This window comes from Osmerus mordax, chromosome 13 (genome assembly GCF_038355195.1).
Source record: "Osmerus mordax isolate fOsmMor3 chromosome 13, fOsmMor3.pri, whole genome shotgun sequence".
Lineage (NCBI taxonomy): Eukaryota > Metazoa > Chordata > Actinopteri > Osmeriformes > Osmeridae > Osmerus > Osmerus mordax.
In genome coordinates this window covers 12,031,033-12,270,317 of record NC_090062.1, presented here as the reverse complement: position 1 = coordinate 12,270,317, position 239,285 = coordinate 12,031,033, and the positions used below count along the sequence as shown (strand labels likewise).

General features: G+C 45.2%; 14 protein-coding genes across 22 annotated transcripts; 5 read left to right on the top strand and 9 right to left on the bottom strand.

Annotated features, from left to right (window-relative positions):
- The first annotated feature begins 23,876 nt into the window (after positions 1-23,876).
- Positions 23,877-30,538, top strand: brd7 (bromodomain containing 7). The gene is made up of 17 exons (XM_067248668.1): positions 23,877-23,998; positions 24,677-24,879; positions 25,066-25,177; positions 25,299-25,356; positions 25,459-25,603; positions 25,766-25,876; positions 26,109-26,278; positions 27,159-27,285; positions 27,513-27,588; positions 27,680-27,787; positions 28,020-28,155; positions 28,479-28,584; positions 28,789-28,839; positions 29,492-29,582; positions 29,879-30,022; positions 30,121-30,252; positions 30,394-30,538. The coding sequence occupies exons 1-17, from the start codon at positions 23,950-23,952 to the stop codon at positions 30,432-30,434; spliced, it is 1,860 nt and encodes a 619-aa protein (XP_067104769.1). The 5' UTR covers positions 23,877-23,949; the 3' UTR covers positions 30,435-30,538.
- Positions 30,539-30,609: 71 nt separating this feature from the next.
- adcy7 (adenylate cyclase 7) lies at positions 30,610-66,302 on the bottom strand. 3 transcript variants are annotated; one of them, XM_067248665.1, is made up of 27 exons: positions 66,185-66,302; positions 48,493-49,194; positions 46,349-46,546; positions 45,813-45,977; positions 45,290-45,439; positions 43,412-43,572; positions 41,509-41,620; positions 41,188-41,315; positions 40,503-40,661; positions 40,063-40,195; positions 39,768-39,956; positions 39,608-39,651; positions 38,785-38,841; positions 38,060-38,137; positions 37,840-37,909; positions 37,538-37,635; positions 37,286-37,370; positions 36,243-36,380; positions 35,921-36,028; positions 35,510-35,706; positions 35,231-35,339; positions 34,974-35,132; positions 33,499-33,645; positions 33,287-33,394; positions 32,967-33,081; positions 32,230-32,354; positions 30,610-31,851 (listed from the first exon to the last, which is right to left on the bottom strand). In XM_067248665.1, the coding sequence occupies exons 2-27, from the start codon at positions 48,655-48,657 to the stop codon at positions 31,705-31,707; spliced, it is 3,345 nt and encodes a 1,114-aa protein (XP_067104766.1). In that variant the 5' UTR covers positions 48,658-49,194; positions 66,185-66,302; the 3' UTR covers positions 30,610-31,704. The 3 variants fall into 3 exon arrangements, with proteins under 3 accessions (XP_067104766.1, XP_067104767.1, XP_067104768.1); XM_067248666.1 differs by lacking the exon at positions 66,185-66,302 and adding an exon at positions 61,747-61,849; XM_067248667.1 differs by lacking the exon at positions 38,785-38,841.
- A 334-nt stretch (positions 66,303-66,636) lies between these two features.
- tent4b (terminal nucleotidyltransferase 4B) lies at positions 66,637-83,096 on the bottom strand. The gene is made up of 12 exons (XM_067249188.1): positions 82,197-83,096; positions 73,278-73,401; positions 71,933-71,979; positions 71,368-71,488; positions 71,154-71,261; positions 70,837-70,965; positions 70,463-70,676; positions 70,061-70,187; positions 69,858-69,961; positions 69,492-69,697; positions 69,150-69,296; positions 66,637-68,923 (listed from the first exon to the last, which is right to left on the bottom strand). Exons 1-12 carry the CDS (start codon positions 82,772-82,774, stop codon positions 68,768-68,770), a joined length of 2,061 nt encoding a protein of 686 aa, XP_067105289.1. The 5' UTR covers positions 82,775-83,096; the 3' UTR covers positions 66,637-68,767.
- Positions 83,097-83,576: 480 nt separating this feature from the next.
- On the bottom strand, positions 83,577-90,661 carry heatr3 (HEAT repeat containing 3). Its single transcript, XM_067249298.1, has 15 exons — positions 90,128-90,661; positions 89,696-89,868; positions 89,264-89,351; positions 87,637-87,740; positions 87,337-87,446; positions 87,096-87,236; positions 86,623-86,918; positions 85,788-85,878; positions 85,351-85,505; positions 85,149-85,231; positions 84,877-85,013; positions 84,709-84,797; positions 84,409-84,552; positions 84,146-84,322; positions 83,577-84,048 (listed from the first exon to the last, which is right to left on the bottom strand). The coding sequence occupies exons 1-15, from the start codon at positions 90,257-90,259 to the stop codon at positions 83,935-83,937; spliced, it is 2,034 nt and encodes a 677-aa protein (XP_067105399.1). The 5' UTR covers positions 90,260-90,661; the 3' UTR covers positions 83,577-83,934.
- A 137-nt stretch (positions 90,662-90,798) lies between these two features.
- On the bottom strand, positions 90,799-92,716 carry cnep1r1 (CTD nuclear envelope phosphatase 1 regulatory subunit 1). Of its 2 annotated transcripts, none has more exons than XM_067249299.1 (6): positions 92,625-92,716; positions 91,807-91,878; positions 91,638-91,711; positions 91,431-91,540; positions 91,261-91,315; positions 90,799-91,161 (listed from the first exon to the last, which is right to left on the bottom strand). In XM_067249299.1, exons 1-6 carry the CDS (start codon positions 92,659-92,661, stop codon positions 91,120-91,122), a joined length of 390 nt encoding a protein of 129 aa, XP_067105400.1. In that variant the 5' UTR covers positions 92,662-92,716; the 3' UTR covers positions 90,799-91,119. The 2 variants fall into 2 exon arrangements, with proteins under 2 accessions (XP_067105400.1, XP_067105401.1); XM_067249300.1 differs by having other exon boundaries at positions 92,637-92,701.
- A 442-nt stretch (positions 92,717-93,158) lies between these two features.
- On the bottom strand, positions 93,159-94,600 carry si:dkey-78a14.4 (arylamine N-acetyltransferase, pineal gland isozyme NAT-10). Its single transcript, XM_067249229.1, has 2 exons — positions 94,446-94,600; positions 93,159-94,167 (listed from the first exon to the last, which is right to left on the bottom strand). Exon 2 carries the CDS (start codon positions 94,159-94,161, stop codon positions 93,289-93,291), a length of 873 nt encoding a protein of 290 aa, XP_067105330.1. The 5' UTR covers positions 94,162-94,167; positions 94,446-94,600; the 3' UTR covers positions 93,159-93,288.
- Positions 94,601-95,096: 496 nt separating this feature from the next.
- On the top strand, positions 95,097-97,722 carry sdr42e1 (short chain dehydrogenase/reductase family 42E, member 1). 3 transcript variants are annotated; one of them, XM_067249048.1, is made up of 3 exons: positions 95,097-95,166; positions 95,513-95,596; positions 95,839-97,722. In XM_067249048.1, the coding sequence occupies exons 2-3, from the start codon at positions 95,535-95,537 to the stop codon at positions 96,956-96,958; spliced, it is 1,182 nt and encodes a 393-aa protein (XP_067105149.1). In that variant the 5' UTR covers positions 95,097-95,166; positions 95,513-95,534; the 3' UTR covers positions 96,959-97,722. The 3 variants fall into 3 exon arrangements, with proteins under 3 accessions (XP_067105149.1, XP_067105150.1, XP_067105148.1); XM_067249049.1 differs by having other exon boundaries at positions 95,097-95,596; positions 95,839-96,323; positions 96,648-97,722; XM_067249047.1 differs by having other exon boundaries at positions 95,097-95,596.
- Positions 97,723-98,401: 679 nt separating this feature from the next.
- wtip (WT1 interacting protein) lies at positions 98,402-115,858 on the top strand. Its single transcript, XM_067248910.1, has 8 exons — positions 98,402-100,091; positions 105,040-105,141; positions 110,005-110,072; positions 111,340-111,402; positions 111,525-111,655; positions 111,824-111,875; positions 111,967-112,035; positions 113,048-115,858. The coding sequence occupies exons 1-8, from the start codon at positions 98,591-98,593 to the stop codon at positions 113,201-113,203; spliced, it is 2,142 nt and encodes a 713-aa protein (XP_067105011.1). The 5' UTR covers positions 98,402-98,590; the 3' UTR covers positions 113,204-115,858.
- Positions 115,859-120,068: 4,210 nt separating this feature from the next.
- Positions 120,069-125,103, bottom strand: gpib (glucose-6-phosphate isomerase b). The gene is made up of 18 exons (XM_067248696.1): positions 124,947-125,103; positions 124,622-124,712; positions 124,375-124,443; positions 124,121-124,240; positions 123,946-124,029; positions 123,715-123,861; positions 123,398-123,469; positions 123,263-123,307; positions 123,113-123,166; positions 122,486-122,546; positions 122,308-122,351; positions 122,032-122,184; positions 121,691-121,820; positions 121,522-121,598; positions 121,239-121,367; positions 120,967-121,042; positions 120,800-120,866; positions 120,069-120,536 (listed from the first exon to the last, which is right to left on the bottom strand). Exons 1-18 carry the CDS (start codon positions 125,063-125,065, stop codon positions 120,416-120,418), a joined length of 1,659 nt encoding a protein of 552 aa, XP_067104797.1. The 5' UTR covers positions 125,066-125,103; the 3' UTR covers positions 120,069-120,415.
- A 734-nt stretch (positions 125,104-125,837) lies between these two features.
- Positions 125,838-150,742, top strand: LOC136955789 (granule associated Rac and RHOG effector protein 1-like). Its single transcript, XM_067249523.1, has 14 exons — positions 125,838-125,899; positions 134,848-136,359; positions 140,751-140,963; positions 141,799-141,939; positions 142,054-142,149; positions 142,343-142,504; positions 143,005-143,163; positions 144,705-144,802; positions 145,101-145,226; positions 145,502-146,610; positions 147,616-147,781; positions 148,063-148,200; positions 148,466-148,544; positions 148,703-150,742. The coding sequence occupies exons 2-14, from the start codon at positions 135,859-135,861 to the stop codon at positions 149,021-149,023; spliced, it is 3,309 nt and encodes a 1,102-aa protein (XP_067105624.1). The 5' UTR covers positions 125,838-125,899; positions 134,848-135,858; the 3' UTR covers positions 149,024-150,742.
- A 201-nt stretch (positions 150,743-150,943) lies between these two features.
- On the bottom strand, positions 150,944-152,133 carry ss18l2 (ss18, like 2). The gene is made up of 4 exons (XM_067249527.1): positions 151,708-152,133; positions 151,496-151,572; positions 151,284-151,365; positions 150,944-151,197 (listed from the first exon to the last, which is right to left on the bottom strand). The coding sequence occupies exons 1-4, from the start codon at positions 151,774-151,776 to the stop codon at positions 151,111-151,113; spliced, it is 315 nt and encodes a 104-aa protein (XP_067105628.1). The 5' UTR covers positions 151,777-152,133; the 3' UTR covers positions 150,944-151,110.
- Positions 152,134-152,490: 357 nt separating this feature from the next.
- lsm14ab (LSM14A mRNA processing body assembly factor b) lies at positions 152,491-158,013 on the bottom strand. 2 transcript variants are annotated; one of them, XM_067249525.1, is made up of 10 exons: positions 157,742-158,013; positions 157,076-157,239; positions 156,776-156,923; positions 156,492-156,683; positions 156,275-156,367; positions 155,930-156,106; positions 155,537-155,708; positions 155,281-155,313; positions 154,943-155,183; positions 152,491-154,831 (listed from the first exon to the last, which is right to left on the bottom strand). In XM_067249525.1, exons 1-10 carry the CDS (start codon positions 157,860-157,862, stop codon positions 154,808-154,810), a joined length of 1,365 nt encoding a protein of 454 aa, XP_067105626.1. In that variant the 5' UTR covers positions 157,863-158,013; the 3' UTR covers positions 152,491-154,807. The 2 variants fall into 2 exon arrangements, with proteins under 2 accessions (XP_067105626.1, XP_067105627.1); XM_067249526.1 differs by having other exon boundaries at positions 156,287-156,367.
- Positions 158,014-158,923: 910 nt separating this feature from the next.
- On the top strand, positions 158,924-208,475 carry LOC136955790 (transcription initiation factor TFIID subunit 4-like). The gene is made up of 14 exons (XM_067249524.1): positions 158,924-160,241; positions 161,276-161,430; positions 164,356-164,505; positions 165,188-165,310; positions 165,664-165,753; positions 166,456-166,650; positions 168,330-168,396; positions 169,208-169,322; positions 173,970-174,139; positions 176,757-176,887; positions 177,953-178,078; positions 180,402-180,458; positions 190,739-190,861; positions 208,299-208,475. The coding sequence occupies exons 1-14, from the start codon at positions 158,924-158,926 to the stop codon at positions 208,461-208,463; spliced, it is 2,985 nt and encodes a 994-aa protein (XP_067105625.1). The 3' UTR covers positions 208,464-208,475.
- Positions 208,476-212,371: 3,896 nt separating this feature from the next.
- Positions 212,372-232,724, bottom strand: LOC136955811 (BTB/POZ domain-containing protein kctd15). 3 transcript variants are annotated; one of them, XM_067249549.1, is made up of 5 exons: positions 232,719-232,724; positions 229,846-230,021; positions 225,416-225,560; positions 220,982-221,287; positions 212,372-215,787 (listed from the first exon to the last, which is right to left on the bottom strand). In XM_067249549.1, exons 2-5 carry the CDS (start codon positions 230,007-230,009, stop codon positions 215,629-215,631), a joined length of 774 nt encoding a protein of 257 aa, XP_067105650.1. In that variant the 5' UTR covers positions 230,010-230,021; positions 232,719-232,724; the 3' UTR covers positions 212,372-215,628. The 3 variants fall into 3 exon arrangements, with proteins under 3 accessions (XP_067105650.1, XP_067105651.1, XP_067105649.1); XM_067249550.1 differs by lacking the exon at positions 232,719-232,724 and adding an exon at positions 231,015-231,158; XM_067249548.1 differs by lacking the exon at positions 232,719-232,724 and adding an exon at positions 231,007-231,121.
- Positions 232,725-239,285: the final 6,561 nt, after the last annotated feature.

The window sequence follows — 239,285 nt, the reverse complement described above, 5'->3', positions numbered from 1 at the left end:
CTTTGTCGAACCTGTAAATGCTAAGCATCAATAAGGCTGCTTTTTTGTTGTGTTTTGTTTATTCGAAGTGCTGTGATCTAAAATGTAAATGTCTCCTCGTTAAGCGCTTTGCTCCATCCTGGTACACACAGACGGCGCCCACCCAGAGCTGCCCTGACCCATTTCACTCCATGCAGGACATTTGCATGAAAGGACTGGAACTCGATGCCAAAATAAACATCAATTATAGCTGTCATCCACCACCAAAACAGCTGCAGCTTTGAACACCCAGAGCAGCGGGCTTCAAACGCAAGCCGTCTTTAAAGGACTGCTTCACATGGACCAAAGGCCTGGCTGAAATTAGCCCAGCCTAGGTTAGAGCAAGAACCCCCCACCCACATACACATATACACACACACCCACACATACACACACACACACACACACCCTGTACAAATGAAAGCTGTGACAACACAGAAAATCCTTTGTTATTGGAAGACATTAGTTTGTGATTATCACTTTCTTTCCCTCCCTTTAATTCTGCACCTTCTGGTCTTCCATAGAAATATAATTAACAAGAGAGGACATTCAGCTAATGGTGCTGTGAACAGCTCTAATGGTGAAGCTTTGGTATAAACATAACACACAAAGAGAGAAGAAAAAAAAGACATTTTCGCAGACAGTGAATGAATGTGTAGTTTCCCTCCTCTGGGATTTTTGTGTAAAGTACAGGAAGCGCCTAAATGATTGGCCGATACAGTCTTGGCTCTGATAGTAATCCATTATGGCTTCTCTGCTTCTGTTCATTTGCTCATACTGAGCTCCCATTGGGCATCTGCCATGTCTCATTACTGCCTCAATACTTAACAACTATGGCCTGGACATGCCAGAATAGGAAGTGAGGTTAGGTAAGGACTATATTGTGTTTATGCGTTGATGATAATGAGTGAGAGGAAGAAAGGAAGATGGAGAGTGTCCAGACATAGAAAGTGGAAGTAGACATAAACAAGTATACATGTAGCTGAAACAGGCCTAGCACCTACATCCACATTATCATACTTAAAAAATACAGAACAATTTATTTGTACTTTGTTATTATCTCAACTCATCAACTGAGGAAGCTTTGATATCAGTTCTCTGATAAATTTTTCACATTATTTTGTGCAACAATATTGGATGAGAATTTGGGTCCACAAACATCACTTTATTGACAGAAAATATCCCTATAAATGTTTCATTAAAACCCTATTCCAACAATAGCTTTGGAGCCAGCCTTCTCTAAATCTCTGAAGGGTTCATAAGTATAATAGCAACTTCGTAGTCTCTATCTCCAACTGTGAATGATGTGTATTATTGTCAGTGTGCCGCCACTGGGAGAGACCCTACGTCTCATCTAGTAAAATGCAAATGGGGGCAAAAGGCATGCAAAATGTACAATTCACAAGAACCGTTCTGAGGCCCCGAGAGCTGCAGAATACAGTAAACCCTTTTGCAAGACAAGCATTTTGCTCTCTCACACACTCATTCAGTCCAGGAAAAGTGTCGAGTGTATTCACATTCACAAAGAACCAAAAATAAATATTGGTTTTGTCGCCATATTTCATTTGAAAAGTAAAGCAAGCTGGGCACCTATGGAGTCATTGTCCCAACACTCAAAGGGAAACACATTTCTGCCACGGTAGACAAGAGGAGAAGGGCCCAACTAAATTAACAAATTAACACTGAGTCAGTAGAACGTGGAAGAGATGGCGGGGGGGGAGAGCCTTGGACTGCTTTGATCTGGGGTCTTTGGGAGGGATCTGTTCTGCAAAATGTTAATCTACCCTACATATTACAGATTAGTTTCCTCTTCAAAATGTGACTGTTCTCAGATGGTCAAGGTAATTCTGACCCACTTAGGCTTCTTTGATCCAAAACCCCCTTTCATAGATCCTCCACGCAAAAGTTCAAACTGATTTTGTCATTGCCGACCACAGCCCTCCAGATTCAGAGGATGGGAGCTAAGCTCTCCCTAGCTGCCAAAGCTGCTGACAGTCAGCGGAGTTGAAAGCACTTTCTAATGCTGACGATCAGTGTGGCTGACTAGCTCATAATGGTTTGCTCTCCCACTTTTTTATTTTTCACTCTCTCTTTCTGTGTCTCTACTTCAGGAGTGGAACATTCTTTATTTCCCTTCAAGAAAATTATGAAGTTTGCAAATTATCTTGTTTGTTCTTGTATTCCTCTAGCTTTCACTCAGACAGGATGACAGCCCACTTGGTGCGGCTTGCTTTTTAAAGTCTCTCTCTTCTCTGTGATCCTCTGTTCTGTGTTCCGTGATTCGTCTACGATTCGCGACGGTGCTTTACAGTAGCTATGTGGTGACTCACACAACTGTGGGACAGCAACAAAGCATTGTCGTACCAGTGGCACGTCAGCACTGGGACGGTGATTAAAGAGCCTGATAACGAGACTGAACAACAAAAGAGAGTTGAGAGGAGGCTGTCTATGTTTGGCTTCCTCCAAAATAATCTCAGCCTCGGTTAGACATGGAAACCTGTTTCCTGTCAGCACTCTTCACTTAGGAAAAGTGTTACCTCCGTCTTCGCCTTCATTGAGGAATGTGTTGCCTTGCCAGTTTCTTTTCAGTTTGTTTTACTCAGGAACCAGTTCTCATGTTCAGTGTGTTACCCTGCTGGCTGATAGACAGCCCACAGGGGAACTTCTTCCTATTCTGCCCACTTTACCTGTTTCAACTTTAGTTCCCCTGCTCAGTTTATTTTCTCTACGTCAAACCACTGAACAAACAAACCACAGGGGAACGTTTTTCACACCAAAAACCTAATTTAATGAAGCCATTTGTCATCATTCAAATAATCCACATTGAGTTAAGTGCAGTGAATTGATTTCCTTCAACAGCTGTTGGAGACTTCTTTTGAGATTTCTTTGGGTCCCAGTTTGGCAGCTGTGTCAAAGAGGGCTGGGGCAGGCGAGGCTGTAGAATGGGTTCCCACACGGCTGCCTACCCTGGATCAATTCTCCCAGAGAGAGTGGAATGTTCCCAGCTCCACTGTGAATGAAGCACAAAGCTTTCAACTTCCTCACAAATATGCAAGAAATCTGCTAAGAATTTATGTTTCTCCTCTGGGTCACATTTGCACATTCGTGGCTAATGAAACCATTTGCTGTGTGTTTCACAGTTCTTGGAGTGTAGCCCTAATGGTAATTAATTGATTCAAAACACAACTGTATGGCAATTACACCATTTCTAGGGAGAATTGAATGAGGCTGCCAACATGTTCTGCATTAATAGCATAACCTTCGTTTAAACAAAAAAGCTGAATTTGGGACGTCTCACCAAAGAGACTGCTCATTAGTAGCAAATGTGTTGAGTTGTTATTAAGGGATTTTTGGCCCTCATTTCCTTCTTCATCTGAGTAACAACATTAAAGACAAAGCTGTAGTTCTTTATTTCACTTAAGTCTCTCATGGTAAAACTCAAAAGACTTTTGTTTAGAGTATAAATAAGTGTCCATTCAGCATCATTCTTCAGTCCAGAAAAAGGGTGAAAAAAAACTTTAAAAGCTGTTTTTATGTTAATGTCAAGCTTAATTGGCATTAGAAAAAATTGCTCTGGCATGCTGAGGGGCTCCAAGATTAGCTAGAAGAGAAAGAACAAGATAAAGCCTTCAAAAGGCCCATTTCAGAGGAATTATGGTTTCCTTTGAACATCTTCCAAGTTTTAAATACATTAAAAGCCTGTTGGCATACATGTAAATTAAGCAGTACCAAAGCCTTCCAAAGAATTCATGGTGAATCAGACCAAGAGTGCGAGGACAAATGCAAGGGAAAACACGTCCCAGAAGAAGCGGGCAGGAATTCTGCCATCAACCCACTAGCCCCTCTGTCTGTCTTTTCTTTCCCCTGTCCGCTCTCCCTCCCTCTATCCCTCCATCCGTGAGGCCAAGTGGCTTAGCAGATGAAAAGAACAACGTTTTGTGGAGCTCCCTGAGCAGCCGCAGATCCCTCACCCACGTCCAAAGCCCAGTGATGGAGCGTCCTGCGCACAAAAGCCTGTTCAGCCCCACTCAGCACACAGCGCCAGGGATCCTCCTGAATCCTCCTACCACAAGGCCAGGAATGGAGGGCAGCATCAGGGCTTCATGCCAAGGGAAGAGGCGTCTGGCTAGCTGATCACCTCAGCCAACACCACACAGTGGATGGAAAGATTGGATAACATTCCAATATTCTCAAATTGTCTTTTGCACAGCATATGGGTTTTCTACTTGTGTAGACCAGGCACCATGAACTGTTTCACTATATTACTATGTAACTCAAAAGTCATTCATACTGATTCAGGAATGGCACACATCCTCTGAAATGCTATGCTTTGGGATGGCTGTGCCATTGAAGACACATGGCAGCATTAGTTTACTAGCCCTGTAGGGCAAGACAGACGTCATATCTAGAAATCCTCACAAGAAGCCATTGTGGTCTTCGTCATAAGAGGTATGTAAAGTGCTTGCATGATGGGGTGACGAATAACATCCTGTCCTACAGGACTCCATCAAAGTTTGAGTTTGAATGTGAGTGGTAATGCTATGGTGTGTGACACACATGAGCCAATCAGGGTGTGTGCTCAGGACCTGGAGGTATTCTGTGTATTCCAAACATTGGTGGCCCTCACACTTAAGTCATCCCAATACCACCTCCATGCTAATTTTGTCAGGATGATATCAAACAGGCAAGTACATGAGAGAAGAGAAAGAAAACATTCCCTAAGTGATTGGGTCATTACCTAGGTGGTGTCATCTAATGTTACCCTCAGTTAAGGATTGGTTAATAGTCTTTTAATCCCATATCTGTTTGCATAATTAAATAAGGAGGTAAAATTCAAGTTCCTTTCAAAGGGATTTCAGGTAGTTAATTACTGTGACCTGTTATCAATCAAATACGCAAGGTCACATTTTCAGCTTGTTCAGTCAGTGGATATCAGAACATCCACATGAAGTTCTCCACTGTACATGATCAAGTCATCTGTTTCTCCAAAAGGATTTGCGTCTTCAGACGAATAGTGACTTGAAAGCTCAGAATCTTCAAGAGGCTGAAGCACTTCATTTAAAGTTAAGAAGATTTAGATCAAAAGGTTAGAGAGAAGGAAAAAAAACACTCAAAGGACGAACCCGTAGGAAAAAAAACATGGCCCTCACAGTTTTAAGCTGGGCGAGTTCACGGCCGTAGCAGGACACAGTCCGTTCCTTCACAGCCTTCAAGAGATGAAAGGAAAGACTGTCCGCTGGCTGTAGACACCAGGGCTCTTTTGATTCTGGGCTAAGACGCAGCCGGCAACGTCCAAAGAATGGCTGGCAAAGTTTGTTTTTCGAAAAACCTCAAAGATGCTTTTTGAAAGTCTCCCCTATTAGAGCGAAGCGGGCCCAGAGAATTTGTACAATGTTAATTACTTTGGCTTGCTGTGATGCCCGGCTCGCAGCTGGGACTGCATTGTGTTGCTGAGCTGTTTGAGACCGGGGAAATAAGGGGATGATGACAGAGAAGCTTCGCTTTGTTGGAACACTTGATCAACAAGCCCCCTGAAAAAAGTAAACAGGACTCTCTTGGACTGGTCGGTCTGCTATGTGCATTCAAATGTGCTGATCCCTTTTGGAGGCAGAATAGAAAGTCTGTGAGAATAATACCTCTCTACCACCTGGTGTGAGACAATATGGGGTTTACCAAGTCTCTCCTGGCTCTCTCTTCATGAATTCCCTTGTTATAATCTTTGAGTCTCAAAGAACAGCATAAAAGAGAGCTGTTATTTTATTGTAGGGGGAGTGAGGTCATCTGCATCTTATAGCATGTTTATTGATTATAGAATAGAGTAAGAAGATGATATGAGTGGAGATATGGAGACTCCCCTGAGATCTGCAATGATTAAGTTAGCATCCAGCTGGACAAACTGACGTGATTTGAAACATGAGCCGTGCTTGCTATCCTAAAGTAGCGTGTCCACTCAGGAAACACACTTTGCAAGATTTTCATAAATGTGTTTCGTAGAACATTTGCAGAGATGGAGTTCAGCCTCTTTGATGCCAGCTCTGAAGAAATCTCACATTTCTGACATTCCCAAGCTTTGGATCAGTCAGACAGAGTATCTGTTTGAAATGAATCTGTCAAATAACTTCTCCATGTGAAAATGAAAACCATGAGCATCCATTATAAGTTCCACTTCTGATGTACTGTAGATACTGAAGTGCTTCCATATGAAGAGACATTTGACAGTGAAACAACTTCACAGACATTTCCAACTAAACAATGATAGGAAACAATATTTAATCACATGCATGCGCTTGTACTCACGTCTGCACATCTGAGTTTGACTTCAATAGGACTTTAAATGCAGATCACTTTAATTGACACCGCATTTCATCTTCAAACTTCCTTTGACAATAAGCGATTCGAGAGTATAATAATTACATAAACAATACATTTGAAAGGCCTGTGTGAGTCGGAGGATAGTCTAAAACTCGACTATCAGAGAGAACACAGCTCCGTGTGATCAGAGCTGCCTCGGACTGGGCCAGGGTGTGGAGGATGCAGGGGGGGGGGGGGGGTTCAGGGAGGGGGGGGGGAGCTTTTCAGCCGTCTGCCGCTTCACGACACACATTAATATATTTCACAGTGCTAATTAAGCAGGCAATCACTTAGAGACGTCTTTCACCAGGTCGGCTTTGTAGTCCTGTGGAATTACCTCTCCATCCCCAAGAGAGAACTCTCTCACAGTAGAAACGTTCAGAGTTCCTGATGTTATCTCTCTTTCTCTCTCCTTCTTGGATCAATCCCAGACGCCTTCCCGCTTCGCCTTCCCCGTCCAGCCACCCTTCTCGAAAACACAACAGGCTCAACAACTCAGCGGAACAAGAAGACTGCATTACCAATGTCTTGCCCAGTTACAAATCAGTCTGCCCCTGAAACCTACGGTCACCTCGTTTCCTCCTTCAAGTAGGTTGTGTTGAAATGCAGGAGGACATGAAAGGCACAGGAGGCCTGGAGTGCTCTCACTCCAGGAAGTATACTCCTTCTCTGCTGCACCACTGTCCTGAGTCAGGATCAAAACATGGGAACGTTCTTTCTCCTGGATTCTCTCTAAACCACTCACACCATTCAGGGCCATATCTCTTTGAGCAGACACTGGGGCACCATCATTGCTGCATGGCTAAACATGGGCCTTCAGATGTGAAATATGAGGCCCGCCACGTCCAACAATTCCAAGGCTCTACTGCTATGTGATGTTGGGCGTTTCTGGATCACGCTGGCAGAAGTGTCGACGATTTTTGATGGTCTTTCCCATTATCTCTGTGTGTAGCATGCAGTGTTGCGTATGTCCTTTTACAGCATTCGGTAATTAGAGTTACGATCAGACAGAGACAGCTGAAACTCGACTGGGACTTTGTCAAGGTGAAGGCAAAAGGAAGGGACATCTGGAAGTGTTTTCGACATGGCAAGGGAACAGAATGCATGGGGGAGGTGATTACCGTATAAATCTTCTGGGGAACGGTGGCTGAACTAATGGGATCGTTTTCCCAGTACTGCAGCTAACACATGGTCCCACAACATCTCCATGGCAAGAGATGGACCACCATAAATGTAGGAAAACTCCATAAATTTGATCAGATGGGATTACACAGGCGGCAAGAGTGTCAACCGGGATGTGTGCAGCCAAGATAAGCCAATGCAGAGAGTAGAGGGTAGCAGGAGGTATGAAACATTTATTTAACCATTTAAAGACATAAAACCTCAGACAGCATATGACATGTCCTGTGAAGCATATCCACTGTGCATGGCTCCATCCCTAGACTACAGCAGTCATTCGCTGACAGGGACCTCCCCATAATAGCGAGCTTGTGGGGGGAGGAGGAGAAAAAGGCAGATGCGCTCCACCCAGCCAGACATACTCTGGCAGCCATGCTACTGTCTCTTGTTTTGACAGCAGAGACAGGCTCACCATGAGTCATTGTTGTCTGTTCAGGGTGACTACCCTGCAGTTTTGAATCGCTTGGCTGGTCTGCAGGCTCTTCCCCTCTCCACTGGGGCTGTTGTTGTTCCCTGCCTGGCCCTGCCTTAGTTGATGGGGTAGTAGGTTTGCAGTATTTCTTCCACCCCCCTCTTCCACAAACCCCTGCAGTCAGATCCATCCATGGATGGGTTGAGCCTCTAGAGACTGGGGCTTGCAGTTCACCCTGACCAGGGAATCCTCTGTTTCATTTCATTGTTGTGATATTTGATCACAAAGTAGTTGAGTTGAGGATCCAACAATGCATTCATTCTATGAATTAAAGTGTATTGAGCTGCTTTATCGTAAGTCAAATTCGATTTTCATGAAGCAAATACTTTTTTTGGTCCATTTGTATTGGACTCCAGGGGTTGTATAACCAGGCTCATGTGGTAAAATGGGAACAGTTCTAGACACATGGCCCCTCATTCCTGGTATGCACATAGCAACTCTGACTGCTCCCACATTGAACACATCTGGTACGCAGAGCGCTGCCAAGCCCGAACGAATGAACAATAATTAACCTCCGCATTGATGTCATTGTTTGAAGCCTGCAACCAGTAAAATAACGAGCAGAGAGAAAAGGAAAAGCGGATTTAAGCACTTTTGATAAATATTGATACAATCATTAATCAAGCCAACCATGCTAAAGGACTGCCCAGCCGTTTAAATTATTTCTTTGTTTATTTTCCACCCTACGGCAATCGGCCCTTCCCATCTTTAGACCTGACTAAATGCGGAGGCATGACATTCTGATGTCTGTGTAAATGTGCTCTGCAGTCTCGTAGCCTGCTGACAGGTCGCAAACCTTACTCCTTTGTGCCACCGCATGGATTCCCAGAGTACACCGCGACTAAATCCCGTGCGGCTATAAACGATATTGCAACAAATGCTTTACGACGTGTGATGCTTAGCGGTGGACACTATTAATGGCAGTTCCTCTTTTGCATGTGTAAACTGGTCTAAGCCATAGCAGGTGCCCTGGAGCGGACAGCCTCTGCACAAAGAGGGCTGCTGTCTGGGGTTTTGTAGACAGGATATCCACAGATGTGGAACCAGACCAGATGGCATGTTCATCTGAGACAGAGGCAGACACTGGAGTCAGAGGGATAAAGAGACGCAGGGACGGAGGGGACAGGGGCCAGACGCAGGCCCCGGCATTAAGTCATGTGAGCACGGCCATATGCGGGTGACTTTTTCAGCAGCTCTCCATTGGCTCAGCCTGTGTAGCCTGCGACATGCCTGCAGGCCACTGAGGACAATAGCTGCCTTCTCCTTCAATCAGCATCAAAGGGAAAGATGAAAACAACCAAGCCATGGAGGGTCTCTTAGAAGTGTAAAACACTAATGTAATATGTGAATATGTCCCTGTGGTGTTCTCGGAGCTGGAGCCCAGTCTTTAAACAAACTGGCCTTGTCCAAGTACAGCCAGTTCAGGCTCCAGTCATTTCTGAGGCGTATTTGTCTAGAGAGAATGCCAGATATGTGAGGGAAACAAATGCGTGAAATCAAAAATGCTCGTCTTTGTGCTACCAGTGAAGTATTTTACATCTGAACCCTAAATCCTTGCAAAACAACAATGGCACAAAGGGAATATCAGATGAAAGCATTAAAGATGTAAATAGCTTTTCTGCTGTGTGTGTGAGAGAGAATGAGACAGAAAGACAGGCAGAGAAAGGAAGAGAGAGTGAGAGGAATAGAGTATCAAAGAGTGAGAGAGAGATGAGTGCAACAGGACACTGTGGCCCAATTAAAGGTTCAACACAGCTAGGGAGACAGAAAGATTGAGCTTGTTGCCAAACTACAGTATAACCAGTGGATAAGGAACAGACACAGTATGTCTCTCATCCCTTTGAAAGTAAACGGGTAGTAGACAAACACATGCACGGACAGACAGGGAACCCAAATGGGGATATGAGGGGAGAGGTGTACACAGCTGGCACCGTCCGATCTGGAAATGGTGTTGACAAGGCCAAACTGTCCATCTGTGCTGCCCAGGGCTTGTGTTCCACCCATATACAGTACTTACCTAAGCTCTGCAAGTCACTCTGGCTGACAGGATGGGCTAAATAAAGACATAATCATAATGATACCAGTAGGACAGGGACAGACAGCTAAGATAGAATTCTGTGACTGAGAGGGTTAGGTTTGGCCTCTGGCACACTCGGTCTGTTAAGGACAGTGTTAATATGACCGATCCTCTCACTGGGAACAGAGAACAGAGTTTTGTTGCAAGGAAGAACTGTTAAACATGGAATTTCAGTCCAATTTGTCATCAAAAGGGGGTAAAAGAGCTCATTATGTGTGCTCTGCTCTTTCTTGACTATTAGATTGGCTAAGAAAGAAAAGTTAGTCATGCCTGCTTATCTCACAACCTTATAAGCACAGGATTAAAAGATCAAAGGCTGGTTGGGTTTAATATTATAGAAAATGTAAGCCCTTTATAGACGTCCTTTAGACCAGGCCCTTTTATCCATTTTCAATACTTAGATCAAAATGCTGAAAATTCATATTAAGTTCATCGAAGGTCCGATGTGAAATTTATGACCACACCTCTCTCCCGTCCAGAGTGAGGATGGAAGCAGCTACTGATGTATTTCAAAGTGGAACCTTTAAGACCTTCAAGTCAATTCCCTGTTGATTACACGCTCCTCAAGAGTGTCTCGAATAAACACAGAAATAGAAGTTTAAAAGAGAAACTTTAAAGGAGACTAAGCTGAAAGTGAAACCACACTTGCCAGCTTGGTTGGACAGCTTCACGCATACACGAACACATACACTGACACACACGCTCATGTTTACACACACACACACACACAAACTTAAGAACACACACAATCAAACATGCAGTCACACACACAAATTCAGACTTAATGAAAAGATCCAGTAAGCACTCAATTATACACTTGAAGGAGACTGATGCAAACACAATGGCCTTCAAAGCATGAGATGGGAACTTTATGTTCTCAGGGGCTCTGGGCCACTCTAACGAGGATGTGTGTTTCTGGCACTCACATCAGAGAGCAAATCCAGCTTTGCTGTCTGATGGCCTCATGCTCATTATTCCACAAGGGGAATGTGCTCCACAACAACTAAAAAGGGGACATTGACTTTTGTGGCAGACAGCATGCCTCTGACTGAGGCCAACTTTGGGTGACTGGAGAGACAGAGAAGTTTCAACTCACCTCCTGCCCCTCAGCTTCACTCTGAAATCCCATTTATAGGAAGACCTGGACAACGAGCAGCATCCAAACTATATTTTGTTAACTTTGAAGTTCTCATCTTTTAATCTGCACCATCGGCCTCATGCCAAGGCTTCAGCATGCCTGAAAAATGCCTGTTTGATGACTTGTAGAGCCTCACTGGTAAGATCAACTACCCCCTATCCCTTTGAAGCCTCTACACTCCATGTATACACACACACTGTCACACACACTTACACTAACTCACACACACAGCCAGGTGAAATAAAACAACTTGAGTGGGTGTTTTGGATCCTGGTCAATCACAGATTTAGAGAACCAACCAAGTCTAAAGGATATCCAGCTTGTTAGCACAACAGGAACATACTTGAGAGACTTCCCATTGTTTCAAGGCTCAAAAAGTTCTCAGGGTATGGCTTTGTGAGGGTTGTGCTGAAAGGAGCTGTTCACTCAGACCAACTGCCAGGCACAACTCAACATTTCCTGTATCTGACCTCTCCAGCGCTACTTTGACAAGCTGGCATCAGCAGGGGCTCTCTGAGACATTCTGACGTATTGTATGAGAATGTCACTCAGCATTAAGTGAACCTTTCCCAGTTATTCAGCTGGGATGTGACAGGTGCTGATGTTAACATGAGAGATGCTGAGATGTTCCCTCAACGAGTCACTGGTTGTCCTTTCCTTCCAGAGCAGTCAGGAGAGGTAAGTGAAAATGACTTTATGCTGCTGTTATAACAACCTTCAGATGTTCTTAGAGCCAAATGCGAGGAGTAAGGTTTCCTCCCAGAATGACCTGACCAGTTAGGCAGGAATTTCTTTTGAATTTTTTGATGCTGGAGCGCTGCTCATCATCAGTGGTTGAAAGGCTGGTGATTTGCACTTCACAGAGAGATTTACTCTGAGCTCTCCCAAGCTTTCTTCCAAGTTCTCTTGCTAGGCTTCCATGTCTTGTTGTCGGGGCAGGTCAGGGACAGCGCCTCCTCTCTGGACTTAGGTACGTCATCTTAGGGCCCATCGAGATAAGAGATGAGCCACACATGCTTGTAATTGCCTTGGCTCTCAGATACTTGGATGGACTTTATCTCTCTTTCTTTCTCTTTCTCTCCAGTCCCTCACATCTGGTTCTCTATGTTCTTAGTGCTCACAGGCCAATAAAAGCATGTCTAGGGATAGAAGGTGAGAGGGTTGAAGGAAAGGAGGAGATGGGTGGAGAGGAGTGGGGTGAAGTATAAACAAATGTACAGCTTGAGAGTTGGGGTGTGTGGTTTGTGTCTTTACTCGTCTCCTCCCATGTGGTGTGATATGGTCGGTGTTGGAACCTGGCAGCACCTTCAACAAACTGAGAGGAAGAGGCCAGACAGAGCTTCCCAAACAGCACCAGTGGACAGGATCTCTGAGGTCTGCCTCGTGTACGAGTCGAGTGTAGGAGTGAAGACAGGGGAGCCAGGCCAGACGGAGGATCATTAAGGTTCGTTAGTCTCCCGATCCCCCGCCGCCTGAGGCCTAGCGTGGGGGCCGCCGCTCGCGTTGCCTCTCCTCTGATCCTGCTAAGACGGAGGGAACACGGAGGTAGGGGAAGGGAGGGAGCTAGGGAGCAATGGGGGGATGGGGACCACGCCACTTCCAGCAGCCCCAGAGACATCTGACAGCTCTGCAGGTCTCATTTCATCTGCCTCAGCCCCCAAAGCCATTAGACAGTTTAGCAGGGAAATGGCTGTTTAAATATACATCTGGCTCTGTGTCAGCACATAGCAGCTCACATAGTAGATCACCTCCAACTGCACACCGCAGCCAGGCTGAATGATCAATTCAATATTTAATCCGTCAGTTGCGATAGGCCGTTTGATGCATGCTCATAATGAGCGCCGTCTCTCGCACTGACAGAGGTGTGGACAGACGAATTGTTTACTCTAGGAGAAGAAAACAGTGCTTAGTAGAGTTTTCTCTTCAAATGTTTATGGCATCTGATGGGACAATTATATTTTGAACAACTGCACAAATGGTGTCCAATGAAATGCACTGCTCATAAATCTTACTTCCACTCCACTTCACTTTTTCCTTTCTCCCCCAGACAGACTTTTTTCTAAAATCAGATACAAAGTTTTTCTTACCTATAGGATAGGAGTTCAAGCATACAATTTATGCATGATGCCTTAGAGGAGATCAGGATGTTTGCATAACTTCAGAAATGTATACCAGCGTATAGTGATCTCTTGAACACTCTAGGCTATTGTACTGTAGCATTGATACCGGCTTCTACACTTTGCATGCATAGATATACATAAATGAATGACTTGCATAACATTTACAGGTTGCTGTAGCCTTTAATGTATAATAGCAGTACATATAACTGTACATGTACTGTGCAACAACTCAATACAAGGTCAGTGGTTCTAGTCTTTGATCCTATTCTGTGAGCAGACTCTACCACACACGTGATGTCAGTGAAGGTTAGGAAGAGACTTGACTGAGTGTGGGAGAATGAGTGTCAGGATAGCTTTGCTCGGTATGTAGTTGCGTGTGCCTGTGTTCGTGTGTACCGTGGGGCCAGCTAATGGGATTAGCATGTGAGCAGCTTGTTCCCCTAAATGCACACAATCAGCATGCAACCCCCACCCCACACACACACCCCTCCCCCTTCCTCCACCAATGCCCGGCTGTCTTACTCTGCACTTACCCTGACCCCTGTGACCCCAGTATGACAGTAGGGGAGACCATGGTTTGCCCCAGTGCACAGTTAGAAACCACGTGGGTGGCAACACATGAAGGGAAGGAAGAAAAGAGAGAAAATAAATAAAAGATGTGATGGGGAAGAAAGATCAAAACAAAATGTTTGGGAATCAATGTTTAGCAACAGGATGAGACAGACTTCCTATCTAGAAACTCTCAGGCCCCGTGCTATGTTAAAAGAGAGAATCGAGCATGTCGACCAAAGACGGGACAATGAGATGTTCTGTGGGGATGACAGCTGTTACAAATGATCCTCTGATCTCGATACACCACAAATATTTTCTAAATATGGAACATGGACTAGTCAACCAGATGTCTAAACAACCAGATATCTGACACAGATTGGATAGGTCAACAAAGATTGGTCAACCACGGGGTCAAGCACATCACCATAACATTGAAAATGTGATCTGTCATAATCTCTTGCGTAACCCCAAACTCCTCTCCTCCCTCGTCATCTACCCTCTGGTTGTCACCTCCATCCCATCATCCACTCCTCTCCTTATCCTCCTACTCCTCCTCTTCCCACCCACCCTCTTTATGTGTGCTGATTGGATGGATGGGATCCATGGCGCCTTGTCACCCTTTAATCCTTCATATTCTTTCAGAACGCTCATGCAAGCACATAGGCAGGTAAGCGCAGGCCGATAGGCAGGCAGGCCTAAGGAGAGGGTGTGGGCCTCTGGAGCTCAGCATTTCCCCCCAGCAGGATCTTTCGCTCTCTGTGGACGTCCCCTGAGGCAGGCAGAAGATTAAAACAAACAGGAGTTTAATCAGTGGGCCCCACTCTTCTTCGCTCAGCCGCCAACAGAAGGAGCCCTCTCCAGGAAGGCTGCCGCAAATCAAAGCTTCCTGCTCGCCACTCGCTGCTGCGCCGATCCGTATCACAACAACAAAACCAGCAGAAACAATTATTTATTCCTTTTGATGTGGGTTTTTGAAGTTACCCTAACCTCCCCCCTCCCCCCTCTGCCCTTCTCCCCTTCTCTTCCCACCACCCATCTTCCCTTCTACCCCCCTCTCACCCCTCCTCTTCTTCTCTGCTCTCTCATTTTTTACTCCAAGGAAACAAGGTCACGCAAATCCTCCTCCAAAAAGGGGGCTTCTTTGAAAGAGGAGAAACACAGGAATTATCATCTAACCCTCACATCTTGTCATGGAGAGCAGCTTTTTGATACGCTCTCCTTCAATTAGAAGCGACATGTTTCCATGCAAGCTCATTCCTGTAATGGGCCGTGTAGGAGGGCGATGGACTGCTTTATTCAAGCTGGCATTCACCCAACAGAGACAGACGCTGGCGTGTGTGTGTGCTATGTGTGTGTATGTGTGCTATGTGTGTGTGTGCATTTTTGGCAAGAGGTTATGGAGATGGGTATGTGTGCATAGCATGGCTGGATAGGTAAGATAGCGAGGCCCGCTATTTGATGCAATTAACAGCAACCCTGTATTTACAAAATGGGTGGGTTAGGGTTCTACAGTAATACTTTTTGGGAAGAAAAATTATTATTATAGAAGTATTCTGGCCATAGTTTTTTACGTTCTTCCTCAACATCTCTTTGTACTGTTAAATCCCTCCGCTGCCTCATCTAAAAGGTTTGGCAGGAGAGTTCATGAATAACACAGATGGTAATCACGGTTTTCATTATTCACTGAAAGTTTTGATATTCAATTCATTTAATTAGCCGCTACATAATTGAACCCTAACATTCTTTTGCCAAACAGGATTTTTCCAGGTCAGATATTATGTGCCATGAGAAACATCAGGCAAAATGTGGTTTACAGTGTCTGGGTAACATTTTCACCATCTTTTTAAAAAGAGTTGAGAAATTGGATACAAATAAATCCTGATCTAAAATTAGAAAGGGTGCTGCCAAGTTCTGCATGCTGGATGGATTTGAAATACAGTCACAGATTGCAGTCTTTGCTGTGAATAGCTTTAAATACAATCTTGATATATAAATCTAAAGGTTATAATACATTTGTTAGTGTGCTGCAATTAGTGTAATATGGTTGGCTAGACTAGCCCAAAGTTGTGCAGACCATGGCCAGCACAGTGGAGAGTGCTGACAGGGGCACTTTGTAGGACATGAACCAGGCAAGCAGTGGCCTGCTGGCCTTTCTCAAGGCCACATAGCCATGCTTGGAAAAGTAAGATCCACCCCATGCTCCTACTTCTATGTATGGATACCAGTAGAGGGCACCCATAGGTGTTATGAAGGAGAATGGTGTCTATAAAATGACAAATAGTTCGATGTAGGCCTACCAAATACACTATAAAAGGCACCAACATAATTTGAGACTGACTTGTGTAAATACTGACTTCAAACGATGCTGAAACTTATTACTGCAAGTACGTTTCAGTTCCAACTGAGAATTCGGACATTGTAGTATTATTATTTTACTGTGTCATAACTATTCCGGTGGGAGAAAGACCACTTTAGATGTGTTATAAAATATTTATTGACTTATATTTTAAATATAGCATCAGCTTTTATCACAACGTTGCAGTGGCATGGAACCCACAAAACTGTAAACAGTCAAACTGTAAAAGTTTGCCATTTAAATCATGTCCTTGAAGACCAAGTAGAGCTTGTTAAGCATTGCATTTCTGTTTTACAATCCTCTTTAATTTGCCTCTCTGTCTGCCCATTTGAAATGAGTCTTTAATTAAACTCCAGCTAATTACACAACTCTAAAATGACTCTTGAATCTGAAAGGCTGGTGTAGGAGTAACTGGCTTTGCTGGTGCAAAAACGGAAGCACCAGCTGACACCTAGACATGTTCTGCTTTTTCTGCTCAACGCCAATCAAATCCTCCAAAACACATCCTAGTAGCACCAGTAGGTACTTTATTGATCCCAAAGGGGAAATGAAGGCATTGCAGCTGGCAAAAAGAGGAAATGAAAATAGGAAATAAAATAAACAAACAGGTTACAAAAACAAAAATATACAAATACAAATAACAGGGCTGTACACAGGGTAAAACACAGGGTTAAATCACAGGGTAATACACGTGTGGATCATGCACAATACAACTTACAAATCAGCTGAATGTAGGTGACCCACAGGGCAATGCACAGGTAATACTGCTTACAATTCCTCTAGGTTGCTGTGGTAAGTCCCCAGAAGAGAGCCTGCTTACCCGATCAGTTTGTCCACAAAGGCATTGGCCAGAGGCTTGAGGTGCAAGAGAACTAGCCTTTCCAGGGTCTTCATAACATGGGATGTAAGCAATATTGGTCTGTTGTTGTTCTGGACAGTGGGGTGTCCCTTCTTGGTCACTGGTACCAAGCACGAAGTCTTCCACATCACAGGGACCCATTCAAGGCTTACGCTCAGGTTGAACAAATGCTGGACTAGTCCACAAAACTGGGCGGCGCAGCACTTCAGCACCCTTGGGTTAAAGCAATCAAGGCTAGAAGCCTTGACCCTGTGAAGCTTCTCCAGCTCTCTCTTTGCCTGAGCAGTGGTGAATGACAGGGGCGCAGTTGTGGGGGGAGGTGATGATTGGTTATTGGTGGAGAAGGGAGGTAGTTGGGTGATGGTGGGGACCAGGTTGAAGGGAGGGCAGAAAGGTAGTGGGGTGATGGCAGGGGATAAATTAGAGGGATGGCTGAAGAAAGAAAATAAAAATAAGATTGAACCAGGGGAAAGTTTGTTTAAGGCAGACTACAAATATAGTGCAAACATTAAAGAACAACTACCAGTCATCATAAACTGACAGTTGGAAAAATGTTGCACAGAAGAGTTGGACAAATGTCAGACAATTTCTCTCATCCAGCATGAACTACATAAGAGGCATCAGCATCATAAGCACTCTGCTTTGATGAAACATCTTTGAGCGCAATGGCATCAGGTAAACACCTGGATTTGACACACCTTGAAGACTGATGAATATTCAAGTGGGATGTTCAAGAGGATAACGAAAGCTTGATGTGTTTGACTGAATGTTCCACTGACGAGTGAGAAGATCCGGTTCTGCATATTGTGGTAATCCACATCGTTCAGGAAGCCACAGCACCTCTCATAAAACATTTGACAAGTACTAAGCCAAGGAGCTCCAAAGACTCTTTTAAAAATGGTGCTGCCAAAAGTCAATAGCCTGGAAACGTGTTCTTCTATCTACCTGACCTTATTAAAGGTGTGTTATTTTCTGCACCGCAACAACAAATAAGTGTCTTCTTAACCATGTGAAAATCAGGGATTGGCCTGGGTTACCTCACACAGTGTAATCCTCAAAACCTGAAACCATTAAGAGCTTTGACAGGCTTGCACAGTCCAGTAGCTTGTCAAAGGACTATAGGGAAATCTGCACAGTAGTCTACAATTGGGGGAGAGAATCTCCAGCCAGACAGCAGCTAACAAGTCCCCTGTCTCTGGTGCAGAGTGGGGGAGCAGTGGTGGGGGCTGTAGACTATGACCGATCCAGCCTGGCTCCACTAAGCACCTCTATACATCCACAGGCTAGTAACTCCCTGGCTGGTAGGCTACACTGCCTCCAGAGACTACCCTTTCTACAACCTCCATTCATCACACCCCACCAAGAACGTGGAACATTAGGATCCAAAGAGAGTTTGTCACAAAGGTTCACATTAATTTGATTTACATCTACTTGTACAGGCTGTATGATCTAGGCCTGTATGGCACAAACCATCCATTTCAGTTAATATGATCCTTAACCTCATCAACTACATATGGTAATTCCAATAGATCTTCACCTTCTGAACGAAGACGCCAGGCCAACTACATTGAATATGGTCCTGTTATCTTCAAATACATGGTCCCTTGAAAGGAAGCACATTTGTATTAGGCGTTTGATATTTCTGCTATCAGGCATCAATGTATCACAAAAAACACATAAACCTGCGGTGAACTGAGAAGCTACTTTAAAAGGAAAATTAATAATCTCAAATGAACTGAAGGTTCTTTGTAAGGAATGCTTGGCAGGTGGTAGATGAGTCCAGCATGTGTGTGACCAAGTCCTGTGTTCCTCTGATTAATACTGGGCTTGACAGCAGGCATTAGGCCTGACTTGCACATCAAAAAGACTACAAACTACATGTAACTGGTGGTGGCATTTCCTGCAAAACCCGAAGCAATTTTATTTATCCCCCGTCCTCCCTACCATGCAACGCTGCCTCTACCCCGTCTCTGGCACACGGTCCATTTGGACTTGAACTGAACCTCAACTGGGAGCAAATGCTTTTAAGATAAGTCTTTGTGGGTGTGTTGCTGTTTTGGGGGTAACACAAAAGACCCGACTAGACCATTTATCTATAGATTCTTGAAAGAAAAGAAAGGGGAAGAAAAAAGTGTATTTTCTACCTGATGTTCCCTTTTTTCTGGCAGGCTCTGCCAGCGCCTGCGATCCCTTTATCTGCCTTTCATTAGCGCTTCGCTCGCCCTCTTAGCAGGGCGGGCGTCTGGGAGACAGTCACTTTCTCCCAGCCTCTGATGTTCCTGCCGATTACAGAGCGGCTTTGAAGCTGCTGCTCTCTTCGTTGCTGGCCTCAGACAGCCCCATGCCATCTGCCGGATTGCCACCAAAGCAGCGGAATGGGCCAGAGACGCCCTCTGTTGATCTATGTCTTTCATATGTCCCATTTGGATGTGGAGCTGAAGTCACACCTATGCAATCTGCGGCAGGAACCCACCTGAGAGAGCGACCCCTGCCACAGCACGCAAACACACACACACACACCAACGAGAGGGAAGTAATGGCCCTCTGTAATTACCTGTACCTGTGGGCATCTGTCTGAAAATGAGACAATTACCGTCATCCTCTCCACAGTGCTTTTCCCCATCCCCTCCCACTCCGTTGAAGCCCTGGAAATGACATTCATGAGGGTCTTTCAGTTTTCCACCAGCCTTTAGGAGTTGATTGCACTATAAGGGCATGAGAGAAGGTGGGCTTGGTTACAAAAGGGTATTGAAAAAAGCTATCTGCTGACAACGTATCATAAAATATAATCTAGAATTTATGTTTACAATAACATAATAAGCTATATATGTTGCTAACCATATGACCCGGGTTGCTGGTATTGGAAGTTGGCGGGTGTCACATTTCAGACTCATTTTTCAGGGTTTAATGACAGGTCACATATTAAATCCTGAATGATGATGAGATTATATACACACACTGCATCCTTGTCTTGGAATACCACTCTCTGAATGAAAAAGAAAGTCTTTGAGTTTGCAAAGACTATTTTCCAATGGCTGCTTCAGTTTGTATGAACTTTTCAAACAGCTTAGTATCTGACAGAAGACCGTCCCCATGCTCACTAGCTTTGAACACGGGTCCCCTGGGAACTCTCCCCACCCAGGACCACTGTCTTCTGAGGCTTGCGGAGAAAAAAGGCCTTGAGCGACAGAAATCAGTGGCCCTTTTCCCCTCCACACCCTCCCCTTGTCTCTCACACACACACAAACACACCCACATGTACATTCACACACTGTCAGCTCCCCAATAAACCTCCCCACAGAGTCACACATCAGAGTCCTTTTCACACACATGCACACACACACACAATCGTTCACATCCATTGTAATAGGGCTTTCAAAAACAGAATAATACATTAAAGCACCTTAAAGCAGACGACACAGAGGGTGACGTGAAAGCCTAAAAACATTAAGTAAGCCCAATGAAATATACATTACAGTAATTGGATCAGAGAAGACTTGGGCTGACGATAGGAGGAGCAGCAGATGCTAATGACAGCACATCAAATTACTTCATGTGGCACTTCAAACATGCCTGAGTCTCTTCAGCAGCAGCACCATGATTAAGCAAGCAGCACCAAGCTACCATGATTGTTGAAACTAGTTTGGATTTTGTGTAGGACAATAACACAATATGTCACTGAAACAGTGAGAACATGTAGCATACTCATTCCTCTGAGGGCGGCATTGTCAAGCACAGGTAAGGGTCTTTTAACAGGCAGCAATTCTACATACAGTCGTAGGTCACATGGTGGGCCAGACAGGAATAGTGTGATCGAGACAAACGGTGGAAAATCAAAGAGCAACACATGATGCAAGGCTCCAGATAGACCCAGAGTCAGGCCCCCACATCACGATCACTCTTTGAGTGGCTGAGTGAGTGAATGATGGAGTCTCAAAGACATCGCTGTGACAGATCATCTGGCAGGAGAAACAGAGGGACAGAATGATTGGCTTCTTCTCTTTGATGTTTCTATCTGTCTCGCTTTTGATGGCTGGTTATACATCTTCAAAACCCTTTACACGCTGACAGGCGTGATGACCCTAAACATTCATCTGTCACATCAGAACAGGACTCTACCAACTGTCAGGTTGAACAATAGACTCTCCTGACCAATCCAGTAAAAGAGTGGTTATTTCTATTAAATGGAATTTGAGTGCAATAAGATTAATCCTTTGTGTCTTAGATAATAATTTTACATTTAAATCTGTTTGATTTATGTTGTACTGTTTTTTATGCACTGTGGAGTATTGTAGTTACTTTTAATAGACAATAGCAACTGTTCTGTACAAGGTCAAACTGTTATAAATCATGACGGAGCATGACAAATGTCAGAACTACTATTCATGACAAAGTATGTTATGCTAACACTGTAGAAACTGGATTGTTCCACTACTTTAAATGTCTAGAGATGAGTTTGGTCTTCAATGGCATCCTGTATATAAACAGGACCAGTTCAGTCGAACCATGTGCGCGACAGATAAACCATTCAAAGCCTCCTTTGTACTGTATGCATGTTTGTGTTTTTGTTGTGTATGTGGAGACCGAAAATTCGAATTCCATACTGGCCACAAAGTGGGAAGCGGTTTCCCATGGTTCCGTTGGGATGGTGCTTTCATGTGGAAAGGAATCTCTGGGTCCCCTCAGCCCCTGTGTTGTGACAGAGGATAATGAATTTCACAACATCTGCTATTTGTTAGCCCTGTTTGGTGTAACTGATCTCCTTTTAATCCCGAGACGTCCACGGACTTCCAAAGCGTGTGCAGTGCTGCAGCTGAAATGAAACAGATGGATCCCATGGCCTATCTGGGGCAGGAAGCAGCAGTGTGCAGGCAGGCCAAGCAGAGGCTGGCACATACATACTCTCATCGTCCCGTGCTCCCCTGTCCCCGTCCCCGCCACTACCAGTATTACTTTACAACTTCACTCTAAAGTCTGGGTTGAGCTTCTCCAGAGATCTAAATGAGATGGGGCCTTATTCACCCGCCATGCCTTCTTTTGGCTTTTACAGAACAGACCTAAACATCGAGCCTTTTTAATCACAAAGAGAACAGAAACTCTAATCCAAAAAATATTCAGATGTCATCAGGGAGAATTTCATCTTGATAAAAGTGTAGCCGTGCTGTTAGCACTCTAAAATCAGTAGAGTTTGGAATGAGGATTGGTTTGATTAGATGGAAAATCGCATGTTAAACAAAACCTCAGAATCACCTCACCTCATCTGAAGGAAAGTATGGTCGGAATGGTAGTTCTGTCTCTTTCCGTTCCAAAAAAATTGGAATATGAGTACTGTATTCCCTGCCTCCATCCCCTGTCTCTTCATAAAACCTGGAATGTGCTTCAAAGTATGCACACTATCTTCCCTCTATGAATAAAACATCTGTCATTCATCGTCCCGCACAATATGTGCCGATTTAACAGAGCATATCAGCTTGGAAGGGAATGGAGGCACTTCTGAGTGAGGTGCACGGTCCTAATGGGCTCAGCCACATCCAAGGGTTAGCCTATCTACACTGTTGGACAGTTCCCAGTTAGCTGGCCTGGGGCACAGCGACTATGAAAGGCCTTTTTTTGGAAGCCACAATAACAATGGGATGTATCACTAGGAGAAAAAAAAGGTCCTACAAATATGTCTGTTTTAAAGCAGGTTTTCATGTTTGAAGGGGTTCGGTTGTTTGAACTTTGGAGAAGTAATGGTCTGGATGGCCTGGGGCTTAGTCTTTAGGGAAGCTACTGTTACAGTACAAATTAGCCTTATTTGGCCTTGCATGCTGGTCAGGTGAAGAGTCATAGTCACAGAGAATGTAAGGGTGTGGTGAGCACCATGTGGATCTTAAAGCTTTATGTCAAGCACGACAAAATGTCCCTGTAGAAAAATTATTAGATCAAAGTGACAGTCTCTGAACTTTCTTTGCGCACTTCAAACACTCTTCCAATTAGTTCCAAGTACTGTATGTCATATAAATAAGTTGGAAGTTTTTCACAGCTTACATTCATTTTCATACTTTCCTGTAAATTAAATGGGATTTAAATAAATATCTGAATACTATGACTTCTATATCTTTATATTAAAGGGCCGTTTAGGAAATAATTGAGACTGTCTATACACAAACATTTAACAGAGAAACTTTTTTTCGAAACACTTTATTATAAAATATTTTTTCAACCTTTAAAAAAAAAAAAAAAAAGTTCACGTGAATGCGCTTCATGTGTGTATTATGCGAGCATTTCACATATGTGAATGTGAGTTTTGAGTATTATGAATGTCTATGAAAGTTTCATATGAATGTTTATGTGTTTCATTTGTGTTTGTGTAAGGACAGTCTGAATTATTTCCTAAACGGACCTCATATCTGTGACTTCTCTTACCGTCTCAAAGTACGTGTTGTCATTGTGGTAATGTTAAGATGATAGTGCCCCCTACTGGAAAAATATTTACCCATGTTTTGTGCATAATATTATCCTTATTATGATAAAGTTTCTCTCTTAAATCGATACCCCATGCATATGTTATAATGTCAAGGGACATTCACACACAAAAAAAGGATTTATCTTTCAAAATGTATTCTTAATCCAAAAGTGAAAGTTGGTTGCGCCAAGCTTTATACGTTAGGACACGGCTATGCTTTTATTTTGAAAGGGAATGTGCAAAACCGGAAATTATATTGACGACCAGTTTCACGGTCCCAAGAAGAAGAAATCAACCGGAAATGGGATTACTTACTGAGGCTGGCTTCACCCTACTCACAAAGAAGATCCCGCGGTGGTGCATCAGGATAACATAAACAATGGGAAAAAAGCACAAGAAACATAAGTCCGAAAAACACGGATACGAAGGTAAGACTTTAGTGACCTACACAATCACTGCCTCAAGTTGCAAAGATCTTGGCTATGTATGAGCTTTAGTGGGTGTCGTGCCCCAGGCTTGAAAGCTAGCTGTTAGCTAGCTCATTATTATCCTGTCATATTTAGCTCACACAAGCCTGTTAAATTACATTTACCTTGCATCGTAATAATTTTTAGTCGCATTTATCCAAAGCGACAAATAGTGCATATATAAAGTACAGCAGAAGATCAAGTATCAGAAGTGCAATATTCTATAGTATGTCTACAATATATTTCGGTATTCAGACTCGAGAATCTGACTATTTACATCGCAAAGTAACCACACATCTCAGCAACACACGGTGAACCAACATCAATACTATCAATGCAACAATAACACATCGATTATAGTAGCATGCAAATTCATGTATTTTGAGCAAAAATAACAATACAACTTTGTTGCTGTTTTGCCGTGTCGGCAACATGCTGACATTCGAGAAGCAATACATAAACACATGGCTACTCCTTAACTATCTAAAAAAGAAACGAGGTCTAGCTAGCTATCTACTCGCATACTAACGAGCTGACTGGCACGGAACATCTTAAAGTTGTTAGCTGGTTATCTTTAGTAGCCTCAATGCACTGCAGAAATATACTCACTTTTATCTGCTTGATTGCTGCTGTCCCCAGACTATGGAGAGAGACCACTAAAATTGGTCCTGAAGGTTGCGGGTAATGAAGTGACAGCCGGAAGCTCGAGTCTTGAAAATACTTATGACGAACAGGCCGATTATGACAAACCCAGCAAAGATAAGAAGAAGAAGAAAAAGAAGAGGGAAGACAAGGAGAGAAGCAACCCAGGTTCACCCCTGGATGACAAGAGAAAGAGAAAGGTACATTTTGAATGTCTGTAGGATGCCCCTGTTTTCCATGGGAACGTGCTGAAAAGTATAAAAATGTCTCACTTTTTTTCATTTGCTTTTCACTAGTCATTACACTACTAAGCTTGCTGGCTACATCTGTCACTGTTGTGTGGAGGGTAGTCCATGTTCATACCTATATCTGTACGGTCCATGTAGATGATCAAGAAGAGAAAAGGACAGGACTCTTTAGACACAGACTGGGATGACAGGGAGCAGAGTCGGACTCCTGTCCGGTCAGAACTGTCATCCTCCCTGGCGAAAATGGAAGGTAATACATATGTTTATATTTGCCTTTTTACTTCCCTGATGTCCACCTTGAAATGGTCTTCGGAAAACATTCATTTCATTAAGCACTCATACCCAACATTATTACTCATCTCTTCCATCAGAAAAGGAACAAACCCCTCTTCAGGTAGCTTTGAACCAGCTCATCAGACAGCTCCAGAGGTGAAGCATCCTACCAGAAACATAACAGACCTTTGATTGAAATTGTATACTCAATTTCATTTGCATATTACATTCTAGTCATTTTATACCCTTTTCTTGTAGGAAAGACCCCAGTGCTTTTTTCTCATTCCCGGTGACTGATCTCATCGCCCCTGGTTACACCTCAGTCATCAAGAGGCCCATGGACTTCAGCACAATGAAGGAGAAAGTCAAGAAGGAGCACTATCCGTCTCTGGAGGACCTGAAGGTATATCTGCACACACTGGCCTTCTTTTCTCCTTCTCAAACCACCAACACACAGAATACCTAATTAAATAGCCTACTGGTTCTATGAAGTGAAAATGATTGAAGAGAGGATCTACCAACATTGCCCATTCTTATCCATGTGTGTCATTGGTCATTGATACAGGTGGATCTCAGAATCATGTGTGAGAACGCCATGATCTACAACAAGCCTGAAACAATCTACCATAAAGCTGCCAGGAAGCTGCTCCACTCCGGTATGAAGATACTCAGCCCGGTAAGAGTTTGCCTGAAGAGTAAAGTGGATTCTTGCACAAAGCCTTGTACTTTCAATGAAATGACACCAAAGGGCAGCAGAGAGTAGCATGTGGCTCCACATTGCTACATGTCATTCCAGTCTGCCACTACATTGCTGCAGTAGCCCTACAATATGTTCACATTACCCACAAACTAATTTATGCATCCAGTAATAAATATCCAACTAAAGTTGATGTTCTGTACCTTTTCAGGAGAGGCTGGAGAGCCTCAAACAGAGTATAGAGTTCATGGCTGACCTGGACAACCCTGCTAACAAGCCAGGAAAGACTGAGGAGGAAAGGGGCTCAAGCCTGGACCGGTCTCAAAATGGTGCCATTCCCACTGACACCAGTGAGAACTCCCAGTCCCCCTGCACTCCCAGGTGCCACTCCTTAACCCATGTACACAGATGATACTAAAACACCATCTGAAACCTGATTTAGGAGAGAAAGGAACCCGGATTTAAACACACGTTGCAAACATCTCAAGGTGCAATTACTGGCATGATCTTGATCAGACTAGCCTTTGAAAGGAAAGTTCAACCGGTTAAAGGATCACGTCTTCCAAGTGTCACAACGACCTCTGATGTTTGATGTAGTTCATTTTTTCAATTTTGCAGAAGTGTGATTGATATTCTGTTAGTTGTTTGTTGTTGCCGCTGATGTAGTAACAAGACGTGCTGCTGTACTATTGCTTACATGAGACTGTTGTGACTGAGCTCATCTGTCAGAGACACGAGAGCCAACCAGGAAGTGGCTGAGCTCCGCCCCCTGACATTCACATGTTATGGATTTCCTCCCAAGTGCTGTGGATTTGTTTTCTTCCCTGTCTTTGGTGAATCAGTTCTTTCCACAGAGACACTGGGAGCTCAGAATGAAAGGAATGCCTGTCAGCATGTTGGGTCTCGCATGCTGTCAGCACTGCACACTAGGTTACACCAGGGAATTTTTTTTTCTTTGAAGCCTACCAGTTCTTGGCCTCAAACTACCAAAGTGTTAGCTAGGTGAAGAAGCATACTTTTTACAGATAATATCATATTTAGGGAAGATGCTGAGTATGCAAAACATACTTTTTTGTCCCTTACCCGTTTTGGGTCATCAGAGTGGTTTTAAATGTCTTCCTTCTGGTTGCACGAGATAACCACAGCATCACTAACGGATGTCAACCGCATTTGGGCCATATTGTGAAGCCCTAATTCTCTGGGTCAAAGCCTCTTACTCATCCACTCTCCTCTTTGCCTCTGTGTTCTGCTGTGTTCGCAGGTTGGATAAAGACTCTAAAGACGAGGCGTCCAAGGCTGTGAGCCAGGCAGAGAGGGAGCTGGAGGAGATCCGCAAGGTCATCCAGGAGTCTGGAGGCAAACTCTCCAACAGAGGACTTCAGACTGAGGTGAGAGGTCCCCCTAGTTCAGTTTTTTCATTTAGTATTTGTGTCATGGATGTCCACCCGATCTGCAGTTGCTAGACACATTTGCAGACATACATAGGTACGATAGCCGTAGGTCACTTGACCTAATGAGCCTCATTTGCCAGATATCACCACATGCTTACGTTTTTTTGTCCACAACCATGTTTTACATGCAAGTACATGATGCAGTGTTGCTGTTGTTTTTGTAGCTGGAGTTTAAGAGGCGGAAGACTGATGGCTCCACCACCCTGGCCATCCTTAACCCAGCCGATTTATCCGCCGGAGGTAGGTACAACCAGGAAGTTCTCGAGCTCTCCTGCCCACTGTTCGCACGAGGGAGCAGTTGGACTGTGACATGTCACTGTGTCTTCTGCAGATGTGGGCTACTGCCCTGTGAAGCTGGGCATGATGTCAGGCAGACTGCAGAGTGGTGTCAACACCCTGCAGGGCTTTAGGGAGGACAAGAGGAACCGGATCACCCCAGGTAGGATGGGAGGGTTAGAACACAGCAGTGGAAGCATTTCGCAGCACAACAGCCAATTTGTCTACCCCATGTTTTTCACAAGCCTACGGGCTTTTGTATCCACATCCGTTTCATATCATGAAATCTTCTCGTGGATGGAGGGCATGCGTATTTCCAAACTCCCAGCTAGTCCCTGCCCTCCGTGTAGCTGTGTGTGGACAATGTGTTGACGTGCATGCTCGGTGCTCCACAGTGTGCTACATGAACTATGGGCCGTACACCTCCTACGCTCCCACCTACGACTCCAGCTTCGCCAACATCAGCAAGGACGACACGGATCTCGTCTACTCGTCCTACGGAGAAGAGCCCAGCCTCCAGGGCTCTGAGAGGTAGGAATCTCTCTCTGCTCATTCCTCTGCCCTCTCTGACTACCACTGGGCTGCTAACAGCTGACATTTGTGACATTCACAGTATAGAAGATGTCGATTTATTGTTCAGACTTGCATTATGTAATGTTTTAGACAAACACGCTATTAGGATTCCTGGTTGATAAGAGGCCAAAAGTTATGAGAGGGGGTGTTGGCGTGGGTACAGCTCGCCACGCCAGAGCCTCAAGCCACGTTAAACGCAATCCGAGCCTGCTACTTGTGCTTGCGGAGGGAGAAACTCGTCTGATTGGTTTTTGATTGAGTGTGTGTCACTGGGTCCACAGCATCAAAGAGTTTCTGGCCAAATCGGAGGAGCACATGTACAAATTGGCAGACAGTCTTTTGGATGCGATGACCAATGGAGAGCACTCCAAAACCATAAAAGAAGTGGTGAGTACTCCGTCACTTCCTTCTTACACATTTAGTTGGCTGTACTGTACTTTGTTCTTGCGTTTTGCAGCCAGGCATCCCTTCCGAAAAAGACAGTGTTCTCTGCTTGAATGTAGTGTTCTCTGCTTGAATGTATAATGGTTCAATCAAACTGTGAAATGTTCTACAGTATTGAGTACTTGATGATGCGTGCTTGCCTTTTAGACTGTTCAAGATGAACGAGAGAAGACTTCAGAGGCCAGGGTTGAAATGGAGGTAAGACCCAGATAGACTACAGCACTAATAATGATCCCAACCTGAGCTGAACCCCCCTAGATGGCTTCTGCACGCGGCTGTTGTGCGTCCCCAGCTGTGTCAACAGCACAGCCATGGTCGTCAGCTGCCAACATCCACATGTGGAAAAGTATTTCCCCATAAAAACGCACCTCCCTGCACTACAGTCCCTCTTCCCTTCCTGGGATCGGTTGCATCCAGCAATCTCAGGGGCTCAGTGTCAGGGATGTGGAAATGCCTGTATTTTCTTTCCAGCTCCCGTCTCCCGTCTCCTGTTCAGTTGAATGGGCTCCACACATGGGTGGCAAGGCTGGGGGGAAACTGAAGCCACCAAACCCTGCTGAGCAACACTGCAGCCTCTGTCCCCGGCTGTTTGCTGTGCTTGGCTGCTCTCCAGATTATCCTTCTTCCCTGCTCGGGTGGTGCTGCTGCTTTTTATTTTTTTTCTTCTTCACAGCAGATTTCTTGGAAGCTGGGAATGTGCTGCTTTAAAAGGGACTGGTCCCTGAGCCTCCATCTCAGTCCTCTTTTGAGGAAATGGTGATTTCTAAGAATTGTCAGTTGCCAGGTGAGGGGAATGCTGAAAAGGAAGGCCAAGATAATGTAGCAAACTGACTCGTTTGTCCTCACTCAGGTGATTAAGCCCAGCACTACCAAGCAGAGATCAGCGTCTCTGAGCTCTGTGATTGGACTGGACCCGGAGACTGTGGAGGACCTCACTGAGGGTAAAGATCTTTGGTGTGACCTGAGGTCGAGTTCTCCGCAGCTAGCCTGTTGATTGTATACAGATTGTTAATGAACCATGAGTCATAGTGTTTCATTGTAAATTATCGTAGGCCTGTCATACAGGCAATTAGGTAGGTGATTTTGAAGCGCTGCATGCTTTCCCTGGCCACTTAGGCAGGGCTTGGTTGAACGTACCCTTGTGAAAGAGATGTTGTGGTTGAGATCCAATTATATAGGTTACAATTAACGTAGGAAAATGCAGGTGTGAACCCCCCGGTGTTTGTGTGCGTCACAGAAGCCCAGCGTTTCCAGAACAAGTTGGACGAGACGACAAAGCTCCTCAATGGGCTCCAGGAAGCCCAGAATGAGCGTCTGAGCGCCAAGCAGCCCCCCAACATGATCTGCCTGCTGGCCCCCACCACCAAGGAGCTGCAGCTGGGTACGACCCGCTCTCTCTCTCCCACACACACAGTCTCAGTAGGGTCATTCACAACCCTCCCTGGAAGTCAACTCTCATCGTACCTTTTCTCCCTGCAGCTGAGAAGGTGACTGAGAACTTGGCCCAGCTGACCAGCCAGGTGGGGCCTGGAGACGTGAGCAGCCTGTACGGTATCAGGAGGGCCATGGGCATCACTCGGACTCTGGAGCCCCTCATAGACCTGACCACAGGTAAGCCACCAGACATCAGCCTGCTGTCTCTCTTATCAGAGCTAACATATTTGATTTTGTATTAATACTTACCTTGTACAAAACTAATATGATGTTCCTCTTCAAATAATGACTTTTGTGTCGGTCTGGTTTTCTTCATAGTGGAGACTGCGTCCATGGATACTTCGTCTGTGGGTAGCTGAGCTTAGGATGGCTTACCATTATAACATGAGATCTGTCTTGAACTGTACAAAAGGTGCTTTTTGTCTGACATTTGTAATTTCATCAAATAAACTTTTTATAGAAAGTTTGCTTTTGGTTGTCATTTACTCAGAAACTGCAAGGTCCTTGAGCTATATTGTAGACAATGTCAAGCACTCAAACTTGCAAAACCATTTATAACATTCCATTACTGTACAAAATGCGAACTTTGTTCCTTGGTGAGACAGCATACAGTTCACATGAAAGCAACACAATTAATCTATTATAAACCACCTTGGTCGAAGACATAAGGCCCCACAGCAACAGTTTTCCGAGGCACAGAGGAATACAGCGGCAAGAATGAGAGCATTCAGTGAGTAGACAGTTCTGCTTACACACAAGATACGAGACAGTCAGTATCAGGGGTTTGGTTTTTAAAAAACTAAACGTGATTTACACCTTGAGTTGATCCCAGCTCTGGTCAGTACAGACAGTTATTCCCCAACAAATGCAGACAGGTAGCATAAGACATTCATACAGGTAACAAACAGGCCTACTCAGAAAACACTAGCCTTGACATACTGGTCAGCTAGTTATAATCAAGTGAATTTCAAATACTGTGTTTCTTACATTTATACCAAAGTTAAAATATTGTATTTCCTTCTGTTATGCCCATGTGACAGCACTGGTTGAACAACCAGGCAGAACAAAGCAACATTCTATTCAGCTTTTATCTCATTCATTCAACAGAGAATCGCAAGTAAACTCAGTTGGCTGAAACAGTATTTGGCTTCAATATAGTATATCTACATTTGTGCATCACAGGCAACAGCCAAACTGGGATAGAAGAAATATTATGAGACCTTTCACTAAACAAAAGTATCTAGTTATATTTTAGAAAACAGATCAGCTGGAAGGAATATTTACATCTGTGTCCCTTTTCATGCATTTTATTATCACCACCAGAATACGAATCCAACCAGTCTCAAACAAAAGGGGGCCGACAAACTCATGTCAAGTTCAGTGCTTGAACACAGTCTGTTTTCAAGTGGCAATGAGTTCTTGTCCTCAATCAAATCCTCTCTTCAGTCATATGCGACACTGCAACACTGATGATGGTCTAGTAAAGCTGAATGTGCCAGGGCCATGTTTCTGAGACCCTCTGTGTAGAGAGAAGGGAGGGGCCTGTGTATCGTGGCCCCATGTCCTGTGCTCCCCTCCCAACAGCAGCCCAGCCGGAGCCTCCAGGGCCAGTGGTCACTGAGGCTGGCCTCAGCTCAGGCCCATGCCCTGCTGCTTGCTCATGTCTGTGCACACAAAGAAGGTCCTCAGCTCACCCTTCCCCTTGACATTGATGAGGCCTCGGCACTCGCAGGAGTAGCCCAGCTTCTTCAGCACCTCAGACGTCTCCTCTGTAACCTGTTTGGGGAGTGGGGATCAGACATGGGTCATTTAAAATATTTATCAGAGCTTGATTGATCTCTCCTGGCATAAGGGGACCAATTGTCTAGTAAAAAAAAAAAAGAAAGAAAGACACTCCCTTCAGGGGCTCCGAAACTTTTTCAAAACAATTTTCAAAACGTTTTGTATTTTATTTTATTTTTTAAACCTTTAGAAATGTTTTTTCCTAAACCTTTTTCAAACCTTTAGAAACTTTTTTCCAAAACATTTGTAAAACCTTGATAAACTTTTTTACTACAGCCACACCAAGAATTGCGTTAGTGACGCAAACACTGAACGTGAAAAAGGATCAGATTTTTTGTTTAGACACAACAGGCTTTATTGTTTTTTCAGTACCTGGATCTTGCCCAGTTCTCCAGTACTCTCCATCCTACTGGCCACGTTGACAGTGTTGCCCCAAATGTCATACTGAGGTTTCCTGGCTCCGATAACCCCAGCTATAACAGGCCCATGGTTGATCCCTGTGAAGTAGCACACAACATAACAAAGAGCTTAAAGACAAGATTTATCTATTTAATTGTGTTTTCAGTTAGTAGGCAAAATTTACAGATTTATGCCTTCACTTTCAGCCCAAGTCAAGGAACTATCATCAGTCTGGCAAGAGGCCAGAGCCAGAGCCATCTGTAAATTAAACTTTTTAAATTTTTAATAAAAGTGTCTTTCTGCAAAGGAATTCAGTTCAATTATGTGCTGTACCAATTGTTTTGACGAGAGAACCATTTCTTTGAAAGCTGTTTATGTTGACTTTCATGCCAACTTTCTTCCAGTGTTTATGTAATTCTTTTTATCATAACGTGTGCTTTTATCTCCCAAGTATTCTAAATGTTTCCACTAAGCTTAGGGGATCTGCTCAGAGTAAGCTGTCTGAGAACTTGGCTGGATAGGAAGACACTGGGAGTGTTATAGTGCCCAGACAATGCAACAGACAATGCAATATATTGAGGGAAGGGTCTTGTAAGTGAATAGCGGGTGCATGAGGTAAAGTATAACCCATGACACATTGAGAAGTGGAACAGGATATAGAGCAGACAGCACGCACTAGGTTTGGACACAAACTCCCCAAGCTCACTCACCCACACGGAGACGAAAACTGTTGAAGGAGTGCCTGTTGATGCCATCCAGTTTGCCAATGAGGGCGATGGCAAACTCCACCATGTTTCCGATCTGGGCCTGCTGCCTGTCTCTGTCCTGAAACCGCACAGGGATGAAGAATACACTTTGTTCTATCAGCAGGTCATGGCCCTTAAGCATCTTGCCAATTGGGTATTCTCGCAGATACAAGTTATATAAAGAGCTTTTGTTTGGTTCAATTAGCTTCAAGTATTTAGTTTGAGATCCGTCTTAGTTCATTGTATTAATAGCGGTAACATCAAAATCAAATGCTGAATCCTACCTGGTTGTTCTCCTGTCCTGGTGTTCCACTGAGTCCAGCAGCAGCCATGTATGTGCTGCCTATAGTCTTGATCTTCTCCACTCCACTGAACTTTGGCTTAGAGAGCAGCTGGATGTGGGAAAATGGGATGAGATGAAGGGTTTGTTTTTTTTAATACCCAAATATGACCACAAATCGGGTGGCTGAAGTTCAGCAGCAGCCTGTGGCCTCACCTCATCAAAGTCGGCGATGATCTCGTTGAGTAGTCTCAGGCACTCCAGGCCCTCCTTGTTGATGTCACACTCTGTGTAGAACTCTTTGAAGTCGGGCACCGAGGCAAACATCACACACACGCAGTCATATGATTTGTAGTACAGGTCCTGATGAACAGAACCGGAGAAGAGGTGATAAAGACTGATGCCAAGAAGCATTACATCATAACGAAGAGTTTCGAACAGATAAGGGGACGTTTAGGGTACACAGGGAGACATGTTTCTATGAAAAGGGCAGTGAAGATGAGTGGTTCTATGTGAGGGTGTCAGGTCATGTCCCCAGGGTCAATGTAAGGCACACAGCTGTCAGCTCTGCTATAGTCACCTCTTTGACCTCCAGTACTCCTAGGATAAAACAATAGGGCAATACTATTTCTTCAGTTCTCATTTCTATTCTACAGTACACCAAAAGATGATATTTTGCAGGGTTTTTTTTGTCCAGTATTTGATTTGTCGTTGCTGTTCCAACACCAACCCAATCAACGATGGACTGGAGTTCTACTCTCTGCAATAAGAGAACTCGTAAGCGAGTGAGACTTTCCCAGGCACCCAAACACAAATAAATCTTTCCAGATGAAGAACAAAAAAATATATATATAAATGTCAGGAGTTAAAACAATTTACCTTGAACCTCTTTTTCACACCAAGTGGTATGAATGTGCAAGGTTTCAAGGGTGATTTAGACCTAACAGATTCGTCATAACATTACAAAATGTCAGGTCAATGACTCCAAGCAGGAAGGGTATTTTGTTCAATGCAGATATACAGTATATACAGTGTGTATATATATATATATAAAAAAAGGAATTTGTTAAAAAACTTGGCATTGGCAACATCTGTGAACTGGATTGTGCACAATACTCTTATCAGTGATTTGTAACATTGATTGATATGTCTGTTTTGTGTCCATTTTCAGTGGCTGAGGGGTAGTGGCAAAGTAGAAGCTATCTCCACAATGCTGACACTTAATGATAACCAGCATGTCAAAAATCACAATGATGATACATTGCATCTAAATCCTATCTACCCAGAGGACACACAATTCCTTTAACATAAAAGTCCTTGAACTCATTTGTCGAACTAGGACCTTATGCGTCCTGTGGCGTAGGTTTTGAGTTCGACCTTTGATCCCAGAGGGAAGACAGAAATAGTTCAGCTTTAGCAGTGACCGTCCACTGGGTCAATCTAATCTAGACACCACCTCCATGGATCGGTACTGTATGCCAGTGGACCCTGGTGTGAGAGACAATTGAGAGGAGAGGATGGAAGGACAATATATTGAAGAGGAGAGTGAAAAGGAGGAGAGTATTTAGGAGAAAGGAGGAGAGTGTGGAGGAGAGGAGAGGGGGAGGGGGAGGATGTGTTGGGCTCATCCATCCATCCTGGACCCCTACCTTGTACTTCTCAGTAAGTAAAGTGTTTGTGAGGAATCCCACCTCGTTCTTTTTATTCTCCCCGACAAACAGGGCGGCCACGTGGGCGGGCAGCACGTTCTCCAGGAGCAGCCGGTTCAGGTTCTCCCGGGTCTCGATCTCGTCCTGCTCTGTACGGTTCTTGTTCTTCAGTAGGAAGTCTTGTCTGAAGCAGGACTCGTTCTGTGAAGCGGAAATGGGGGGGGTTAGTGGGTGTCCGAGGAGAATATAGGGATGGAATAAAAAAAAAAAGGGATAGAGAAGCAAAAGGTTTTTATTACCTGCTGTGAGATGAGGAACATGGTGACCAGGAACAGAGTGATGTACATGCAGCTCATCACCCTGGGGTCCTTTACGAGGCCCAGCCTCTTCAGGATGAGATCTCCAGAGCTGCAATACAGAGGTCAGGGGTCACCAGGAGTAACGTCACGACCCTCCTCCAAAGCAAACATCCTTCCTTCCTCCCCCCTCCTAAGTTCCTCGCTCATGTGGCACGCTTGAATTGGTCCGCTCGAAACAACAGCATTCGACAAAATCGAGTTGAGCGGCGAGTGGCCCACCTGCCACAGGTCGAGTTGTCGTCGAGCTCAGCATACAGGATTTGCTCGTAGGAAGTGAACAGATCACTCCTGGAGCTGAGGATGAGGATGTAGTAGGCAGTGGAGGCCACGGTGAGGAAGAACACCTTGAGCTCGAAGCTGACCCTCAGGAACACCCCACAAGCTATGAGTGCCAGGATACAGCTGTACACAGAGTACTGTATGTGAGTCAGATAGAGCAAGGAGAAGAGAGCAAAGAGAAGAGAGGGAGTGAGATCAAAGGAGTGAAAGAGAGGAGAGAAATGCAGAGACACAAAGGATTAGATGGATGACAGCCTCAAAGATTGGATCTCTCAATCCTTCAACAGTTTTGCCCGTCATTTCCCAAACAAATCAGTGGCAGGTCTCACTAGAGCCGGCACCGCCACTCACGGGCAAGTAGAAGAGGTCGGCGTGCTGGTCGTGCAGGCGCGAGTCGTTGGAGCGAGTCATATCCAGAAAGTCACAGACAGACTGCACAGGTTCTGTCTGGATGAAGCACTGCGGGGGGGGGGGGGGGGGGGGGAGTGGACATGATTGAAAGTGGCTACTGTATGGGTCAGAGAATGTGAAGCACTTGGCTATGGCGTAGCTAAATTTAGAGCCACCCATGATGCTTTGGTCTTCTGGGTTAGATAGAAACACCACAGAGAGCTGAGACTATGGGCTAGTGGTATGGAACCAGGTGATGTGACGTAACCGGGAAGTCTGTTACCAGGTTGAAGACGGCGAGGATGACGATGACTGCAGTGGTGATGGTGGCCAGGGGGAGGCGCACGCATGGCTTCTTCACCACCGCTTCTGACACGGCAGACAGCCAGTGGCAGGTAGAGAGCTTCTCTGGAAACAACCGCTGAAAAGGAGAAGAAGAGAGGGGAATTGAAATGAGGTTGAGCGAAAGATAAAAGGGGAAGGGGGGGGAGGTTGAGGGAGTGAAAGAGAGAGAGGGGAGATGAGGTACAGAGAGAGAGAGAGAGAGAGAGAGAGAGTGAGAGAGAGAGAGAGAGAGAGAGACAGAGAGAGAGAGAGAGAGAGAGAGAGACAGAGAGAGAGAGAGACAGAGAGAGAGAGAGAGAGAGAGAGAGAGAGAGAGAGAGAGAGAGGTAGGGAGGAATGGATGGAGAGTGGGAAGCAGGAGGAGAGAAGACAAGTCATTTGTGTTATCAAGATGAGCATGTGACACGGATATGGCTATAGACTCATCATGTGTGATTGACGCAGCACTAAACGTTCCGGCTATTTCTAGAAGGGAAGAATGTGTGACAGGACGCACAGGCAACCCGTCTGACCAGACTGGAGATGCTATGCACCAGGTGTCATGGTCCAATAGAGGTTGACTGTGTTTGCTAATAAAAGAACAAGTCAATGACATTGTCACAGTAGTTATCACATGCACTAATAAAGTACTATCAATAATCACTTCTAGTAACACTCCCACTACTCCCTCAATAAATAAAAAAACATTGATCACACCCCACAAACATAAACAATGCCACCCACCCCTCGAGGCCATCAGAGTGAGAATTATACAATGACAATCGGGGGAGTCAACTTCTTTTCCAGGGCGTAAAGTAATATTTACAATTACAGGTAAGAACAATATATAAATGTATCAACCCCCCTGACCTGTTGTTTTTACCTCTTTTGAGGGGGTCCAAGTCTTAATTAGGGGGGTCAAGCCCCCCCGTAATTCGAACCCTGAAGTCCATGAATAGATGTGTGGCTGTGTTGTGAGGTCAGTCTAAGCCTCATACTGACCTGAAGATGACCCGCAAAACAGATGACCAGGGTCAACAGGAGGACACAGGCCAACACTCCAAAAGAAATGCCCAGCCTCCGGGGACTGAAAGAGGATGAAACGCTGGCGGTTACTGTCTGTGTCTGTTACTTTGAAAAGCAAACATGCATCATTTTAAACACCAAAAAGGAAGAACGATTCAAATGGCAGGTGAAAATCAATTGGGGGAAATGCCATTGGGACATTGTGTGTCGAAGCATATCACAACTCACTCTTTAGTCACAAACATCTGAACCATGAAGATGCAGAAGAAAATGAAGGTGGCACAGCTGATGTAGTGCTTGAACATAGGCAGGTCTATGGCGCGGTACTGTAAAGAGAAGAGAAGACATTTAAAACCTCTGTCTTCAGTTTCGTTTTTCAGTCCAAGAAGGAAGTTGTGTGTGTGTAGGCGAGATGTCAGAGTACAGTGCGTTCTGAACTGTGTAATGTGTTGCTGAGCTATATTGGGGGGAAAAACGTTGATGTTGCCTTCCATATGAAAGCTAGACGATCGGCCTTGGGAGAGACTGACCTGCTTCTCCAGCTCTTTCTTTGGGAACCACAAAGCTAAGCTGCTGATCTCCTCAGACTTCACCCACTGCCTGTTGGCAGACAGACAGACAGACAGACAGACGTGTAAATGCTCAGGGGGGAAAACGAATTGCACATTCTAGCTGTGAACATCTACTCTCAATGTGTTATTGGTCAGAAATGAAAGACAATATTGTAGTACTGTCTCTTCAGAGACTCACTTGTTGCTGAGCTCGTCGATGGTCGTGGTCATCTCATTGTGTAGCTCCTCGTCAAACTTGCTCTTCTGAGATTTGTTCCTGGGTATGGGCAGAAGGTAGTAAGGGAGAGGAGGACCGATGGACCGAAAGACCAATACACAAACGCCCAACGATAAGGGGGAAGGAGACAGGGTCATGCAGGTTATTCTATCCCAGTTAGCGACGAGAGGAGGCAACTGGTTTCAGGCCATTCCAGTGAATTAGTGGAAAGACAGGTTGGGTGTGTGCCAGTGAGAGCGGTCTAGTGCGTGTGTGGCGGAGGCAGGATGTCGTGTGTTAGCTGAACTCTGGGGACAACACGTGGGAGTCTCCCAGCAGTACCCCCTGCTTTGTGCCCCATGGCCCATCAGGAAGGAAACGTGTGTGCATCCACGCACACACACACACACACACACTTCTCCCAGTGTTTACAACAGCGCATACCTTTAGTGGGGAAAGAAAAGACAGTTTAAAAAGCACTTAGTGAGGAGTGGTATCAGCCAGGCTTAGGGGACAGCTTGTGAGACCTGGTGTCACCCTGTTCCACAGGAGAAGAGCAGAATGCAGTTCTTCACATTGCGGAGGTTGGAGAGAGAGAATGGGGGGGAGGGGGGGGTATAAGTGGCCTGGAGGTTAGTGGGGGAACAGCAAGTCTCTCCTTGTGTGGGTGGAGAGCTTGCGAGCCAGGCCGTATGGCCCACACTCACTTATGGGTGCTGGGAGGAGCGGGCAAGGAGAAGGGCTCCTCTAAAGACTCGTCAAAGCTGTCGGAGAATAGCAACAGTGAGAGACACATTGATAATGGTGACACGAAGAGAAGGAGAGAGAGAGAGAGAGAGAGAGAGAGAGAGAGAGAGAGAGAGAGAGTGAAAGAGAGAGAGAGTGAAAGAGAGAGAGAGTGAAAGAGAGAGAGAGTGAAACAGAGAGAGAGTGAAAGAGAGAGAGAGTGAAAGAGAGAGAGAGAGTGAAAGCGAGAGAGAGTAAAAGAGAGAGAGAGTGAAAGAGAGAGAGGAGGGTGACCGAATGAGAGAACACACTTCTACAGACCACATCACAGGCAGAATGCAGGGGCTGGAGCTCTTACACATCCACTTACAGGATCTGCATTCACTAACCACACGCCAGACTAAAGGTCTTGTGGGGCAGTTTAGCTGCTGTGCTCGCATAAAGCAGCTTTGCTTTTTGACTATCGTGGAAAAAAGCTACTTCTAAGCCCTTGCGCCAGAAGAAAAAGACCATATAAAAACCTGTTTGTGCTTTTTGCATGTTGGTGTAACAATGTGTGGCTTGTTGTAATCACGATGATTTAATATTGCCATGAGATCATTTCTGTCCAGCTGTTCGACAAAAAAATTGGATCCAGATTCATACAAATCCATAACCATACTCAGAGTAAGCGGTGTAAACATACAGTATGAGTAATCAGAAGAGGTTTGTGACATAACAGTAGTAGCGTGAGGCCAGTACAGACCACATGTTTACTTTTGAACACATGAGGCCTTCGCTTGTAGCAGCGCAAACACTTCTCACCTCTCAGGGATCTTAGAACAAGGGGCTGAGCGCAGGGGGATGTCCTAAAGAGAGACACAAAACGTGGGAAAGAGAGTGACCTCGTGTTCACTTTGCATGGAGGTAGACGTGCATGTACACAAATCAGTTGACATTTGAAGGGTCTCGTTCCGGATCGTACCTTGCAGCGGGCCTTGCCGTTGACCATGGCGTCAGTGGTGTAACTCTCGCGGCTCTGCAGGTGGGCGAAGGGCTTGACAGCCCCCCAGGACTCCAGGTAGCGCGTCATGCGCACCGACGCCCGCATCTTCAGACCGTCATTTACCCTGGGCTTAGGGACGCTGCGGCTGTTGAGGGCCTGGTCCTTAGACTGACACCAAACACACACACACACACACACACACACACGAGGATGAGCGGCCTTACATTCAAGAACCGTTAGAGGATGTGAAGGTAGCCCAGAACAGGGATCTCACTCGTGGGTCTATGACCAGGTATGTCTGGATGTTGAGCTCCTTCAGGTAGGTGTCCCTCAGCTGCCCGTTTCCTTCCTCCACCTCATAAGCCTTGTTCAGGTGCTTGAGGGTGGCTTTTGTGATGTGGACACGCCTGATCAGTGAAGAGAGGAGTTACGACAAGATGACCCATTATGAAAAATGGTGAGTTAATAGGTATTACGGCCTTAGTAACTCATTTTGGCAACAAATTGTTCATAAACATCTAATAAATGCCTTATTAACTGATGTTTATTACAAGCACCTGGATCTAAAAAGTTACCATAACGTTTTCATGAATGTATGTTGTGAGTTTTTACAGTTTATATACACAGTACATATATGCGGATATCATACACAAGTATGAGTATACATGAAATCATGTAAACTGCATGCCATTTGTAACTCAAATATGAACTTACCCAGGTAAGCCTCCTGACTCCATGTGATTGGCCAGGGTGACATCATGTGACCACACATCAAACTGCCATTTCCGAAGACCAATCACGCCACAGAGCACGTTGCCGGAATGTACGCCCACTCTCATGTTGATGTCCACACCTGTGGCCTCGCGCACCTGTCTGAATAGGCAGGATCAGAAAACCTGTCAGCGCTGTGGGTCTCTCCCCTAGGTTCTGTGATCCTTTCTTATTGCTTTGATTTGACATTACAGCCATCTGGTGGGGGTGCTCCAGTATTAATGTTTTCTTCTCAGATGAAGCTCTTTGTTTTGGCTGGGCAGAGAGAAGCAGAAATAACCCCCCCCCCCCCCCCCTTCTCCTTTTCTCTCCTCTCTTGCCCTCACACAAACACTTCATACCCCATTGCATTCCTCTGGACTCCACACGCACACACAAGCACACTCACACACACTATTCTGTCAGACAGCCTACTTCATCACCTGTTCCTACTGGATTGTTCATGCCTAAGATTCCACCCCAACAAAGTCAACACTGCACTACAGCCTCCTTGGAAGCACTCCATGTATACCAACACTGAAGGGCACAATAACGGTTAAACGTCATCTGGAACTGAAAGAGGTTAACCACATCTGATAGTTAAGTCTTTTCTCCTACTAAGACCCTGTGTTCAACCCCCCTGACGTACTTGATGGCCTCGCACATATCCAACCCCATCTTGACGCAGTTCTTAGCGTGGTTGGGCAGAGAGACAGGGAGGCCAGACACACAGTAGTAGCAGTCTCCCAGAATCTTGATTCTCATGCACTCGTTCTCCTGTGAAGAGGAAAACATACCACCTTAAAAAAAAGGCTTTTTTGTAGATATAGCAAAATGTTCAAACGTGGCTTAATATGTAATCAAGAATTGTCCTGAGAAAGTGCATAGCTCTGCTTACAACATTTAAACCATAGCTGGGAGGTCAGTATTAACTTAACATATGCACCGAAGATATGAATGATTGACTCACCTTGGCAATCTGGTCAAACTTCCCAAACAGTTCATTGAGCATAACGACTAGCTCCTTGGGAGAGCAGTCGCTGGCCAATCGGGTGAAGCCCACGATGTCTGCATACAGGATACTAAAGAAGACATGAAACATCATGACTTCAACACCAGCAGAGAGGGCACACACAGAAAGAAGGATTCCACTGGCCGTGAGTCAATAAAAGGTCAAACCTCTCAGATGGTGCCATCATGAGACCCAAGTATCAGTAGTCTATCATCAGTGGGTTCTGACAACCACTCAACTTGTAAATCTCTCTGATGTTGCCCCAACTAGGAACACCATTGTCAGATAAGCGTCTGACTCTGAGGGTGTTGAAATGAACTGGTAGTAATGGATTAAAGATGGCTGGACAGTGCCAGGAGGGAGGGTATTTAGGGAGTGCTTTGACCCTTACTAACAGGGGAATATGTTGTGATATGAGTTTGGCCTGACTCTCTATCTACTCAGAGCACCTGACCTGTTTTATATCCAGTATGTCTAATCACCGGCTCACTGTCGGGACTCAGTTCTGCAAGATTACATTTACATTTAGTAATTTAGCAGACGCTCTTATCCAGAGCGACTTACAGTAAGTACAGGGACATTCCCCCTGAGGAAAGTAGGGTGAAGTGCCTTGCCCAAGGACACAACATCATTTGGCAGGGCCGGGAATCGAACTGGCAACCTTCAGATTACTAGCCCGATACCCTCACCGCTCAGCCACCTTACTCCCCAGATGTTTGGGAAGCTGGCTGCAGACCAGCACAGGGCACATTAAAGCAGCTGGCTTGAAAGCTAGCATCAGCCAGACAGGGACACACCCAGATAGCCAACATGAGCCAGTGGCAGCACCACATGACTAACAATAGCCAGGTGGTTCTCACTGGGCTAATGATCTAGTGTGTTAGTCCAGGCGAATTACAGGGGCCACATGGGGATTCCATTGGGTGTATCCTTCAGCACTGCTTACCGGTGGATTCAGGAGAGGATAAGACTTAGCACATTAATCTTTCATAATGACAATTGTCATCCATTCTCTACAGGTAATTTAGGGCACATTTTTTTTGTGTGGGGGGGGGTGAATAAAAATAGAAACAAACATGAAGACAAGACTTGAGTCTGGACAAGGGTTCATTTGGTTCACAAATCACAGTTGAGGTAAGCAGACACTGTCCCATCTCTGCATGTGATTACTATAAAACATCTAACTGTGTGGATTGAACCAACTGCCAAAGTTCTCTCTGAGCAGTGCCAACATCAGCACTCGGCATCAGCATTTTCTACATGACTGAAAGCCCATAAAACAAAAAGAAGCTTTATCTGGGTCACTGCAGCAAACACATCTCATTTAGAATCTCCAGTCTCAGTTCACGCAGGGGTGAGGAGTAAACGTGCATGTGTGCTTCTGTCATCGGTGCACGGCTGACGATGCAGTAGGGTGGTTTTGTTTTGAATGAATGCCTAAATATAACACATTTTCCATGAGGACCGGGCACTATGAGTGTAAATGTATGAATAGACATTCCATTGGATGCAATTGGGAAATGAAATTAATTTGATTTGAGGACCTCAGTACTAATATTCACACACTACAAACATGCCACAGCAGAAAAACGAAAGGAAAGTAAGAGAGGGAGTAAAGTTTAGCAAAGACAAAAAAAGAGGAATGAATGGAAAGGAAGGAAATAAAGAAAGGGTAGGCAAAAAAAAGGTTCAAGTAATTGAGAAAAAATAAGGGTTGGCTGAATTTTTCCATGGAGGGAAGGGTATTTTCTTGATGGCATACTGTGGCCAGTTTTTACAGTGTATAGCCATGCTGTGAGGCCATGCAGTTGTTAGAGGGGGGGGGGAGGTATCTGGAACTCAGGAAAAGTCTCTGTTGTACCTCACGTTCTCGTGCCTCTTGACATAGAGGCTGTGGAAGTTGTTGTCTTTTACGAGTCGCTGCTGTGCCTCCTTGTCTTTACATTCCTGCAGACGCTCCATGATGGCCAACTTCATCTTCATAGATATGTAGACCGGCAGCACCGACTGCAGCAGGTTCTCCTGTGTACGCACACACACACACACACACACACACATCAACGCCGGACACTCTGGCACACCAAAGATTATGAAGCCATAAAAGAAAGCCCAATGTGGTTATCAACCAGCTGTCACAGTGTCCACCTGATCTGCTAACTGGACTAACAAGGACCCCCATTCACCCAGCTTACTGTTATAAGCTTCATAATCAGTGAGACGGAACATCACATACAAGGCTTATGAACCCATCCCAGTCAGCAGGCTATCAAGAACATAAGGCGATGATGTCTCTCGGAATCACTACACAGTCATCCTTGTTCTCTCCATCTTGGCGTGAGTCTAATGAGAAAGGCGTCTGACCCTCTTCTAACTCTCTCTTCTCAGCTTTTTGTTTTCCCAGTACTTCAGCAGGAGTTATATAAAGACCTCCTTTTGCCAGTCAAACCAGCAGTGACTAGATAGAATCTAGTTTGTTTTACCACCTCCAGGTTCATAGGACCGCTCCGCTTACCGTGAAGCTTAAAAACTTTCTTTTATACAAAGTGGCCTTGGTGAAGTCAGAGCTGTAATTGATCAGGCAGATCTTATCTGGAGCCAACAACAGCGCTCTAGTTCTCAACAAAACTGTTAGTATGTGTGTGTGTGTCAGTACAAGCCGTTTTCAACCCTACCATCCCCTTTCTGTGACTGTACTCTTTGGCTAACTGTGTACTGTTCCTTTTTGTCAGGCTCAATTCAAATACAAGAAAATGTCAAATGTTAACGATTATATCATTCCCTTCTGACGTGTTAGGCAACAGGGTAGCCTCCCTCTCAATGTGATTTCCTTTCCTTAGCGACAGTCATAACAAATGAAAAAATGATTGCAAAGGCCATTTGAAGCAGAGGTCTCATTAGACATTACTTTACAACTCCTCCATATCGTTCATCCTCACAATTATTCCAATCAAATTTAATCTGGTTTGGATTTGTCTGTTGTAATGAAAAATAAAGTCAGCTGGCAAGCTCCAAGGCCATTAGGTTTAAATATGTTCAAACGGGACCAAGTTGAAGCCTGTTCACTAACCTAAAAAAATTCCCACTATTTCATCATTTTATTAAGATGGTATTCTATCTTATGTAGTTGTTTTTGTATTGAAACCACACTCAACTGTGGAGATATTTTTTTTTCTTCTGAATATGGCTTTAGTGTGCAGTATTTATTTTGGGGAGTCAGGTGGCTGAGTGGTGAGGAAGTCGGGCTAGTAATCTGAAGGTTGCCGGTTCGATTCCCCGGCCGTGCCTTGGGTAAGGAACTTCACCCTACTTGCTTCAGGGGGGAATGTCCCTGAACTTATTGTAAGTCGCTCTGGATAAGAGCGTCTGCTAAAAGACTAAATGTAAATGTCAATGTAAATGTATTTAGAGTGTGGAAGACCTTCAGAGTTACTTATATGAAAACATGTAGCTATTGCTAGGGTTGGGAACCGAAACCCCCTGACCGGTATGTGCTGGACTGAATCAGAACGCAAATTTCAGTGCCAATTATATGCCTGAGCTGTCGATTGAAATATTTGCCCTCTGGTGCTCCGAAACGAACGTAAGAAGCATCATCACCGCGCATGATCGCCAGTTAAATTATAGCCTACTGCATTCATGTGGTGGCGGAATGATCGGAAAAATAACCCAAACGATACGCAACCCTAGCTGTAGTCAAGTCTCAGCTGGATGAGGAGCTGTTCAGATGGGGGCTCCTGACCTGCTGTCTCTTCTCAATCTCCAGCTTCATGCGGATCCCCAGGCAGCGCAGGGTGTCCTGGAAGGTCTGCCTCAGGGTCCTCTCCATCAGGACCTTGTGGAAAGCCCCCACCACGCTACCACACAGGAAAACCACCGCGTTGGACAGGAGCTGGGTACAACGGAAAAATCAGACACAGCACAGTTAAAAGGAGATGGCATAGTTGACCTTACATTTACATTTAGTCATTTAGCAGACGCTCTTATCCAGAGCGACTTACAGTAAGTACAGGGACATTCCCCCGAGGCAAGTAGGGTGAAGTGCCTTGCCCAAGGACACAACGTCAGTTGGCTTGACCGGGAATCGAACTGGCAACCTTCGGATTACTAGCCCGATTCCCTCACCGCTCAGCCACCTGACTCCCGACTTTACCTCATTAAATGGCTCAGTTAAACTCTCCTCTCAAAGTACATTTCAACATCTCCTCTCATAGATATGGTAAACACACCCACACACACACAAGTACTCTGAGGTGCCATCCTACCTGGCTGGCTAGGTGAGGGAGGATGTGTGTGCTGAAGACGGTGAGCCGCAAGGTCAGGACCAGGATGTGGGCCAGCGAGGTGATGACGCTGAGCAGAACAGCGTTGGACATGGGGAACGGCAGCATGGTGTAGACCGTGAAGATGATGAAGAGGAAAAACGGAACCTGGGGAGAGAGAGGGAGAGAGAGAAAGACAGGCAGGGAGAGACAGACAGAGACATAGAGAGACAGAGCAGAATCTGTGAGATTGGGCATAGAACTCCACAGACTGCAAGAGAGTCAGTCTTGTTCCCCAACATGGCGTTTCCTTCATTGAGTTTAAGCTTTTGTGTTGTGTGTGTTTGTGTTACTGACATGTTTGCATACGAGTTAAAACCTTTTAAAAGCATACTAAGGTGCAAGTAGTGACACAACGGCATTCAGTATGCATTAAGGGTGACACTAGACCTTCTGGTTTTGTATGCTATTAGTTATCATTGTGTGTAAGGACAACCACAGACAAACACACTTCCCATCAGGATGGAGGAGGATGGTACCTGGTCCCAGGGCAGGATGAGGGGTCCGCTGAAGATGAAGGTGAAGCCCATGGTGAGGTGCGTGACCCAGACCACCATGCCCAGCAGGCGTCTCCATCGCTGAGTCAGCGTCTCGGTGCACACCAGCACGAAGACGGCCAGGAACACGCACAGGCTGCAGCTCACCACGCTCACGAACGCAAAGTGCTCCTCCGCACTCTGCAAAAGCAAAGGGACACATGCAAGATGAACAAAAACGATCATCCTCGCAAAAGGAGGATGCAAACCTTATTGACACCTGCGACTGTGTGTGTGTGTGTGTGTGTGTGTGTGTGAAGTGTATGGCACACAGAAGACAGACGCAACACTCAGATCAATACAGGAGACTGACGAGAGACCGACAGGCACAGTGTCTGCAGAGACCGAGTCTGGGCTGGTTCTTAGCAGACCCTCTGAGTGTCAGTCTCTTCGCTGTGTGTTTGTGTATGAAAGGGATCCGGTATCTCCAGCAGTGTCAGACTCTATTCATGCTTATTTCAGGCTCATTCCACATCTGGCTTTGCGTCACATCCTGCTGCTGGAGGCAGCATCTTCCTGATTGAGTTAGGTGGCTGGGTGGCCAAGTTATAGATTTGGGGGGGGGGGGCCTTTGTGTGCTTGTCTTGTGTGTGCGTCCAGTGAGAGAAAGAAAACGAGATTGGAGAGAGAGGTGGAGAGGGACAGAGAGAGAGGTAAATATCGAGTATGTAAAGGTCCCTACTCTAAGAAGGCCATCGCTGCATTGTATATTGAGCATGTTGGTTGCCATGGTAGCAAAGTCTGAGGGCCTGTACTCTGGCACAGAGCTAGCCCGCAGCCCAGCCCACTAATAACAGCCAATGGGTTATGTCCTTACCAAGCCTTGTGTATGGACAGAACAGTGTAATTATTCTATATGTTTATATAGTGAACCCTGTTGGAAACTGTAATATCCTACAGTGAGGGCTAAACCTATAGGAGCTAAACCTACACACACACACAGAATGTTCCCAAGCAAAGCTATGAGCCCAAAGCTATGTGCAAAACCCACGATCTGAAAGCATTCTCTTCCATTCCTCTATCCCTTCGTCTCCCTCTACTCAGTCAGAATTTAAAACACCTTCATTTGACTCCAAACAACAGGGCTCTCCGAGCATTTCTCTCTGTTCTGTCTGCCTCCATCCGTCTGCTGAAGTGCCACTTAGAAGTGAATGTTAGCGCTCTCTCTCTCAGCGCTGGACCCATGCCCTCACACAGGTACCAGCCATGGAGAGGAGAGTTATACAAGTTCACAGACTTTATGACACCACCCTCGGCTCACACAGGGACTTGTACTTAACAAAGACCCCCTAACCCCCCCCCCCCCCCCCCCCCCCCCCCCCCCCCCCACTGCGAAAACATTCCATCCAAATCTCTCTCCAGCCCTAGCAACAACCAGCCTTCTCAGACACTGCGTGTGAGAAGGGAACATTTGACTTTAATACCGGTGGATGGAAGCCTTCCCATATATCAGTGTGTGTGTGTTCATGTGTGTGTGTCCAAACAGCGTAAAAACTAGAAAGTAGGTCCCGTCTCTCACAGTACTGAGTCCCGCTGACGAACAGCCTACGGGCTGACTTGGACACCACCACAGACATCTAGGCTGAGAAAAGCTGCTTTGCTCCTGCCAACCTGGTGAACCTAACCTACCCCCTTCCCTGGCAGAACTACAAAAAAAGGGCCCTGAAGACTACACCATCAGTCACCCAACAGTGCGGAGGACTGGCGGAGGCAGAGGATCAGCCCTGTACATTTCTACCTGGAATAACAACCTCCATTTCATTCCTCAAACACTTTGTTTTATGAGAGTTACATTACCTGGCTGACAAATAAGTGAAAAAAAAAAAAACACCAACCCCCCCTTTGGACAAATGTTCCCTTCATATGACGGCTGCCTTCATATGAGGTAAAGTACACATAACAATGGTGTCTTTAATGCATTAATGTCCCTATCTCCCTGCATTAGCTGTCCCTTCATTGACTCCACTGGAGACAGCAGATCCCTGGGGTGAAGGATATCCACAGCTTTATCTGATTACATGTTGGCCTATAATTAACAGGCCTCTCTGTGTGTGTGTGTGTGTGTGTGTGTGTGTGTGTCTGCTCACCAGCTGCAGGGCGAAGAAGAGGATGAGGAGGACTACACAGCAGAGCATGGACAGGCCCAGCAGCAGCACCAGCGGCTGGTACTGGCTGATACAGGAGAACTTGCGGTACAGAGCCTCATGTTTCAGCTCCTGGTCGTTCAACAGGTACTTCCCCTTGGCTGGCATGGCGAACACTCCTCCTCAGACTGGCATAGCAAAGTAGATGTTAAACCAAACCAACCCAACTCACTTCAAGTGTGTGTAGTGAGTGTGTGACTCAGAGAGTGTGTGTGCCCAGTCTGGTCCAGAGTTGCTGGCTGTTCCAGTTTTACAGGCTGTTTCAAGTCATGCCGCAGGAGTGCAGTTGGTGTTTTTTCCCATCCAGGGCATCTCACATGTCTTGGTCCATTTTCTCTCACCGTTCTTTGCCCTTTCGCTCTCTTTCTCTCCTTTTTTTCCACCCTTCTTTACTCTCTCTCTTATCTCCTTTTGTATTTGGCAAAAAGACACAGTTCTTCCTCGCCGGTTACTGGGCTCCTCTCCTTAGAGAGGTTGAATAATGAACCAGCGGCTGGGAGGCGAGGGGAGGGGAGACAGAGGGAGGAGGAGGGAAGATAGACGGGTCGTCAAGGGGTCCAACAGGATTCAGGATGTCCCAGAGGCACTGAACAGACAGAGAGGCCCGCGGCAGCTCCACCCACTGGTGATGGTACAGTCACTGACCTGGGGAGGGGGAGGGAAAGGAGAAAGAGAGAGAGGGAGAGAGAGACAGACAGACAGACAGAGACACAGAGAGATCTACTGAATTAATGGTGAGTGCAGTAAATATACACTGTGGCCTATAAAGAGTTAATGACTTTGCTTTGAGCACTTTCTCTTGCGCTATTACAGGGTCATAAAATTCAGTAAAATCTTGTTGCTTTCCACCCTAAAAGTCACTCTGTCACACATGAACAAACACACGCAGATACACACACACACACAATCAAAAACAGGCAAGAATAAGCACATAAGCTTTCCTTTGAAACTAATATGACCTCTTATTAACCAACATTACTTTAAAATCTTTCTTTTCTACTGAAACATCAAAGATAAATTGAAACAATTACAGCTGAATCCATTTTACAGGAAATGACTAAACTGTCTACAACTGAATACAGTAGTTAGACATCCCCCAATTACAAAGACAGCGCTTATAAAGCCAGGGCAGGGTCTGTAAATATATATGTACACATTGAGGAAGCCAATGAGTAGCCTCCAGAGTTCTTCCCAAGAATAAAGCCCTGTCTGTGTTCATCCCAGCCCCAGCCCCTGTTTGGCCCGGGCGTCCATGGAGAGCTGCCACGATGACGACAAGCTCCTCTAATGAATAACATTTCCATGGGGCTGATTTGCTGGAGTATATACGCCATCGAGGGATGAACTCCTGCTCGGTTGAAAATCACGTCTTAATTTTGCAAATGACGGCTTAATTTTCTCATCAGACAGATCACATGAGCATTGTGGAGTGGGATTAGTGCATGCTAAGAGCAATATCTTTTCTAATGATGTCCATGACAGAGTAGTAAAAGATGAACAGAAAAAGCACAATGGACTATATTGAAACTGAGTCATGCACACGTCCTGTCACAATAAATGACTGTTGGAAAACATCAATGAGGGCCTTATGAGTCAATATTGTATTACCTGTGAGACAACAGCAGTCTACCAAGTTAACATGGCTGATGGGCTGTGTTATGTGGCTGTATTGTGTTGGCTGTGCTCTGTGCGCCTAGCCTCCTCTCCCAATAAGAAGGCCTCTAAAATGTCCAGATTAGCTGTACTGTTCCCCTCTCCATCTGCTGGTTGGCAAACAGGAAGTTTGCCCAGTGAATCACAGGGGCCATGTTGTATTTACACATCAGATTCTGGAAGAAGGAGCTGGCCTGGCTCTTTTGGAAACACACAACGCCCTTATCTGTCAGTTTAATACGGGAGGGGAGGGGGAGAGGGGGAGTGGGGGGGGGGGGCGGGCAACGGCTGGTCTTTGTCTCACCTAATGATAAAGAAAACATAGAACAAAGAATCATAGCTAGATAAAACTTAGATGAAAGTACCAGGAGGCCAATGTGACTTCTTGCTGTCTGGAACGGGGTCCGAATAGAGGGATAATGTGAACAAACCTGGCATGTTAATCAATAGAAACCTAATTTTTGTCATCTGACTGCAGCAGTGCACACGCCTTTGTTCCTGGTTTGTCTTTTCATGTGGTAACCATCACCAGATGCTGAATGCCATAAAAGAGCCGTGAATTTGCAGAGGTGCTGGACCAAAAACAGGAGACAGAGAGAGAGGGAGGAGGGGGTGGTGGAGGAGGAGGAGGGACACCTGTGGGATGTGTGAATGGGGAACCAGACAACCAGTCAGGAAGCAGGTCATATGCAGCAGCAAGCAGCTTAGTCACAGCGGAGGGGATGGGGGGTAACTGTGGTCCGGTCCCATTTACAGCCAGGTTTACATTTTCCCTTTCACTGCGTCTGACTAGGACAGCCTCCTTGTGTTACTACCGTCTCACACAGCCCCCTTGCATCAGTACACCATGTTCCCCTACTCGTCGGCACCCTACATTCTGCGTTTAAAGGGGGGTTAGTTAAAGCAATGAGGAAGGGGGGGAAAGCACATACTGTAGTCAGGATCTGGCTTCTCTCTGGGCAATAGGGACTTGAGCTGGAGAAAATCTTCTTAGACATCCACTCACTGTTTACAAATGGGAAATGACTAAGACAATATACAATGTAAACACACACAGGAACATCTAGGCATACTTTTCCCCACATGTTGTACATGGGAATTGTGTAACAATAACTCATTTAGATGAATTGGTCAGTATGCAATTCACCTTCTGAATCTCACCACCTACCAATATTGATAGTTCTTGGCAATAATTGGGTAGTTGTGCATAATAATGAACATCCATCTTGAATTTGTCACATTTACACACATTCAGTGACATGAAAGTGGCAGTAACTTGAAAGTGGGAGTGCCTGTATGTTACTGTATGACACAGTAGTGAACGTGTGAAGTACACACACACACAGGATTATCACTAAGCATGACAGCGCTTGAGTATGGCAGTTAGAGTGGCCACTACCTCTGCCTCTTTCTCCTCACAGAGGACAAGGGGACGGTTATTATCTACAAGCCTCAAGGGAAACTTCTGCTTATCACCGTTCCACAGGGACCATTTCCCCTCTCAATCTGCTCTTGCTGTCCATTTAAACTGAGGGGGGGTGGGGGGGGGGGGGTCACTAACTAACTAACTAGCACACAGGTTGGTATCAACCCTCCATTGTTTGTTCTTGGCTCCCTTGCAATGACTCTCCTCTTGTAGGTGGTGCTCCTTGTCACCCTCCCAGTCTGTTCAGCCCATGTACTGAATGACACTTACAGGGCATTGTTGTTGTTGTTGTGAAACGATGGCGCACCGTACAATACGCAGTGGTGAAGAGGTCAGGGCAGCTGGAGGCCAAGAACACACTGAGGCCAGAGAGATGGCACAAGACTGCCGGGCTTCCAGTACGTTTCGTTTCCAGACACTCGCCTAGGCGCTCGTTCGCGAGACAACGGCCTGATATTACAGTCCCTGGCCTGACAGTGCTTTATACTGCATTTCTAAAGTTGCCATGGCGAGCAAGGAGCCAGCGGATCTGAGTCCCCGACGCCAAAGCGAGGCCGAGAGAGCGGACAGAAGCGTCCGCTTCAATAGACTGGAGTCTCTCCACCGCAGCATGAATAGCAGTAACTGCACTGTATTGTCTGGGAGGCCTTTTTCCCCTCTTTGAAAGCCAGGCGATTGAAGGGAGGAGGTGGGGGTGGAGAATCTCAGAGCGGATTCCCAAAACTGTCATTATTGACTCTCTTAGAACAGCGCCAGCACAAAACCCTGCTGACGTCAGCCGTGGACAGAAACACGCAGGCCTTAATACGCCGTCTCAAGCTGCCTGGCCACACTGAGGCCCGGGGGGCGGGGGGGGGGGGGACTGGAGCTTAAAGAGACTGGATGTTGCTTTGTTTGTTTTTTTATCTGAATGTCAACAGTGATTTTACTAGCAAACCGAAGAGTAGGTGTTGACACTTTTGAGGTGAATATGGCCTGGGCTACATGAGGGCTTGAACTTTTCACTTTTTTCACGAGGAAGATGACAAGTGCGAGTCATCCTCCAGCTAAACCAATCCCTTCACATATGAAGCAATACAGTAGTGTGAGCTGATAACCTATGACCCACTATTATCTACTGCCTTAGTTACTACGAATAAAATGCCCAATGGCAATCTGGCAAGGCCGTGAACAAACCAACACAGGCTTTGTGGGCTTTTTATTGCGAGCAAACAAGCAGGTCTGTATAAATCCTTTCTAGTGTTCTGCTTTCACAGGTTCCTTTTGGGTTACTCTCCACATGGTTGGACAATGAGAGAAGGACAACGGTCATCCTTTATGATAAGCCCCATTCACGGCTCTGTCCGTTTTTAGGAAGCCAGGTCAGGTCAGGGTTGAACATTCTAACCTCCAATCCTGGCTCCCATAGATCAGCCCGCTGGTTTGTGCACAGCTACTTGGCATCATCAGAAATCCAAAACCCCAGCAGTCATACAGAACTGTTTGTATTAATAACAAAAGACTAGGCTACTCTTTACTCAGCAAACAATATATGGAAAATACTGATTAAATAAGAGAGTGCAAATGCTCTCTTGAGTAGGTCAACATAAGGCTATCTCCTAACCATTGGTAGTGTGTTTCATAAGCCAGAGAATGCTTTCATAATATTCTCTACCCTGACAGAGGTACCTGAGGATTCACACAATACTGAAAAGCCTTGCCCATCTGTTGAGGATAAGCACACTGTAAAGCTCCCTTTTATATGAGAGCAGAGAACTTTTCGCTGTTGTGGAAAATGTGCTCTGGACAAAATGGATGGAGGTCCAATACAATGGTCATCTCTGACTACCGTGTCCACATGCCACAACAGGACAGAGATCCAAACCTTGCATCACACGGCTCTTTCAGGTAATGTAATGTACTTGCACTGCAGCAAATCCTCGCTGAACTGAAGTTAACACTGAACCAGGGATTTAACAGACTAATGATGACCAACTCTGCTTCCTGACATCACAACGTAGCTCCTGAGCAGGGCCCTGTACTACGAAGCTTTAACACGCCCGGGATAAATTCTCGTTATCTTGCTTCACTAAGCCTAACAACCGCAATCACGCTAAGCAGTATCACAACGGTGGTTATCAACTCCTTAACTCAACCCAGTTTTCCTCAATTGAGTGATGAGCGTGTTTACATAAAAAGGGGCGTGTTTGCAAAATATGACCAATTACAAACATGGACAAGCCTGAGTGCCGTACTTCACACAAGAGCAAACATAATTTGCTTTAATAATCGAAAAAAAAAAAAATTATACGAAGAGTTTAAGAGCATAATTCAAGCGAAAAGCAACACGTTGGGAAAGAAATTGCAGACTGAATGAGTAAGTTAATGGCCTTCTCAATATCACTCTAGTACAGGGTTGAGAACCACTGCTCTAGTAGATCTGACAAAATACAATGGTGTTTTCCATCCAATTAGATCCACGGGATCTTCGACAAATGATGATGCCATTTTTCAAGACGATGACCATGGTGATCTATCCTGGTAAGAAGTGAACCACCGTGGTGACACTGAAAATCAACAGTTAAACCGAAGTTACCTCACTAACCCTAAATCCGGCTTCGTAGTATTGGGCTCTGATCTGAATGATGTGTAAACACCTGTAAAACCCCCAATCCCTTTGTCTTTCTCTTCTGTCCACTACGGCTGTGTTGAACGAACTCAAAGAAAATGTTTCGCTCTCTCCAAACAAAAACGTTGCCAAGTTTCATAATGAGACTGTTCCATTCATTTGCGAGGTACTCTTTAAGGATGTTATCCGTGTAATCCAATGATGATGTATGATCAAGCCCCAGGGGCCAACACAACCCAGACAGTGGATGGAACACCCACACACACACACACACACACACACACTAAGACCATGCAGGGACACCAGAGTCCACCTCACCCCGGCCTCACAAATCAGACAACTGGCTGCACAGCTGGCATATGTACAGCAATGCACATGTAGGATTAGATTAGGCACCCCAACCCACCCCTCAGGATCATCCAGTGATATTGAATTAGCGCCGTGCAGCGAGGGGAGCTGCTGAGTGCTAATCATGTTAACAGGATGCTGTCTCAGGGCTGCTTTCACCTCATACCACTTCTTATTTAGGATAAACACAGGAGGCGCTGGTGAGAGCGCCGCGTGGTCGGAAGCTGCCCCTTGTCCTTCAAGTGTTTCACATTCACTTCCACAAATGCGCTGTCATAAGTGGAGGCTATCCATTTTGCTGCAATAGCAAGTCAGCACGCGTGCGCGCGCACACACCCACACACACACTTACCTTCCTGGAGAGGACATCAATGTTATTGGTTAGAGATACAAAAGATGTCATGCATGGATGCTAACGCAATCATACAGGGGAAAACCAATACCGACATCTGATCACTTCCATCAGACAGGGTCATTTCCTGTTCTTGAGATAGTGGTAGGATTGTGATGAGAGCCACTGCGTACACACACAGCAGAGCTGTGTTTGACAATATTGTAGTCAACAAACACGCCTTCCCTATAGTTCAAAGCACCATAAGAGTCTGAGAAAACCAGAGCCTGACAAAGAAAACTCAAGAGGAAAGAATACACAGAAAGGAAGAAGAAGACAGCATTGTTTTCCAGTCAGTGCAGCCAACCACATCCCCATTTCTGGTTTCATAACCCCTCAGTCAGCTGGCTTCTGGGAGAGCCCTGGTCAGGGCCCACTGCCAGCCCCAGCCTGGGCGCTCTCAGAAGCTTAGCCCTGGGAAGTGGCTCCTAAACAGTCTCTGACGCACCCCCCCCCCCTCCACCAAGACCCACCAGCCACCACACAAAACCAAGATGCTTTCCTCCCCTTGCTAACCGACGAACCCGTTTCGTAGACGTCAAAGTGAAACCTCGACACAGAGGCCCACAGCATATCACAGCAGTGGAGTGCTCCGCCAGTTAACAACGGGACGCCATTCTTGAAAATGTGTTGTTCGGGCCCCGGGAGGACAGGATACTCAGATGTACCCAACAACAGTCATTTTCCACAGTGCCATAAAGTTGAGGGTGTTGACAAGGCCATCTGGTGCATGCTTGGTGCACCGAGCTGTTACACTGGCGCGCTCTCCACCTGGTAATGAGCAGAGCAGTTACAAGCCTCACGTCCAAACACCAAACTGTGTGTCTAAAGAGTGGATACAGTACCCTGATTTACTTATATGACCTAACAGACCTATATTGTCCTGTCTATCTATCAATGGATCATATCCACCCACTCATCAAGTGTGCAGCTGGTACTTTCCATACTGGGATGTTACTTTGAAGCTAAAGAACTAAAGCAGGCATATTCCCCACCGTATTCCCTGTAGGGCATCACCAGAGGTTTGGAGGAAACATATTCCATGATTTTCCTCATTAAACACATGCCCTGTTTTCTTTCGGAAGCACGGACAATGGAGGTGGAGGAGACTGGAGGGAAATCCCTGCAGCGCTGTAATGTGCTGACCTGCAGCCACTTGGTTACTCCCCTCGAACCATGCCATCTCCACCCGTGTGTGAGTGTGGTGTGTTTGTGTGTGTGTGTGACTGAGTCAGTGAGACTGTGTGTGTACACATTTGTCTGTCGTTGTGTATGTGTGTCTCTCTGTCTCTCCATCTGCATGTGAGTGTGTATAATGTGTGTGTGTGTGTGTGTACATTCATCTGTCGTTGTGTATGTGTGTCTCTCTGTCTCTCTTTCTGCATGTGAGTGTGTATAATGTGTGTGTGTGTGTGTGTGTGTGAAAGAAAGAAAGAGTCTCAGTCTCTCCGTCTCTACGCCAGTCCTCTTCGTGGACCTCCGTGGACCCTCACCACCCTTCATCTACTGCTATCAGTCTTTTCTCTTAAGAGACCATAATAGATGAACATACAGTACAACAAAGGTGTAGGGGGTTAAATATTGGCCAAACAACCAAAACATATTCCCCTATGGTTTAAAGGAAGATGGGAAACTGAACAGTGTATTAGCATGAACCAAATAATTCCAATGGAATTAGTTATTTGACTCTATGGGTTAAATCAGAGCAAGAATGGTCAAAGGTTAAATGAAATATACATTTAACAACATTGCAAATGAATGACAGCGTGTTACAAAATGAAGGTCAACTCTTACCTACGCTACCATGATTATTGTAAATCAGAGACAGCAAGATGTGAGCAAAGAGAATGAGTACAAGGACAAGCCAGAGCTGAGGAGAAGGTCTCAGGAGATGAAAAATCCACAGAACAATGCTTCACCATTCCCTTTATACACAAGGACAACCAATCAGACCAAATATTGACCGTTACTTATCAACATATGACTAGCAATGCACAGTAAGTTACACAATAGGGTGAGAGCCATCAAGTAGAGACCCTGTCCAGCAACTCCAGATTTGAGCATATGAGAGGTGGGGAAGGCAGGATGACACTCAGCCTTACAAAGGCTCTAATATGGAAACAGCTTGGAGGTAACCTCTGTCCCAGTGTTTGTGGAGCAGAGGGAGGTTTTGTTTTGAATTAATAACAAATTGAGGAAAGCCACTTTTACACAGATAGCGTGACAAACAACAACAAAAGAATTACGCACTAATGGGTAACGCACTTATTCCCTGTGCCTAATCACCAGCAAATAAAGGAATGAGGATACATTGGTAGCACTTACATTAGCACAGTCAATTCATAAGGGAATGATAAATAAAAATGCTTATGATCATGCAGTAGGTACCAGACAAGAACACACACACAACTATCATATTGTCTCAAAGAATCCATTCAGGCTCAAACCGCAATGTTCAGACGGACCAATCCAATGTTCAAACGCAGCAGTGCATTAGTGTAACAGTAGAATAAAGCTTTTAGGGACAGGGGATTAAAATTCCCTGGGTGAGTCCGTGCGCAGACTCTGATTCTTCCTCCCCCACGCCCCCACCCCAACCGTATTTTTTAATCCTTGCTAGTGTATATCATATGATCTGGAACCATTTAGCCTTCATATTCTCATGGCCAGCGGCCCCCTACCCTCTCCTCAGGTGGTCTCCAAGCGTGGGGAGGGGGGATTAGCACTGTAACGAAAACCTTTGTTGAAGAGTGAAGTATTGCATGTGTAAGTCCTCCTGCAGGGGCCGATGGTGATAACCCTAGTGCTGATGCTGCTGATAACAGTCCCGGGGCGTTCTGATACAGAATCAGACTCTGTTTCCCACATCTGGCCTCATGCTCTGTGGCCACCTCATCTGAACAGTGGCTCTCATGACCCAACGTGGTCCTGGCGACACCCCTGACAGACGCACAACAAAGCTGTATACAGTCTGATAGGTGTCACTGACACTACATCCACTCTCCTTACTTACCACTTGGCATTCATTAGCCAAGAGAGTTGAAGGCATTTTTAGAACGCTTCAAGAATGTGTCAGTTCTAAAACGTAAAGATTCGAAAATGTCAATGTTTTACTTTGAGGACTTCAAAAGAGCACGGTGTGTCATTCTGTCAGTTAACTGCAGCATGTTAGCGATCAGGGGCACGACCACTTACCGTGTTAGAAGCAGAACTAATCTCTTTCAGTGTGTTGATCCGAGTGTGAATGTTGTTAACCTCTAGGGTGACACATGCGCCATGGTGAAGAAAGGAGTTTAACAGTAAGGTCAACCTGGAAAGGCCTTTAAATTGATCTTCTGCACCTTGGAATTGCCTTCCTGTCTGATGCGACCACTTCCAGCGGTCAAAGAAGGAGAGGAAAAGCAGAAGCAGCCTATTACTATGAAGAAAAAGAACAGGAAATCACAACCCTGAAGAGCAGCCTTGTACGCTTTGCCTGAGAAAAATACAAAAGAAACAGGAAAAACCATGTGGTTTGTGTGATTAAAAAGAAATGTGTATCGTATACATCAGAATTTAGTTTTGGAATAGGCACCAGTGTGTATACATGTGGTACTTCACTTCAACTTCTTGGTGACGAGCATGTGTGTGTGTGTGTGTGTCTGCCAGGCAAGCCAGTGCACTTAAAAAGCAACAGCTGCCTGGCCCCAGGCCCAACCACTGAGGACCAGAATGTCTACCCACACCCTCACACACACCCTCACACACACCCTGACAGGGCCGAAGAGCATAGCTGTGGAGTGGAGCATGGGTGGACACTGGACAGCCTGGGAGGACACAAATCACCACTCAAGCAGTGATCTTTCCTTGATGAAGTTGCATCAACAGCTGGCCCTTTCAGCAACTGGGGGGAAAAAATATTCTATCCGATATGGTGGGGCTGTTGGGAAATTAAGTCAAATCTCGCACATAAGGGCTAAACTGTGTTAGCTTCTGTTGGCCATAACAGCTTAAAAAAAAAAAAAAAACATATGCAGAAAGTCCAAATGAGCGGTTGTCATGTACCCTAAGTGTAGCACGACACGCACAGTCAAGGTCTCGATTACAGCTGCGCTGCACTAAAAAGACATCCAGACAGAGGGAGTGACGCATGATAGGCAAGGGGGAGCTCAGGGGAGATCTCATTACCGCGAAACGTCCCCTCACAGGAGAACTGGAGTGGATAGAGCCCGAGGATTTGGCTAATGGCATCCCTTTCCCTCAGCTGCTGTCTTGTCATTAATGGTGATTATGGTGCTGTGTCCAACTCTGGGTTTGACTGTGTGTGTGTGTGTGTGTGTGTGTACCCTGTCTGTAGCCAGAGTAAGATGTCAGGCTCATAGATACTGAAACCAAAACATCCTGTATGACATGGTACCCTGCCTCTAGAATTGTACCACCCCCTCCTCATGTGCTGCCTTTACATCTGCCTTGCTGTCTCTGATGGCGTACAACACCTCCTCAGTCTCAATGCACCCTTTGTTTACAGCCGGCCGAGCCCATATGTGCACGGCTAGGGTTACAGGCCCAATTTAAAAGCTCCCCCTGTATTCACCTTCAGGAGCTGGAATGTGTCCGAAAAAGGTTATTGTCTAGCAACCCACACAGGCCAGGAATGTCTGGAAGGACGAGCACCCTTTCTGTGTGGTTTCTGTGGTAGGGATAGATGGTGAGGAGGATCGAGGGAGAAGTTTTCTGAATGTGTCTGCTCCTCCCTGGCTGAATCACTTTTGGAAAGAGATGACCATCATCTGGATTCATGAGTATCCATCCCGACACTCACTCCTGAGTCATGGTTTATTCACCTCTCCCAAAGTCAGTGTGAAGACACTATTTAAGGGCTTCAGCACTAAATACCCCATCAGGTATGTCCATCACTCACTTGAGTGCCATTGTCTTGATTCAGAGTCGTTTATAACTTTAGGGACCCATGAAACCTATCTACATGCTCTTTTCAACTTTAAAGAGCAATTTGACATGGCTTCAAAGCATAGCCCTCAGAGGTAGCTAATGTAGCCATCTGCCCAGAAGCCACAGGAATTTCCCTACTTTCGCTAGATTTCACAGGGCTCATTGTTCAGAACCTTCCAAATTTCCACTTACCACCTGGTGTTAGATAACTACATACATATACTCACACACTCACTCACTCACTCCACATGTATGAAAAACAGGGTGTGGGTTTGAAAAGGACTCATAAAAAAACATTCAACGGTTGTGCTTTATGAGGTGTCCTTCAGCTCCACATGCTATGCATTTGCACTGGCTGTGTCACATCTTTCAAAGCAGTCCTGCCAAAACAATTAATCTCAGTTCAATTTATTATCCTAATGATTTTCATTGTCTACACCATCATAGACCATGACGTTTTGCTAGAAGACAATCACGCTCCTCTGTACTCATGGTGTTGCTTCTCATAAGTAAACGCTTGTTGGGAACTAAGCCATTGCTGCAGATGTCATGGAAAGATTCTGGTGAGGAAGACATGAATTATCAAGGTCATCTCAGGACAGAAAACAGTTCTCTCTCCATCTCTCTCACTACACCCCATCTCCATCTCTCTCACTACACCCCAATGTGGATGACTCGTGAGTACTTCTTACAATGTTTAAATGTCTGGAGTGTCAGAGCAGGAAATGACTGGCCAGGGCAATTGTTCTTTACATACGCTCTCTCCGTCTCTCTTTCACATAGAAATGTCTCAAACACTCGTCTGCTACAAGCAAGCATAATGTTGCTCTACCTGAGCCATTCTTGCCTCAAGGCCAACCTTAAACTGTAGAAGTCGTCAACCACATCGTCTCATTTCCTTGGCAACCATGACTCATTTCCCTGACAACACTCTTGCAGGGAAGATTCATAAAGAGAAGCTCCAGCAGCTGCAACAGTTTCAGTTATCGTATTTGGACGCACTTTATAATTTACCATTATCCCAGAACAAAGCAGACAGTACATCATCAAGTTTTCAGATTGATTAACTGGTAACCGAGGGGCTTTCAGATTGAGATAGCTATACCAAAACCTGCAACCCCCCACATAAAGTTAGCCCATCCCAGACTCTAAAGAATGTATTTAATATTTAATAATTTAGTATTTAATATTATACACCTCGACCGAATACCTCTTAATTAATGTTTTATTTTTAGGATCACGTATTACCCTGCATATGATATATATACGCATATGCAAATTAGGTAGAATCCAGAAGATTCTAAGTAAAAATCAATATCTGGTCTGACCTCACCTGAAAGCCAATGCTCTAGTAGCTTCCACACGGGAGGTCACTACTACATATGACAGCCTAACAAAGACACCTGTGTGTGGGGAGGAAGCTCCATCCAAGTTATCAAGTTACCCACAAACATCAGCCAAATTCACCATCATCATAATGCATCATCGATCATGCATCCACTTTAGAGAGAGTCCTCACAGCTCTACCTCACCCACAGCCTCTCCTCTCACAGTAAACCATTCACTCGTAATAAAACTCAAAACAATAATGTCTGTTCAACCAGCCTGTAAGACATGGCGTAGCATGCAAATAAACCTGTTAGAAAGAACATTCACCAGCATGACACACACACACTACTATGACAAGCCAGAACATGCCACCTAGGCTACAATGGGCTACCTGCTTAAAACCCTAAACACACAGTATTACATACCGTAATGCAATCATATGCTTGGTTGTTTTGCAGTAATTATTGTCTGTGGCCATGTCAGACCAGTCTAATTTCAGAAAACAGAACTCACCAAAGACCACACCCTTCCAAACCATGTGGGGTTGCCCCAAGTACTTAGTTACAGGTTCAACTCCACAGTACGGCTTCCTTCAGTCTTCCCAGTGGTGTTGATCTATGCGAGAAAGAAAGACACACAGCTAAAATAGGTGAGCTCTGCAACTCGCCGTCCTCAATGGCACTTCTCCGGATGGGGCGCCGTCATAGGCATTACATAACACCCTTGAGCCACAAGCACAAAGAAGGCTAAAAACGCCATGGAAGAGAGATAGAAACACCCACAGATGAGCGCCCAGCCGAAGCGCCCGCATACATACCGTTAGCTACAATCACATGGACTCACAGGTACACTTATCACATAATTCTCACTGACGCAAGCATACACTTGACCATGGAATGCATGGTCATCTGGGATGGTCTAGATCTGTTACTAGTACTACATCCTTCGGTCAGCGTCATCACCACCGTCAACAGTGTCAGCATCTCTGTGTGTTGTGTTTTATGTCTAAACGAGTCTTGATTTTGTCTGTTCCTGCTCCAGCCACCGGACGCCATCGCTAACGAGCGGTTTCACAAAGAGCATGAGAGGAGAAGCCACCCTGTTAATGGAACAATTAAGCAGACAATATAGTGAAGAGCCCTTTCTCCGATGATGGGCTAGAGTACCCTAAGCCCAGCGCCACTGAAGCCACAGCCCACTTCGAACCGCAAAAAAATTAATGGATTTGAGGTCCTCTGGATCCTAAAGTAGGCTTATGGAGAGAGAGCCTTCCTTCCAGCTCTTGAGAAGAGGTAGGCGGTGCTCAAAGCCATAGGCATTGTTCAGGCTCACCATTAAAGGGCCTCCCCCTATAGCCATGCGGTTTGCTGTAAAAACTCGGATCTACAATCCTGTCCAATAAATGGACGTCTACACCCTTTATTCAGTTCCCAATATGTGTGATTTTTTTCAAATAAATTATTAGGTGTTCTTGTAGGAAAGTGTACATTGCACACAAAAGCTGTGCTTTTGAGGATTTGCTTGGAAGGGATCTCATAGCCAATAATATGTCAGACATGGATGGACAAGCCATCAACCATCTTGTTCTGTTAAACTGATCCCATACCAAATTAGCAGGCGTTAGCTCGCTTTCTTATTGCTTAGACGGAGTTGTTTGAGTGTGATTTGATTCAGCGTGAGCCAGAGCATGAGAGACTCACACGTCCATACGGGATTCAGGAAGGGTGGTGAATGATGCCGATCATCACTACCCCAATCCTAATCCTAATCATCATCATCATCATCACCACCACCACCTTCACAAAAGCACAAGCTCCCCCAGACACAGTCCACCTCGCCCCCTTCCTCAGAACTGTCCTTTGTTGCCAAACTGTGAGAGAAACATGTCTCCCTGTTGAATGTCAGGAATTGGTCGTTTGATTTGGATGTGGTGGCGAGACGCTTTGCTCAGCTAACAGCAAGATAAGCCATGTTGACGACTGGACTTATAGGACCGAGTGAAGTTCCAAGGAAGAGAGAGGTCAGTCTCACTCCAGCTTACTGTGTAGTGCATCACCTCAAGCTGTGGAATAGTATCAACTTTAAATTGTTTAATATCAATACTAAATTACTAAGATAAGCTTTAAGTACGCTGATATTGAATAGAGCGGCCCAGCTACACCTTACGAAACATGGTCCACATGCCCAGAATAGACCCACACAGACCCAGCACTTAATAACACAGCTGGGTTGGAATAAGCCACTGAGTGAAGAGAGAGGACAGAACAGGGGGAGGGCACACTGGGAGAGACTGACCTGATGGAACTGCTTGGGTTGAGGTACCGGTACAACGCAACAACATGATCCTTTGATCCTTCATTGCCTTCTGAGGACGCTTCCTCCAAATGATCTTCTCTGCCTTTTTTGTTTTGGAGTGGGAGAATTCCTTGGCTTACAGGGAACAATAAAGGGGATATCCTGGGAGTGACAATAGAGGACGTTACCCAAAAGGTTATCTTTTATCAATGTGCTGACCTCATTAGGTATCGAGATAAATACCTGCCAAGTTTAACTTTCCAAATAGATCAAACATATTGGTCTTGAATGTATTCTGTTCAAAGCTATGGGAGCATGTACTTCCAGCTGGCACCTCTCACATTGCAATACCCCTACCTTGCAAGTCAGGCTTTGAGCTCAAATGTGTTTATTCCAAGATCTGCTGGTTTCATCTTCACAAAAACCATTGGTATTCTTTTGTTTACGACATTTTTAAAATTCAGTCATCTCTATAAATGTGTCAGCCAAGCACTTTACATCAAACATGAAACAAGTCACAGGTTTTAAATGGCTGTAAAGTCACTTTGTCCGGTTTTATATTTAGTTTCAACTGCATGAGTAGAATGCAGGAATAGCACAGGGATCAGAATGATGTCTGCATCTTAACATGCTGGGTGGGATTGAGCAAAAGCAGGATTAGAGAGGGTCTTGGCAGCAGTCCATGCAGTCATAGTTAATGAGTCAGATTACTGCTCAGTGTTTTTCCCAGGGATTAGCACACTGTCCACACCGAGGCTTCCCCATGTCAACCCTGACATGGGGGAGAGAGACAGGAAGAGGAGGGATGCGGAGCGAGAGACAATATGAAAATATGACATCTTCAATTAAAGTCTGCTGACGTCATAACTGGTGAGAGGATGGAAGGGTGGACTTCTTGCATATTTTATGTGTGTGTGTGTGTGTGAGAGAGAGAGAGGTGCTCCTGAAAGTGAGACTGATACGGAAGTTCACCCAGGAGAGAGGGAGGGGGAAAAGAATGAAGGAAGGAAGTCTTTCTCCCGAGTGATAAGTCAGCCTGAGCATATCCTCCCTGCGCAGTGATAAGAGGAGACAGAACTGAACAGGACTGTCCTCATCTCATACGACTACCTGCATGGAATTCACACTGGCTCCTTCAGACACAGCTGTAACTTCACTGTTACACGTATGTCTTTCTACAGAAGTCCTGGAACAGTTTGGAACAAAAGCACCAGAACAGGCAGCTCTAACTAATTGTGACACCCCAAGGTCCCAAGAGAATGTACACAACATGTGACATCTTCACTTCCTGTGATTGCTGCCAGTTTCAATGGTTATGATTTCCATAAGATTTTAAAGTCCCTTGATTTTACAAGTGTGTTTGGGAGGTGATTAGACCCCAGGATTACATTTCTCCAGAGTGGAAAGAATAGGGATTAGTGACGTAGTCACCCAAATGATTAACACACACACACACACACACTTTCTATCTGTATGCCTACTCCTGTACATTATATGAAGAAAGTTGCAACCAACAATATAAATGTGAGCACATGATTTATGAATAGCTGAAACAAAATGTCAACAATCTGTTTAACATTGAGACATTAGTTCATGACAAATTAGAGAAGACCATCCAATCTTGCTGTTAATAGTAGCCATATTAGGTATTAGGTTTGCAAATGACCTGAGACATACACCTTTGCTGTGTTTAAAGTCCCCCACATCCAGATTCCAGACCTGTGCTTTCCATGTCAGTACTTGTCATTCAATCTAGGGTCAATTAAACTAACAAACACACATCTTGCTGATTATTTATGTGGAAGTATCTTGTAATCTCAGTTGATAATCCCCACGATTTTTTTCTTCCAAAAACTTTAAAATCAAACTACAGTAGTCAATACACTATGCCTCCGTTTTCAAGGGAACATTCGTCAGTTATATTTGCCAGTATAATGTAGAGACAACAGTACAACATTATTTGATTAAATATGCAATGGGATTGCAATAAAGCCCCTTGTTTATCCTGGGGGAAAGCAGATGAATTAATCCAGTTGATCTGGTCAGGGCACTAGAGATACATGGAAAACCTGGTGATCTGTAAAATACTGAGCGTAAATCTAAAACGGATAAATATTCTTGGGTCACATTCTTGAAAGAGTATATCCTGCTGCATATTTGTTAAAACGTACATTTCCTGCACCTAAGGTTGTCGCTTGGACTGTTTCAACAAAAATCTTCTCATAGTCAAAACATAAAACAAGGTATTTTGTAGGATAGCCTACAAAAGATGCCATCTTCGATCAATATTTCAAATCAACGGACTTCGTTTACCATGTACTGGCTTTGTACTTTTTGTAACAACGCCACAGTAGCCCATACTACAAGTAACGCTTTTTTGTAAGGTTTTCACAGTGAACTACTAAAAAGTCGGTGCAATTTATCAAAGCAATACTCAACGTAAGCTTAAGGTGAACCAAAAAACCGACACTTGAGACAGTAGAAGCAACTATGTAGCGATAATAGACGACAATCATAAAATAGACCATCATAGCCAACAAATGACAGAATTTATAACATTTTAGATAGGCTTTTCGAAACCATCATAGCCAAAGTATCACTCACCACAACTTCATAAACAATTTCGATTGCTTAAGCTTCTCATAATTTATCTCACCTGTGGATGTTACTCTGTCGACTCACGCGCGTTAAAGAATTGCGCTTTATTTTCAAGGTGGAGTTTGACGGACACTTCACGCTCTGGTTTAATTTCGCCGCAAGCATGAATGTTCGCGTGCGCTCTCCGGTGCGCGCCCCTTGAACTTGCTTTTGAATGCGGAAAAGATGTTAATCGCGTAATCTTCATTGAACTCACTTACCATTGCAAAGTGAACCACGATAAAATATTATAACGGTGCCTTATTCAGACTCCCAAAACGTTCATGCTTTTTTTTACATCTGTAATGTAAGCAAACCAGGTTGTTAACCGAATCTTAGGGGAAATACAGTAGCCTAAAAAGGCTGGAGAACGAAACGCACACACAAGCGTCCACATGTGCGCACAGATAATTTACTAATGCCACGAGGACACAAATTCCTAATCCTCAGAAAAATGACTCTTCTATTCAATTGTACTCTTGTATTTTATTGCATGGATTTGAATAGCTGTAGAGAAACTACAATTCAGATGAGTTCAGTCCTCCCAGTGAGCAGAGATGATAGAAGATTCTGATGGCACCGATGACTTATTGAGTGTCCCCCGTGGTTTAATCCCGGACCAGCACAAATATACTGCATTCAGGCCAAAACTAATTGGGAACAATCTCTTGTCATCCACCCAAACATCAATATTAGAAGCATATTCATTCAAGAACACAAAGAACATACTTATATTAAACTAGAAAGGTACATTTTAGAGGAAGAAAATTATGCTTGATTTACCAGTAGAAGTGTGGTGCTTTAAAAAATATAAGAGGTGACTAACTGTAGTGAGTAACTGACTGAGCAACCATTACAAACTGTAGTATTGTGGTATTCTAGAAATAGTTCTAAAGCGAGTGATATTATAATCGATCCAAAAGGAACTGACAATTGTCAAGTCTCCAGTTGAAAAGTTTTCAAAGTGTACATATCGCAATATGGCTAGTGAATGATCTTTTCCACCCCATATGCATAGGTCAAATATCCAAATGCAATATGGAGGTGCCAATACAGTGACATCTTTGAGCATAGAATGATGCCGCCATCTACAGGTTAGGTGAAGAACTGCAATCAGGGGTTGACACAGGGCGGACACCGAGGGATCGATATATGAATGTGTTTCCATTAAATTCAAATAAGGTAAAGAAAAGACATACACAGCCAACCAAAAACTCTGCTCCCTTTTGAACTAGGTAGACCAGCCACGTAATAAAACAAAATGTCCCCCTTTTGAATCATAAAATTGTCTCTCAACTTAAGTAACTTGGTCACTCAACTATTAATGAAATAAAAGGCAATGACAACAGACCAGCAACATTGTACTGTACCTGACAAATAGTATCCCCCTCCTCCCAGTATACCCCTCTCATCTCATCCAAAACATTGGACACAAGGATATGGGTTCTAATGTTATACATATGGTATTTATACTATATTCATATAGAATTATAAAAAAATAAATACATTTAAACAAATGCAAATGATTTTGTAATAGGTAAATTACCAAGGGGAAAATATTACCACCCACATATATGGATCCATTGAGCTATTCATGTGTAGGATTAGCTAAAAACCATTATCTCCTCTGCTAATTTTAACCTGTACTCTGAAAGCCACTGAATTGTTGTGTAGTACAGCGCTGTGTAAATACTTCATCTACAGCCCTTGATGTGTTAGGCTGAGAAAACATAACTGCCAACACTGTGACTGTGTCACAGTCAGAGAGCAGCAAAGTACAAATAGATGCTGATGATTTATGTTGGCAATGGAACCCAACCCCACCCCTCGCCACACTTGGCTTTACCAAATTTGAGAGAAATGTGCACAACTATGTCAGTATATCTTGTAAAAAGTTCTATGAAACCATATATTCTGTAATCATTTGTTTTTTAGGCTTTTTGCATGTTTGTCCTTTTTTTGTTGTTGTTTTTTTACAAATCTTTGTATAATCCGCTTACATATAACAAAAAATAACCACCCATCAACAAAATAAAAATCTCATGCATAAGTTATGTCCCCCACTTACATTTTTGGGTTATCCTCTTTAAAAATCTGTATACACATTTTTTTCATTTTCTTCAACAGAACATTTTTGTACATTTTTTGTCGTCATTTGTCTCTTTTATTCTTTTTTTTATAATTACTTTCTTCCTTGAAATTAGCTCGCAGCAGTTTCAGGTATTGCTCCTCAGGTCCACTGGTTTCAGGCACCTTCACCAATGTTCCTCCCAATCACTAGAGGGCAGCACAGCAAGTCGTGTAGGTGCTGGATGTGGCTCTGTTGCTGGGCAATGTGTTTATGTTCAGGAAGCAAATGAACACATCCTTCATGATTTTTTTTTTCCTCTTTCTGTTCAGGTCCAAGAACTAGGCCCCCATTTTTTTCTCATATTTGTTTTCTTTCTTTTTTTGTTCTTTTTCAGCTATAAAAAGATGTCCCCTTAAGAGCTTGAAACAAGAAATATCCTTATTACTACTAACAACCTCCCGAGATTGGAGATCTGGCAGCAGATCCAAGGACAGTCAGGCAGTTAGTGAGAAGGGGACAGGGGGCGGGGCCCTATCTGCAAAGGTCTTCCTGCGTCGCATCACGCTGGGGTTTCCTCTTCTTGCCGTTGCCCTGGTGATGTGGCTTGTTGCTCTGGTGGCTTTTGCTGTTGGATGAAGAGCTCTGCTGGCCACGGTTGTTCTTACTGGTGGAACGTGATGAGCGGCCCTGGAGAAACACACAGACAGACACCTTAGATCCCTTACGGGCAACCAGCAGTAACCAAAAGAGTAGTGAAAACTATAAAGAGTTCACATCAAGTCACAAGCCGTTTCCATTGTCGGATGTGTTGACATTTGACAATGAACGTTCTTTTTGAGTGTTTCATAGTCCAACGGCAGAAAGGAAGGATGCCCTTTTAGAGAGCCACTGCAGGACGCTGTTCCATCCCTACCTTGCCGCCCTTGTTGTTTCCAGTAGGAGTGCTGGAAGAGTGGCTCTGTGCTCTGTGATTGGCCACGCTCACTGAGGTGTCTCTGTGGGCAACGTTGCCCCGGCCAGGCAGCTGCTTGGCTGTCTTACAGGGGGTCCCGTCAGACTCCTGCGGACGAGACAACCAGTCAGGTCAGAAGTTTAGGAAGAGGAATTTGCATGCCGTCAGCTCTTAACACCCGTTTGTGTAGGACTTTCAACGTACAGCATAGATTAACATCTCGGGTATAGAGAAACAACACATTTAATGTGTTTCTATGAGTGAATGTGTGTGTGTGTTGAAAAGCCGGTCTGCGCTACTCACAGCGTCACTGGAGCTGGAGGCGGTGGAGGAGGAGGAGGGGCACAGAGGGGAGGAGGAGGGGGAGGAGCGTGACGAGGGGGCCGGGGAGGAGGAGACGGAAGAGGTCTTGCTCCGCGGCGTGGGCGGCAGCACCACCACTTCCTCTGAGAGGTTGTTGTTGCATTCATCAAGCTGCTGAGGCTCCACCAGCAGGGTGACATCATTTCCTGTAGCAAAAGTACATGGGAACACACTGGTGTGAGGAGACAAAATATACAGTACTGCATGTAATGAGGATCTACCATAGAAAGGAAGACGGATAACTATGACCACTACTATTACTACAAAAACAGCTACTGTCTGAAAATTGGCCCCCACAACATATACCATTGAGGGCAGGGTCGTTCTGAGACTGGGGCCCCCACTCTTTGCTGATCCATTCCCTGTACTCGTTCACTTCCTGGGTCACTCGGATTATTCGTCCCAGTATACTGAGGTTGAAAGATCGGGGAGAGTTCAGTAATCGTACACAGTTTAAAGGCGAATCCCATAGCCATGCTTGTGGTAAAAGGGTGTTTGCGCGCCCTCACCTCTCGGCCTCGTTGTTGGGGTAGTGTTTGGCGATGGGCGACACGGCGTGGCTCAGCACCACGTAGGCGTAGTCGAACGCTTGCTTCACCTGCATGGCGCCGTACGAGCTGCGGCCCACATCGTTCTCTGAGGGGGAGCAGGGGAACACGCCGCTTTACTGCACTATTGCAAAACACCCTGCCACCTTTGACTTTAAGTGGTCTTTTTTTTTTTATCCCTCAAAACATTCCCATTTAATATGACGTAATGTTTTCTGTGGTAAAAGAAAAAGGAGAAAAAGAGACCCAGATTCCTACTGGTCTGATGGACCAGCTATGACAATTCTCTACAATACATCATGCCAGACCAGCTACACATAAGTGTCTCCTCTACACCCCTCACACAGAGGCCCAAGCTCTCACCTGGTTGGAGAGGGTCTTCGATGTAGAGCATGGAGGGCCTGTATCCGTCCATCATGCTCTTCTGGACCTCGTCCTTGGCCACGTAGCAGCCTCCGTCCTTGATGCGGATGCCCGTCTTCAGGTAGTTGAAGTGGCGTCCATACAGCTCAAAGAACTCGATGAGGAGGACGCCCATGTTGGTGTTGGGGCTGCACACGTCTTCCCTGTAGTGGAGCTGACCGACATAGGACATGATGTCAGACATGACACTGGGGTGAACAACTCGTTTTACTTGTGTGTATGAGGGAGATGTAGAGAGATTTGGATTACTAGTTCTCTACAAGGACGAGAGAAATTCCAGAGTGAGAAAGGGGGGGGGGGGGGGGGGGGCTCACCTGCAGGAAGCTGACAGCCATGAGGAAGAGGCTGTAGGAGCCAATCCCTCCAGTGAACACCTCGTTCAGGTCCCTCTGCAGTAGGAACTGCTTCAGCACCAGCACCAGGTATGGCAGAACCGGGTACTTCTACAAGGAGGACAGGGGGGATAAGAGCTGGTGTGAGCAGAAGCACAGCTGTATCTGAAGCAGTTATAGCACCCCCTAGAGGCAGATTACTATTTGAGAATGAAGATAATAACTGATACCAACTGCGTTCAGAATACTCCCATAAAGCCCTTTTTGCTTTGCCATTCACCTGGAACAGTTGAACTCACCTCTTTGAACTCTTTAATGAGTCTGGCGGCTCTAACGCCACTCTTTACGTTGAAGCTGATGTCCACTTTCACCTCAGTGTAGGAGTCAGTCAGCTTGATGATGGGCACCTGGTAGTAGCAGGGATTAGCACTGTCATTTATACACAACACAAAAACATTCTCAGAACTAACACACCCACACACACCCACACACATACACACACACTGTGCCTACCGTGGCCTTGTCCAACACTTTGACAGAGTTCTCATCGGCTATGTTTCTCTTCCGGAGAGCCTCCTCCAGGGTCCAGAGGGGCAAGGTCTCCCACCTCCCGAACACAACCAGGTCGATGTCACTGGGGGTGGGGGGGGGGTCACAGGTCAGGAAATAGTACTACATGTCACAACCTCAATGCAGAGCTCCCTCTCACACGCACACACAAAGAGCTTAAACCCACTAATCCAGCATCCGCAGTATCACGTCAAGAGACCAGTAATCCACGTGACACGTCAGTGCCAGTGAGTGTATGACGTTGGATAAGGTTCTCTCAGACACAATGTTCAAAACATGCCCAGGCAGTGCTAAATTTACCACAGTCTTAACACTCCCCCCAATAACTAAGTTAAATGATTACACAATGGGGCCAGCAAACACTATTCTCTCCATGACCACAAAGCACCTGAGCCCAGCTCAGTGTGCTCCAAGGCCAGTTTACACTAACAGTATAGGAGGACAGATTAAGATAACTGGTCACTTAATGAACTTATCAGGAGCAAGCCAGAAAATCAATCGAGGTTACCTTGTTGGCAGATACAGTCCGGTGCTGAAGCTTCCAAATACTTGGACCTGTGGGGGAAAACACAAACAAACACCCACACATACACAGAGAGAGAGAGAGAGGTCCCAACAAGTCAATTAATCATTCATCTCATTGGCATCATGCATGCAATGAATTTGCTGTGGACTACAACCTGCTGTGGCATGTCACTCAAAGGTCAGCGCGAAAACAACTTATAATTTCAGGTGTTGAAAGAAACGACTCCTGACATTTAGTTGTGTTTGGAAAAAAGTTGCCCTTCCCACAACTGAAGCAAGTCATTGTGTTGTAATGTCAGCTTTCATTTATTTCCCATAAAAAGCACAAGCATTCAACCTGTTTGTCAAGTTTCACAGTTATAATGAGCAGTAATTGCTCTTTCAAAAAGGGAGGAGATGGGATCAGAGCAAAAAACACAAACCAGTAAAAGAGAAATCTTGGGACGAGGAGTACCTTTAACAACCTCAACCAGTACACTCCCCTCAAATGGTGGGAAAGACATTTTGTATTTCTAATTCGGCTCCCGACTTGCAACGGGAATCCTCATTACGCTGTTCAGATGAGGGGCAAGGCTCAGTCTGAGAGGGGCAGAAAATAGCTCTAAGCCCTAAACCTGCCGTTAGGTTCCACAAAGCACCAGCACCCGCCTTTCCTCGACTGGCAGGATATTCTCCAATCAGCTTAGTCGAGGCATGTGATGAGGACATAAACAAAAGGCGAGCTGAATTGCATGCCGAACGCTAGTTCCAGGGGGTGGGGGGGGGCCACGCCGCTACACAGTCTTGGTTGACCTGTGAGAACTCTGGCTGGTGCTTAGTCAAGAGATGCAGAGAGAGACTGGTCCCAAACGGTCCTCCTGCAGTTGAACTAAACTACACTGGCCGGAGGTGAGATCACAGGTAGAGTGTTTACGAGCTAGCGGCTTGTGAGCTCCCCAGTGTCTGGGAGCCCAGGATTAGTAATGTCCTGTCTGAGTCGCCATCACAGGGTATCAGACAGCTGCGGGCTCAGGCCTGCACTCTGGCCTTGGTTCATAGAGCCAAAGCAGAAGGCTGGATCCTGCTTCTCCAACAGTTTGTTAAGCTAGTACAGTATCTACACACACGTACACCTATCAGAAGGCTCAAAGTCACAGGGAATAGGACACCTGGGCACTGTTGATTAGAGGGCCTAAATATAACGGTGGAAGGCAGATAAGAGTGGTCAGGACAAGATCCACGTCAGTGCCCGCCTAACCCGTCTACGAGACTCGTTCAGGACAGGGGGGAGGGGGAAGTGATTGAGAGCAGCGAGATCCTGCCCTCCCCATGTCATCCCTGGGCTTTACCTCAGCGCTGGGCCACAGGTCGTGGATGACACCCTTGATCCTGTCCACCACCTCCAGCCTCATCCGCTCCTCCTCCGGCCGCGGGGAGATGTACGCGTAGAAGTCAGTGATCTCCTCGTGAAGCCTGGCAGGGAGGGCACATGGGAGGAAGACAAAACAAAATAAATGCACAGTCAGGGGAGAGGAGTATGGGCTGGACAAAGGCAACCATTGTATGGAAGATATCAGAGGATTTTTTTGACAATGGAAACTGTGTTTTGTGTTTTCTTGCATGAGCGCGTATTGCATTTCATCTTGCTAAACAGCCCACAAGAGATAATTATCTACATGCCCTACATTGCACTGGTGATGGGAGTGCTCTCAATATAATGTTCATGTCACAGCTCTGTGATACTAAATGCAAAGCATGAAAATGCAAACTAGCTTCTTTCCCTTGGGATAGCTGGGCTGAATAGCGTCTTGACAGTCAGCTGTGTTTAATTTGCTTTTTCCATCAACATGTCAAAGAATAGTGGTTATCTGTGACCTTCAATCCAATGAATGGTTCATAAACATTGTTAGTGTGTTAGGGTTTGTTTGAGCTGACGCATTTCAACAAATAAGCTACAGTTTCCTATAACACTCAGATTTAATCTGAACCTACTGACAATCTAAAGACACAGCTAACCTCAAATATAGATGAAAGACACTTGCCATACACTCAGGTGATCAGTTTAGCTTTAATCCTAAAACCTGTTGGGTCGACTTCAACTAACACCGTATCGCTTTGACAAGCCTGGGCGATGGCCAAATACCTAACGACGCTACTAAAACACATTTGAAACTGCCACTGATGAGCTTTAAATGAATATTAACAAGGCATTACCATCGATTTCGCTCGCCTAGATAGTTTGGCTGATGGGGCCAACTTGGCCCTGCCTGGGCAGGGCAGGACAGCTGGGCAGGGCAGCGTGGCCTGGTATGCCTGCCAGGGCTGAGGTTGGCACGACCAAGGGTGCCGTGCCCCAGTACCTGTTTGATGATGTGGCACACAATGGCCACTGGAACAAACTCTGGGTTGTCAGTGGGACTGGGACGTGTCAGCAAACAGCCATTCAACCAGGCAGCGTGTCTAATACAGATCATGTATACGCACACATACTTATTGGGTGTTTACACAGCTGATTCATAAGAATAAAGGCCTATATGTGCAACATTCTCTCACACACACACAATTTTAAACATGTCACACAGCTCAAGATCCCCCACACACACACACACACACGCGCACGCGTCAGCTGCCTGATGCCATCCACACCTTTGACCAGGGCAATACGCAACTTTGCTCCGCATTCTGCCGGCTGACTCCTGAATGTTCTAGTTAGCACGTGGTAGAGGGGACAGGTGTGGGGGCACTGAAAGAGGAGGAGGGCCCAGCCAGTCAGAGGCCACGGGGCCTAACGACACGCTGAGCCACCAATCACCAGACTCTCAGGGTCCAAGGCCCAGTCACAACCACAAGGAAATAAGTTATAATACAGTCGTCTATGGGCATTCATGTAACCCAGTAAACAGCTCGAGAACTGCCATGAATAGGAGGTCTATAATGTATCTGCCAGGCATCTGTATGTCAGGACGGGAGAACAGAGATTAGGCGTGTTGTCAGGTGATGTTGGTGAACACCATGGTTAGCTGGAACACAGCAGAGCAGGCCACTGCTCGCTGCCCACTGGCTCGGTCTGACGATCCGCACATTCACGGCACACCCACACACACAGAAAGAAAAACAAAAACAAAACATGCATGCACAAAAACAAGGCTACGGGTCGCAGACAGACAATTTAAAATAGATGTACAAAACATGAAAAAAAAGACGTACAAAACACACTCTGTGCCTCAGATGGCCATGTAAACCTGGCCCAGAGACAGTCTTGCAACACCACTTCCTGTGGCCTTTCTCTTAAGAAACAAGTAAAAAGGTTAAGAAATCAAGGAAAAAAACAACCCTTTCCCCACATTACAAACAGTAGTTACAAACTGCCAGCCTGAGGGAAACCTGTGAGGAACACCAACTACTATCTGACGGTTGTCCTTTCTGTCACACTGACAATCCTTGAGTGCGTGTGCGTTTTATGTAACACACAAGTCTTGGCTTGACAACACTACAGACAGGGCGAAGAACCTGGGGCTTCTGGTTGAGTGTTACCCAAGTGTTAAATGTTACCTAAGCGTAGGAAGAAATGGTAAGTGTAGCAAAACCAAGGTATACGTTGATTCTAGGGGAAAACTGCAATTCTCTCTGCCTTATGTCTTTGAGTTTGAGTACAGTCGCATCAAGGTTACATCCATCTACACCTTGACCAGGGTGTAAAGCAGTGTCTAACACCACGCTCACCAGTCTGTCGGGGTAACCTCCCCCTCGCCCCGCAATCAGGAGCAGAAAGAAGACTCCCCCCCCCCCCCCCTCCCCCTCTTCATATTCAATGCCACATGTCTCTTAAGGAGTGAAACCTGCTTTTCAACGCTGGTCATGCAACAAGCACTACACTGCAGGTGTGCGAGACACGGCGGTGAAACAAAAGGCTCTTTCTACTCCCAGAAACATGGCAGGCGTACGGCATCGCACTCCGTTGCTGTCAAAAGGTGGGCTATTCCGCAGCGGTTATGCCGGGTAGGGGCAGCAGACGGGGTAGTGCCGAGGGGGATAGGGGGGGACTGGGGGGATTGGCGGGGCACTCGTGCGTTAGATGAGGTCGTCACGACATATACCGTGCGCTTTGCTCTTCCCCTTTCCTGTCTCTTTTTCTCTTCCTGGTGGTCAGTCAGTCATGAGAACAGGAGTAACACACCCACTGGCACTGCAGCATGCATCCACATAGACATGTGTGCATTCGGAGACACACACACACACACACACACTGCAGAGGCCACCTGACAGCATTCATCACACCCAGCCCCACTGCAACAAAGACTGCAACGTGAACACACCCCAGAGTCAACACAGATAGGGCTGCAGCGGGCACACGCCTAAGTCACTCCAGCTGGGTCTGCAACAATAGAGGACAGGGGGGGGGGGGGGGGCAGGCTGGGGGCGCAGGTTAGACTCTGGCTGTCTGCCACAGGGCTTTGAGACACACTCCTGAAGACTTAGTCAGATACTGTAAAGCACTCACTGAGTGAATGGTATTGCCCCCTCCGCCCTGTCTCGCTCGCTTTCATTTCATTTTTTGTTCACACACACCATAGTCCAATGAAACTTATCAGGTACACGTCCCGACACAAGGACTGATGTGTTGCTAATATCAGGGGAAATCACCTGGTACAAAGCCCCCCTCATATTGAGAAGTGATGGCGATAGCAATTTCATTTCCAGGTGCTCCGTCTCCAACTGTGATAACTGGTTGAGCTTCCTCGCAGTGGCCATCTAAAGAAACAGTTCTACATTCAATTTCAGCCCGCCATCAGTCAGACTGTCCTGTCCTGCTAGGTTTTGTTTCCCAATGCAGGCTGCAGCCCAGTCTAGTCTGTGTTTGTGTGTGTGTGTGTGTGTGTGTGTGTGTGTGTGTGTGTGTGTGCGTGTGTGTGTGTGTGTCTGTGTGAGAGACAGAGCAAGGGTTTCGTTTCAGGGTAAAAGGCTGAGCCAGGTTGCCTCGTCACCCAGGGAACAGCATTAAACTGTGTGTGTGTGTTTGTGAGATTGGGTGGGGTGGGGAGTGGCTTCCATAAGGGACATGTGACTAAATTCTGCCCTGGTAAGCCCCACCTTTTGAGTAATATTATAGGCAGGCCTGCACCTGCCAGAGAAACACAAAGACCCTTGGCACCTTTTATCAGATAATCTGCCTGCATTTATCATATGAAAATGATGTAATTTGCTTGGAGCCCGCCTTCCAGAGGGCTGAACTGGATCATCTCTGTGTAAAGAGAGGAGGTGGAGTTGGCCAAAACCGTTTAGGAGCCACAAGATGGTTTCTGCTGGATAAAACAACAGGCACATTTCTGCGAGGCAAGGCAAGAGAGGGGGGGGGGGAGCAAAAAGACAGAGAGAAAGGGGGGGAAAGAGACAGAGACAGAGAGAAAGAGAGAGGGGGGGTTGAAAAATTGAGAGAGAGAGAGAAAGAGAGAGAGGGGGGTTGAGAGACAGAGAGAGAGAGAGCACTAAACAAGTGCAAGTGAGCTTTGAAGCAGGAGTGTGGGTGCAGCGCTGAAACAGTTTGGTGTGGTGAAAAGGGAGGGGAATCTGCTAGGTGAGAGAGAAGATATAGCTGTAGCAGTGAGACTGAATGAATGAGCCCTCTTTATTTATCAACTCGTCAGATGTGCCGCCTCGGTACAAAGGTGTGTGAGCCAGTGTGCACGTGTCTCGGTTTATAACCCGGCTATAATAAATAAATAAAAGGTCTTTTAAAAAAAAATACCTTTTTAAAAGGTCTTTTTAAAGGACTGAGCAAATGATGACTTCTTTTTGGACCCCTGCTAGGCAGGTCTTCCAAGCTAGTTTAGCGTGCCACGAGTACCCAGCTATAAATATTACAGAAAGGGATCAGGGACACAAATAACAGGGTGCTGTACCACCACGTACATGTTTCAGCGCACCAGTGCCACCTTCACATGGCGCAGGTCCCCTTCGCTTCACGTGCCTCGACCACCACTGTGCTGTAAACCTCCCAGGTCATAGCTTATTAGGGCCGTGGTGCTGTCGCCAGTACAGTTGGCAGCATTTCCCAAAGTAAATATAGGGTCCTGCTCCCCCCCTCACTGCTGTTGCTGCGTGACAAAGCAGGGAGCCGTACAACAGCACATCACCGCCACCACACTCAGGAAAAGAGGTCAACCACAACCGGGCGAGCCACGAAGGTGTCTATGTCTCAGAGATGGCCAATTCATTAATGTTTCATCAAAGTACTTCAGCAGGTCCCAGACTGGTTAGGCTACCGTGACAAAATAAAATGGGTTCAGGTTTCATTTAGAAGTAACTGTAAGAGAAGCCCACACAGCAGAGCAGGATCTTTGCTCGTAGTACGAGCCGACTCTTTGGCCTAACCCAAACTATCTGCCAATGACACAGCTGTGTCCAAAAATCTTGTGTTTATTGCCGTAGTAAAAAAAGTTCTGAGAGTTCTGAATGGTGGAAAACCATCTGAAGTAGATGAAGAATCTAAAACTCCGACATCAGACTGTCTGTCGTTCAGTGATGAGAGGTGTCCTCTTCTGACGCCCAGAGAAGATCTAGGCCTACAGGATCAAGAAATCCCCAAGTTGAAACACACCACTGACAGATGGATCAATGTAGGTCTGGTCTACTGAGATCAAAAAGAGGAAACTGACAAGTGTGAATCAATGAGTTTCACCCCCACTATAATTAGCCTACAAACGATGTAGGCTATAAACTGCAGTGCAGAAACACAGCGAACGTTTTTCCATCTGCAATTTAGCATAGCTCAGTCTCGTAGCTTTTATATTAGAGAGCGAGCCACTAAAAATAGAAGATGTAGGATATGTGAGAGGCATGACAGGGGCCTGTTGGAAGTACCGTGTTGACTACATAGTTGCAACAAACAACGAGTTCCTCAATAACTTGAGAAAAGTGAAGAAAATGGAATCCAACCATCCAATCACAATCACGGGTCTCTACAGGTGACATCGACCATATCACCAGAACACAACCACCATACAGAACTTATCCAAAGCAATTAATTTTTATCCAAGCCTTAAAGCTGAACTTGATCATTAGAGAGGCCCTCTATTCCAGTACTCCCCCTTTCACATGAGATGGGTGAGAAGTTATGGTAGTGTAATGTTACACAAAATTGCAAAAATTGGCTAACTCCCCAACTAAACTCCTGTTTCTTGTGTTGTTCGCTGACTTGTCTGCATAAAGTCTTCAATGATAGCGATTGGATATGAGAAGGGGAGGAGGAAGGGGGGGGGCATTCCTCCTCAGTGCACGTGGGAGGACTGAGTTACAGAGGGTTCCCCACACGTGACCCAGGGGGGGTCTGGTTTACCATCCATGCAAATCTCTGCTAAGGTCTACAACAATTGGCTTGTAGCCAGAGAGTGAGCAAAAGGGAGACTGTGTGTGTGTGACAGAAACAGAGACAGAAACAGAAACAGAGACAGAGAGAGAGACAGACAGAGAGACAGAGAGACAGAGAGAGAGGGGGGGGGGTTGAAAGAGAGAGGGGGGGGTTGAAAGAGAGAGGAGTCAATGTGAGAGGGGTGAAAGAGAGAAAGACATCTCTCTCACACTCAGACACAAGCCACCAAGCTGACAAGGGAGCTCAGCCACAGAGGTGATGTGTGGGAGCTGGGAGCTATAGACGAATCGTCATAAATCTCTCAAGTGGCGGTGCTATATAACCATGTGGCTCACCAGTTTGACATTAGCAACGTGCTTCTATGGTCTGTGCACCACCGATCCAACACGCAGACACCTGGTCTCACAGAGATTACACAATACACAACTAAAAACAGCTGTTGGTCCCAAGGGAAAAAAACTTGCCTAGCAAACAATTTAAATAAAATAAATAAAGTAGAACAGAAGTGTCCTTCAGAGTAGAAGATGGGATTTGTAGGCCAAAAAAGAACAACTAAAATTGCTTAAATAACTAAAGACAGTTTCAAGTACTGGTAGGATGCCACGTATGATTTCACGTCATCTCCCACATCACAAACTTTTCAGGTTTAAAAAGAACAAAAAGAAAAAAAACTGCTTCAAAACAATGCAGCCTCTAGTAAAAAGACTATTTTTATTCTGGCTGTTGTTGCCTGTTGTACTAGACTAGAGAATAAGAGGTGGCAGAACTCCCTAGCTACTCTTGCATCTGATTGGTCAACAGCTCCATGTGACATCATAGCAAAGGAGCTCAAGTTTCCTTCAAGTGGAGGGGCTGGGTTTGTTTTGGGCGAGCGAGGCCAGGACATGCTCAGCATGCGCTGCATGTAAACACAGATCTTCTTCCAGTGAGAGGCAGGACCTTCTGGGGCTTTTAACCTGTGTGCTGCCTTCGGGTGAACATGACCCAAAGGTTCATAACGAACCATCGTTGTGTTTACCCAATTTTACCCAATACAAAAACAAATCAAAATAATTTTCTTTTAACATTTGCAATGTGGGGGATATGAGACAGCCCAACGGTTAAAAGAAAATGCTTCACTTTGTTTTTGTATGCGGTAAAGTTGTCGCAATACGACGGTGGGTCACAATGACTGATGGGTCAGAATAACCCGAAGATTACAAGGGTTAAACAACCAGTCCAGAAAGACTGCATGCACACACACATACGCCCAGTCCCTTAATTCTCGCCCCAGCAACTAAGAACGGTGACTCACTCACAGAAAAAAAGAAAAACACATTTCCCACCGTCTGACTTTTTCTACACCCATCTCATTGTGAATATCATGGTGATTGTACAAAAGTACAATTTTAATAGTTTACGCCCCAAGTTGTCACATGCAAAGAAAAAAGTATTTGGATGTAAAGGAGTTCCGATTGGCTTGCTTCCCAACTTTTCCCGACTTTTGGGAGAATCACAATGAGTCGTTTTCACAGCTCATAGTTAAAAGGCACTCTTCTTTGCATATTGCAAATTGACAGATGGATAATGATGGTCTTTTATTTGGCAATTTTTATCACAATTTGGTCAGTTGGTAGCAGGCTAGCTAGCTAACACAGCTTGGCACTGTGAACTGAAAATAAATAGTGAGACTGAGAGCCTGGTTGCAACTGTGATCCAGGCTGTATGGTTGAGGATGGGGGGTATTAGTGTAGCTAATCACTTAGGAATGTCCTTCTGCAAACAGTGTGCTTCAATATTACTATAAATGAGGATCAGCCAAAGACTTTGCTCCAGGGCTCTATACATGCTGCTAGTCTACGCATGTCTGGCACAGGAGAGAAGGAGAGAGAGAGAAACCAAACACACACACAGCACATTCACTTCCACACCTTTAAAAATGCCTTTTAAACAAAATAACCCACCCTTTTTTCTGGTGTCAAGTAGGAAGAACAGGCTTTCCAAAAAGAGCTCATCATTCACATTGATGATTAGGCTAACTATATTTGTGAATTGTATGGCCTTGAAAATGTGTAGAAAATGTTTTTTTTAACAAGCAGTCTTAGAAACTAAGATAGTGTGTTATTTTTTGGAAGAACTCATTTCAGCATACATCTCTCCCCCCCAAAAATCAAGTCATCTCTACTAGTCAAAACAAAAAATGACAATCATCGTGAACACCCCCGATTTAAAGTATAATGTCTTCAACCAAGGGTCTACAGGCTGGACACAGTTCACAATCAGGTGTCTAACACAGGTGGATAGTTTAAACTGTAGCTACAGCATACTGACCACATAGTTGGTAACAACTGTGAAACAACAGGTATCTCTTAGGAGATGTTGCCTGGGATTGTTTGTACATTACACAAAGTTTTCATTAGAATTGATTAGGATTATGGAGAGGTTATTTGACAGCTACCACATTTCTGGATTAAGTAATTTGCACACAAAGGTGGGAGTGAAAAGTTATTGCCGTTCTGCAATCTTGTTATTGCCATTCTGGAGAGTGGACAGGTGCCTGTGTTATCTGACACGCGGATATATCATGGTCATAAACAATGTAGCTCGTCTATGCAATGTATATAGTTTGATAAAGACGGTTATTATAATATTAACTAAGAACGACAAGCTGTAGCACATTGTAAGGGCGTCACAAATCGTGACGGCTCGTGACGGTCAAATGGCAAGCCAAATATGGATACATGCTGGCCTAACCGTGTAGGAATTTGTATGAGCCAACAACACTAATCTGATGTATGACTCTCTTTCTCCATAACTTCAGCTAGCTACAGAGTAATTATCTGTAAGCAGCTAAAGACGCTAAAACTGTTGATATGTTTGTAATAGTTGCAGGTGATGTGGGAACTGAGTTAAGTCTTACCCGACAATTCCGTCTGAGTAGTTCCTGACTTTCCATGGCGTACCCGTGAAACTAGCACAGCCCCCTGTCTGGTCAGAACCGATGCTGCCACTGTGCAAGAGACTGCTATTGAATCCAAAAGTGCTAGCCTTGTTGTCTCTTTTCCTTTTGTTGGGGTGTCCTGCGTTGTCCGGAACCCCTCTCCAGACCACAGCGACCCCACTACCCACTTGGCCCCCTCGTCCGCCGCCCCTCCCCGCAGCTCGGTTGTTGTGGTTGTTGTTGCTTTCCAATGGTATAAAGTCTCGTTGTTCCACTACATCACTGTCTCCCGTCGAGTTCGACATTCCCTGACTCCTGGGTTCACTGTTGGTGACGCCTGAGTTGACAGCACCGTTTTTGTTGGAGATTATCGTACCCGATGCCCCGTTGATGTTCAATTTCGGACTCGTCGAACTTGTCGTGCTAGGAGTACCCGTGCTATAGTTGTTATTTACGTGGAAATTACCCAATCCTTGTGTCGTTTCCCAAATCTGCACCCACAGGCTGTTAGCTGGTCCGCGTTGTTCAGGCTGAAACCAAGCGATTCTTGGATCCATCAAACGGCACTGCAGGCACACTGCCCCGAGCAAGGCTCTGCTCGTGTGAAGCTAGACAGGTAGCCTAGCCTCAAAACGCTAGCTAGCTAAGATTTAGCAGCTAACTCGTTTGCTTCGTTATTACAGGTTGCTATACAATATATTTTACGTGTGGTGGATCTCCATATATTTAAATGAAAACCATCTGCTACGAAGGTGACGAGACGCTGTGCGATGTGTTCAAGGTAGAGCTGTTCGCAAAGTTCGGATTCTAGAATGGAGGAAACGTGCGGCCGTTGCCTATCGAAACGATTCTGACCCTTTCCTCCTGATCGTGGGTCCCTCAATGGCGGACCACACAGTGACACTGCGCAGGCTCGCACTGACAGAAAGGAGGATTTAAACAGGGCGGAGAAATAGTTGTTACGCAAGAGGAGAACATCTTGTTACTTGTTACGTAACAATAGGCAATTGATAAATTTTCAGACGTAAATAACTATACATCGAAATTACTTATTTTCATTGTAAAAATAAAAAAAAACATTGCATGAATAAGCTTTTATCAGTAGCCTACAGTAGCCTTATTTCAGCGTTGTTGTTAAATTGAAAAGTTTTACTGATGAAACCAACTATACTAGCCTATACAGGGGAACAGCTCATTTATTACCTGAAGTGTGCAGCTGTACATCACATTTCCCATGAAGCCATACAAGAACACAGTAATAAATGTGAATCAAGTAACACTTGTCTAATTGTAAATGTACTTGTTTGCTATATATATATATCAATCTTAATTACACATAAAACAGGCACACAACCAGTAAACCGTTAAAATACAGTACAAAAGTGTACTTTAATTGTATAAGTTGCATTATGTCGAGCACAAAAAAATGTGTCCTTTCAAGCAAACATTACAACATATTCAACAAGTTTGAGATATTGTTTTTCTTATATATTTTTTATACTCAAAAGCATTTTGAATACTCACTGAATAAAGTAAAATGTTACATTATTTAGACCTGAATCTGTGTAGAGAGAAACAAAACAAGCAAATAAAAAGTCAGCCACGGTTGTTGATAAAGAACTGATAGTGGAGTTTCAAAATCCCTGGCCATGTCTTGTCCCAGGGCTCAGAGGGCACTCAGAGGACAAGCCATATCATGTCAGTCAGTGGGATGCCGTTACTTTTTCACCACTGTCTCCAAGTAGCCTATGAATCTCCTCAAGTTGACTTTGATGTTGTCTAGAACACACAGCTGTTCTGGGGTGTACTTCCCCTTCCCCTCTTTACGAATCTGTGAGGGAGGAGCCAAGGTAGAAATCAAACACACGGTTCAATTTAGTCTGTACATTCAAAAGAATTATGTCCTAGAATGTTCCGCCACTCTGTACCTTAGCCTTGAAGACAGGTTGAAGTGCCTTTAAGGCAGGCAGTAAGAGGATGTTTTTAGCTGCGGTCTCTGCCTCCTCTCCATCCGCAAAAACATCAAACAGGGCATCCAGGGCCTCACCACACACCACCAAGTTGGGGTCCTTAGACGCTACTTGGAGTAAGGCACTGCCAATCATCTAAATTGAGAAGAGATATGAAGACATTCTGTTGAATTACTATTCATAGTACACTGGAATACTGGAACAGTTCAAAGGGAGGGTACCTGGAGGTTGTCTGCAGTGCCCTTCTCTTTGGCAAGTGTACTGCCTGTGATGCCCAGGATTGCCAGGGCATTGACCCTCACACTGACCACATCACATCGGTTCGCAGCCTCACTCAGGCTCATCAACTGCTGGGGGCTCATACACTGGGATACACAAACACACCAACACAAAACACCGTCATCTAAAACATTAACTGACGTGAGGCAGTGCTGAGGTACAGGCTAAGCTGATAGCTGGATGGTCTAGACAGGTTAATCTGGCTTGAGGGAGAAAACTGCCAGCTGCCTCCCACATCTCACCTGTGGGATGTTTTTAGAGGCTATCATCTGTAATAGCGACCGCATGGCACTGGTGACAGCCTCCAGAAACTCCTCCTCCTTTGGGATGGCTAAAAGGTCAAATCATTACACAAACTTTAATATCAAAATACAATCGTTTTTCATTAGCATGTGATATGAGGATCTGACCTGCAGAGCTGAACACTAGTGAGGACAGGTGTTGGGCGACAGCCTGGAGGGCAGTTGCCCCCCCCAGGGACTCAACATCCATGGTAGACAGGATGTTGTGTAGGCAGGTCAGAGCCCGGTACTGTACCCTCTGCATTCTGGTAACAGATAAGACTTGGGTCAACTGCAGTAGACGCATCATTCAGTTCTCCTATTCTAGTGGCAAACCTCTCAGACTGAAGTATTTTTTGGTTTTACAGGACGCATTATCTTAACTTAGGCAAGTGAGTTACTTTTTAATCAGGCATTTCCACATGGGATCCTGAGAACACACATCCATTGCTTCGCTGCTGGGGAACTGGGTCTTCTTGAGAATCTTAAGTTTTGAATAGAGATAGAAATCATGTCAAACACGCTCTCCAGTTTAGCAGTTTATATGATGTGTATATGTGTAATGCAACCACTCTGTGTGTGTGTATATCAAGCCAGCCATGCCTTCTTTGGGATGCTGTAGTTGATGAGTGCTCCGTAAACCTCCGCTGACAGACACAGAGGGGAGAGCAGACTGGAGATTCCGTCTGCAGAGCCGTCAGGACACATCTCACTCTCGTCGCTGCTTGACATCTCCTCCCACTCGTCGTCTGACGGCTCTTTAAACACACACACACACACACACACACACACACTGCTGAGGGGGCAATGCTGGTGGCGAGTCAACACAACAGCAAGCTTCCATAAAATCAATGGAAAGCTATTCTTTAATCTTTCACATAAATCTACTTTTTTCACTCAAGGTCATAGATTCAAACCCTGGGACGAGAGAGCCCATGATCTATGAGGAGGCTAACAGCTGTGTCACAGACAGTAATGGCGATGGAAAGTGCCCAGAGGGTCAGCACCGCTGCCATGCCTAGAGCCTGCACTCCCCTCACCATCAGAGCAGCACATGTTGACGATGATCTCCAAGGACGTCTGCTGGGCTGTCAGCAAGGCAGTCGCCTCCCTCAGCTCCTCCTTCCCCCGCTGGACAGGGAGACAGTGAGACAGTCATGAGATTTATCAACAGTTCTGCACACACTCACTGGTACCGATAACCAGTTTGAGACCAGATGCCTCCCGTGTCTGATACTGTACGCTGGAAATATGTAATTATACAAATGTACGTCTAGATCTACAGTTTACAGATCTGTTACCAGTAGCATAATCAAGGATTACATAAAGAAAAAAACATTATGGCATACTTGTAATAGAAGAGGGTATAGTCAGTGTTATGATTAGTATGCAGTTGCAACTTCACTACCCTTAGGCAGATCTCAAAAAGAGCGGGGAGCCACCCCTATCTGGCCATTCATCCACTACTGTCATCCACAATTAGAGGGCCTCTCCCAGTGTGTGGGCTGAAGGGGACGGCAGTGTCTCGCCAGGGTCACAGCAAGGGAGCTGCAGAGTAATGATGGGGACTCTGCCATGTCCTAGGCTGAACCCTCCTGTGTGACAGTCCCCGCCGAGCCAGCCGGCAGAGAGCCTCTGCCCTGGGGATTAGGACACGGCTGCCTGCACAGACACAGTCTGACCCCATCTTTCCCCCGCTTCCACATGACTCACTGTCTCTCTCGGAACTTAGACACAGACACAGGGAAAGGATGGGGGAGTACATATAGTCCGACTCAGCATCCTACAATGTACATGACAAAGAGCAACTTATCTAGAGCATGTAAACATCAGCTAGGAATCTCAGACTCATCAACACTAAGTGTAAAAACGTACAGGCAAGAGGTCAGAGAAGTCACTGTCTATCTTGGTCGCCTTGCCGTTCCTTCGTAGTCCATCTTCCTCCTCCTCGGCGTCCTCCATTTCCTCCACCACCACGTCCCTCGCTCCCTGCTCCTCCGCATCGGCTGTTGGGGAGGCGGTGGCGCGGCGGGTGGTCTCAGCCTGGTGGAGCTCGGGGATGAGCGTGCCGGCGTCCAGCTCCAGGCTCTGGGAGAGGGTGGCCACCAGGGCGCTGAGTGTCTGGGCTTGGCGGGCCAGGGGAAGGCTGCTCTTCATGTTCCACACTGACCCTGGTGGTGGAAAGCAAAACGTCTCTAAAGGAAGGGGCGGACATTCTGACAGCTCTCCTGACCCGCTCTCAAACTGCATGTCATCATTGAGAACTTTAATAGATAATCTTCGAGGACAATGTGTAACCATTCTAGGATGAAGCCCAGCACAAAGCACAGTGAGGTTTGGAGGCATACCTGCAGCAAGGGTCCTTAGCAGTGTGTGGGCCATGCCTGGCTGTGTTGACAGCAGCACGCTATCCAGAGCCACAAACACTGCAGTGTTCATGCTGCACAGCAGCTCCTGGTTGTCCTCAGTCACCGTGTGTAAACAGTGAGCTGTGAACACAAAAAAACACACACAAACACAGTCAGAGAGGATCCCAGTCCAGAATGAATAATGACTAATATTGATATTGGGCTTCCTAATGAGTCTTACCAGCTGACAGAGCCAGTTCCACATTGTGTGGGTGTTGCTCCAGACACTGGAGGATCACATCCAGTAGTCCTGCTTTGTTGAACAAAGACAGAGCCTGGCTACTGCTCTCACTAACAGGGTGATACAACACAAAAGTCAAATGTGAAACATACACCAACAGGGGCCATCCATTTGCAGTTCTCAAACAGGTGGTTGTTTACTGTCTAATAGAGTTAACAACCACTTTTCCATCTTTAAATCACTAGTGATGTGGCTACAGTAGTGCAGATACAATAAGGGCCTTTAGAAATCCAAGCTCACCATAGATTCCACAGCAAGTTAACCGCTTCATTGGCTACATCTTCTGCTTTGTTTTTCTTCTCTTTCAACGAGAGGGCGGAGTTGGTCTCGAACCCAGTGCAACACTGTAGAGAAAACAAAACTATCAAAACACAGCTCGACCATTGTTTTTATCACCCCTACAATGCCTCAAATGTGTTTCCAAGGCGAGTAAACCTCGAGGCATTGAGAATGTAGGGCTGTATTGGCCTGAATGATACAGACCTGAATGTTACAGCCCCTTTGTCACTGGTCACTCAGACACTCGTCTGGGACAGTCGTTGATTTGCACAAAAGGGACTGTAATGTTAAAATGACAATCACACTCTAATGACACACCTCTGGAGAGGTGGACTCAACAGTTGAAGACGAAGGTGAACCGAGGAAGACTGAAATTATTCAAATTTGTGTTTATGTAAATATAGTTCTAAACAGCTTTTAATGTCATGTTTGATATGATTTTGTTTCTTATTTTATGTATTACATTCTAGTAATATTGTTTATGTTGTAACATGTATATTTACAGGGTTTACAGAGTTTGTGCTTGCAGTACTCCAACATGTGTTTACATATTCCCTTGTCTTGCAAAGGCATCACACGGTCTACTGGAGCCTTGAGTAAAGATGAGTGATGGTCCAATTAGAATTTGTATGCGTTAGATCATTGGTTCCCAACGCTGGTCCTCAGGGCACCCTGTACTGCCTGTTTGAGATGTTTCCCTGCTCCAACACACCTGATTCAAATGAATGGTCATAAGCAGGCTTCTGCAGAGCTGGATAACGACCCATTCATTTGAATGCATGCAGGACAGGGTGCCCTGAGGACCAGGGTTGGCATCCACTGCTTTAGACAACCTTTCTTTCATATCGCCGGTGTCCCTGCTGGTGTATATATGGAGAAGATTTACCAATCACTTTTGAGTTTTGTTAACTATACGAGCTCCGGTGCGTTAGGAGCCTAGTTTCATTGTGAATACCTTCGTTAACGATTGCTCCGAAGGTATGTTTTGTATTTGATTATGTTTCATTATTGTTGTATTGATTATCTTACTATATAGATAATAAACTATCATTTGAAGTTACTGGTTCTCCTTGTACGTATCTATCACACGAAGGCAGTGATCTAGTTGGGTTGATACGGCTAATACTGGTTATAGACATACACTTTCGAAGTAGGTTTTAAATTAAGGCCTCTGAGTCACATACAGTAGGACTTTCCATGCTCCGAAGTATTACCGTAGGCTCTGGGGGTCGGTTTGCATACTGTGTTGGTGGTTAAATCCATATCATTAGTCGAGATAAACGGCTGATTTGTGAGTATACATACTTTAAGGTCATTGCCCTGATCAAGCAGATGATTTTTACCTATGTCTGAGTTTCATGTCATTAACTGTCGTTTAGCGCTCAAGGTTACAGGTAATGTACTTGCACATTTCTAAATTGGAGTCAGATATTAACAAGTCAATGTCACAGTTATCTAACCAAATTGTTTCACAGGCGGGAACAAACACAAGCGTCCCTGGCCGTGAAAAGAATCTTCCCTTTTATGTAATTATACTTTATACTAAATAGGATTAACACCAGCAAACCTGTTAAAGAAAGCAACTCACATCTCGGAGCAGCACTGTCAGAGGAGTCATTATGTCCTGTTTTACCATGTCTTCACACACCTCATGTCCCCCACATGCACTCAGGTTCCTGTCAAAACAGAAGCACATATACTATTCGGTGAGAGGATTATCAGTGTCACAATTGTATGAACAACGGTGAAGGTTGCTTGATTAGGAAAAAATCTGTTTAAACCCAGAGGAATCCATCTTACACGTTGCACAACTTAAGTTGACTTGGCAACATTGTAAAGCATAACGTATATGTGTTTGTAAGTGGTTTATCTAAGAAGTTACAACAATATATTGATTTAACTAGTCAAACAATATCCTACTGATCTATATGCAGTACCTATCCTACATCTATGAGGTTTCATTACTTCACTCAAGATCATCCACCTTAGATGTTAGGGGTAAGCAATACTCTAGATTTACCTGAGCGCCCCTGTGGCGGTCTCCCTGACAGCCAGGCTGGGGTCCAAGACCAGGGGCCCCAGGCGCCGTACAGCATCCCTCTGCAGGAACCCAGGGATTGTCTGGCTCTGCTGGACTACGCGTGAAATGCTGGCACAGGCAAATTCTCTCATATCTGCACAGGGACTATGTAACTGATCACATGGACAAGTGGTGTGACTACACAGCATACTCAATATTTCCAGTACACAGGCTTTAATGTAAGGACTAAGAAAAGTTGTTTTGCCAAATGTACCAGAACTGTATGCACGCGTATGCATAATTTGTTGGAAATCCATAAGATTGGAATCTGACTAATGGCTACCACTTACACAATGTAAGATTCATAATGTATATTAACATTGCTGACAATAACATGGAGAACATGTATAGGGAGAGGTAGTAGTCTCCTACTTTCTCGAGCAACTCCCCGGCTGGAGAATCAGTTTCATCGTGGTCGTCTTCCACCTCCTTTACAGCGTTGGTTGGAAGACCGACAGAGTTGAACTGGGGACGCTTGAATTTATTATTTTTACTCTTACCCATTGCTGGATGCTAATAAAGTACGAACTGCCTAAATATATCTTGTTCGTGGGTGCTGACAAACGAATCCACATTACAACTCAGTCGTAGCCATGTGGAACATCGGCATCCATTCGTTCACTGCCGTAAAACGGTGATCACAAAGTCGCAAAGCAAATGTCTGCCGTGTTAACAAGCTACGTCGTAAAAAGGTCTGACTCAAAACCACAAAATGCAGCTAAATACTGTAAATCGGGCCTGGAATTAAGTATTTTCCATTTCGCTTGTTTTAAACAATGTCATAAAACTGCATACATATTCTACATTTCTTAGTTCGTTGTCATATACCAGGAAAAAGTGCTTTGGGAACAAATAAGGATAATAACCATAAACTGTCATCAAGTATTGGGTAACACATATACAAGGTAGCTGGTACAAAGTTTGAAAACTTTGCTCTGATGAAATTCCCCTTAGCACATATTACTGGAGTTAAGAATTCACAATGTATATACTCTATTTAAAGCAAAAACTCCCAAGATCACATGGTTACCTGTAACAACATCTTGACATTTAGGTATTTATTATGTATATAACAAGATAGTTTGAAAATAGAACATTTATCTAAAACAAATGCACATTGTTATAAATCAACACATGGAAGCAGAAGCAGCTGTGCAAGGTGACAGTAACACCGAAATGCGGATCAAAGGCATTTCCCAGTCATTTCTTCAGATGAGCTTCCATTTCAGCATCAGTGCTTCCTCTCTCAGCTTTCTTCTATGTCAGGTTGTTTTAGGATTTTGGAAACTGTGTCGTCCAGAGACAATCAACATAGTGATTAAAAGAACACATAATTCCCCACCCTCCTTCCCAAGAGTTTTTTGTTATTGGATGTTTGGTCGAGGTTTGAGAATAAGTTTTCCCGTCTGTAAAATATAAAAGACACAAACATGACTAGTCTGCACAGGACCCTTCTCACAATACTACATTTACATACACAGAATAGTTGGGTCAATTTCACTTACATCGTCACAGGACATGTTGTATTCTGCTAAAACCGTCCGACAACGAGCTGCAATACTGATGCAGGGCCAGTGAAGGATCTGATTGGTCAAAGGGTGAGTGACGAGTCTTTAAATATGTAGCCTGCTGATGATAGGAGTGAAAACATTTAACCCAGTACAAGAAAGGATACATTGATGGGGCAACAACCCGTTTGTGTATTCCAGCAAAGAACAGAGCAATTAGAGTGATGCAGCTGATTGTAAAGAAGGGATGATTCCACAGCGACGAAAAAAAAGACACCTGCAAACAACGAGGTAGAAGGACCATTTGTTTAGATAACTATGACAATGTTCTCTCTCAATTACTAATTTGTTTTGTTTAAGTTTTTTTCACTGACCTTTTGTGTGTCAGGGTCTATCAACCAGTTCCACGCTCCGGTAGCCGTACAGACAGAAACCACTATCAGAATCACTAAAACAAATGGAGATTGTATGAAATCCAAGCCTTGTGTATAGCTAGGTAGACATATCTCTATTAGAATCACAGAGATATCCAAAGATACTTACTTCGCCACCGACCAGTTGCAGGCTGCAAACAAGACACGTACTCTGTCAGTCTTCTCTCAAAGGCTTTTAGATCTGCAAGAACAACAGCATGTTAGTGCAAACAAATTGTCATCTTCAATCGTTCATAAGTACATAAAGTGTTGAGCACAGCAAATGCTCTGTTGGTTAAACATCTCAAACACACTCACATAACGAGTGAATGAAAATCCCAATATTGAAAAGGAAGATGCATCTTGACAGACAAGTGCTAAAGCTTGCTATGAGCATCGACAGGCAAATACATGGTCAATCCAGGTACTTGACACCAACTTGGTTTCACGGATGGATGAAACTAGTACCTAACTAGATCGGATAATAAGTTGCTAAAATTGTCAGTCTGACAAGCTACCTAGAAAGCAAATGGAAGATACAGCCCAAGTTAAACATATTGATATACAGCTATCTATCTAATTGAGATTAGATTTGTTCGCACATTAGCAGCTAGTAGTAGCTAGCTAGTAGCTTGTTAGCAGCACGGAATCATCTGGCTGACTAACCAGGTCGCCCAGCTCGATTTATTACTCCCAGCAGGACACTTCAATGTATGGTTATGTATGAAAATCAAGAATGCTTAAAATATCAATCATATGCAACAATGCAACGGAATTATCTTCCTGTCCAGGAAATAGTCTGAGCCCAACCTCGCACGCTAGCGACTGAAAAATGTTAGTCTAATTCACTTCAACAACGCTCTTTACCATCCAGTACACAGCAAATTGTAATAATGATATTCAATAAAAGTAACGTGTAATTTCTGGTAAGTAAATTAGTTTGCTTGCCATGTTGACTACCTTCGGCCTGTTCCAAGGAATTCATTGCTCACTACCCGGCTCCTGGTGTTTGTGCTCAGTTCTCCTCGGGCCATAGGACTTACACGCAAACCAACGTGCATTGGACGTTTCATATAACTGCAAAGTCATTGGTTGAAATCAGACAGACGTTATGAAAGTCAGTACATTTTCATCTGACTGCAGGGATATTGCCTTTTCATCATAATTTATTTAACACACTGTTTTAACAAATGTTATCAATGGTATTTTGAAGTATGCAATCAATAGAGTAAATTGATGATGATCATGAAATGTGCCTCCATAGACTTCCTCCAGCTCTGAGGTCTCTCATTAGCTCCGAATAGGTTTTTAGGGGAATTGAGTTTTTAAATGAAAAAATACTTCTAACTTTAATAGCCTAATGGTTTTCAAATAAAATACTGAGTGAAAATAAAGTGATGATTTTATTCATGTTTTGAATGGAAACAATAATTCAGATTTATTTCAAAAATTCAAATTCATTATTTATGAGGACATGGATCATTTTAACTGTCAGAGAGGCTTTATTCAGCAAACACAACATACATTTGCTAGCATAGAGCTGATTTGACTTCTACGCTACAGAAAACTTTAGGCCGTTTCAGCGAGGATATGAGTACATTTGTTTCTGTGCTTAGAAAGTGTATGCGGCTTTGTTGTTTAAAGGCACCAGCTTGTTCACCAAAACCACATTAAACTTTTCTTTCAAAACATCTTCCACTTTATCTTCAGGTATATCTTTCATATCCACAATATCCACACCTTCCTGGTAGTTAAAGGTGAATTCACTGAGGGTACAGCCAACAAGCACTCTGAATCCCGTGGCAGTTTGCAGTGAGCAGATGGACTTGTTGGTGAACATAGAATTTGGATCGGTCTGCAGGCAGTGAGTTGTTTTCAAGAAATGATCGACTCCTTTGGGAACTAAAGTAAAGCAGTAGAGCCTCTTTGTTTGGCTCTTGTTCAACAAACTTGAGTTGGAAAAGTTTTCATCAAGAACCAAGGGCTTTCGACCTGTCTTCTCCAAAATCCAGATGTCTCCTTCTTCTATGAGGCGGAAGACACCAGGGGGCTGTGTTTGGTCCCTTCCAGAGACCAGTTCAAGGGGATACCATATTTGGCCAGATACTCCATAGCTGACATCTGCAATGTATGCAGTTCCATCAATGTAAATCTTGTTGATGAGATGGGTGTCTGTCGGGTTGAATTCATTTTTAATGGTGTTAAAGACTCTCGAGCCAAGAATTATGGGATTGTAGCCTAACTCCTTCAGCACCCAGGAAAAGAGGAGGTTATTCTCACAACACCAACCTCCACGTTTGCTTTTGACAAGCTTATTGAATATGAGCTCAAGATCCATAGTGATTTTTTCACCACAGTGAATGCTTAGGTTTTCAAATGGTATTGACATAACATGCTGCTTGTGGATCATTGTAAGTGTTACAAGATCTGGTTTGTCAAATGGACCATGAAACCCAATCTTCTTAAAGTACTCCTCCAAATTCATGTTGTCCTACAGGTAAAATACATAGTACTGGGAATTAAACCAAAGCAATATGAAATAGTAAATTTACAATGTTGTAGTCAAATCCACAAAAAGAATATTTGGTGATTTTACATTTACATTGGAAGAACATTAAGCAATTATGAACATTGATTTCCATGCAGGCAGGCTCTATCCTGTAAATCACAAATCTATCGAGTATTAGTGAAACTTGCTATTAGTATCACTAATGCATATTTAAGTGACTCAGCAAAACGACCATACTGCTGAATATCAATTTCACTTACTTTTGAGCAAAGAATGATGATAGTCTACTGAGTTCTCTAAAGCACTGGCAAGTTTGTTTTAAGACTAAAGCAGACGTTTGCTTGAGAAACAAAAAGTCCTGTCCACGGCTACATTTTTTACCCTTTTCCCAGAAGTTAACTCTCATGCAGTGTATAAAGCAACGGATCGGTGTATGAATAACTCGTTACACTCATCATTTGCTTTTACATCAGTGTAGGAGGAGCAAAAGTGCATTCAACTTGTGTGACAATGGTGCACTTCAATCTCTGAACCGTTCTTTTATGGCTATTATACAGTGAAGTAATTGTCAACCAAAAAATATATTATATAACAATAGTAAATCATTGTCCCAGCATGAGCAAGGTTACGTTACGTTATATTCGATATTCACCTCAAACGTGATACTCTGTAATCGCTAAACAAAATACCACTGTTATTGAAACATAAACTACAGTATCGATTTACGCACCAATTATTCTAAAGGGCGGCCCCTTACTATCCGCGCCACTGAGGGAGGGAATTTTATAAGTAGTGCTTTTACGTTGGCATGTCCTTATGGCAATCACAGGCGTAAGAAATTGCACGTAACTTGAACCAAGAATTCACTTGGTTTACCATCAGCTCCTCCCATGGATGTCGCGTTTTGTAACTGAAATGTATGCTGTGTCCACGTAATTATTAGGCTATTTAGGTTGTTGATAGAAACCGGGAAAGTAAAAGGTTAGTAACATCACCGGATTAAGCAGACATTTAAACTAGACGAGAACTTGCGCAATGGTCAATAGGGTGACGTGAATGCTGCCAATCGTGGTATATCATCTCTTATCTGTCTTGTCGTACATTTACATGGTATGAGACATTCCATTAGGCCTACTGAAATGTGACACAGTTCGACACGTTATTGCAGTCGTGGAGAGGTACACTTTGACACACGTGTGTAGCCTACCGTCCCATTTGGTTTCTTCTAAGAATGGCATACTACTCGCTGTAATTTGTAAGCCTATTGCGGACAGCAAACACACATCTACTTAAAGTTTCTTTATAGAGAAATATTTGTTCGTTCTAGGTCAGACAGTCAGCTCCGAGAAATGGGAACTTCACGTGCGGACACCTATTTGATAACCGGTGGGAGTGGATACTTTGGTTACCGGTGAGCCTAAATTATTTAATAACACAATTACTACTAATTGTTATATTTAGTTTGTTTTAAAACCCTTATAACATTTCAGTTGTGGGGAGCCAACAACTTCTGAATGTGGTTATATCAGTTGAGTGCCACTAGGTGGAGTTATTGCACCAGATGAAAGTGCATTCACCAATGCCTAATCATCTATATTTTTACTGCCAGAATGCCTTCTTTCATATTACAACTGTACGTCTTACTCTCCACAGACTGGCCTGTTCACTACTACAAAGGGGGGCTAAAATCCTTCTGTTTGACATGAGTCCACCAAGCCAAGAGTTGCCTGAAGGCATCACCTTCCTAAAGGGGGATGTCCGTGACTATGTGCAGGTAGTGGAGGCTGTTACTGGCATCGACTGCGTTTTCCACATTGCCTCCTACGGCATGTCAGGAAGGGAGCAGCTGAACCGCCGTCTAATTGAGGACGTGAACGTCCAGGGAACAGAGCACATCCTCAGGGCGTGTGTGGAGAGAGGAGTGCCAAGGCTGGTCTACACCAGCACCTTCAATGTGGTCTTTGGAGGCCAAGTCATTGAGGGTGGGGATGAGACCCTCCCCTACCTTCCTCTCCACCTCCACCCTGACCACTACTCCAGAACCAAGTCCATAGCTGAGATGGCTGTGATGGCTGCTAACGGGACAGCTCTGGAGGATGGAAGTGGGGTGCTGCGGACCTGTGCCCTGCGCCCAGCAGGTATATATGGGCCAGGAGAGCAGAGGCACCTGCCGAGGATAGTTGGCTACATAGAGGCTGGGATATTCAGGTTTGTGTATGGGAAGCCCAGCAGTCGCGTGGAGTTTGTCCATGTAGACAATCTTGTGTCTGCACATATGCTGGCAGCGGAAGCTCTTTCTTCGGACCATCAACACCGCTCTGCTGGCCAAGCGTACTTTATCTCAGATGGCAGGCCTGTCAACAACTTTGAGTTCTTTAGGCCTCTAGTGGAGGGCTTGGGTTACTCTTTCCCAACACTGCGTTTGCCTGTCTCTCTCATTTACTTCTTTGCGTTTCTCACAGAGATGATTCACCATCTAATTGGCCCGATCTACAACTTCCAGCCGCTGCTCACACGCACAGAGGTGTACAAGACTGGGGTGACACACTACTTCAGTATGGCAAAGGCCAAGGCAGAACTAGGTTACGAGCCCCGGGAGTTTAACCTGGATGAGGTTGTGCAGTGGTTCAGAAGCAGAGGTCATGGCAAAAAACCCATCTCACCCCTCAAAAGACTGATGGTCGATATATTCCTGGTGGCTGCCTTTGTAGCTGTAGTTCTCTCATACCTGCCAGTGGTTGGTAGCTTGTCTGTAGTGTCCGGATCTCAGTAATATTTTGCACCATTTCAGTTATCTATAATGGTAACATGTTACTACCTTCACATTTTCATCAGATCAAAATAAAAAAATTCTGTCATGGTCTAATTTGTATTCTGATGAGATGTGTTCTTTTAATCACTGTTTTAGATTGTAAATGAAAAAAAACTCTTAAGAAAAAACCATTAACAATTTGTATTAAGAACGTCCATATGACACCAAACACATTACTTATTGAATTTGAACATTTTAGACACACAATGACCTTTTGGCAAGTGTTTTTTAAAGCCAAAACAGAATGTTTACTCTCATTTTGTACCTACTTGTTCCACTAGCCCACAAGCACGCACACAAATACAAGGATTTACAAAAGGTTTCTTGAACCATGGTTATATGTTATAAAGAAAGGCTTTTTTACTATTTGTTTTTGCCTTAATTTCTAAACATTTTATTTGAAATTTAACAACAAAAAACTTCTGTGGCTGGCAGGTGATCACAAAGAATACATCCTGCATGTCTCTTTGTCTGGTCCTTGACAGTAGTACTATGTACTGGGACTCACTTTCATTCAGTATTGTTTTCTAAATGGTGTTTGACAATAGACGTTTTTCTAATCTAATTTTGTAGAATGTCATATGTTACAATTCTCAGAACTGTATTGAATAAAAAATTGCATTAATCACATGCATATTGAAATGCTCAAATGTGGGTGGCTTGTGCAAAAGACCAAACCTGAAATGTGTTTTTATTAACTGTTAACACAAAAAATAAAAATAATAATACACCAGCTATGTGAGTTATTGAATGTCTAACAGCACTACTGTTGATGAATTGCATGCGAAGGACCTTTCAGAACAAGGGAATAATAGCAGACACCTTTTACTGTGTCTCAGAAATATTTTGTCCATTCCATACTGTTGTCTCAAATTCCCTTTACAATCCATTCCTGTTTCAATGAACCTTTTCCTGATAGAGGCAAAGGAAGTTGGGCCAGGTGAGACTCGTTCTTTGTGCGGTTTTAGACTGGGATGAATACAGACGTACTCTCTCGGGACTATTCTTTTTCAAACCCCGGCACCCCCTTGCTGAGTTGGTCGCAATCATTGTTTCGCTCCAGCATTAACCACATTCCAGAGAGCCGCAGCGCACCCAGTCTGCTTCCTCGCATTCCATCTCTACGAACGAGTCCTCTGCCTGAAATTGTGTTTAATAGGATTTTTGACCACATCTACGAGTTTTTGCGTGCATGTAGCAAACTATTATAATGCTCTAGAATATTTGCCTCACTTGAAATTTGTACCTGACCATTTAAAAGAAATTTGGAGAAAACTAACAAGGGGAAATTCCTCCGCGTAGCGCGCCATTGACTGTAAAGACCTTTCAACTTAACAAAAACTGAAGTTGACAAACGTATCCTGTCGTTGAAACTTTGAGAAAGAGGTTTATATTTTAGAGAAAGAAAACCATGCTCTGCGCAGAGATTTCCAAGCACATTGGTCGTTTGGGAAATGAGCGACGCTTGTAAGCCAGCGTTTTGTTATGATTTCCATGTGAAATGCAATTACTGCTATCTCGTACTCGGTAGTTGGCTGGCTGAGTAGCCTAGTGCACACTCTCTGAACTTGTTTCTCGCCCCTGGAGCAAAACATGGATCACTATGAGGAAGATTTGGGACTCCGGACAAGTAAATTGATGGAGGATCTTTCTTTATATGGAGCATACAAAGATGGGATGTACAATGTAAGGAGGGACTTGGTCATAAACCCTGATTTAGATTTTTCGGTTCCAGCGATACCAGAGCAGAAAAGTAAGACAATGAATGGTAACTCTGCGCCGCACCAGCAGCTCCACACCGTTGAAAATTACATGTCTGGGAATAAAGTGTACAACGCGGCTCCCGTGCGCCCCGTGAATGGCAACCGAGCGGTTCCGGATTTTTGTACCCCTCAAAGAGACAGCGTTTATAACGAGGACAGCTATTGCACCAAATCCGAAGTTGCTTTGCCGTGTTATAGCGGCGCGTCTGAGCGGCATAAGAGGTATTCCTTGGAAGTGCAGGGGCACAGGTATAGCACCGGTAGCGCATTCGACGGCGTTATTCTAAACAAACCTGTACCCATACCTGGCAACAGATGCAACAGTATCTGCGTAACGCCCAACCATGACGGTAGATACAGTGCATCCAGCCCTCGTTCGAGTTTAGCATCTTCCCTGTCCTCTCAGGAGCAAAGCAAACATGCAAGCCCGAGGTCGAGCATCAGTAGTCCCCGCACGAGTTTGGTCGTGCCTGGACAAGACAAGTACACAAGTCCCAGATCCAGTCTGGTACACTGCGAAGGGAGCAGTGTCCTGAGTCCCCGGTCCAGCTATGCAAGCACAGCCAGCGACACAAGTAAACATTCCAGCCCAAGGGCCAGTCTGAACAGCTATGACTGCTGTAGTAAGCCTAGCAGTAACCGCACAAGCGGCATTAGTATGGGATATGACCAAAGGCACATCAGTCCCAGGTCCAGTACGGCAAGCCAGTACTCCTGTACCACCAGTCCAAGATCTAGCTATTCTGATTCTCGATACATGCCTATGGGGAACCATGATCTTGATGGTACAGTATTGCATGGCATGCCAATGGCCAGTCCCCGGTCAAGCATCTGCAGCCAGGATGGCAGCGCAAGGCCAGGCATGACAACAAACTGTGTTGTTAGTCCCCGCTCCAGCATCTCAAGTCACAGTTCTAGAAGTTCTCGCAGCTCAAGGGGATCTATGAGCACCTACCCGGATCTCCAACTGCCCTCGCCTCGCTCCTCAATGCTTGGGACTAGTTTGCATGAGGACACACTACTTCAAGATTTTGGAGAGGCAAATGGTGTCCATCATCGAATACATCTCCAAGCGCTCTCTGCCATGCCCGATTTCCAGCCCCAGCAGTCAGCCCAGCCGGGCATGAGTCCAGAGGTGACTGCCGGTTCCCCGTCATCTTTCAGTTATGGGGTAACCTCAAAAAACTCAGCCTCAGGCCAGAGGTTTAAGCTACCTTACCAGGTGACCCCCTGCAGAGAGAGTGGACCAAGCCAGGCAGAGAGGAGGCTGGAGGCCCTCACACTGGAGCTGGAGAAGGAGTTAGAGATGCACATGAAAAAAGAATACTTTGGTAAGTATAACTCCCCTAGAATGCCAAAGTCAGCTTTGATCAAAAGTGTGTTTTGAGAGACAGGCCCACCCAATCCTATAGCCAATCACGTGTTGAACACATTTGGCAAATATTCTAGTGAATAGGTGTGATTATTACGAGTTATACAACTGTGTGGTTTTTATGACATTAATGACAATCAGCTTTTTAGGCTTCAGTGTTGAACTCCAGAAACGATTTAGCTAGCATAAACACATGGACATAAAACATAAGACTAGGCTAGGCCTTTTGTACTCATGTCTTGTTTAGCATTACACACATTGCAGTCTGGTGTGAGGGGTTATGAACTTGAACTTCAGTGGAGGCCATTGGTCCTCGAATGGCTTAGCAACCTCAACCCAAGCAAACTTTGGAAGTAAATTAGCAACTGAAAAACCACACAGGTAAATTCTAAATTACTTCTTAACTAGAAAACGGAGCTCTATGAATAAATCATGCTCCTTTAGACTTAACTGGTGTGATTTCTAATGAGTGTTGGGCTAACTGGAGCATCAACTGAGTGTGATCTGGCCTGCATTGTCCATACAGCCACTAGTACCCAGACCACTGATTGGTGGAAAGAGCTGGCCTGGTCACAGCAGTCCAGAAATTGTCCAATCAAATGGGGCTACTGTTGTCCAGAGTAGCCAATTTACTATTTCCTTTGGTATGTGTGTGTATGAGAGCTCCAACTTCCTCATAGAAAGGTGGGTGAGCTCTACTTTCTTAAAATTGGACCACAGTCCCATTCATTAAACCACATGATCTCTTGATTTGTAATCAGCGTTGGTCTTTGGAAACCATAGGGCAAATGGATTGTTGTTACATTGTTAAAACACTGTGTTACTAGAGATATGTTATTACTGGCCATGTTTCACAGCATGTTGTCACAGGCCATTCCATTGGTTACCCTGTAACCTATATGTTTGTAACATAGGTTATCTGATTTACAGTGTTTGTAATGCTTTTATGTCATTATCAATTATGTACTTCATATTTTCTTATCGGTGACTGCTGATAAAAGTACTGAAAATACTCCTAATAGAGCTTTGTTACTTCATAGAGGTCTACTTGCATCTTCAACAAACCACATGTGTATTCTATAATGGCAACAACAAGTCCCTCTGTGGCCTTTGCAGGGAAATACTAATTTCTGACTTGGCAGAGCTAACGTTTACACAGCACTGAGTGCTGCTGAATGGAATCTTCTGTTCTGAGACAGCAGATCCCCTTCAGTGATTCAATGGTCTCGCTGAAAACAGGCTCAGCAGTCAACTTCTGGAAGTGTCTTCTCTTGGACACTTCTGCCTGTCTCAGGTTTAGTTTCTGTTTGACACGGTGTGTTTGTCCTGCAATGTCTGAGGTGTGGGTGTTCCCCCAAGATCAGAGGGTTCTACTAAAGTCAACAACTTTCTCCCAGGAAATGCCATTAGAACATGCCCGCCTCTGAATGTGCAGCCAGACACAGGACTGTAGTCAGAGAACAGTGGTGCGATTCTGCCAGCCAGTAAGTTGGCTCAGAATGGGCTGGGTTTATTACAGAGGAGCAGGTGAGAGCAGAGAATGCAGACACAACCCCCCTCCCCGCTCCCAAAACCAGAGCCAAGAAAGACGGCTCAGTTTCCGTGGCGACGGCAGAGAAATTGATGGCTGGGGCTTTGAGGCCTGTGCTGTCGCGCTGCGTGGTTCAGCCTGCAAGGCCCCTGTGTGGCCTCTGTTTGTTGTGGTGGCGAAGTAGCTGTGAATCAACAGCTGGCAGCAGCAACAGCATTGAAGGTCCTGAGCGGACCCGCCCCGCCCCCACCCCAGCTCCTCACGACCCCCCCCCACACACACACACACCCCGCCCTGCCCCCACCCCCGCGTAGCCCTTCATTAACCAGCCAGTGGGGAGTCGGGCAGCACCAGACACTTGGCACACGGTGTTGGCTGGCGGGCCAGACATGGCTGGTGGGGGTCAAGTCTGATCACCTGCTCGGAATAATAATGACAGTAGTCATACACACACATGCTGACATAGAGAGTAGAGTTTGAACCAGTCACCCTATCTAGCAGCCCATCAATACTGGTCACTGGATCGCATCTTCACATGCCATTATATAGTAGTGGCAACCTGGAATAAATGAACTAGTACAACAATGGTCTACAGTCTAAACAGGTTTACTTTTTTCAGACGTCCATAGTGCCCTTACCGTTCAAGGGACTGAACATGTATGTCTGTCCTCATGAGTGATGTCTGGACTGTTTTTATGGCCTTCTGAGTTTTGAGTGATGTCGTTACAAGTGACCCTGGAGTAGTGAACAAACTGTCCCTGTGTGAAAATGTGTTGCTCCCAGCATGACGAAGGATGAATGAGAATGATTTACAGCCTTGTCTCCACAAATATGCCGTGTCTACAACATAGCGACTTAAGTTTAACAAGAGCATAGACTTGAACTATTTACATGTTACTTATCGAATTTTTGGCCTAATGGTCTACAACATTCTTGTATTGCCGTAGGTATGGGTGTTGCTCTGCTACAGATACCAAATACCAACTTCTTAACCTGAACCTAAAACCTTCTTTTTCTCTTTTGTGTGAAGCACCATCACAGTCACAAAGTGACACATGGAAAACATGGCAAAGTGTAATGCAACAGTTTCACCCACCCTCCCACCCTTTTCCCTTAACATTCTAGTTATGGGTTTAAACAGTGTAGCAAAAGTAATAAAGAACTAAAACACACTTTTTTTCCTGGCTGGTTTTAATTAAGATTAAATGGCCTGCTAAGCTCCTCTGCCCATTTTCATGTAAAACACTAACCGTTTAATTGTACCATGTACTTACAGACTTCAATTACAACATTTAGGAAATAATCTAGAATCAACCATCTTACTATACCGTTTCCCTTTCTAAAAGCACTTTCTCTCCCTTATTTAATTTTTCCTATTTTGCACAACAATCTTTCCATCTTTAGCAGTGTTGATGATGCGTAAGGTGGTCCACATTATGAAGTGCATGTGGTTCGTTGTTTTGTTTACATTTTGTTAGCAAGCCCCAACCTAATTGTAGTGGAAATAAACTTTTTTAAGCACAGTGGAACTTTGTGTTTAGAGAAAAAACGGCACACCAAAATCTTTATAATGTTAAAAATGTGCACATAACTGACTGAAATACTGTTGCTTTACTCCACTTTATTGTCAACATACTCTTCTGCAATCAACTCATTGTAGCCTAGCTATCTTGTAGGGAGATACTGTGGGGGTTTCAGGCAAGTGCATGCTGTTGGAATGCAGTAGAAGTGGATGGAGAAACTGAAGGAGACCTTGGTCTGGAGAATGCACAATAAACTGTGTGTGGGGGGCAGAGGTCAGGATAGTGACCTGCTTTAGATACCGGCAAGTGGTGGGAGTCCACAGAACCACACACCCCCTCACACGCTCCAAAATGGTTATCACATTCTGTGGGGCACTTGACTAAGTTCCGATGGCATATAGAGCCCTTACCTGTCTGCAAGCATAGTTAGCATACACTTCATGTAGCGGTGGGGATGGAAAAAGATAAACCCCATTGCTTGGAAATGTTCCAGATGCTACTGTAGCAAGGACATGCAGGAACCCACTGGGCCTGAACTAAGCAGTCGTCTAGGTTTGTAGACTGTGCAGATTGGTAACCTGCAGCAGTCTAATCACAGTCTAACTGCAGTCAGCTGAGAAATGATTAGAATCAATCTGTTTGCCAAATACTATTTGGTCCAAGACCCTCAGACAGAATTCTCCAAACTACATTGGACCTATGTGTTGTTTTTCACTGATAGTAAGGTTGCCCTGTTTCCCAGTATTTCAGGGTTGCTCATTAGAGGATGTGGGGTTAACAGCTGAGATATGGGATCAAGCTAGCTGGCAGTTGTTTCTCATTTCCTTTCCAAAGGCTATCACAGGTATTTATTTTGGCTAAGCCCTCATAAAGATTAAGATGATTCATCATTTAGTTGTTATCGTAGGGAAGATAGCTCTTAGTTTCCTGGTCAGTTATCGTTTTTTAAACGCAGGAACAGTCAGAAGTTGTAGATTGCAATAGGAAAGGCCAATATTTGACTTTGATCCTACTGAACTTTACAGAAGCCATGTTTAAAGGAAAACCCATTTGCTAATAAAGTTCCTGTGCTTCACTTCCAGTGCCCTTTTGGTGGTTTCACAATGCCAAGAGAGTTATCATATTACAGCTATAACAATGAAACAGCTAACGCTATATATAGAATGTGTGGCTTTTTAATGAGTTCTACTTGTTTCATCTCTCTGAAATGGATTCTGAGACTCAATGATTTGTCTGAGATGATACTTTCTTCATCAGAGACATTGTGGGGGGTGGGGGGGCATTTGAGTCAGCCCCCTGTTGGGATGTTGTGTCCTGTAGGCGTGGTGACCCTGGACTCACCCCACCCAGGCTTTGACCCTGCACTCGCTATGGAATGTGACCCCGACGGAGGCCATCTTGTGCGTGAGAGCTTGGGGGATCATTAGTCTATGTCCACATACTCTCCAGTCAAGGCCTTCCTTGCTTCTGTTCTTCCTTAAGGCCACAGAGGGAAGTTCCACTGAGGAACCAGACAGACTATAACCAGAGGTTTCCACAATCCTGTGACCCTCAAGACTACAATCTTAGTTTCTTCTACCACTTTCAGTCTTTTACAGTTCAGTGGTCCTTCCCAGGATCGAGTTCCACCACCTGTCCAGACCCACTGATTTGCACTGGTCACCAGGTACCAACAGGTCAGGTGTGGGAGGGGAGTGTTTGACCCATGAGAAGAGAACACTGAGATACTGGTTCAGTCTTTAACAATAAAAAAAAAAAAAAAAAAAGTTCAAAAAACTACTGGCTCTGTGGCTCATCTGTGTCAAACTAAATCATAAGATGGACGATAACTTGTATTTTGTTACCTTTTTCAGGTATCTGTATCAAATGTGGGAAAGGTGTGTATGGAGCCAGCCAAGCCTGTCAGGCCATGGGGAACCTGTACCACACCAACTGCTTTACCTGCTGCTCCTGTGGTAAGTTGGCTGTGCTCTGTCATCATGGCAGTTCCTCCCTATCTGTTGTGTCCTCTGAACACTTCAGTACCACTTCATTTCATGGGATGAACGTTGTGGGTGAGTTGTCAAATTTAGTTTTGAAAAGTTCTGAAGACTGGAGTGAAATCAACAGTCAACCTAAAGGACGTGGAGATCGGGTGTGTGCACTGCCACTTGTCACCTGACTCCAACACTCCTCTCGTGTTTCGAAGAGAAACGAGGGAGATGATTGAGAGTGTTTGGAGCAACTTGGCCTTCATTCATGTGCGATGTAGGCTACATAGATACCGATCCCTTATCATTTACATGTAACTCAATCCACATAAACACACTTATTGTATGGATGAAGAATAAGGTACAGTGTCTTTAGTCCCAAAGTCTTTCAATACTGTTCTCTGACCTCATACACATTTCCTTCCTCAAGTTTAAATTGTACAGAAAGGCTGTGATGTGTATTATTTCAAGAAAATAAGAATGTGGATTTAATCCCAGTTTGGCACATTAATCCATAGTAAGTGAATAAGTTTTCCTCTGCTAGTTCTTTTGTTACCATCTCAGTTTTGTTCTCAGTGAACGAAGGCTCTACTGGCCATCTCGACTATTAAAATGTCTTGATAGTTTATCTGTAACATAAACTCTGTGATGTATTATCTGGTCGTCTTGTGAATGTTTGCCTTTAAGCAGAGTGTTTTGAAGGCCAATGAGAGGTTTAGTTTGAAAGTGCCTGCGGATGTCATAACACTATCCAGTGATTTATAAGGACTTTACGCTTTTCAGGGCTTGTTTGTTTGTTTCTTTCAAATAGCGGACTAGATTGTGCCAAACTTATGGCTGGTGAGAGTCAGGCCTGACCAGTGAGGGACAGACGGGGAGACTTTGCTGAGACATTGCTCGCTGGTAGCCTTGGGCTTTGTTTAACCATGCATAATTGAGCCCTCCTCTTGGCTTACTCCCATGGTTGCACCCTTTTTTCATGAAATGGCCAGGAATGCAAACTACCCCCCTCCACTTCAGCCAGCCAGCCTTCCCTCGAGGACCTCAATCAGACAGTCACAAAGTGTACCAGGCCTGAATATCTGGGGGGGGGGGGGGGGGGGGGAGAGGCCTGGCATGGGCTCTAAGCAAACAACACACAGACCCATGCACATGCACATATACATGCACACACACACACACTCAAGCATGCCTGTTCCCTTTAACGTCACAGCTTCATAGTTGTAAGTCGCACCTGGCCAGCCAGCCAGCCAACCGGTCAGTCAGCCTGTTGTTTGTATCCGGTATTTAAACCAAGCCCAGACGGGATCTCACCCACATGTCTTTGCTCTGCCAGCTCGTGCCTGTAATATGGGTCATAGCTGATGAATCAGTATGTTTCTGTAATACTACCTGCCTCTCCAAGATCACCAGACACTCAGCCGTAGGCCTCACATTTGTAGAACCTGTTTATGATGCATGGGCTCGTCTCGCCACCTGCACCTGGCACACAGGGTGCGCCCAAAGTGAGAATATACATCCCACTTCAAAGTGTGAGGTGTGGAACTGACCTTCTGTCTGGTGATGTAGCTTTGTGGTTCACATGAACTTCCCCAATGGAAGACAGTGCGCATTGTGAGGCTGCTTTTGTAGAAGAACAACAGATTACTTCTCCTCTGTCCTTATTAAAATCAAATGTTATTGATGTAGCCCGTTTTACAAGCACTGTCACAGAGGGCTTCAAATGCCCATAGGAACTGCACCAAAACCAACTTAAACCCTCAACCTTATTGGCTGTTTGTCTTGAGTAACATGGATTCTTGGGTGTGTCAAGGTGTGAAAGCATTATCCATGAAAGAGCACCATAACTTGGAGACACTTGGAGTCATGGGTGAGTCACTCCCTTCAGCATCCATCCTTCCCTGCCTACCCCCAGCACTGAGCTGAGCAGACCCCTGTGACCCTCCCTCCATCCCTGCCCTCCTCCCCCTCTTATCCTCAGCACACAGCCTGCAGGTGATAAAGGCCTACTTGTTCTGAGATGAGAGCGTGGGAGGAGAGGGAGTCACTGGGGGAGGAGAGAGGAGAAGGTGTGTGGGTGTGGAACCTGAGAAATGTTTTCGTTCGGCATCCAGAAATCTGTTTACAATGAACATAATGGATGCTGCGTGGACAGTTGAACTTGGAATATGTAGATTTTACTCTGCTTGGGTATAATTTAATTGTGGATTCAGAATATGTTGTTGTTGAATCCCCCCTCATCTCACTTTTATTTAATTTTCGTTTATTCAAAGCAGTCTAATAATGTATTCTTTAGCAGATGCTGTTATCCAAAGCAACGTACAGGGGTGGATCTGAGCTTGTGACCTCTTGATATGCAGTTGAATTCTTTTCCACTGAGCTTATTGTGCCTAAGGCCAGCGATCATATTGTTAAAAAACAGGAGTAGTTGCTAAAGGATTTTATAAAAATCCTGTCTGGACTTTCATTGTCTGCTAATGGCAGTGTTTAGAATGTTCGCAGTCAAGTCATCCTACAGAGAACAATGAGTCTCTCTAACCAGTAAGATATATCTGTCTGCACCTCAGAGTGTGATCACATCACTGGAACCAGGCTACACGTCACTGGAACCAGGCTACACATCACTGGAAGCAGGCTACACATCACTGGAACCAGGCTACACATCACTTGAACCAGGCTACACATCACTGGAAGCAGGCTACACATCACTGGAACAGATATGGGGCCGGGTATTGTCCCCCTCATGCTGTGTCTTCTGATGAGTATTCCCCAAATCATAATCACTCTCTTGTTGGTTCAGAGACCACTAAATGACCTAAGGGTGACATCACTGGATTCCTTTAAGGTGAGGTCACAATACTCCTGGCTCCCATGTGGGTTTGAGAGATGACCCAGTTGTAGTGATATTTTCAGATGCCAGGGCAGGACCCCTGGACTGATGGTGCTTTGATAAACCCTCCAGGCCTCCAGGCTGCAAGGTGGGACAGTGATTTTAGTACCTTGAACAGGTTATTAGATCATTGTTGTCTCTGTACGATAACACACAGCATGTGCATTGATAACCGTTGAAGGGTCAAGAATTACACATTATTTCAAGATCTGCGCCACTATGGGCATGTCTGTGAAACGGAACCTTCATGAAACAGTTGAGTCATGGGAAACAGGGTCCGTACCAGCAAAGTATACAGGGGGCGGAGGGGTTTGGGGGGAGGAAGGGGGGATCTCAAGTGTAAAATCCCAATCAGAGAGATTTGGTTCCTGGACTCCATGGAAAATGCCTCATGTCCCACAGTGCTCAGGGGCTGTGAGCTGAGGAGGGGGTGGAGACCTGTGCACCCCTCTCTTGTGACAAAGGATAGAGGGAGAGGGGGGGAGTCCTCCCCCCCTCCCCCTCTCCACGAGGGAGGGAGGGTGGTTGAATGGGACCAGCCAGTGACCTCAGGCAGAAAGAATGTCCCCGTTTGCTCATGCGGCCCGCTCCCCTCGGCAGCAGCATCACAGTCAGTGGACAGAGGCTTTGTACTCACCTCCCTCTTCAGAGCACAGGCCGCAGACCGACACGCACACGTCCCCCACCGCATGGACAATGTCCATCCCAACCCCAAATGGTTTTAAATGCTTTTAGTGACTTCAACAACAAAAAACACTGAGTGAGACGATCTTGAAGGGGATGGAGTATTTGTCTTTCTTCATCCTTCCTCCATCCTCCAAATGCCACTGTGTGTCTGTCTCACCTATTGTTCCACTGCATTCTTTCCCGACAACCGATAGTTAAGTGGGAGTTAATGTATTGCTATCTCCCAGCTTTGTGACACTGTGTGTGTGGTTGTGCGTGCGTTTGAAATACAGCAATTGCATAAATTTGGGTGCAGAATAGGGGGAAATGTCTTTCCCATGCCGGGCTACCCCATAAAATCAATGGCAGCTCAGGACGGCAATTAAACGGGACTAATCCCACAGATTTATGAGCTGCATGTGCTTCGTCTGCCAGGCTGTAGGGTGAAGTCATCGCTCCCCGCCAGAAACAAACGGCTGCCATTTACTCCCATCTGAATGGGCGTGCTTTTAAGGCAGGCAGGCAGGCATCGCAGGGGGTGCAAAAGGCCAGCTCCCACAGAAGAAAGAAGGCCAGATCTCTATGGGGTCTGGTTTAGACCTGGTTTAAACCTGGAGCCAACCAGCTGAATGACGCCCCCATCTCCATGTGGCAGAGCCGGGAACCTCAAAGTGCTGACTTTTGGGGGAAGACCTGTTAGCTGTGGAGCCCCCTGTATCAAACATAGAGAGAGCCTCTCTTCAGGGGTTTATTGTTGGACTGTGTGTGTGTGTGTGTGTGTGTGTGTGTGTGTGTGTGTGTGTGTGCTCACACAATGAAAGGGGAGCCCTCTGGGGTTTTGAGTAGGGAGTGAGTGGCTGTAGTTTGTACAGCAGATTGTGGTTGCAGTATTGATTGTTGTGACTGGCTGGCTGATTGGCTGGGATCTTGTGGAAATCAATGCCCAGAGGACCGGCCCAGTTGTGCCAGCTAAGTGGATGGTGTCACCCACCCAAGCAGCCATCTGCTGCAGCTACACCCTGTGGAGCTGCTTCTGTTCTAGCCCCAATGGAACAGCTTGATGGAGCCCGTATGAATGGAATGTTTATATTCTTATATACAGATAAACATTTTCAACTTTATATGGAACCGTTTCTTGATGTTGTGTATTTTGTGTTTCAAGGTTGTTCCACAAAATGTCAAACATCTTCAGCCTGTACTGCTGTTGTGTTGATTTTGTATGCGTATAACTAGGGGAGGTCCATGAGTGTATCCGCAATGACGGGTGTTGTCAACTCTGCTCTTTTTCTCAGGGAGGAGACTGCGAGGGAAAGCTTTCTACAACGTCAATGGCAAGGTCTACTGTGAAGAGGACTTCTTGGTGGGTGTAGTTTGCCTGCCTGTGTGTGTTTGTGTGTGAGTCCAGCTCTGTAATGGGAAGAGCTCCTAAGAGGCAGCGGAGAAGTGCTCCATGTTCCTGGCTCTTTCAACCCTGTCAGGAGGGGAGGGGGGGGGAACATTCTAGAACCCTCCAGGGAAAGCAGACCTTGTAGCGCCGCAATTAAAGTGATGCACCACCCCACCATTTCCCCCTAAATTCCCAAAGGAGCACACAGTTAGCCCACTGCTCTTCATTTAGAGGAGGAAGAGGGTGTTTGGGCAGCTGCAGGTCTCAGACTCAGGGTCCATCTGCTTCAGGTCACCCCCAAGGAGAAACATTCACCGACCCTCCTCTCAATTGGTCAGCATTTAATTATGGACTGTCTCTGGCCTGCATTCTTTAGAGTCATTCTATTGTTTTCTGAAATATGAATAACTGTCTCCTCCTACTTTTACGGGGAGCATTCCTCTTGAGCCAATAGGAAGCAGATAGATCCAGAGATGGTCCAAGGGGCCAGGTGGTGGACGTGACAAGGCATTTCCTTCTCCTCCTCCTACACCGTGTAACCAAGGGGGAGGAGTGGAGGCTGGCAGATGGTATGTCTGAGGAGGGGGTGGGGGGGAAGCCTGCTGGACTCGCACCACCCACCTCCACCTGCTGCTCCGAGTCCCCCTCTTAACACTGTCATCAGGTCACGACCCCGAGGGCATAAGCGCTGCAGATGGTCACCCCGCCCTGAGGCCGTGGCTTAGAGAGGACGCAGACAGCGTTAGACACAAAAGGAGGGAGAGAAATACCAACAAATATACAGACAGAGAAAGACGGAGACATGCAGACGAGCAGATAGCGACCCAGAGACTTGCCATGAGGCAGACAGGAGAGGATTTGGGTACCATCACCTCAGAGCAACACGCTCACAGAAGCTTGGTTGAGCTCTGTCATGTCTGTGGAGGACACCAGTTTCAACTTCAGAGGAGACAAAGAACCACCACAGATTCCTATCGACGACATAAAGAGCGCAGTAGCTCCCCCTATAGATGGGTAGTGTTAAGAGAGATAAAGAGAAAGGACAAAAACGGAAGCCTGAATATTGAATGCATCTGCGTTGTTGTTGTGCATTGAAACATTGACTTTGCCGTCTTTGGTCCCAGGCAGGGTTTGGAGTTTCCTGCCCCCCCATCTCCCCTCGGTGGTGTTATTATGTCAATAGTATGCGCAAAGCTATCTGTGTTTGACACGTCCCTGCCCGTTTCTTTTTCTCTCACAGTACTCTGGTTTTCAGCAGACGGCTGAGAAGTGCTTTGTGTGCGGCCACCTCATCATGGAGATGGTAAGCATTGCCCCTCGCCGACGGGCCTCCTTGTTAAGAGCTGATGATTTCACTGCGCTCCTCGCTTAACACACCAGCACACCATGAAGTCGCTTTCATCGTGTCCGTGTGTGACTGTGTAGATCCTCCAGGCGCTGGGCAAGTCCTACCACCCGGGCTGTTTCCGCTGTGTGGTGTGTAAGGAGGGCCTGGACGGCGTTCCCTTCACCGTGGATGTGGAGAACAACATCTACTGTGTGAACGACTACCACACGTAAGCACCGCACGCACGCCATCGTTCTTTTTTTACTTCCGTGTTCTTGAAAGAAGTAGACCATCCTAGCAGCGGTAGTTCTGCCAAGTACTGTGTAAGTATTATACAATACAGTGGCAGGATACATGAAAGTATTTTCTTAAAGGTTGTCACTGTTTTCCCTCACAGGGTGTTTGCCCCCAAGTGTGCCTCCTGCAACCAACCTATCCTCCCAGCCCAGGTAACGAGCCATGATATCCCTTTGTCTATCTGACTGTCTGACTGTCTGTCTGTCTGTCTGTCTGACTGTCTATATGTCTGTCTCCTAACAGGGCTCTGAGGAGACCATTCGGGTTGTGTCCATGGACAAGGACTACCACGTGGAGTGCTACCACTGCGAGGTGAGGCCCCACTTCACCCCAGGAGTGTGTGTGTGTCAGTGGCTTTTATCTCAGTGTGTGTGTGCGTGTGTGTGTGTATCCGGTCTAAGTGCAAGCACCGGCAGACCTGTGTGGTGACTCATTGACCAGGTACACTCCCATGTTGATCCGTTGCTCAGCACTGAGCTCAGCTGGGGGGCTGCTGTTGTTCTTTAACCTGTCGCCTCACATTGAATGGTTTCCCGGCGAAGCAGAAATAACATTGCCACACTGTCACCCTGAATGGCATTAAAATGTACATTTAGTCATTTAGCAGACACTCTTATCCAGAGCAGCTCTTATCCAGAGCAGTAAGTACATGGACATTCCCCCGAGGCAAGTAGGGTGAAGTGCCTAGCCCAAGGACACAACGTCATTTTTCACGGCCAGGAATCGAACCAGCAACCTTCTGATTACTAGCCCGATTCCCTAACCGCTCAGCCACCTGACTCCCTAAATGATGCCTTCATACCTGTGTATACAGTAGTATCCCTGTAAATGAGGAAAGCAGGACGCCAGAAACTGGTTAACTGGTTAACCTATTTAATCGAAGCACATTCCATTCCACGCCTGCCTCATATTGTCCTCTAGCTAATTGATAAAGGAATTATGAAAGCAGACAGTAATGATTCTGAGAAGGCTCATGGCTGAATGGTTAGCAGGAACAAGGGACAACACAGTTAGGTGGAGGATGGGGAGTAAACACCTGACAGGACACAGAGTCTGAACACGTGCACTGCCGAGGGTCCAATCAGTGGTCACATGTTCAGAAATGTGAAAAGAAGAATAAAAACACAAACAAATTCAGATCAAAGATTTTTTTATGTGTTGCAGTAAACTTTGCTCAGGTTTGACACTGTATGGTACAGAAAAGTCAGACCCAGAATCAATATTACACATGAGTACAATCCATACACATTAGAGATTGTCATCCTGGTAAATGTGCCTCTGTGAGCCCGTGTTAAACATTGGATCTGTGTATGTGCTGTGCCAGGACTGCGGCCTGCAGCTGAATGATGAGGAGGGCCACCGCTGTTACCCCCTGGAAGGCCACCTGCTCTGCCACTGCTGCCACATCCAGAGGCTCAAGGCCCAGGGCCCCTCCTCCCACCCGCCCCCCAGCTACCCCCTGCATGTCACCGAGCTGTGAGGGACCGCAGGAAGCCAGGGACAACCACACCTGAGCAGAAGGAAGGGAGACCCACCCCATGGAATCTTCACCGGTTGCACAACCCCCAATCCCCCAGGGCTGTCTTTCTGGCCTTTCCCCCTCGCCCCCCCTCCCCAGCGGAGGGGAGGGGGGAGAACATGGACCTCATCCATGACATCTTCCACTGCAGCCCCAGCAGCACAGGGCTGGGGTGGGAACGAGTCTGTTGCTCTTCTAGCATCTGTTTTTCTATTTTTTTCACCTCCATTTTTTCGCCTACGAACCCTTAGGCCCCTGGCCCACCCCGAGGCCCCCGGCCCACCCAGAGGCCCCAGGTGACGTCACAGCCCTGACCCCTGCACATTTATCAAAGAGGGGGCTGAGTCGGAGGGAGGGGGCCACTCTCGTCTTTTTCCTTCCTTCCTTCCTTCTCTCTCTCTCTCTCTCTCTCTCTCTCTCTCTCTCTCTCTCTCTCTCTCTCTCTCTCTCTCTCTCTCTCTCTCTGTCTCTCTCTCTGTCTATCTCTCTCTCTCCGTCTCTCTCTCTGTCTATCTCTCTCTCTGTCTCTCTCTCTCCTTGTTCTTCTCCACCATTTAGATTCATTCCATTGTGCTGAGGGAAGCAGTGCGCTACGTTGCGTTGACCACTCCTCTGTCACAGAGAACAGTGTGCACGGGGGTTTTCCCAGGAGGCTGGGGAAGCAGGCCCACACATTCCAGATGGCTGGCAGTGCCTAGGGTGGGCATGCTGTGCCTTCAGAGTGGAGCCTCAAAGAGGAGCTGGCCCCCTCCCCCCCCCAGCACAGTTCCTCTCGGCTATGCAAGGGTATCCAGCACCATTCCCTGACTGTGACACTCCCCTCCCTCTCTCTTCGTGTGCCTTCCCAGACCCCCCGCTGTTCCAGAACTTTGGCCTCCTGGGAGTACCAAACGGCGGGGACATTGGAACCACACACTTGCCGTTACCGGGCAGAGCGCCGACACTCATTCCACTTAGCAGTCTTAGACGTGACCTTCAGAGATTCACAAGCAGTGTCTTAATGACTTATTATATTACAAGAGAGTTAGATGCACATAGATCCTCTTATGTATGAATATATATTTTGCAGGCATTTTCCACATAAAAACCTAGACGTAGTCTCTTTTTGTCGTTGCTGTGTTCATATCGATCGGAATTGGAGGCAAAGCAAGCTGTAACAGTGTTAGGTCTCTGAAGTGTATTGTCTGGTCTGTCGTACCATTTGGTCTGGAGGTCACAGGCCTCAGAGGCCTCTGGGTGGTCAGAGGCTCATGTAGACCCACACTGTTGTCACACTGGCTCTTTTCATTTTTCCAGACACTGGTTTTGTCCAATGTGTCTTCACTGTTAATACAGTGTGTGAAGAGCCTCTAACATTTCCTCTTGCCTTAAGACAGAACATGTGTTTTGTGTTTGTGTGTGCGTGTGTGCCCTGTACTGGTCCTTTAGATTGTCCGGACTGTTGTGGGAGGAGGTCCCTGAAAACCCGGAGTTGCTGGTCCCACCCGCGTCTCTAGGGAGTCCCCCGTTCTTTCTTATTGCTGGATATGCTGATGTATGTTTGAGTGTGAGAAAGAGTATATGTGTGATTGTGTAAGAGGGTTGATTTGTGTGTCTGTTGGTGACTGTTTGTGTGTGTGCAGGACGCCAGTGGCAGGGCCATGGTACAAGCACCTCTAAGTAGGCAGGGCAGCTTACAGGAACAGCCACCATCAAACTCCACAAACCGACCCATTCTATCTTTTCCTTTCTCTAGCTCTCTGTCTCTCTTTCTCTCCTTTCTCTCTTCTCCCTCTCCTCATCTCTCTCTCTCACTCTCTCTCTCCCTCTCCTTTTCTCTATCTCCAACAGTGTGCGTGGGCTCGTCTTGTCTACTCCCAGTCCACCTCGGTCACCTCCACTACTACTGAATCTATCAGACGGGGGCTGATCCAGAGATTAAAGAGAATGAGGGACCCATACAGGCATAACAGGCTTTTCCCTCAATGAGATTCTTTTGAATGTAATTATTAGTGTTCGGTGTGTTTGGCAAGCTGTATTTTTTGTTTTTCTGCTCCCATTTGTACATTTGCAAAGACATACAAAATGCTGTTTTTGCTGGGATGTTCCATTCGATGGTAGATGAACTGAATCTCAGCTTAGTATGAGATTCCTAGTCAAGGAATGTGTATTTTACTTGAAGACTGAGGCAATGGCATTTTCTGAACTGTAGTTTGTAATAGCACAATAAGACCCACAGTATGAATCTCAAATCATGTTCATTACGGCAGAATCATTTTCTTTCTTGACAAGAGTTTGTCCCTTTTAAGGATGTCTTAATACACCTCTTTTTAAAAATACTACTTCAGTTCCATTTCTGTTGCATAGCACAAAACTAGTTTCCCTGTACATAAAGAGGCTAGTTTCTGTTTCATTGTCTGAGATCACTACGAGTGAGAGCCTTTCTCTCTGTCTTGACAACTGTCACACCACTTGTGTATCGCTAAGCGTTTGATTACCTAGATGGTTCATAAAAAGGAAACTAGATTTATTTATCTAAACATGAAAAGTCTAAAGTTATTTAATGTATTAAAAAATCGGGACGTATCATTTAACTGTAGATGATATAATCTGCTTTTTCAATAAAGTGGTTTTGTAGCTAACTTACACCAAGTGATGTTGTCTTTTTTGTTGGATGTGATTAACACATAGGGAGTAGTTAATTAAGGAAGGCTAACCCCTCTCTCTGCTAAATAAATCACACTGCTGAACTTCAGAACAAAATGGACAAAACTGGGGAACCTTATGGACAAGTGCTTTTCACAAGCCGTGTTCCCAGTGGACATTGGGATGGTTGTGTTTCAGCCTGGGATGAAACTGTCCCAGAATGCAGTACTTAATTCCTGTTAACTACCATCTCTTCCTGCTACTTTAGATGTTTGGACTAGAGGCAGATGCTATCTCTAGATTATAGATGTGTATAATTATGTCCAGGCACGCATGTCTCCAGTGAGTCTCCAGTGAGAGAAACAACCAAGAGCTCTGTCCTGATGCCCAAATAGACCTGCCCCTGATGCCCACATGCCTGATGGAGTTGTCCCAGTGGGGTTGCCCTGACAGAGCATCCAAACAAACATACTCAAACTTGATTGTTTAGCTGTTTTTACAAGCCATGTTACCCACAGATCAGCACTGATAACCAACCAAAACACTCAGAGAGAAGACTGAACTGAAAAAATAAAAGACTGAAAAAACGTCTAATTTGTCTTCGGTCACTGATCATCTTTCAATAACACTGCAGCATTTATAAACTAAATCACATTAGCAGGCTGTCTCAGCGAATGAGAAGATGGCACCCATGGGGTTGTCTTTTGTTCAACATTTGGGCTAAATGGAGCATAAAGCTGGATGATTACATTAATGCTCCTCATAATCTCTAAAGTGTGAATCTCCTGTTCTTAATACACACAATCTAATGTACACAATCCTAAACAGTTTATATTAGTGCCCTCTATTAAAATAGTACATTGTTACAATGTACCATGTAGTTGGGGAGGCAGAATATTGTGGTGAAAAGATCCTGTTCTCGTGTGTTTTCTATGTGCACTCATGTATTGGTCACAGATAGGATGGACCAGTGGCGATTTTAACTGGAGGGTCTGGAGGGTGGTCAGCAGGCTCAGAATTCAGGGCCAGTTGCCACACAGCCCTGACCTCACATAGACTGAGTACATTGTTGTCAGGGTAAAAATGACAGAGTTACCGTAATTGTTCCGAGCTGTTCTGTTTCCAAGAATAGGTTGAATGACAGATAACTTTTTTCAGATGCATTTTAACAAGCTAAACTATGTTTTGTGAGTAGAGAAAAAATGGACTTTGCCGTTTGGCTCCTTTCTACCATAGTTAGTCATCGGCAGAAACAGGAAATGGCACTGCAGGTATTGTTATTCTGTCACAGAGTATACAGTTATCCTCTTCTGCAATGATAGAGGCGAGTGAGTAAGTGGGTGTCACTGGTAAATATATAATTACAGTAGAACTGGTCATGACTCACAAGCTCAGGTACAGACTACAAAGGAAGAAATGCCAAGCTGTTATCCAGTTTTCCAAAAACATACCTTATCATACAGTACAGCAATCAGCAACCTTGTTGTATCATAATTAACTAACAGTGACATGCTGAGGTCAGAATGAGCATAGATAGAAACGGTTGGGCATGCGTGGGAGTTAGCACTGCATGTCCTTGACTGAGCATTCCTAACAGTCATGTTCAGTGTGAGGAGAACACCGGTGTTGGTTGACAGTTCCAAGAGTTTGGGGCACAAAGCACTCTTTATGTGTGCGAGGGTACCACCCTGTGACTCAGGAAGCTGTGTGTATGTGAGTGCAGGCTGCCAGGCCCCAGGGACCCACTAGGAGGTGAGCTCTGTTTTATCACACAAAGGAAACTGCTTCCATCCAGAACATTGAGAACCCTGCAGCACAAGGAACTAGAAGCTCAAATATACGCTCGTTCCAGGATTACCTCATGACCAACAGGATCTTTGTTTTGTGAAATGTTAACCTGTATTAGCGGCCCTATAAGAGTAGAAATGTAACTAAATGAATTACTAATCAAACAGTCATAGGATGTGATTTCTCCATATGGAACCAGTCACATAATGATTATCTTCTCAGGCTACACCCTTGTGCTACTTCTTTGATATTAACAGTGTCAAAGGCCTCACTCTGACGTCAAGCAGTCCAGAGATGTCACAAAGAAGACAAATATGAAGATATTTCAGCTGGGAGATCTGACAGAATGGGAGGTCCCTCAGGAGCACAGCTGCTCAAGTCTGGGTAAAATGTTGATTGTCGGAAGGGTCAGGGATGCCTTGCTGTCTCACTGCATGGATGACATGTATGAGATCGGCTCCACCCCTGGCAGACAGGGAGCCAGAGACCACCCTGAGCTCAGAGCAGGGCCATGGGTCTGGTTCTACCACCAGCTGCATGACAAAGTCAGCACTGCCCACGCATTTCGACTAACCTTTATATAACTCCAGTAGTCGTGGGAACAAGAAGCAGGGCCTCACTCGCCCCCTGTTTTACTGCCTGGACAGTCATTAATATGATCAGAGCCCGAGGAAGACAGGAGGACTATCCTCTGGGTATGAGCCATTGAGGGAGTGTGTATAAGTATTACAGTGCATGAGTAATGTCTGGAGCCCTTAGAACTTATTTTCAGAGCTGATTTTGCAGTCAAGAGGAACATCACGGAAAGATCAAAGGAATCCTTGTACAGTTCAAGTGGGGATGGAATCCGGCTGTCAACCCGCAGAGCGAATTTCTCTCACCAGAGAATAAATGGTTTGTATCTCAGATGCAATTCTTGAGTTCTTGCCCTTGATAAACTATGTGACCTCTGAGCCGGTTTTTCTGCTGAATGCAAGTTAATGGGTGAGGATGAAAGCAGAGTGAAAGGAGTTGGAATTTGAATAATCTGTTAACTGATGTGGTGTAGACCTACCACACAGCTGTCTGACAGGTTGCTAACAAAGATATCCTCCTGGTTCCTGAGCTGCCTGGCACCTTGCTGAACTTGGGATTGTGAGTGGAAGTTGGCGGGGGTGATGTTGCTATGGTAACCGGGGTTGTCAAGGGAAAGTCTGGGAAACTGTCCTAAATAGTCCGCAAGGAGAATGACTGACAGGTCCGCCAATAAAGCATAGAGAGGAATGTGAGGGTATGCAGTGGCATTGTTCTAGAAACATTTCAGGAACGTGTCCTCAACCAAACACCTTCTTCATGTTCCAAACACTCTCAAGCTCCAATCTCTTTCTCTCTCTCACATCAAAGCTGTAGTTTGTGTATAAGAACAGAAGCTAAAACTTTGTTTCTTTTACCTCCTTTAACAAGCATGAGCTTTCATTAGATCATACAGAAGATCATTCATCTATAATTAATTCAACTTTAGTGAACTGGAAGATATTGTGTTCTGTTTGGGTTTTTTTAACCTTTGAATAAATACCAATAAAGCTCTCCCATCACTTTAGTGGCAAAGCATCAATTACAGGTTGACTCTGTGTTCAGAATGAAACTCAAAACCTCTCACTGAGCCAAAAAATAAAACAAAAAGTCCCAAGTTACAGTATGTTTGAAGAAAAGTATTGTTGCCAGGCAACTGGATTACATAGTTCATCACTAGTGGCTGGGGTGTCTTGAGTTTCTCTCAGTTTGCGCTTGCAGGAGATAGTAATCAACAGCTATTTGGTGCCAAAACAATACATTATCATGTGCTGGGAGTTCAGTACAAAATTCCAAAATGGGATGAAATACGACTCTACCCAGGAAAAAGGTGCTTCAAGTTTGGTCTCATTGAAATGCTTAGATTTCACCAGCCACACATATTTTGCGACATACATGTAAGACATTTTCATTATTCTCATTTCACATGATGTAAAAGAGAATTAATATATCAATTAAAGGACAAATATTGTGTTAACTCGCATATTACCACATATATTTGGATCACATTTTAGCATTAAAAGTCCCATTTATCTAATGGAGCTTAAACTTACAGCAAGAAGTTTAATGAGCGAGAAACTGTTTTGTACTGAGGGATGGTGAATCAGATGATGTTTGCCAGATGTTATTTTTTTGCCTGCTGTTTGTTTTTCCTCTGTAAATGAATGCTACTTAACTACTTGTGATGTCTAGGGATTTGTGGTAGATGGAAAACCCAGAAGATCTTTGGCCCTGTGTTCCAGAAATAAATATAGCATTGGTTGCTGGGAGGCTGGCTCATGCCATGGTGAAACTAGGAACTCAGCGCCATCTAGTGATCTGAGGAGGAAAATAACTCCAAACAGATTATGAAGAGACAAGGTAATAGACCCCATGGTCAATCACTGAGGGGCATTAACATTTATTTAGTAAGATGTCATACCATCCCATCCATGAAGGAACATCTTTCCCCTTATAATAGTAAACTCTCAACATTTAGTTAGAATACCGTCTGACGGCAACACACAAACAGTCAAGACGTAGACAGACAATAACAATACAGACATAGATAGTGCTTTCAATCCTCTGCGTAGAGGGGACGATCATTGCTGTGGCTCAACAACGGTGTGTTTACAGTGACCTCAGCACAAACATCCCCTATCAGCAGGGTTCAGTTGGAGAGCATAGTCGAGGTGAGGGATGTGGTGGAGTGGGGAGTTTAGATTTTCTTTAGAAGTTTTTCTTGAGGAAGTTAATGAGCCCGTTGGTTGAGGAGTCGTGCGACTTCACCTCAGTCTTGTCTTGCAGTTCGGGCTCGATCTGCTTCGCCAGCTGTTTGCCCAGCTCCACTCTGAGGTGAGATCAGAGAGCAGAGAGAGAGAGAGAGAGAGAGAGAGAGAGAGAGAGAGAGAGAGAGAGAGAGAGAGAGAGAGAGAGAGAGAGAGAGAGAGAGAGAGGGAGAGAGAGGGAGAGAGAGAGAGAGAGAGAGAGAGAGAGAGAGAGAGAGAGAGAGAGAGGGGGAGAGAGAGAGAGCTGAGAAGGAGGACCAGAGGGGGGAAGGAATTTCAATGCTGAATATTTGATCAATTGGATATACTATTCTCTACTACTCACCCCCACTGGTCAAAACTGTTGATCTCCCACATAGTGCCCTGGACGAAGATCTTGTGTTCGTACATGGCTGAGGTAAATACAAAAGGCATGCAAAATCATTAGAAAGGTTTCCACGTCAAGACATATTGAAAATCTATCCAAACAAACCATCCATATTAAGGTCTTACCAATAAGTGCCCCCAGTGTGTATGGATTCAGTTTCTTGAAGATAATTGAATTGGTTGGCCTGTTTCCTTGGAATACCTTAGGATCAAATCCATAATGAAAAATTATTCAATCCCTGATTTAAAATCAAAGTGTTCACTTAGCATTAAAATGAAAATTGAATGAAATTATAAAAGCAATTGGTCATAAAAAAGTTAAATAGCAACCAGTTTGATTCCTTAATAAGAACTGTTCATTGTTCCATAAGTGCACACAATGCTGGTGTCACACTGACTTTGTGTGGCAGCAGCTTGTCCAGGGCCTCTCCTGTCAGGCCAGCAGCCTCCAGCTCCTTCTTAGCCTCCTCTGTGGTCTTCCCCTTCATCAGAGCCTCAGTCTGGGCCAGGAAGTTAGCCAGCAGAATCTACAAACCCACACCAGACAGGTTCAGTGTTGAACATGTGTCTAGGTAGAAAGCAATGCATTCAGTGACGCTTGCTTTTTAAATACTGGTAAAACCCTAATAGAGAATTAAACCAAATATTCTGATCTAGGATGTCCTGTTCTCCCGGAGGTACCTTATGGTGAAGATTGTCCCTGATGGGGTGCTGTGATTGGGCAGGGATGAGGAAGTCAGCTGGCACCATGCGAGTACCTGTCAAGGACACAGTTCCATTGTTCTCAGTTTCAGTGGTTTATTAATAAACTGAAGTTATGTATATTGATTGCCCAGAGATTAGACAGCACCTTGGTGGATAAGCTGGTAGAAAGCATGCTGCCCGTTGGTTCCTGGCTCTCCCCAGACTATGGGCCCAGTGTGGTAGTCCACTCGTGCACCATCTTTTGTAATGTACTTTCCATTGGACTCCATGTCACCCTGCAGAACCACAGCTTTATTTAACGCTCCTTGGTACTTACCATTCTATGACATATCTTTGCAGTTTCTGGTCAGCTTTATACATCTGATTATATCTGTCCTTGTGGTCAATATGTAGGTTCAGAGCAAGTCATAGATGTGCAATTTTAATTGAAATGCACTTGAACAGTCAAAGTTAACCAAGAGATGGGGTGAGTAGACAGGGCCGTGCCTGTTGGAAGTAGGCGGTGAAGCGATGCATGTACTGGTCGTAGGGCAGCATGACGTGAGTCTCGGCATGGAAGAAGTTGATATACCAGATGCCCAGTAGAGCTAGGAGAACGGGGGCGTTCTTGTCCAGAGGGGCTGTGCGGAAATGGTTGTCCTATGGGAAGGGAGACAGGAGTCAATGCATATTTAGTGAATCCAGATGGTGAAATATATAAAGGCTAATGGCTAGTTTCAGAGCTCTATCATACAAATTGAGCATGATTTTTTGTTTACATACCATCCAGTGAGCCCCAGATAGAAGCTTCTCAAAGTTATCAAAGCCTAAAGGTATAAAACAGGAGGGAGGTTGTGAGTAATGTTTTAAAAAAAACAGTCTATGTCTATTAAAATCAAAAGAACGATGCAGTGTCATGGAATGGCAAAGTAATTCAATGCTGTTTAAATGTGTCACATACCTATGTGCAAGGCAATGGCCATCCCAATAGCAGACCACAAGGAGAAACGTCCACCGACCCACTAGAACATGAAACAACATTAATCCCTGTCTACCCCCCCCCCCCAAAGAAAAGTAAACTTGCTCTATCTTTCAACAAATATATAGGGGGGTGACAATGTTACTGACTAACTTACATACCTTAACTCAACTATTGGCATTGGGAAATATATTTACGTTTCACCTTCGTTATGTCATCATGTGAATGACCTTATGTGCTGCAGCCCATACTGTAACTTGTGTGCAGTCGTGTATCCCCCATCATAAAGGGCATGTTGGAGCTGTCCAGCCTCCAAATACCAACAATGTAACTATATGTGGCACTCTGACCTTTGATGCCATCCAGCCTTTAGCGTAACCTCTGCAAGAGAAGGTCACCACCAATAATAATCATCCTCTTCAGGGCTGAGCTGCATGAAGGCTGGCTTCTGATTACTCAACAGCTGCCAGTTCAGTGCAGGCACCTACTTCACAGGTCAAAAGTGTAGTCTATTTTTAACCCTTTCCTAAGTCACTATCAAAGGCCCTGGGCTGGGGGGAAAAGAAGAGTGGAGCAGGAAGTTTGTATGGTTGAATAACAGATACTCACATCCCAGAATTCAAACATGTTCTCTGTGTCAATGCCAAAGTCCTTAACTTTGGGCTAAGAAGAGCAACAAAGAATAGATATAATTAGTGGATCTAACTACAAATGCATTCATACATGTATAACTATTGTATACAATAGGTGGGAACTTACAGCATTTGTGGAGAGAGCCACAAAGTGTTTGGCAACTGCAGATTTCTGTTGAGGAAGGAGAACAAGGAGACAGAGTTTCGAATGTCAAATAAACATGTCGACATGTAGACATTTAAATTTCCTTATGATACCTACATCTTTTGCTGCATTGAGGAACCATTCCTTAGCAGACTCAGCATTGGTGATTGTCTCTTGGGTAGTGAATGTCTGAAGAGGGTTGTACAGTTATAATGCTGCAAATAGATGCTGAAATGGCTAAACATAGTTTTGCTTTGTCATCATCCTAAGCTCAACAGTTTACTTCCTTATTGCTTAGAGATAATCTTTTTCTTTTTTTCTGTGGAACATCTTGAAATAAGATACTGTACTTGTTTCAGGGCTTTGGTCAGGAAAGTGAGAACAGGTAGGTATCTTGACTACAACGGAGTTGGAAAGACAACCAAAACAGGCACCTTAGAGGCCACAATGAAGAGGGTGGTCTCAGCATTGAGCTGAGCTAGGGTCTTGGCAATGTGTGTGCCGTCGATGTTGGAAACAAACCACACACGGGGTCCATCCTTAGAGTAAGGCTTGAGAGCCTCTGTGACCATCAGAGGACCCTAAACAATTAACAGAAAACACACAATTATGTTTTGTCTGAGACTTCTTACAAAGTACGCTATCACATTAAATGATGTGCTCACCAGGTCTGATCCACCAATGCCAACATTGACCACATCTGTGATGGCTTTTCCAGTGTAGCCCTTCCACTCACCACTACGAACTTTCTGCGAAATATATAAAAGAGCAGGGACAGTTAGGTAAACCACTTATATGTCCACCAACATGAGTTCAGTCAAAGAGAAACACAAGACTCACATGACAGAAGCCCTTCATCTTCTCAAGAACCTTGTTGACTTCAGGCATCACATCCTTCCCTTCAACGTTGATGGGAGTGTTGGAGCGATTCCTCAGAGCCACGTGGAGCACCGCACGGCCCTAAACATGCAGGAGGACAGAGGCCATCGGGGAAGAGGTGAGGAGATCCTCTTGTAGTATTGCTTTAAATGTTTTTTTGTGAAGTTGCATCATTTCCCCCTAAACAATACACTACAAATCAGGTGAAACTGTACCTCAGTGAAGTTGATCTTCTCTCCAGAGAACATCTTCTCCCTGGCAGCATCCACTCCTCTTGACTTTGCCTAAAAAAGGAGAGACATCAAGCTGTGGGCACACTTAATTCGACAAACGGATAAGTGAAAATGTGTCTGAAACTAATAAAATAAATATAATCCAACTAAATGGTTTATAGACCAACATTAAATGCTGTTCAATTGCCTTTTCTCAAGTAAAGCAAGATCATTATTTAAATTAATCTACCAGTTCAACCAGCATCTTTAGGACATCCTCAGTGAGGAGATTCTTGGAGTAATCTAGAAGAATCTCTCCATCGTCGGTTTTTAGTGTTGTGCTGTTACAAAATAAAAAAAGTGATGCGAGATTCTGTATTTAAAAGTTCAGAAGTAATGTTTATTGACATGGAGAACAGCAAGCAGCTGTGCATTTTTCCACTTTATTTCAAATAAATATTGAGTGAAATAATAGCTGAATGTTCATTATGTTTTTGATCTCGTATACCAAATCATGATCATATAATTAAAACAACAATGCTACTAATATTTTGAGTTAGGTAAATAGTTTCTACCTGAGTTTGTTGAATCTTTCCTTGTCAGCTTCAAACATTTGCCTCATGTTGAGGCTCAAGGCATGGGCTTTGTACCATTCCTTCAGTTTCTGGAAGGTGGGGTCACTTGTGAGTCCCATAGTGTTGAGAGGGGCTTAATGTGGTCCTCCCTGCTACCCTGGCTGAGTGGGACTGACTGGGTAGAGGGGAAGGCTTTTGAAAGGCTACAGATAGGCAGCTTGCCCCTCCTCCAGTGAAACTATTCAGGGATCATGTGTACACCACATACTGCAGGCTAGCAGCAACTATACAGGACATTTTCATACAGTGACATTACACTGTCGTATTAGTTGAACGTAAGCATGCTTAGTTCAATTGTGTTAATATTTCTCAAATGACTACATTGCAAAAGCACTGTTTAGCTTAATTTGATAAAGAAAGTGTATAAAAATAAGAACATGCAAGACAAACTGCTGCATGATGCTTCAAGGCTGTCTCAGGGTTAGGGTTAGTAGAAGTAGAAGAATATAATTGGTTACGGAATTCATCATTGTATTTTAATGTAAATCATATTATAGTATGCATAAAACATATGTACCAGTGACTGTCTCTAACCAGTGTTTGAAGTACATTAGAAAACGATTCGGTTTCAGGAGACCACTAGAGGGCGAATTACTCCACAAATTGACTGGCAAGCGTATTATGTGGGATAAAGCAAACGGATCTAAATGTCTTTACAAAACACTGCCAGCAACTGCAGGAACATTTCATAAATCATGTACAGTAACAATTTTATTTTCAGGGTTGTGTGTGTTCCTTTGTAGCTTGGATTTTAGTTGAGTTAACCTTGGCACTTTTAACATGAAATGTATCTCACGCGCGCTGAGAGGGCCCCCTTGATTACATGGAAAACGTCATATCCGATGTACACAGACAGGGATTCGCTGTCAAAGAGGGTGGATGCCTAGTAGCTGGTAAGCGATGCGGCGAACCACTGAAACTATTTAAATTATGATCTGTTTTTAGTTTAGATAACGTTACAAACATTGTATATAAAGACAGAGGTTATTTATACTAATCTATAGAATACACCCATGGCTGTTAAATGTACAAAATGTATCTCTGTCAGGGTTGAACATCGTGTCGCAGAGCTTTGCTAGTAGTGACTGCTATCAAGTGCTCGCTAGCTAATGCTAATTGTAGTCGATTAGTACGCTAGTAGTTGGCTAGCTATCAGTAGCTTGGCTCAATTTTGTATGATTAGTCGAACTAGCTAGAAATGTTAACCCAACTGCTTGGTTGGGTGCGTGTTAGTGTCAACCAGAGTGTGTAGGCTATGCACACGTCTGTGTTGTAACAACCATGGTTAAATCGGAACCCATTTAATTTTACTCTATTTCTGTGGTACTACTGTAACGTACCCAGCTAGCTAAATTATCCGGGAACATTTGTTACCGGCGTTAAAAGGCCATATTCAAAGCTATCAGTTGTATGCGAAATAGTGTGCCAGTGCCATCCCGGGAGTTTTGGATTGCAGAGATGGTCGTCTGTTTCGGCATGGTAGCTATCAAACGTTATTCTGTTCTCCTTTGGAAGTGTGAAACATAACATACATTCCGTGTGTCCCGTTTCAAAAGTCTTGGCTAGTGTAAAGTGTGCGGTATATGATTATCAAAACAGTTTAACTGCAATTTGCGGGTCTGTGTACATGTCAAGTGCTGTAACATCGGCTCATGGGTGTGGGCACTCTGGAACTTCCAGTGGAGTGCCCGTGAACCTTAATTTCCATCATCGTCGAGCATTGATTATTAGACGTATGTGCAGAAACGCTAAAATGTTCAGAATTAGGTTAGTTACCAAATTTAACAACGAAATACCAAAACAACATCGGTACATCAACTCAAATGATCTTTTCAGCTGCATGGAGTTTCGATGAAACTGGCAGACTGCGCTTGCGGGGATTCCTTTGCACCTTCCTGCTAAATAGTGATCGGATTCATAAATATCACCTAGCCAACTAAAGAGCCGCTAGCTCGCAAGCTGATAACCAAATGTTTCTTGTTCGTCTGTGCATTCATAATTCCCAATATACTGGGTATAGAATACAGGTAGGTTGTTAACCGGCTGCCTTTGATTTTAAGGATTCATTGCACTTATGCAGTTGGTGTCTTGCATGTTGCCTAACGTAAATTCAACCTGGGGGATTCTGTACGCCCAGTTTCTGCTTGCAAAAATAATGAACGCCTCCGTGTCATTAGCTAGTAATCTATCCAGCTCGCTAATTTTACCCGTTGCATCGTTACTTGACTGTTCTTGCCAGTAAATACCAATTGGCACTGCACTAAATTGTATTTTTGAGCAGTAGACTTGTATAAGGAATCCTTTTGCCATTGGTACGTTTGCGTATCATTGCAACCTGTATGCTTCTCTCAAACCACAAAGCACATCTTCAAGTAGCTGCTGCAGTAAAAAAAAAAAAGAGAAGAGAAAATACTTTTTGGTAATGTATATCCTGTTTAGGCCTCTGCAGTCTGAAATTAAAGAGATACAAAACTTGGCCTTACTGTTTAACGGATTTCTGTTTCACAAGAGGCATAATAGGGAAGTTGCCCTCATGACTCATTTCATCTTACTCTTGATCAGGACGTTTACAATGTCCATAATATTTTGTGCTACATGTGAGAAAAAAGCATATGGTTTTGATTCAACAGATTTCTTCCTGGTGGGTTCTAGATTGATCCCTGTGTAGACTACTATTGGAAAATGCACGCATGCGTCTAGGGAAAATGTATTTGTATTGCTGAAGTTGCAGCTTATTTTTTAATTGCTGTCTCTTACCTGCATGGTGAGCATTAAATAAGCAGTTACAGTGTTAAAGTTTGATCACAAGCAGACTGAGTCTTTTTGGGGATTCACAAAGCATATTTTCCCCGAAGGATTATGTACAGCTGTTGTATATCAACTTTTTGCCACAATGATTTGGGGTCTTTTTAGGTTGTACATTGCTCCAAGGAGCTAGTTTTAAAATAACTTACCTGTTGATTACAGTCACATATGCATTGCAATGGCTATTCATTCATCACTGCACCACCACCCTTCTTCAAGGACCAGTTTTTACGGTGTCAGGCATTTTTACTGAGTCACCCTTTAATCAGCAGATGCAAACTAACATAGGCTGTCTTTGTTTAGACTTATGATTAAGCTTGTTTTTTTTGTTTTTTTTTGTTGACTGTTTAGCTGCACTGCTTTGAAAAGGCTATTCCTTCTTCAGTTAAAATATAACAATGGAATCCTTGATGGGAGTGTAACAAAAACCAGATTAACACATTGAGTCTAGCGTTTCAAAGGTTTGAAACGCTCTAAGCAAATACCACATGGAAAAGCGGTACTCTTTGATTACCTACACCTTATTGAGGAATGTTACAGACGCTTTGTTTTTCTTTGTCATTTTTTTCTAGGGTGATTGTCTGGTGTCCCTTGAGGGTTAGTGCCTCTCACTTCAGGTCCTGAGAAAGTAGGAGCAATCATCTCTTCCAATGATGTCATAGGAAAACAGGTGTAGCGGCAGGAAGGAAGCCTAATGTTACCTGTTGAGAGCCACCTGGAATCTAGCTTGCAGGATTGGCCTCTGTAAAATCAGATTCATCTTTGCTCCCCTATCCAAACCACCTTTTTCACAAATTCTCCAGATGTAATAGGATAACGGTTGAGCCCTGATGAACCATAAATCTTGCGTTGGCTACTGACAGTTCCCTTGTGAAGCTGAAGTGGACTTTTTAAGACTGTTAACTACTCTGTTGCTATTTGTCTTTAAAGATGGGATCTAAAATGACTGGTTCACCTCTAAGAGTAGTGGCTTTGCTCATGCATCCAAATTGGTTTGTGTGTGTGTTTGTTATGTGTGATAGGATTTTCAGATGGATGCACAAGTTTGCCAAGTGTGTGTTTGTGTTGTTAGGCGTTGGTTGAGCAAATGCTGTCTACTGGCTTTGATATTTTAAATTGCGTCTACAATTTAAAGTAGACAATGTGTGCAGAGAGACTTGTAGGTTGTTGGGTCATAGTCCCCTACGATTGCAACCTATGAGGAATATATTCACCTTTTGCCTCCTTGGAAACCACTTAGGGTAGCTGAGCTATTGTCAAATACAAGCTCTGGTAGGCGTGCAAGCAATAGTCAGTCAATGGGTTTTAGTTGCTATTTGCAGACTGATTTTGTTCTCTCAAGCTGCCATTGTGCTTAATGCCGATCAGATTTGCCACTGAAATTAACTATGGCTTAGGCCTATCTCTAGACTTTGGACTCTTTCTATTAGAACCCCATATCCTTTCCAAGCCTGTTGCTGAAAACAAAATTCAGACCTTTGTCCTTGCTAAAAATAAAGAAGCCCATTTGCAAGCAACTCTCAAAATCTGTGACCTCAGCACTTCGACTAGCCCAGCATTTTAATTGTCCCATTCAGCCACAAAGTTTTGCAAACAGTCCTGATGTAAGATTTACTTTCATGCCTGGAAGTCCCATTTGGGGATTAAAGGTGGTAAAAGAAGAACATGTAGAGACTTCTGGTATGAGTCCATTTTAGATGCTTTACATTTTCTAAAAGGCTTGTGCCTAGTCTGTGACTTTCACTTAATAATACTGCAGAAATCACCCACCTAAGCTAGCAACCAGTGATTCTGGTGTGGAGTGTTGAAATGTGAGCTGTGCTCGTTTTTAGTGTGTAGTTGAATGGTGCTGTAGTCAAGAGACGCCAGGCTCTGAATAGGAGGTGGCCTGAGTCAGGAGGTCACAAGTCTTCCGGGCCATGCGGTGGGTTACAGACACTGAGAGTCCATGTGCTCCACTCATGACTAGCGGTGAGAATCTGATCTGCCACAGCCTGACTTCAGTTCTTTCTCAAGGTTTTGGTCTTGAGACTTGTATCCTTAGGGGAATACAAGGAGGGATTATATCTGTTGAATGTGTCCTTATTCTTTGTGTGTACGGTTAATAGATTTACGAGGACTTCATCAGCACGTCAACATTTTGTAAACCCATAGATAATTGGCTATATTTTCTTTTCTTTCTCTCGGTTAGCCTTAGTGTCTGTCAAACAATAAGGGGCCAGTGTGACCTGAGGTGTGACAAATGAACCCCTAGGTTTCTGAACAAGTGCATTGTTGGTGTTGGAATTTAGGCTTACCAAGGCGCCACCGACCTGTTTGCTTCCAGCATACTCTTTGTTTCAGCAGTCTGCTATTTATATGTGCCTGCTGCATAAGCTCCTTATGTCGTCTCCTGTGATACTACAGGTTAGGCCTTACATAGCAGTTTTATTTGTCGACGGTGTTTCCGACTCAGAAAAGACTCTGGCGATGATGATGTTGTACAATAAATAACAGCTCATATTCTGCCATTTGTCTGAGAATCATGCAGCTGCATGAGGGTTGTTTTTTTCAGTGTGTTGGTATGGAGGGGCTGGAGCCAGCCACAATGCCCTCCTTGTGTTCTGTGGGCAGGCAGAGCCTGGCTCAGCTCCTGTCAAACAGTTGCTGGCGGCACTTGTCCTGCCACTTGGCCTGACCCTCGACCCGTCTGCTGACTCCAGATCCCTCCATAACTTATCTTCTGATGGATTCGGAACTGCACCCGAATTTCTCTATGACCACAGACTGTAAATGAGAATTTGAATTAATCATTTGGTTGTTGCGAGGAGTTTCATGAGGATTTGGGCAGTTTATTTATGTGAAACTGCAGCTGAAAGTTTATTGACCCCATACTTAGGCTCGGACTAGGCATACAAATAGGCCTAGTCTACAAAGGAGCAACAGATTGACATTTCCAAGGGTATGTTATTTTTTATTTTTTTTAAAGTTGGGCTTAGTTTACCTTCCTGGCTTGTTTTTGAAGTGTGCTCATTTTGAATCCACAGAAGTGCGATCTGGGGGAATGCATTCCTTTGCTTCATTGGCAACAGATGTAGAGAGGACATTTTTTAACTGAACCTTTGAGTGCTAAAAACAGTGCTGCGGAGCTCAGGGCAGCTGTTTGGCTGTGGAGGCTGAAATAGACTTCATGAGAAGGGTAATGCAGGGCCTGTGGTCGGGCCGGTCTTTGCTTCACAGTGGCAGACGGATAAGGAGCTGTCAGCATAACCAGCAGCTGTCCCATCCGGGCTAGCTATACTTCGCTTGACGTTCAAGAGCAGCACACTCGCTCTACCTAGGCTTGATAAGCAGGGAACCTTCCTCTGAATCACCAGTATTTTTGACAATACAGTTGTCCTTTTAAGTGCTGTGATGTTAACGCCTGTAGCTTTACGCAGGTAAATCATACTCGGTTCAGTCGTTTTGTCACTGGCGACAGAGAGCTCGCTCCAGGAAACCTAAACCTCTTTCCTGTCCAAGTGCAGCAGCTGAGATGCACAGTGAGTGGGGAGGCTGAGCTAACATTAGCCCTGAGTGCACTCTGGTCTGCACTGCTGAAGGAAGGACATTAAACCAGGCTGGCGCTTGGCCAGACACACGGACTGGGGTGCCATCCTATCACATGTGTTTGTTTGGGTGCAAGCTGTAATACGCTGTGCACTGGAACAAGAAGCTGGCAGGCCATCCAGGGGGTAGTGAGAAGCGGGTCACGTCAATATTGATACTGGACCCGGTTGGCCACAGGCGGCAGTGGTTTTGGAGCATTGACGTTGTCATAAACTCCAGCTGTAAGGTATGTATGGAAAGCTTTCTTGGATGGTTGGACTGGATGAGAGTCAAGTCACCATGGGGTAGAACAGTGTGGACCAGTCTCCTTTGTATGCAGTTCTTGGCTACAGTGCACGGTTAAAATGATAAAGTACCACCGAGGCAGTTCTGCCTTTTAGTTAGTCATTCATCAAGAGTTTGGCTCCCCATTATGTGATACGGAACCAGATCAGATACATATACTTTTTTGGATAACTTCTTTGTATTTTGGTTTCGGTGACTGAGGACTTCTGGGTCAGACTGGGTTGTCAGACCCAGGTTTCCTGTTTACCACTAAATCTCTAATATCCCTAATATCCCCATTTACTAGGTTAAGCAGCAACCATTGTGGGGCATCTGGCAGCTCCCGCAGTCTGTAATCCAGGGGATTTACAGACCGGAGCACTGCTCAACCAGAGTCACTGACTAGCCTCCACTGTCCCAAGTACCAGGTTTGAGGTGGGCTGCTCTGACATCCTCTCACAGAGGAACAATTAAGTCTCCCCCCCCCTAGACAAAGGGTTAGGAAGTACGCAGACAGGTTAACAGCAATTTGGAACCTTATATCTTAGAACTGCTTATTCTCTTTGGATAAGGGTGGTCGGCAGGTCTCTCTCTGTGGTGTCGGGCACTCCTTCCTCGAGGAGGTAAACCGCTGGGCTTGTTCACATGTGAGAACCCCCTTCATGGGGGGGGGGGCGAGGGCCGGCTGGTGTTCTGAGAGGCGGCACACCCCTCTGTTTTTGAAAGGAAGTGGAGTTTGAAGGTCAGTGGAACATTGGCGATAAACAGGGTTGCAGTGTTGGAATGTTTGTGTGGTTGATAAAGCGCTGGCGTACAATGGCTGTCCTGTTGAAGCCCCCAGAGACAATGACAGGGGTGTATCCAGTGTTATCCTGAGGAAAAGATGAGCCTTGTTTTTATTTCCTGTGGCCATGGGATGGTTCTCATCAAAACACTGGCGTTTAACATGGATCTGGTCAATAACAGTTTCACACAGTGGGGGGGAAAACATTAGCCTGGCTCTGCCCTTCTACGTACTTCTGCTCAATTTTGATTTTGCTTCTGTACTAGGTCTGGGATTTCGGTGTATTAGTCGGTTTTTGGAAACAACATTTTTGTAGGTCCAATCAGCAAACAGAGGGGTGGCTCCGTCGTTTGCTAGTTTGAGTTGTAGTTCAGTAATGGCGGTTGAAGTTCTGGGAGTTATTTCTGCACTTTGCAATGCTACGGCTAATAATCAAGGGGAAGACTCGGTCCTGCTAGCCCCAATGTTGAGACAGCGTGCGAGGTGCAGGACCAAATGTCTAAAACTTGCCCGGAGCTGCTGAGAGAAGCAGCAAATTTGATTGAGGAAGATGCTGATGCACCCTTGATTATTAGCTGTAGCATTGCAAAGTGCGGAAATAACTCCAAGAACTTCAATAAGTTCCTCTGCTTTACTTGCTACATGCTCTGGGTCAGCAGGTCCTGCTTCCACATCCTCAGCTAAGTCTAAAATGTCTATCACCAACTCCCTAGAAAGTTCATGAAGATCCTCCCATTGTCTTTATCCAGGCACTCTACTTCAGACCAACGCAATGGATCAGACTAGATTCGCGCTAGCCCCACCCACTGACTTTGATGGGCGAGTTTGACAGATAACACAATTAATGAAGCACTGCAACACAACACGTTGTGAAATGTAAATACAATCGACTGGGGGCGCTGTTTAGCGTTTGTAAATGGACCATGAAATACTTAAATATTGAAATAATTATATGTATTTTACATAAAATGTATTGGTATTTTAATGAATTAATGACACATTTAAGAACACTTATGTATTTAATTCCTATTTTAATTCATTAATGACACATTTAAAGTAATTATTTATGGGGGTATTTATTTAATTCATTTTGGCACTTTTAGTCCTCCATAACCCTCCTCCTTCACCCAAGGTATGCATGGTGAGCGCAGTCAGCGCACCCCAACTTCGTAGAAAGTATCCATCGTTGACAATAATAAGCCTCAAAAATAAGAGCCATGGCTCTTTAGTGCAACTATTTCACTCGCATATGCCCCTAAAATTTGATGCGTGCGCGAACCGGAAAAATTATTTACGAGCACAGTCAGTGTGTGAGTAAAGACGAGCCTCCCCAAACCCGCAGCTGATCATTCAAAACATAGTCACCGGGAGCATGGCTCTGTGGGCTGCTTAAGCATCTTGTTAAACAATAACAGGGAAGAGATAAGGAAGGGGTGGGTTTGGTTAGCTGGTCATTTAGCTATATCAGGTGCCTTTTGTTGAAACGTGTTAAACTTTTCATAAGGTCTTGAACAATGACTGCTTGTCAATGTCACTTTTTGTCAACCAACCAACCAGTCATTTATACTAGTTACTCATCCAGGTTGTGGATAATACATCTGTAGTGGACAATTGTAGATTTAGCTAAAGCCAGGATCCATTGTGCCAATATGTGCTCCTTTTATCCAGCCTCCTCCTGACAGCAACACGTTCCCCTTGTTCTATTTTACATCTGTTTTACTTAAGTTATTGTTATAAATGTTGTTCAGTAATCTTGTTTACATAAAGTGTGGCGTGGGTTGTGTGGGTGCTGCTATATGTTTAACATTTGCCAAATTCATTCATTTTAGATGGTGGTTAGCTCAAGCTTAGTTAGTGGCGCTTGCTGCCACTTTCCTTAAACCATGCAAATAGGATTAAACTCATTTGCGTTAGTGAAACAGAGCTACTTAAGCAGGGTAACAACATGGTATGGGCATCTCATACTGAAGTCTTGAATGGGAATTGTGTTACTCCTACTGGTTGTATTCCATCAGGACAGATAGCCATTGTTTACCAACTATGACTACTAGCTTGCAGATTAAAACATTTGCGGCCCGGTTCTCCTTAGCACGGGAATCTGTGTGTGTTAGTGTGTATTCTTTTTCAGATATGGCTTTTGTAAAGTGTACATTTTACCAGATCATTACTTCACTACATTTGTGTCTGTGACCTTCTTGTTGGATTTGGATTGATAAGAAACGAAAAGATTAATTTGTCCTGTTTAGTGCAATTGTTAAAGGTGTAATTATTGGCAAGTTTAGGATTCTTATATGATTTCAAAAGAGGGCCAACTTTTCTATGGGTTGGACATGTGAAACAAAGCCTATCCTTCTGATGTCATGGTAACGTTCCCTTCTGTCTCTCCTCTTCCTCTCTTAGGAAATGACCTAGAGGCCTTACAGATACATTTGTGCTTTGTCGCTCTGATCTGCGTCTGTGGAGAAAGCGAGACCTGGAAGCACATTTGTTTCCGCGTTGACTAATAACTACCTCAGCCAGCCGAAGGAAACGAGGAGGAGGCCGCCACCGTTTCCCAGCCCAGAACTATCAGCTGGCCTCCACAACGCGCCCCCCCTCCCCCACCCCTCCCCACACAAACACACACACGGTCTCGCTGAAGAGGACCTTTGACGGACCGGTTCTGTCGGCCCTCGACCTCGCGCACACTCACGCGGAGGGAAGCGCAAAGCCCCCGCAGTCCCGGGAGCCCATTAGTAGTTCATTTTATTTTACTTGCTGTTGAACAGTGTTGCATTTTTCCAAAACTTCATTTTGTTTTGCCTACAGCTTTTAAAAAAAAGATTTTCTATTTTTATTAGTAGTGTGTGTGTGTGCTAGTAAACTTATTTATATATATATATGTGTGTGTGAAGAAGAACTATATGTATATACTTTATCTCTTATACAAAGGAGGATACCATTTTTTTGCTTCCATTTGAAGGATAAGTAATGCACTTTGAAACTTCTGGGCTGCGGCTCTACTTTGAATGAGAGTCAGCTGAAGTGTCTATTTTTTCCCCACTTGGTAGCTCATCGACCCTTGACTCCTTTGTGAAGCTGAAAAACCGGAACTTAAAGTTGCGTCATATTTGCCGGTTTCGTTTGCTAGGACTGTTCCATCGTAAGCTGCAGCAGGGCTGCACGTCAACGTTGGACGAGCAGGTCTTGAAGCCGCCACCCCTCCCTCCCAGTTGTCTCTCAGCAGCTCCTGTACAAGGCACAATGAGATGATCCTCTGGCAGATGGAACCCTTAAGCTGTCTTTTTACATAACTTGAAAAAGTTCCAGGACTGTAGGGTTGGGTCGTATTTTTTTGTGCGTTTTCTTTTTGAGAGAGTGCAAGCTTAGTGGCTGGCAAAAACAGGTGTTTCCTGAGGCGGCCCGCCACTTATGTATTGTTGCAGCGCACAGGAAAGTAAAATGGACTACAAGCGGCGCTTTTTGCTCGGCGGGTCCAAGCAGAAAGTGCAGCAGCACCAGCAGTACCAGATGCCTGAGCTGAGCCGGACCCTCAGCGCCCCCCTGGCCTCCACCTGCTCGGCCCCCTCTCCCATGCCCCCTGGGGTGGCCATGCCTGGCAGCTGCCACTCCGCTCCCAATGCCACCACGGCTGTGGCCGACATCCAGCAGGGCATCTCCAAGTATCTGGATGCGCTCAATGTGTTCTGTCGGGCCAGCGCCTTCCTCACGGACCTGTTCAGCAGCGTGTTCAGAAACTCTCACTATTCCAAAGCAGCTATGCAACTGAAGGACGTGCAGGAACACGTCATGGAGGCGGCCAGCCGTCTGACTGCAGCAATAAAGCCTGAGATAGCCAAGATGCTGATGGAGCTGAGCGCCGGGGCCGCTAACTTCAAAGACCAGAACGACTTCAGCCTGCAGGATGTGGAGGTAAGGCTGGCCCCTGGATTGGCCGCAAGCACACACGCATCATGCATATACTCTGACACCTACACATCTTGAAACAAAGTCACACTATTGACTTACCTGAACAATTCCACGTTCTGTCTCTTTATATTTCTTGACACTTGATGCTTATACACACAAGATGTATAAGCCTGCGGTATATAGTTGGCCTGAGAAGCAGTGTCTTGGTCATTAAACACTAATATTCAAAATCTACCTTTATCCTCAAAGTTTCTTAGACCTCATGTTGTGGGTTTCTGATGCATGAAAATGCCCATATTCTTTCAGGGTGCATGTCTCCTTAATAAAGGATCTCTTGGCTCAGACAAAGCCCTCGCGCCCAATGTGGGTCTGGTGCTGAGATCTGAAGGCAAGGTGTGAGAAGCGGTGAGGAGAGGTGAGAAGCCGAGAGGAACGCAGGAGCCATCGTTAATCACCCCGCGTCCTCCTCTATCATTTCAGGCCAGCATAGTTGCTGATCGGTTAAATATGGAGGGATGTTCTCTGAGCTATCTTTCTGCTCATACCATGTAGTGTTCAATGTTAACTGAATATTAACTGGCTAGCATCCCCTGGCACTGTTGCCAGCTTTCTACATCTGCCACAGCTGTGCCAAACCAAGTCAGGCAGATGAAAAGAGATTTTCAGAGAAGTGCCACTCCCAAATTGTGCTCCAAAGAAATGCTATCCTTCCCTATGATTAGGATAGCCGTTAAGCCATGGGGCAGTAATATCCTTTTGCATGGTGTGTTTCGTGGTTTCTTCTCCCTCTTCCCAGGGACGAAGAGGGTGGTTCCAAGCTGCTCTTCTAAGCTGTGAATGGGCTAAATATTTAGAGTGATGGCGGTACCTCTGGGGATGTGGCTGTGCCCAAAACAGGAAAGACTTTTGCACCACAGTTCGTAATTCTGACTGTCTGTGGTCTCGGGCGCACACGCATGAATATTAAAGGAAGCCCAACTCCTGTGAAAGTTTAGATTTCAGGGCTGGCCTGGCACTTGCTGTTCTCTCTCTCTCGCCCGCTCTCTCTCGCTCTCTCTCGCTCTCTCGCTCTCTCTCCCTCTCCCTGACTTCAACTGCTGTCTGGGTCGTGCATGAATAGTGGGTTTGTTGAAGGGGGGAAAGGTAGACTGTTGCTTTACCTGGCAGTCCATGCCAAGGTGTATGAAAAGATGAAACTGGATACAAAAGACACTCAGACACTTAGGAGGGAATTGTCTTGGTTGAATGAAAGATCCCTTTGTTATCAAAGGGCTTGACTTGTTTGAAACATTGAAAGCATCATCGTATGCTTGTTGTAAATAGACATTGGCAAATTTGAATACATATACTAAATTGCCACATGCATGCTTAGAGACAGTATACCTACAATAATAGTTTTAAAAAAGCAGGAACCTGGACATGAAACTACCTTCTTCAGTGACTGAAAATATCAGACAGAATGTAATATCCTTTAAGTCTCAAATACAAAAGTAGCTTAAGCCAAGTGTACTTATTGGCCCATGCCATTGTCAGCTTAGTATTTCTCAATCAACCAGCATGGAGTTCAGACTGAACTGATACTGATGATGTCACCAGCAGGATTTGTGTACGTGACCGATAATGATTTTCAATGTCAGTCTAAGAATGTGCTCTGGCAACTGTTACCAAAATAAATAAATAAATAGAAAAAAGTTGGTCTGTTAGACCCCAAAAAAATAAAACGTTGGGAGTTTAGGGAAATCTGGAATGTGAGGCTGGATCATTTTTTTCTTATTTTTCCTTTTCCCCCTCCACCAAGAAATCCAAAAAGTCCAGTCAGTGTGGAAAACAGTGTTTTTTTAAAAAATTCTTTTATCTGAGCTGTGCTCCGGCTGCTTGAAGAGTCTCAGCTGCCAAATATGCATGAAAATGTCATGGTTTATTAAGAGGACGTCTACCGAGCTCATGAGCGAAACCACAGAGGAAGAAAACGTGGCCAGACGGGAATCCTGAAACAGGAGGCCATCGTCACTGATCAGGGAGACAACTGTACAAGCAGCATGCCCGGAAAACCCTGGAAAAAGAACCCAGTCCTGGTTCAGCTGCTGGCTTCTGCGGTCATCTGATGGTTACTTGATCAGATGCGGTCCTATCATGTGTCTTATCAGGCCTACCTGGCCTGTTATGCACTTGGGTTACTGCCACTGTCTCGTATCATTCCCGGTGCCTGTAGTCAGATTAGCTTAAACTCTCAAGGCAGTGTCTTTCTTGTGACAAATTGCGGTCAGTTTGAAAAAAGAGAAACATTTAAACTGTGTCGAAACATTTAAACTGTGTCGAAACATTAAGCTGTCTGAGGTGAATGTGGGCCGAGTCACCAGCATCACCTCTTGTGGTGTCGTCTTTGGAAATGACCTCAATATGCTATAAGAGGATATACAGATTATTGAAGAGATTGAGCAATTTACAGACAGGCATTAGAACACTGGGCATTGTGGCATGTGATTTCATTTTTTCTAAAGCTTCTCCAGGTACATTTCTGAAGTTTAAAAGTTGCTTAAAACTTTGGCTACATTTCTGTTTGAGTATCCATCAACTTTTCTGATCTGTTTTATTCTCAGTAGTCTGTGTTTTGGGTTTAAATTAGACCAAAGGTCTTGGCTGTTCTGCAATTGTATTACTCATATTTTCCATGAGAATGTTGGACAAGGGAGCTTACCCCATGTGGGATTAATTATCTGTTGTTGTAGCCTCATCTTCATTTCAGTCTCTTTTATCCTAAAAGTTCTGCACCACAAGCCGATGCCTGCCTTGTGGTGACATGGGGGTGAAAAGGGGGACCTTTATATTGTTGTTAGTCCTGATTGTTGAGTCAGTATCTGGTATGTGTCAGTCCTTTTTGAGAGTGACGTGTTACCACAGTTCTTACTGAGATTAGCGACGCAACATTAGCTTCCCACATATCACACATCCTGCTAAGTACTAGACGCCAACCAGTACTGCATGTTTGACCCATTCCCGTACATTCTGTTTTGGTCTGATGTCAATGAGGCACTGTTCCCTAACAGGCTTCAGCCCTGCATACTGTCAGCCACTTGTTTTCCATGATGTGTCGTTGAAGAATGAGGATGGCCTGGCCTTGATGTTCCTGTCTACTTTGAACCGGAGCGACATATTTCTGTCTTTACAACTCAGCCCAGAGATATTTTCAGCACGTACCTGAAAAAGACGGACGTGTGACGACAGAGCTGCCTGCTTAGGTGTCCTGTTGCCCTTATTTATGCTAACTGGACAACAACAAACGCTCCTCTCCTCAGTCCGGATGGTTCTCGCCCCCTCTGGGCACGTTACAGGGGAGGCCCGATCCCCACAAGTCTGGCCTGCTGCCCTGTGGAAAAAGGAGCTCAACAATGACCAGTAATGTCTAGGATTGAAGGCGCACAGCCAGCTGTTTTGATTCTCATTTCATCACAAGCATTGATTTTAGCTCTTTAAACTGAGGGCCTGGTTCTGATTTATAGCAGGAGTGACATTCCCTAATAAGGAAGTAGCTGTTATTTAAGCTTGTGGATGCTGAAGTTTATATTGTGGGCTGTTGTTGTAGTAGGTGGTGCTATTGAGAACAGCATAAAATGGCCTTAATACAGACCAGGTTACACAGCAGCTAGTTGTCACTTATATGTCCTAGAGAAGTAGCCATGTTGAAATGTCTGGAAAAGGTTCGCCTCAGAAAATAATATTGTGCGCTTGTTTCTTTTCCTGGACTCATTTAAGGTTGTTTCTCATTTGCCATCTCACAATGTATTGACGTCTTTTTCTATTTTCATGGCTAATTTGTAAAATGCTCTACTGTCTCTTACATTTAGTCATTTAGCAGACGCTCTTATCCAGAGCTCTTGCTTTTTCTATAAAGGGGATCTTCCTTAAGGCAGTGGATTTACGTGAAGCATGTGATTCTGGGTTGAACATCTTATTATGATGAATAGAAGAAATTGTAGGTGCAGAGTTGGGCTATTTTGGGACAAACGGCAAAGTCACCGAAGCAGACCTTAATGGCGACAGCACCTCACTTATAAAAATGAGAAATGCCTGGACTAAGTTGTCATCTCTTGGCTCACAGCCATATGTTTTCTGAGAAGTCAAAGAGCTCGTCATATTGAGACACATTGTGGCTACATACTTTCCGGTTTGTTACAGAAAATATCATTTAAATTTCTTAAGTTCAGTATGTGCCCGTTTAGGACATATTAATTCATATTAATATCAAGATATAAACTTTTTAATGTGAGAAGTATTTTCCTATCCTTTTCTCAAGTCCCTTTGGAAATAGAATTTGAGAGTGTAATTGGACATTGACTCTTACTTTTTTCCCTCTGATGATGTCTTACTGATGGGTGGTGTTTAATGTTTTCCAGGTGCTGGGCCGCTGCTTCCTGACTGTGATGCAGGTTCATTTCCAGTTCCTGTCCCAGGCCCTGCAGAAGGTCCAGCCCGTGGCCCAGTCCTGCCTGGCAGAGGCCCTGGCCCAGGCCCAAGAGCGCCGCACCAACGCCCGCTCCCAGAGCACGGGCCCTGGGCCCCTCACTGAACTGGAGGAGGCCTCTCGCTCATGGAAGGGTGCAGCAGAGGTATGCAGAGGGGCAACTTACCCCCCAGGAGCCCCCAGAGTTTCCTGGTCTGGCTGCTGGGGAAATGGGGTTTGGTGTCTTGGAGGTGAAAAGCCCTGTCTGTTCTACATTCCAGAGAAATGCAGTCGGCTGCAAATCTCAACCAGCCACAATTTCCTATTTCCTCTTAATAAAGCTTGTGTATATGGACCTGTATTGCCCTGCTACACGACCATCCTAAAATCCCAGCTCCTGGAATGGAGGCCATTTTGTGAGGGGAGCTAGCTAATCCCAAAGCTAATCAGTCCCTCTGGCCCATTTTGAGCTTTGTTATGTACAGTGAGCCAGAATGGAGAATAGTGACCTGATTGATCTGCTAAGCTCTGGCATGTGGAGTGGTTGGGCCCTGGAGGGACAAGGGCTGGAGATCCTGATGGAATGTGCTGTGCTGTGGTGTGGTATGGGCCTCGGCCTCTCTGCTGTGGATTTCAGACAGAGGGAGGCAAGCTCTCTGCATACTCACCCGCTTACAGTCAATGTTCTCTGGCCTCTTATTTGCCTTATTTTAATCCTGTTGTCTCTCTTCATGTAGCCATGGATACAGAAATGACTTGTATAAAATACTTAACTATATCTGTCAATCTGTACCTGTGACCAAGTTCAAGTCTTTTTTATTGTCAGATGCACAGAACAACACAGGGTCAGACTGGGCACTGAAATTCTTAGGACAAGACAACGCAAAGCAACCTGGCATAACCTAACATATAAGTACACAGAACATAGATTACATCTATGATAAGCTAACCTGAAGGAACTGTTTCTTCACACTGTGTGTGTGTGCTCGTGGCTGCTCCAGGCGACAGGGCGGCTGAGGGAGAGGGGTCGGGATGGCTGCCTGGCAGGCCTGCAGGTGCAGCAGCTCTTCTGCTCCAACAACATCACCATCCCCGAACACCAACTGAAGGAGCTCAACATGAAGACAGACAGCGCCTTACAGGTGAGAGGCTGCTGCTTCAGCACTGCGTCAAGTCAATGTGTTTGGAAGTGACTCGGCGACCTAGTTACATTGCCCTGATGCGTTCCCCTTCTGTCCCTACTGCTGTTCCTCCAGGCTTATAAAGCAGCGCTAGAAAGCCTTGGCCACAGTGAGTATGCACTGAAGGCTGGCTTTCACCTCAGTCCCAAATCTGTGGAGTCGGCTTTGCAGGTAGGTTGACTCTCCTAGCTCGACTTGACACAACATGTAGAGCAGAGGCACATGACATTATCTGACGGACCATGATTGGGATCTGCTTCAAACCATTTGTGTGTGCCTGTTTGTATTTTTGTGTGTCCATTGTCCGTGCATTGCGCGTGTGTGTGTGTGTTACATCTGTGTGTGTGTGTGTGTGTGTGTGAAGGGCTGCTGCAGCGAGGCTGAGGCCCAGCAGGCCGGCAGGATGCAGACCACCTCCCAGCCCATTCAGTGTGAACTGCCCACCATCCCAGTTCAGATCGGTTCCCACTTCCTGAAAGGCGTGTCCTTCAACGAGTCAGCAGCTGAGAACCTCAAACTGAAGACGGTACACCCCCCCCACCCACCCACACACACACACACACACACTTCAAAGCATCCAGACACAGACCTACCACAATGACGGGTGGTTTCCTCACATGTTGTATTGTGTGACCTTCGCTCGCGCCAGAGTACTTTATTTTGCCCTGTCAGTTGCAAGGGGCCATTTGGAAGGTCATGTCTGTTTGGACCCTTGGTTATGTGAGTGAGTTATGTGTGTCTTGGCCTTGGCAAGGCCGCTGTTTATTAAAAGGGCTTCCTAGTATGCCTGAACAACTAATTGTATAAACCGAATGTTGTGTAGCCTGGATTTCACACATCCAGTCGTCCACAGCAATCTTTCCAGAGTGTAGATTACACCCAAGCCAAGTAGTCATCCCAACAGGGCCTTGGGTCTCTGGAGCCAACAGGACAATGAGTCACTGTGTCCCAGTGTTACTGCGCGTGTTGCCGCGGCGGCCTGCGAGCCCGTCTCACTGGCAGCCTCCTCTGTCTGTGTCTCCTCAGCACACCATGTTGCAGCTCATTAAGGAGGCGGTGGGCCAGAACGGCGTGACTCCCAGAGACGACTCCCCCGTCACCGAGGTCCTCAACCAGGTGTGCCCTTCCAGCTGGAGAGGGGCCTGCAAGACCGCTGTGCAGCTACTGTTCGCCCAGGCGGGGCTGGTGAGTACAGGGCCCGGGCCACACAGTACATTCAGTGGACTGCACCACCATAATTGTTGATGCTACTGTTATTGATGGGGGTGTTTATGGTCCAACTTACCGAGAAGAGGGAGGGGAGGGGGAAAAAATAAGCTTTTTACATAGGCTGGATAATATACAGGCACCAGACTTCACCTGTTAATCCGGTTAGATAATATTCATTGTGTGATTGGTCCTCTACTTGGGATAAGTGAGGCATACTGATTTTGACACGAAACTCGCAGGTCATGAGAATGTTAACAGTTCAGTCAACAGTCAGCATGCTGAACTGAGGGCAGGTTCTTCATTAACGTTAGTGTTATTTAACCCACACACAGCATTGTAAAACAACCTTGTTTACGGCTCATCCTCTCGTCTGTGGATGTACTCGTCTCTTTTGTAACATGTAGCCCTGTTGTCTGTGAGGTGGGAAGCTATGTAGGACTCCTTTTGACTGGCTGAGGGGCGCAAACAAACCCTGGTGTAGACACACAAAGGAGGCTCACATTCCTGCTCCGTCTGGGTGAGGCACAGGGTCGCCCGGGTGGATCTCGCAAGCGGTCCTCTCGCTCTTCCCAGCGGCGGTAGTTCTTCCAGAGATGCAGCTCCGGTGTTTATTCCCCCCGTGTGGTCTGCTTGGCCGGGGCTGTCTGCAGCGGCCCAGGCCGGGGGAGTGTTCTCCTTCATCCACGCAGGCCGGCGCAGCCGAATGTAAAACAAAAACCTGGGTGATGGATGGTCGGGCTTTACATGAACTCCTTATCAGAGCATAGAAGCACTGGGAGTCACCATAACATCTCAGCTACACAACAGTCCTGCTTCAAAACCATTACTCCTAGTTGACGCTTTCCAGGAAAAACACGTTATTTCTTTTTGTGTTTTGGTCATTGTCTATCGCCTTCCTTGTTGGCCCTCTTTTTTTATTACTGTGTGTATGTGTGCGTGACGGGCATTAGCTGTGCGATAGCCCGAGGTCTTGAGGATACACCTGCTCTATAAATAACAATAGGCTGGCCGACTTCCTGTAATACAGGAAGAGAGTCCTCCCTTATCGTGACCCAGTTGTGTGTGCGAGTGCCTCTAGGTAAAGCCTCCTTTCAAAGAATTGGAAAATGTCAGGCTAGCTTGAGACAGGGGAGTTTGTTTTCAGTCTGCCTATTTTCTCACACAAGATCTTTTTCTTTTTCAATATCTCAAAGCGGCTTCCACTGATAGTCCCCACATGCTCTGCCTGGTTCAAAAAGCAATGCACTTTTATTTCCATGTTGTGTTACTGTTATAGATAAGGAGGCACTCTGTGTGTTACACTGGGGGAAGATATCAGTGCTCTAGTTGCTTTGACTTACCGTCTTAAGATAAAAAAGACCAATGTACCCTCACAGACTGCTTGCACAAGCGCAACACACGGTGTGGAAAATGCATTCTATTAGTAGCTATGCTGATACAGCTCTCCGTCTGTCTGTCTGTCTGTGTGTGTGTGTGTGTGTGTGTGTGTGTGTGTGTGTGTGTGCGCGCGCACACAGGTGGTTGTTGACACGGCACAGATTGAGAACAAGGAAGCCTACGCTCCCCAGATCACTCTGGAGGGAACCAGGGTGGTGGTCCAAGTGCCCTCCACTTGGTAAGTGATTTACTTAAGTGGCTCACCTCCAAACTCGATACAAACACATAATACAGGTCCGCTTTCATAGACCTTGACTAGGCTTGCTGTCTACCCTCATGACTCACCCAGTAACAGCTCACTGTGGTGGAACCAGAAAACATTACACCCAAAACGTAGCTTAATGACGCCGCATGAGGCAAGGCTACCTCTGGCCTAATTACTTTCTAAGAACAGTTCAAAGAGATTATCATCGTTCCCTGAACGCGGCGGAGTGTCTTAATTCCAAATAATCTATTCATTCCGGTCCTGCACGCAGGTGCCTGAAGGAGGATCCAGCCACCATGTCCCTGCTGCAGCGAAGTCTGGACCCGGAGAAGACCCTGGGGCTGGTGGATGTCCTCTACACCGCTGTCTTCGACATCAACAGGTGGAAGGAGAGAAAGTGAGTGTGTGCTGCCCCATCACACAGCTACGCATCCCATAACAAACGGGGGGGGACTCTGTCGAAGCAGACGTTTGCATATCCAGACAGAAATGTCAAGAAGTTAAGGTCGGATCGATTACGGGACTATGAAATGATGTCGCACTCATTCTTGATTCTTGTTTTTATTACTCGAGGAAGGTTGGCCTCCAGAGATGATCCCTTTAGTTTCTTCCCATCTATTCATCTTTCCTGTGTTATTGAAGGGTGGTGTTGATCTTGTCCCCCTCCTGCAGGGAGCAGGCCCTGCCCACCATCCAGATGCAGCTCCAGCGGGAGATCCCAGACTATGGCGCGCAGGCTGACCTGCCTTCCGGCAACGGCTCGAAAGCCTCCAGCGGCCTGCCCAAGACCATCTCCAAACTCACTTCCAAGTTCACCAAGAAAGCCTCTTCCAGCTCGGCAGGGAGCGGGGGCAGCTACTCCATCCCCAGCACCCCGTCTCGCAGCTCGCTGGCGGCCGGCGGCGCCGAGGACAAGCATAAGAGTCTGGGCCAGGCTGACGGGAGGCTGCAGAGCATCCTGCAGATGGGGAGCCTGTCCGGGCCCCCCGACCCGGGCCAGCCCCAGCTGGCCAACGGCTCGGTGTCGGACGACCAGGGCATGAACCTGCCCACGGACCAGGAGATGCAGGACGTCATCGACTTTCTCTCAGGATTCAACATGGGCAAGTCCCAGCAGGCCTCCCCGCTGGTCAAGAGGAGGAACTCGGTGGCGTCCGCCAACGCCGCCGAGCTGAAGCCCCCCTCCGGAGCCGCTCCCACCGCCCAGGCCGTCTCCCACGGTGCCCTGCAACCCCCCTCCCAGAGCCAGCCCCCGCCCCAGCTGCCTGTACAGAAGCAACAGCAGACCCAGCAGCAGCAGCAGCAGCAGCAGCAACAGCAGCAGCAGCCCCCACAGCAGCAGCAGCCCCCTCCTCAGCAGCAGCCCTCCCAGCAGACCCTGCAGTACTATCAGCATCTCCTACAGCCCATGGTTCAGCAGCAGCAGCAGCCTCCGCCACAGCTGCCCAATCAGCAGCCCCCACCCCAGGCCCTGCCCCAGCAGAGAGTGCCAAGCAAGTGGTTGGGCGGCCCCAGCCAGCAGCCCCCTCCTCCTGCTCCCCAGGGCCCCCAAGGAGGGCTTTCCCCTCTGGGGCCCATCGGCCAGTGGGGCTCCCCTGGCCTGCCAGACCTGAGCTCTGACCTCTACAGCCTGGGCTTGGTCAGCACCTACATGGACAGTGTCATGTCTGAGATGCTGGGCCAGAAGCCTCAGGGGCCCCGCAATAACACCTGGCCTAACAGGGACCAGAACGAGGGGGTGTTTGGAGTGTTGGGAGACACCCTGCCCTTTGACCCTGCAGGTGAGTAACTATTCAGTTTGACGCGACTGAGACACTTCACGTGAATCAGTGATTCCGTATAACATGGATGTGAACCGTTAACCGGAGTGTGATTGAGAGTGCTTGTGAGTGAGAGTTTGAGTGTGTTTATGAGTGAATATAACTCAGTGTGAGAGTGAGACGGTGTGTGTGTGTGTGTGTGTGTGTGTGTGTGAGATGGCAGAAAGCTTTTGGGAGCTCTTGGGATTCAGTGTAACAGAACTGTCAGCAGTGAAGACCTAGAGCCATGCTGACTCTGCGGTTTTGTTCCAAAGACAGAGAATGAGAGGGGAGAGACACTCCCGTTTCCTGTTTTAACACTGCAGTCATTAGTCAGGTAGTCATTAGCCTGGGGGAACAAAGTCTGCCTTTTTATTTTTTTCCTCTCCCTTTTTCCAACACTGTCTCGCGGGTGAGGAGAGGTACCCAATAAGTGCTTCCGTATTCCGAGCAGCCACTGAGGCGTTTGGAGTGGTGAGGCTGAGCCGACAGGAACTAGATGTGCTGCAGTTGAGTTGGGATCCATGCTGGGCTCAAGTAGCTATTGGGTGTTTTTAAATAGGATCTCCTAAATGATATCTCGCATTGTTATTGTTCCCTCAGGAGGTAATTGTAGTTCAGTAGTATCTTCTCAATTCTACTCGTTGATCTAGACGGATGACAGTAACTCTGAACTCTGGTCTCGGGTGTCCTCTCTAGAGGAAAAATGTAGGTCGGTGTAGCAGCTGTTTTCCCCTCCCAGCGGTTGTGATGAATTTGACAATTTGTGCTGAATTTAGAATGTGTCGCTGGCTATTTTTACAGTAGCAGCAGACTCTATTGACTCGGGCCGGTCTATTGTGTCAAGCTGACTTATGGCTATTGTGCCGTTTCTGCTATGGTAGACAGTCTGGATAAACGGATTGAGCTTTGGGGCACAAAACCACAGAGAGGAAAGAGCTGATGGCGTCAGAATCCTCATGGTGGGTTTTCTCCTTTCACATGCAGTCGGGTCCGACCCAGAGTTTGCGCGCTACGTCGCCGGGGTCAACCAGGCCATGCAGCAGAAACGACAGGTGCAGCACATCCGTCGGCCCGGCAACGCCCGCGGAAACTGGCCCCTCCCCGACGAGCAGCACAGGACTTGGTCACACCCAGAGTACTACAGTGAAGGGTATGTCTGTCTGTGTCTGTCTGTCAGTCTGCGTCTGTCTGTATATGTCTTCCTGCCCATCTGTCCACTGACTATAGTGTTCTGTCCTGACACTTTGTCTAATATCATCTCATTCACACCACAAAATCCCCCGTGTGGGTGCTATGGTTGGTGCCCATATTCCTCTGAATCACATATGCCTTTTAGCAATGCCTGACTTGTGAAAGGGTGATAACAATATGGCAGCGAGTTGACTGTGACGCCTGTGAATATGTTCTGACAAACGCTGTCTCTGTGAACAGGGAGGCGGTCAACAGCAGCTGGTCAGCCAATCAGGGGGATTCTGCCAGCTCCAGTGATGAGACGTCCTCAGCCAATGGGGACAGCCTCTTCTCCATGTTTTCTGGGCCCGACCTTGTAGCAGCCGTTAAACAAAGAAGGTACAATTCAGCCTAGCACAACATCCTGTGTTTTACATCAAAGCTTGTTAAAAGACGTAAAAAATCATCAGTACAAAAATTTACAAGATACGTGTAATAGTTTTCAGTGTTTTAGATGCTTCAATATACTTCATTGACAGTGTTATGACAGGTCATCATGTTCCTTAATATTTTTAAGTCATATAATTTGAATGTTATGGTTTATCCAATCAAATCTCAGATACTGTGATGTTGGTTGAACTCATTGCGTGTGCTCCACCTACAGAAAGCACAGCTGTGGGGAGCAGGAAGTGTGCACCCTCCCCTCCCCTCCCCTCCATCACTTGGCAGATGAAAACAACCAGGTAACCAGTCTTTGTGCAACAGTTAGACTTAGGATGTTAACAACCTGCGGCTTCTAGATTGCTTTTAGAATTGATAGTCTACCTTCACAAATACATGTACATACAATACATGGGTGTTGGAAGGTTGTTCCTCTAACCGGCCTTTTGCGACTCCACAGGACAGCAAGACAAAGACCTGGCCACCAAAGGCGCCCTGGCAACACTCGGCCCACACCAACACCATGCCCAATCCAAGCTCTTCCTTGTACCAGATGAACATCCCCTCCTCCCAGTGGGGCGACTCCATGCAGATGTTACAGTCTCCAGTGTGGTCCACTGCCAGCGACTGCTCCCCCTCCACAGGCATCTCCTCCGGCTTCCCCTACACCCAGCAGCAGCAGCAACAGCAACCGCAGCAACAGCACAAACCCATCAGCAAGGGCTTCAAATCCTTCCCCCTCAAACACGAGCACAGGCCCTCCTACCTGCACCAGTACTGACGTGACCCAACGACCCCCCCCAAGGTGATGGTGCAGTGGGCTGGTAAAAATACCCGTGGCTGCATTTGCTAAGCTAACATCAAAGCTGCGACCGTTGGTAATGAAAGCGCCTGTAAATCGGAGATGGTAATATTTGTTCTACTAAGGCTAAATTTAATTGTAATACTCAATGGCTTGACATTTTATAAGTATTTTTCAAGTTCAGAAGTTTCCATTTGAAAACGGACATGTTGTAAACTGCCATGTAAGCTGTGAGCAATGCATGTTTCATGCTGATAGTGTTTAGTCCAGCAGTCGTGTCTATGGCTGATCAGTTCCCTGCAGTGTTCTCCTCAGACGAGAGCTTGAGAGACACAGTCATCACCCACTTTGCTTCTGCAGCTGAAAACATGTAAGGGAGAGGGTCATTGGGGTCAAGAGGGGGTGCTTCAGTTTAGCCCATAATTATATACTGTGTCTACTTAGTTGTAACTGCCAAATGTCATGTAAGATGACTCAGACTACAGCTACTATCTACTGTTCCATAGCTTGTAAATTACTGAAGTTGAATTATAAATAATTTTCTTCTTTTATTAAGAGGCTTTGAGCAGGCTCAGCATAAATATAATAATCATTGCAGAGGTGTGTAATTTGAGAGTACTACACTACTTTTTCAACAACTGACAAGAGTAAAAGTTATAACTAACTATGTGCCATGTTGGTATTAATAGCACTTGCAGAATATTATTTTCCAACCAAAGCGTTGTTCAGAAGATGAATGGTGCTTGAGAGATAACAAATGATCTGAGATTATTGATCACAAGGAAAGTGACATGCCCTAGTGTAAAGTCTTTATGATCAGAAGCGCATTCATTTCCTTTTTTTCATTGATTGGCAGTTTGCTTCAGAATGACACTAACTCCAAAACCTTGCTAACTCTTGTTTCTTTGAAATACAATATTTTTCTTGTACAAATATTGACAGTATTAATCTTATTTTTGTATTTTCTTACACATTATTACATACCATTACTGTATCTTAGTATAATATAGGCATATTACATAAAACATTATTTTTTTCCCAAGATGTGAAAAGCACATTTTTCTTTACTACAGAGTTAATCTACACCATATATCTATAAAGGTTACCAAATATGCCATTATAAACACTAAAACATTGTGTGATTAGGGTATTTTGAGCCCATGTTTATTCAGTTTCTATGGCTATGGGCTGTATTTAAATGCCCAGAATGTTAACTTTTTGTGATGTTTGCGGATGCCAATGTTGCCTGTATTTATGAAATGACACCATGTTTTCTGAAAACTAACATACTTACCATGTTTACAGAGAATCGTTTGCTGTATATACATATAAATATATATCTTTTTATAGTTCTGTGCTTTGCACAATCAAAATATAGGGTTTGTTGCTTTTTGTCTGTGTTATCTCCCGAACTGTTGCAGCCTTTTTTAAAGACATCTTTAAAGACCTTGGACTGTAACTGTTAGCATTTCTCAGCTGTGTCAAATGGTTTACTAGTGGCTTCTACAAAAGAAAAGAAAAAAGTACCCTGATAGAAGATATGAAGGGGGATTGCTTGGCTTATGTTGCTTATTGTTCTCTTGAGCTGGCAACTGAATCTTTCCAAGTGTACCAGCAATGCAAAAACAAACAAACAAAAAAAGAATAAAAATTACTAGCAATTTAATTAGTGTTGTGTTTTCTTTACAATTGTGAATTTCACATGTAACTATTTGGTGATGGTGACCTACCAGTTGTTTCAAAAGGTGATGTCCTGCTGGAGAAGTTGTTCTTGTCTTAGTTTGGTGTGGGGAAAGCTGAAACTGCCTGGCAGATGATAACATAGCCAGTCTTACAATAGTACCAGAATCACACTTTTTCACTCAATGTAGCATATATTGCGGTTAAACAAATATACGGTTTGAATACAAGTAGCGTTTATTATACCAGTTACTAACAATGGGATTCACAATGGTGAATAACGTTTTTGCATGGTGACCTGAAAATAATTGTACGTGAACAATGAAATTGCACAGGTAGAAAATAGTAGGGTGTGGGAGATTGTTGACGGTGTCAATCATGCATCATCAAGGAATTAAGTCTTTGATGTCAACTGTCCCGTGCTGTCCATTCAGGGAGTTACATTCTGATGGTTCTACTTTTTTGCCGGATGTCTGGAAATAAAATGTGGAATACATTCGAATAAGTGAGTTGCTCAATGCAATAGTATTCAATGGTGAGGGTAGTTAAGGCAACGTACGTTTGAGTTTGAAACCAAATCCGGACTGGCATCTGCAATTGTTCCCAAATAAACGATGTTACGATGCAATATTTGTTGATACCTGGATGAACAGAAATCATAGAATATATAAGGATTGATCATGCCGTGCCGAATTATGTTATAAATAGTGCTACATGAACAGGTTCCACAGAGTGGGTGCGTTTTTAGCTAGCAGCCTAGTTGTGACTTACTGTACACATTCCATAGCTCTTCCTTTTTGCATGTATTCTGTTATACACCGCACCAGCTGGTCATTTTCGTCCAATAACTGTACATTGTAAAAAATAAATAAACAATACCAAGGTTCAGTAAATTGCATTTTATTCTTGCTACTCCCACTGCTGGCAGGAAAGGTTTAGCTAACGTTAGCTAGTATCGAGTTCAGCTTCCGAGTTTTACTTACTCTTTGTATTGTTTCCTGGTTGATTTTCGCTTTCCCTCTTAGTCTTTTTGGTACGAAGACTACAGACATTTTGACAAAATAATAAATACTTGTGCTTAAAGACAACGCATACCGTAATTAATCTTCGCTAATGTTAGCTATTAGGCTACTAGCTAGCTCATGCTAGACACAGTGCAGTACCGTCTGAATGCGCATGGCAAAACAAGCTGCGCGCATGGAGACGGCAAAATAACTGGTATTTTATGTAGCTAGTTCTTATGACAAGCGTTCTCATCCGAAAGAGCAAAACATTGAAAATCAATAGACCTACTATATGCAACTCCTCCTACTTTACTTCTATTTTTCAGAAGCATCGCCACCTAGAGCATGTAGAATGAAAACAGGTCGAAACATGCCGCGTTCATGTCGTCCAAAATGAATGCAGGTCGTCTAACAGGCAGAGGGACTACGAGCCCTAAAAACAGGAGTTTTAGGCACTGTTGATCACTGTATTAAAATCACACTTTGTAACTAGGTAAACTACTTAAGACAATACACTTGAAACAATCCTCTTGATTAATGCGTTATGGTGCTCCAAAGCACTCATGTTTAGACGTCCTGGCATCACTGCTTCATTTTATTCTCTTTGTAAAAAATTGTACAAGTGCATTGGAATTGTTGCACCCGCTGCAGATTGTTTCCTACCAGTCAATTTTTAATCCTATATGGTTCTGAATCTTAATTTATACATATATACATCCTGACCAAATTAACAACAAAAAACACAGGAGCCATTTATATTGAACAACTGTTTATTTTAATAGTCTGTAAAAACCCAGTTTGCTGAGGGCAGCCCACTGAAAGTACACCATGCTGAGTTGTTAAGAAACAATATTTTGTTTACAAGTTCAGAGGTTGAGAGGGGTAACAAACATGAAAACAGCACTGCGTTATTGCAACAGCCCAAACTTAATACCTACTTTTCATGGATAAGACATGGTAATGATTAAGTGGCTGTCATGCAGTGTTCTGAGCTTTGAGAATCTGTACAATTTCCAGTCAAACAGCACATTTCTAACAGCATGATACGTTTAATATCTGCTCCCACATTAAGATCAATGAGATTCATCTTGTAGTGCTATCAAATAGTACATCTTACATGTGTCAACTGAAAAAGTTATTATTGGAGGAGACATGACTCCATCATTCTAGTAAGCCCCAAACATACTATTTTTCTTTGGGGGGGAACAGAAAATCCTGATCAAATACATTGTTCGCAATTCTGATCTCTTAATTCACTAAACTACTGCTAAGTCTGATTAACACCAGAAGAGCAATTAAATAGAAAATATGTCAAAATGCTGAACAATTGACTGCAATAGAACCACAAGGACAAGGCAGGGAATACATCTACCGCGTGACACAAACACCAACACTATCAATTAGAAATGCTGGCGTTTATAACTAGGGTAGAGACAAGTTCAGAGGTTTCCCAAATTATTCATAAGCTTAACTCTTGTCATGTTATGTATTCATTTAGCAGACACTTATCCAACACTTATCATTCAGATGGGGAATTGAACCCCTGACCTCTAGATCTGCAGTCAGATACCATTGAGCTACACCCACCCCTTGCACTCTGTGCTTTCTTACATGAAAAAGGCACTGGCCTGATTCCCCCAAGTCTTACAAACCAAAACCATTATTCCATAGAAGTCTAGGCCAAAGCCAGACAAAAACGGTGTTTCAAACACAAGTTCCCAAAACGCTTTGTTTGCACTGGTATAACTACTAAGAATAATCAAACCAATGATACAATTTTACCATCACTGGGGGGGGGGGGGAATTAAGTTAACAATTCTTAACAGGCTCTTCCTTTTTTAATGTATTGGTATGTCAAACGGACTGTTAAATTATACTTCCATGTCAAATACATATCTGTGGAAAAGATGACAGACAGGAAATCATGGTGACGCAGGGTACTCCAAAGCAAGCCATAATTGGTGTAGAGTAGTCACCACTGCCTAAAAGTTCTATGACACCTACATGACATAATACAGACCCTGCAGGCACTACATCTACGTTTAACAAAAAAAGAAAATTGTGAATTGTCAGCCCCATCACTGGATAAAAGTAACTGCAGTCATTGCTTAACCTCCATTAGCAATGGTAGAAATGTAATCGATGATATCGGCAATAGAAGAAAAGCAGTCTTCTCGATAACTAGATTACCAAATGCCCCGTCTAAAAACCAGAAATGAGTTAAAACCACTATTTGGGGTACAAAGAAAATTTTGCTAGAAATACATTCGATAATCAGTCCATTTAGGAAATGTTGGCAAACCATCCATATTAGTGAAAACCCATCTTATTCTTAAGTTTTATTCAGGATGTCCTTCCGTTTCTTTCCATGTATATAATGTCACATTACAAGTGTATCTGAATGAATAACTTTTTGAGGCAGAATCTCTAAAACAAAAGCCAAGTAAGCCCATGCAAGCCACAATCAACTTGATATACCCCAAAACACTGAAACAAGAATTTTCCTCCGACTAAAAAACTTGGCAAAAGTACAGCTGGATGTTTGAAATACTGGATAACTGGCTACCAAGATGTGTAGTAAGAGTATATTTAAAAACTGTAACCAAACAGGAAATGCAAAGGATTTTAGTGCTCCCAAGATACCTTACAGGATAAATCCCAAAAATAAAGCTATTTTTAAGTGATCGAAGTACTCATCACAGTATCAGCGGGATTCTGCATACATCTTTACACATAACAGAACAATTTCAAATACAATTTCAGTAAGAAAGGAACTCGAATAGATGCAAAAATACTGAATAATTCCACGGAAGTAAGGTATTTACATGTGTACTTGTCCCTCTGATTACTGTATGTCAAACAAAGCTTAACATTTTCTCCAAAAAAACATTCCTTTGATTTAAAAAAGGAACTGGGTAAAGAAGCTGCATTCACACCCGTTGAAGTCGGTCAACCCCAGTGCTGGTGACAAATTTACAGAGTACATCTTCATTCTTGTTGTCAGAAGTTGAGACAAAAACAAATAACTGGACCTTGAAGGGCTACAATTCTTTTTGGATCCGATCTTGCCTATGAAGTACTACGCAGCCACTTTGTTATCCTTCTGGAAGAAACCAAAACAAGTTTAGACGAAAGCACAACACCCCAATTGTAACATTCATATTACACAGTGCACTGTGTGATGGTGTAAAACAGATGAACCCGAATGATTTACCCTGTATTCAAAGTCAGAGAACTGCTGGCCACCTCTGCCCCCTCTAAAGCCACCTCTGAAGCCAGGAGGGGCTCCACGGGGGGGACCAAAGGAGCCCCGGCTCGCCGAACGCCCACGCCCACCACGGAAGCCCATACCCCCTCGGCCACGGAACCCTCCCCGGCCTCTGTTGTGCCTCAGTGGGATCCCAAATGTCTCAGAGTTCATCCTCCTCTCTTCTGCCCAAGTCTGCCGTCGCTCCCTATTACAAACAAGGATATTAAACACAAAATCCCACAGAGCCAATAGAGATTATAGGGACACAAACAATTACGTCAACAGTCCATGTTCAGACTTACCTATTGAAGCCAGCGGCTCTTTCAGCTGCTTTCCTATGAAAGCAAATTAAAAACAGTTACTACAAAACTAACAGCCATTAACAAAAATATGCTTTCCATCAAGTTAACAGGCTGCTGTGTTTGCAAAATCAAGTTGAGGGCATTGAGAAGAATTATATTCAAAAACATCCAGCAACATGAGCTAGACCACCTCTGCCACTTGTGCAACACGGGTGGTACCTCAATGACCACTAACTACAACAGGATGAAATCAAACCTTGTATCGTCACAAGAGATGTTGTCAAAGAAGGACTTGGACTTGTCATAGTAACAGCTGGATGCTGGTGCCTCTTCCTCCTCAACATTGCCTTCACTGTTTTGGGTTTCCACTCCAGAGTCCACCTTCTCCTCTCCGTTGAGAGCCTTATCTGCCTTTTCTGGTTTGTCATCTGTGTTTGCCGACATAACATCTAGCTTTAGAATAGTCTCTTACAAACTAGGTTAATACAAGTACTGTCAAAAATATAATGGCAATGTTCTGGCCATGGTTAAAATCCTATTGTTCTGGTAATATTAATAATCAGAAAGGCACGACGGTCCTGTCAAATGAGGACTTGGAGATTTAGTAGTAACAGTTGGATGCAGTCAGATGAAATACCAGCCCTCGTACCTTTCAGTTTGAGTTTGCTCTGGAACTCCTTGTCAATCTCCTCCTTGTTAAACTGAGCATTGGCACTCTCAAAGTCAAAGTCTTCCTCAAACTTCATGGGCCCGTCCCTGCGGACGGTGAAGCGTCCCCTGCCACGGTGACCTCCTCCACGCCCACGCCGGGGAGGCTGGGGGCCAGCTGGGGGTGGGCACAGGCAGAAGAGGATACTTAACGCCATAGTAAAGCAATGTTTGCGTAACATACTGGCAAAATAATCAGCTAGAATTCAAATGTGGACAAAAGACACTGATGCAAGACACCTATATGGTATATGACAATGAACAAGTCAACAAACAAGCCATTTACCCTGAAACCCACCACCTTGACGTCTATTGACTTCACGGTTATCGGCACCCCCTTGCTCAACATCTGGTCTGGACAGTTTTTGGACCTCAGGGCCTATAGATCAGAAAAAACAAAAGGTAAGAAGTAAAAGTGTATCTTTCTACATATAAACCATAGCTTATGTAGTAAAGTAAAATGTAGAATGTGTAGGACCAGGCTGGCCATCCTCATTCCTCACCCCGCCTCTGCTCCAGCAAGTCAGGGGGTCTCTGGCTTCCTGCAGTGGTAGAGGGCCTGGGTCCTGATGCTGCTGTTGGGATCCTTTGTCCCACTGGAACAGGTGGTGCTGAGACAACTGAAGGGGCAGTCTGCACAGCCTGCTCCAGGGTAGGGCTCTTCCTCAGAGGTTCACGCTGAGGGCTTGATCGCCCTGAGGGACCACAAAAAAAAACCTTGAGTGATGGTGAAAGCACCAACAGCAAGCAAAGGGGAAGGTCTTTAGGGAAGGAATGGCTCATCTACCTCCAACAACTGCTCCAAAAGGCTGGGGCACCAAAGGAGTGCAGCTGAACTGCTGGCTGTAGGGGGGAAGAGGTGCCCTGCTAAACGGAGCATATGACCCAGCTGGCTGGAATGATGCAGGAGGAGGATTGGTAGATCCGAGAGAGGACTGGGGAGAAAAATAAGTAGACAACATGCAGTGATAATTTAACTGACCACCACATTAATTATGCATTCAATTTAATTTGATTACAAACCTGATGTTTACATTCAAGTTCAATCATTCACAGCAGGAATAGTATTGTTTAAAGCATGTCTTACTTGAACAATGGCAGGGTCCTGTGGCAAAGAATTTGTGGCTTTGGGGGGCTCACAAACAGTAAGGTCCTTGATATCACTCCCCCTGAAGATGATGTACTCGAAGACTTCATCTCTTGGAGGAATGGGCCTGTCAGTGGGGCGGTCTTCAGTGCCAAAAGAACGGACTGTACAGGGAAATTGCAAAATTAATAATTACACACAATGAGTTTTAGATGTGGCAGTAACGTCATGTACTAAAATGAAAGGCCGCTACAATGCAGGACGTAAACAAAGCACAATACTACGAAGTGCGTGCGCATCACGCTAAAGCGCTACTTAGCTGGCTAGCCAGTCATAGTTCTAAGTGGCCAATGCCACGTAATTAAAAGTGATTAAGTCAGTTATGTTACAAGTAGCCTCGTACATCCAGTTACTGCCAAAATGGTTAAACAAACATTTGTATGCTAGCAAGCAAGTCGGTAAGCTAATGCTTGAAGTGCACGCGCGTCCAATTGTCGTGACAGCTAGGCTAGTTAGCAAGCTAGCTGACGTTAGCAAGTCAAGCTACAACATTAATACCAAGACAAAATGCGAACTGTGAATGTATTCGTACATCGGGTTAAACTAAAATCGCCAGTTATAGCTAAATACTGACTTTGACTATATCCTTGTTGGCCATGCACCTACCTTTAGCAAGCGCTACAGTCGAATTTTCTGTATCAATAGTATACAAAATTCCTTCATAGCGAATCTCGGCCTTCGAGACGAGGCTAATTTTACTGCCTATGTAGGGAGTCCCTCCACTCATTTTGCCCGCTGCTTAGTTTGTATGTTGACTATACAGGATAAAGTTTCTTGGCGTAAAATATCAGAAAGATGCTCTCTTTGTCTCCGTCAATCTATTTTTGCCAGTTCTTTCTTTCCACCAAGCTGCCCTACCACGACATGGCCGTTTTCATGTTTCTTGCACACGCACGCTGCAAAGAATGGTGGGTAATAGGTCTGTGTATGTTTAAGAGACATTCGTTTCCTTCACCCGGGCGCCCGTTGTTGCACCAGTGACAAGCTGTTATTCCATGACAAAAGCTACGCCCCGGTCAGACATGTGATGTGTATTCCTTTTTTTTTATTAAAACGAGTAACACTATAAGGTATCGCGATCTTGCATGGGATGTTGTTTCAACGGAATCGTCACTGACCACAGAACTGGGATAGGATTCGTTTCTCATCCAAATACCACTCGACCAAGGAATTACATTTTTGTACCGTTATTGCTTTTTTCGTAACTGCTACACATATACATCTCAATCTACAGTAGCATTCAACGAAAAACAGAACATTTAGAATAGAGTAAATCTTTTCAAAATATATATCAAAATACAAAATATATATAAAAAATAGGGTTATTCGTTTTTTTTTTTTTTCTCTCTCCCCCCCCCCTCATCTATGAACTAGACATTCTCTGATTCTCCATGATTAGAGATTTGATATTTATTCCCACAATGCCTAGTAACACGCATGCGTTTTGACCCACACGAAAAAAAAAATCGATGGCGATTGAGATGGGAGCTTTGAATCTACAAACGAAATTGAATCTTTCAGTTCAAATCTTCTAATCAGATTTGCTATGGATTTTTGGAGATACAGACAACTACTTAATGCTGGTGCTAAATGTCTGCTAATGTAATTGTGTGCCAAATTTGAAATGTAAACAGTAATTACGCCCTGCATATTGTATCTCCGTATTTTATCAGACAATGGTGATTCAAACTCTTGGATCTTTAATAAAAAACAATTCAGTAGTCGGTTCATTGAGAAGATTCGAATCGTTCAAACTGTACATCACTAGACAGAGCTCTGTGATGAAACATGGCGGGCGCCTCCGACCCCCTGGAAGATATGCTCTTTTCAGAGGTGGACGAAAAAGCTGTGAGCGATCTGGTGGGTTCTCTAGAGTCACAGCTTGTTGGCCAAAGCAACCCAGCAGGTTCCCATTCGGATAAAAGAGGCGTTGGGTCTACAGGCAATGCAAACCACCACTTAGGAAAAACGCCACCTGCCCAAGTGGGCACTACACTAGAACAGCAACAACAACAAGGACAACATAAATCTGATATGCACCAGGAGACGAACTCTAAAGAAATCGGCGCCGAAAAAACAATTACATCTTCATCACCAAGTTCCGTTCCGTCCTTTGGTGAGGCTTCCAGCACCTCAGGCACCGGTGTAGACGCTAGCTCGAGCGGTTTGCAATCACATGGAACATCCATCACAACACAGCCTGCATCTGGTGTGGCAACTTTGCCATCACCGCTAGTCAGCATCAGCACCGCCAGTTCTAGGAGATCTACTTTGGACTCCGATGAGACGTCAACAGACACCGATTCACCAAGAAAACGCATAACTGCCTCACTAAGGAGTGCTTCTGCTCGAATACAGACTTTGAACGGTAACGCAGTAACGTCAAAGAGGAATAGCAATACAGCTAGAACGGAAAGTGTTAGCGCAGTGGCTAGCGGGGCAACTGGCGATAACTCATGTCGGACCGTTACAGCTTGTGTAAATACAACGACTTTCACTGTATCTCACTCCAGCATCACAGCAGGTCAAACAGCGATTGCTTTAGATAGAGGGACTCCTACTATTGCATTGCATAGACTCCCTAGTCACATTGTAGCTAGCATAGCACAGAATGGAAATGGAACGACCGTATCGGCCTTGGTCGAGCAAGGCGCACGGATAGGACCTATCGGCTCTGCAGCAACTTTCCAAGCGAATTACAATAAAGAGGGAACAGACACAGGTGCTTCGAAACAGGATTCTCTTGCGCAGTCCAAAACTGTTGTGTCCAGTCAGTCTGGTGCTGTTAATTCTGTAATAAATGCTGTATCCACTCCGTCTCCTGTCTTCAACCCATCCACAAGCCAGACTACTGTTGCTACTCCTGTAACACTTACGGGGATGTCAAAAACTTCAACAAGTGTGGCAGGGCAAATTATCACGACATCCGCAGGAATGGTTAGGCCCACAACACCCTCAGCGGCACCTGCAGTGGCAACCCCGACACAGCCCCAGCTTCGACCTGGACTCTCTGCGCCTCAAAGGATTGTAGCTCCCCAGCTGATTGTCAGGCCTCCTCAGCAGCAGACGACCATTCAGCTGCCCCCTGGGTTTACCATCCCACAGGGTAAGGCTTTCGGGAGACTTCACGACTCGCTCAAATGGGTGACAAGAAATGTGTTCAAACTAGTTTACTATGTTTATTTCATGTTAAAAAAAAAAAGTTCTGAAGGGGGCTTATGACAGTATGATTGAAGTTATAGAATACGTATGAGCATGCACGATTTTTGTTCAAAGAAAATCCAGGGGAAAGTCACCTGATCCCACTTGTCAACTGTCTACTTTAGACCATTATCACAAACAGTTTATTAGTAATTCAAGCACAAGAGAAGGTTATGAGAGCAATAATACACAAATACCCCCTTGAAAACACAATCCTCTCTCTTTCTGTATTCTTGTCTCGAACCTGTTGCCAAGAGTTGCAGAAGGCACATGAAAGAGCCACCACAGTTCCTTACACAACACTGCTGGCTTTGGGGAAGGAGAATACCCCTGCTACATTACCTTTGTACAGAAATGTGTCATGCTGCCTCATGAACTATCACTCTGTTAAAGCTCCTCTGCAATAAAAAAAAACATCAGTTGACCAGAGTCTATGGTTTGACTTGAGCTTACTCAGAGATAACAGTAATGGTCATAACAGTCAAACAATGTTTTGCATCACTTTGCAAGCTAATCTCTTGAATATGAAATAACATTCACCCCAGTGTTGTCAAATGGTTGGGGAGCTATATCCCGATACATATAAATGTATTATTGATGATGTTGCCTGGTCAGTCTTACAAATTATCTAGGCTGTTCATATCAAGATGGCATATAGATATCTTTCAGTGGGCTTACTGTGATTCTAAGGAAAATTATTTAATGAGCTTATTATTTTACTAAGCGGTCAGTTACTCCAGTGGTGTAGTTGTGATATGTTGATACAGTGTATTATAGTACCAACATGACTTTCTGACTATTTCTCATATGTTTTGACACACACATTTTTTTCTGCGTGAATGAGTAATGAATAAAATGCCAGGCAAACCAGTTGTTCTATGGTGTTCAGCAGATAATGTTGTGGTTCTGTGTGTTCTACGTGTCTCCTCCATTGTGCAGGAATGGTGTTGGTGCGCACTGAGATGGGCCAGCTGGTCATGGTTCCCCAGCAGGCCCTAGCCCAGGCCCAGGCACAGGCCCAGGCCCAAAACAACATCTCCCCACGACCTGCCACCCCCACGGCGGGAACTACCTTCAGAGTGACCACCCCACAGGTAAGATCCACCTCCACCATTAACACCAGCACTACCACCTGTAACATCCCTCGCTCCACAGGAAGAGGAAAATGGAAACACACAAAAGATTAAACAATTTAATTTGTTAAGGAGATCAATTGATGTTGAATATTTTTGGGTCATTTATTGACCATTTTCTTTCAGAAATTCAAGCACTTAATAGTCAAACAAATAAAAAGCAAGGTGGAAGGATTGTGGTATATGATGATAAGAGGTATGTGGTGGATCAGGTTTATATTATAAGTTACTTTTTACTTTTTTAGTAGGTGAATAGGAATATAATGCTGTTAGTGTTAATAAGACTGGTATTTGAATGGCAACTTGAGCTAAAATTGGTGTTGTCTGCCCCCTAGCTGTCTTTTTTCATAACTTCACATATCCTGGGAAGAGAAAGAAGAGTATATACTAGGATTTATTCTGCAGATGTCAGTGTAGTTCATTGTGTTCAACTATATCGATCACTTGTCAACAAAATACCATGCTTTTGAGGTTTTTAAAGACTTCGACTGGACTGTGGGTACAGTGTGGACATCTAGTCGACTGGACTGGTCTTGCTGAGTAATCTTATGATGCTTGTATTATACATACAGAGGTTTGTATTATATACCAATTTATAAAAAAATAATAAAAAGGGCTAATCACACAGGAATTGATTTATGCTTGTAACTCAATTGTATTGAATACATCTTTCTAAATATTTAATCTTTATATCCAAAAATATTTGATATCCCGCTCCTCTAAATTACTCTACTGGGTCTTTTTTTAAATGTAATGAGGTGTTGAATATTTAATAGGTTTTTGCGGATAATCTCCTGAAAAAGTCAATCATTAGTAATTGTTAGCTAATAAACAAAGGAAACCCAGAATTGTTCTGTTTATGATCATGGTGTGGCCAGAGCCATAGAAAAAGATTATATTATATTTACTTTTTATATGGCTCTGTGTGTGGCTAGGCAGCTCCATTGGATGAATCATCTATCATGTTTCTTACAGGTTAGGATCCTCCAAAACCAATTAAATTAAATGAAATACAGTCGACTCTATTGTGTAATGAGCTCTTTAATGCTTTTCCAGGACCTTGGCTCAATTAATATGTAGCTTATTGTTTTATTTTAGCTTACTGTTTGTCATCTGAAGGTCAATTACCATTTTTAAAGGGTTAGGGTTAGGGTTAGTCACTGTCAAATACTTGTATGGACTTAACCCATACGTTAGATTAAGTTCCGACGCTTTGACAAATCAGATCCAATTACTTTCAAATATGTTCATGTAATGGATCTCTGTGAGTAACCCAAGTCTGTACCACTATCTTTAACAACTACTAGTCACTAGCATGGAAAAAGTACCTGTGTAGTCAATTACAAGGAAATATCAGTAGGTGGCACCATTTCCTTCACAATGTTCAGAATACAACCCACAATTGATTTGCTGAAGGTTATCCATTAAAACAGGGCAATTTGCAAACAAGTATTTGCCACCTATATGCTGTTATTTAATTTTCCCATGGTATCCATGAACAGAGGCATGGTTGAGTCTCCATCTAATATCTAGCTGACCTAAGATACATGAAATGTTTTTTGCTATAATTAGAATCAAATCTAACCCTGTGATCACTGTGTCTTTGTGCTACCCTTTAGCCAGAGAGGAACAGTGGTACAGTGAGAGTTGTGAAGAATCCGACTCTGACACTTATCAGATCACTGAGCCGCTCCATTGCCATCAACACAGGAAAAGCGGAGCCGGGATATGAAAGCAAACTGGGGTGTATTCCCAGTGCTGCTCGGTGCCGGGCTGTCACTCTCCTGTGACCGCGAGGGAGAACGGAAGGCTTCCCAAGCTTCCTTCCATGAGCGTTAAATCATTCATCATCCAACTGCCTGATTGTTTTAAAAAGCTAACAGTGCTTTAGCTTTCCTGCTTGAGCGACAGGGAAGGCTGGTGAGGGTGTTGCTGGCGGTGCAAAGCACCCTCAGGCTCCCCCCCCCCCTGTCTCTTCCCTCCCCTACCTACCCTCCTGGGCCCCTCAGTGCACATTCTTTGAGCCCACAAAACTTTTGGCAAAGGAGAGACATCAAGAAGGGGCCCTCTTAATCCCTCCTCCTCCCCTGGTTGGGGCTCTGTGTGTGTGTGTGTGTGTGTGTGTGGGTGTGTCTGTATCTGTGTGAATGTGAGGCTGAGAGCCAGCACCCTGGACCAATGTCCAGGCAGGCAGAATGGGCAATGTGCCCTCTGAGCCGAGGGGCACCAGCATGGTGCCATGTTAGTTACCATACCCAGCCCTCTCCCTCACACCAAACCCCTTCCTTTACCATGGATAATTGCTGTAAGGAGAGACTTTAGATGGTAGCACATGATAATATTAGGTAAACACTCACTGATCAGCTTCACTCTATAAGCTAACTACAGTAGTCTACCATCCTTTGATCACTATTGGCCCACCTTGTGAGCAAACACCGTAGGTCCCTCTGTTAGGCAGCTTTCGGTTATCTTACCTGACCAGTAAAAAAGTATTCTTCTTGAAATAGTGTATGAAAAGATTAAATTTGTAGTCTTTTAGTGTCCTAGTGGGTGGCCTGTTCAACAGAGAGTTTTGGGGAAGGTCAGGGGTCAGTCCAAGGTGTGAATCCTAGCATGTGTATGTACTGGACCATTCCAAAATCATTTAAAAACTTTTCTCAGTCAGGTGATGCTATTATTGGGAAGAGCTGCTCTGCCCCCCTGCCCCCCCCCCCCCCCCCCCCCACACACACACACACACTTCATCTCTGTTAAGCGATGTCCACTGAAGTCAGGACACCCGATGTGACAGGAACACCATGCCGCCTCCCTCCTGTTCTCTGTGGCCTTGCTGGAAGGGAGACGTCACGTCCTGTTTATCTCTCTGTCTGCTCCTTGCTTTTCCAGAAGGGCCCCGTGGCGCCAGCCGTGGCGGTGACGGCTCCTCAGCAGGCCCCTGCAGTCCTGCCCCCCCAGGCCCAGGCCGCCTCGCAGCCAGCCCTGCCCCCGCAGACCACCAATGCTCCGACGGGCCCCGGAGCCGCTGCCGTCTCCCAGGTCTGTGCTCCGTGGTTGAGGTGGGGCTTGGGCTACGCCATGTCCCCCCCTCCCTGTGGCTTCCCCTGGCCCCAGCGCTGTCACAGCTGCCAGCAGGCTGGCTGTGTCACCACCCTCCCCGGCCTCACACAGCTGGGCACGGGACAAAGACTCAGACACACACATGAGCAGACACAAAACACCACCATCCACAGCTTCACACAGCTGGGTACATGCAAACCTCTCACACACAGTAATATGCTAGCAGGCAAACAAACAGGCATATACACACACAAATGTGAACATGCTCACACACACGCACACAATTCCTATCTCTCTTTTTCCCTCTCACCTTTTCCTTCTTTCACTTTCTGTCCCTCTCTTCCACTCTATCATTCTCTCCTTCATAAGAACTACTGCTCATCTCCAGGCTAGAGTACACTGACTGATACCATTGGCTCGCACTGAGGACAGGTGCCATATCTTATTTGGCAGCCAAGATGATTTCACAGCGCATGAAGTATGCAAGTGCAGGCCTCAGAGTTGTATTTCATGCCATTTTCACCAGTGGTTTGATGATTTTATATCTGATGTAAAGTAGTTAGTATACAGAAGATATGCAGTAAATAAAATGGGATTGGATACAGTGGATTTATAGTTATATGTTTTGAATGTGAAGTAAAAGGTTTGTCTACCTTTCTAGGAGATGCAGGAAAACGTGAAGAAATGTAAGAACTTCCTGGCCACGCTCATCAAACTGGCGTCTCACAACTCTCCTTCTCCTGACACTTCACGTAATGTGAAGGCCCTCGTGCAGGACCTACTGGTGAGCCTCAGTCTCCCATAATATCACAGTCTCACAAACTGGAATACAGGGAAAACTCATTTTTGTGTCTTTAGAGAGTATTAAAGTAGTATGAGAGTCATTGTAAATCATTTTTTTATGTCATGTATTCATTTCCCCTCTAGATGTCAGCACAAAACTCTAAGCAGGTCCTCTTGACATGGTGTTAATAATTAATAGAATCCAGTGGGATATTAATTTTTTATACCAGTGTCAAAAATGCCTGTGAGGAGGTGATTTCCTCTCCCTGTTCCCACAGCCTGCTCCAGTTAACCTCGGTGACCTTGACTGGACTGTGTTTATTCATCCTCTGTCATCCCCTCATACATCATCAGGATGCTAAGATCGAACCAGAGGAGTTCACCAACCGGCTACAGCTGGAGCTCAAGTCGTCCCCCCAGCCTTACCTGGTGCCCTTCCTGAAGGTGGGTACAGCACGGAAACCGACACCCCTGATAGGCATACCGACAGACAGACAGACATACAGGAAGACAGATAGAGAGACAGACAGACAGATATACAGGAAGACATATAGAGAGACAGACAGATATACAGACAGACAAAGGCAGGCACCTTGTGACGTACAGGACGCCTCACTCCAGCCTGAGTGTGACAGTGCTCTGCCCCCCCCCCCCCCCCCCTTCCAGCACCCCGTGCCCGTAGCCGGCAGGCCCCCCCCACACCAGTTTGGTGAGCGTCACATCATGCCACCCAGCTTGCCAGTCAGCCACAAACACAGTGATGTTGTCATGCAATGTTAGGTCACACTTGTCATAACAAACCCCTGCCTGGAATAGTTTGGACGCAGACAGACCTGCATCAATATTGCAGGCCTGACTGCCACTAAGCTTAGAGTACATGTTACTAAGAATATCATATTATTAAATGATTCATTATGACATTCATATATGTCAGTTACAACTCATAGTTTAAGCTTTCATCATTCTTTTTAGCTTTTGGCATTATCTGAGTGAACATACATTTTTTGGTAGATGGCATACAAACACAACAGTTTGAAAATAAAATTGTTATAATCCTCATGAATGCCGTATTGTATATCTAGGAGAAAACATGTTGCCTGTGCATAAAAAAAACCTTCCTGTGTTCCTCTGCTGTGTGGTCAACAGAAGAGTCTCCCAGCCCTGCGGTTGTCTCTGCTCAGCAGTCAGCATTCCCTGACCCAGCCTCCCCAGCAGCAGAAACCCCCGCCCGCAGCCTCCATGCCTGCCATCGTTGCTGGGCCAGCTGTCCGTGTGCGCCAGCCCAACAGCATAGCCGCTACCGGGGCCGGGGCGCTACCCGTCGGACACACAGCTGCCCTGGTGGGTAGCTGTAGCCTGGCACAGCGGGCATCACGTCGGCAGTGTTAGATTCCGTGTTTGTGTGGCCAGGATTTATGCATTAGAGATAGCCTCTGTGTTAGCATGGCCAGGAGTCATGTTAGCTGTGAGCCAGGCTCCTGGAGCAAGCATGACACCCCCTCATATGAGTCACAGGACAAGTGGGTTGAGCTGAGGGAAAATACTGTTGTTTTTAAACCGCAAAGGCTGTTTTCATCCTTTTTCACTCAGCTACAGTGAACAGGATATCAAGGTTTTACTGACAGCCTGTTTAATTTCGTAGCATCGATACAGTTATGAGAACTACAATGAACATTTAGTTATGAGAAATATAATATTGTTTATTTATTATTACACGTATATTAACACATTTATTATTCAGTTTTAGGACATCATTTAAAATAATTTGTCCAGTCAGTAGTTTGTCCAGTCAGGTAAACAGCCAACTGTTTAGGGTTAGGTAGGTAAGGTAGATAGATGAGTGGGTGTTTCTTTTGTCCCACTGTAATGGTGTCCATGTGTGGGATCCCTGTGTGTTGTGCTCTCTCTTAGTCTCCCTCTGACTGTGTCAATTCTCTGTCTTTCTGTCTCTACTTCTCCCTCCGGTCGCCGGGGACACACTGGCAGGTGTAGTCAGGGTGCAGCTCTGTGAGATGCTGCTGCCAGTAGTGGGTGAAGAGAGCGAACTAGGTCAACTCTGGGTCAATGAGGCTGCACTGAGGCATCAAAGCTCAGCACATCCCTGCCCGCCCTTCCATTACTCTTTCTCTGTCTCTCTCGCTCCGTCTCTTTCTCCCACCCACACTCTCTGTGTTCCTAAGACTTACCACCCTCCACCCCTCTCTGACCTATCCACCCTCTCTGATACAGCACCGTCTGGATCGATGCTGTGTCATCTCTGCCATAGGTCACACATTAAAACATTTGTAAACTGTAGCCTCTGGTACAGCAACAGTCCGAGGCTGAACCCGGATGCCAAACTGTAGTACAGGAAGCTCTGTCTTCTTCACGGCAGACTCCCAAACAAGCCAAACTGTCTCAGCTTTCACAACTTTACCTGTGCTTTTCTCCAACTGTGTCGCAGCTTGGCCAGAGGTGCAACTCTTGCTGAATATATTTTTTGCTCTTCTCCAAAGCCCCTGGAGTGTCTCTGTGTGGGAAATGGCCGTGTATCTCTTTCAGGGCCTTGAACAGTAATATAGCATGTGTCAGGGAATGGGAAACAAGGCTAAAAAATATGCAGTGGAAAGCAAACTGGTGGGAATGGATGGCTGGGCCTGAGGCTCTGCTATAGGCTGCACGCTAGGAAGGAAGTGTCTCTATTAGTGCACAGCCCCCACCCCATGTGCACACGCACACACACATACACACACTCACATTTTCTCTCTGGCGCTACTTTTTTTTATGTTGTTCTCTTCCCACTGTCTTTGTCTCATGGCCAGATGCACATGCATAGAATAACCTACTCACACACATAGCGTACAACACTAAAGTCATTAAAGGCACTGTTCTGTGTATACTTGTATGCCAGTTCACGTAACAGTAAACTCACATTAACTTGTACTTAAAAACGAATCAGAAGCTGTCCATATCATAGATGAATATATTTAATCTTTTACCTTGGCTCATTTATTATTATTTCTCTCTCTCATTTTCTTCAGGGTGTCAAGCGAGCGGGCACTGCTGGCAGCCAAGTCCAGATGCCCTTGGTGATCACACAGACACGAGGTGGGCTGTGACGGCGTTCAGATGAGCTAAGAAGGCGTCGCTGTCTATCTATTCAGTCATCCATCATGTACACCTCAGACGAGCACGTCAGGGAATGCCCCTGTCATCCAATGTGTGTGTGTGAAAGGTGTGAGCATATAGGAGATAACAAGTGGTTTCTGTCCTGCTCCGGTCACTTAGCACACTCTCTCGAACACTACCTCCTCATGCTGACCCATACCACCTGGACACTGGACACCTGGACCAAAACACTACTGTTTTGGTCTTTGTAGAATTGGTTTACAGTCAAGTGGGTGTTTTTTTGGTTTTGTGTGTGTGTGTGTGTGTGCGCGCGTGCTTGTGTGATCAGAGGTGCATACAAATTCGATCTGCCCCTCTCCCATATTGCCCACAGTCAAAGATCTGTAGGTTGTTGTATGCCCATAAATTGGAACGCGGGGAAAAGTTCTAAAAATACTTTTTGCCTCTTGGCTAGGAACATGCCTGTTAAAATCAAGTTTAAATTCACTCTGGCAGTCCTTGTGCCTCTCCGGAAACGTGTCTCAGAGCAGGATGCGGCGTGGCCATGTAAGGAAGCGTGAGTCGGTGAGGCGCAGTGATATTGACAGAATGATGTTTCCCTATCCAAACCTGAGGAGAGTCTTAGCATTAGCTTCGCCTCCATCTCCCTCTCCCTTGTGAGATAGGCTTGGTTAAAGGTAGTCCCACAGACAAGAGGGTAGTTGATGTTGATCCAAAGGGACAGATGATGATAATATTACCTCTTGTTGTTGTCTTTACCCCCCCCCCCCCCCTCCTCCTTCTTTCCCAGGCTTGATGGGGAAGGGAGCCACGATACAGGCGGGCAGGAGTCCCGGGGGCTTTGCCGTTCAGGTGTCGGGGAATCAGAAAAACAAGCTCAACGATCCTGGAGGCGGTACTTTCAGGTACAGGACCGACCACGCACTGGGAGAGAACGAGAGAGCGAGAGAGAGAGAGAGAGAGAGAGAGAGAGAGAGAGAGAGAGAGAGAGAGAGAGAGAGAGAGAGAGAGAACAAGGAGTGAGACTGTTCTGGACAGCCAGCACATGAGGGCAGCATTTCACTAATATGATCTAGATGACTACAGGCTACACTCTCAGCTAAGGCCAGGAGTTTCTCCTTCTCTGGCTGGTTGGCACTCTGCCTGGCTGTTTTGCTGGCTGACTGGCTGTGTGGCAGGCTGATTGACTGGCTCGCTCGATGGCTGTCTGGCTAGCAGGTGCTCCCCCCCCCCCCCCCCTACACGCACAAACACACACACAAACACACTCTCTCAGTCAGTAGACCATTCAGGGTCATTAACTTACACACTATTCTGTAAGATGTAAACCACAATAAACCTGAATTGTGAACGGGCCTTTTGTTGTATCAATAGCTGTTCATACATTAAAGGCTCAGATGGACAGTTAATGAACCAGTAAAGGTTTAGACCACACCACGGCTCCCTCTACTGCCCCAGGTAGCTTGCTGCATCTTGGCCAGTGCTGCTGTTTGTAGACAACAACATTAGCAGTGCAGCTGCAGTATGTGTATGTCTGGCTGTGTGACAAGCATTCATGTGTGTCTGTGTTGTTGTGTGTGGATTACTGTCTGTCCATATGGTATGTAAATGTGGACAGGCCTGTGCGTGTATTTGTGGGTTCCTTTTGCGAGTTTAGGTCTGTTTCCCTGCGTGCAAGTGTGCAGTCCTATGTCTGTGTGCTGTCTGCGTGTGCGTGTGTCAGGGATGGGGGTGGGAGAAGATGGCCCCTGTGTGACCAGGCCAGCGGGCTGAGTGGAGTCTAGGTCACATGGGCCAATGGGCTATGGGCCGGACTCCTGGGGGGAAAGTAGAGGCCTCGGGCCCTGATTGATAAACCAATAAATCTTTAGTGGCCTTGGTAATTAAGCTGTCAGGCCTGCTTGTTACTGACGACCTTTTCCCTCTGGTGCTTTTGTGTGTGTGTTTGTATGTGTGTGTGTGTGTGTGTGTTTGTGTGTCTGCCCCAATTTACCAAAAACACACCTTTATTGCATGTTTTCTAGTCGAATCAAATAGGGTTGAACCAGCCTATATTAAACCTTCTGGTGAACACGGGGGGAGGGGGGGGGGGGGGGGGGGGGGGGGAAACACTCAGGCCCTCCTCTCCCTAGTTGGAGAGTGGACTTGTGATGTTTTGTGTTTACTCCCCTGGTTCTCACCCGAGGGCTCCTGTACATGTTGGAACGGAGCCCTGTGGTGCAGAGAAGGGTGGGGATGTGGTGATGGTAGTCAAGCCCCCCCTCCCCTCCCACTCGCCCCCTCCCCCCCGCCCCCTCCCCCAAAGCACCTCTGAGCCCCTCCAGCAGCTCTCAGCGTGGGAGCACAATGGACCAGCTATTGGCTGACAGGCCTCCCTCCCTACTCTGAAAATACTGATGCTACTGACTCTTTTTATTTGATCATATGTACCTTAGTTACAAGTCAATTGCAATTGCAATTGTAATTGAATAGTTATCCCCTTGAATTGAATTGCAATTCAATCAGGAAAAAAACTAAAATACAATGGTGTGTTTAATTAAAATATTCACAACGTGATTCATTGTCAGTAGCTTGGTTATTGTCGTTTCATGTTCTTGGTCACAAGCACAACCAGCCAACTATTTGGCTGCATCTTCCAGCTTAGCCTTCCAGTATGTGGTTATTCTGCTGGTCAGCACTGAGTCTCCAGGGTGGCAGTGTGTGTGTGTGTGTGTGTGTGTGATCTGGGTGGTAACATCTCAGCCAGCCTGCCAGCCCACTGGTCCAGCTGCACACAGCACAGTACACACACTGGAGGGCTTGTAGGGTTCCCAGATTGGCCACAGCCATGTGTGTGTGTTGTGTGTGGTGTGTGTGTGTGTGTTGTGTGTGTGTAGTTTACAGTGCTGAGTGAAAGCAGCTGTCTCTGCATCCCCCCCCCCCTCTCTGTAAACACTCCACATCCGCTTTAATCACTGCCGCGTCCCACAGTTCTCTGCCAGCACTGAGCTCACCCTCATCCCCTCAAATCCTTCCCCTCAATGCCACGTCTGGGTCATACCCACCCACCCCCTAAATCCAGACTAGACTGGACTCACACACACACACACACACACCAAGACTGTGCCTGGACTCCACGCTGGCCTTAAACACAACTTTGTCAGCAGCCCTCTGAATCCACCTCTGCCTATTGGGAGGAGAGTCCCAGGAGGTCCTCTCTCTCTCTCTCTCTCTCTCTCTCTCTCTCTCTCTCTCTCTCTCTCTCTCTCTCTCTCTCTCTCTCTCTCTTTTCTCTCACTCTCTGTGTGCAGTAGGACTGCATGGAGGGTGGTAGCTCCACACACAGGGCTTACTCAGACACCCCTCCGTGGGCACAGGGAGACTCTCTGGGGGGAGGAATGAGAGCCAGGTCCCTGCCTGGTGGATACCCACCATCCATTCATATACAGACACACACACACACACACACACACACACACACTGTGGCCGAGCAATCCACTCACCACCTATGGCGTGCCCTTGCTGGAATCCCAGTTTTATATGGAAAGTACATGCATATGTATTCACATGGCCTGGGGTAGAATGTCCCTGAGCAAAATCAAACCAATCATTGAGAAGCTTCTATTCCTCCACGGCGCCAGCTAATTACATCTCTCCTTTATTAACGGGGACGGAGGTATATTCTACACATCGAGTTATTCTGCATTTCATATCTTGTTCCACTCTTTAAATGTCAGTCCTGTCGTTAGTGTATCCGTTTGATTTTAGCACTGGCCACACACCCCAGACCATATCATGTCCTTCAAGAACAGAGCCGCCTTTCAGTTCAAATCACTTTAGCTTGTCCATGTACATTATCCATGTTGATTATAATTACGCTGTTATACCATAAATAGCATATCTTTTTTTGTTTGAGGTATATCTATATCAAACCTTCACTAAATGGTCACATTGGATTAGGATTTATTTATTTAGAAATTAAGATTTACATCCATCTACTTAGTACTTAGGTTAGGCTACTAGGAAACTGTTGAGAGGAGCCTGACTGAGCCATGCATGATTTCCAATGTGCTTTCATGTGTACTTGTTGCAAACGTCCAATAAACTTAAACTTAAATAAACTATAGTTAAGGTGATAGTTATGAAACCTTCCATAGGCTAGAACAGGGGGACATATCCTACAGAATGGGATGATAGGGATGGTGGGGGTGCGCAGGAGGAGGGGTATCCATGGTTGTGTGTTGTTGGGGAGATTCTGCAGGGCGATGTAATTAGACTCTGGGTTGGTGAGGAGGTGGTTGGTGTAGGGGCAGCTCTAATCCCCTTTGTCAACCTCCCGCCGTGGTGTCAGGACTCATATAGGGCCTCGCTGGCCTTACCCAAGAACAGGAACACCACAGCGGGGGGGGGGGGGGGGGGGGGGGGGGGGCAACGGTGTGTGTGTGAGTGTGTGTGTGTGTGGGTGCCCGGGGTGCCTCAAGAGCTGGCCTCAAACATGTAACCCCTGTTGGAACCAGCGGCGGCGAAGCGAACGCAAACGACTGTGGAGGCGTGCGGGCGGTGGAGCGGGCGCCCTGTGTGCGTCCTGTGGTTCTCTGTGCCCTCTGTCAGCGCCACTCAGAGGCTCAGCGTTCCCACTCTGCCCGCTCAGGGCTCTGCCAGCCGGGGAGGGGCTGCTCGCACGGCGGGGGCCACCCCCGTTAGCTTAGCACGTTAGCACTCATAGACTTTTAATGAAAGAGAACGATTTCAGGGACTGTTTGTTGTCCATCGCTGTCAACTTAACATTTGGGTAGGGATAGTCATATGAAAAAATGTAAGGTGGATTTATGCAGAGATGCAGCCAACACAGGAATTCTGCAGACCCAGACCTCTTTACAGAGAGTGCAACATCAAGACTTCCTTACTGATTCTATGTAACAAACTCTCTCCGCTTCACAAAATCCCTTCAGGCTGTATCCATATGAAAGAAAATGGAAGATATATAAGCACTGTAGCTGGTGAGAAGTCAGACTTGGTTGTGAGGAATGGCTGAGATCTCTACTGGCCTATAACACATTGCAGCTTCTGTAAACAATGATTGTTGATATTAGTATATTGCCAGATTCATCATTGTAGCTACAATCCTCTTGAGCATCCTTAGCCAGCTAGCCTGCATACAAACACAGTAAATCTCCCTACCGCGGCAACCACACGCTGCCTCAAATGGGCTCCGGAATGAGCCCTATTCAAATAGACTGCGTCTTTACCAATGTATTGCCTTCATTGAATCACCATGAACAAACAGCGCTAGTGCATGTATACCAAAATGAAAATGAGTTTTCTTCCATGGCACTTCAGGGATATTGTATTGTAACATCCAAGAGACTTGTGTTGTCAGAAGCACAGTTGAAGGAGAAATGAAATTGGCTACTTATAAGTTGCATTGAGTTTTCATGCGTAAATGGACAGTTATGATAAACCCATGACGTACAAAAAGCTATTGGATTAGGTCCACTTGGCCTCGATGTGTGATTTAGTGCTGAAGTCAAAGCATGGTAGAGTGAGCTCCTGGTTGTGTGTCTCTCTCTAAGGGACGATGATGACATCAATGACGTGGCGTCCATGGCCGGGGTGAACCTGAACGAGGAGAGCGCTCGTATTCTGGCAACCAACTCCGAGCTGGTGGGCACTCAGATCCGCTCCTGTAAGGACGAGGCCTTCCTCCACCCAGGTCTGCTGCACAAACGCATCCTGGAGACAGGTAACTGCACCAAGCGCACCCATACACGTCCATGCTGAATACAGTTAGTTATCGGCATAGTTTTGTAGTTCACCTTAGAACTTCAGATTCAACCATTTATTGTTGTATTATGACTATTATGAACTCACAATATGTCTACCACAAACTTTTGCTGTGGCTTCCGAATATAGGCCAGACACTCAGTGAATGATGAAATCCATCTGTTTCTTTCTGTGTTTTTATCTAGTTGTTTTTCCATTTTGTAGTGTCATCACTAAAGACAGTTTGATTTGCCTTCCCTGATGTTCCTGGGCAAAGCCTGTTTCTCTTTTGGCCCCTCAGTTTAAATTTGGTACATTTAACAGTTCTTTCACCTCCTTTAATGAATTCTTCAGTGGCTGTCTGAACTTACTAGACCCCAGGCTCAGACATAAATACTTTATAGGTCTGTCTTTTGAAGGCTTCTTGTCAGATTGTCCTGTAGACTGAGAGGAGAATTCAGAGCTGCTAGTTCCAAGACCACAGTATGTTCTCTCTCATAGGATTTTATTGTGTGCGTGCGTTAACTTGACAAAAGCAGATTCGCTCTCTGTTCCTTCGCCTGTCCATGTAAGAGTCAACCGTGTGATAGTATCTCCTCTGGCCTGGGACGATAGTCAACGGTATTACATGCCACTTAGGTTAGCACAATCCAGGTTTTTGTTATATCTGTGTCAAGCAAACGCGTGAGGGTGCAAATGAGTGTTATTACTCCAAACAACTGTCCTCAGTAAGTCACACGCCAGACGTCTGAAAAAAAGACACGGTATAATTCGGCACAACAGCGAGTTCCGTAGTACTCTTCCTGTTTTACTTCAATTAAGTATCCTTGGATTAGCAGACAGGCCCACGGGTCACAAGCATCTCACTGGTACCTCGGTGTGGTTGTTATCCCGTCACCCGGGGAACAGAAGGCCGTCAAAAATGTAAATCGTCCTCTGGGGGCACTGTGTGGCGCGGGCAGGAGGCCACAGCGCCCCCTGCTGGGGAGTGGCACTCGGGTGGCTTTGTTGTGTCAGTGATTGGCCGCCGTGCAGTCTCTGCTGACAGCAGACCAAGGGAGGCTCCCCGGCCTGCCAACTCGGCTCAATCAGAGAAGCGCTACCCTTCTTCCTCCGTCTCTAACACAACACAACACAATGCAGCCCGGAATTACCTCTCTGCTCACTGCCTCCATGCCCTGCTTTGCTGCCTTCCTCTCCTGCCTCCCTGCCCTGTCTTGCTGCCTCCATACCCTGCCTCCCTGCTCTGCCTCTGTACCCTGCCTCCTTGCTCTGCCTTGCTGCTTACGTACCCTGCCTCCCTAACCTGCCTGCCTGCCTCTTTGCCCTGCCTCCCCATGTCTGCTCTTCCTTCCTGTCCTCTGCCCTCCCATCTCTCTCTGCTGCTCCTGCTGGACAGGCAGGTGGATGTTGGTCTGATTTTGTCCTTCAGGTTTAAATGTAGATTAGGAAGAGGTTCCCTCCCCTCGCTTCTTTCTCTGTCTGCCTCTCTCTATCTGTCTCTCTCTCATTTTGTCATCCTCTATCTAGCCTCTTTCATCATGCTCTCTATCTCACTCTGCCCCCCTCCTACCTCCTACACCCTCTCCCTCATTCGCTCCCACTCTCTCCCTCTCCCTCATAGTTCTTCAGGCTTGTCCTTGAGCCGGAGGCCAGCTTCATTTGTGAAAAACCGCAAACAGCAACTCCCTCCTGACTCTCAGGGACTCGAACACAAGCACAGCTGGAGTTCTGCAGAAACAGCCTCTCAAAGTAAATGATGGTGCATGGGTACCTCAGAGGTCCAACTCTGCAGAGACACGCTCAAGAACACGCAAATCCAAAGAGACGAGAGCAGAGTGCAGCTAGTTCCCTGGCCCGGTTAAGGGCAGCTGTGGCGTACCCGAAAGTTAAAACAAATCCAGGAAAAGACGATGAAAACAAATAGAAATGAACGGAAATCCTTTTAATTCAGTGTAAACTCTCCTAAGCTAGGTACTAGCATGGCCTACATTACAGCTAAATAAGGAATGTGGATCTTTCTTCCAGAATCAGCTTTCTTTGGCCCGGTCCCTCAATGTTTTTATAAAATATTGATGATCCTCGAAGCCCCCTATATTTCAGGGGATGGGAGCATTTTTCTGTTTTTACCCTTTGACATCGCTTGAGACCCAAAGAAAATGTTTATGTATTGTAACACCAATTATCAGGCTCATAGCAATCTAAATTATTTCAAAATATTCAACAGAAAAAAATAACTGTATTGCACAGTTGATTAATATAATTGGTGTGGTTTACTTAAAAGGTTGCCAGAGAGAAAAATATGTTAATGGTATTAGACTATTCAACTCCTCTGTGTTGCCACTTCAGAAACTAGTTTTGCTCCTACTAAAATGATCGTTTAAAGTTAGGTGGACTTCCACCTAACTTTAAAACTACTTCCGTTAAACTATATAGATGGCTATATACTGTAGGTATAATATTCACACAGCGCAGGTGCTGTGATTCAAAAGGTGAATCTTTTATTAAAGACGCCACAAGTTTGGGGAGGTGTTTATGTTGGACTTCTGGGTGTGTGTGTGTTGTGTGTGTGTGTGTGTGTGTGTGGGTTCTCACAGCTAAGAAGTATGGAGTCAGTGAAGTTCCTCTGGAGGCTGCCACCTTCATCTCTCACGCCACTCAGTCTCGTCTGCGCACCGTTCTGGAGAAGGTGTCCGCTATCGCACAGCACAGACTGGATGCTTGTAAAGTAAGTTTCATACTCACATGCACACATACACACACACAGCCAAATTCACAAGCAACAAGATATTGCCAGTACTTTTTACACTAAAGTGATAAATAGTTTAGTGCAGCGTTCACAGTCTGTCAGAACACAAACAAACACAAACACACGCACAGAGGTGGGTCGCTATTGTCTTTAGTGACATAAACATCTAGCATTGAATGTATCCATGTTACCACATCTAATTGGTGCATATTAAAGCATGAATCCAAACAGCGCTCGCCCGTTAAGAGAGCAGAGAAACACGGAAACTTTGAAACGCTGTTTTTCTGCGTCGGGAGGAAGGCAGGCTGGAAAGGGAGCGTGGCGCTGCAGCTGCCCTTGTATTGTTTTGCCTTTTTTGCGGTTTGTAAATGAGGCGTGTTAGAAGCACAGAGCCCCCGTTCTCTCTCTGAAGCCACTCTGTTGACATCAGCGAAAAAGCCGCAGCGGCCTTTATGGAGCACGGCGGCGGCGGGAGCAGAAGAATCGTTCGGCGGAGGAGTGCAGGCTCAGCTCGGAACAAAGGATGGAGGGGGGGATGAGAGAGGCGCGGCGACAGACCTTCTGATGTCTGTCTCCCTCTGCTCCGTGCCACGGAGATCCTCACATCGCCACACACAGAGAGAACGAGGGATAGAGGAGGAGGAGAGGAGCGGATACAGGGGTGGAGGTGGGGAGGGGGGAGGGGGGGGGCGGAGGACGGGGGGGGGGGGAGCTGCTTAGGAGACGAGCACACACGCTCACAAGCGAAGTAAACAATTATCGTATTAACTTTTTGATGACCCACAAACTTTGTTTTCCCCTCCAACTTGTCTCCCGTGATCTCCTGAGTGCGAGGCGGCACGTTCCACAGAAGGTGATCCGTGTAAACAAAGAACACTGGTGGTTGAGTTGATGCTGTGTCTAAAGTTGTATACCGTATGTTTATCCAAACTTGTGGTTGATTATCTCATTTCTCATCTTCACATACCCGCCATTCTAATTCATTCTCTTGCAATCTCGCCCTCCCTCTCGCCTCCTCTCCCCCTCTTTCTCTCTCTCTCTAAGGATGACGACTGGTACGAGCAGTCAGGAGAAGTACGGTCGCAGCTTAAGTTCTTTGAACATCTGGAGAGGATGGAGAAGCAGAGGAAAGATGAGCAGGAGAGAGAAATTCTGCTGAAGGCAGCCAAAGTAGGTTCTCAGTAGTGTCAAGCACGCCCGTGCCCAAATATTTCCATCACTGTGTGTTTGGTCAACTCTTTAGATCCAGGTGCTTGTAATGAGTTCATTAAAAGGTAAAAAGGCCTTAGTAAGTTAGTAGGTCCTATTAACACATATTCATGTTAATAAGCGTCTGATAAGGCCCTTATTACCTACTAATGCTTAGTACAAGCACCTGGACCTAATGTGTTTGTGTGTATGTGTGTGCTGTGGTGTGTGTCTTGTAGTCCTGTGCTAGACTCCTAACAGATGAAATAGACTGTGACCTCGGTGGAATAACATGACTGCCCCCTCCTTCCCCACCTGATCGCCCAGAGGCTATTCCACCCTTTCCTTCCTTCCCCCAACACATCATGGACCGGGATGGTTCCTCCAATTCAACACTATTCTGTATCATCATCACACACACACACACACACACACAAACTTTTGGACCTCACAAGAGTAGCACATGCTACCAGCCAGTTTACACCGCGAGTGACAGAGAGTTTATAGTTGAAAAGGTGTCCGGGAGTTCAAAAGATCGACACTGTCCGTTGTGAACAGGAACACCCCCCAAGGTGAATCAAATTATTTTAATCATTTTGAATGGACCTAATGTCCCTGCCTAAAGACCCTCAATGTCTTAATAGGGTTATTAAGGTATTAGAAACCTGCTAGTGGATGAACAGCTACTCAACCACTAGCCTGGTCGATGACAGTATTACCAAGCAAAGAGACCCATTAGAGTGAACCAGAAGTTATATAAAGGTGATGAATGGTCTTAACACTAATTATTTCCATTAAAAAAAATGAAAAAATATAAAAAAAGATTTCCATTTAGCATTTATGTACTCTACAAGCAGTATCACTTGTAAAACTGACTGATTTATTGTGCTAGGCTAGCAGGCTCCTCAGGATGATAGCCAGTCACATCATATTGGAGTTTATACCTACGCCGCTGTGTTCACTGCATGTTTATGAACGCACGGAGCACTTCAGGTAGGCACATGGACCCTCACACTGTACGCATCTTGTCCTTTCCTGGTGAGAGGGAAACGAGGACAGCTGACAGAGGAGATGTAAAGCATGCCAGTGGCACCGTGGCCCTTTGTAAACAGTCCATCTGTGTCCCCTCCCTCCTCCATCCCGACCGCCTCCCTCCCTCCCTCTTGCCAGCCCCTTCCGTTCAATTCGACCTCTTAAATAAGAGCCGGGCTAAAATAATCCCTCCTCCACCAGTGTCCATTTGAAATATGACTCAAGTCTTGGGGGATGCTCCGTCCAACCGGAGGGCAAATGCATTAGTCTTAGTTGAGACACCGACCAGTACGTGAACCGCCTGATATATTTAAAGCCAATTAGCAAGGAGGAGGGCAGGACCACTGCCTCTGTGCATGAGCTGGTGAGCGAAAGAGAGATGGAGGGAGGGAGGCTGGCCAGGAGTGTGGAATGTCTGGCAGTGGAGCGCCACAAGGCTTGCTAACTAACTAGCTGGTGTTTGATTACCTTTAGTAGAAAGAAGAGCTGTGAATATTATTGATGGTAATAGAATATCTTATTGGGAAGCCCCATGTTTGTTTATATGAGCGAGACTCTCTAGTGCAGTGGTGTTACTTCACGTGCTAAAAACTCATGGCCTACAAGATGATATTCCTAACCTTGACTACAAACTAATACATATTGAATTATTTGTTGTTCAATAATTCTATTGCCTTGCTTTATACAGAACAAGTCCAGGTTGTACTACCTAATAGACTTCATTAGTACTGTACACAGACATTCTGCTAGGCAAGAGGGTTATGATTTGGCACTAGGCCAGTCTTGCTTCAGAACAAGGTGTGTTATCTGCTTAAGAGTTAAAGTGAAGTCCCCAGACCGCACGCTCCCTCCGGAGGACTGTGCTGCTGTGGGCCCTGCTGGGACAGGCACAGAACCAGAGACAAGACGCACACTTTCCCCTGAATCTCCTCACACCCTATGCCCCCAGTCTGCAGGCTTGTACGGAATTTTTAATAACCCTCCCCCCTTTTGATTAAAACCTGCCGCGAGCGTCTTATTTACGGCAGGATTTGGAGCGGGTTTAAAGGCCACAGGGCCCCCGGGCGCTCTCTTGCACTTCTATGAATTCAAATACGATGTCCTTGACACCCAGTATCCTGTTCCCATTTTGTACTATTTTTGTGCCGGTTGCAACAGATGAGGGGGTCCTTAAACCAGCTGTTAACCTGTGTTTTTTTCCTCCCTCCCTCTCTTTCTCTCTCTCCACCCCCCCCTCCACCCCCCCCTCCACCCCCGCCCCTTAATTCGCCAGAGTCGCTCCAGGCAAGAGGACCCAGAGCAGGCTCGCTTGAAACAGAAAGCTAAGGAGGTAAGCGCTGTGGAGATCATTACCCTTGACATTTGAAGACTTTGCTGTATTAATTTTTCATGCCTCGCTACATATGTAATGCCATTTAAAAGTCTGACTTACAAAGTTGGAGGAATTATTTGTGCTGATTGATGTCCGCGTTTGGAAAAGTGATTTTCCTTTCTAGCGAGCACAGCACACACACCAAAGACATCCTCCCACTCTGTCTGTCTCCGTCTCTCTCTCAACCACCCCCCCCCCCCATGCCCCTCATGCCCCCCCCCCCCATTCACTTTCTCTTGCTCCAGATAACATTTGGGTAACTGCCACTCATTGTGCACCGGTGTTTTTAAGGAGATAGATTGAGGGACCTATTGAAGGTGTTTCAGATTCACAATACCAGTTTCAGTATTAACAATTTGCATTCGAAAGGACCAATAGAAGCTGTTTTACTTCCCTAGTTATAGATACACTTGACTCCAAAGGATTGTTGAAGCTAGGTACAAAGGATCCCAATTGGAGACGTCGCAAATGAAGTAGAAAGCCATGGCTTCTGTTTGTAGAATAGAGTTGTTTTTGTCCTCCCAGTTTAAGACGGAAGCGTGTCAATTCCCAGTGGATCCAAAAGTAGACCACTCTTCCTCTTCCTCATCTTGCGGTTGGTTAACTTGGCATGCGTAAGTGGAATAGTTCTGATACGCTGAAAGTTAGTGCCTGTTGATGTTTACTCCAGAAGAAGTAAACACATACACAATGAGTGTCATTTGGACAAGGACCTTGTACACATTGCTAGAATGGCGCGATACTGAGAGATGGAGATAGCGTCACCATAATGTTCCCTCAACACCTGATAAAATGCTGAATAGTTTGAATTCCGCGAGCATAAGGTTCAAACGGATTTAAGGTAAGTGTCTTCCCTGTTTGAGAGATCTCCTGCCACCAGCAAGCGTGGCATGCCATGGTTTCCAAGCCCTCAGACTAGATCTCAACCTACCCATAAGCCTGCGTGTATGCAAATTAGGTAGTGTAATAGGCTGTGCGATAGGTTTGCCCGAGGCCGTGTGATCAAAGTGGATCTCCTCCCTGTTAAGTGGCAGGCCGCTCGTCATCTGGATACAGCCAGATTAGCTACTGTGAAGCGCCAGCGCATGCACATTCTCATTTTCATTTGGAATTTTAAGAAGGTGTGTGTGTGTGTGTACGTGTAGGGGGGGTGGCGGTGAAATTGTTACTTTATGTAATGTTCTGCGCGACAGGGATGGCACATTTCTCCCCCTCTCTCGCTCTCTCTTTTTACCCCTCCTTTTTTTTTTTTTTTTTTGCTTAATGGCCGTCGTTTCTCAGGCCCGTGCCTCTGCGGTTTTCATCACCTGACTGGCTCAAGGGGACAGAGCTGGCTGTTTGTGTCACCACAGACTCCGCCAGGACGGCAGCTCACACATCTGCGCAAATTTCATCTGGATAATGAGCTTGGGCTTCTCTTCCAGGCAAGGGGTGGAGGAGCCAGCTCCCTCCCTCCCTCCCACCCCAGCCCCCTTTTCCTCATGTCCCTGCCGAAATTTGTTCCGAAAGATGGAACGACACCGTGTTACACACCTCGACAAGGCGCTGTGCTCAAATTGAGTTGCATGATTTGTTTGTAAAAGGGAGAGGAGAGTGGTATATTAAGAGGATGGAGCAGGAGCTGGTTCGCTTTCTTATTTTTATGGTGTGCTAGTGAAGCGTTACACCTGTTCTGATACGGAAGAATGCATGTTAGAGAAGCCTGAATAATCTGTTGTCATGTTAGCCAGGGCCCTTGATCTTAGGCTTCTACCTACCGCCTGCCCCCCCCCCCCCGCCCCCCCATCCCTTCACCCCACCGCAGTACTGCTCCAGCCAGACAGCAGAAGACAGAGAGGCAAACTGAGGTGGTGCCTCGATTTCTACCATTCACTAACATTTGCCCAAAAGGTCAGATGGCCTATTTTAGAAATGCCCCCAGTGAAAATCAATGGGCAAAACGAGTATTCCCTTTTTGTTGTTGTTGTTGGGTCTGTGTGTGCTCTCTCTGATACTTCGCTGAGGCAGGAGGGGAGGCTCTGCCTAAACATCAGGTCCTCTCTGCTGATGAAAGAGAGAGAGGGGGGGGGGGGATGAGGGGAGTGAGAGAGGAGAGGGGCAGTATAGATACATCACCATGTCAGACACACAGACACACTGCGGCCACAGATTCATCATCCCAACCCCGTCTGCAGGCGGCTCCGGACAGAAGAGCTGAGAGGAGACGAGAGGAGGAGGAGGAGATGGGTGGGGAGGGATGTGGAGGGGAGAGGAGGAGGAGGAGATGGGTGGGGAGGGATGTGGAGGGGAGAGGAGGAGGAGGAGATGGGTGGGGAGGGATGTGGAGGGGAGAGGAGGAGGAGGAGATGGGTGGGGAGGGATGTGGAGGGGAGAGGAGGAGAAGAGGAGATGGGTGGGGAGGGATGTGGAGACGAGAGGAGGAGGAGGAGATGGGTGGGGAGGGATGTGGAGACGAGAGGAGGAGGAGGAGATGGGTGGGGAGGGATGTGGAGGGGAGAGGAGGAGAAGAGGAGATGGGTGGGGAGGGATGTGGAGGGGAGAGGAGGAGGAGGAGATGGGTGGGGAGGGATGTGGAGGGGAGAGGAGGAGGAGGAGATGGGTGGGGAGGGGAGAGGAGGAGGAGGAGATGGGTGGGGAGGGATGTGGAGGGGAGAGGAGGAGGAGGAGATGGGTGGGGAGGGATGTGGAGGGGAGAGGAGGAGGAGGAGGAGGAGAGGAAAGGAAGAACGGTCAGGTGGACATAAAAAGCGTTTTCTACCTGGCCGGTGTCTGTCCCCGACTTCCTATCTGCCCTGCCCATGCCCTCTCAGCTCCATCTCACACTATGACATCACCCTCTCAGGAAGCTCCGTTTACCCTGATCAGCTGGAAGGTGTCAGACAGAAGCACAAGAGACGTTTAGAGAAAAACCATAAGGAAATCTTTCCCTTTTTTAAGGGTGTGATTTCATACTGATGATCGCCGCCTCCTAATTTTCTTCTTTTCTATTAAACCAGTAAGGGAATGCAGGTCACTGATGTTTCAGGCTATGGCTTTAAGAATCTAATTTGTGGAAGGCGATAAATAATTTATAGTAAATGTGTTATTGGAAAAGCTCAATTATATTTAATCCACCACATGCAATGGCATGCTTGAGCGCTTGAGCCTCGTTTGAGCTTTGTAATTCCCCCCCCCAAAAAAAACATTATTTACATAATTGAAGTAGTTGGAAAATAGGTTAAAAACTTATAACACCATTTGTGACAGTCAAGGGGGAGTCTGAACAGGAAGTGCAACTGGTGAGTTTAGGAAATGACTGAGGCCTAAAATCACAACCTTAATAGTGTTGCTGCTCGAGCTTTGTCCGTGTCATTCCTTCATTACAAACCTTTGTAATGTGGATCTATCGATGAATGTTGTGGTGCCTACAGTAGTAGAATATTGTAACCAGGGTTGTTCCATGGTTGTTCCAGCATTTACAAATGACAGTGGGCCATCACAAGCAGGGCCGAATTCACGCGGGGCATGTGGGTGGTGGTGGGGATGGGTGTGGGGGATGTCTGCTCTCCCTCCCTGCCTCATCATCCATCCATCCAACCACTCATCCAGATCTGTGTCCTTGCAGCAATGCTCCACTTTTCGCTCAGAGTGATTCCAGACTCAGAGCTGTCCAATGGGAATCTCTGCTTTTTGTTAGAATAATTTTCCTCAAATATTTTTTTCTCCTCGGGCGTTCCGAGTGTTATTTATTTATTTTTGCCTCGTTTGCACACCAGGATTGCATGAAATGTCTTGAACCGCACTGCAATAAAATCCTGACCCCATTCAACTCTCAACCTTGCCAGCCTCCAATTAAAGACAGAGGCGTTGGATGTCCTGGCTGGATGCATAAACATCATCTCATTGCTGGGATCTGGATTGACTTCTTGAGTCCAATCAGAATCAACGTGTACAAACAGTGGTCATAGTTTTACATATTTCTCTGAACGCTATCCATCAGGAGGAAGCGTTAACTAGCATTAGGCTAGCGCACATGTTATCAGTGGTGGCTTGAAGGTCTAGCTAATGTGCTCCGGGACACAGGTTCGTGACTGCCCTCTCATCCTCCACATGTGACCCTGTAACATGTAGCCTGTAAAACGCCCGCGCACCAGCCCCCCCACCAGCCCCACCACCCCCAAACCTCAACAGCGGTTACACTGTGCTGGAACCTTATGCCAGGACAGACGCTTACTAAATAGCATGCATTAGTGCTCGTGCATCTGCGGTTCAGAGGTCTTTAATGCTGTGACCTCTCGGAAAGAGTGCCTCAGACAAGTGTACTTGTTTGAGGCACTCTTCCTTTATTAAACATGCCCTCTGGGGACCCCTGCCTAGCGGGCTACCCTGCCTGAATTCTCTATCAACTCTTCCAGAGTTTTCAATGTTGATTCTTACATTATCTGTTGATTGATACTCGTCAGTTCATGTTGTGTTGGCATTGAGGCTAACTGCATAAATTGGTCCTAGCTCATATGTGCATATATCTGATATCCCCGTCTTTTCAAATTCTTTTTTTACATTCAATGTTGAAGCGTTTCAACAATGCTGTTTGAGGGAGATCAAAGTGGATTTCTTTAACTATTAATTTAATTATAACATAATAAAGATCTGTTTTGAAGTCTCTGTATGCAGGGTACTAAATAGTCCACTCCGACACTATTCTTTATTTGTTGCTTTGTTGTCGGTAGTTTCAACTTTTCATAGTCCCCTCCCCCCTCTTCATCTCCCCGAGACATTACGAGGAGGATAGAAAAAGAAGCAGGCTTTTCAAAATACCTTTGGTGTTCCTGTGTGTTTTCGAATATTACAAAGTGCTGTAATGAGAAAGAAAACAACAAAAAAAGGAGATATGGCTCCGAGGGAGAGATAGCAGCGCGTCTCCTCTGTGCACCAGCCTGTAGGACCACTTTCTCTTTGTGCTGTGCTACCACTCCTTGGGACTCCTGCGACAGGGGAATTGAGTATACTGAGCTACGCTCGTGGCGAGGTGCCAGCCAGGCAGCCAGCCTCCCTGCCTGGGATGAGAGGGAGAGGAGGCAGGAGGCAGGACACGTTTCAATTAGGAAACAAACACAGCGCAGGAGAGGAGAGGAACAGGCTGGGACAGGGCGGGCCAAAACTCCTTCACTCCCTCACCCTTATGACCTCTCCACCTACCCCCCCCCCCCCCACACACACACACACACACACAAACACACACACACACTCAAACACACCTGCACACAATCGTCCACTCTTTGATTCTAAGACTATCGTTTTGTATAGAGCGGCGTGGGGTGGGGGGAGGAAGGGGGGTAGCGGGGGTCTTTGTGAGGTGATGCTAAGTGTGCCAGCTCTGCCCGCATGTTTCCATTAGATTGTCATGTTGGCTAATTAGCGAGCGGCAGCATGATTCACCTTGTTAATTAGAAGGACTTGCACACCATGGCCCTGCGGGCTGAGGGAAAGTGGAGCCCGGCCTCAGAGCCTGCAGTCGCCCGCTGCCTGTGAAGATTCTCCTCTCATCTACCTTCCCCACTTTTCTTCCCTTTTTTTGATTTGGAAATGAATAAATCATCGGGACCGTCCTCTTAGAGTGTGAATATCTGAGTTCATCTTTTACCCAGATGCAAATTAGACCTGATCAATGGAAAGGTGACGAGCAGCCGGGCAAACTGTTAAAGAAAGGAGAGAGGGGAAGAGAGAAATGTGGGGAGAGAGAGACAGAGAAAAGACTGCTAGCCCAAGCACGGTAGCATGTAGAGAGACAAAGCAAAATAACATTTAAAGTCTGAATTTTCCCTTAGATAAGCATTATTTTTAATGATCTCCCCTGTTTCGGCACTCTCTGTGTAATGCCTTTAATATGCTCATCTGTTATTCTACCTTGTATGTTCTAGTCAACACTATACTATTAAAGACTATTTCTACAAATGTTTTTCTGCCGCATAATAGCTTTGTGGGTAGGTTTTGACTGTTTTAATACAAACTCGACACAGATTTTATACAATCTTTTATAAACAGTCTTTTAATTTCTGCAAATAGGTTTCAAATGAATAGGGACCTCAGGGTCATGATAGTGGCACTCACATAATGACCTTAGCCCGAGGGAGAGCTGAAAGCCCAGAATAATTGGTGGTTGGCACTGGAATCTGAGCTGACGTAGCCTTTGGAGAGAACAGTGTGCACACAGCCAAGACCTGGAGGAGGGATACATGGCCATAAGTAACACATAGGACTGCAAACAGATTTAGGCTTCACTACTTCTATGATGTTGGCTTTTAATGGTGCCTCCTTTTTTCACAATCTGGGATTATTCAAATTTTATTTTATATTAATTTACCTTAGAACTTTCAAATAATGCTAATTTTGTGGTAATTATGCATAATTTGGGTTAAACATTATTTGCTATTCAGTCTAGAGACTTGTATTTGTTTTCAGTCCAGCTTTTTTGTACAATACTCTGTGTAAATATAATTTACATCAGCAACATGGTTTTTACATCCTGCTATGTAAGATCTGCACTATGGAAGCCTGAACGTGTGAAATCAACCTGTGGGTTCTACTACTACTACCATAGCAACCTCTTCCCACATCAGCGGGTATGTCGCAGATATGTCGACACATTCGGGGTGTACTGAGAGGATATGGGAGGGGGGGTTTACAATATGGGCTGCCCAGCCTCTTCTCCCCAAGCTAACTAACTACCAGGCATGGTAGATGAGGAAAAAGCCTTGCAGCGGTGAGGCTCCCAGATGTTCATGGAGCTGGGACAGACTGGCTCATGCACGAGCTGAGAGTGGGCTCTGCTGCTGCTGGTGTCAGGGGGATAAAACACATGGATGTAGCTGTAGAAGGAGTATCACACACTATCTCACACACACACACACACACACACATACACACACACATACACACAAACATTCCCTCTCTTTCTTTCATAGACATACTGGCTATCTATCCCTCTCTTACACATACACAGACACACATATACATACACATGCATTCTCTATCTAATATACACATTGTGTCTATCTATCTCTCTCTCTCTCTCTCTCTCTCTCTCTCTCTCTCTCTCTCTCTCTCTCTCTCTCTCTCTCTCTCTCTCTCTCTCTGTGTCATGCACACACACTCATGGCAGCCTGGTCTATATGGCTAGTTTCCCTAAAGGGTTTTCCTAAAGGATTTTCCTGCTGTGCCCCCTTGGACGAGGTGGGGTGGATGGGGGGTGGGGTTTGGAAGGGTGGTAGAGATGGACCCCCTGCCCTGCCTTTTTGTTATTCCCTTTGAGAGCCCCCCACCCCAGTTGTCTGTGACGTCAGGACTCCGTGTTCCGCTCCACCAAGGACATCTGTCTGTAAGCGTCTGGGGGGCCGTGAGCACAGCCCCGGGCCAGTCGGGAGAGGGAGAGAGAGAGAGAGAGAAAGAGAGAGAGAGGGAGAGAAAGAGAGAGAGAAAGAGAGAGAGGGAGAGAGGGAGAGAGAGAGAGAGAGAGAGAGAGAGAGAGAGAGAGAGAGAGAGAGAGAGAGAGAGAGGGAGAGAGAGAGAGAAAGCCTTTGTTACAAACCTGCATAGATAGAAAGCGTCAGGGCGTCCATCATGGAATCCTCTGCTCCCCTCTATGGGCTTAGTGCTCTGGGTCTTTCTGTCACCGTTCCACACATTTTTGCGTCATACGAGAATGCAGGGTCGTACATGGTGGTGAAGTGGACAAAAGGAGGGATTTTTGTTTTGATGGGATTTGACACTTGAAGGGCATTTTCAGCAAAGCATTTCAGTCAGGAAATTATTCAGAAAAAGCAAAAGAGTGACTGATTTAACAATTGGAAAACTGCAGTCACTCGGACGTGTCTTAAAAAGACAAACATTTACCTCCACTGAATACACATTATTTTACCAAACCCTTGCTCCTATATTTTTTGCCAGTTACTGTATGTTGGAATCAGCATCAGCTTTAGAGTGTTAGTCCAACTGTCACACATTGTAAATCTGTAACACCAGAAATTCACACCTCTAATCTAGAAGACCAGTCATTGATTCAAGTTTCTATTCAGGAGTTTGCATTACATCTCAGATATGTTCTGCTTCTCCTGACCTTTGTAAATAATTTGAGTTTACAAGTCTCATTCCCTGCTTCCAAAGGGCATAGGCTGACTACTTTGAGGACTGGTATTTAAGAGACTTGGGAATACTTACCCGCAGACATTGATCCAACGTGGCAAATGTATGTTTGTTCTAAATTGTTTTTCTTTTTAAATACTCTGGGTTTTTTTCTCATCTGCTGTAGCTCCAGCTTTAAGAATCCCTGTCAATGTTGGTTAGGATACTAGTCATGCAGCTTAGCCCAGTCTAACCCTGGGGTCTAGTCTGGTCCAGCCCAAGTCTGGTCCAGCCCAGGTCTGGTCCAGCCCAGGTTTGGTCTAGCCCAGGTCCGGTCATGTCCAGCCCAGGTCAGTAGTCATCTGAGGTGGCTTAACCCATCTCTGTGGCACCAGGAACCCAGATTGAGATCAGTCTGTTAGCATCAGTAGCCTCACCAGTAACGGGAAACGCAGACTGTAGGGTTACAGATGGTGAAATGAGGTCTGCATTCATCATGCAGCCATAAATCTGAAATGCAGGCAGTTGCTGCGGGCGCAGTGAGCCCATGCCTGGTGCCAACTGCCAGCCAGCGATGCCGGCATCCTGGTGCCATCAGTGAGATAGCAGACCCCCACTCTCTCTTTCCTCTCTCTTTCTCTCCCTCTCTGTTTACTGTGCTGCCGGATCCTTTCAGGTCAAGCCTGGGGAGTTTTTTTTTTTGTTTGTGGCCAAGCCTAACAGGGTTGGCCGTGATAACAGTGAGCCATGCAGCTGATAGCTGGACCGGGGCTATGAACATTTCCACATGCAGCAGCATCTCGCTACAGTCGCTGTTCTAGCATCTGTCATTAGCATAGCGCCGCCTGACTTAACACCTAAACACTCCTCGAAATCACTCCCCGAACTTGTACTTGGGAGGGGGTGTCGAGACTCGCTCTTGCCTTGACACCAGGTTTGGAACAGTTTGTGTAAAATGGTAGGAGGACTTTAACTGTGATGCAGGGAACCAGCATTAAAGTTTGGCTGGGTTTCTGGTGTGCTAGTAGACTGTCCTCCACCCCTCCTCTCTACTCTATGTTGTCAGCGTGTTTGAATTTTGCTGAATTTCTGCCATGCTATATGTGAAGTGGCAACACCCTAAAGGGCGCACCACGCCGGGGGCATCCAGAAATAAATAAAAAAGGGAGACAACTGCTTGCACATTTTGGATCAGGGGGCTTGGTAAACCAAAGCAACCTTTTACAGAGTAACCATCTAAGAGCAACATGAAATTTCCCCTGATCAGACAACAACACATGCACACATGAAAAAAAGCCTGCACACACACGCAGAGAGGGGTAACATAAAAGAACATGAAAGACATGAAAGAGCACATTGATTGTTCGCTTCGACCCAGGCCTCCCCCCTATTGGGCAGACAGGCGGGTGGGCAGGCATGTGGGCTGCGGCCAGGGTTGATAGGCACGTGTGTGTATGTGTTTGAGGGAACGGGCTGACGCCCTCTGTGCCATCCCCTGGGGGTCTCACACGTCCGCCCAGCAGAAAGGCCAGCTCCCAGCGACGCTGACTCCCTTCAGCCCCGCGGCCAGACATGACATTACCTCAGGCTACACACACACCCACACACACACCCACACACGCACACACGTACACACGTACACAGACTTGACATTACCTCAGGCGGTGCCTCGCCATCACTCCCCCCTTTTGCCCATCACAAACTGAAAAATCACCACAGACCATGTGACCAGGCAGTGCCGGTGACATGAGCTCTGCTAATGGCTGACAACAAGCTGCCATTTTGTTGCTGGGGGTTTTGGGGAGGGAGGCAAAGACCGGAAAGGAGGATGTTAGCACAATGTGTTTGTAACACTGAAGAGTTGTGTATGGAGGAGGAGATGAGGTGGACAGAGACCTGTAGGTTCCGAGTGGTCATCGATTAAGAATGTGTTAAACATGAGTCTGCAATGACAGGCGAGAGAGAACTGGATATTTCTGACTAAGTCTTGGTAATCGCATGCAGTGCTGTCAATACTATCGAGCTGCCTGAAAACTTCTTCGTTTTCCCTTTGTGTTACAATGAAATGTTTTTGACCCATGAAACTGGGAAGTTTGGAGACCAGCCTGACATGTGTCTGGTTGTGTTTTCCTCCTCAGATGCAGCAACAGGAGCTGGCTCAGATGAGGCAGAGAGACGCCAACCTGACAGCTCTAGCCGCCATCGGACCACGCAAGAAACGCAAGATGGACTCTCCGGGCTCCACGCCGTCAGGGGCAGAGGTAAGCACACCCCCATTTGAAAACTGATATTAAAGGTGGCATTCACGTTTTATGGATACTGAGATGAATCGCAGTTTGCGCTGCTACAAAATGATGAGAAAAGAAAAGAAAACAACATGGCTGCCTGTCTGCCCAGATAAGGATGTAGAGCTCTGATGATATCATATTTATGTATACAATCAAAATTGTAGCTGTGAATATGAGCAAATAAAATCCCCCTTTAAGCAGTGGAGTTTGTCTGACTGACTGCATGTTGTTTTGATGTTATTTGGCCTTTGTGAGCCAGCGTGGCGGTGCAGGGACATTGTGTGCCGCCCTCTGAACCGTTGTTCTCAAGCTTATTCATCTACAAAGTGAATAAAGATGAGCTAATTTGAAATCTACTATTAGAGTCATGAGCCAAAACCTTTCTGAGAGGACTTACAAGGACGAGGAGAGGTGGGGGTAGCCGATTTTGTGAAGGGCACTTTTCTTGGTTTGTTTAGTGTTTCTGGGATTTGGAACATCACTGTGTTCTCCCTACCAGACGGTCGTAACTGGAGGAACCTGTTGTATATGAGCCCAGGTTTATCTAATAAACCACTCTCCAAACCTCTGTTTGCTAACAGAAGGAAGATGGTAGGAAACAGGTCTGTCATACATGAAGCAATATCCACACTGACAGGGCCTGAGCGCACCGACTCATTCCCATATGACTTGGCCCGTCTGCTGGTAATTAAGATGAGTTATGCTATTATAAAGGGAATGGTCTGGGTTTTTTTTATAACAGCTTGAGTATCACATTTCTTCAATACAGGGTCAGGCATTAATTCATTCACGGTGGCTGTAAACACAGATTAGTTTTTTACAAAATGTCTCGACGATTCTCGACAAGAATTCTGAGTAATGCTGTGGGTGAATGTGATGAATGTAAAGCAGAGTTTCATATTCTGAATGTAAATTGGTCATTTTAATAACCTGCTTATTGGGTTGTGTCTTCGCATCATTCGCTTAGTTGCAGTCTGCTGTGGAGGGAGCATAGCAATGCGCCTGGTATAAAAAGCATAAATAACAAAATAAAAGCATTACTTCTGGTCCTTGAGTGCTGAGCCAACCTCTTTCACTATGTTTTACCCTGATCGCTTTGTGAGACCACCCTCCCTACCCCCACCCTCTTCCCCAAGCATCTGAGAAAAGAAACACAGAATACTCACCAAATACACAGTCACACACAAACTAAACATCCATCCATCCTGATCCCTTTTTTGCATGCTGTACACGTATAATTAGAGAGGAATCGGGGGTTGAGAAGGTAAGGAAAGTTACCCCCCCCATCCCAACCCCTCGTGAACGATTGCAAGCGGAAGGAGGAAGGAGGGGGAGGAATCTTAACTTATTTTCACTTCATTTTCACCTCCTCACATTTCTTCATTTCACATGGACTGGAAAGTGCCCGCGGCGTTCTCTTTCCCTTCTCCAGAGCAAAGTGAATGTGACTTTTCTAAGGGGGTCACAGGATGCCTGCAGGCCTGTGGGTGTTACTGGACTGTTGCCGGCTCTCAGCTTCACTGAGGGGCTTGTCATAGATTTCATCTCCACAGAAATGAGCCGGGGGGGCCTGGCCAGGAGCGCAGGCAGCAGCCAGAATTATGAAGGGCCCACGCTGATTATTTCCCTCTGACATCGCATCCTGAGCTCTCCGCATTAATCCTAGACAAAGGCAGCCCTTCAGTGCAACGCCAGAGCTCAAATTAGGGAGAGGGAGGAGGGGGGGTAGATAATGACCTTCTTGAGATCCTGCTATGTTAGCAAAGCTCCTGTTGAAACCACCCCTCTTTTCCTCTCTCCTCCCACATCCTCTTCTCGTCCTTTTTTTGCGTTTTTCGACCACCCTTCCGCTGTGTTCTGACCGTGACAGAATTCAGGTGACACAATTTCGGTACATGTTTTTTTTTTTTTTCTCTTCTTCCTTTCCCTCTATTTGATGGTGGCTTGGCCGGGGCCTGTTCCTGGACCAGGACTGCCCAGGGCTGTGAAACTGATAGCCAGTCCAGACTGGAGAGCCTGTCTCCTGCCAGATCTGGTCTGCAGGAGGGAACAAAGGGGGCCTTACAGGACTCCGCAGGGCGGATTAAGCTGAAGGAGCCAATGAGAGGGGTCGCTCGTGGGGGCAGAGGAGGGCCTCGGCGTGGCCCCGCCGGTGGGTCGCACAGCACAGGCGGGGGCCGCAATACACACACCTTCATCACGCATACACACACATGCACGCACACATCAACCCCCCTCAGCTCAGCACGCGTTGACTTTTGAAGTGCAGTACAAAGCCATTGGGCTTAGATGGAGAAGGATTGAGGGCGGATGAAGTGGTTGGATGAGAGAGAAAAGGAGGGCAGGTGGAGGTGAAGATGATGTTGTCCATTTGACCTTCCATTATTAGAGACCAAGAGGGCTCTGGCTTTCATATTACATGCCATTTCATGATATATTGTTGTCAATATCATATTTTAGTATTTTATATTGACTTTGTGAAGATAACTGTGTTGTGATGGTGTCCACTTCAAAGGGATTTAAGGGCTCAGTGTATCAAGGGTGAGAGTGTCTTTGTTAGGGGAAATCCTCAGGAGTGCATCTTAACACAAGGTACAGGTGAGTCTCATCTTTCAGAAGCAGAGTGCCTCTCCTCACACAAGAAGGGTAGGCCCTGTGGTGTAGGCTCAGCTCAGAGCCCTGAAACCTCACAGACACATTTACCAGCCTTGAGACACCATCCAGCCACTCAGGCCATTGATCACGTCAGAGGACGAGCCTTCTCTGTCGGCGTAAAACAACAATGGCCCGGTCACATCCAACTGCGCTGCCGTTCTATGTTCTCCACCGAGGCGCAATGTCTGAAGAAGAAAAAAGCAGGCTGGAGATTTAATAGCGAGTAGTAATTTTTCCATTTGAATTCATTTCACCTTCTTACTTTGAGAGTGTAGATCAGAAAGAGGGAGTGAGGCAACAGAATGAGAGGCATGGGGAGAGTGAGGGGGGAAAAGCACAAGGAAAACTGATGCCCTTTCCTCCAGCGAAATTAACAGGAATCACGTGGAAAACAATCTGAGCTTCCAATGAAAGGGGGAACCATTAAAATTTGCCCGGAGCTATGGACTGCACCCAATATCACTAAAGCTGCACTCACTACAGATGTGGAGGCTGGCTCGCAGGCAAACTATGCTCTGTTCTATAGCTACAATTAAAATCAACCTCTCTGCCAAAAAATAGGGGGGGGGGGGGTGGGGGGGAGGAGGGGAGGAGAGAGAAAGGCAGACATAGAACATCAAAGACAGATTGAAATGTGTAGTCAGTAATAAGAGTGGTCTCCAAGCCCCGCGGTTCTCCACGGTCCCCTTGTTAATGAGAAATTTTGACCTCTGGTTTGTAAGTTAAACTTGTAATCTCAGTTAATGAAGTAAATCAATCCCAACTTAGAGTGTGCAGTTTTTGACCATCTCTGTTCCCTCCCTCACCCGCAATCTTCTCTTCCTCTCTCTCCCTCTCTCCCTCTCTCTTCTCCCTCGCCTCCTCTTTTTCATCTCTACTCCTCCTCCTTCCTTCCCCCTCGATGTGCCGGCAACCCTGCGAGGAAACGGACAGACAAACAGGAAACCCAGGGAGCATCGTGGTCTTACAGCGGGGCGGGGCAGAAAGCAGGAGACTAGGCCGTCTGTTTGGTTAATAAGTAAGACAGGCCAGCTGTGTGGTTACAGAGAAGAAGAAGGGTGGAGGGAGGTAGGGGCGGGGGGGGTGTGCTCGTCATGATATCCAGCGCCATCCCACCTCCTTCTTCTCCCCTTCCCTCAAGCCCCTCCGTCCAGTGAGATTTCCACTCAGAGCTCTGTGGAGGAGGGAGCGCAGCCTCTCTGCTCTCTTACTCTCTCCTTAACACGGCCTCGTCCTCTGGGCGGGTTGGGGGCTCGTTTGAGCGTTCTGCCTCCTCTATCTGGGAGGGAGGGCTTCTATTTGATCTGCTGGGTACAGGCATTGACCTCGCATTGGCTGTCATTTGAATCTCCAAGTCATATGTGTGGAGGGAACCTGGAGTGGAGCCCGCATCTCCATATGTAACGCTATGGTATAATGAGCCTGTGTGGGTTCTCTGTACATGCTACATAAACATGATTGAAGAGGGCATAGAGAGTCTGTTATCGGTTACGTAACATCGGGGAGATTATAATGTGAGTTTGACTTTCTTTGTCTCCGGGCTGTTCTCTTTTTTGGAAGGCGAGGACAAAGAGGAGTTGATCCTTAAGAGCAGTTACAGGAGCGCGCTGGAGCGCTGCCATGTTCTCTGAGCTCTCCTAGAGTTCACTCTGCTAGTTTCCCCCCTGCATCGTGCAGAGTGTGATGCTGATGCACCACATCGCTCATATGGTCAACAGGCTAAACATTTAAACTACTCCAGTTCTCAAAATGTGTTTGATTCGACTGCAGATTCGAATCAAAGTTACTGAACTGTGAAGGACTGCGGAATAACTTGTATTTGTGTCATGTTTCTTGAATATGTATGAGTAAATACACAAGTTATGAATTGACGAGATAGCCGTCGTGCATGGTTTGTTTACTTTGGTATAAAGCTGTCAGAGCGCATCAACGTTTGGATTTTAATTAACGTAAAAGTGGGAAATATGGCAAAAGTGAGGTCTGTGAAGGGTTAAATAGTTATGAATCATGGTGTGGAAGATGTAACACTGCATGCCTATCATAGACACATGCCTATTGCAGGAACAAACCTTAGGAATGACTAATTATAGCATGGGTCATTGAATGTCAGCGCTGTAGGCGTTATTTAAGGTTTCCTTATTTTCACAAACAATTTTCAAAACATTTTACTGGAAAATGTTAAAGTTATGTGTATACATGACAACAATAAAATACAAATGTGCCCAGTTCATCTTTAAAACAAATGTAAAAAAAATATTGATACCAAACTACAAAACTAAAACTATTATTATTATTAAATAACACTGTAAAGCTAGCCAATATGTAAGTGAATTTGCTTGTTCTTGGAAGCTGATATCATGAGTTACAGTGTGCAGTCTTCCCCTCAGCCAGTACGCCTGGAGAGAGGAAGGTGGTTGCTGCGGTAAGAGACTCCCTGGGGTCTGTTTCTGTCCTGCTTCACTATAGAACCTCTCCATGAGGCGTACTACTCACAGGACCCTACTCTGACCCCTTGCACCAACCTGCTCCAACATGCTTGTGCACACACACACACACACACACACACACACACACACACACACACACACACACACACTCACACCAGCTCCACCAAGTCAGGTTAGGGCTCATGATGACCAACTCTAAGTAAATGTTTCCAAGAAAAGATATGTCAATAAGAAATAGCAGTTAGAGTCAGTAACCTTATGCCCCAGAGCATAGGAGATCCTATCGGTTAGAGGGAGCAGGGAGAAAAAAGACAGTGCTGTCAGGCTTTAACTACATCCGGCACGTCAAATGCACCAGTTGGACCTGTCTCATACTGTAGACCTATGAACTCGTTTTTCTCACAGCCTGTAAATTGCCACAGTTTAGTGTTTGTTAGAGTTAAAAGGGATATAAAGCAATAGGTCTGTGTACGTGTGTTTTCTTACCTTGATGGCAGTCTGCAGACAAGTGGAAACTGTATGTAAACTGTAGGAGTGAGTTGTCAAAATATTCACCAAAACACGACCATGGCAGTTGGTGTGGTTGCACAATGTTTGAGTTATCCACTTAAGGCAGGGGGATCTGTTTCCATATTTGTTGAAAACAACATCTCTGTTCGCCTTCTAGAAGGTTGCCTCAACTATAATTATGAATGTGTGTGTGAATGTGTGAGTGTGTGTGTGGGTGCAGGAGACTTGGCTCTGTCTAGCGGGCGTTTGTGGAGCAGTGGTGCAAAGTCTTGGCCTGTTTAGTTGTCTGGACAATAGGGCACTGTTTAGAGCTTGGAATCTGGCCATTGGTCCTAGGTGTGGCGTCCACTCCTGAGTTGGTCAGCCAGTTCTCTTGGCCCTGTCAGGCCAAGCCAAGGGAATGGGGAAGTTCAGTCCAAGCTGTTAAACAATACACCAACTTAACATGCCTCTTTTTTTAAATTAGAGCGAGACCAGTTTTTGTGGATTCATGAAATGATCTGATATCTTTGTGATATTCATAAATAGATTTTACATTCATATATGTACATACATGTGTGTATTTGTGCTAATGCTGTAAAATAATCGTTTAGATAAGAAACTCTTATATTTCCATATTCATGGTGAAACAGTGATCCTCCTCGTCTCTGCCTTTAAAACTTTGCCCTGAAATAATGGTTAAATATACAGTTTTGACAACAAAGTTGAGCCTCGGGCGCTTAAAAGATACCCATCTTAAAGAAATTAATTACCTCCCTTGTTAATCTTGATATAATTAAATTTCTGAAGAATGAAATTTGCTGCAGTTTTCTGCTCTGCGTTGGTGCCATGGAGACGGGGCGATAATGGCTGCTTCTCCAGCCTCCTGTCCAGGGAGGCAGGAACATGGGGACAGCCTGGCATCCTGGGTCCTGTTCTGGGCTACGCCGTGCTGCGCTCCCCCTAAACCCCCGCTCCTCATCCCACGCCTCTACCACTCATAGGGCTAGAGAGAACCAGGAAGAACATCTCTATTACTGTACTGCCTTACCAGCTGTGTGTGTGTTCATGCGTGTGTGTGTGTGTGTGTGTGTGCTTGCATGTGTGTGTTCCACAGTCCAGGAGGAGCTGGGAGGGTCTCTAAATTGCATCATGGTCAGTGATAAGATGGTTACATCGATGGAGCTTGTGAAAGAGCACCCTCTGCTATTGAAGTTGTGTCCTCAAAGCCCCTCTCTGGGTCCCTTCAGGAGCTCCTGCATGTGTCTTTGTCTCACTTCTTGCCGTTATTTATAGTGCACCCCCTCTCACACTGTTAGAAGAAGTGGTGATTGGTTTGTGCAGTGTAGCAGTGACATTAGCAAGGAAGCAGTGTTGTTCTTGTTACTATTTATTCAAGTTTGTTTTTCTTTGACTGTATTATTCCTGTCAGCTCTATTGTCGCTGAAAAGGTTTGAGCCTGGGGAGAGGAACATGGGGAAACGCTGGAAATGATCTTTCATTAAAAGCTGGCAGGGGGCAGGACGAAGTACATAAAAACGTTGATGTAGGCAAAAGAAGTACATGGCAGAAATGCCAACATAAACATAGTTTTACATATCGAGATCTGCGATAGTGTTTTTGTCTTGCTATCCATAGTGGCCTCTACAGTACTGGAAAAAGACACAGTTTACAAAAAAATACTGTTAGTTTATCATTGTAGTCTTTATTTAAGTACTTTGTCAGTTTTTTTCAGTGCCTTGCTGTAATGTAGGACCACTTAACTAAACGCAGGATCACTTTTGAGGTGTATTCCTCAAAACAACAACAACATATTATGTTAGAACATAGTTTAGTTAGTTTAGTTATAAAGTTGCTTTTCCAATTTTCTTGGATCTCAGCAGCCAGACTATAAGTTAGGAGGAGCATTCCTGAAGATGACTTTTAATTTGAAGGGCCTTTGGTCCCTCGCTGGGAAAAGCTTGATTAAAAAGAAGGGCACCATATTGTTTGCAGATGGAGGTGCTTCAGGAAGAGTCTAATTGAATTTATGCATTGGGATGCCAGGCCAGCCAGAGCACCTGTCTGGCACAGGGCTGCATGTGACTGGAAGAATGACAGGAAAATCTGTAGTTCTCCACTGAAAGTCTTTATATATTTCTCACAGCAGGTACCAGTAAGCAACTAGGTGAACAATTAGGCTGTGGTTAGTTCCATAGACTATTCTCCAGTTTGTTGTGAAAGTGAACTTTCATTTTATTTCCCACTCATCCCCTGGCTAGGTTATACCCAATCCGCATACATTGTATCTCATTTATACTGTATATTTACAGTGGTCTGCTTTGACCCAGATATTTCCTATACACAGCTATATTAAATGTATTTTATTCTCTAAACTATGCTTATCTTTTCAAACCTTCTAGGCCCTTCCCTGTTCTCAATGAACTCCCTGCTGTGAGAGACCAGCCCTGCTCTGTATGCTTTATCCCTCCCTTTTAACCTCGACCAACTATCAGTCCTCACTTCAGTCCGCGAGAGCAACATACAAGCCGTTAGTACGCCCCGATTAGCCTACCGCCACCGCTCAAAGAACAAACTCCTCTTTTTACAACCCGTTTGCATTGTTTGGTTTGAGCACATTCTGTACAATTGTTGCGAAATCTTCAATATGTTCTTTGTTGTTGTGTTATTTATTTTTTATCATGAAGAAACACAGCGTGGCTAAAATTAGCTTCAGAAAATGGTGCGAGAGAATAAACAAGCAGCTCCATTAGGGAGGGAGGGGGGGTATTGGCTGGGTTGCCTCTCCTCATGGAGGCCCATTAAAAGTGGTAATGTCTGCCTGCAGCCCAGCCTGGGGGAGCAGGGAGAGGCCAGGGAAGGCATATTTCACATGCATCAGACACTGGAATTAAATAGACCAATGTTCCCTAAAAAGACTGAAGTACATCTCTTTCTGATGTGCGTCCCGGGCAAAAATTCATTGATCTCGGAATGTCCCTTGGCAATTATAAAATATTAAATCCAAGTCGCACTTTTTGGTTCACTTAAAAAAAAAACTCGTTTTTTTTGCTGCTTTCCATTTGATTGAATTTAAGAAAGAAAGAAAAAATGTGGCAATGGCTGGTCATAGGAAATGCTGCACTAATAATAACACTGAGATCATAACACCAATGCCTTGTTATGTTCCAGTATATTTGGTTCCTCCTAAACTTCTGATCATTAAAAGGGGGATAGGGTATATTCACAGAAAAACAGACTAGCTCTTTAAAGATATCTCACTGGAGCATCAGAGTGGTTTTATCAAGCTGAGCAAATGACTGGAATTGCAGCACGGCGGGGATTAAGCCCTGTGTGATATCTTCATTTCTGGAACACAAAGGCCCACTCACCCTCTAAAGCTTCTTCCAGAACTCTGGGGACGACAAATATTTGTCAGCTGCTTTCCATTAAGGGTCTGTGGGCCCCGCGTCTGCCTCCATGTCCCCTCGTTGTCCTCCTACATTACAGAGGGGGTCTGCAGTTAATTGCCCAAATCGTTAAATTTAACGTTGATCTCAATAAATATATTCAGGCAGCTGTTTGACAAGGCACACAGTTCATTAGGCCCCTGTGCTTGTTTGTCGTTTCCCTAATTAAGATTTTAAATCGATCATTGGGTGCGTAATGTACGGTGTTGCCTGCCTTTTAAAGGGAGACTTGTTTCTGGGCTTAAAGCAGTGACATCCGCTCACTAAAGCTCTACCACTTAGCCCACTGACTGCAAAGGGAATTGCACATCCTGTGCTAATTAGGAAGCCCAATTAACTGTGAAATTCAGGCAGTTTTGACAAATAATCTCTGCAGAATTCAGACATCACCATGTACAGTATTATCATATTCATCCTGAATGAAAGAAGAAAGAAAAAAAGAAAAATAGACTTCAGAAAGGCGCTTGACAACTGTTTGTTTTGCTTAAAGGTAATCATTTGTTGGGAGTATCCCACAGGTTTTAGTTTCTTTCACATCTATTTCCATTTTGCCCTCCAGGATTCAGCATTCATTTACAGTAAATGTTGGAATGAAACAAAACAGGGCCACAGATATATCACAGAGAACCAGTGATATTGGCCTCTGAGAAATGGCCATTTTGGTCTTGGAGTAAAGAATTAAAATAAACAGACTGATTGCTCCTAAAGTTTGTTAGAGGGAGTTATTACCAACCATGGCTGAGGTAGAGCCATTTGTGTTCTGACCACTTCAAAACATTGTGGTTGGAGATACTGGGGTTAATCCAGCAGGGTACAGCTAGCCACCCATCCGAAACAAAGGATTGCCAGAACCAGAGAATGTCTATGGTTTTTGTGTCTCATTCCACATTTGATTCATTATCACATGTATATTTTAGATTGCATCAATTATGTATTTGTTGGACTAATGAACGATCTTGTCTGATAGAACTTGGGAGAGTTGTGAATAGCCGGATTTGGTCTTGTGTGCGTGCGTCAGTGTGCTGATTACAAGTCGTGTCAGTTAAAAAAAAAAAACAAGCTTTGCTGAATAGGCTGTGTGGGCCTTTGTTAGTGTTTATATACACACAGAGAGGGAGAGGAAGCCTTGGGATGGAAACACGTCCTGGGTCAACCTATATCAGTACAGTGTACTCTGCACTGTGTACAATGTGTGTGTGTGTGATCCAACCCATTGACAAGCATTAACCAGGCCCCTACTATATATCTATTACCTGCCCGCACCATCCGGCCTGCTTTATAATTGGGCACACAGGAAGGTGCTTGGCACTAAGCTTGCAGTGTGTTGATTATACAGCTTTTACAGCAAGACTCCATTGAGTAGAGAATGCAATGGCTGTGAGTGTGTGTATGCCGGTGCTGTTTGCATACCAGGCAGCGCTGGAGGTGTGTTTGTCGGGCGCCGACGGGCGCACCAGCAGCTGCCCGCCCCAGGTGCAGGAAAGAATCAAGCACTTCCTTTTACAAGAAATGTAATTATTATGGCAGACAAGGGTGTGGGTTTTAATGCAAGTCAATATGTAGATAAGCTTTATACATACACACAGCCTGGGAAGCAGCACTGCTGTGGAGAAGGTTGCCAGAACGCTGCGCAGGTAAGGAGGAAGCCTTTGGGGCTTGTTGAGAAACGACCTGTTGGGAGGAATACGGCTCAGAGGAAAAAGTCAGCAAGGCGGGGTCGGGAGAGGACCGGTGAGTCGCAATAACCGAAGAGAAATGGTAGTTACTGGGAGATTTCACATCCTGCTCCTCCTCCGGACCGTTGATTAGAGGCAGACATCTGTGACTTCTCCGCTAAAGTGGAGGCCTGTGTGCTACTGTTTGAGCCTCTGTTCATTTAATATGAACCTCAGACTTGTAGCAGTTAAAGGCAGACAATCTTTTGTTGCTAAATATGCTACTAAAGTTTGGGTTTCCTTTTTCTGGGGCATCTCTATAAAACATAAGGCACCGCTCTGCCCCCAGAAGATGAGACGTGGGATGTTAATCAGACCTGCTCTGCAGACGTCCCCCTGCCACTCACACTTAGCTCGCGCCGCTTCAGCAGGGGGGTTGGTGGCGGCAGCACCGGGACCATGTGCGCCGCCGTTTAAAGACAACGTCAAAAGGCCCCCCGTTTATGTCAGTTTGAGATCAAGGGGTTCCGATTCTGGTGTCAACGCTGTGAATCTGATTGCTAATCTGCCTCACATCTGCATACTCCCTCTGGTTCGGTGCATGGTCCTGGAAGTGGGACGTGTCACTCCTCGTGTTAAGGGCTTACGGAGGCTCGTTGACAGGTCTGGGTGTGCGTGCTGTGCTCTAGGATCCGAGTGGGGCCATGGAGGGGCCCTGTCACACACCGAGGAACATTTAGAATGATCAAGGATACCATGCTAAATGGTTTTGCTCATGGATCCTTCTGCTGGCACACTTGGACATCTCCATATAGGTCATTAGCGGGTTGTCTTCATTTAGCCTGGTCATTTTTTGATACTTCCCCCCACAGTGATTAGGGGTTTGTTCACTGGTTGTTGCTTGTGAAGAGCGATTCACAAAGACATCAAAGAGGGGACTGCATCCCTCATTTGTCGTCTTCTAAGAACTTAACCATCGCGGCGCAAAAACACCCGCTTCATTGATTATTCACACAGTCACCACCCTCTCATTCAACTAGAATTAAACATTTAAAACCACCATAAATGACACCACCCCACCATTGAAAGTAAAACGTGCTAAACCAACAAGGGCTCATTAGCAGGGTTGGAGCGGGAAGACAAGCATTCTGACTTGAGACTCATTACACTTTAGCCCATTTTAACTTTAATTGGGTTCACTTTATATATGAAACGCTTTTAATATTTAATGTTGAAAAGTTCCCACAACTGATACTTTATGAAGTCATAGATAGTTGCTATAATAATTGCCCAGGTTAACTTGAATCTAAGAATGGTGGTCTAGAACATTCCCTACAAATCTTCAGAGAGAACCTTTTATTAGGATTTTGGTTTGATCAAATAGTTTCATGTCCTACATTCCACTATGTATTTCACTAAAAAGGTTCATATTTAAAACGTGAATCTAGATACAAAAACGTTTTATTTTATTTTGATTCTAACTATTCGGATTCACGTATTGTGTTTCAGATTACAGACAATAAAGCTTTTGAGACCATCTATCAGGATACTACTATGTTATTATATGTCAGTACAGGGACAGAAATATATTTTTTGTCTCATATTAGCTTCATATCTAGCTAGTAGTTAGTCATCCAGACCAGCTAAAAGCCATGTAATTAAAGATTTGAAAGAATTGTTATGGTAACCCCCCCGCAACACACATACACACACACATTTCTGAAAATCTTTTGTTTCTCTGAGGTTGAAAAGAAAGGGGGGGAAAAATTGCCAAGATACAGTTTCCAGACAGGAAAGTTTGAAGTTCTTTGTTTGGAAGGAAGGTTCCGGGTGGTGCACACTGTTTAGCTTGGTGACCCTGTGACTGTCTTCTCAGGAATTGTGTGAGCAGCCCTCCAGAATAGTGCTCCAGGGTCAGCTTTCATCTTAGCTCTAACCTGTGGACTTTGAAACTCAAGGCAATGGAATTGCAGCTTTGTCAGTACACTACTAATTAGAAAATTCCTGACCTCAAGCAAGATGTTTTAATTATGTGTTGTGTCAACGAGTTTGCAGATTTAATCCACCGTTGATACACACAAGTGTGCAAACTGTGTCGTCGCACTACACCACAAAGCAGCAGGAATTGTGTTGCGGAGGGACTTGTGTTAGGGCTATTTTTCTCCCTCTCTCTGCCCCTGTAACCTGGTGCCTCTCCTGCACCATGTTTGTTTAAAACCATCACATGCTTAAGTAGCCAAATTAGATGGCGAGTTAATTCGCCAGCTCGTGGAGAAGCTGGTCTGATTCGTGTTGGGCTCGTGTGAGGCTGAATAATGTGACAGGACCGTGCTGGGCGTGAGCAGTGTGGCTGTGAGTCAGTGTGGGGAGAGGCAGGAAGGGGTTAAACAGAAATTGAGCGGGGATGCTTGGGGCAGCAGTGCTGCAGAACATAGCAGTGTTCGTGCGAAGGCAAGTCATTTCCCGAAACACTGCAGACACATGGCCTGCGGCGCTCTAAAACCTTTGGAGACCAAAATGGCTTGCAGGAGTTAGAAGTAATAAGGTGTTTTTTTGCCTTCTTTCTCCTTGACTGAAATTCTGCACGGTTGCTATGCATTGCCATGGAGCTCTAGAGCTGTTTTTGTGTTTTATGTGGGTATTAAGATGGTCTGCGACTGGCCGTTTTGGAGATTTGTTGTTCTTTGGTCGTGGACCAAATTGAAGTTGTTTGTTTTGAAAGTAATTCCTTCATTTTTTATCATGATCAGAATGCCTGAGCTCGCTTTCCCCCCCTTTTGTTTACAATTTCAGTTTTCCCTCACTGAAATTCATACAAGGACAAAGGAATTGGGTGAAATGGACGGGTTTGCTTTGATTTACCTTAACATGGGTTCAACTCGCTGCTTTTTTCTCAATGTAGCCTACAACCATTATCCTAATAGTATCCCAAAGGCTTTTCCACCAGAATAGGACCCCTCAGTGAGATCCTGTGACATGGACAAAGGGCGTCTGTGTCATGGCCTGAACAAAAACCTGCAGTATTAGTCCATCCTGGTCCTCCTGATTACTAGTGGACTATTCCAAAGCTTTTTCATCCTCCCGTCTGGTCCTGTTAATCTTAGCTGCCTCCTCAGCTTCAAAGAGAAGCTCCGGCATATAATCTGTGTACATACATCTGTGAATTATTATTCTAATTCTTTATACGTTTATTAGAGCTGAATAAACTCCACATCAAATACATCACTTGGGCGATGTCAAAAGGCCCAGGGCGAATCGGCCGACATCTGTTAACTCTTTTAAAATGGCCTCATGCAGCATGTCTGTGGGCGTAAGGGAGCGAGTGAAAGAGAAGAGGAAGGAGAGAGAGAAACGGAGGGAGGGAGAGAGGGACGGACGGAGGCTCTCTGTTGGTGATTAATGGCGGCGGTAGAACAGGCGATGCAGGCCGGGCGTGGAGGGGAGTGGGACTGCACTCCCACGGCTGGGCTCCTCACTGTAAACAGAGAAGTCGAGAGGACTTGGAAAACGTTCCCCGTCTGAAATGCAGCGTAGAGGTGAACATATGGGAAAGCTTTGTGTCCTGGCACACACTCAACCAGCCAGTTAGCCAGCCAGTCAGTCAGTCTGTGAGCTAGTCTGCTAGTTAGAACGCTAACGACTGTAGTTTGACAGTCAGCCAGCTAGTCAGTCAAACAGACTAGAAGACATCTCTTCGTTAGTTGAGCAGTCAGTAATCTGTGCTGAAGCGCACGTACGTATACGTGGGTGTGTGTGCACGAGTGTGCGCGTACATGCCTGTGTGCATGCTATGTGTGCGCGTACAGTGTGTGTGCTCTCCCCAGCCCATGTGCACAGCAGCAGCCTCTGCTGTACGGAGCTCCAAGGAGGAGAAGTAGGAGGAGGAGTGCTGAGACAGCAGTCTCTGCTGGGCCAACCAGCTCTGTATGCCTGGCAAAGTGGACCATTAACCCGCAGCCCTAAGGTGTGACCTGAGCCAAATTCAATATTGGCTCGGGCATCAAGGCCCAACTGCCACTCACGTTCAAACGCGCTGATCAGCAAGAAAAGACCCCAAATAATAAAGGCACTGAATGCAAATTTGTCAAGACACCTTGAAGCTTTGCTGCCACGAGACAATTAGAGGCAGGGAGTCAAAGTAGGTAGAGAAAGAGAGAAAGGGGGAGTGTGGTGGTGGTGGGGGGGGGATGCATTATTAATCAAAAGTACATTTAGCAAAGTGGGACCTAATTTTGGCCTAGTCTTCACCCAAGGTTAAGAGAACAGTATACTAGTGGAAGATGAAGAAGACTATAAAAGATGCCTGAAAAAACACACTTCATGTTGGGGGAGACATGCTACATTATTTATGCCTTATACAGTATATTGCCTACAGTCAGTATTCAAGATGTTGGTAAACATCCCTATGATGTCATTTCGATGGGTTGATGGAGCATGTTCAGGGTTGTTTCTGGAGACTTTAGCCTGATGGAAATTGTGTGTTGTATGTCTGTGTGTGTGTGTGCCTTAGGGAGAGTGTGACAGTGTAGACTAGCATCTGGCCCATTGGCACTCGTGGGGGTTTGGAGGTGAGCAGTCGGGCCTTGTTCAGACACAATGTCCTCTGTTGCCTCCTTTCCACCTTCCCCTCTCTCTCTCTCTCTCTCTCTCTCTCTCTCTCTCTCTCTCTCTCTCTCTCTATCTCGCTCTCTCTCTCTCTCTCTCTCTCTCTCTCTCTCCCTCTCTTCCTCCTCAGGTTCTCTCTCCTCTCTTGTCCCCAGCTCCAAACAAGTCAAATGTCTGAAGAGATGTATCGAGGTATCCCCCGCGCATTCTGTACGATGGATATGTCGTATGACATCATGCCTCGGAGCCGCCGTCACAGATAAAATGACAGATGCTGTTTTTTGCCTCATGGATCTTTCTCGGCGAGGCGGAGTTTTGTGAGACTTTCATTTGTGCGCCCTGTCTCTCTCTCTCCTCCCTCCCTCGCTCTCTCCCCCTCTCTCTCTCTATCCACAGTGACCTTACAAAGACTGCCATTTTGTCATTCATTTAATTTGAGACACAATTACAGTGTAATTGCGAGCGACGGGAAAAAACGTGGTTGTTGACGTCTCGCCGTCCCTCCTAACTGACACTCAGCCATCTGCGGTCCTGTCTTCAGTTGTCTTTTTCTTTTTTCCTCATCCTCCGACATGAGCCTCGACATGCATTTGCGAGAGGGATCGGTCACCATAGATACAGACAACAACAGGCTGCGTGTTTGGCTCGCTGGCATACGTGGAGGGCTTATTAAGAGGCAGTAGAGGAAGAGAGCAGGCAGGGGTAAGTGAAGTCAGCATGGCTCCCTGGCAGAAGCCTGACCTTTCTCCCTGTATTTGGATCACTTACCCGGGCTGGGCCATGTCACTAACAGAGATGAGGCATTCTGGGATGCTGCCTCGGAGGAGCTGGGGGGCAGCGATGTCCGGGGCTCTTGCCGCATGTCCACTCCCCCCCCCCCCCATTGCCTCCCTCCTCTCAAAGCCACATGCCAGCGGCCACCCGCCCCGTCTGTCCAGGTGGATGGATGGATTTGATTGGTGGAGTCCGCAGCTCCGGCGCAGGGTGGTGTGTGAGTGGCAGTAATTGGCATGGCAGCGGGCAGGCCCATCTTTCACATGTGGTCAGTCGTGATTGGCCTGATGAGCCAGGGTCGCCCCTTGGTGAGGACCTTGGCCCCCTGGGGCCAAGCGGGGCCCGTCCCATGTGCACCTCAACCCCGGCCCTCCCAACCTGTCAACATCAGTGACTGGAGCAGATGTGGAGGGGGGAGATTGAACAAAAAAGGGGCTGACTGACTTGCTGGAGCACCGGCCCCCCTCAGTCTTAAACAGTTTGCAGAGCACTGGACTCCACTGGATATGGAGATTGGCATATATATTGGCATTGGCAATGCCATATATACAGAACACCATACCACACATGGGGTAGCTTGTGTGACTGTAGGGTCCTGTAGTAATCATACCCTCCATATGTTTCCAATTAGGCTCTGCCTGAACTGTGTGTTTATATAACAGGGCAATCAATGTAATTGTGAGAGGGTGTTTAGGGGAGCTCCGTACTAAAATGCCTGTCATTTCTTTTTGTCTGGTTTCAAGTGAGCATTGGAGGGATTTGCTACCTGGTGTTTCTCATTTGGAAATGTAAATCGTTCTCTGATTAATACCATGTTTCTGTATACATTCGTTTCCATCTTTTTCATTTTTTTCCCCACGTTCTGTGCCGGATCGAATACAAACAACTGTACCATTTCGGAATGGAAAGTCTGTTTGGATCCATGTCATCTGATTTGTTTACATAGGGAAAACATGTTCATTTCTAGGCCAATATAAAGAGCTATAAAATACACTTAAAAATCGAGTGGAGGAACTGTTTTCCTAAGATTCACATCATTGCAGTTTCATGTCTATCAGACGTACTTTTCTTTGGTTGGTTGGTAGAAACAAGACATTACAGGTACCTCATCACTCATTGGCTTAGCACCAGGAGGTTAAATCCATCTTTATTGGTTAATTTTGTATGATAATGTCATTCCTCACCCCACCAATTTTGACTTCTTGTCTTTAACAGGGGACAATTTTTTGGTTTTAGGATTTTTTTAAATGACGTAATCGATTATAAATACACGTCTCATCTCTGACAGGTGATCTGCTGTCGTATCCCTGACCCCATCTGTCCTCTTTGTCCCTAGGTGTCCAGCAGCTCCGCAGGGTCACCGGCCGGTGCCTCCACCTCATCACGCCAGTACGCCCGCCAACGCATCACCCGCGTCAACCTCAGGGATTTGATCTTCTACATGGAGCAGGAGCGGGACACTGCCCACTCACTACTGCTCTACCGCGCCCTTCTGAAGTAGCCTCCTCCCCTTGCTCCCCCACCTGTGAGCACCCCCCCCCCCCCCCCCCCCCCCCAACGTAACCCAAAATTCCTCCTTAAGGTGCCTTCAATTGGGTCTAATTTTTCAGCTCAGTGTCTGTAGTGATGTTTAACATAGCTTTTGATAAGAAGAGAAAAAAACTCGCAGAAATATGAATATGGTTGTATGGTTGTGTCCTCTTTGTTTGTAGCTTCAAGGTGTGGCGTAAATGTATAGATAGTCAAGACAATGCGAATTCTGAAGGGTTGCAGTTGATCTGGGTTTTCTAAAGAAGGATCTGTGAATTTTTTTGGTGTCAAACGACTTGAGCCAGTCCTGTCCATTGGTTACCTGTGTGTTTGATGTTCCTGGCAGCTGAATGAACCATCTCATTTATTTTTAAGGAATCATATTTTCAACCTAATACAGCCTACAGCACATACGTCTCTACAACATATTTATTGAACAGAGTTTGATAAATATATTGAGAAGTCTGAAGTACAGTCAGAATTTCATACCAGTGCATCATATTTTTGAAAAAACAATATAGTTTAGAGACTATAATAAGCAGCATAACATTACAGTGCATTAAGCTTCCATTCTTGTAAATAGTTATTTTTAATTATTTGAACATGTATGATGCATGTATAATGTTTTTACCACACATAATGTTTTAGCAAAATAAGAAAAAAAGAACGACAACCATGTGTCAATACTAAAACGATGTCAAATCACAGGAATTGAATTTTGTCAAAGGAGGCATGATATCTTGTTCCTTCCCTTGTAAAGTTTGTCTCAATACAGTCCTCTCCCCTTCAGACCCTCCCCCATTCCCTCGGTCAGTAAAGAAACCATGGTCACAAACACCAGTCCTCCCAGCACAGACTGCAGGGGGGATCCCCCTTGTTGAACAAGGCACCATGGTTTTTATTACCCACACACTTCTGCTTGTGGTTTTTGCTTCAATACTTTGTTGTTATCTATCTGTCAGTTTTGGGTGTCCACGTCCCTTTCTGTTGACTCGGAAGCCTACTCTCTGAGGCCAGGCTAGACTGCCCCATGACAGATGCCCACAGTAGGGTCATTGAACCAGCAGTCAATCCGGGACCATCTTCCGGTCAGTAACACATTCTAACATATCAGGTACCTACAAAGGTGCACAGCAGAGATGATGAAATAGAAAGGCAGTTCTCTCATTTGAACCTCACTTACATTTGTATTTTTTTATGCTTTGTTTTGTATTGTTCCTGTCTCTATGTGTGTGTAATGTTGGGACCCAGTGCTTCCCAGCAAGTTTTTGGATGATCCCTGTCCTAAGGGTCACACTCAGAGGTAGCTAAGCAAAACCTCCCTTTTGACCAATCCTTACTTTAAAGGCCTTTGTATTTTTGGCTTGGTTTTAAACCACTTACACTCACCGTCTATGCAGCTACAGTCTATGTAATTTATTTGTTAAATTGCTAACTTTAAGGTTTATTGTAGTTTCTCTAACAGGACTATTTTGTTTTGTATAACTTCACCCAGTAAAAACAACAGAATAAGAAACTTACTTATAAACTAATTTGAGTGATTCAATAATGACTTTTTTGAAGTTTGATACTGCTAAGTGTATTTTAAATCAAATCAAATGTATTTATATAGCCCATTTTACAAACAATGTCACATAGGGCTGTTAATAAATCTGTTGTTTTTCCAAGAACTGTCAAATAGAAATTTGAGCACTTCCCTGGAGTGTTTAGGGTGGAATAAACAGTTAAAAGTTGAGGTAGCCTCATCTCTACTGTCAGGTAGACAAAACTCCTGTTAAATTTAGCAACAACTTTACAACATTCAAGGCTCACACAACATTACAGAAACATTGAAGGGCAAGCAGAATTATTTTAAAGAGCAATGAATGTTTTATCTCATTCGGACACCTTATTATCTTGTTTGGAAGACTTTTTATCCCATTCAGATAACTTAGTATCTCATTGAACGACTTAGTTAATTAGTTGAACGAGATACTATTTAATACAAGAAATTCACCCATGCAAACTAGCTTTCAAATTGGCATGCTCAAATTCATGACTTGTGCCACTGGCCGTGGAGACAGGGAGTGCGGCCTAGTGTCAGCTAACCCTAACCAGCCCAGATGGAGAGGGACTGGTGGTTTAGTCGAGTGCCCCATGCCACTGTGAGAAGGTCAGGCTGCCATTGTACTCATGTCTTTGGTTATTTTCAACCAATTAAGTAGTTAGAACGACTTGTCTTTTTCAAATGAAAAAAATATTTGAAATTATATCCAAATGAGATAATATTGTGCAAATGAGATGATAAAGTCAAGAGGTAAAGTCCAAAAGTTGTCCGGACATGATAAGTCGTCCAAATGTGATTACTAACACGTTTGAATGACTTACAGGTCGCTATGTTTTTTTGCTCTCCTGCCCTTCAGGACAACCGTGAAATATGGCCAATTGCTAAAGAACGCTTACATTATTTTGTAGCTATATATATTCTTTGTACATTGGCAGTAATGCCTGCCACATTTCAGGCAAATCAATTATATCTCAAACTATGATATTGGAAAGAAATGTAAAAAAGCACAATCTTAAATATTTGTTTTGTGGTTAAAACAATTTTAGTAATTATTTGTGTGATTTCTGATAAAATACAAAAGGACATTTCTACTTCTTCAGCTTTTTAGCCAAAACACTAGGTCAATATTACTGATGTACACAGTTGGAAAATGTATGTTTAATGTATCGATAATATGTAAATATTGTTTACAAAACCATGTGTTTATTAGAACTACGTTATTTTTGGTAAGCTCTGTACATATATTGAAAACTTCCTGTTTGTGTGAAAAGCATACTTCTGTATTTGTACCAATTTTGTAAAGGAATAAATAAGCTGTTTACTAAACTGATCAGAAACTGTGTTTTAATACTTTTGTAACTGTAATATATAACATTGTTGTATGTTGTCTAATGTATGTGGTAATATATTCACTTCAGTCACTTTAACATTCAGACATAACCTCAATTTTTAGGGCAGTATTATCAAAATTAAATTGACTAATGAAACCTACTTCATTTCCATTTACTAGCATTACACATGCTCTGTACAAATTGAGTTAAGTACCACTGCTAGACTAAGAAAAGTCCCCCCAGGATTCTGCTGCTAATTAAGCGGCAGCATTTTGAAAAGACCAAAACGTTTAACTCAGTGCAAAACACTGGGGTTGGGGAGCGTGTTCGTTTTTTTTTATTCTTTTCTTGATACCATCCCATTTGTAAGTCCCTCTGGAGCTTCAAGCTGCTGCTCTGTGTTCTGTGTTCTGCTCTGTGTTCTGTGTTCTGCTCTGTGTTCTGTGTTCTGCTCTGTGTTCTGTGTTCTGCTCTGTGTTCTGTGTTCTGCTCTGTGTTCTGTGTTCTGCTCTGTGTTCTGTGTTCTGCTCTGTGTTCTGTGTTCTGCTCTGTGTTCTGTGTTCTGCTCTGTGTTCTGCTCTGTGTTCTGTGTTCTGCTCTGTGTTCTGTGTTCTGCTCTGTGTTCTGTGTTCTGCTCTGTGTTCTGTGTTCTGCTCTGTGTTCTGTGTTCTGCTCTGTGTTCTGTGTTCTGCTCTGTGTTCTGTGTTCTGCTCTGTGTTTAACCCCCAAAACTGCCTTCGTTGAGTGAGCGATACCTCAGACATGCTAAGACTCAGGAACAGATCACCACAACGGTGTATTGTAATAGATACATGAAAGTCCAGTTCAGGTCCCAACTACTAAATAAGGGAATAATTTGAATGGCACAGAGGTTTTAGTCACCATCATTTTTTAAAAGGTACAAGTCTCAATGTACTCTCTTCCTAAGGAAAACACACAATAGACAAACTCCAAACAGCACTAGGTACAAGACAGAGGCATGAAATGTACAGTACATCCTTTTATTATCGCAAATATGCAAGAAAATCAAATGGAGACACTGTAAATAAACACATGCCCTTTAATACCACAGTCTAATTGTTTAAAACATTTTAAATAATACATCTGCACCTTTATTATACCCTTGTGAAATGTTTTTCTGTATGTACACAACGTAATGCTTGCAAATTTGAACTTGAAGTACTGAGTTTGAAGATTATTTGTCAGCGTTTTAGTTTGCAATGTAAGGACTTAGAGGTCCATCACAAGAGGGCTCAGTAAAACCCAGTCCTGATAACAATTGAATTTACAAATAACTGTACAACTGAGGGGCCTCTGGATATCCCACTACATAGACCAGTGAGTGGACTCCCTTAAAGACCCCGTCTGGCCACTGACATAGCGGAGGTATATGTTAACAATATAGTATTGAAAATTACCGCAGTCTCAATGAGAGATATAACAACTGCAATTAGCCCATCCGTACAAGGTTTCAGTATGCTTCCTCTGTATGTTCAAGCCTTGTGTCATGGTGGACTGAACCACATGAAAAGGCTGGAGAGTACCTAAGATCGTTTGTATTTGAGCTGGTTACAGTACTGTTGAGATCAGACCTAGAGCGGACTCCAGGGACCCTGGGGGATCACATGGACAGTTTCAGTAGAGTTTTGACTCATCAGTTTGTTTGGCCTGGTGTGGTCCAGAGAGGGGCCCACAGGATGACGCAGTGGGGGGGGGGGGGGGGGGGGGGGGCGATGACAGGAGGGGCACAACCTACGCCTCTACTGGCACTGCTATGCTGGGAGCCTGGGGGGGGGGGGGGGTGATGTGAGGGGGGGCAGCTCCTCTGAAGCCTAACGTCCCTCAGCACATGAAAGGCCTGGTTGGTCATTCCCTTTGAGGAGACTGGATGTAAAGGACCAGGCCAGAAGCAGATCAGAACAAAGAGGGTCCTGATTGGGGGTGCCCCCCCCAGGAGGTCTGTGCTGGACTCCCAGCTACACCCAACTCCTTGGGGTTGTTTAATCAGGGAACGTAGAGAGATGGAAAGAGGACACATTACATCTATGTGAGAGCTGTTGAAAGTGCTCCCCATTTTAATGAACATTTTTGGACTGTCGAAATGAAAATGCCCAAGGGAGATTTCCAACCAAACTCAAATTAACTGCCTCTGCCCACCCAGATCAGAACGGGCTTCTTTTTGATCAGTATTTTGGAATGGAAGAAACAGCATCTGTAAGTTACACACATATACAAAGTACGAAAAGTTGGTCTTTCTTGTTCCAATCTTTGATCCAGCAATATTGAGAATATACTATGAGGCTTGAGAAGCGCAGTGTGTCTAAGACTAAGAGCCTCCCACTCTATGTTCTCTATGAACAATGGTCTGATGCTTAGCATAGAGTTCACTGTGGGTTCTGCTATACGCAGAACGACTGAAATAATCCTGTCTTAGAAGTGACGATATTGAAACCTAAAAAACAACCAGTGTTTATGAAGGTTATGTCTGAGACTCTACTGAAATGTTCAACATTAAAGCTTCCAAGATGTCATCATATATGTTTTTTAATTCTTCAATTGCATTGTGACTATGCATATTTTGTAGCCTTTCAGGGCTGGTCAACTGAAATAATTTACTTCTGAATAACACAAACAGCAATTGTGAAAACAATATTTTTTTTGTACTTTGTACAATCAACGAATAGGCACCTGATTTGCTTTGACAACAAAGTTAGCTATCTCTTTAGCCACTTTTCTCTTTATAAGATTCCATGTGCTCACAAAAACTTTCAAGACAAATGGTTGATTTGGCAACCATCGCTACGTCAAAAGTTTTTTCCAGAGGGGTACCGTGAACAGTTCTGTGGACAACGTGTTTTAAGTGCAAACAAAAGATCTCAAGCATTTAGAGTACACCTCCTCACAATCATGGAGACATACTGGAAAACTCTGCTTTCCAAGTTGGTTCTCAAGTCATGAACATTCTGGCAGCAACAAACCTGAAACACATTCAGAGCCTTCATAGACAAATTCCCCTTGATATACTTTTTCCTAATTTCTGAGTTTCCATTTTGGAAATATTATTTTGCTGCAAACATCCTAGTCTTTTCTCTTAAATTTAATTGAAGTTTCTAAGATATGTTTTACAGCTAATTAGGCCAATGCCAAAGCACATTTTTTGTGTGATACATTATATTTGTTTCTAGGTTCCCTTGTAGCCCTGTTTAAACAACAAGACCTTCTCCAGCTCTGAATGCATTCGCAGCCAGACTGCTTTAGCCACGTATTGCGGCATGGAGACATCGTCCCAAGAAAACCCTTCCTCTCAAACGCTCCAACATAAAGAGTTCTGAACACGTTTAAACATCCTTCATATAGGAGAGAAAGACACACACAGAATAACCCTATTAATAATTTGTTTACATCATGTTGTGATAAAAACAGCAAAAAGGAGTAAGAGTCAGTTGTCATAAACAACAGTGAGTAAAATCATAATAACCACCAATCATTCTTGGAAAACAATACTTGTTTTGGCTAGGCTCTTGCGACCAAGGTCCGCTGGTTGGCTGGTTTGAGGGAAACGGAAGTCAGTGTGTCGAAGAGGGCTGTGTGATGGTCTGACATCCTCAAGTCCTCTTTCCTGGCTGCCAGCCCTTGGACAGTACCTCTGTTAGGTCAGGCTCCTTAGATGAGACCTGCCACATTGGCAGACACAACATGTGTGGCAGACACAACATGTGTGCCTCACACAGATGCAGGACAGGATGACACCTTGCCGGGCGCTGCGCTGAGGGGGTGGATGGGCTGGGAGAGGGTGGAGGGGAACACACCATTTCACTGGAGGTCAGAGAGCCACAAGAGAGGACAAAAAAGTGACTGGTCACGGTGCTATAATGGTCAGAGGGAAGGAGAAATAGGGAGAGAGAGAGCGAGAGAGAGATGCTTTCTGTCAGTCCTTTGTTCGTCATTGTCCCATATTCTTTGGGTGTTATTAAACAGAATCAAACACTTTTGTTTTTTGTTCGTTCTTTTCTTTTTACTTCTTCTTCTTTGTTTGATAATACATTCCCCTTAGAGCGCTGAGTTGCGCAGAGCTGGAAAATGTACCAAGCCTCTGCTAATACTTAGGTGTTTCTGGCTGGACTGATGTCTTGAGGGGTGGGGGGTAATAGTGGGTGGGGGTGAGTGGAAGAGGGCTTGGGGGGTGGGCAAGGGTTAGGATCTGTCCTGATGGTGAGGTGGAAGAGCCCCTCGTAGCTAGTCCCTCCGCCCAGAGTGCTCTAGTCCAGAGGCTCTTGTTTTATCCTGATGGGGGTGTTGATGGACATACTCCGCCGGTCCTCGCGGCACAGCACGTACTCGCTGAACTGGGAGGAGTCCACGCCGCCTCCACAGGACGCCGCCACGCTAAAACCCTTCTGGAACAGACGCTCAAGCACCTGGAGGGGAGAGGGGGGAACGACACAAAGGGTTAATGGGACCTATCAATTATAAAGACCTTCCTCCTCTTCATCAATCACTTGGCGCGGCATCAATCAAGCTGTGCAGCGTGTGTCGTTAGCCCTCCAATCACACTGAGGGATATAGAGCTGTCCAGAGGGCAGTCAGACATCACACTGACTCTCTGTAATATTCATGACAGCTATGCTGGATGTGGACTGAGCTGATCTGAGGACATACGCTCAAAGGGAGGACCAGTCTGTTAGAGGGAGAGGGAAGTGTATTATGGAGAGGGAGAGGTGCTGGGGAGAGGGAGGTGTGTTAGGTAGATGTGTGTTAGGTAGAAGGAGGGGTGTTGGGGATAGGTGTTATGGAGAAGTGTGGGGGTGGTGTAAAGAGCTGACTGCAGTACAGTGTGGACTAGAAATAAGGGATCATTTAAGTAATGAGACGGAGTTGGGAGCAGAGACAGAGAGACAGAGAGAGACTGAGATACAGAGAGGTGGAAGTGGTGGGATCTGCTCCCTGATGGAGTAATGAAGCTGGAGAGAGGATACAAGTTGTAAAGGAGTGATGCCACCCCCTACTCCCCTCTCCTACAGTCCTTGTGGGGGTTTAGGAGTGTGTGTGTGTCTGTGGGGAGGGTTATTGCTAAATCCCAACCCGAGGAATGTTGTGTATTTACTTATTCCCCAGTCCTTTCACTAGTGTTTGCAGCAGAAGAGGTCTGGCTCAAGGCTAGCTCGACGACTGGTGCCCGGGAAGTTCACGCAAAATACATAAGTTCTCCTGTTGCCCTTAGACGCACACACCCACACACACACACTGTCTAGTGGTCTCCCTAATTATGAGCATTGTGGCCCCATCGGACAGCTAAAGAGGCCCAATTAGGCCCCCTGGTTGAGGCATAGCAGAACCACACTGGGTAGTGTGTTTGTGTGTGTGCATTTATAAGTAAAGTCATATGGGTGTTTGTGTGTGTGAATTCCTTGACACCTCCCCCCCACCCAACAAACACCCATATGCCTTTACTTATAAATGACCCCCCCAACATAAGACTAATGTGAGGCAAAACATTTTGGTTTTGGCACCAGAAGCGCTGGGATAACCACCTTACAAATTCCCACACTACTGCCTGTGTTATGTGACAATGACAAAGTCTTTAATTTGCGTGAGGGGAGAGGCAGCAGACGGCTGATGTTGACGCTAAAGACGAGGGCTAATTAAGAGACCTGCCGAAGCATCAAACGCTATCCCAATCCAACCACAGACGATGAAGGGAAGCCTAACGATTATGGAAATGCTATTACACTCCCTGCTTTGATCATTGCATCACATTGCATTTTTCATCATTTTTTTAACGTGTGGGGGCTCTGTTCCATTTGGGCGATGTGGTTTTGGTCACAGAGGAGACTGGAGTGATCAATAAGGCTTCTACTTCATCAAAACAATTTGATAATGAATGAACTGTGCAATTAAGTATTTAGAATATCCAACCACATTTCCATTGACAAGTTTGATTACTTGATTTCCGGACATTCACAATAACAATTTGTAATCCTAAATCGATTTTAACATCAACATAGAGTAAGACAAAGGTGACTAAAACACGATTTGAGTCCCAGACCACGGCTTTCAGTACGCATGCATCGTCCAGCAGCTTGATGTTCGTTGGGTGCCTGCTTATCCCGTCTTAGTCCCCCTTTTCCTGTCAGTGTGTCTGAACCTGAGTGCGGTACTGAGCGCGTCAGCTCTCTGCGTCCCCCGGCATAGCTTCACACACTCCCCCATGCTCAAGTATTCTCACTGTCGCAGGCTTGACTTGGCCACAGAGCGAACTGACACCGTCACATTCACCCCCTCCTGTATGCCTTATGCACAGATCTCCCCGAGCTGCCACTCAACCTGGGGTCGCCATGGGGATGAGCATGGAGTGGTAGGAGGAGGGGTATCAAGCCCGCTCTGTTACCCAGCCTGCGTTGGATCTGAATGCGGGAAGACGGCGTAGAAATCAAAGTGCATGAGCCTCATGGCTGGAAACAGAGCGTGATGTAATATTGATGGCCACCGGAGTGCACATACACACACACACACTCACACACACGCACACACACCTCTCTGGAGAGGGTTGGAAATGGCGCTCTCCTGCCTGTGTCTCCGGTTCTTGGGGCGGAGGGCTGAGCGTGAATGACAGGTATCAGAGGCTCACGGCAGCCATTGTGCTGCGCTGAGGGGGGCAGCTTTGTTCAACTATACATGACCTTTAAAATGTGACGAGGTGCCTCTGAAGTTACAGTAGCCCATCCCCTCCACTCATCACAAGCAACTCAACTAAACAACCACCAAAAAAGGTCTTCTCTCATCACTAAATATGAGAGTATCCGTTTGATTCATGAGCATTCAAGTTCACCACCGAAACTTTTGACACTTGACACTGAACATGGGCTCTCACTTTAGAAGGCTCGTTTTTAACTTCATGTTTTCAAATATCAAAGGACACAACAAAGTGGAAAGAGAGCTGAGTTTGTCTGCTTAATGCATTCTGGGGAGAGTCAATAGTGAACTAGATTGTCTGACCACCAGCTCACCTGTACCAGGTTAGATTGATAGACTTGAGTGGGATATGGCTGACAGTGGGTACTGGGGGTACAGTGGTGCCGGGGCAGAAGGGGACAGAGGTCCCCTCTCGCAGAATGCCGTCGCTGTTGCTCCTGTCACTGTGATGAAGGACAAATTGCGTGTGGTCTGATCCGCGTGCTCCATCACCTTGATGCATGGAGCAGTCCGGCCGGAACAGGCACGCTTTGTGCTCTGGGACTGTGTGTAGGTGTGTGTGTGTGTGTGTGAGTGAGTCTGTGTGTACACCTCTGTGGTTCTTTGGCTAAATGTTTTCCCTCTCTTTAACCGCCCCCTCCTCCCCAACTATTTCTCCTGGCTCTACATCACAAAGCAGGTGGTTTACATTAACCCCTAGCACCCCCCCACCCCCATCCCACAACTACATTCTTCTCAGGACTGGTGAAGGGCTCACCAAGATGGGGTTTGTTTATTGGTTAGTGCCCACATTTCGAAATGGCAAGACTAATTTCCAGGATAAACAATGTTTAAAACAATCTCCACAGAGTACAGTGATTCATAACCATGAGAGAATGCTGCTCTAATTCCAAGAGGACACCCCCAGTTGATCAGTTGATTGATTATTTACCAAGTTTGAATGATCAGGAATAAGTGCTAAAAAAGTTCCCAAAACAGTCTTTCTTGCTTTCTCTCCAATTCTCTCTCTCTCTCTCTCTCTCTCTCTCTCTCTCTCTCTCTCTCTCTCTCTCTCTCTCTCTCTCTCTCTCTCTTTCTCTCTCTCTCTCTCTCTCTCTCTCTTTCCCACTCTTTCTTTTCTTAGCTTTTCTTTCTCCCTGGGCAGGGTGTGTCTGTGTTCCTCTGGGTCAGGGTCCAGGACTGTAATCAGATCACAGCCACATTGTCTGGCGGGGAAGATGAGGATTATTCTCATAACCTTCTCATACCTTCATGCAACAATGAGAAAGGACAGGATGAGTAAGTTGTTTAGAAAAATCTCCCCTTACAGGCAAAAAACACCTCCATCTGCTAGCTTTCCCCCTTCACCTATATCAGCCTCAACGAGTTTGGCCTTGCAGTGTGTGTTTTGTATTTTTAAGCAAAGAAGCCAGAGACACAGCCTGACACTACCAACACCACCACACCTGGGTAAAGGCCATACTTCTAGACAAAAGCCCTTCAGAGTCCCTCTGTGTTGCTCATTCATTAGGGCGGCATTTCTGACAGGATACCCTGAAGAACTGGTTCCCCTTTGTGAGAGTGCCAGGTCATTCACACATTGAATAAAGCTGCTTATTTCACCTCAGCTTTGTTGGCCCAGAGTCCTGTGGGACAGGCCTTGCTGAAAACCTGCAAACGCTCTTCCCAGGCCTATCTGGGACCTACTCATGTACACCACGAGACCAGACTCGCTGGTAAACAGAGTGGGAAAATGTTGTGTTAGTTGATGCGGCCAATTAATTATATTGCAAGCCATTTAAAAATCTATAAAAGAAGTATAAACCGGTTTAGGCTGTTTGAGAAATTGTAAGTATGGTATTAAAAAATGCAATACGTGTATTTCAACCCCCTCAGGCGGTGTTATATTGGAGTCTTTTTAAAAAGAGGAGCAGTGTCTTAAAAAAGGAATAACGCGTAAATTATGCATATCATTTTTCCCCCTCTTCTTTACTAGTCCTCTTTTTATTTATTTTATGTTTTAAGGGTAGAAAGAAAGCATGGCCGCTTCAGACAGGGCTCTCTCCACCCCACCCCACCCCCTCCACACACACACACACACAAACACACACACACACACACACACACACACACACACACACACACTCCCCTGCTCTCCTCCCCTGGAGGTGGTCTCTCACATTGGCAGAAGGGAGGTGGAGGTGTCGGAGCGAGCCTGTTTGACAGAGACATGGCCAGTGTGGGTGTCAGGGGAGGAGGAAAGATACAGAGAGAGATGGTGCGAGACAAAGACAGACAGAGATGGAGAGAGAGTGACTAGGAAAGAGACGGAGTTAAGAGACAAAAGAGAAACAAAGAGAGAGAGAGAGAGAGAGAGTGACCAAGAATCAGACAGAGAGAAAGAGAGAGGGAGAGGTGTGGCAAGTATTGGCCTGCTGCATGGTTCAAGCCTCGGAGGTGTTGCCACACAGCTGCAGTGTGAGGCTGTGATGTTCTCCACATTTCGGGGGAAAAAGTGAAAGAGTGTTTCAAGAGGGACACCTCACTCGGGCTCTGACAGATAGGAGCTGCTATCTGGAGCGGATCTCAGACAGATTCCCATCCACCAGATCAGAGACCCTATTATCAGTTGAGTTATGAGGCGTGTTGTAGTCACAGCACCGCATTGTGTCTGGGAACACACACAGCATACAGGGCCGCAGATTATCGCGACTGCCCTCATGTGAAAGTTCTGATGTGCTCTACGTGTTTCCTTGAGCTCCTTTCAAGAGCGAATGCAGTATTAAAAACAGCTCACTTCCTGGTGCCTGTGTGAAAACAAACCCACCACTGTGGGAGGGCAGGGGAGCTCCGTATGAGTCATCTGACGGACTACAGCGCCAACGCACACGCGCTTCCCCCCCCCACCGCTCACATGTCCACACACAGCGGCAAGCGTACCTGGACGGAGTTGAGCCGGCAGTATCCGTTGAGGGGGAAGCGGATGACGTGCGTGGGGTCCTGGTTCCAGCCGGCATTGACCGAGTTACACATGACGTCTCCAGTCTCTGGGAAGATCTCCTCGATGAGGACCTTTTCTCCGCTGAGGGCGATCCTTTCGCCCAGGTCGGGGGTCACCCGGACCACCAGGCAGTCGCAGGGCTGGGCCATCCTTCGTTGCTCCCGCTCCTGCTTCCAGCGCTCCAGCTCCTTGATCATGGGCGTCAGCTGGTAGTACCGGGCCTCCTCGTACAGCAGGTGGAAGTCCTGGATGGGAACACACACACACATTAACATCAATGCACTTTGTCTTTGTTCAAAGGCAGACTTCCCTGAATGGTTGCAAACCTCAGTTCTACATGCAATATTCAACACACCAACATCCAATAGGGATAGTATCTGCATTAGGCAGGTCTGTATTAATCAGTACATTATTCCAACAAAGATTGTTTTCTCTGAATATGCTACTGTAGATGGGAGAGGAGGGCCTTAGGCTGAGTGCTAAGAGCTGTGTTCTCCTACTTCTCCTAGCTCTACTCGTGCATGGCTACGGTGCTAAGCTAACAGCCCTATTCTGTAGTGCAGTGTTCTTCTAGCTCCGCTAGCGACTGGCAGGGCTCTGTTAGCCTTCAGCGTGTTTCAGTGAGCGGAGTTCTTTGGAGGCCTTCATCGAGGCTCCGGTGAGGTTGGGACTGCATTCCTGTGTGCCGACAGTCTGCAGCAGATTGCCTGCCTCTGCCCCCTGGGCTGGGGCCTTGCTGAGGGCCATTTGCCCCCGTGCTCTTGCCTCTAATTTCCCACAAGACCAGATGGCACAATCGTTCAACGCCACCACAGAGAATACCACAGAAGAAGAGGATGAAGGGGAGGAGAAGAAGGGGAGGTGAGGAATGTGTGTATGTGAACATGACTGTGACCATCTTATATGCAAAAATATATGTACTTCTTTTCATTGAAGTGGTTGTTCTGGTAATGTGGCTAGTTTCTTGATGTAAGCTCATTATAACCAACTTTGAATTGTGTTGAATGTTGCCTGAATGGTTTAAATATGTTTGTAAATCAATGATTTATCCAAATGTATCCTGATTATCCTGATCCGGTTATATGCAGTGAGGATTGTGAGATGGATGGTTGGCAGGTCCATTCAAACGGCAGGCCATTTCATTGTCAAAATGCCATTCATGTTGGTCCTTCAGTAAAAAATCTGATTTGATTCTGTTACAACAAGATGGAATTTGGTTATCTGGTGATGTGCGCCATTTTCCTTTGAGCATTTCCTGCTCAGAAGCACTTCCCCATGCCATGACTTTGATAAGTCGCCACATCCTCCACCTAAATGGACCCATATCATGTATACGGATCTTCTAAAACACTGAAGGATCACTAGGAAAGACTGAGACGGAGAGAGAACTTTATGAATATAATGAGGTATGAAGTCTTAATGCACTTGTAAAGTGAGTTAGGTTTGTTCCAGAGGAGAGAGACCCTATTTCAGACTGACTGCATCATCGCTGGTTAGGGGTGTTGGGCAGCGGGGCGTGCTGGGGGAACCGAATCTAAAAAGAGCTTTCCCTGCACTCTCCAGAGCACTGCTGGGTACAAAGTGGCAGGGCCTGGTGGAATACAGCACATTCATTAACCCAGCCCGGGTAAGCGGAACACAAGACACAGCCTGAGACGGACACCCCTCCATGAAAACCTAGCTGCTTCCACCCCTCACTCACCCCTTCTCATCTGGGGGAGAGAGGAGGACACCAACCTCCAGCTATGACGCAACACATCTTAAGCGGACGTTCTAATATTTAGGATTACAGAATGTGAGGGGGTGGGGTCCGTTCCTTTTTTCCCCACTCTGCTCTCTTTCCCTCTCTTTCCCTCTCTTTCTTTCTCTCTCTCTCTCTCTCTCTCTCTCTCTCTCTCTCTCTCTCTCTCTCTCTCTCTCTCTTATGGCGTCTGACAGAATGCATACAGACACACAGGCCCCCAACCCCCCCCCCCCCCTCCCTGAGGGGGTGCTCCAGCCATCAAAGTGTAGCTCCTCATCCTTCACAGGTTTGAAGCCAAGGATGGATATGTTTTTAACAGGGGTCTGTCTGCCAGGCACTAGTCATCGCGATCCCAGGCACAAAACAACAGAGTAAGCCTAAGTGCTGGAGTATGAGGATGAGAGGAAGACAGGCCCAACAGCTCATAGTGGGCCGACGCTGCCAGCTCTGCGAACCCTCAGCCCACAATCCTGGGTCCAGACATGCCCGGTTGAGCTCCGAAATAATGATCCGACCTGATCGCCCACTGGCAAGGCAACATCATGGGCATGGAGGGAGAGAGAAGCAGAGGCAGAGGGAGAGAGAGAAAGAGAAGGAGTGCAGCGAGGAAGAGAGAGACATTCCTACAAACGAACACGGCTTTCTAAGGCAACAGATCATATTCAGTACTGCCTCTACACCCAATATACATTGATGAGGGCCTACATCCGACCAGACACAACATTTGGCAGTCGGCACCCACGACACGACTACAGTATTCTAATGTTTTGTTTTCTCATTTCTGGTCCTTAGTGTTTTTCTACTCACATCAGGAGAATAAGTCCTGATAGAAAAGGCTAAACAACCTCAAATGTTTAAGAACCAGGGCCTAATTCGGTCGAAGCCTTGCTCACATACAGGATTAATTGTAGTCTGAATAATATATGATATATATGTAAAAGGGATCATAATAAGGATGCATTTTGTGCTCCACTTCTGATGTTTTGCTGAATATTGCCTTCCTATTTTGCTCAGAGTTTTCACATTGATTTAGCAAAACACACAACACCATTGCTGGCAGCAGAAGAGCCCTGTAGCCCGGGGCGACGGCAAGGCTGATTGTGTTCAGATAAGGACATGCTCGATTCCGCCTCGCACTATTTGCATTTTTCCTTTTTACCCCTGACTTCACGCAAACTCAAAGGTATGCAGATCGACGAGAGGCTTTATGTGAAGAAAGTAATGAGCTGCAACAGAGAGTGGCTCTGGTGTATCCCCTGGCCCGGACACAGTACTGTAGATCTATCAACGAGCAAGATCGGCTTTTTGCACACTAGGCTACGAGGTCTAGAAGGGACTACGAGCATCGTTGTGAGTCTTAAAATGGGAGGATTTCTTGTCACTGAGGTTGAGGTTAGAATTCTATTCACTCTGCCTGCTGAGCCCTAAGAGAATGCCAGCGGGCTCAGCTTCAACTAATTCCCTTAGAGAGAGAGAGAGAGAGAGAGAGAGAGAGAGAGAGAGAGAGAGAGAGAGAGAGAGAGAGAGAGAGAGAGAGAGAACGTAGAAGGGGGAGAGAGGGAGGGGGAGAGGGAGGGAGGGAAGGAAGGAGAGAGAGGGCCCCTCAGGAAAAAGGCATGCAAGTTTAGATACAATAGCATGAACTAAACGGAATTCTGTTGGACCAGAAGAAATCTGTATCAAAGCCATCCCTACATAACAATTTCATGTCAATTGCCTTTTTCTTATTTTCCACATGAATTGTATAGTACATTTCATTTTTGATAGTATGTAGTATGAACCCATCAGTGTCCTTGACAATGTTTATATTGACTGTTTTTTAAGGACTACAACACTGTGATGGTGTGTGTTGTGTGTATGAGTAGGAGTTGTTGCTAACCAGAGCGCAATAGTCTCCTCATGCGCACACTGAAACAGGAGCCAGGTGTGTGCAGCCACAGTGGTCTAATATGAACCAAGGAAACTCCAATGCCCCAGATGATTGACTAAAATGTGTGTGTGTATTTGTCTGTGAATGTGTGTCGGTATGTGTAAGTCTATACAGATGTATGTATGTTTGCGTTCAAGTGTACGTGTGTGTGTGCATGTCAATCCGTGTGCATACATGTTTGTGTGTGTGTGTGTGTGTGTGTTAAAGGATGCACTGCACACTTTGCCTGCTCTCCTCTCTATGAAACATGAGACCAGTGGTATCCATCTTTAGTCTTAAAACGTTCTTCCCTATCCAGCCATTGAGCTCTTGGTGGGCCTGCCTGTCACTGTGGAAACTCAGGGAGCAGGGGAGAACCCCTCCGTCCACCATTTCACCTGAGCTCACCCCTATAGAAATCACACTCGGTTGACAGCTCTGGCCTTTGGCACATATCACCAAACCTGTGCTCAGTTCAGCCTGTGTTTCCACCTTTTCCCCCTGCAGGAAGTGGCCACATTGTATTTAGGTTCTCTCTCATGGTTTTCATGAATTGACACAACTGATGTCAGCATTGAGAGGCTGTTGGATGATGGGAAACGGAGTTTCAAGTTGCTACTGTACACCACCCATTCTCCTTTCACGTGAGACAGTTACATGACTGAGAGTTTTGAACATTGAGCTTCAGTGCACTATAGGGGGGGGGGAATTCAAATGTACCTTGAAGTCGTCCGGGAGGAGCAGTTTGCTGGTCCTGAGAAAGCTGAGAATGTACCGGAATATCTCCCCATCCCGGTCGATGAAGTAGTGCTGCTTCAAGCTGTCCAAGACGATGGGCTCGGTGCCATTAAACAGACGGCTGATTCTGGAAATTGAAACACACGCACACACATAATGGAATGAGGCATGCTGCCATCAAATGCATGAAACAATTACCCTCCATTTATTTTTCAATTTTATTAGCGCTAAGCCTGAAATGTATTAGCATCCCAGGTTGAAACAAGAAGCTTAAGGCACATTTCCCCTGTTCTGCAGACCTGTTTGAAGTGTCCCTTCTGCTGGGAGATTAGAGCGACACACATACTCTCTCCCACAGTCCGTGGAGGCACTTACAGAAATGAATGACAAGAGTTCACTTTTACCCTCCTACAGTGACTGTCTGTATCCAGTCAATAAAAGAAATCCAACAGTGGTCAGGGATGATGAATGACGACTGTCACTCTGCAGTTACATAGGATTAACAACATTATCTGAAGCTTATTAAGGCAAGCATTCCTAGGTTTCAGAGAATTATTTTTCAGGTCTGTTAAAAACCCAATCACCCTCCCCCATTAGAATGCAGAGTATCAGATGAAGATTTCATGAATTATAAACTGAATTTGTGGAGTAATAAGACACCTGTTGCTGGGTACCCATAGTTGACCTCACCAAAGAGTGTGCTGAGTGAATAAGAGCTAGCTGGGAAGCTAGCTAGAGGGGCTCATCAGGGCTAAGACTGGAAATTGCTATAATCTGTTAGCCTTCATCCCAGCATGTCTGTACGATGCCTGGAGACAAGGTTGGACAGATATTCATTTCTCTCATCTGTGGTAAGGTTGTCCAACTTAGTGCCTTTCTCAACCATTAGTCATGTACTCTTATCTCACCTTAAACCTGCAATGTGTGCCTGCCAATGTAAACCACTCAGGAGAAATGAAGGGTAATATCTAGACAGCTAATTAATATTTGACTGATCATAGCCATTTAGACACTCTGAGAACCTAAGGATTTGCATTACTTTTTCCCCAAAATATTTCTCCACCCAGTATTTCCATTCTGCTTTCCAGAACAGACCATATCATTTTGATGTAATCAGCTCTTCAATCATGTCAACAGCTTTGAGGTCAGCTGACTACACACATCCCACTTGGAATACCGCCCCAAAAAAGGTTCACTCAAACAGCTTTAGCTTAGCGATTGTCAACTCTTGTTACAAGACTCAACATTCAGATGAGGGTTGTAATGCATTTATGAATCTTAATGCTCACACAGTTGTACTAACTTTACAGTCTAAATCTCTGAGACAAATTGCATTGAATTTCAATTACAATCCCAATATCAAAGAGCTTAATCAGGTAGAGTCAATCCTATCAAGCAGAATGTGTCCTGTTCTCACCTGACACTAAACTTTATGAAGAGACTGTGCAAAGAGTCTCTCCTTCTCTTCCTCCCTCTCTTTTTGCCCCTCTTTCTTTCCATCTTTCCCCCTCTCCCTTACTCCCTTTCTCTCTGGAAATCGATGCAAAATGCTTTATAAAAAACCAATACTCATCTCCCTGTTGTGCCTGAGGTGTTCCTTTCTCATATGGTCTTGCAATTCTTCCAGCTAGAATTTCACCATACCCCTTCAGGCTAACTCTGTTTTTCATCTCCACTTTTTTAAAAAGCAATTAAAATGCTGCCTGTTTTTCTTTTCTTTCTTTTCTCCCTCTCTCCTCTATTTCTGTATGTCCCTTGGTCTCAGTCTTTCCTTTTGGTAAATCACCGATTGGCGGCCCTCTCACCCCTGCTCTGCTTCTGTCATGGCAGACAGGTAGAGAGACTTCACACCACTACACTGTTGCATGGCTCGAAGAGAAAGAGAGAGATGGGAGGGCGTAGAAATAGGGGAAAGAGGGAACAGAAGGAGAGAGAAGGGGAGTAAGGGAGAGAGGGAGATAGAGAGAGAGAAATAAGAGCAAGAGGGAGAGAGAGAAAGAGAGAGAGAGGCGGTATAGGGGTTTAGGACAAGAGCTGCTCTCTGATCTCTCCATCCCAGCAGCGGTGAGGAGAGGAGGCGGTGGCGGGCGGTAGGTAGGCCTCTCAGGGAGCCTCACGTCAGCCTGAGCAGCACTCTGGCTGCCAACACTTTCCATCTGATCCTCTGACCCAGAGGTGTGGGCCAGTTCAGGTAATGCTCCGGCTCTCTCTCCTGCCATGCAGGAGAGAAGACGCCTGTCTCACGTGTACAACCAAAGAATGCCGGTTTTCAGCAACAGGACGTCTAACATCTGTCTGTGAAAACAAATACCAGTGCAGGGTGCTCAGGGGATGTAATCAAAGCCAACTTCAAGACCAACACTGTATACGCAAGCTCTGGGAAAAGATTGCAGTCTAACTTGAGAGCCAAGTATTAGATCCACAAACTGATTTATTTATTTATGTATGCATTTTCCTAAAAGATCAGGTAGATCATGTTTATACTTAAAAGTGAACACTTTATTTGTAAAAGAGTAACTGTGTTCAATGGACTACTACCAACATTCAGTGCCACTAGTAATTCCAGAATAACTTCCTACTCTGAAAGGACCATTTCCGAACTGTTCTCATCAGCCTCTGGTGAACTGAGTACAGACGTTGTCCTCTTTAACTGTGAACTACACAGGGCTGGTACACATCAATGTTTCATGGCCCCTGTCCCTTAGAGAAGAAGATGAATACCGAGACATTAGTTAGTAGACTAAGTTTCCTTTCTCGCACTACATTATTAAGTGAGCGATCTATTAAAAGTAATCATCAACTTAAAATTATTTAACCCTTGTTCTTAATTGTCAAGTCTCACAGCAACATGGACCGCTTGTCCAACAGATAGATAACCTTGGAACACTGCCTTTATTCTGACTATTGCAGAGTAATTGTTTTGCTTTCTGTCAGCCATTATACTAATTCACACAAAAGGGCTCCTCCTCCACTGGCTCCACTGGAAAGTGCACCCCTGAGGCATACTGTACATGGAGGAGGAAGAGAGAGAGGAGAGAGAGAGAGAGAGAGAGAGAGAGAGAGAGAGAGAGAGAGAGAGGGAGAGAGAGAGAGAGAGAAAAGACCGAAGGAGGGAGTAGGAGAGAGAGTGAAAGAGAAAAAGAGAGACAGAGACAGAGAGAATGAGAGAGAGCTCCAACATCCACATTGGTATCCTGTCATTACTCTGACTGGAAATATACTGTTTCTCGACATAGCATGCTCCATTTGCATGGCTTCCAGGCTGTACTTTGTATATGCGTCCAGTGTTTATACTGTACAGTGCTGTCTTTGTACAGTTTAAATGCATTACCTGAGGTAGGTTGAAGAGGTAGAGTGAAACGTCTTAATAGTGATTAATGATATGAATATAAAACAGAAAAATAAAACAGCTACAAAGTTGAATTGTGTTGTTGAGGGACATGTTTTCTAAAATATGAAATAGATGAGCAAATCTTAATTGCATATATAATTGTATAATATTATTTGTACGTATATGAGCCATAGAATATGAGTCACTTGGATCTAAAAAGATCAAAAAGTCTTCTCTTGTAATAATTGTTATCTTGTAAACAAAACACTCAGCCAGATAATAGCAACCTATAAACAAGTCAAGATATTAAAAACATGCGTCTATAGTTTCTTATGAATTAGAAAACAAAGGCAGCTGACGGTGAGCTGTGTGAATATTGAGGGCTTATGTTACTGTAGATTCTTTGTTTGTTAAAAAAAACAAAACGAAATGTTTACCTTGGCATAGCTCTCAGGTCTGTAGTGACAGACTGACCAGAGCATGTACAGTAGCTTTAGCAGTACTAGCTAATGTGATTATACCATGTATAGTCAACATGGAAATTTAAGCAGTAATAATGGTTTACTTATAATAAATTGATTATTCAGCAATGCACCACCATAAATGCTGAAGATGAAAACAGAACTGTGCCACACGACTGTGATCTTTTTATAAACTATCACAAGTTTAGGAAATCAACCTGTAGCATCTATTCAGTGAATAAGGCTGTTAGCTCATTTTTGCTACCTAAGTGTAACTGAGTTCAAACTAAATTAATGGGTATCCTAACATTGAATCATCTAAGATACTTTATAATATCCTGAAATCAAACACTAATGTTATACTTGTCACTTGTCATTGGAAAACTAACTTTTGAATCGTTTACACTTGACAGAGTTGAGGATGATTTATCAATATCATTTACCATTCTAATCTTGAACTAAAACATAAACTGTGCTAAACATTATCACTGATTACACCTTCCCCCCTCCAAAAAAGCCAATTGTGGAAAATAACAAAACAAAGCATTGACATGCTTGCCATCTAGTTAACCAACAGGCAAAACTGCAAATGGAGAAGGCATACATAAGCACAACCTTACCTGGAATCTGGATACTTTGTCAAAGTAGCCAGGCTGCTGGTGTACATGTGTCCGCCGACATCAATGTGTACCGGAGCATTCGCCTTAGTCAGTTGAGCCGGTAGAGGAATTCCTTGTGCGGCCAAAGGAGAAACCGGGGACCGGGTCAAAGACAGGCGTGACATGCTTCTTCCTTCCTGAAAACAAGTAAATGGAAAAGCCATGGGGGAAAAAAATATTAAATCTACCCTCAAGAGTCTATCTTCCACCACTACTCTCCTGCACCCTTATCAGATCACTTCCATGTCTGTCTGGCCGCATATTTAGCTTACAAATTATTGCCACCGCTCTAATTAAGTATGTTTGCATTTTTTCCTTCAGCACCGGAGGGGAGGATAGAAGGATGCTTATTAGGGACCCGGAGAAAGGAATACTAGGTGCCAGCCTCTAGGGGGGTAAAACAAACTGAAATATTCTAATTAAAGGTCGTGTTATGAGTTAGACATGATATGCCCAGACACACCAACCACCAGTCTGAGAGCACGGAATCAAGTGCATTCTGTAACTTTGTTCTTGAACTATATGAAAATACATCCCTCGCATTACTCCCATGCTGCATTTCATATGCACATCCAATGTAAAGTGTAAGTTTTTACAGTACTAAAAGCCCATGCTAGCCTAGCCTATGATTTGCCCAATATCAGAAATTATATATATTTTTTAACTGAATAACTCATTAACCTGAAGCAACAAACGTGCATATGGAAATGGAAATAAAGGACATCATACAAGATAATGGCATACAGTATAATATTAAGGTAAAAAAAGGTAAAAATGGTCAGTTGCGAGGTTTGGATACACTCTTGTCTATCACGACCCCCTTAAAACAGTTCCAGAGACCCTCGCTCCAGAGGTCATTCTGAAAGCGCGACTAGGGCCAAAGCAGTGTGCTACAAAATATAGCAGAAGCCCTGGTGGAGATTCACACAAGATAGTCAACTTTTATAATGTCTGTGTAATTGAAATCAGTTCACTTTGATTTACTTTGAGATATAATAACATATTTCATGTACAGTAGGTTATGTCAAAAGCTCATCATATGCGCAAGACGTTCCACATGCGCAAAGTGTCGCATCGTCTTACATGCACTTAGGCTACCTGTAAACTAACAAGATAACTCACCAACTTACCGGACTCATTGGGAGAAAATTGGCGGTGTGAAAATATTTAAGCATCGAAGACGTTAGCTCGAAACAAAAATAGGCCTCTATTTTCTGTCGGTGAAAAAAAACGAAATTATTGTAACTTGAAAGGTATTTCAGGAACCTGTTCTTCCATGCAGACGTAGCCTACATTAGAAACGCAGTTATTTTACTCAATCGGTAAACACGCGGCAGTTGTTCGGGCTCTGTTCAGAACAACCACTTCGCTCGAAGCAATGTGCTTATAATGCCTGCTGCCCAGGGCACCAAGTGTTGGAGACTACAGAATTTTCCAGGGTGTTGCCCGCCTCGCGAAGCCTTCAGTAATAGTGTTCACTTAATACGCATATTGGATGATACATTACAAATCCTAGTGAAAGAAAGACTTCAAAAGACTTAAGAAGTTTTGAGTGTTGGAGGCTATCACACCTCTTCATATGGCCACGGGCCACAGTATCCAACTGATAATGTGGAGGGAATATAATCAGATATCCCCCCTCTCTCTCTCTCTCTCTCTCTCTCTCTCTCTCTCTCTCTCTCTCTCTCTCTCTCTCTCTCTCTCTCTCTCTCTCTCGCTCTCTCGCTCTCTCGCCCTCGCTCTCTCTCTCTCTCTCTCTCTCTCTCTCTCTCTCTCTCTCTCTCTCTCTCTCGCACACATTGTACACACACAGGGTAAATATAGGAATATGAAAGTTTCAAATCAATTGGGGGTCAATTAAATCGATTTAATTTTGGGGATACAGCCAATAACTAAGCGGATCTCAAATTTCACTCAAGGGGTTTTCTCATTTTACTCAAGTGTCAATACCTAAGACAAACTCCATCACATCTGTTCTCTAGTGCCCCATTGACCACATTCGTCCTGTTTAATTACAGTAAGCTCAGTATTCATTCAAAGTTTATTATTTTACCTTTAAGCTAATGACGAAAAGTATACTGTTTTGGCTTCGCTAATGACTGTCGCAGTGACTGTCAAATTGACGATTCGTAGAACTCAGTGAAACAACATAGTTAGCACTTTTGATATATCTTGCCGAAAAGCCTAACGTTGATGCCCACGGATAGTCTAATTCAACCAACTGCACAATATGGCGTCTCACATAAGCTGTCTACCACTGTGAAATAATGATACATAGACGATGGAATCCGAAAAAAAGATGAAAATCTCAAAAATACAACTTAAAGCCAACATTCAGGAATAGTAGCCTATACGTCCAGACTGGACAGAACGCCCCTTCTGATAAAGTTATTAGGCCAATACATTTTCTGGTGTTGAAATGCGTTTTGCTGAGTATGCAGACTAAACTAGATCATGCGAAGGCTATTTCGAAGTAGGCAACTATATCTCAATATTAATTTTGTCATACCGTTTCAAACATTGTAGGAGCTCCGAGCGAATCCGTGCCGTTTCAATCAGTCCCAGCTGATGTGTGCGTCCCCCCTCTCATATACCCCGAGTTTCGTAGAACTATAGTGCCATCCAGCAACCAAGCATTCCTTAAGTCAAACCAGTTATTTTAAAAACTAAACACGAAACACCGTATAGCCTACACAAATTGCATTAAAATATGATAATCTATCTGTGTACGTTGACTGAAAACGGTCGCTGTGGCCTTTAGCAAGTGCTGACTTGACTTGGTCACACCAAGCTCTCTTTCTACTAAGCGCACAGGAAGCAAGCGGCGTTCTTACCTTGTACATATGAGAAATCTCCTTCCCCCTCTCTGCTCTTATTTGTATAGGCTACACTTCAAATTCCTGTTGTTAAAATCCTCCTTCGTATTTCAGCTTCTTGACTGTCTTTTTGCTTTAATGAAACTGCCGGTCTGTTATGAGAAGAAGAAAGCCAATAATCCGTCTCTAAATAACAGCAGAGCTAAAAAAGAATTCTTGCTCCGGGCTGCCCAAACGCCTCTGGGGCAAGGATTAGGCTACAATTAGCTCAACTCAACTCGCGCCAAGGCGATTTTTCAAACGAAAACGCTATAGTCTCTGTTCTTAAAATTACGACTACATACAAATACGAATCGTTATATTTTCAATTAATTTCATCAAAAGTAAAAAAATATATACCAGTCCCCTTAACGGTTAAAAGTTATGGTGCAGGGGTAATAGGCTAGTTAAATGCTGTTCAGTATCAGGCAAGTGTCACGTCGCTCAATAGATTTAGAGCAGGAAAAAAAGCAGATTTTAATCATTGTCATTTCGTCTGATGTAATATTTCCCCAGGCATTTAGAGCAAGGCATACATTTCCATTATCTAGCCTAGCTGAATAAGTAAAGCAAGACTCGCTTCCTATGTCCCATACTACACTAAAATCGCAGTAGCCTATAACTTGTTGATAAACTGTCAATAAAAAAATATGTTGAAACGCAGTTCTCCTTGAATACTTTTCATACGGTTTTCAAACGTTTTTTTCCCGGTCCTCTGTCTTCTAATGTCTCGGGTTGTAATGCCAAATTTCCTGTAGGCCATTAAAACCAAATGACGTCTATCGACATGCATTCTGCTATTGCAAAAAGCGCCCTTACAACCTGCCTCTAGCTAAACGCGCCATTTCAATTATAGCACACGGCTAGATGGAGATGTCTGCCGAGAAGATCTTCCAAGCAAACAGGAAGGCAGACCGCAAGCACTGCCTTTAGATTTTTACCCCAAAGATGCATTATGTGAAAATGAAATTACATTCTGACAAATTATTTATTTCGTTAGCCTAGGCTATAGCCTATAATACGATAGTGCGCCCATGTAAACCAATGTTATGCTACATCAGTCTGAATTAGGTGCAAAGTGTAATTCAAAGTGTTCGTCTTTCCTCCCTTTTCCTGTGCAGGTGTTCACATAGGCTAGGTGATTATTCATTTATTTGCATTTTTGTTTATTTGCGTGTAAATAACTGTGAATAATGGATGTTGCATTGAGCCCTGTAATTACGTCCCGTCCGGATCCAGACTATAGCCTACACAAAGTCGAGCTACTCTGTTTCTTGACATCTGGCGCCAACCAGTGTGAGAAATGATTATTGGTGAAAATAAGGCGTTGTAAAATTCAAATACACATAAGGAATCTTTGAACTCTCTTCTTTTCCCAATAGGACAGTGTGCTTAAAATAAAGTTCCCGTGAAGTTCGCGTCTTGGTGTTAAAATATCAGTTTCTACAGAAAAAAGAGTCAATTGAAAGATTATAGTTCCCTGGCCACTGCTAAAGCTGTTCTCATCTGAATACACATGAGATCCCCTTGAAGGAAAACCCTTGAAGCTGTTCCCTTGCAGTGCAAGACGTTCTCCCTCTGGCATACATTTGTTGTCTTCAGGAGTAGACAAACTGGAGGGACGACGGGATATTTTTTCTCATTAATGTAACAACCCCGGAGTGAGTTCAATTACATGAAGTATGCAGGGATGTTGTAAATTTAAAGATTTAAATAGCTTACAAAGTTGCCCTTGGCCCCATCAGTTAATTTCCTTAATTTATGGATTTTAGCGGAGTGTCTGATGTGTGACAAATAAGTAGGTCAGGTTGAAGATCTTCTTACTGTTAGACTTAATGGACCTCCAATCAGACCATCTTGACCTTTAGTTTAGCTGCCGAATATACTCTCCAAATATTTATTTCTATAAACTGACAAATGTGACATTTTAGTCAGACAATGGTCCAACATGATGTGGAGGTTAGCTTATAAACAACACAGTCTTTGGATGACATGCAGGCATACATACTGACATTCTGCTATGGTCAGATTTATTATATTTTGCTAACCTACTCCATATCATACATGATATTATTACCTGATAAAATCAATTTTGATTTTGAATGGCAAGTAGGCTATACAAGAGAGAGAAGAATAATGCAGAAAAGGAGACTGACTCAGAACATGCGTCTGTGTTGCAGATCATATGTTAATGAGCTATATGCATTAATGCATGACCCTATGAGCATAATAACTTAGCCTAGAGCAATGAAAGCAGGTGTCATTAGTAGTAATGCTCAAGGCAGCATGCAGAAGGGGACAATATTGTGCTTTTCCTGTGTTGTGTTCCCCAAGAATATTCTGCATTTCCCATTTTATCAAAAAAATTAAGCTTGACTTGGTTACATTGGCTTTGACATATGTATTTTATTGAAATGTTTAATGGCTAAAAAGCAAGCAATAGGCTTAATAAACAGTTAATGTGAATCCGGTACTGTGTTCATAAGACAAAAGCTCGACCCTATCTTTAACCATAAGCCCATTTTGCGTCCAGATTTGTTTTTCATCGCTGCAGCTTTTATAGACTTGTGACACCTGAAAAAAAAGAGATAATCAAATACAAATCTTAAAAGTGGTCACCAATTTGTCTATAAATATCCATAGGATAAGATACGAAATGACATTAAACACATGCCTACATTAAGGACAACAGTGACATTCACTCTCTCAATTGCTTATTCCATCTCTATTCTAACCTTGAACATATTCATCTTTCTCCTCTGGCAGGTGGAAGAAGTTTTAAAAGAACACCGACAAGTTGCTTTTGGTGATATGCATGCTTTATGATTGAGCGTCGCTCATGTCAATCGCTAGCTAGAGTTCTTAGTCATTCGACATTCCGCTTGATGTCGGCTCGCTTGTGAGGTGCGGCAGTGAGTGACATTTATTGTTCGTTATTTCAGAGACAGCAAGCAGTTATATTAATAGAATATGTGGGGTTGCACTGCCTACAGACAGCTTTATAACAAGCACAGCAGTTCCCTCAAGTGCTTAATGCAAGCAATTAAGTTCGAAAAAGTAATTGCCAAGAGGTCATGCAATGGTGTGAGTTTGGTATTGCTGTTCAAGGTTAGCCTAGTTTTGCAGGTGAAGAAGCAATGACCCTGACACCAAGAAGCATTGTGTTTGTATTTTGGAACTAGGTTTGAAGGATTAGTTTAATGTATTTTTTGCTTAGTAGGTATCTTGGTCATGATTTATGCTGTTGGTGCTGAAATCTTCCTCTATATGCAGTATGGCCTTGAGTTTGTCTGTGTTCCAAACAGTAATGACATATATTTATAGCTTCTCAGTGGAGTCCACAAATCTACGAAATGTCTTGGAGATTTGAGTTCAGAATTATGTCTGCTGCCACCATGTGGTGTGATCTCTAATTACAGACAGCGAGGGTAACAGTAATTGTAACTGTGATTGATGAATCCTGTGTAGAGGACATTCATATTCTAAGAATAAAGTCTAGTCAAACAAATGTATATAGCACATTTGAAAATAACCAGTGTTATCTAAAGTGCTGTACAATCAACTAAAGAAAAATAAAGCACCATAATAATTAAAAACTCTTCTTAACATGAATCTAAGTTTGTTGCAAAACTGAAATTTGAGATTTGTAGAATGAAATACATGTCATACTAAATAAATCCAAAATTTGAAATCAAAGCAAGTGGATTCCCCCCACATTTAGCACTTGTTAATACATTTTATTTCATACAGAACAACAATTGGAACAGTGTGCTGCTTCCAGTCATATTTCATGTACATCACATGTGAGTAGCCTTGTTGCTGTGCCTGGAGGGGGGAGGGGTAGCGTTAGGAAAAACCCAGAGCCCTCGTTAGGGTGCATGTGTCATAAATACACAAACCCCCCGATCTTGACTTATGCTTTACATTTACGATCATCCATCACGCCACTGTCATCATAATATTCACCACTGTTTACACACATTCAAACACACACACACACACACACACACACACAGACACATACAAACAGGCCTTGTCTTGGACCGCTGGTGAATGGTGAACTGATATGGCTCATGTTTGTAACAGTGAGTGTGTGTACCCTGGAGGGCCTTTCTGTCTGTAGTTCTGTTATTGGGACTAGTAATGGCCTGAGACTGAAACTGGAGTCCTGTCCTTTTGTTGAGCGCTGAGCCCAGGCTAACAGCGACCGGGGCCTGGGTTTGATGTGTCTTCTGAAGGCCGGCTGCTTTGTCAACACTGAGGCCTTCCTGACACTGTGGGAGCTGAGGGCCTGGGGGTACTATGGGGATGCTGGGGTCTGGTGAGGCAGGGGGAAAGAGTGGGAGGGAAAGGGAGAGAGAGGGAGACAGGAGAGGGGGAAGGGTGCTAGTGTGGCCTGCCCCCTAGGCTAGAGGAGAGTGCTCCATGCAGACTGGCTGATGGGGACTGGAACTACTAGCTGATGACATTTCGTGGTCACAAAATGCAATCCCACCAACTTTTCTTGGTAAAAGTGGTTTTACATGTTAAATGTTGTTTTTGTTTCATCCTCTCAAAGGAGGGTGTCATCATGTCCTACAAAGTTTGGCCAAGGCCTTGAGAGAGACATAAGGTTTTAAGGAAACATTGTCAAAAGAGTTATCTACAATACCTTGCTCATCCCATGCTAATCGTTATACTATTTTTTGCAATACAACATTGTGGCTGTACATTGAAATCCTTTTAGCTTAGTTTGATTAGTGCTTCGGATGAATGCTGTTGGTAAACTGAACATGATGCTCGCCCTTTGAGAAGATCAATGTTGACCAACACTAATTCAGACAAAGCTTTTTCCCCCAACTAACAAATAACCCCCTGTATGATATCATTGGCATCTGCAACACTATAACTAAAGCACAACGCAGCACACCCGAGATCCGGTTGAATATGGTGTGTATTTTCACGGGCCTGTGAGTCTGCAATATATCTACTTTGCGCAGTGAATCACAGAGTGAATGTGTTTGCAGTGATCCAGAGGGTGAGTTCCTCTCTGGCTGGGGGCTGTATCCTCTCCCTGGGCAGCTTGGATGCAGCGCCAGCCTGACATCGGGGCCTCTCAGACCCTGCAGACACAGCTTTCTTTCAGTAACATTTTGCGTTAAGTGGCCATTAGTTACGCCAGGGTTTCCATTGTGTGTGCATCCATACAGTGTGTTCACTTGCACATCCCAGTGATTCACTCATGTAGGGTCTCATTGCTTCTATCCACTAAGCCTTAGCGCTGACCTCATCACGTTAGGTCCCGCCTCTGAAATAGAGCAGTTTTCGAATAATGTGGGTCCAGTTCAGACAAGCAAAGCAGGGAAAGGGAGGCTCTGGCTGCAGATGCATTGGATGTGTGGTTAAGTCCAGATGTTGTGCGCTTCACAGTCAGCTGAGATAGAGAGACACACACAGAGAGACAGAGAGAGACACACAGAGAGAGAGACAGAGAGAGAAAGACAGAGAGAGAGAGAGAGAGATATTGTATTGTCGGGTCATCACATGCCAGATCCGGTTCATGGTGGCTGTTTGTAAAGTCAGGAGTGCAGCTAGCATCCATCCTATCACCAGTGGAAGGCTTATCAACATCCCATACCACTTCCCCTCGCTAAAGGCTCTATTGGGACCGTCTTAGAAGGAGCATCTCTCCATCTCTGTGTCCTGGCCCCCAATGAGCTGCTGTGTGTGTCCGTGTGGTGCACCTGGCCTCTGTCAGGCGGTCGGAGCCGCGGACCCCAGACAGCCAGCCTACAGGCACTCTCAGATAACTCCTGTCTGATTAGCTCCTTAGGAGGAGGCTGTTCCAAAAGCAATTCACTACACTCCCAGTATTAATTTAGTCCCCCAATAGAAGCCCATCCATCGTTGGTGGGACGGGCCCTGCTCTGGGCCTACCCTGCAGTCTGCTAATAGCACCGCACCTTCTGGCCTGTCACTATAAGTGATAGTCTCAGTCCGTTTGTTGCCTCCTCGTGCGATTCTCCCATCAGGCAATGCGGCGCCCCCACTCTTTTTCTCCCCCCCCCCCCATTGCCTCAGCAGTGGTTCAGGGCCAGGTGTCGTTTCTGTCACTCCCATCGCTCTCTCTGGTTGATGGGGTAGATAGACAGCTCGCGACACGGTGGGAACGGAGGTGATTCATCCAGTGCTCGTGTCTTTTCTTGAAAAGATTCAGGGAGGTTGTTGGGGGGGAGTGGGGGGGGGGGGGGTGAGGGGTAGGTGGGTTGGATCTATTTAAGGAAGGCTAGGAGGCAGTGAGCAACAGGACAAAGGGAACCCGAGTGAAACATCTATCTCAAAGGGAGTGCTGTAAGTGCTTTTCAGCAAGCCGTGCGCATGATTCTGATACAGTAATTGCAGTTTTTTTCCCTGAGAGATTGAAGCTAACTCTGATCTGCAATGCAGCATGATTGGAATGCAACAAATAAAGGGTTTGCGTGGAGAGGAAAAGGAATCCTGCTGGGTTCATAGTACCACAGAATGTGATCCCGACCTGTTTTCTAGTTGAGCTTGTGGCATGTAACA

Coding starts and splice junctions, on each gene's coding strand:
- brd7 (XM_067248668.1), top strand. CDS start 23,950: ATGGGAAAAAAGCACAAGAAACATAAGTCCGAAAAACACGGATACGAA. Junction 28,156..28,478: donor AGCCTCCAGGGCTCTGAGAG/GTAGGAATCTCT, acceptor CTGGGTCCACAG/CATCAAAGAGTTTCTGGCCA. Junction 30,023..30,120: donor CACCAAGGAGCTGCAGCTGG/GTACGACCCGCT, acceptor TTCTCCCTGCAG/CTGAGAAGGTGACTGAGAAC.
- adcy7 (XM_067248665.1), bottom strand. CDS start 48,657: ATGCCAGCCAAGGGGAAGTACCTGTTGAACGACCAGGAGCTGAAACAT. Junction 39,652..39,767: donor ACGGCAAGGCCCGCTGCAAG/GTACGATCCGGA, acceptor GTCTCTCTTTAG/GACATCCCCCTGCGCTCAGC. Junction 36,029..36,242: donor TCCTCGCCGTCTTCAACCTG/GTAACAGACTTC, acceptor CCCCCCCCGCAG/TGCTTCATCCAGACAGAACC.
- tent4b (XM_067249188.1), bottom strand. CDS start 82,774: ATGGATCCAAGAATCGCTTGGTTTCAGCCTGAACAACGCGGACCAGCT. Junction 73,402..82,196: donor TACTCAGACGGAATTGTCGG/GTAAGACTTAAC, acceptor CCTCCCTGCCAG/GCTTCACGAGGAGATCACTG. Junction 68,924..69,149: donor GAAACAACAAGGGCGGCAAG/GTAGGGATGGAA, acceptor GTGTTTCTCCAG/GGCCGCTCATCACGTTCCAC.
- heatr3 (XM_067249298.1), bottom strand. CDS start 90,259: ATGGGTAAGAGTAAAAATAATAAATTCAAGCGTCCCCAGTTCAACTCT. Junction 87,741..89,263: donor TGACAGTGCTGCTCCGAGAT/GTGAGTTGCTTT, acceptor TTTTCTCTACAG/TGTTGCACTGGGTTCGAGAC. Junction 85,506..85,787: donor CAACATGTGCTGCTCTGATG/GTGAGGGGAGTG, acceptor GTGTGTTTAAAG/AGCCGTCAGACGACGAGTGG.
- cnep1r1 (XM_067249299.1), bottom strand. CDS start 92,661: ATGAATTCCTTGGAACAGGCCGAAGGTAGTCAACATG. Junction 91,712..91,806: donor TGCAACTGGTCGGTGGCGAA/GTAAGTATCTTT, acceptor CATTTGTTTTAG/TGATTCTGATAGTGGTTTCT. Junction 91,541..91,637: donor TAGACCCTGACACACAAAAG/GTCAGTGAAAAA, acceptor CGTTGTTTGCAG/GTGTCTTTTTTTTCGTCGCT.
- si:dkey-78a14.4 (XM_067249229.1), bottom strand. CDS start 94,161: ATGAATTTGGAGGAGTACTTTAAGAAGATTGGGTTTCATGGTCCATTT.
- sdr42e1 (XM_067249048.1), top strand. CDS start 95,535: ATGGGAACTTCACGTGCGGACACCTATTTGATAACCGGTGGGAGTGGA. Junction 95,597..95,838: donor AGTGGATACTTTGGTTACCG/GTGAGCCTAAAT, acceptor TACTCTCCACAG/ACTGGCCTGTTCACTACTAC.
- wtip (XM_067248910.1), top strand. CDS start 98,591: ATGGATCACTATGAGGAAGATTTGGGACTCCGGACAAGTAAATTGATG. Junction 110,073..111,339: donor ACTGTGAAGAGGACTTCTTG/GTGGGTGTAGTT, acceptor TTTCTCTCACAG/TACTCTGGTTTTCAGCAGAC. Junction 111,403..111,524: donor GCCACCTCATCATGGAGATG/GTAAGCATTGCC, acceptor GTGACTGTGTAG/ATCCTCCAGGCGCTGGGCAA.
- gpib (XM_067248696.1), bottom strand. CDS start 125,065: ATGGGACTCACAAGTGACCCCACCTTCCAGAAACTGAAGGAATGGTAC. Junction 122,547..123,112: donor ACATGTTTGAATTCTGGGAT/GTGAGTATCTGT, acceptor TTCATGTTCTAG/TGGGTCGGTGGACGTTTCTC. Junction 122,352..122,485: donor GGCCATTGCCTTGCACATAG/GTATGTGACACA, acceptor TTATACCTTTAG/GCTTTGATAACTTTGAGAAG.
- LOC136955789 (XM_067249523.1), top strand. CDS start 135,859: ATGTATTGTTGCAGCGCACAGGAAAGTAAAATGGACTACAAGCGGCGC. Junction 143,164..144,704: donor TGTTCGCCCAGGCGGGGCTG/GTGAGTACAGGG, acceptor GCGCGCACACAG/GTGGTTGTTGACACGGCACA. Junction 144,803..145,100: donor GTCCAAGTGCCCTCCACTTG/GTAAGTGATTTA, acceptor TCCTGCACGCAG/GTGCCTGAAGGAGGATCCAG.
- ss18l2 (XM_067249527.1), bottom strand. CDS start 151,776: ATGTCTGTAGTCTTCGTACCAAAAAGACTAAGAGGGAAAGCGAAAATC. Junction 151,366..151,495: donor AGAGCTATGGAATGTGTACA/GTAAGTCACAAC, acceptor CTGTTCATCCAG/GTATCAACAAATATTGCATC. Junction 151,198..151,283: donor ATTTGGTTTCAAACTCAAAC/GTACGTTGCCTT, acceptor TTTTATTTCCAG/ACATCCGGCAAAAAAGTAGA.
- lsm14ab (XM_067249525.1), bottom strand. CDS start 157,862: ATGAGTGGAGGGACTCCCTACATAGGCAGTAAAATTAGCCTCGTCTCG. Junction 155,709..155,929: donor GAGCAAACTCAAACTGAAAG/GTACGAGGGCTG, acceptor CGGCAAACACAG/ATGACAAACCAGAAAAGGCA. Junction 155,184..155,280: donor AGAGCCGCTGGCTTCAATAG/GTAAGTCTGAAC, acceptor TGTTTGTAATAG/GGAGCGACGGCAGACTTGGG.
- LOC136955790 (XM_067249524.1), top strand. CDS start 158,924: ATGGCGGGCGCCTCCGACCCCCTGGAAGATATGCTCTTTTCAGAGGTG. Junction 160,242..161,275: donor TGGGTTTACCATCCCACAGG/GTAAGGCTTTCG, acceptor TCCATTGTGCAG/GAATGGTGTTGGTGCGCACT. Junction 164,506..165,187: donor GAGCCGCTGCCGTCTCCCAG/GTCTGTGCTCCG, acceptor CTACCTTTCTAG/GAGATGCAGGAAAACGTGAA.
- LOC136955811 (XM_067249550.1), bottom strand. CDS start 231,059: ATGCTTAAATATTTTCACACCGCCAATTTTCTCCCAATGAGTCCG. Junction 221,288..225,415: donor TCCTCCCGGACGACTTCAAG/GTACATTTGAAT, acceptor GTTCCCATCCAG/GACTTCCACCTGCTGTACGA. Junction 215,788..220,981: donor GCCGGCTCAACTCCGTCCAG/GTACGCTTGCCG, acceptor TCTCCCCTCCAG/GTGCTTGAGCGTCTGTTCCA.